The sequence below is a fragment of the Acinonyx jubatus genome, chromosome A2 (assembly GCF_027475565.1).
Source record: "Acinonyx jubatus isolate Ajub_Pintada_27869175 chromosome A2, VMU_Ajub_asm_v1.0, whole genome shotgun sequence".
Lineage (NCBI taxonomy): Eukaryota > Metazoa > Chordata > Mammalia > Carnivora > Felidae > Acinonyx > Acinonyx jubatus.
This window is the reverse complement of record NC_069383.1, coordinates 156,641,454-156,907,873: the sequence shown is the minus strand read 5'-3', so window position 1 is coordinate 156,907,873 and position 266,420 is coordinate 156,641,454. Positions and strand designations below refer to the sequence as shown.

The 266,420-nt window shown below is 54.5% G+C and overlaps 25 protein-coding genes, 3 long non-coding RNA genes and 2 other non-coding genes across 95 annotated transcripts in view; 12 read left to right on the top strand and 18 right to left on the bottom strand.

Annotated features, from left to right (window-relative positions):
* The window catches only part of LOC106985524 (zinc finger protein 791-like), a 46,362-nt gene extending 10,309 nt beyond the window's left edge, over positions 1-36,053 (top strand). Inside the window, exons 1-4 of one of the 6 annotated variants that reach the window (XM_027050059.2) lie at positions 10,110-10,249; positions 29,599-29,725; positions 29,911-29,971; positions 30,809-36,053. In XM_027050059.2, the coding sequence (XP_026905860.1) occupies positions 10,247-10,249; positions 29,599-29,725; positions 29,911-29,971; positions 30,809-32,462 (1,845 nt within the window). In that variant the 5' untranslated portion in view covers positions 10,110-10,246 and the 3' untranslated portion in view covers positions 32,463-36,053. Of the gene's footprint in view, positions 1-9,045; positions 10,250-29,545; positions 29,726-29,910; positions 29,972-30,808 lie in introns of those variants that run through there. The other 5 variants (XM_027050061.2, XM_027050060.2, XM_053219850.1 and 2 more) reach the window with 5 other exon arrangements.
* Positions 36,054-50,112: 14,059 nt separating this feature from the next.
* Positions 50,113-65,736, bottom strand: MAN2B1 (mannosidase alpha class 2B member 1). Of its 2 annotated transcripts, none has more exons than XM_027050035.2 (24): positions 65,503-65,736; positions 64,690-64,792; positions 64,340-64,513; positions 63,785-63,978; positions 62,969-63,101; positions 62,564-62,709; positions 61,528-61,644; positions 58,577-58,662; positions 58,355-58,475; positions 58,196-58,274; positions 57,898-58,007; positions 57,513-57,620; positions 57,077-57,193; positions 55,868-56,041; positions 54,678-54,775; positions 54,463-54,580; positions 52,925-53,043; positions 52,733-52,834; positions 52,466-52,553; positions 52,202-52,282; positions 51,571-51,798; positions 50,974-51,126; positions 50,763-50,865; positions 50,113-50,321 (listed from the first exon to the last, which is right to left on the bottom strand). In XM_027050035.2, exons 1-24 carry the CDS (start codon positions 65,662-65,664, stop codon positions 50,212-50,214), a joined length of 3,024 nt encoding a protein of 1,007 aa, XP_026905836.1. In that variant the 5' UTR covers positions 65,665-65,736; the 3' UTR covers positions 50,113-50,211. The 2 variants fall into 2 exon arrangements, with proteins under 2 accessions (XP_026905836.1, XP_026905837.1); XM_027050036.2 differs by having other exon boundaries at positions 58,577-58,659; positions 65,503-65,735.
* An 855-nt stretch (positions 65,737-66,591) lies between these two features.
* Positions 66,592-68,088, bottom strand: WDR83OS (WD repeat domain 83 opposite strand). The gene is made up of 4 exons (XM_027050042.2): positions 67,931-68,088; positions 67,710-67,815; positions 67,086-67,183; positions 66,592-66,989 (listed from the first exon to the last, which is right to left on the bottom strand). The coding sequence occupies exons 1-4, from the start codon at positions 67,978-67,980 to the stop codon at positions 66,923-66,925; spliced, it is 321 nt and encodes a 106-aa protein (XP_026905843.1). The 5' UTR covers positions 67,981-68,088; the 3' UTR covers positions 66,592-66,922.
* Positions 68,089-68,192: 104 nt separating this feature from the next.
* On the top strand, positions 68,193-72,038 carry WDR83 (WD repeat domain 83). The gene is made up of 9 exons (XM_053219846.1): positions 68,193-68,468; positions 68,546-68,666; positions 68,749-68,854; positions 69,128-69,176; positions 69,250-69,376; positions 70,290-70,357; positions 70,459-70,567; positions 70,655-70,769; positions 71,750-72,038. Exons 1-9 carry the CDS (start codon positions 68,366-68,368, stop codon positions 71,897-71,899), a joined length of 948 nt encoding a protein of 315 aa, XP_053075821.1. The 5' UTR covers positions 68,193-68,365; the 3' UTR covers positions 71,900-72,038.
* On the bottom strand, positions 71,941-76,089 carry DHPS (deoxyhypusine synthase). 6 transcript variants are annotated; one of them, XM_053219844.1, is made up of 10 exons: positions 75,544-75,658; positions 75,100-75,214; positions 74,802-74,962; positions 74,245-74,366; positions 74,067-74,163; positions 73,900-73,986; positions 73,265-73,370; positions 73,082-73,185; positions 72,224-72,349; positions 71,941-72,152 (listed from the first exon to the last, which is right to left on the bottom strand). In XM_053219844.1, exons 2-10 carry the CDS (start codon positions 75,122-75,124, stop codon positions 72,051-72,053), a joined length of 930 nt encoding a protein of 309 aa, XP_053075819.1. In that variant the 5' UTR covers positions 75,125-75,214; positions 75,544-75,658; the 3' UTR covers positions 71,941-72,050. The 6 variants fall into 6 exon arrangements, with proteins under 6 accessions (XP_053075819.1, XP_053075816.1, XP_053075817.1 ...); XM_053219841.1 differs by lacking the exon at positions 75,100-75,214 and having other exon boundaries at positions 75,544-76,089; XM_053219842.1 differs by lacking the exon at positions 75,100-75,214 and having other exon boundaries at positions 71,941-72,139; positions 75,544-76,089.
* A 161-nt stretch (positions 76,090-76,250) lies between these two features.
* On the top strand, positions 76,251-79,348 carry GNG14 (G protein subunit gamma 14). 6 transcript variants are annotated; one of them, XM_053219848.1, is made up of 4 exons: positions 76,349-76,995; positions 77,320-77,484; positions 78,998-79,090; positions 79,172-79,348. In XM_053219848.1, the coding sequence occupies exons 2-4, from the start codon at positions 77,410-77,412 to the stop codon at positions 79,295-79,297; spliced, it is 294 nt and encodes a 97-aa protein (XP_053075823.1). In that variant the 5' UTR covers positions 76,349-76,995; positions 77,320-77,409; the 3' UTR covers positions 79,298-79,348. The 6 variants fall into 6 exon arrangements, with proteins under 6 accessions (XP_026905847.1, XP_053075823.1, XP_053075824.1 ...); XM_027050046.2 differs by lacking the exon at positions 77,320-77,484 and having other exon boundaries at positions 76,251-76,391; XM_053219849.1 differs by lacking the exon at positions 77,320-77,484 and having other exon boundaries at positions 76,349-76,578.
* FBXW9 (F-box and WD repeat domain containing 9) lies at positions 77,638-85,560 on the bottom strand. Of its 9 annotated transcripts, none has more exons than XM_027050037.2 (10): positions 85,152-85,560; positions 83,859-83,998; positions 83,654-83,782; positions 82,106-82,245; positions 81,928-82,019; positions 80,939-81,087; positions 80,742-80,855; positions 80,522-80,611; positions 80,341-80,406; positions 80,127-80,267 (listed from the first exon to the last, which is right to left on the bottom strand). In XM_027050037.2, the coding sequence occupies exons 1-10, from the start codon at positions 85,558-85,560 to the stop codon at positions 80,193-80,195; spliced, it is 1,404 nt and encodes a 467-aa protein (XP_026905838.1). In that variant the 3' UTR covers positions 80,127-80,192. The 9 variants fall into 9 exon arrangements, with proteins under 9 accessions (XP_053075815.1, XP_053075813.1, XP_053075811.1 ...); XM_027050038.2 differs by having other exon boundaries at positions 82,106-82,218; XM_053219840.1 differs by lacking the exon at positions 80,127-80,267 and adding an exon at positions 77,638-78,728 and having other exon boundaries at positions 80,742-81,087.
* A 1,520-nt stretch (positions 85,561-87,080) lies between these two features.
* On the bottom strand, positions 87,081-105,349 carry TNPO2 (transportin 2). Of its 5 annotated transcripts, none has more exons than XM_053219833.1 (25): positions 105,331-105,349; positions 100,959-101,070; positions 100,266-100,341; positions 100,034-100,183; positions 97,459-97,565; positions 97,239-97,372; positions 97,064-97,145; positions 96,867-96,989; positions 96,650-96,768; positions 95,511-95,571; positions 95,243-95,408; positions 94,894-95,046; positions 93,332-93,557; positions 92,956-93,127; positions 92,412-92,498; positions 92,225-92,332; positions 91,970-92,128; positions 91,325-91,412; positions 91,041-91,139; positions 90,371-90,466; positions 90,001-90,106; positions 89,636-89,735; positions 89,483-89,557; positions 89,241-89,368; positions 87,081-89,157 (listed from the first exon to the last, which is right to left on the bottom strand). In XM_053219833.1, the coding sequence occupies exons 2-24, from the start codon at positions 101,055-101,057 to the stop codon at positions 89,261-89,263; spliced, it is 2,694 nt and encodes an 897-aa protein (XP_053075808.1). In that variant the 5' UTR covers positions 101,058-101,070; positions 105,331-105,349; the 3' UTR covers positions 87,081-89,157; positions 89,241-89,260. The 5 variants fall into 5 exon arrangements, with proteins under 5 accessions (XP_053075808.1, XP_026905850.1, XP_026905851.1 ...); XM_027050049.2 differs by lacking the exon at positions 105,331-105,349 and adding an exon at positions 102,565-102,710; XM_027050050.2 differs by lacking the exon at positions 105,331-105,349 and adding an exon at positions 102,565-102,710 and having other exon boundaries at positions 90,001-90,076.
* LOC128315016 (small nucleolar RNA ZL2) lies at positions 91,210-91,285 on the bottom strand. The gene has a single exon (XR_008297402.1). It is a non-coding gene; the product is annotated as a small nucleolar RNA ZL2 (small nucleolar RNA).
* Positions 93,207-93,276, bottom strand: LOC113596617 (small nucleolar RNA SNORD41). The gene has a single exon (XR_003417410.1). It is a non-coding gene; the product is annotated as a small nucleolar RNA SNORD41 (small nucleolar RNA).
* A 2,401-nt stretch (positions 105,350-107,750) lies between the features above and the next one.
* TRIR (telomerase RNA component interacting RNase) lies at positions 107,751-111,249 on the bottom strand. 2 transcript variants are annotated; one of them, XM_027050056.2, is made up of 3 exons: positions 110,802-111,229; positions 108,529-108,606; positions 107,751-108,194 (listed from the first exon to the last, which is right to left on the bottom strand). In XM_027050056.2, the coding sequence occupies exons 1-3, from the start codon at positions 111,153-111,155 to the stop codon at positions 108,087-108,089; spliced, it is 540 nt and encodes a 179-aa protein (XP_026905857.2). In that variant the 5' UTR covers positions 111,156-111,229; the 3' UTR covers positions 107,751-108,086. The 2 variants fall into 2 exon arrangements, with proteins under 2 accessions (XP_026905857.2, XP_026905858.2); XM_027050057.2 differs by lacking the exon at positions 107,751-108,194 and having other exon boundaries at positions 108,530-108,606; positions 110,825-111,249.
* Positions 111,250-112,630: 1,381 nt separating this feature from the next.
* On the top strand, positions 112,631-119,222 carry GET3 (guided entry of tail-anchored proteins factor 3, ATPase). Its single transcript, XM_015083761.3, has 7 exons — positions 112,631-112,816; positions 113,657-113,804; positions 117,176-117,324; positions 117,412-117,562; positions 118,069-118,176; positions 118,266-118,463; positions 118,872-119,222. The coding sequence occupies exons 1-7, from the start codon at positions 112,656-112,658 to the stop codon at positions 119,001-119,003; spliced, it is 1,047 nt and encodes a 348-aa protein (XP_014939247.2). The 5' UTR covers positions 112,631-112,655; the 3' UTR covers positions 119,004-119,222.
* A 2,116-nt stretch (positions 119,223-121,338) lies between these two features.
* Positions 121,339-128,035, top strand: BEST2 (bestrophin 2). Its single transcript, XM_053219831.1, has 9 exons — positions 121,339-123,304; positions 123,424-123,518; positions 124,243-124,476; positions 124,571-124,725; positions 125,309-125,386; positions 125,562-125,714; positions 125,810-125,890; positions 126,082-126,236; positions 126,716-128,035. Exons 1-9 carry the CDS (start codon positions 123,153-123,155, stop codon positions 127,134-127,136), a joined length of 1,524 nt encoding a protein of 507 aa, XP_053075806.1. The 5' UTR covers positions 121,339-123,152; the 3' UTR covers positions 127,137-128,035.
* Positions 128,036-128,913: 878 nt separating this feature from the next.
* On the bottom strand, positions 128,914-140,035 carry HOOK2 (hook microtubule tethering protein 2). Of its 18 annotated transcripts, none has more exons than XM_027050529.1 (22): positions 139,869-140,032; positions 139,266-139,351; positions 139,124-139,196; positions 138,134-138,184; positions 137,895-138,027; positions 137,724-137,791; positions 137,311-137,373; positions 136,915-136,995; positions 136,667-136,827; positions 136,438-136,578; positions 134,995-135,196; positions 134,598-134,708; positions 134,402-134,489; positions 133,991-134,060; positions 133,142-133,303; positions 132,960-133,047; positions 132,727-132,761; positions 130,147-130,229; positions 129,949-130,052; positions 129,624-129,734; positions 129,453-129,524; positions 128,914-129,369 (listed from the first exon to the last, which is right to left on the bottom strand). In XM_027050529.1, exons 1-22 carry the CDS (start codon positions 139,911-139,913, stop codon positions 129,220-129,222), a joined length of 2,178 nt encoding a protein of 725 aa, XP_026906330.1. In that variant the 5' UTR covers positions 139,914-140,032; the 3' UTR covers positions 128,914-129,219. The 18 variants fall into 18 exon arrangements, 9 of the variants coding, with proteins under 9 accessions (XP_026906330.1, XP_053075799.1, XP_026906332.1 ...); XM_053219824.1 differs by having other exon boundaries at positions 129,949-130,049; XM_027050531.2 differs by having other exon boundaries at positions 133,142-133,279; positions 139,869-140,031.
* On the bottom strand, positions 131,889-132,720 carry LOC128314948 (uncharacterized). The gene is made up of 2 exons (XR_008297260.1): positions 132,279-132,720; positions 131,889-132,052 (listed from the first exon to the last, which is right to left on the bottom strand). It is a non-coding gene; the product is annotated as an uncharacterized LOC128314948 (long non-coding RNA).
* Positions 140,036-150,855: 10,820 nt separating the features above from the next.
* Positions 150,856-152,716, top strand: JUNB (JunB proto-oncogene, AP-1 transcription factor subunit). Its single transcript, XM_027050553.2, has one exon. It carries the CDS (start codon positions 151,160-151,162, stop codon positions 152,201-152,203), a length of 1,044 nt encoding a protein of 347 aa, XP_026906354.1. The 5' UTR covers positions 150,856-151,159; the 3' UTR covers positions 152,204-152,716.
* A 2,155-nt stretch (positions 152,717-154,871) lies between these two features.
* Positions 154,872-157,715, bottom strand: PRDX2 (peroxiredoxin 2). The gene is made up of 6 exons (XM_027050563.2): positions 157,581-157,715; positions 156,994-157,105; positions 156,752-156,905; positions 156,032-156,154; positions 155,758-155,888; positions 154,872-155,198 (listed from the first exon to the last, which is right to left on the bottom strand). The coding sequence occupies exons 2-6, from the start codon at positions 157,094-157,096 to the stop codon at positions 155,113-155,115; spliced, it is 597 nt and encodes a 198-aa protein (XP_026906364.1). The 5' UTR covers positions 157,097-157,105; positions 157,581-157,715; the 3' UTR covers positions 154,872-155,112.
* Positions 157,716-157,733: 18 nt separating this feature from the next.
* On the top strand, positions 157,734-165,369 carry LOC106986012 (ribonuclease H2 subunit A). Of its 6 annotated transcripts, none has more exons than XM_053219828.1 (10): positions 157,734-158,069; positions 159,190-159,395; positions 160,061-160,553; positions 160,742-160,813; positions 160,939-161,065; positions 161,158-161,245; positions 163,764-163,901; positions 164,008-164,095; positions 164,938-165,061; positions 165,153-165,369. In XM_053219828.1, the coding sequence occupies exons 3-10, from the start codon at positions 160,427-160,429 to the stop codon at positions 165,286-165,288; spliced, it is 900 nt and encodes a 299-aa protein (XP_053075803.1). In that variant the 5' UTR covers positions 157,734-158,069; positions 159,190-159,395; positions 160,061-160,426; the 3' UTR covers positions 165,289-165,369. The 6 variants fall into 6 exon arrangements, with proteins under 6 accessions (XP_053075803.1, XP_053075805.1, XP_026906000.1 ...); XM_027050555.2 differs by having other exon boundaries at positions 157,766-158,069; positions 159,141-159,395; XM_053219829.1 differs by having other exon boundaries at positions 157,766-158,069; positions 159,141-159,395; positions 165,136-165,369.
* Positions 165,370-166,136: 767 nt separating this feature from the next.
* On the top strand, positions 166,137-174,436 carry LOC128314946 (uncharacterized). Of its 4 annotated transcripts, none has more exons than XR_008297247.1 (4): positions 166,137-166,354; positions 170,523-172,728; positions 173,377-173,459; positions 173,952-174,436. It is a non-coding gene; the product is annotated as an uncharacterized LOC128314946 (long non-coding RNA). The 4 variants fall into 4 exon arrangements; XR_008297248.1 differs by having other exon boundaries at positions 173,899-174,436; XR_008297245.1 differs by having other exon boundaries at positions 170,523-173,459.
* RTBDN (retbindin) lies at positions 172,306-178,339 on the bottom strand. 2 transcript variants are annotated; one of them, XM_053219820.1, is made up of 6 exons: positions 177,138-178,339; positions 174,752-174,942; positions 174,103-174,169; positions 173,896-174,006; positions 173,289-173,385; positions 172,306-172,749 (listed from the first exon to the last, which is right to left on the bottom strand). In XM_053219820.1, exons 2-6 carry the CDS (start codon positions 174,918-174,920, stop codon positions 172,522-172,524), a joined length of 672 nt encoding a protein of 223 aa, XP_053075795.1. In that variant the 5' UTR covers positions 174,921-174,942; positions 177,138-178,339; the 3' UTR covers positions 172,306-172,521. The 2 variants fall into 2 exon arrangements, with proteins under 2 accessions (XP_053075795.1, XP_026906347.1); XM_027050546.2 differs by having other exon boundaries at positions 174,752-174,926.
* Positions 178,340-178,650: 311 nt separating this feature from the next.
* Positions 178,651-205,660, top strand: MAST1 (microtubule associated serine/threonine kinase 1). Of its 3 annotated transcripts, XM_027050519.2 has the most exons (27): positions 178,651-178,784; positions 182,428-182,459; positions 184,400-184,488; positions 184,957-185,032; positions 186,915-186,993; positions 188,846-189,006; positions 189,193-189,268; positions 189,438-189,647; positions 192,098-192,199; positions 192,290-192,422; positions 192,501-192,568; positions 195,503-195,588; positions 195,678-195,886; positions 198,645-198,783; positions 198,903-199,035; positions 199,172-199,337; positions 199,439-199,540; positions 199,692-199,814; positions 200,289-200,398; positions 201,015-201,193; positions 201,279-201,529; positions 201,859-202,065; positions 202,281-202,510; positions 202,719-202,841; positions 202,960-203,096; positions 204,028-204,215; positions 204,319-205,660. In XM_027050519.2, exons 1-27 carry the CDS (start codon positions 178,746-178,748, stop codon positions 205,575-205,577), a joined length of 4,707 nt encoding a protein of 1,568 aa, XP_026906320.1. In that variant the 5' UTR covers positions 178,651-178,745; the 3' UTR covers positions 205,578-205,660. The 3 variants fall into 3 exon arrangements, with proteins under 3 accessions (XP_026906320.1, XP_026906319.1, XP_026906323.1); XM_027050518.2 differs by lacking the exons at positions 178,651-178,784; positions 182,428-182,459 and adding an exon at positions 182,628-182,797 and having other exon boundaries at positions 201,282-201,529; XM_027050522.2 differs by lacking the exons at positions 178,651-178,784; positions 182,428-182,459 and adding an exon at positions 182,628-182,797.
* Positions 179,432-185,232, bottom strand: LOC128314947 (uncharacterized). Of its 2 annotated transcripts, XR_008297250.1 has the most exons (4): positions 185,122-185,232; positions 184,717-184,793; positions 180,780-180,914; positions 179,432-179,976 (listed from the first exon to the last, which is right to left on the bottom strand). It is a non-coding gene; the product is annotated as an uncharacterized LOC128314947 (long non-coding RNA). The 2 variants fall into 2 exon arrangements; XR_008297249.1 differs by lacking the exon at positions 185,122-185,232 and having other exon boundaries at positions 184,717-184,979.
* A 262-nt stretch (positions 205,661-205,922) lies between the features above and the next one.
* On the bottom strand, positions 205,923-208,472 carry DNASE2 (deoxyribonuclease 2, lysosomal). The gene is given in 7 exon segments (XM_027050552.2): positions 205,923-206,132; positions 206,135-206,472; positions 206,868-207,065; positions 207,155-207,319; positions 207,647-207,725; positions 207,815-207,992; positions 208,119-208,472. Coding segments are annotated over 7 exon segments (1,098 nt in total). The 5' UTR covers positions 208,214-208,472; the 3' UTR covers positions 205,923-206,087.
* Positions 208,473-208,653: 181 nt separating this feature from the next.
* On the bottom strand, positions 208,654-215,101 carry KLF1 (KLF transcription factor 1). Its single transcript, XM_027050551.2, has 3 exons — positions 212,660-215,101; positions 210,999-211,872; positions 208,654-209,789 (listed from the first exon to the last, which is right to left on the bottom strand). The coding sequence occupies exons 1-3, from the start codon at positions 212,744-212,746 to the stop codon at positions 209,614-209,616; spliced, it is 1,137 nt and encodes a 378-aa protein (XP_026906352.1). The 5' UTR covers positions 212,747-215,101; the 3' UTR covers positions 208,654-209,613.
* Positions 215,102-217,484: 2,383 nt separating this feature from the next.
* GCDH (glutaryl-CoA dehydrogenase) lies at positions 217,485-223,721 on the top strand. Of its 3 annotated transcripts, none has more exons than XM_053219817.1 (12): positions 217,485-217,624; positions 217,711-217,840; positions 217,930-217,965; positions 218,259-218,402; positions 218,553-218,615; positions 218,885-219,055; positions 219,764-219,893; positions 219,975-220,191; positions 220,730-220,833; positions 221,094-221,219; positions 221,532-221,692; positions 222,922-223,128. In XM_053219817.1, the coding sequence occupies exons 2-12, from the start codon at positions 217,750-217,752 to the stop codon at positions 222,978-222,980; spliced, it is 1,302 nt and encodes a 433-aa protein (XP_053075792.1). In that variant the 5' UTR covers positions 217,485-217,624; positions 217,711-217,749; the 3' UTR covers positions 222,981-223,128. The 3 variants fall into 3 exon arrangements, with proteins under 3 accessions (XP_053075792.1, XP_053075791.1, XP_026906343.1); XM_053219816.1 differs by lacking the exon at positions 222,922-223,128 and adding an exon at positions 222,688-222,906; XM_027050542.2 differs by lacking the exon at positions 222,922-223,128 and adding an exon at positions 223,146-223,721 and having other exon boundaries at positions 217,486-217,624.
* On the bottom strand, positions 222,881-237,353 carry SYCE2 (synaptonemal complex central element protein 2). Of its 6 annotated transcripts, none has more exons than XM_027050562.2 (5): positions 237,208-237,353; positions 236,497-236,612; positions 225,819-225,993; positions 224,189-224,377; positions 222,881-223,056 (listed from the first exon to the last, which is right to left on the bottom strand). In XM_027050562.2, the coding sequence occupies exons 1-5, from the start codon at positions 237,220-237,222 to the stop codon at positions 223,009-223,011; spliced, it is 543 nt and encodes a 180-aa protein (XP_026906363.1). In that variant the 5' UTR covers positions 237,223-237,353; the 3' UTR covers positions 222,881-223,008. The 6 variants fall into 6 exon arrangements, with proteins under 6 accessions (XP_026906363.1, XP_026906362.1, XP_026906359.1 ...); XM_027050561.2 differs by having other exon boundaries at positions 225,819-226,029; positions 237,208-237,352; XM_027050558.2 differs by lacking the exon at positions 237,208-237,353 and adding an exon at positions 236,864-237,172.
* A 3,160-nt stretch (positions 237,354-240,513) lies between these two features.
* Positions 240,514-249,086, bottom strand: FARSA (phenylalanyl-tRNA synthetase subunit alpha). The gene is made up of 13 exons (XM_027050540.2): positions 248,506-249,086; positions 245,833-245,970; positions 245,652-245,750; positions 245,450-245,568; positions 244,423-244,515; positions 244,210-244,338; positions 244,018-244,133; positions 242,487-242,571; positions 242,292-242,391; positions 242,032-242,200; positions 241,852-241,929; positions 241,584-241,698; positions 240,514-240,909 (listed from the first exon to the last, which is right to left on the bottom strand). The coding sequence occupies exons 1-13, from the start codon at positions 248,650-248,652 to the stop codon at positions 240,771-240,773; spliced, it is 1,527 nt and encodes a 508-aa protein (XP_026906341.1). The 5' UTR covers positions 248,653-249,086; the 3' UTR covers positions 240,514-240,770.
* Positions 249,087-251,867: 2,781 nt separating this feature from the next.
* CALR (calreticulin) lies at positions 251,868-255,786 on the top strand. The gene is made up of 9 exons (XM_027050543.2): positions 251,868-252,045; positions 252,414-252,515; positions 252,720-252,923; positions 253,356-253,450; positions 253,540-253,749; positions 253,829-253,942; positions 254,028-254,171; positions 254,826-254,918; positions 255,009-255,786. The coding sequence occupies exons 1-9, from the start codon at positions 251,955-251,957 to the stop codon at positions 255,207-255,209; spliced, it is 1,254 nt and encodes a 417-aa protein (XP_026906344.2). The 5' UTR covers positions 251,868-251,954; the 3' UTR covers positions 255,210-255,786.
* Positions 255,787-257,692: 1,906 nt separating this feature from the next.
* On the top strand, positions 257,693-263,924 carry RAD23A (RAD23 homolog A, nucleotide excision repair protein). The gene is made up of 9 exons (XM_027050062.2): positions 257,693-257,880; positions 259,271-259,432; positions 259,605-259,786; positions 259,925-259,980; positions 260,114-260,241; positions 260,516-260,594; positions 260,712-260,842; positions 262,904-263,068; positions 263,149-263,924. Exons 1-9 carry the CDS (start codon positions 257,809-257,811, stop codon positions 263,260-263,262), a joined length of 1,089 nt encoding a protein of 362 aa, XP_026905863.2. The 5' UTR covers positions 257,693-257,808; the 3' UTR covers positions 263,263-263,924.
* Positions 263,925-264,430: 506 nt separating this feature from the next.
* GADD45GIP1 (GADD45G interacting protein 1) overlaps positions 264,431-266,420 on the bottom strand; it is a 2,244-nt gene continuing 254 nt past the window's right edge. Inside the window, exons 1-2 of the mRNA XM_027050063.2 lie at positions 266,291-266,420; positions 264,431-264,795 (exon numbers count right to left, since the gene is read on the bottom strand). The exon at positions 266,291-266,420 is cut by the window's right edge and continues 254 nt beyond it. Coding sequence (XP_026905864.1) covers positions 264,477-264,795; positions 266,291-266,420 — 449 coding nt within the window. The 3' untranslated portion in view covers positions 264,431-264,476. The remainder of the gene's footprint in view (positions 264,796-266,290) is intronic.

Here is a 266,420-nt window from a genome sequence, read left to right as displayed (position 1 = left end):
TCCCTTGCAGTGTATTCGATAAACTTCTTCATTCTGCCTCGGGTGAATCCTTTCAACTGTCCGCACCACTGGCTTCCACCCGATTGTCACCCCACGCTTGGGGGTCCCCAGCTGATCGAGAGAGACACCACATTGTCTATCTGGGCTCTTGTGAAGCTTTCTGAGCTTTCTTGGAACAATTCTATCAGGCAACTTGCAGACCTCTATTTCTATTGGATAGGTTACTAGAAAATTGTGTTCCTTTGTTGGCATCATTTTTCCTTTGTGTGTGTGTGTGTGTGTGTGTGTGTGTGTGTGTGTGTGTGTTCCTTGAATTCCTTGAAGTCTCACGTTGGTGTCTTTGCATGTGAGGAAGTAGCCACTTTCTCCAGTCTTTACTAACTCACTTTGGGAGAGAAACACCGTCACCAGTCAGCCCAGCTAGGGATTCTGAGGCTCTCTCAGATCTTTTCTACTGACGTACCTGCTTCATACCTCCAGCCCCCTCATTAGGGGTAATTCTGAAGATTATACACCTTCTTTTGATCCCTCAAAGCCAGGCCAGGTGCTGAGAGCTTCCTTTTTGTTTCCCCTAGGGTGGTACCCTGAAGTGCTCAAGTTTGTGCATTCTTTTCTCTTTTTTTCAAAGTTGGTTTTTTTTTTTTTTAATTTAAACGATCTCTGTACCCAATGTGGGGCTCAAACTCACAATCCTGAGATCAAGAACTGCATGCTCTATCAACTGAGCCAGCCAGGTGCTCCTGTGCACCTTTTTCTAATCCCACTGAGTTGAGCCCTCTGAATGCATGTGCTTACAAGACATTAAGAGGCTTGTACTCACTGTCTGGGCTACAAGGGAGCGGATCATATGGGTGGGAGTGAGATGTATGGAGTATTGAGCGTGCCCAGGGGCCATTTGGGAGTGTCCATGGGCATTGCCTCCAAAGTGGCTGAAGTGCAAGCATCCAGATCGACTATGCAAGCACTTAGTAGGATCCACAGCCATTTGTTGAGTTCCAAGCTCTGGTTGCCTTAGGTCTTTCCAAGTCCTTCCCTGCTCCCAGCCTTCCAGCCACTCAGCTGTGTTGATATCCTCAGTATTTTCGGTGAGACAGGAAAGTGGTGAGCCTTCTGAACAGCATCCCACACCACCGGGGGAATCCAAGTGCTCTCTTATAACGTTTCACTTTCCCCATGGGGGGAATTATGGGCCAACGCCATCTCTCTTGGGAAGGAGCTGTGCTGCCTTTGGGGAGAAGGTGACACAGGTAAAATAAGACCACTCTTCTTACCTCCTCATGGGGTCTATTCTCAGAGTTTTTGCTCCTTTGGGGTGTGTGAATGGACCACTGGAAATTTCCACAGAGGTACGCTCATCATTGGGTGGCTTTCAAAATCGGTGCCTGGTGGGGATATAACAGTAGCAAACTTCTATTCCACCACTTGCTGACCTCTCTTATTGAGCCATATGATATTTGGGTGTGTGGAGATTTCCCAACCATTGTTCTGTTATTGATTTCCAAGTTAATATAATTTTGGTTTATAAGCATAATTTTCTTTTTCTTTCTTTCTCTCTCTCTTTCTTTCTTTCCCTTTCTTTCCTTCTTTCTTTTCTTTTTTTCCCTTCCTTCCTTCCTTCCTTCCTTCCTTCCTTCCTTCCTTCCTTCCTTCCTTCCTTCCTCTCCGAGTTTGTTAGGGTGTGTTTTATGGCCCAGAATGTGGTCTGGTTTCGTGGACGGTCTACATGAACCTCAGAAGAATGTTTGGATGAGGTGTTGCATAGGTTTCAATGAAAGCCACTTGCCTGATGGTGTTAACAGTGTCCTTCATTATCTCTGCCTGTTGGACCTGCTAATTACTGATGGGGGCTGGTGTTGGAATCTCTGTAGTAACAGGTTCAATTATTTCTTCTTAGAGTTCTTTCAGTTTTTGCCTCGTGTGTTTTGCCCCACTGTTACACACATACCCTTGAAGGAGTGCTGTGTCTTCTTGGAGACTTGACCCCTTTATCATTATGTAATGCTCCAAAGGTAATATATCTATACCAGCTTTCTTGTGTTCAGTGTTGGCATGCCATAGTATATCTTTTCCCATCTCTTACTTTTAATCTACGTGAATCTTTGTATGTAAAGTGTGACCCTTGTAGACAACATGTAATTGTTATTTTATTATCCACTGAGACAGTTTTTGTCTTTCCCTTGTATTTAGACCACTAATGTTTAAGAAGATTGTTTGAATAAAATCTAGGGTCACTGGGATGACTCAGTTGATGGAGCATCCGACTTTGGCTCAGGTTATGATCTCACGATTCACGAGTTCAAGCCCCACGTCAGGCTCTGAGCTGACAGCTCAGAGCCTGGAACCTGCTTCGGATTCTGTGTCTCCTTCTGTCTCTGCCCCTCCCTCACCTGTGCTCTCTTTGTCTCTCAAAAATAAATAAGCATTAAAAAAAAACCTATATATTTTATTGTTTCCCATTTGCTGCCTTTGTTCTTTCTTTGTTTTCTACTTTCTTCTTCCTTTTCTGCCTTTTATTGAACATTTTACCACATTTCATTTCTTCCACTCTCCCAGCATATCATTATACCTTTTTTAGTTGTTAGGCTCGAGTTTTGATATATATTTACAGCTAACCCAAGCCCTGTCTGAAGCAACACTATACCACTCTCTGGATGAGGAAGTACCTCATAACAGAGTATTTCCAATTCTTCCCTCCCTGTCCCTTGTGACATTGCTGTCATTCATTTTTGTTTATAAGGTCTATGCACTGAAAATATTGCTATTATGACTTTGAACAAAATGTTATTTGTCAGATTAAATACAAATAGCAAAAGCACGTCCTTGAATTTTACCTTCACTGATTTCTTCTCTAACATTCTCCCTTTCTTTATTATTACCTTCTTCCCGATCAGTTTCTTTTTTCTTAATTTTTTAAATGTTTATTTATTTTTGAGAAAGAGTGCAAGCAGGGGAGGGGCAGAGAGGAAGGGAGACACAAAATCCAAAGCAGACTTCAGGCTCTGAGCTGTCAGCGCAGAGCTGGACAGGGGGCTCAAACCCATGGACCATGAGACCAGGACCTGAGCTGAAGTTGGACGCTTAACCGACTGAGCCACCCAGGTGCCCCCTGACGAGTTTGTTTTAACATTCCTTGGGAAGCAGGTTTTACTGATGACAAACTCCCTCAAGTTTCGTTTGTCTCAGAAAATCTTTTTTTCTCAGTCATGTTTTTTAAGTTTATTTATTTATTTTGAAGGAGAGAGAGCAAGCATGTGTGCATCATGAGCGGGGGAGGGGTAGAGAGTGAGGGAGAGAGAGAATCCCAAGCAGGCTCCATGCTGTCAGTACACAGCCTGATGTGGGGCTTGAACCCACGCATCGCGAGATCATGACCTGGGCTGACACCAAGAGTTGGACGCTGAACCGACTGAGCCACCCAGGCACCCTTTTCCCTCACTTTTGAAGGATAATTTTGTTTGACACAGAATTGTAGCTGGGTGTTTGTTTGTTTGTTTGTTTTCTTTCAACGCTTTCTATTTAACAAAACTCTTTTCCTACTTGCATGGTTTCCGAAAAGAAGTCAGATTTAATTCTTTTCTTTCTTTCTATATAATGAAGGTTTTCTCCCCCTAGTTTCTTTCAAGATTTTCTCTTTGCCTTTTCCCCTCAACTTTGAATATGACATTTCTAGGTGTGCATTTCTAGGTTTTTATCCTCTTTGGTGATCCCTGGGCTTCCTGGATCTGTAGTTTGGTGTCTAACATTAATTTGGGTACTATTGTTTGACTTCGGGTCCCTGTTCCTTTCTGGTTTTCTTCTCCTTCATGTATTCCAATTATGTTTATGTTACACCTTGTATAATTGTCCCAAATTTCTTAGATTTGTTTTGCCTTTTTCGTTTATTCTCTTTGCATTTCAGTTTTGGAAATTCTATTGACCTTTTTTTTTTTTTAATATATGAAATTTATTGTCAAATTGGTTTCCATACAATACCCAGTGCTCATCCTTTTTTTTTTTCTTTTTTTTTCAACGTTTATTTATTTTTGGGACAGAGAGAGACAGAGCATGAACGGGGGAGGGGCAGAGAGAGAGGGAGACACAATCGGAAACAGGCTCCAGGCTCTGAGCCATCAGCCCAGAGCCCGACGCGGGGCTCGAACTCATGGACCGCGAGATCGTGACCTGGCTGAAGTCGGACGCTTAACCGACTGCACCACCCAGGCGCCCCTCTTTTTTTTTTTTTAATATTTGAAATTTATTGTATTGACATTTCTTCAAGCCCACTGAATCCTTCCTCACATACTTCCACTGTATTCAAAAGGCCCCCAAAGGAATTCTTCATTTTTCTTCTATTGTTTTGGGGTTTTTTTTCATTTCATGCATATTTCTTTTGATTCTTAGTTTTCATCTCTGAGTAGAGTATCTACGGGGCGCCTGGGTGACCCATTTGGTTGAGTGTCCGACTTTGGCTCAGGTCATGATCTCGTGGTTTGTGAGTTAAGGTGCCCATCAAGCTCGGTGCTGACAGCTTGGAGCCTGCAGCCTCTTCGAATTCTGTGTCTACCTCTCTCTCTGCCCCTCCCCTGCTCATGCTCTGTCTCTCAATAATAAAGAAACGTTAAAAATTTTAAAAACAAATTTTTTTAAGAATAAAAACAAAAGGGGTGCCTGGGTGGCTCAGTCGGTTAAGCGTCCGACTTCAGCTAAGGTCACAATCTCGCGGTCCGTGAGTTCGAGCCCCGCGTCGGGCTCTGGGCTGATGGCTCGGAGCCGGGAGCCTGCTTCCAATTCTGTGTCTCCCTCTCTCTCTGCCCCTCCCCTGTTCATGCTCTGTCTCTGTCTCAAAAATAAATAAACGTTTACAAACAAAAAACAAAAAAGATTACTTATCTGTTCTTGCATGTTATCCACTATTTCTTATTAAAACACAGCATATTTTTTGTTAATTTTTTTTTAGAAAATTTTTTAACGTTTATTCATTTTTAAAGGACAGAGCGTGAGCTGGGGAGAGGCAGGGAGAGAAGGAGTCACAGGATCTGAAGCAGGCTCCAGGCTCTGAGCTGTCAGCACAGAGCCCGATGCAGGGCTCAAACTCATGAACCATGAGTTCATGATCTGGGCCGCAGTCAGACACTTAACCTACTGAGCCACCCAGGCACCCCTAATCTTTTAAATTAATTAATTAATTTTTTAATTTAAATTTTTAATGTTTATTTTTGAGAGAGAGAGACAGAGCATGAGTGAGGGAGAGACAGAGAGAGAGGGAGACACAGAATCTGAAGCAGGCTCCAGGCTCTGAACTGTCAGCACAGAATCTGACACAGGGCTCAAACTCATGAGCTGTGAGATCATGACTCGAGCCAAAGTCAGATGCTTAACCAACTGAGCCACCTAGGCGCCCCTTAATTTATTTTTTGAGAGACAGAGCTAGCAGGGGAGGGGCGGGGGGGGGGGGGGGGAGAGAGAATCCCAAGTAGGCTCTACCCTGTCAGCACAGGGCCCGATGCAGGCCTCGAACTCACGAACCATGAAATCATGACCTGAGCCAAAACCAAGAGTCGGACACTTAACCGACTGAACCACCCAGTCACCCCAAAAGTGCTTAGCATATTAATCATGGTTGCTTTATGTCTCTGGTCTAATAATTGTAACATATCTGCTACATCTGAGTCGAGTTCTTTTACTTGTACAATCTCCTCAAACTGTGTATTTTAATAATGTTGTTGTTCAATGCCAGGCACGATGTACTATGAAAAAGGAACTGAGGTAAATAGGCCTTTGGTGTAAGGGTTTGTGTTTATCTGAGTAGGGTTTAGGTTGTGTTTACTCTCTGTTGTAGCTGCCAAAGGCTAAAATGCTCTCAGGTGCCCTTTTGTCACCCATGTTATCTTTGGGGGTACTATAGAGACTTCTTTAAGTTCTGAAATGTAGAGTTCTTTGTTTATTCCACGGTTGTTAAATGGGAGTTTTCTGATGGAATGTCTTGGGTGGAGAGAAGTGTTCTATAGTTTTGATGTCACTATTTTAATGATCACATGTCTCTGGGCTGTGACCTTTGGTATAATAAGAAAAATGTCTGGGGCACCTGGGGTGGCTCAGTTAGTTAAGATCTCGATCTCAACTCGGATCTTAGAACGTTCAGCCCAGCCCCCGACCTGTAGGGAGTGGGGAGGAGCTACAGTTTGAGTGATTCACCGACCACCAATGATTTCATCCGTCGTGCCTAGCTACGCACGGAAACTTCACCCAAACCCTTAAACCTCAGGATTCAGAGAGATGCTAAGCTGGTGAAGACACCAATGTGCTGGGAGGGTGCTGTATCCGGAGAAGGCACGGGAGTTCCCTACCTTCCCCCACCTACTTCGTCCCGCACACCCCTTCCATTGGGCTGTTCCTGACTTGTAGCTTTTATAATAAATCAGGAATAAAAAACAAAGAGCTTCTGTGAGTTCCGGTAGTGTTTCTGCTGAATTAACAAACATGGGAGTGCACCTAGAGAACCTCCCGGGTCGGGGCCTCCCCTTTGCAGCTGGCGGCTGATGCGGTGGCCCTTTTGTGGGCTGTGCCCTTAAACCGTAGAGTCTGATACGAACCCTGATTAGCGTTAGAACTGCATTGAACTGCAGGCCACCCAGCTGGTGTTGGAGAGTTGGGGAAATAGTTTTGGAAAACACACCACACGTTGGCTGTGAGCGGTGAAAAATGACCTGTGAACCTCGCAAGTCTATCTCCGTTCCCTACACCCTCACCTTAGGTCAGGCAGAAAGGCTGGGGAGAACTGGAGTTAGTTATTTCCCTCCCTGCCCCCCCCCCTCCTCCCCGGGTGAGTCTTGAAAAACCAGTGTTTGGAGGACAGGTCTTGTTAAGAACAGACCATTGTAGGAATGTATCAAAATGGCTATTATTTTTGGAGAAGGCAGTTTGTACTGTGACCTCAATTCTTTGATCATTGATTTTTTTTTTTTTAAGCTTACTTGCTTTTACCTGGTAAATATAGAAATGTCACCTTCTAAACTTCTTACGTGCCAGAGAAGAAACCAGAAGTCTCTGACTCCACTTTTAAGTATTTGACTGCTGATATACATTGGGAAAATCCAGTAGTATTCTGGAGTAGAGAACACCCACTTCTTTTCTCCTATGTGTCTCCTTTGTATTTCCTGAGAACACTTTACTTCCAACAGTTCTGGTCACCAAACGTGTGACGCAGCTGGGGCTCCTGTAACTTAACTCAGTCTTGACACGATCCACCTGTAGGTAGTGTCGATCCCACAGGTTAAGTGCTCAGTCCCACAGGACCTCTCCCATCCCAGTTCAGATGCCCGTCACATGAAGCAAGTCCCAACAAGGTTACTCACAACTTCTGTCCTGCTACAAATCAGAGGTTCTCACAATCCCCTGCTTGGGTTCAATTAATTTGTTAGAGCACCTTCCAGAAGTCAGGGAAAACTTACTTACACTTAACTAGTTTATTAAAGGATATGATAAGAGATGCAAATGAACGGCCAGGTGAAGAGATAGGTAGGGAGAGTACTTGGAGGGCCCCTACAGAGTTTGGGTATGTCACCCTCCCAGTACATGGCTGGGTCCCCCACCCCCAAAGTCTCCAAACCCCATATTACTGTGATTTTATGGAGGCTTACTAATGTAGGCATGATCAATTATTAACTCCATTTCCAGCTTCTCCCCCCCTCTCTGGGGGACGGGGGCTGGGCTAAAAATTCCAAGCTCCTAATCATGGCTTGGACTTCCTGGCGACCAGCCCCCACCCAGGAGCCCACCCAGAGTCGCCTCATTGGAACAAAAGTTTCTCCCAGTGCTGGTATCACTTAGAAATTTACATAGTTTCGGGGCACCCGGGTGTGTCAGTCAGTTGGGCATCCGACTTCGGCTCAGGTCATGATCTCGTGTTCCATGAGTTCGAGCCCTGCATCAGGCTCTGTGCTGACAGCTCAGAGCCTGGAGTCTGCTTCAGATTCTGTGTCTCCTTCTCTGCCCCTCCCCCACTCACACCCTGTCTCTCTCTCTCTCTCTCTCTCTCAAAACATAAACATCCAAAACTAAAATTTTTTTAAGAAATGTACATAGTTTCAAGAGCCCTGTGTCAGGGACAGAATTAAAGGCCACATATTAGGTCAAGACTGGCTTTTAGTGCTCTTATCCCTAGGAATTTACAAGTGCCAGTCACCTGGGGCAGAGATATTTCCCATTATCTGACAGATGACTCTTAACATTTTATATCCCTCCCTCTACCCTTTGGGCTCCACATCTGTATAAGGTGATAAGAAAGCCTTATACAGGCTTTGGCCCTGGCAAGAGAGTCAATCACATAAGTCCCTGCCCATGAGCACAAACTGTCACCCTAGCCACCCTCCAACCAACCTGAATAAAACCCAGACCAGTCTCCTTCCCTTGCTTTCTCAAGGCATTTCTCGCCTGCTTGAGAAGGCCTGCCTGGCCCTCCCCGGAAACTTCCATTATGAAAGTTAATAAACCTTTTCACACGTTTCTGGTAGGTGCGTTTTAGTCTCTGCTACTCAACCAAACCTTGGTGAGGGGGATGGGAGGGTGGTGGGGATCCTCCTGTCTCTACAGGTTATAGAAGAGGTGACCTGGCATATATATATATATATATATATATATATATATATATATATATATATATATATAACAACATAGTATGTTTGTTCTAGTAATGCATACTCATTGATCTTTTCATATCATACCTTTGTTTTGTTTTAAGCAGGTGTTTTTTTATTAAAAAAATTTTTAATGTTTATTTATTTGAGAGAGAGGCAGAGACAGAGCATGAGCAGGGGAGGGGCATCGAGAGAGGGAGTCACAGAATTGGAAGCAGGCTCCAGGCTCTGAGCTGTCAGCACAGAGCCCGACAGAGAGCTCGAACTCACAAACGGTGAGATCATGACCTGAGTCGAAGTCAGTCACTCAATCAACGGAGCCACCCAGGCGCCCCTCAAAGCAGGTTTTTTTTTTAAAATCTTATCTACTTATTTATGAGAGAGAGAGAGAGCGAGCGAGCAGCTCACACGTGCGCAAGCAGGGGAGGGGTAGAGAGAGAGAGAGAATCCCAAGCAGGCTCCTCACTGGCAGTGTGGGGCTCGAACCCAGAAGTGGTGAGATCATGACCTGAGCCCAAATCAAGACCTGGCGCCAGCCAGGTGCCTCCCCCTTTGATTTTTAAAGTCCATATGATGAGTTTATGTGACTCATTCTTTCTAAATAGACAGTTGGCTTGTTACCAATTTTTTTCTGCCACAACTGAGAATGAAAACTCACACTGCCCCATTACAGAAGAAACAAAGTTACAAATTGTTCTTTTTCGACCTTAATAACTTCTTAAAGTCTTTGATCATCCGACAGACTGAGACAAGAGTGTACAAAATGTTCTGTGGTAGGATTTGCTAGTAATACACACATCCCTGGAAGCATCACGAAGATTCCTAACTGTGGGCCGCAGTGAGAGTCTCATGTTGGTTCCCTCCCGGGCTCACCACCGTCCTGCCCCCTGGGTGACCCCGTCCCGACTCTTTGTTCATCCTTTAGACCTTTACCGTCTATTCTTTGCCATCGAGCAGTGTTCTTTCGGTTTTCCTTCTTCCGTCTTTGAACAGAGAAGTATCAACGGAATTACACTGGAAGGTTTTCTCACATGCGAGCACCTGAGGCTTCGGGCCTGGTCTGGGACTGTGGGGCTCAAACCTCCCACCAAGCTCAGTGGCCCCAAGGCTTCGAGAGTCTTTGAAGACCAAAGGAGTGGGGGTTGGGGGCGCGGTGGGCAGACGACTCCCTGCTGGAAAATGATCAAAGACCAACATGGAACCGGACTCATGCTTACGAATGGTGAGGTCACTTGCGCGTGCGCTTGTGAGGAAGGGTCACGGTTCCGTGAGTGGCCTGGCGGCCTCGCGCTTCCCAGCGACGGCCTTGGAGACAACAGGCGGCAGCCCCCTGCCCAAGCAAGGTCGGCTCAAAGACGTGACCTCCGGCCCGCTGTCGCTCAGGCGGGAGGGGGCGGGGCCGTGCGAGCCGTCCAATCAGGGGAGCCGCCGGAGCCGTACGTGCGGGCGACGCGCCGTGGACGCCGTGGACGGCGAGGGCTGTGTGCGGTGGCTGCTGTGCGTCCGAGCCTCGCACCCGCTGGCGCCGTCCTTAAGGGCTTCGGGAGGTTCCGCCGCGTCCTGGGTCGCCGCGACCTGCGCTGGCCGCGGCAGCCGGATGGTGGGCGACCCGGCACCCCGGAAACCGAGCGATGGTGAGTGTGCGGGGCCGGGAGTCGGGAACCGGGGGCGGCGGGACCTGGGCTCGCGGCCGTGACCCCCGGAGTGTGGGGACCCGAGTCCGCTGTCGGCGCGGCACGCAGCGCGGGGCCGGGCGGCAGCCGGGACCCGGGCGTCCTGTCCCGTCGCTGTGCGCGGCCGCGCCTCCCGTAGACTGGGCGATGACCACCGGAGGGTCATCGGGGGACGGTCACGCCTCGGTCTCCGGGGTCCGTGCGCGGGAGGAGCTGTGGTCTGTGGGGTCCCCAGTCCCTCTCTCCCGGGAGGGAGGGGGGGTACCCGTTTTCCCCTCACTTTTCCAGATGTCCGGGGAGTGGGGTCTCAAAGCCACGACCCTATGCCCCAGGCTAGCTCTTCGTAAGACTGGAAATAAATGCCTCAATTTCCAGATCCTTCCCTGCATTCCGAAACGCCATCTTCCCTCTCCAGGTCACAGCATCATTATTAACTGTTTGTTCTCCGTGATGCATTTCAAATTACGCAGTATTTTATCGTTTAACCACAGAGCCGCGAATGGCTCTTTTTAAAGATTTTTTTTTTTTTGCCTGTGAATATTTTACATAAGAGGAAAGCTGAGAGTAACCACCTGGAATACATAGCATGAAATTCCTTTGCCTCTCCTCCCAGTATCTTTCCTGAGCACAGACATCCTGTGGGAAGTCCTTTGGGTGGCGGTTCCTCTTTGGAAACTTCCCTGGGTGCTGTGTCCTGTCTCGATTGCCTCACCTGAGTTTGTGACTGTATTCAACTTCTTTAAGCCTGCGTTTTCTAATAAGATGTATTTAATCCATAGATCTTGAAAGTATAAAATTCTACAAAGAGGCAAGAAAGGGGTGAATTTCGGGGGGGGGAACATTTCCTTGTTTCATCTATTAAAATTTTTGTTTCCTTTTTTTCTTCCCATGAGCAGGTGTAGTAACACTCAGAGAGTTGTCCTTTTGGGTGATTTCAAATGCAATATCAGGACTTAGACTTGTACCACCTCGAAAGGTGTTCAATAATTATTGTTTCCAAACAGTTTCTTGCCATGGAAATAATAATTAACTGACATATTTATGGTTTTTGAAAGGAGTAGATATTTGTGTGTGTGTGTGTGTTGAACTAAAAAAATGCCTTACAATTTGCTTCCCTCCCTTACACATACATAAACGCTGGATATGAGCGATTTTTTTTACAGTAGGCTTATCACTTTTAAAATGTTACTGGTGGTTCAGAGCAAGTTGGTAGGAAGCAGAAGCCTGAGGTCAATGTTTCTAAGGTAAGGCTCCCCCCTTGGGACACCTAGGTGGCTCAGTCGGCTAAGCATCCGACTTCAGCTCAGGTCACGATCTCGCGGTTTGTGGGTTCGAGCCCCGCGTCGGGCTCTGTGCTGACAGCTTAGAGCCTGGAGCCTGCTTTGGATTCTGTGTCTCCCTCTCTCTCTGCCCTTCCTCTGCTCACTCTGCCTGTCTGTCTGTCTCTCTCAAAAATAAACATAAAAAAAAAAATTATGGCAAGGCCCCCCACCTTGAGCCTAGAAAGGGGAATACTTGAAGGCCCAGTTGGTTCTTCCTGGAGAGCCTCCCCCAGCAGGTGCCCTACCTGTTCAGACACCCCAGAAGGAGCTGAGAGAATCTGCAGAACCAAGGAAAGCTGGGGGTGCTTGTGTACATGGGGGATGGGGTTAGGGAACAGGGCAGTGGTTGTAATCGTGGTTTCCTTGGACTTCTCTTCCTTCCTTCCTTCCTTCCTTCCTTCCTTCCTTCCTTCCTCCCTCCCTCCCTCCCTCCCTCCCTCCCTCCCTCCCACCCACAGACCGTACAAGTGGGGGAGGGCCAGAGAGAGGGAGAGAGAAGGAATCCCAAGCAGGCTCCACACTGTCAGCACAGAGCCTGACATGGGGCTCGAACCCACGAACCGTGAGATCGTGGCGTGAGCCAAAACTAAGAGTCGGACGCTTAACCTGCTGAGCCACCCAGGCGCCCCCCTCCTTGGGCCTGTTTCTAGACACAGGCTTGAGCTTTGCGTCTGCAGTGTAGGCACACTCAGAGTAATTTGTGTACATTGACAAAGTCCGGGAAGGTCAGGGGATCTGCCTTCTGGACAAAGAGTTTGTGAATTTGGAAGTTCTTTTGAGTCAGATCCTTAAGTCACATCTGGCCAGTGGTTTCCTGACTTGCAAGAATTGAACCCTGAGAGACGAATGTTTCCATTATGCCCTGAGAGAGGTGTATGTGTAGCTCCCACCCTTCATTCCTGTCGCTTCATTCCTGTGGCTGCTCAGGTGTTGCCCCCACCCCCACACCTCCATCACCAGGAACTGGGCCCGGGGGCTGTATCCCAACAGGTGCGGTCTGGACCACAGACTGGGAATGGGAGTTTTCCTTCTGAACCGTGCAGAAGCAGGCTGCTTATCTCACCTGATTCAAATATTTGCATTTTTTTTTAACGTTTATTTATTTTTGAGAGAGAGACAGAGCAAGAGCAGGGGAGGGGCAGAGAGACAGGCTCCAGGCTCTGAGCTGTCAGCACAGAGCCCGACGTGGGGCTTGAACCCACTAACCGTGAGATATATGAATATATGGAGTGTTTATATATATATATATATATATATATATATATATATATATATATATATATATTTAGATCTTTTTTTTAAATGTGTATTTTTGAGACAGACAGAACATGAGCAGGGGAGTGGGGGCATAGAGAGAGGGAGACACAGAATCCGAAGCAGGCTCCAGGCTCTGAGCTGTCAGCACAGAGCCCGACGTGGGGCTTGAACCCACTAACCGTGAGATATATGAATATATGGAGTGTTTATATATATATATATATATATATATATATATATATATATTTAGATCTTTTTTTTAAATGTGTATTTTTGAGACAGACAGAACATGAGCAGGGGAGTGGGGGCATAGAGAGAGGGAGACATAGAATCCAAAGCAGGTTCCAGGCTCTGCACCGTCAGCATAGAGCCTGACGCGGGGCTCGAACTCACGAACCGCAAGATCATGACCTGAGCCGAAGTCGGATGCTTAACCGACGGAGCCACCCAGGCGCCCCTGTGTTTCTTTTCTCATATAAGTTTATATATTGCATATTGCACCTTTTAACTCCATGTAGTTTCCTTTAGCCATTAGTGATCCTGTTTTCTTTGTGAGAGCAATGAATTTTTAGTTCTTGGACTTTGAAAATGTAGGTTGATTTAAAGATACAATGGGAGGGGGCGCCTGGGTGGCTCAGTCGGTTGAGCGTTCAACTTCGGCTCAGGGCATGATCTCACAGCTCGTGAGTTCGAGCCCCACGTTGGGCTCTGTGCTGACAGCTCAGAGCCTGGAGCCTGTTTCAGATTCCGTGTCTCCCTCTCTCTCTCTCTCTCTGCCCCTCCCCCATTCACACTGTCTCTCTCAAAAAAATAAATAAACATTTAAAAAATAAATAAAGATACAATGGGAGTAAGGCAAGGAATTATGAAACCAAACAGAGTATCTATTCCTTTTTAGGCAAAAGAGTCTCAGGATGTGAGATGGGTGTATTTGAGGTTCTCAGGTAGATTTTATGTTTTAGGTCAGCTTTTTATTTGTATGGCCCCAGAGAGCTTTGGAAATTTGAACTCTGTAATATTGTTAAAGTTTAAGGTAAATGAATTCCTATTTTAATTGATATGAGGAAAACTACTCAAAAGTTGCATCAATCTTTGATAATCCTAATACATTTAATGGGTGAGGACTAAATCCCTAGTATATTATAATATGCTACTTAATCTTAAAAATAGTTTTTAAGTTTATTTATTTTGAGAGAGCAAACACAAACGGGAGGGGCGGGGGTGGGGGGGGAGAGAGAGAATTAGAGAGTGAGAGAGAATCGTAAGCAGCCTCTGAGCCCAATTCAGGACTCGAACTCACAAACTGTGAGATCATGACCTGAGCTGAATTTAAGAGTCAGACACTTCACTGACTGAGCCACCCAGGCATCCCCCCCACCCCCCCCCAAAGTTTTTTTTTTTTAATTTTAAAGAGCAAAACAAGTTCATTCAAAATAAAGGCTGTTCGAAAAATATGGGGCACCTGACTGGCTCTGTCGATGCATCACGTGATTCTTGATCTCGGGGTTATGAGTTAGAGCCCCATGTTGGGTGTAGAAATTACTTAAAATCTTAAAAGATAAAATTAAAATAACAGTAAAAAAATGTGGTGTATATATATGACTATTTTATTTCATTTTAGTTTTTAGTTTTCATTTTTGAGAGAGACAGAGACTACATTAGTGGGGGAGGGGCGGGGAGCTAGGGAGAGAGAGAAAATCCCAACCGGGCTGTGCACTGACAGTGTGCAGAGCCCGAAGTGGGGCCTGAACCCACGAACCTTGAGATCATGACCTGAGCCAAAACCAAGAGTCAGACGCTTACCCAACTGAGCCACCCAGGCGTCCCAGTGACTATTTACTTCAGATAATGTATGCATGGGGGGCGCCTGGGTGGCTCAGTTGGTTGAGTGACTGACTTCAGCTCAGGTCATGATCTCACGGTTCGTGAGTTCAAGCCCCACATCAGGCTCTCTGCTGGCCGTGTAGAGCCTGCTTCAGATTCTCTGTCTCCCTGTCTCTCTCTCTTTCTGCCCCTCACTGCACTCTCTCTCTCTCAAAAACAAACAAACATTAAAAAAACAAACAAACAAAACCTTTAGCTAATGGATGCATGGGTTCGTAAAAATCTGGTCCACTCCAGAGCTCTGGCTTCAGCCACCCCCAGAAATAAGCGGTGATCATTTCTGGAGCATCCTGTCCGTGTTTCTTTATATGAAAACAAGCACTCGCACATTCACGTTTTTCTTCCCCACGTTTTCCTCCTTGTAATGAGCAGTAAGATTGCACATCTTTGGGTGTTTGGCTGCTCACGGTTTAAGCCTCCTCCTTCCCTCTTTCTCTTATGCCCCCAACTTGGTCAAGCTGATGAGAAAGTCTGGGGGGTGTCTCTGGAGATGGCAAGAGATTCCAATCACAGAGGCCCCCACCCCTGTGCGAGAATTCTTGCCGCGGCCCCACCTCCCAGCTCTGGGGAACATCAAACCAGATTCTTTTCATTGGTTTCTGAAGCCGTTTCAGAGCTGCTTGAGGGGCCAGCCCTGCCGTCCCCAGAGCCTTGGTTATGTGATTTGTAAGCCTTTTCCTCCCATCTTGATGCATGTATGCGTGTACACGGGAACCACATCTCTGCAGGCGACCGTAAGTTTTGTCACCGTGAGCCATGTCCAGACATGACCCCCATGCTGCGGGCCTGCTTCTCTTGCTCTGACTTGCTCACCAGCTCTGCTGCCCGAAGGCGGCGTGTGCTGTGGGCGCTGGGTGCCGGGGAGCTCGCGCTGTGACCCGTGCTGCCCTGTGGTATGTTGGTGACCCTCCCCAGCCTCAGCTCTGTGTTCAGCCCACCAGAGATGGCCGTTCACAGGATCCCTAGGTGTTTGGGAGCAGGGGTGTAGGATTGAGGCCCTCCTTGAAGTGGTCCTGTTCCACGTATTTGCTGGTTTGGATCTGTGTTGGGGGGAAGCTGTGACAGAGGCTGGGTTGGCCTCACATGCCTGGGTGGGGGGCAGAGGGACTATACCCTGTGCAAAAGGAGGGCCCATTGTGTGGTCAGTCCTGAAATAACAGTTAATTAGAGAAAGAGAAGAAAGGGTGAAAGGCAGCCAGTAGATGGGGGCCTGAGTCCACGCTCCTTGACCCCAGAGGACTCACCAGGACCTTTAAGCACCTCTGCTGCTTCTGCCCCTGCCTCTACTGCAGCCAAGATCCTGAGCCTCCAGGTAGAGGGCACGACACTCAGGTGCCCCTGTGGCACAGCAAAGGGATTGGTTCCACTTGATTTAAGTCCAGGGCCCTTAAACCCTGTAGGGCAGCCAGTGGTCACAGGAGAGGCTCCTAACCCTGATGGCACTGTTCTCAGGCTCTCTGGAGGAAACGGTGTGTAAGTACCAGGACAGAGAGACCGCCCTCTCCCTCGAAGTATAGCCAGTGATGGGAAAAAACAAGACAGGAGGGAAGCAAAAGAAAAAAGTGTTGAAGCTGATGCAGGCAGCCGGGGACTGAGAACCCAGAGGGGTTTCCGCTGGACCAGCCGAGAGGCTCCCTGGCTGTGCGCAGGATAGAAATCAAATGCCAGCCAGCAGGAAGTGAGAGAGAGTTTATTGAAGAGAGAGAGAGAGAGCAGATTCAGATGGAGCACCTAGGAGACTCAGAAAGGAGAAGGAGAAGGAGTCTCATCTTTGTTTAGGGCCTGGGGTTTCTGTTGAGGACGGTGGTCTGGTGTACGTGTCCTCTCGGGTGTCGGGGAACTCGTCCAACGAGGGCGAGTGCTCCTGTGTCCTCCGTAAGTCACTTACACCCTGGAGCCAGGGGTCTCAGCATCATCTGGAGTCAGTGTTCCTGGAAAACGTATATGATGACGCCCCCTGCTGACTCCTTAGATGTTACGTATTTTGCCGGAAAACGCCAAAGATATCATTAATTCCTTGACCTTTACAAAGAGAGCACACGTTTTGGGCACCTGGGTGGCTCAATCGGTTAGGCGTCCAGCTTCGGCTCAGGTCATGATCTCACGGTGCATGGGTTCGAGCCCCGCGTCGGGCTCTGTGCTGACAGCTTGGAGCCTGGAGCCTCCCTCAGATTCTGCGTCTCCCCTCTCTTTCTGTCCCTCTCTCTCTCTCTCTCCCCGCTTTCCTCTCTCAAATAAGTAAACATTACAAAAATTATTAAAAAGAACAACAAAGAGAGCATACGTTAAGGTACGTGTAAGGCAGGGATGCAGGCCCTAGCAAGAATAGAAGCAGGAAACGGAGCAGAGAGAAGAAAAAGAAAACAGCCTTTTTCCCATGGGGTCCCTTCAGTTGCCCTGTCTCAAAACCCAGCTCTGCAGTTTTACCAATTGGAAATTCAACATCTGCGAGAAGAATTTACACAACAAAAAAAGATAAAAGTACCCTCCTTGCTGTTTCCAGCCTCCACAGCACAGTTTCCGGATGCATCTTGCTGGCTGCCCTAACGCGCTAACTTAGGAACCTCAGGCACATGATCAGTACTAGGGCTCACCTTGCAGTTACACCCGGGGACCCCACTAAACTTAAGCAGGGTACCCCTGATCATCTTAAGGGAGTTGCTGACTATGATAGAGAGGACAGCTAAGCATGTCTCCCCTTAACCATGAGAACCATGGTCTTACCTGATTTCCCGTGGTCTTAGCGCCCGTTGTTCTTAAATATCTTGCGCTGAGCGGAGCAGGTCTGAACCCAGTGTCTCCTAAATTAAATTTAAATTTTGTGTTTGGCACTTATGGGACCCCACAGATCTTACTGCACCCCTCCCCACCGTGTTAAATTACTTAATCTGACCCACTGTAAACTAAAAAGGGCCTTGAGGGATTGGAAACCATTGGTTAGAAACCACTTAATTTAATGAAAAAGTAATTATTCCCTCTGGTTCTCCTTTTAACAGCCTTATTTGACCTATTCTTAAATCTGCAAGCAATGAATGCCCCCTCAGAATGAATTAGTGCAAACTCGTTCCCAGTCCCCACCGTTACGGAAATGACTGACTCCCTTCAGCGACAGATCAGTGTCGTGCAGTCACAGGTTTGGCCAAGTCTGTTTTGTTCGGGGGCTGTTTCAACAGTCTGCCAGGTGCAGTTGGCCGTCAAGTAGTGTAATACCAACGACATCCTCCTCTGAAGTCATTTGGGACTTCAAAACTTTTGACAAGAAGAGCTCATGAAAAGGGGACGTGCCATCACCGTATATACGATGTGAGGCTTTCGCACCTTGTCGAAGTTCTTAAAAAGAATTCTTGGTAAAGAGGTTACTGTTGTTCAGATTCTTTTGGTGTTGTGGAGGCAGCATATTCCTTGTTTAAAATTTTACCTGAGCCCGTTTTTGCTGTTACTTGTAAAATGGCCCATCCTGAATAGGCACCCCTTACAACAAAACAGGAAGATTCTGGACGCCGGTCAAATTGCTGTGCAGCAGACACACCTGTTAGTGCCCTCCAGCGGTTTCACAGCAGAGGCTTCGGTGACTTCCTCTCGTGCCTCCTGGAGTTCCCTGCGATGGCCTCAAGCTGTCCCTACGTTTTTGATGCGCGAGATGGCCCTAGGCCCCAAACTGTATGCCATCAGTCTTGGCACTGAGCAGCAGTGGCGTCCCCCTGTGTTTACAGACTCTTGGGTGATTGTCCAAGAGATGCCCCTTTGTGGTCAAAGAATTCTGGGACTCTCGCCTCACAGATACCCATAACATATAAGTCAAGGTAATATGTCTCCGCGTCTGCTAAGGCGTCTGTGTAGGTCCTCGCCTGTCCACGTGGGCTCCTTATCCACATCAGAGTTCCAGACGCTCCTGCTGGTAACGAAGGCACTCGTTTCACTGCTCAGAACATACAGTGGCGAGCTCTCACGAAGACACTGAGTGGAAATTTCTGGTCGCGCGCGTCTCGGGGTTTAGGCCTCATAGAGTGCTATTGTAGGTTATTGGAATAAATTCAAGGGAGTTGAATGAACAGTGGCTTCTTTCAGTCATCGGGGGTGAATAGCGCATCTGTCTTCCTCTTTCTTTTCCCCCCCGATAGACTTTTTTTTACAGCAATTTTAGGTTTACAGAAAACTTCACCAGGATGTACAGAGTTCCCACATAACCCCCCCGCCTTCATACAGATTGCCCTGTTTTTTTTATATTTCACATCAGTGTGGTACATTTGTTACATTCGATGAGCCAGTATTAATGCATCGAAGTCCTTGCTTTACAATAGCTGGACACTTTGGGGCGCCTGGGTGGCTCAGTTGGTTAAGCATCCGACTCTTGGTTTCGGCTCAGGTCATGATTTCATGATTCATGGGTTCAAGCCCCCCTCTGTCAGCACAGAGCCTGCTTGGGGTTCTGTCTCCCCTTCTCTCTGCCCTTCCCCTGCTCACGCTCTCTCTCTTTCAAAAATAAATAAACATTGCAATAACTAGACTCTTTGCGTTACACAGTCTTAGGGCTTTGGCAATGTGAGATGATGTGTGCCGATCGTTTCTGTATCATGTAGTGTATTTTCAGTGCCCTAAACGTCCTTTGTCGTCCATCTGTTTATTCATTCCTTCTTCCCACCCCCAAATCCCTGGCAACCGTAGCTCGTTCACCGCCTCACGCTTTTGTTCCTTCCAGAACTTTGCTGTCCAGAACTGTGCTTGGAATCATACAGTCTGTAGCCTTACCGTATTCTCTGCTTTCCCCTAGCAATGTGACTTTGAGGTTGTTCCATGTCCTTTGGCTGGATATCTCATTTCCGGTTATCCCTGAGTATTTCATCATATGGATGTTCCATTGATTAATTTTCCATTCATCTGTTGGAGGATATCTTGGTTACCTGTAAGTCTTGGCAACTGTGAATAAAGCTCTTACAAATATTCAGGTGCTGGGTTTTTCTTTTTAAGTTTTTTTTTCAGTGTTTATTTTCGGGAGATAGAGTGGGGGAGTGGCAGAGAGAGGAGGAGACAAAGAATCCAAAGCAGGCTCCAGGCTCTGAGCCTGTCAGCACAGAGCCCGATGTGGGGCTCGAACCCACGAAGCGTGGGATCGTGACCTGGGCTGAAGTCAGACGCTCAACCCACTAAGCCACCGAGGCACCCCTAAAGTTTTTTTTTTAATATTTGCTTATTTTTGAGAGAGAGAGAGAGAGAAAGGGGGCATGTAAGAGCAGGGGAAGGGCAGAGAGAGTGGGGGAGAGAATCCCAACCAGGCTCTGCCCTGTCAGCGCAGAGCCCAGTGCAGGACTCGATCCCATGAACCGTGAGATCGTGACCTGAGCCAAAATCAAGAGTTGGATGTTTAACCTACTGAGCCACCCAGGCGCCCCTCATGTGCAGGTTTTTTTATGAATGAGTTTTCAACTCATTTGGCATAATAGGAAGGATGGTGATTGCTGGATAGTATGGTAAAAAACAAAAAAATAGGTTTATTTTTTAAGAAACTGCCTGTCTTCCAGAATAGGGATACATTTTCCACTCCCATCAGCAATGAATGAGGGTGGAATGAATGAATGATTTTCTCTCACATCTTTACTATTGTTTTTTTTTTCAAGGTCTTAAATTTTAGTTATTGTAATAAGTATCTGGCAGTATCTCATTTTTTTGATGTTTATTATTTTTTCTTTTTTTAATGTTTACTTATTCTTGAGAGAGAGCACGCGAGTGGGGGAGAGGCAGAGAGAGAGGGAGACACAGAAGCTGAAGCAGGTTCCAGGCTCTGAGCTGTCAGCACAGAGCCTGATGCGGGGCTCGAACCCACGAACCACGAGATCATGACCTGAGCCGAAGTCAGATGCTTAACTGACTGAGCCACCCAGGCTCCCCTAATGTTTGTTTATTTTTGAGTGAGGAAGCATGAGCAGGGGAGGGACAGAGCGGGGGCAGGGGGGACAGAGGGTCGGAAGTGGGCTCTGTGCTGACAGCAGAGAGCCTGATGCAGGACTTGAACCCATGAACCATGAGATCATGACCTGAGCTGAAATCAAATGCTTAACCTATTGAGCCACCAAGGCTCCCCTATATCTCATTCTTTTATTTGGAATTTCTTTTTTTTTTTTTTTAATTTTTGTTTATTTTTGACAAAGAGAGACCACAATCAGGGGAGGGGCAGAGAGAGACACACAGAATCTGAAGCAGGTTCCAGGCTCTGAACTGTCAGCACAGAGCCCGATGCAGGGCTCAAACTCACAAACCATGAGATCACGACCTGAAGTCAGACACTCAGCAGAATGAGCCCCCCCGGCGCCCCTGCTCAATTTCTTCTGACATGGTGTTGAGCATCTTTTTATATACTTAATTAGCATTTATGTATTTTCTTTTTTTTTTTTTAATTTTGTTTTTCAACGTTTATTTATTTTTGGGACAGAGAGAGACAGAGCATGAACGGGGGAGGGGCAGAGAGAGAGGGAGACACAGAATCGGAAACAGGCTCCAGGCTCTGAGCCGTCAGCCCAGAGCCCGACGCGGGGCTCCAACTCACGGACCGCGAGATCGTGACCTGAGCTGAAGTTGGACGCTTAACCGACTGCGCCACCCAGGCGCCCCTATGTATTTTCTTTGGTGAAGTGTGTGTTCAGATCTTTTGCCCATTTTTAATTGAGTTGCTTGTCTTACTGACTTTTAAGAGTTCTTTGGACATTTCGGATACCAGCCCTTTAGCAGAGAAGTGTTTGTAAAGATTTTCTCTCAGTCTGTGGTTTCTGTTTTCCATCTCTTTCACTGTCTTTCACAGAGTGGGTTTTCATTTTAATAAAGCCAAACTTAGTATCTTTTACTTTCATGGATCCTGATTTGGTGTTGGATCTAAAAATAATAATTACCAAACCCTAGGTCTCCTAAATTTTCTCCTGTGCTATCTCCTGGGAATTTTTTAGTCTCGGTTTTCTATAAGATCTATGAATCCATTTTGAGTTAAATTTTGTGAAAGGTGCAAGCTCTGTGTCTAGATTTTTTTTCACGTGGATTCTACTTTTCCTGGCACTTTTTGTTGAAAAGACTGTGTGTTATGGGGCTCCTGGGTGGCTCAGTTGGCTAAGCGTCCAACTTCGCTCAGGTCATGATCTCACGGTTTGTGGGTTTGAGCCCCGCCTCAGGCTCCATGCTGACAGCCTGGAGCCTCCTTCAGATTCTGCGTCTCCCGCTCTCTCGGTCCCTCCCCTGCTCGCACTCAGTGTGTGTGTGTCTCTCTCTCAAAAATAAACATTAAAAAAAATTAAAAAAAAAAAACTCTTTAAGAAAAAAAAATTAAAGTGATTATTGATAGGGGTGCCTGGGTGCCTCAGTCGGTTAAGCGTCTGACTCTTCATTTTGGCTCAGTTCATGATCTCGTGGTTTGTGAGTTTGAGCCCCTCTTCGGGCTCCATGCTGATGGTTTGGAGCCTGCTCGGGATTCTCTCTTTCTCCCTCACTCTCTCTCTCTGTCCCTCCCCCATGCGCACGTGCCCCCCCCCCACACACACTTAAAAAAATAAAGTGACTATTGATATCATTGGATTAATATATACCATAGTTATCTATCAGATGAAGTTCTTTTTTTTTTTTTTCAGGTGAAGAATTTTTAAAATTTACTCCTTCTGAAATGCCCTCCCTTTCTTCATCATTTTCCTGCTTTTTGAAGAAATTTCTTTCACTTTTTTTTTTTTTTTTTTTTGCAAAGCAGGTATACTGGTGGAAAATTCCCTCCATTTTTGTTTGTCTCAGAAAGTCTTTATTTCTCCCTCACCCTTGAAGAATCATTTTGTTCGACACAGAATTCTGGGCACATCGTTTTTCTCTGTCAACCCTTTAAGATATTTCATTCCACTCTCTTCTTGCTTGCATGGTTTTTTTATGGAGGGGGGGATGAGTATAAATTAATTCTTTGTTTCTCTATATCTGAAGTGTGTTTTTCCCTCTGGTTTCTTTCAAGGTGAAATGTCTTATTAGTATGATATGGGACTTTTTGTTTTATTTGTTTGAAGGCAGACCTCATGTGCTGAGAAGGAACTGAGGCAAATAGGCCTTTCAAAAAAAAATAAAAGGAGGCCTTTAGTGTGATGTTTTAAGTTTATCTGGCTAAGGGTTTGTGAGAAATAAGGCCACCGACCCAATCAGAGGAGGGACGCGGAGACTCGGAGCACAGCGGATCGAGGTTTTCTTCCACCTTCTTGCAGGAGCGGGTGTCTTGATGGACAGGCATGCTCGGGGCAGTTACAGCAGACAGTTTGTCTCCAAGGTGCGTGTCCCTCCCCTGATTTCTTCACTGGCTGAAGCGAGAGCCTTACCCGGACGTCGCCTGTGCCCATGTGAGGCAGAAAGTAGTCTGATTGGGGGACAGCCGGGTGACTCAGTCGGTTGAGCGTCCGACTCTTGATTTCAGTTCGGGTCATGATCTCCTGGTTCGTGGGATCGGTCCCCACGTCGGGCTCTGCGCTGACAGCGTGGAGCCTGCTGGGGATTCTCTCTCTCTCTCTCTCTCTCTCTCTCTCTCTGGCCCTTCCCCACTTTCTCTTTTGCGCGCACGCTCTCTCTCTCTCTCTCAAAATAAATAAACGTTTAAAAAAAAAAAGTAGTCTGGGGTGCCTGGATGGCTCAGGCGGTTGGGCAGCTGACTCCAGCTCAGGTCATGATCTCATGGTCTGTGGGTTCAAGCCCTGTGTCAGGCTAAATGCTGACCACCTGGAGCCTGCTTCAGATCCTGTGTCTCCCTCTCTCTCTGCCCCTCCCCCGTTCATGCTCTGTCTCTCTCTGTCCCAAAAATAAACGTTGAAAAAAAAAATTTTTAAAAAAATCAATAAACATTAAAAAACAAAAAAAAATTTTTTTAAGTAGTCTAATTGGAACAAATGTACATTTCCTGAGGTGATGCGGAGACTTTCAGTCCCCCCTTTGTTCTTTGGCTCATGCTCATTTCAGAGCCCACCAAAATAAGCCTGCAAAATAGAGCGGGGAAGAAAAACCAGGAAGTGAAATGTCCAAGGATTCGGGACTCCATTATGGGGGGGGGGGGGTCATATATATTTCCAGTAGGTTGTAAACATGTTAACTAGACAGCACAGCTTTTATTTTGGTATTTCTGAAGGTGGATCCTCTCCCTTACTTCTCACAGGGTTAGTCTCTATTATGATTTGTTGTACCTGTGGCAGAAACTAAAACTTCTCGGGCGTCCTTTCTTTTGTCACCCCTGTCATCTGTGGGGTTCTCCAGAAGGTTCTCAAATAAGGGCTGGAATGTGCAGCTCTTTTCCGCATATTAGTAAACAGGAGCCCAGCTGCTGCCGAGGTAAGTGTGGGCGGAGGGGAAAGCATTCTGCAGTCGTAGGATTTAGTCTCAGTCTTTCGTGAGCCTGGGCCCCCCGGGCTGTCCTCTTCTTCCTCATAGATACAGGGAAGATATTTGGTCTTTGTCCGTGGTTCCTGGCCAAGATCTCCCGAGCCTTTGGAATTTCCTGAGTGATAAGGGTGATGGAGCAGTCTTCTGTTCTAGGAGCCCGCCCAGAAATGCCTCAGATGGCTTCAGGATGGGGATTGGACACCAGAAACACGAGGCCTTGATTGGAGGCTTAGAATGTTCAGCTCTACTTCCCAGGCTCTGGAGAGGGAAGAGGGGCTGGAGATTGAGTTCATCACCAAAGGCTTTGAGTTCATCACTTGTGCCTACATAATGAAACTTCTGTCAGAAGCCTTAAAGGGGGCGATGCCCCTGGGTGGCTCAGTGGGTTAAGCGTCCGACTTTAGCGCAGGTCATGATCTCATGGCTCATGAGTTTGAGCCCCATGTCGGGTTCCGGCCTGACAGCTTGGAGCCTGGAGCCTGCTTCGGATTCTGTGTCTCCCTCTCTCTCTCTGCCCCTTTCCCACTTGCTCATGCTCTCTCTCAATGAACATTAAAAAATTTAAAAATTAAAAAAAAAAAAGAAAAGGTACACTGGTGTATCTGTTGGAATACATTTTGCTTAATTATTCTATTGATAAATCCTTCACATCTTTCCATACCAGGACACGTCACCCTTTGCTTTTAAACGGTGACTATGTGGGGCACCTGGGTGGCTCAGTCTGTTAAATGTCCAACTTCGGCTCAGGTCATGATCTCACGGTTTGTGGGTTCAAGCCCCACATGGGGCTCTGTGCTGACAGCTCAGAACCTAGAACCTGCTTCACATTCTGTCTCCTCCTCTCTCTGCCCCTGCCCCACTCATGCTCTGTCTCTCTCTCAAAAAATAAATATTAAAATAAGTAAAAGGTAAGTATATAACCAATTCTTTCTCTTTTTTTAAATTGTTTTTAGTGTTTATTCATTTTTGAGAGAGAGGCACAGAGCGTGCACTGGGGAGGAGCACAGAGAAGGAGACACAGAATCCGAAGCAGGCTCCAAGCTGTAAGCAATAGAGCCCGACGTGGGGCTCGAACCCACGAACCGTGAGATCACGACCTGAGCTGATGTCAGACGCTTAACCCACTGAGCCAGGCGCCCCACCAATTCTTTCAAAATAGACCCTTGTTACCAGTTTTTGCTGCCAAAAATCTGTGAACTAGTACTCAGATTTCCACCTTACAGGGTAAAAAAAAAAGAAAAAAACCTACTTCTCCAAACTTAATTCTTTAAATTTTTATCATTAAATATATTCAGAAAACAATGTGCCTGATGCCTTATCAGAAGACTTTGTGGTAATAACAGTATAAACATGTTTGTGATCATTAAGATTTATAAGTGGGCATTGAACAGTTGTCAGCCTCCCAGTGTTCCTGACCTGACTCCTCTCCATCCGACACCACATGTGACCTCTGTCTGGATTCTTTATTCTTCAAAACCTTTACCATCTGTTCCCCCACCCCCCGCCCCCACTAAACAGTGTTCTTTTAGTTTTAACTTTAAAAAATATTTTTAATATTTATTTTTGAGAGAGACATTTTTTCGCATATGGTCTTTCATCTTCTGTTAAATATGTTTTGATGATTTTCTCATTTTTTAAACTATATGTTGAGTCTTACTCTGCACACTAAACTCTTTAATGTTGCATGTATTACAGATATTTTCTTATATCTTGTGTTTTTTGATTTCCTTAGTTTATATATGAGTTGTTCAGTCTCTCGTTTAGACCTTTAAAATTTTTTTTTTAATGTTTATTTATTTTTGAGAGAGAGGGAGAGAGCACAAGCAGGGGAGGGGCAGAGACAGAGGGAGCCACAGAATCTGAAGCAGGCTCCAGGCTCCGAGCTGTCAGCACAGAGCCCGAGGCGGGGCTCGAACTCACGGACCGTGAGATCATGACTCGAGCCGAAGTCAGACACTTAGCCGAATGAGCCACCCAGGCGCCCCCGTCTCGTTTGAGATGTTACTCTTTCCCTTACCTGAGAAAATTCTCCCTATTTTTGGATCAATAAAGTATTTATCTATGGCTTCTACAAGTGCCTTGGTTTTATCTTTCACATTTAAGTCTACAGTGAATTGGCTACTTTCCATGGGATAGGAGGGAATATAGTGCACTTTTCCAGTTAGGTGACAGTTTGTCTTTGCCCCATGTATTAAAGGGCTTCAGATGTCTGCCAGTGCTCCACAGTGCCTGATCCGCCCTTGACCAGCTTTCGACATTTAATGCTGGTCCATGGAAGACACTTTTCCTTTCCCTCGGTCTGTTTTTCTCTCTGCTAATGCTATGTTGTCTGGAATACTGTGATTTGAAAATCTTTGATGTATATTCGGCAAGCCACCACTTTGTTCTTTGGAAGACCTTGACCATTTTTGGACATTTGTTTTTCCTTTTAGGTTTGGAGGTCTAATAAAAAGTCTGTTTTGGGGATTGTTGGAATTTAATAAAGACACATTTTGGGAGAGGAAACATCTTAAGGAGTGGAGTTATTTCTAAGAACATGTATCATATTTTCACTTTTTTTCATTCTTTGTTCAAGAAAAATGTAAATCTTTTTCCATTAGGATTATTAAATATCATTCATTAGTCTTGTTTAGTGTTCAGTTAAATTTGTCCTGGAGGGGGATGCCCCACTGGCTCAGTCAGTAGAGCCTGTGATGCTTTTTTTTTAAATTTATTTTTAATGTTTATTTATTTTTGAGAGAGAGAAAGAGAAAGTGAGCAGGGGAGGGACAGACAGGGAGACACAGAATCCAAAGCAGGCTCCAGGCTCTGAGCTGTCAGCACAGAGCCCCATGCAAGGCTTGAACCCACAAGCTGTGAGTGAGATCATGACCTGAGCCAAAGTCGGACACCCAACCGACTGAGCCACTCAGGCGCCCCTGGTGCCTGTGACTCTTGATCTCTGGGTCATGAGTTGGAGCCCCCTGTTGGGTGTAGAGATGGCTTAAAAATACACACACACACACACACACACACACACACACACACACCTTAAAAAATATAAATAAATTTGTTTTGGAGGAAACCACATGCAAGCTTTGAGGAGATGTTATCTCCTACTGTAATCCATAGGATGGGCTCACTTCCCCAAGCAACAAGTTGTAACAACACATGTAAAATACTGTCTTCCAGGGAAGCTCATTCGGGACTCCGTGCCTAGATCACATAGGCACCCTCTACTGCGCATAACAAAAGTTTGGACTCTCAGAACGAACACAAGAGTTTGGGATACATCATAATCTTTGCCTAAACAGTTTGGGCACACTGAGTCACTCTCATCAGGTTGGGGAGGTCCCTCCTATATCTTGGCTCCCAGATACCAAGGAAGGAAGGACTGACACCGCGAGCAGGCATTTGTAAGGATCCGCCATCTCAGACCTGCTAATAACGTTAACTCTCTTCCACATGCGAGGTACTAGGACACTTTTATGAGCCAGCGCTGTAGAGTAATTGGAGCCACTCCAAGTAATTGAGCCAATCCAAGTAGTTCCTTTTACTCCGTGGATCTCGCAAGAAGTGTGGATTTCCTGTTCTTTTCTTAACCAGATGGGTGAAATCTACCATCCAAATTACCGTATGGGAGCCATTTCTCTATCACCTGCACGTAGACCTCAGTAAATTAATGATCTTGTTCAGAGACCAGCATTTAGGGGAATTGTGTAGCTGAGGGATATCTGTGCCCAGAGGTTAGGCTGGCATGCCCCTGGGCCCCACACGAGGGGTCAGAAGTGCAGGAAATGGAAGGGCAGCCTCTAGGGCAACTGGTTGAGTATCACTGTCTCCTGAAATCAGAGAAAGGAACCTCTGTGTTCTTTTGGGAGAAAACACTGACGGGGCTCCTGGGTGGCTCAGTTGGGTAAGCGTCTGACTCTTGGTTTCAGCTCAAGTCATGATCTCATGATTCGTGAGTTTGAGCCCCGCGTCAGACTCTGCACTGACCGTGTGGAGCCTACTTGAAATTCTGTCTCTCCCTGTCCCTCTCTGCCCCTTCCCTGCTCATGCTCTCTCTCAATGTAAATAAATTTATTTAAAAAAAAACAAACACTGCTGAACCTTTTGTGTGTTTCATAATGATGAGTGCATTGACCGTCAAACCACTGTGGCTTTCAAGTGAACTTTCTCGCAGATTGCAATGTTTATCCAGTTCCTCAAGCTCAGCAGGGCCTGAGGTATGCTGTTACGGTTCTGCCGAGCATCCTGTCATCTCGGCGTGTGTGCATACACGTGCTTAAAAGTTGGCGAGAAGCGGCTCCGAGGCCCTTGCGTAGAGAGGTTTTGTGGGGTTCGGAGTTGTGATGCCTTCTTTTTCATACATAAGCTGTAATATCTGAATGACATCCTTGCCCCGTGAAATGGGACAGATAGGAGGGAATGAGTGAATCTCTGACAGATATTTTTATAGACAGATGAAAACAAACACTTCTCTGCCAGAATATTTTCATTCAGCCAGCTGTGTCAGACTATTCCTGATGGCCTGGAGTACTTGGGGACAATATGGCTAGCTGGTCCTAGTTACCAATTGGATTCCCACAGGCCTTCTGGCCTTTCATGGTTGGCAATGGAAATAGAAGCAGAAGCTCTCAGGGCGCCTGAGTGGCTCAGTTGGTTAAGCATCCGATGTCGGCTCAGGTCATGATCTCACAGTTCGGGGGTTCGAGCCCCACGTCGTGCTCTGTGCTGACAGCTCGGAGCCTGGAGCCTGCTTCGGATTCTGTGTCTCCCTCTGTCTCTCTGCCTCTCCCCCGCACGTCCTCTCTCTCTCTCTCTCTCAAAAATAAACATTCAAAAAATTTTTTTTTGAAGAAGCAAAAGCTCTCAATGTTTCACTGTGTTTTTATTCATTAAACCTTGACGTGGCTGTGCCCCTCTGCTTCATGGAGTGCTGTGTGACATGACGGGTAATAAAGAAGGAGGCGAGCTTTTTCTCACAAGGAATTGGTGGCCTTACAATGGAAATGTTTCTTTCATTTGCATAGTATTTCCTTTCCCAACGTGCTTGGGACTCTACCATTAGAAAGCAATGAGACTGGAAGTGAACGTAGTAAACGTAGTAAAAGTAGGAATAATTTTTTTTTTAAAGTTTTATCTATTTATTTTGAGAGAGGAGCATGAGCCCACGAGCAAGGGAGCAAGCAGGCTGTGCGCTGACGCGGTGCTCGATCTCAGGAACCGCGAGATCCTGACCTGAGCCGAAATCAAGAGTCGACGCTTCACCGACTGAGCCACCCAGGCGCCCCCAAAGTAGAGAGAATTTCCATGTATTCATGACACTACCAAATTTTTGAAGAGATGATAGTGTAGAGAGAGTGGGAATTCTGATGACCGAGTCATAGAGTATTTTGAGATCACAGAATCATGTGAACTTCTTATGAATTGACTATAGATTCCTAGTGCTGTCTCATCCACCCTCCTCCACACGTATGTGGGATGTTTTAGGACGCAGTGGCCTTTGAGGATGTGGCTGTAAACTTCACCCTGGAGGAATGGGCTCTGTTGGATCCTTCCCAGAAGAAACTCTACAGAGATGTGATGCGGGAAACCTTGAGGAACCTGGCCTCAGTAGGTAAGGATGACAGCTCACTTTCCCCCCGTCAGTTAGAGGACGCGTGTTCCTTGCCCATCAGTGCTCTTTGGTTTGGAACGGGGCAAAGGAGTACTTTGGCAAATCAGGCATGGGCAGAGCTCATCGTGGACTTGTAATAATAATTCTATAATTTATTGGTTTTTTTTTCTGGGTTTGCATTGTAGGGAAAAAGTGGAAAGACCATAACATTGATGATCAGTACAAAAACCAGGGAAGAAATCTAAGGTAACTTGCACTCACGGTGGAAAGGAGCATCCAAAGGAATCTTTGTATGTTGCAAGAATTGAAAAGCAAGCAGACATGGGGTGCCTGGGTGGCTCAGTTGGTTAAGCATCCGACTTCAGCTCAGGTCATGATCTCGTGGTTCGTGGGTTTGAGCCCCACGTCAGGCTCTGTGCTATTAGCCTGGAGCCTGCTCTTGATTCTGGGTCTGCCTCTCTTTCTGTGCCTCCCCTGCTCGCCCTCTCTCTCTGTCTCTCTCAAAAATAAACATTAAAAAAAAAAACTTGGGGCGCCTGGGTGGCGCAGTCGGTTAAGCGTCCGACTTCAGCCAGGTCACGATCTCGCGGTCCGTGAGTTCGAGCCCCACATCAGGCTCTGGGCTGATGGCTCAGAGCCTGGAGCCTGTTTCCGATTCTGTGTCTCCCTCTCTCTCTGCCCCTCCCCCGTTCATGCTCTGTCTCTCTCTGTCCCAAAAATAAATAAATAAATAAATAAATAAATAAAAAACAAAAAAAAAAAAACTTAAAAGCAAGCAGACACAAGACAGCCCAGCTTCAGATGTAGGTTTTCCTAGAAAATTTTCACCGAAATGTTTTCTTAAATGTGACAGCTGTTCAGTGTTTGCAAAAGAGTTCGTTTGTAAATAGTATTCAGAAACTCCATATATGACTCTTACTACTTTCACGTAAGAGTTTTGGTCGAGCAGAATATTTCAAACAGTTCAGACAAGACAGAAAAACCTACCCTTTTCCTATGAATTGTAACAATGTAATCCTAGTATTTACTAATAGGTAGGAAGTCACAAATCAATAATACACTTCTGGATTTTTTTTTTTTCAGGAGTCCTATGGTAGAGAGGCTCCATCAGAGTAAAGAAGGTGGTCAGTGTGGAGGAAACTTCAGCCTTATTCCGCATCTTAATCTGAACAAGAAGACTTCTACCGAGGTAAAACCGTGGGAGTGCAGCGCGTGTGGAAAAGTCTTTATGCGCCATTCATCCCTTAATAGGCATAAGAGATCTCACACTTCGCCAAAGCCATACAAGTATCAGGAGTATGGAAAAAAGCCTTATAAATGTAAAGAGTGTGGAAAAGCTTTCAGTTATCTCCAGCCTTTTCAAAAACATGAAAGAAACCACAGCGTAGAGAAATCTTACAAATGCAAGGAATGTGGGAAATCCTTTCGATATCGCCAGTCCGTTCGAAAACACGAAAGGACTCACACCGGAGAGAAACCCTATCAGTGTAAACAGTGTGGAAAGGCCTTTAGATATCATCAGACCTTTCAGACACATGAAAGGACGCACACGGGGGAGCAGCCCTATCAGTGCAAGCAGTGCGGGAAAGCCCTCAGCTGTCCCAGCTCCTTTCGAAGTCATGAAAGGACTCACACGGGAGAGAAACCTTACGAATGTAAAAAGTGTAGTAAAGCCTTCAGTTGTCCCAGCTCTCTTCGAAAACATGAGAGAACTCACACCGGAGAGAAACCCTATGACTGTAAGGAATGCGGGAAAGCCTTCATTTCTCTCGGGAGCTTTCAAAGGCACATGATCACACACACTGGAGTCGGACCTTATAAATGTAAGGAGTGCGGGAAGGCATTCAGCTGTCCCAGTTCGTATCGAATACATGAAAGATCTCACACCGGAGAGAAACCCTACGAATGTAAGCAGTGTGGTAGAGCCTTTAGCTGTTCCAGTTCCTTCCGAACACACGAAAGAACTCACACTGGCGAGAAACCCTATCAGTGTAAAGAATGCGGAAAAGCCTTCCATTGGCTCACCACGTTTCAAGTGCATGTGAGAACTCACACTGGAGAGAAGCCCTATATATGTAAGCTGTGCGGGAAAGCCCTCAGTTGTCCCACGTCCTTCCGAAGACACGAAAGGACTCACACCGCGGAGAAGCCCTATGAATGTAAACAGTGTGGGAAGACCTTCAGCTCTCCTCTAGGTTTGCAAATACACGGGAGAACTCACACTGGCGAGAAACCCTATAAATGTGAGGAATGTGGGAAGGCCTTCGTCTCCCTCACCAGTTTTCGCAGACATATGATGACACACACTGGAGACGGACCTTATAAATGTAAGGAATGTGGGAAAGCCTTCAATTGTCCCAGCTCCTTCCGGATACACGAAAGAACTCACACGGGAGAGAAACCCTATGAATGTAAAATATGCAGTAAAGCCTTCAGTTGTTCAAGTTATGTTCAGGTACATGAAAGAACTCACACGGGAGAGAAACCCTATGAATGTCAGGAATGCGGGAAAGCCTTCATTTATCGTACAACCTTTCGAGGACACATGAGAGTGCACACGGGAGAGAAACCTTATAAATGTAAAGAATGTGGGAAAGCCTTCAGTCGACCCAGTTCGTTTAGAAGCCATGAAAGAATTCACACTGGAGAGAAACTTCTTGAATGTAAACACTGTGGGAAAGCCTTCAATTGGCCCACATCCTTACACAAACATGTGATGAGAATGCACACAAGATAGGTAAATTGTTAACTGAAAAGTACAGGAGAGCGTTCAGTCTTAACAAACGCAGAGTCATGTAAAAACACCACTGGAGAAAAATGACATAAATGTAAGAAATATGGGAAAGTCTGATGCACATTCAAAGACGGTACTCCGGAGAAGTCACAACATGAAAGAAATGCTTCAGAAGCTGAAGATAATGAATTTTGTTCTGAAACTCAGTCTCTGGACTGTAGCTTCTGGCTGTTGCTTTTCAGCTGAACGTTGAGTTGAGACAATTCTGTGAGCATTGTTTAAGCAATAGTACGGAAGCTTAGTAAGTAGTCTTTTTCCTTAAATCAGTTTGTAAAAGTTTTGTCTTTCCATTTTCAAGTCTGTTGGATCTATGGGTGAGTTACGGTGTATTTGTAATATGTAAGTATTAATTTTTATATAATTTTTTAACTGTTCTGAACGTGAAGGGGCCATGGTATAATGACATTTTGGTATTTGTTGGGATTTTCTTATTGACCTCCCGTCACAGGTACTGGATATTCCTTGTCTATTATAAATATTCCTCCTTTCATATGTGAAGTGGTTTCTGTTTTGTTTTTTTTTTTAAATCCAAAGAGTCTTTTCTTTCCTGGTTAATAAATTGTAGGCATCAATTTGTAAGTATGCAGAGTTTATCATAGGGTATAATCTCATTGGAATTGCTGTTTACATCTTTTCCCTTGACTCTGTCATTTCTTCCGACTGTGATTTGGAGATTATACTTTAAGAGACCAAAAAAAAAAAAAAATGTAGCATTGGAGATAGCACTCCTGGAATGCGTTAGGTCAACATGGGTAATGTTGGGACCTAATTTTCTAGAATCTGCTCTCTTTATAGTTTCGTGTTAGAATTCACCGGTAGCCTCACTTGCATGAGAGTCAGAAGGCAAAAAGGAAGAAGGCCTTAGTTTTTGGAATCACGGTACAGACAGTGATCGATACCATAGGAATTTTGCCTACACCTTCCAGCCCATTTTGCTGATTCTTTGCCCTGCCCGTCAAGAGTATCTTCAGTACCACCGCCAGCTACTTGACTTCCATTTTCTCAGAGCTGTAGCTTTCCACAGATGCCGCCACGAGGTCTACGACCTGGCAAAGGTTGATGCCACTTGGATTTTCCCGCAAGCCATCATGTGTCCACCAGACCATCATGGTTGAGAATGTTCTTTAAAGCGCTGACTTCCCTCTTCTCTGGATTGTATTTGTATAGGGTCTAATTTGTGTAGTAAACCCCTCGTTCTGTTAACACTCCTAATTACTGTGTGTTCCTGATTTCACCAGTACAGCTACAACATGCAGCCAAGAGGAACCCCATGGTAACCTATTCCTCTACCGCATTGTACAGTGACTTCTGTGAAAATAAGCCTTTTCGTGTGAAAATAAGCACCTTCTCCTTATCAGGCAGATTGTGGGTGTTTCTGATTACTCACATCTGAACATAAGTCTTCGGTATATTTTCAATTATGTTTTTATGTGATTTAAAACATTTCCTAAAGCTCAAACCACTGTTTCTGTCCATGGTCCTTAAAATTTTTTATTAACTGTTGGATATTAACAAATGTTATCTTCTCCATTTCCTGATAGGATATATTAAAACGTCCCATTGCGATTGTGGCTTTTCAGGTCAACCTGTAATTTTGTCAGCATTATGCATTCCGAGGGTCATCGTGTGCAGACGAGTTCAGATATTTTTTCCTCCAATTTTGTTTTTTATTCTGTAGTCATAATTTTTGTAATTAAAGTTCTCGTCCTCCGTTATTGATTCCAAAAATTTGCATCATGGTTTTGTCAGTGCCTTCTTGCCAAAGACTGCCAGGTGACATCTGTGGTCAAAGAGAGAGAGGTGGAATGAATTGTAGTGATAAAGGTGACCACAAAGCACAAATAACAACGGGATTATGTTGGGGCGCCTGGCTGGTTCAGTCAGCGGAGCGCGCGACTCTTGGTCTCGGGGTTGTGAGCTCGAGCCTCACGTTAGGTGTAGAGATTACTTTAAAAAAAATAAAATCTTCTAAAAAACATGGTGGAGTCAATCAATGCGAAGGTGCTCAAATGGTCTAGGATTTGGACTTGTGAAACTCTTACAGAAATTAATACAATTAAAAGCAGATATTTTTACAGGGGAATTGAGAACAAAGCACACCCACAGACCGAGGGAAGACCCTTGCCCAGAAAAGGCCTTCATGCTGGGCTGAAGAGGCAGTCTTTTCTTTGCGTGGAGCCAGTCTGCACAGAGGTGATGTGGGTGTTTTATCAAATGCCCAAGTTTCCACAAAAGATGATGAGGCATACAAAGAAACTTGGAAACCTGGCCCACTGAAATCAAACCCTCAATCTCCAGAAACCAAGCCTAACAAAACACAGGCCTCAGACTTTAGTAGGCAAACAATTTAAAATAACACGCCTAAAGAGCTTAGAAGGAAAATAAAGACCAAAGAACAATGGATGAAGAAATTGAGAATATCAAAGAGAAATCATTTTTAAAAATCTGGAGCCCAGGGCACCTGGGGGACTCCGTCGGTTGAGCATCCAACTTCACCTCAGTTAGAGTCCCGCATCGGGCTCACTGCTGTCAGCACGCAGCTTGCTTCGGATGCTTTGTCCCCCTCTCTTTGTCCCCTGCTCACGCTCTCTCAAAAATAAGCCTTGGGGCGCTTGGGTGGCTCAGTCATTTAAGCATCCGACTTCAGCTCAGGTCACGATCTCACAGTTTGTGAGTTCGAGCCCCACCTCGGGCTCGCTGCTGTCAGCACAGCTCCCAGAGCCTGCTTCGGATCCTCTGACCCCCCGCCCGCCCCCCCCCGGCCCCCCGCCTCTGCCACTCCCCTGCTTGTACTCTGTCTCTTAAAAGTAAACGTTAAAAAATAAATAAACCTTTAAGAAAAAATAAAATAAAATTCTGGAGCTGAAATCTACAAGAACTGAGTTGAAAGAATTCACCAGAGGGGTCAAAAGCAAACTTGAACAAGCAGCAGAAACAATGTGCAGAGTTGAAAACAGGTCGTTTGAAATTTGAGTCTGGGGAGCAAAGAAAAAAAGAATAAAGGAAACTAAACTAAGCCAAGGAACTTAAGGGATACCATTAAACCAACCAATATGCACGATATGGGAGTCCCAGAAAAGAGTGAAAGAAGAGAAAGGGTCAGAGAATTTGTTTGCAGCAATAATAGTGGAATATCCTCCTTTCTCTGTCTGGTGGTCCCATTATGCATATTCGTGCACTCAGTATTCCACATTTTCCAGCGGCTCTATTCAGTTTTCTTCATTCTCCTCTGCTCTTCAGATTGCATAATCTTTATTCATCTGTAACTTCTCACTGTTGACATTCTTTAATGTGATGTCATCATCATACCCTCCCTTACTCCTTTAAATATGGTTTCCCTTAGATCTTTGAGCATATTTATAATGGGTGCCCCGAAGTCTTTGTTAAACCTATCATCCGTCTAGACCCTCTCACAGGCGGTTTCTGCTGTCTGCCTTTTTGTCTGTCTGTAAGTCCATCCTTTCCGGTTTTTTGCACGTATTCTGCGTTTTCAGTTGAAAATTGGACATTCAAGATTATAGACTTTTCGGGGCTGCTTGTGGTTTGCTTGTTTATGTGGTCAGTGATTAGCTGACATTTTGGTGACATCTGTTTTTTTCCCCACATATGAGCCTCTGACGTTCCTCTTGTCACAAGAGCTTGCTTCCCGTCACAATGGGATGGCTGGTTTGGGCAGGGATCTCACTGAGTCTTTCCCTGATCACACGTTACGGCAGGCCGGTTGCTTTGCTGTTTTTGACACTGAGACATGAATTGCTCCAGAGTCTGATCCAATTTCACTCCTGCCCCCTTGTAGAGGTAGTTTTCGAGGCCAGGGTTTGAGGTTTGCTCTAATCCTAAGAGGGCTTTCCTATCTCGCTCTTCCCCTGGTTCTCTGGTAAATGAGCTGGCCTACTTGTTTCATATATATGTATAGATTTTTAACGTTTTTTAAAATTTTTTAATGTTTATTTTAGAGAGAGGGAGACACAGAATCCGAAGCAGGCTCCAGGCTCTGAGCTGTCAGCACAGAGCCCCACACGGGCCTCGAACTCACGAACCGTGAGATCGTGACCTGAGCCAAAGTCAGACATTTAACTAGCTGAGCCACCAAGACGCCCCTAATGTTTATTTTTGAAAGAGAGAGAGACAGAGTGGAGGGAGAGACAGGGCAGAGGGAGAGGGAGACACAGAATCTGAAGCAGGCTCCAGGAGCCAAGCCGTGCTCACTCTGAGGTTTTATTGAATAAATGTTTCTTTGTTACACACCCTCATGACACTTTCCCAGAGCCTTAAAAGGATTGGGTTTTTAAAGCGGCTCATCATTTATATTTGTTTTGCTGGGGAGAGGATCCCACAGAGCTAGTCATTGCAGAATATGCTGTCATTGCAGAATAGTATTTTTTTTCTTTGGATGCTGTGGTGAATAGAACATTCTTAATTTCAGTTCTGGATTTTTCATTAGTAGTAGTTAGCAACACATTTAAAAAAAATGTTTATTTTTGAGAGAGAAAGAAAAAGCACAAGCAAGGGAGGGGCAGAGAGAAAGAGGGAGACACAGAATCCAAAGCAGGCTCTGAGCTGTCAGCGCAGAGCCCGACACGGGGCTCCAATTAACGAACTACAAGATCATGACCTGAGCCGAAGTCAGACGCCCAACCGACTGAGCCACCCAGGTGCCCTGTTTCGATGGTTATTTTTACAGACAAGATTGTGTCATCTGCATATAAAGAGTTTTGCTGCTTTCTAACCTTTGTTCCTTTAAGTTCCCTCCTTGCTTTGCATTAGCTTGGTGTTCCAGGACAGTTTTGAATAGAAGTCGTGGGAGAGAGTATTTGTTTTGTTTCCAGTCGGAGGAGGAATGCATTCAGTCTTACAGCCCTAAGTACGATGCTACCTGTAGGTTTTTCATGTTTCATCAGATTGATGTTTCCTTCTAATGTTCTGTTTTGTTTTGTTTTTTGAGAGAGAAAGAGAGCGAGCAGGGGAGGGGCAGAGAGAGAGGGAGACACAAAATCCCAAGCAGGCTCCAGGCTCTGAGCTGTCAGCACAGAGCCCCACACGGGGCTCGAACTCACAAACCGCGAGATCCTGACCGGACCCAAAGTCAGACACCTAACCAACTGAGCCACCCAGGTGCCCCTGAAATTTCCCTCTAGATATCATTTGATGAGAAGTTGGAGAGTGAATGGATGTTGGATTTTTCTCATTTTCTTTTCCTCTGGGAATTATAATATACTTTCTCTTTAGTCTTTTAATATCTTACGTTGGTTTTCAGATGTTAAATCCACACTTGCCTTCTTGGAAAAGCTTCACTTAGCTATACTGTATAAACCTTTATATGTATTGCCATATTTCATTTCTCAGTACGTTAAGAGATTTTATGTTTGCGAAGGTCATTAATCTAATTGTTCCCCCCCCCCCCTTTTTTTCAGTCTACCCAAACCTGCTTGTGTATCAGTGTTTTTTTATTGTGGTATAATTGACAAATAAAATTATAAGATATTTAAAATATACATCGTGGTGATGGGTGGCTCAGCTAGTCGAGCATCCAACTTGATTTCAGATCATGATCTCAGGGGTCATAGAATCGAGCCCGTGTTGGGCTCCATGTTGAAATGTGCAGCCGGCTTAAGAATCTTTCTCTCTCTCCCTCTCTCTCTCTCTCTCTCTCTCTCTCTCTGCCTGTTCCTCTCCCCGACTTGTGCTCATGCGCTCTCTAAATTAATTAATTATTCATGGTGATTTGACACAAGTATACAGTGTGAAAGAGTTCCTGCCATTTTTTTTTTCTTGTGATATCTTTGTCTAGATTTGATAAAATTATTTCTAATGTAGTTCCTCCTGTTTCATTAGTTTGGTACTGGTATTATTTCTTCTTTAAAGTATGTTAGAATTGGACGCCTGGGTGGCTCAGTGGGTTAAACCTCCCGGCTCAGGTCGTGATCTCACAGTTTGTGAGTTCGAGCCCCGCATCGGGCTCTGTGCTGACAGCTCAGAGCCTAGAGCCTGTTTCCGCTTCTGTGTCTCCCTCTCTCTCTGCCCCTCCCCCGCTTGTGCGTGTGATCTCTCTCTCTCTCAAAAATAAATACACATTTAAAATATTAAGAAAAAAATGTATGTTAGAATTCCAGCTGTAAAGCTATCTGGACCACAGCTCTTCTTTGTGTGAAGATGTTTTAACTACTACTTGAACTTCTTAACTTAATAGAGTCCTGTTCAGATTTTCAGTGTTTCTTCTTGAGTTGATTTAGTAGGTGTGAATGTTGCTAGGAATTGTCCATTTCAAATAAATCATCCAATCTGTTGTCATAAAGAAGTTTATATGATTCCTTTATAGCTTTAAATTTTTTTTAACGTTTATTCATTTTTTGATAGAGCGTGAGTGGGGGAGGGGCAGAGAGAGAGGGAGACGCAGAATCTAAAACAGGCTCCGGGCTCTGAACTGACAGCACAGAGCCCGACACGGGGCTCGAACTCACGGACCGTGAGATCATGACCTAAGCCGAAGTCAGACGCTTAACCAACTGAGCCACCCAGGCGCCCGGATTCCTTTATAGCTTAAAAAAAAAAAAAAAAAAAAAAAAATCTCAGGTATGTTTGTAGATTTGGGTGGGTGGGGGCGGAGTTTGGGGCTTTTTGTTTTTATTTTTTTTGGAGCATGTATATTTGTTTCCTCGGTTTTCTATTTTTGTAATTTGTGTCTTCCTTATTTCTTGGTTAGTGCTGCTTTGATTTTTACAATTTTCTTTATTCTATCAGAGAATAAATTTTGGTTTTGTGGATTTTTTTTTATTGGTTTTCTCTACTTCATTGATTTCCGTTATTTTCAGTATTACTTTTGATACTCTTTTCCTTAAGGTTTAGTGAAGTTGAAATTTAGATTGTTGATTTTAGGTCTTCCTTCCTTTCTAATGTATTTAAAAGTATGAATTTGACCCTAAAGTTTTTGTGTGCGTTCCATAAATTTTGATATTCTATTTTCATAATCATTTACTTCAAGATGCTTTTTTCAGTATTTTTATGACATCATTGATTAATTCCTTTTTTGTGGTTTGAACTATTTGATTTCTTCTAGGATCCAAAGCAATGTTTTTTAAAGAATTTTTTTTATGTTTATTTATTTTTGAGAGAGAGAGAGCACAAGCAGGGGAGGGGCAGAGAGAGAGGGAGACAGAGAATCTGAAGCAGGCTCTAGTCTCTGAGCTGTCAGCACCGAGCCCGATGCGGGGCTTGAACCCATGAACCGTGGGATCATGACCTGAGCTGAAGTCGCACACAACCGACTGAGCCACCCAGGCCACCCCCAAAGCAATTTTTTAAGATTAAATTCTTTCATTTCCATATAGTTAACATCTTTTCCCATGAAAATGACATTATTTTAGTAGGAACTTATGTCCTGCTTTCATCAATGCCATGCAGCCAAAGATGACCAGGAACACAGTTACAGTAGAACATAGTTGAGTTACTGATACATTGTAATGGTGGAGACCATACACCATGAGGAACCGTGATGCGTCTCAGTAGAGGCTGGGAGGATGGATGGACTTACTATCTCTGATTTGGGCTTACATTAGTTGGTTGGCGGGGGGGGGGGGGGGGGGGGGAGGGAGGAGGGAATTCCAAGAATTGGAACTTTGATTAATGATATCAGAAACTCCGTGTAATTCTGTGATTGGGTATCTTAATCGTTAGATCTAGAAAGAACAAATGGAATGGGGTTAAAAGAAGCAATAGTCAGGGCGCCTGGGTGGCTCAGTCAGCTGGGGTCCGACTTTGGCTCAGGTCATGATCCCACGGCTTGTGGGTTCGAACCCCGCCTCGGGCTCTGTGCTGACAGCTCGGAGCCTGGAGCCTGCTTCGGATTCTGCGCCTCCCTCTCTCTCTGCCCCTCCCCTCCTCGCACTCTGTCTCTTCTCTCTCTCTCCCTCTCAAACATAAAATAAACGTTAAAATTAAAAAAACACAATAGTCAATCGTCTGTGTCAGAATAGTGATACATGTGGTCATTGTTGTGGCTTGGGCAGTTTTCTTGTGTAATTCAGTTACAGACATGACAGCGGCCTCGTGTTGGTCTTGTTCCATCAGAGAGTGAACCTGTGGGGTTTGGGTTGTAAGATAGTTTATGCTCAACAGCAGAACAGGTATAGCCTTGTCACAAAAGGCCAGCAACTAGCAACACCAAGGCCTCTCAGGCACCATTTCCATCGTTTTGTGGAAATGAGCACCCACAGATTAATACCGTAAAACTTGAGCAAATTCTGTAAAGTAATTGTTTCCTGTCTTTCAAAAAAGCAAGGGGTTGCGGTACATTTTAGCAAGCTTCCAGTGGTCACAAAAGCTAGTAAAAGATAAAAGACTGACTTCAGACCCTTGCCAGTTGGCTCAGAGATTGTGGTCTCAATGCAGTTCTAATTTTGAAGCATCTCTCCTGTGCCGAGTGTTGTAAATCAGGTAAACTTTCTGCCAAAGGGCCAGGTCCCAGACCCGTTCATCCGGGCAGTCTCTGATCCCTGTCGAAGCACCTCGGTTCTGCCATTGTTCCACTCAAGCAGCCCATGACTATTATGTAAACACACAGTTAAACTTGATTTACAAGACATGTAATTGCTCGGTGCATTGTCTGTCTCTGTGAGTCAGACCCGGGACAAAGAGAGAGCAGCCAACTATTCGAGCAGTGTCAGCAACATGGTGGCTGGGAAGCTCCAAGTTCTTGCTCCCCCACAGAAACATTGGCAGGGAGGAAGCAGGAAGTGAACCAGAGTTCCAGCAGAGCTCTGGAAAATCGAGGTTTACAGCAACCAAATGAACACCTAATCAAGAAAAAGCCACGTTCAAATGGGGGGAAAGTGTTGTGCCTTTTCACTTACCCCTTCCTGACTCTCTCCCCAGCACATCGGTGGCCTTGGTCTTGAAGCCGTGGCAGCTTGGTTCCCAGCTCCTCCGTTGAACCCAAGGGAGCAAAGAAGACCTTATTTGCAAATTATCCCGTGTCTGTTCTAACCTTTCTGGAGGATCTTGAAGGATTGACACAAGGTACTTGTCTCTTTGTTTGTTTGCTTCTCTCTCTCTTTCCTTCCTTTCTTTTCTTTTCTTTTCTTTTCTTTCTTTATGTTTATTCTTGAGAGAGAGAGAGTGCGAACAGGGGAGGGGCAGAGAGAGAGGGAGACACAGAATCTGAAGCAGGCTCTGGGCTCTGAGCTGTCAGCACAGAGCCCGACACGGGGCTTGCACTCACAAACCGCGAGATGGTGACCTGAGCTAAAGTCAGACGCTTAACCGACTGAGCCACCCAGGCACCCCAGTACTTGTCTTTTTCACCTAACTAGAAACTCAGGTGGAACAAGTGAACTGATGACTTATAAAAGCTACAAGGTGAATACAGACAGACCCGCAGATGCCTGGTGCAAGAGAATGTACCATCTGAGGTCCGAGGAGAAGATGGGGTCAAACTCTTTGGGAAGTTAGGACATTGAAAAGCAGCTCTGTACAGGAGAGTTTGAAAGCTACGTTCATGCCCAGGTGAGGTACATACTCAGAAAAAAAGGCTAAGAAGACATTAAGCTTTTACCTCAGGTTTAGGACAAGTCTAGCCAAGTGTTGAAAGAGTGACAGAGCAGAGCCGGTCTGCAGACTTGGAGGGACTCCTGATATTCAAGGATCTCTGTCCGGGGCACCTAGCTGGCTCAGTCAGTAAAGTGTGCAACTCTTGATCTTGGGGTTGTGGGTTCAAGCCCCACGTTGTGGGGAGAGATTGCTTAATAAATAAAAATTATATATATATATATATATATATATATATATATATATATATGCGCATGCTAGACACAAGCTAAAGGAACAGAGACTTCAGTGATGACACAAGGAATAGGGTTTGCCAAAACAGTTTAGAAGAGTCTCAAAACTACTACATCTTTTTACAATTAAAAGAAAAAAACCCTGCAAACTCTAGAGAAGGGAAAGACTCTGATTTCCATAGTTCCCATATGAAGGTGCTCAAATACCCAACATTTAACAAAAATTCATAGGGCATACAAAAAAACAGAAAAACACGGCCCACTCAGAGAAACTGACAGAAACTGTCCCTAGAGGAACAAATGTCAGGCTTAACTAGACAAGGAGTTTTTTTTTGAGAGAGAGGGAGCGTGAACAGGGGAGGGGCAAAGGGGGAGAGAGAGAATCTTAAGCAGGCTCCACACTCAGCACAGAGCCTGACGCAGAGCTCCGTCCCAAACTCAACCAACTGAGCCACCCAAGGGCCCCAAAGAGATTTAAAAAAAAATTTTTTTAATGTTTATTTTTGAGAGAGAGAGAAAGAGCAGGGGAGGGGCAGAGAGAGAGAGAGAGAGGAAGACACAGAATCTGAAGCAGGCTCCAGGCTCTAAGCTGCCAGCACAGAGCCCAATGTGGGGCTCGAACCCACAAACGGTGAGATCATGACCCGAGGTCTGACCCAACCGACTGAGCCACCCAGGCATCCTGGAGACTTTTTTTTTAATTTTTTTTAACGTTTATTTATTTTTGAGACAGAGACAGAAAATGAGTGGGGGGAGGGTCAGAGAGAGAGGGAGACACAGAATCGGAAGCAGGCTCCAGGCTCTGAGCTGTCAGCACAGAGCCTGATGCGGGGCTCGAGCCCATGAACCACGCAATCATGACCTGAGCCGAAGTCGGACACTTAACCAACTGAGCCACCCAGGCGCCCCCCGAAGATTTTTAAAAAATAAAGAACAGAAAAGCAATAGGCCATAGAGAAATAAAGAATAGAAATCAATGACACAAAAGGTGGTTCTTTGAAAAAATAAAAAAAATTAGCATTTAGCTCAGTTGGCTAAGAGAAAAAGAAGATGCAAATTACTGCAATAAATAAAAAGTGACATCACCACCAATTTTACAGGTAAAAAGGATTATTAGAGAAAATTGTGAACAGTTGTACACAAATAAACTGGATAACCTAGATGAAATGGACAAGTTCCTAGAAGCACACAATATACCGAAACTGAATCATGAAAAAATAGAAAATCTAAATAGTCTTAATAACAGTACTGAAACTGAATCGTTAGTCAAAAACCTTCCAGCAAAGAAAGGGCCAGGACCAGATGGCTTCACTGGTGAATTCAAAGCCAGACAAAGACAAGAAAAGAAAACTACAGGCCAATATCCCTGATGAATGTTGGTGCAAAAATACTAAAGAAAAATTAGCAAACCAAATTCAGCACATTAAAAGTATTATACACCATGACCAAGTGGGTCATGAGTGCACTTAAACGTGAATGCAAGGATGGTTCAACATCAGAGAATCAGTGTAATATACCACATTAGCAGAATGAAGGGGAAAAAACATGAGCATCTCAATGCAGAAAAGACAGTTAACATGATTTAAAAAAAAAGGGGGGGCACGATCTTACATGTGAGAAACCCTAAAGATTCCACATACAAAAAAATAATCCAGCAAATCTGCAGGATACAAAGCAAGCAAGACTCAGTTGTGTTTCTGTACACTAACAATGAACGATTCAAAAAGGAAAGTTTAAGAAAACAATTTCATTTACAAGCATGAAAAAGAATAAAATACAGTAAAACATTGGTTTGAGCATAATTCATTCTGGAAACACGCTTGTAATCCAAAGCACTTGTACATCAAAGCGAATTTCAAGAACTATTGGCTCACTTGTGATCCTGTGACTTTTGGCATCATGTGTTACTTGTATTGCAAGACATGGCTCGTGTATCAAGTTAAAATATATGAGAAATGTTTGCTCGTCTTGCAGAACACTCGTCGAACAAGTTACTCGCCATCCAAGATTTTATTGTACTTAGGAATAACCTTAACCAAGGAGACAAGATTCATACACTAAAAGCTACAAATGTTGCCGAAAGAAAGTGAAAAAGATCACAATAAATGGAAAGACATCCTGTGTTCATGGATTGGGAGAGTTAAGGTGTTGACACCACCCAAGTTAATCTACAGACTGAGTGCAATCCCAGCAGTGTTTTTTGCCGAAATAGGGGGGAAAAAAAAGATCCATTCTAAAATTCACATGGAGGGGCGCCTGGGTGGTTCAGTTGGTTAAGTGTCAGACTGTTGATCTCAGTTCAGGTCTTGATCTCAGGGTCATGAGTTCGAGTCCTGCATTGGGCTCCACACTGGGCATGAAGCCTATTTTTAAAAAATAAATAAGATAGAATTCACATGGAATCTCTAGGTACCCCAAATAGACAAAACAATCTTTAAAAAGAAAAAAGTTGGGCGTGTCACACTCCCTGATTTTAAAACTTAAAGCTCCAGTAGTCAATACATTAAGGCACTGGCAGAAGGACAGATATGTAGAGGGGGACTTCGAAAAATCTTCTGCAGGCAGGGGCACCTGGACGGTTCAGTCGGTTGAGTGTTGATTTTGGCTCTGGTCACCATCTCACATGGTAGGCATAGAGCCTGCTTGGGAGTCTCTCTCTTTCTCTCTCTCTCTCTCTCTCTGTCTCCCCCTCCCCTGCTCATGTGCATTGTTCTCTCACTCTCTAATAATAACAATAATAGAAAAACATTCTGCAGGCATATCCAGCAACCAGAGAATTTGGGGGAAGATGCTGAGCTCAGCCATGGTCTCATGTAGGGCCTGGATGCACCCCAAGAACACCAGAGGGAGAGTTAGAAACATTTGTGCAGGCAGCCTTCTACAGCCAACCACCAGTCAGTACCACGTGTGGTCCTGGGGTGTTCTCCCTGGGCCTCCTGCTCTGCCTGGACTGTCTTCCTTTTCATAGAGGAACTAAAAATATCCGGGGAAGGGGCACCTTAACCAGTTGGTTAAGCGTCTGACTTTAGCTCAGGTCATGATCTCATGGCTCATGAGTTCGAGCCCCATGTCGGGTTCTGGGCTGACAGCTTGGAGCCTGGAGCCTGCTTCAGATTCTTGTGTCTCCCTCTCTCTGCCCCTCCCCCACTTACACTCTGTCTCTTTAAAATATAAATAAACTATACACACACACACACACACACACACACACACACACATATATATATATATATATATATATATATATATATACATACACATACACATACAGGGAAGGCTTATCCTAACAGTGGGACCCCAAGATGGGGGAGGTGGCCAGAGGGATTTTCACCAGCCTATCTGCCCTAAGCCAGGCCCAACTTCTGGGAGGGGATTAAGAAAATTACAGGGAGTGCTTCCAATGTTTGGAACCCATTATGGGTTGAATTGTGTCACCTAAAGTTCAAATATTGAAGTCCTAACCCCAAGTACCTGAGAACGTGATCTTATTTGGGAATAGGGTCATTGCACGTGTGATTAAGATGAATGGGGTCTTCGGGGTAATTCATGATGACTAGTGACCTTATAAAATGGGGACACTTGAGCACAGGCTCCCACAAGGAGAAGGTCATGCGAAGATGAGTGCACCTACAAACCAGGAAACACCTAAGATGGCCAGCAAACCCCCAGAAGCCAGGGGAGAGGCAGGGGACACAATCTCCCTCACAGACCTCAGAACGAAACCACCCTGCCCACACCTTGAGCTCCACCTTCTACCCTCCTAAACTGTGAGATACGTTTGTTTAAGGGGCCCAGCCTGGAATGGTACTTTGTTATGGCAGTCCTAGCAAATTAATAGAGAAGCCACCCTGGGTTGCACCCTAGGTCTGGATGAGCTCCGTAGGGTACTTAGAATAACATTTCGAGAGGTGCTCCAAATGTATAGAAGCCGTGTGGGACCACAGTTATGCCCAGAGCACCTTCTCAGGCTTCCCTGGCTAGACGTGGCCCAAGCCCAGGACACAACGGAGATTCAGAGAAATTTCCAGAAAGCCCGTCTGACAGCCATGCCTCATGAAAGATGGGGGCTGTGCCCAGTGAACTCTCCTAGGGTGTCCTTAGCATGTTCACGCTGGAGATTTAGAAAATTTGGAACATACTAAAATGGGCCCCATGTGGGACTGTGGCTGGCTGGGGTCCTCCTCCTAGCCCTCCCCATCCAGCCCAAGCCATTCCCAGCCTCCAAAGAGGGACTAAGAAAACTTTGGGGAGGCATTCTCTGTGACCATAACCCAGGGTGGTCCCAGGCCTAGCTTTGGATGCCCTCTGCAAGCCTGCCAGGCTCACCAGGAATTGCAAATGTCTCCGTGAGCTGAATCAGATCACCAGGGCTAACATGGGACCTGGCGACATGGGCCGATGCTTCCACTGATGGGGACTTAAAACATTAAGGGGGTACCTCCGACAACCAGGCCATTCAAAGATCCACATTCTTCTCCAGGGAACCCTCATGGTGCATCCCTAACTGGCCGCAACACCGTGCCTCCCCTCCAGGAAGGGGAACTAGAAACGCTTGCAGGAAGTGCATGTGACAGCCAGGACCTATGGCATCACCGTGGCCAGACCCGGATGCCTCCCCCAGTCACCACTGACACGAGACAAGCTGATTCTCCACCATTGGTGTAGAAGGGATCTCCTATCCCCCGTGCAGGATGGACACCTAAGCGCCCTGAAAATGTTTCTGCCAACTACTGGGCCCAATCTGGGCTGGGGACCGGACCTGGACCCCCTCCCTGGGTGGGAGGGCCTCCCTGTCTGGCTGGCTTGGTACCATGGAGAGAAACAAAAAAAAACCAAAAAGTGTTCAGGAGGTGCATCCAAGGAACCCACACGTGACTGCTCTTCCCTGGGGTAGGGAGTTGACGGTGGCCTTCCTCCCCTCAGGAAACATTTTCAGAAGGGACAGGTAATGACTGGAATCCCACTGAGGACAGCTGCCTACCAGTAGCAACCTCCTCGAGCCGCCCTTGAAGCCTCCAAAGGATTCAGCCTTCTGAAGGAGACTTAGAATGCTTTTTGGAAGGCCCACACCCCCAGGGCATCCCTACTCACACCTTTTCCACTTGCCGAGCCAGTGCCCCACCCCAGCCCGAGGCAGAATTGGAAACGGTTCAGGCAAGTGCTTCAGATTACCAAGTGCCCGCTGGGGACCGCCACCAGATCCAGTGAGCCCACCCCTGCATCCCTCTGGCCCGGGATGGACCCTGCCACTGCAAGGAGACATCTAGAGATTTGAGGGAAGTGTCTCAGAACAGGCCCCACCGGGACTGCAGTTGGGCCCGAGCGTCTCCTCTTCTGAAGGCAAAGTTTCAGGATGCACAGCCAGCGACCCCGCTCCACGCGGGATCCACGCAGGTTGGCTGGCAGCCAGGGGAGGGGAACGCCCCCAAGGGCTTCCTGGCCATGATCCCGGTCTCAGGAGGGAGAATCTAGAAGAATTCTCAGGAGACACGCCCAACAATCAGGCACCAGGTGAGAATACGGCCCAGCCCAGGACAAACTACTGTCACCCGCAATGTCCCAAAAGGAGTCCCCACGTGCAGAGGGGACCACCGTGTGCCAGCCAGCCCACGCATGCAGTTCCTAGATGCCGCTCTCCTCTATGTTGCAGTGACAATCTCAGGGGGACCCATGCAGCCGGGATGACACTACTGTCCGCCTCCTGGAACTCCGCCTTGGGTTTGATGGCCGGATCCCATCCCAGGCCCACACCGCTGAGCTCCGGGGACGATATAAAAGCAGCCGCTAGGTGGCGCGGGTCAACCAGCGCGACGGGGATGAACTTGGAACCCGCCCCCCACCCCCACTCCCACCTCCCCAGGTGCCGCTTTGTGTGGGTTCCATCCAAATTGCGTATCTTGGCCCATAGCAGGCGGGAGTACCTGGTGGGCCCGGGACACCCTCCCCGCTGGTCCCTAGCCCAGCTGGCTGCTGCCTTTGGAGGGGGAGGTGGAAACATTTTCCAGTGGCATATGTGAATAGGGCCCACGTGTGACCATGGCTGGGCCTCCCTGGATGGCTAGGGCTGCTTGCCTCCCCGAGAGGGAGACTGAGAACAATGAGGGGAAGGAGCAGGGCATCCAGCAACCGGAGTACAGTCCTGACCTCCACAGAAGGGCATAGAGAGTTTTCAGGAGGTGTTCCCAATGACCGGGACGCAAGAGTGACACCACCTGAGCCCAAGGCATCCTCGAGGAGTCTACCTGTCCAGCCAGGCCAGTCGGGGTCTTCCCTTTGTTATTTTTGGGTTTTGTTTTCGTCCTGAAAGAGAGCGAGAGTAGGGAAGGGGCGAGGGGAGCCAGAATCTTCAGCAGACTCCACACTCTGTGCAGAGCCCACCGCAGGGCTTGATCCCACGACCCCGGGATTGTGACCTGAGCCGAAATCCAGAGTTGCACCCTCAACAGACTGAGCCACCCACGTGTCCCCACGGTCTTCCCTCTAAATGGGGATGTGGATACGTTTTCAGGAGATACCACCAGGCGGGTCCAATACCAGGCCCTGTGCAGAACCACAGCCTGGCCCTGGGCACCCACCCCGAGTCTCTCTGTGCTTGTCCCTGTCACCAGAGAAGAGCTGGAGAGGTTTACAGCGGTATAGCCAGCAATCGGGCACCATGTGGGACTGAGGGAGGACCCAGGGCAACCTCCACGGATCTCCTTGGCCAGCCAGAACAGCACCTGCCATTGGAGGAGGATTCGGATACATTTTCAGGAGATCCCATGGCCTACCAGGCCGAGGATGTCATCCCTAGGGTGCACTTCCTGGCCAGCCTTTTTCCTGCCACCAGAGGAATACTTACAAGCAAATTTGGTGGGTACCTGCTAAGATGGGACCCTACATAGGACAGCAGATGGCCCTGGGGCACAATCCCCAGACTACCCTGGCTGACTCTGCTGCCTTTCCCTTCTGGAGGGAAACTTTAAAAAGTTTAAACTTTAAAAAGAGGTGCATCAAGTGACCGGACCCCAGGCAGGATGGCCACTTCCTTGGGCCTCTCTCGTCCATCTCTTTATGGGGAGACTTAGAGAAAATTTCGAGGCCCATCCAGCACCCAGACCCACAGTGCCCTCCCTGGGGGTTCCTAGCTACCCAGGCTCATGCCTGCCACCCAAGAGGTGCATCCGACAATCAGGGGCGCGTGCATCTGACTGCAGGTTGGTCTGGGATGCCCTCCTGGCCTCCATGCACCTTTAAGGGACCTGCACAAGGCTGTCCTTACTGGAGGGAAAGTCCCTCACCTTCAAGTCTAAACCCCCAGTTTCCTCCCGAAGCCTCCTTCCTTGGTAACACACCCCAGAGCACACCAGGGTACGCCAGGCTCTCCGCCTGCTCCTGGGAGCCCTGCAGCTCTAGTCCACCTGCCCCAGGCCCCTCTTTGGGGCCTGGCTCCAGTTCCACCCCCCTCGCCAGGACCTCCTAGATTCCTTGCCCTCAGGGCCTGGCTCCCCCAAAGCCAGGTCTGGAAGCCCCCCTACCTCCACCCGCCAGGTATGTTCGGTTCTCTGGGCCCATATCCAATGCAGGCCCCCCGCCCCCCAGTGGCTCCTAGGGACAGCTGTGCCACAGCCTGAGTGGACAAAGGAGGGAAGGAGGAGTGGAAGACGGAGTGGTGGATGAGGTGGGGTGTGAATGGTGTAGTCTGGAGTCAGGATTCAGGCCGGTAAGTGACTTTCCTGCAAGGCCTCAGGTCAAGAGTCACATAATGTTTGCTGACTTTTCTAGGTCACAAATTAAATCCCCTCCAAAAAACAGCAACAAAAACCCCCACTCAATCACACCTTGACCCAAGGCCTGGTAGTGGCATTTTAGTGGCTTTTGTTGGTGGCAGAAGCAGCAGGAGGAGGAGGGGGAGAGTCCGCCTGCTCCCAGCGTGTCTAGCCATGCTCCTCCCACTGGACCGAAGCCAGGAAGGTACGGATTTCCATGGGCTGCAGCGTGATGGTGGCGGGGTCCAGCCGAGAGGGAGAGGGCAGGGGTGTGGGGCCTGGGGAGGAGCAAGGGAGGAGTAAGGGCCACAGATTTCCTCTGTCTCACCCCTCCCCCTGCTCCTTCCCTGGGCCTACACATGGCCATACACTCTCAAATCTGTCCCTGGGGCGTTATTCCCAGACCTGTTTTCTGAATACCACCCCCAAATCTGTCTCCAGTGCCTGGCCATCTCCATCACACCCTCCAGCCCTATTCTAAAGACCATCATGCCAACCCCACGGGTGACAGACGCACCCCTTTCCCCAGAACTAGATACCCATGGGATTCCATCTCAAACCCTCAAGACCCACTGCTAGTTTGCTTGGACCCACTTAAGACCCTTAAACTGCTAACCAGGATCGGAACACTAGAGCTCTCTACACCTGGGTCCTGGCTAACATTCCCACACCTCCCCACACGGCTCCCAGCTCCCAGCCCCCGCCGGGCAGGCCCGCACCCGTGTTTGGTGTCCACTTGAGCCTGGAGGCGCTGGCCCGGAGCTGGTTGGCCACCAGCGTGGTCTCCTGCAGGTAGGTGATGGTGAAGGCGGAGAAGAGGTCCTGCAGGCAGTGGATATGGGCAGGGCTGAGTAGGGACAGAGCGGGGTTTCGCCTCTCCCTCCTTTCTTTGCCTGGGTCTTGTCTCCTTCCCACCTCCGCCCTCCTCACCGTCAAATCCAAGGTCACGGGGGAGCTCAGGTTGCCAGAGTCCTCCCCTACAGCGAACTGGTGCTCCAAGCGCAACAGCAGCGTTTTCTGGTCCCAGCGGGCCAGCGTGAGCAGGTGTACGGAGGGAGGCAGCTCCCGGCGCAGCCCCGAGAACTGCGGAAAGCGGGGTGGGGCTGAGGCAGTGAGGCTAGGAGGCGGGGCTCTGACGCAAGGGGCGGGGCTTAGTCGGGGAGGGGCGATGACCCCTTATAAAGAGACCCAGGAACAGGGCGGTGCCGGGCTGGGGGCGGGACCGAGCCGCAGAAAGGGCCGAACTGATCTGGCCTGAGACCAACTGGGATGGGGGGCGGGGCTGAAGGCAGGGCTGGACCAAACGTAGGGGGAGGAGGGTGTGCCTGGACCCAGTCCCGGCAGAGGGGAATGAACGGGCTGGTACCGGGCGGGGCCTGCGGGGCAACCGGGCTGAGCCGAGGGGTGGGACTAGCTTATGGCCTCCCCAGGACGAGTTAGGAGCAGGCGGAGTGGGACCCACATTAGGCCGGGAAAACCCACCGCGGCTCACTGGGGTCCCCTACCAGGCGGCCCAGTGTCCCTCACCTGCTTGCGCGGGGCGACTTTCAGATGGTAGGGGGCGCCGCCACCCGGGGCCAGCACCACCTGTGGGGCCAGGACCTCCTTCTCTGCCTGCAACCGGTGCCCGGTGGCCGCGGTCCGGACCTTGTCCAGCAGCACGAGGTGGCGCCCTCGCACCCACCGCCCCAACCCGTCCTCCAGTAACGCCTCCCCTACGCCACGTCCGTCATCCTTCAGGAGCCTTCGGTGCACCTGCAGGGAGTCCACAGGACAGGGTGAGGGGTCCCCCTGGCCAATTGCTGGCCCAGGGCTGGTGGAAATTTCAAGAGAAACCGAAGAGTGGGAAGCATGGACGCAGAGCAAGGTCCGGTAGAGGGTCGCCACGGAAGTGGGGAGTCAACCTAGCAAGGGCCTGGGACAGAGGGAGGTAGGGATCTAACGGGACAGGGCAGGCAAGTCAGGGCCTGGAGGAGGTGGGGGGCTGGGTAGGGAGGGGACAAAAGGGAGGAGTAAACTTGTCACATAGGAACAGAGGTTTCAGCTTAGTGGGAACTACAGGCGGGGGGCTACACCTAGCAGAGAACGGGGATGGACACAGGCTTCAAGGTCCAGTAGGCTCCAGAGTGGGAACTGGCTCAGGGCTCTGGCCACTCACCATGAGCTCCATAGAGCCATCCCTCAGGCTGCTGCCCCCGTGGGAGCGGTCAGTCAGCACCGTCAGCTGCATGTTGCCATCCTGGTGGGGGGTGGGAGGGGGGGGAGAGTGAGGGGCCCCACAGCCAGGCAGCCACGGCCCCCAGGCAGGCCCCACAGGGGATGGGAGAGACCACCAAGGACAGCTGGGAGACGCTCAGCTTGAGGGGTGACCCCCACTCTGTGGAGGGGTGCTGAGAAGTGGGGAGCAGGATGGGGGGGATACCCTGATGTAAATGCGGCTGTTGACTGGATAGTAGTTTCCCGCCACTGTCTCAGTCTGGTTCAGCTTCCAGGTGGGTCGATAATCCCGCCTGGGGAGGTGGAGGGGTTCGGTCAGGCCTGGGGTCCAGCTCCCCTTCCCCGGTTCATCCATTCCTCACTCCCCCGTCATCCCCTCCCTCCCACACTCAGAGGATCAGCAGATGCTCCCACGATCCCAGGGCCCTCCACACACCGCAGGCCGCCCGTGGCTGCCCCCGGTCACCCCGACCTCCTCTCCAGGATCTCTCGGCCATTGCTGTCTGTGTAAAAGAGTCCTTTCGTCTCCAGCACGGTGTCAAAGCGACTGATGATCTCCTTCCCCCAGCCGTCACTATACCCGAGGGGATGGCAAGATTGTGAGCTCCACCGGCGCCACTCTGCCCTCGCGCCCAGCCCCCCAGTCCCAGCGGGTGCCACTCACCCCACAGGGATTGGTCCCACCGTCCACTCGAGCTCCAGGTGCCGCTGTCCTCGGTATAAGCGAACCACTTGGGAACACCAGGCTGAGAAGTTCTGGTGAACCTCCTGCACCAAGGGTGTCTGCAGGCACGTAGGGGTGGAGGGCAGGTCTAAGCATACACCTGAGCACGGGTGAGCCCTGCAAATATCCACCCCTGCTATAAACCTCACAGAGGCCTACACCCGGGTCAACCCCACCTCTCCCACCTGCCTAGGTGTGATGCCCACACTTCCTCCGTCAGATGTTACCGCGTCATTCTTGAGTGTGGCAATAGGATTGTTGCCCACCATTGCCCCATCTTCCCTCCTTAGAACAGGATTCTAGTTTGGCAAGTGGCTACCCAGACTAAAGACATTGTCTTTACATTGTCCAGTCTTCCCTGAGGCTATCAGTAGTTGTGTGACCATGGCTTGCTCCACGGAAAACCATCAACCTGGTGTAAACAACGTTCCTTGCCTCTTTCCCTCTCCCACTGGCTCAAATGCAAGTACGATGGCTGGAGCTTGAGTAGCCATCTTGGGCCAGGAGGTAGAAGCTGAATGTTGAGGAAAGTAGAGCAATGAGACAGAAGAGGTCTGGATGGGGGTGCCTGGGTGGCTCAGTCGGTTGAGCGTCCGACTTCGGCTCAGATCACGATCTTGCAGTCTGTGGGTTCAAGCCCCGTGTCGGGCTCTGTTATGACAGCTCAGAGCCTGGAGCCTGCTTCGGATTCTGTCTCTCTCTCTCTCTCTCTCTCTCTCTCTGCCCCTCCCCCGCTCACACCCTGTCTCTTTCTCAAAAATAAACATTAAAAAAATATTTAAAAAAAAAAAAGAAGAGGTCTGGATGACTGTGAAATCACCCCACCTGCCCTGGATGGCCCAGCCAGACTTTCTGTTAGGTGGAAAGAAAGGCGATCGTGTTTTAGGCACGATGAATTTTGGCAACTGTTACTACAGGCAAAACTATATCCTAACACAGCGACCCAGGTATGCAGAAGGTTCACCTCAAGGGGAAGCAGGGCAAATGTGAACCTTGCCATTACCTGCGCCATCCCTGCCCTACGAGGAAACATCAACGAGAGGTCCCACAAGGGTGGGCCCTGTCCCGGCCAGATGCACCCTCAGACATCCATCCCAAGGGAGACTCACCCAAGCCCTATCCAAGTGTGAACTCTCAAATCCCCACCTCAGATATAATCCTCAGTGAAGCCTTCAAGCAATTCCACCCGGCCCTCCCCATTCACGGGCCAACTGAATACACCCCACCTCCAGCTTCCAAGGCCAAGTATAATCCCGACACCCACAGCAGATGAAAGCCTTTGTTCTTGCTTCTAAGACAGGGCTGTTACTCAAGCAGCCATGAATATCCGCCCAGTGGGGAGATCCGTAAGTATTCCCCTCAGGTCTTAGCTGTCTTTGGATATGATGGAGGTGCAAATCCTACACCCACCCCCCACACCTGCCCAGACTCCACCCCCCTCCCCCACACACACCCACTCGTCATCCCTAGGCACGGACCTTCACCAGGCGCGTTTGAGCCCAGCGGCTCACCATCAATGGTTTCTCTTGGTTGGGTCTGAAGATGTAGGCACCTGAGACCTGGGTGCTTAGGTTGTTGCCTACACTGGCGTTGTACCTGGACCGGGACAGGTGAGAGTCAAGGTAGGTGACCCCAGCTCCACTTACACCCCCTCCCTGGACTAGTGGTACCCCCCCCCCCCACCCCGCCTCACCAGTAGAAGGCTTGGCGAACAGGTAGCAGGAGGTTCTGGTCCAGGTTCTCCATCTCCACCAAGAGCCCTGTGTCAGGGTCAAACCTAGCCCGGATGTGCTGCAGAGAAAAGGCGGACAGACGTTAATGACCATCATCTCAGCCAAGGGCAGCGTCATCCTTCCTGGGGCTCAGGAGGTACCCTCCCTCCCTCTATCTCCTCACCTGGCCCTATTAACAAATCCTAACAGATCTACCTTCTACCTTCTCCTTAAGCTGATCACTTCTTAACCATTTCCGTGGCCTTCTGGGACTAATGCCGCTGACCCCTTCCGGGCTCACCTCCCCGTCAGTTCGCCCTGCGGCCGCCAGAGGGCGCCAGTGACACCCTAAGTACCATCCTAGCCTGTCCGCTGGGGCCCAGGGCTGCCTTGGGCGTTTGGCTGAGTAACCACAGTACCACCACCCAAGAGACTTTTAGGGGCCAACGGAAATGTGTAAATTTTAATTTCTCCTGAAATCAGAAGAAAACTTAAATGTAATAATTAGGAGTATGTTATAACGAAGACTGGTTAATAATATTCATCTTTTATACCCACCTGGTCCTGAAATATAATTTTTGACTTTTTTTTTTTTAATGGAAAAAGGGACCCACAAAGGCAAAAGTGCTGGGGCCCCATGACAGTCTTAGTGCAGCCCTGTCCCTCACGTGGCTCCTTGGAAGTAAAAGCCGAAGTCTTCCCCTGGGCCCTCAAGTCCTGCACAGTCTGACCTGTCACTCAACACCCGCTCCTCCAGCCACAGAGGGTTCCTTGAACACTCGCCACCTTCCTGGCTGAGGGCTTTTGCTTCTGCTGCTCCCTGCCTGCCTGGGTCCTTCTCCGTGCCACCCCCCTCCCCTCCACTCCCAGTGGCCACGTGGCTCCCTCCCTCAAGTCTCTGACTTGCCTCATTTATTTTGCAAACCCCTACCACCGTCAGCTCTTTCGTATCTGTCAAGTGTCACACGTGATTACACTGGGTCCGCACAACAGTCCCAGGAAAGGACACTGAGGTTCAAAGGGAAGTGGCCACTCACTGGAGGACACATAATGGGAGACTGGTAACTACACCATGAACTGATGTAGTTCATCCACTGATCCACTCCATGAGGCTCGCCATGATACCTCAAATTTCTCACAGCGACAGGGAAGGGGATCCCGACCGTCTCACCTCATTTTGGATGGCCAAGACACGGGACCAGGGCCGCTGGGATCTGGGCTGGGGTTTGTGGGCGTGGGGGCGCTGGCCAGGCACCTGGCTTACTGAGTAGATGCTGAAGCCCAGGGCAGGCACCGAGGCTGGGAAAAGCAGTTCCTGACCGTCTGAGCTAGGAAGTATCACCACCTCAAGTAAGGGAAGAGGGAAACAGAGTCAAGAGACTGTGAGTAACCTATTGAGCTGTACATAGGCCGGGTCAAACTCCATCAGGAGAAGGAGCCCCAAATGGGAGGAAGAAATTAAAGTGTTGGCCAGGGAGGATGGGGTGTCAGAAATTCTGAGTTAGAGATTGCAGAGAAGATTCATAAAGTGGGGAGAAAGCATTGCTTGGGGGGTGTAGAGACTGTGGGAGAAGAAGTGAGGGAGGAAGTGGAGAAAGAGATCCTTGAAGCAAGGGAATGAGGGAAAGGCAGATTCTTGGGGGAGGAAGAGATTCGTAGGAAGAGGCGTTCCAGGATGGAGAGAATAAGTGTTCAAAAAAAAAACCAAAAAAAAAAAAAAATTGGGGGCCCCTGACTAGCTCAGTCCGTAGAGCATGCGACTCAGTCTCAGGGTTGTAAATTCGAGCCCCACGTTGGATGTAGATTACTTCAAAAAATAAAATCCCGGGGTGCCTTGGGCAGCTCAGTCAACTAAGCATCCAACTCGTGATCTCAGCTCAGGTCTTGATCTCAGGGTCATGAGTTCAAGTCACCCGTTGGGCTCCACACTGGGGCATGGAACCTGCTTAAAAAATCCTTTTATGTTAACTAAAATTTAAATACAATTTGAAAAAAAATTAAATAAAATCTTTAAAAAAGAAGTCATAAGGAGACATTAAAAATGGGGAAGACTGCTCAGGAGGCAGGGCAGGGGGATGGGTAGGGAGACAGATGTGGCCAAGAGGAATGATGTTAAGGGGCAGAGGGGGAAGATATTCACAGAAAGAGAAAGTACCAGGCACAAGGTATTGATGGAGGGGAAGATACTCACCAGAACGAGTTACCCGAGAGAGGGAGGTGTCCATGGGAGGAGGTATCCATGAAGGCAGATAATTATGGGGGGGGGGGGGGGGGAGAGGTAGGGGGCGGGTAGAAATGCTCAGGGGTAGGTGTCCAAGGCAGGAGGTAACCATGGGGGGGGGGGGTACTCATAGGACGAATATTCATTGAATGGGCTCACATCGCTGGGCACAACTGTGCCATTCGGGTCCCTCACGACGAAACCGTGTTTGCTGACTGGCAGCCGCACCATCCAATCTATTTTCCGCCCCAAGGGGTTATAAATAGTCACTTGGAACTGGTGTGGGAGGGTCAGAACGGGCAAGGGTTACAGCAGGCCTTCTTGAAACCCACCCACCACAGGCGGCAACTCCCTCGGGTGATCCAAGCCCCCACGGGGTTCTTTGGTCTCCGTCCCACCCCAGTTTCACTGCGCCCCACGTGATCACAGGTCGCTTCTCCAACAAAACAACTTCGCAGCCCGCGGGTGCCTCCAGAGACCCTCCGTCTGAGCCCCACCTCCTCCGGGCCCCGCCCCGCTGTCCTCAGGTTCCTGCTCTATCCACCCACCAGACCTGGCTCCCGGCCCCGCCCCTCCGGCCCGGAGCCCAGCTCACGTTCTTCGCTGTCTGGCTGAGCGGACAGACGCTGACGTTGAGGTTTCGGCAGTACGTGAAGTCCTCCTTGGAGCCGCTGAGCCGCGCCAGCGCATTGCTCAGAAGAACCTGTGGGAGGGGGCGTGAAGGTGTGGGTCGGCTCTAGATGCCCACCCAGGTCTCCTCCCCATCCCCTCCCGGGCCCCGCCCGCCCCGCCCTAGGCCCCGCCCAGGAGTGCTGCCAGGCCCCGCCCCATTCCTGCCCCCGCCTCTCTTGTCCCAAGCCCCGCCCCTACGAGCCCTTCTAGCCCCCACCCCACTTTGCCCACCTCTTACAGTCTCCGCCCTTCCGTTTCGTACCGGCCGTTCCCTGTCCCCGCCCCTTCCCAGGCCCCACCCCGCGCACCTCGCAGGGGTCCCAGCCCGCAGCCAGCTGTCGCGCGTAGTCGTCGGCCACGTGCTGCTTGGAGGTTCCGCTGACCGCGTCGTGGTGCTGGAGCACGGCCATCGCCTCATCTGCAAGCAGATTGTGAAGCGGGTGGGGTCTCTGCAGGGCTCTCAGTCCCGACCCCAAGGACACGGGACAGGTCACGTGTGTGCGGGCCGGGTTCTTAGGAGCTTTATGAAGGGAATCGAGGGGGTGGCGAGGGTCTGGCGTCCAGCTTCGGACATGCTCCCGTCCCCTCACCAGCCCCGACACCTACTGAGGGGTGCGCTGTCTCCCGAGCCGTAGGGTCCCACGTTGGCCGCCGGACCCGCCAGCGCCTCCAACTGGTTGCACACCTGGGGGGCAGAGAGGGCGTGTCGTGGCCCTGGACCTGTCGCGAGCGCTGGGCGCCCGCTTGGGCTCAGCACCCACCCACCTGCAGAAAGTTGTAGCTGAGGCGCTCGTAGCGTTTGAGGGCCGGCCGGCTGGAAAAGTAGCCAGTCCAAAACTGGTGAGGGCCGTCGGCGTAGGGAAAGAAGTCATCCTGTTTCACAGACCTGCAGCGGCAGAGGTGTTGAGGGCAGGGTCAGGACCCAAAGGCCATGCCAACACCCCCCCCCCCCCGCAAGCTCCCCTTACCCCCCCCCCCCCCAAATACCAGGTGAGGTTGGCCTTGTTCAGCTCCCAGAGGTAACAGGCGGGAGTGGAGTAGAGAACATTGACGCGGCTCCCGTTGGCCTGCTGCTGGGGGGAGGTGTCCGTGTGTGAGCCCTCGGGAGTCCGCACCTTCCCAGGGGGCCCACAGGTGTGCACCGACATCCTCACACACGTGTGCACGCATTCATGCATGCGGGGGGTTCAGATTCTCTTAACACACATTTTGAGCGCAAAACAGTGGCCAAGTGTGAAACTGAATTCTGCCAGAAGCGGAATATTACCAGCACGGAAAGAATTTCACGGATGCAAGAATAAACCTGAAATTTTTACTAAGCTTGTTTTAAAAATTCCAATTGTATTATTATTTTTTTTAATGTTTATTTATTTTTGAGAAAGAGAGAGAGTGCGTGCATGAGGTTGAGCAGGGGAGGGGCAGAAAGAGAGGGAGACACAGAATCCGAAGCAGGCTCCAGGCTCTGAGCTGTCAGCATAGAGCCCGACGCGGAACTCGAACCCACGGACCGTGAGGTCATGACCGGAGCCAAAACCGGACGCTCAACCGAGCCACCCACGCGCGCCTCCAATTTTATTATTTAAAATGTTTGTGGAAAAACTAAGTGTGACATTATAGGGCGGGAATAATCCCTCAGCACTGTCAGGTTATTGCTAAATGACACCGCTGTTATAATTAAAGGAGGCACACTTTCAGCTGAGGGAGGTGGAGGCACAAGAAGGTGACATCCGTGAAAACAAAGATGTCTGTTCTGCTTGTGCTGTGAACCCAGTGCCTGATATACAGCAGGTGCTCACTAAACACTTGAGTGAATGAAAGGAAGTGAGTGGCACCACATGCCTTTATGTGTGTGCACGTCTACACCTGCGCCCATGCGCCCGTGTGCGCGCGCGCGCACACACACACACACACACACACACACACACACAGTATTCACTCAGCAAACAATCGCTTGATTCTTCAATATGCTCAGGATTTCAGACACAGTCTAAGAAGCAGAGGCCAGCCCCATTCTCATGGAATTCACAGCCAAGTAGAGGAGAGGCATCGTGAACACAGTTGGTTATGATCAGCCTGGATGTGGCATCACAGGTATTTATGGGAACTGTGTGTACACAGCGGAAAGGACAAGAGCTCCACCTGGAGTTTGGTGAAGCCTTCCTGGAGGAGGAGATTTCGCAGATTGTGTATTAAAGGAGAAGCGGAAGGTTTTATTTCTACCCCTAATAATAATAATAATAATAATAATAATAAACAACCATAATAATAATAATAAACAACCATAATATTATTTACCCGACACTGTTCTACTAATCTTTGTAAATGAACTCCCTAAAGGGGCCCTCGGGTGGCTGAGTCGGTTGAGTGTCGACTTCAGCGCAGGTCATGATCTCACGGTTTGTGAGTTGGGCTCGTTGCTGTCAGCGCAGAGCCCGCTTCGGATCCTCTGTTCCCCAGTGTTTGCCTGCCCCTCCCCCGCTTGTGCTCTCTCAAAACAAAACAAAAGACATTAAATAAACTCATTAAACCCTAACAGCCTTCTCAGGTGGGAGCCACCATTGTGCCCACTTTCTAGAGAAGAAAACTAAGGCAGAGTGCTTAGAACCTTTCTCAAGGTCGCTGAACCAAGAAGCAGCAGGCTAAGGATATGAACTAAGGGACTCTTTCCAACCGAGTGTGGAGGGGGCAGAGAAGCAGTGAGTGGCCGGAGAAAACCCAGTGACAGCCCAGGAACATGATATTTATAGGAGAAAGTGATCAAGGTGTTCAGGCCTCCGCAGGGTCATGGGGAGGACCGAGAAACGTCCGTGGGAAGGCCCCTGGTGATGTTCCTGAGTGGTTTTGGTGAAACAGCAGTGCAGGCAGTGAGCGGAAGGTGAGGACGTGGAGACTGCCAGCAGACAACCCTGGGGATGGAACTTTCTTTCTTTCTTTTTTTGTAAACGTTAATTTTATTTATTTTGAGAGAGAGAAAGAGAGAGCGAGCAGGGGAGGGGCAGAGAGAGAGAATCCCAAGCAGGCTCCGCGCCATCAGCGCAGAGCCTGACTTGGGGCTCCAACTCCCGAACCGCGAGATCGTTCACGAACCATGAAATCAAGAGTCAGACGCTTAAGTGACTGAGCCACCCAGGTGCCTCAGGAGGGGACGTTTCAGATGGGAAAGGCCCAGAGGTGTCTGAGCCCTGATTCCCGGAACCTGTTAGGTTACACAGCCAAAGGAAATTAAGATTGCGAGTGGAGTTAAGGTTGCTGATCAGCTGACCTTAAAATAGCTTATCCTGGAAGATCTGCCAGGCCTCGATGTAATCATGGGTCTTTAAAAATGGAAGAGGGAGGGGCGCCTGGGTGGCGCAGTCGGTTAAGCGTCCGACTTCAGCCAGGTCACGATCTCGCGGTCCGTGAGTTCGAGCCCCGCATCGGGCGCTGGGCTGATGGCTCGAAGCCTGGAGCCTGTTTCCGATTCTGTGTCTCCCTCTCTCTCTGCCCCTCCCCCGTTCATGCTCTGTCTCTCTCTGTCCCAAAAATAAATAAACGTTGGAAAAAGTAATAATAAAATAAAAATGGAAGAGGGAGGCAGGAGTGAGAGTAAGAAAAAGAAATGATGATGCTGTGTGGCTGGCTTGCAGGATGGGGAGGCCGTGATCCAAGGAATGGGGCCGGCCTCTGGAAGCTGGACAAGGCAAGGAAAACGTTCCCCCAGAGCTTCCAGAAGGCACCCAGCCCTGCTGACATCTTGATCTTAGCCCAGTGAGAATTGTGTCAGACTTTCTGAGCTACAAAAGCAGAAGGTAATATATTTCTGTTGTTTTTCAGCCGCTGCGTTTGTTGGTAATTTGTTATAATAGCAATAGAAAACTAAGATAGGACCCATTGCTATGCATATGACCCAAAGGCCAGGGACACAAGCACCCTCGTGCACACGAGATGGGCACAATTACCTGGGCATTGACCAGCTGGATGAGCCTGTCGAGGTTCCTGAACCACATGTTAGCATTCTCATATTGGAAGTCTGAGCCCATGGTCATTATAGTGTGGTTGGTGCGGAAATGCTGGCCCTGTGGATGGAATGGAGAATTCTCAGGCCGGAGGGTCTAAACCACCCCTGTGTTCAGCTGTCTCTTGGTATACACGTGGTCAAGAGTGTGGGTGCACACAGAGGAGGGAAGGAAGTGGGTCGTGTGGGAGTACAGAGACACATGTGAAAACAGCCACAAGCTGTTGAGTAAGTCTCTTGGGCCCAGCACACAAATGAGGGCACTGAGGCACAGTGTCATGCCGTCTCATGGCCCCGGTGAGCATTTGGGGTGGCAAAGGTCATCAGCAGTCTTTTTTTTTTTTTTTTTTTTTTTAATGTTTATTTATTTTCGAGAGAGACAGAATGCGAGTGGGTTAGGGGCAGAGAGAGAGGGACACACAGAATCCGAAGTTGGCTCCAGGCTCTGAGCTGTCAGCACAGAGCCCGACGGGGGGCTGGAGCTCCTGAACCGTGAAATCATGACCTTCACGGAAGCCGAACGCTTCACCAACTGAGCCACCCAGGCACCCCTTGTCAGTCTTCTAATCGGAAATGCACACAGGGGAGCCTGGGTGGCTCAGTCGGTTGAGCATCTGACTCTTGATTTCGGTTCAGGTCATGATCCCATGGTCAGTGAGATCGAGCCCCATATCTGGCTCCATGCTGACGGCTCAGAGCCTGCTTGGGATTCTCTCTCTCTCTCTCTCTCTCTCTCTCTCTCTGCCTCCCACGCCTGCTCGTGCACACTCCCTCTCTCTCTCTCTCTCTCAAAATAAGTAAACAAACTTAAAAAAAAAAAAAGGAAATGCATACAAATCTGAAAGGGAAACGTGGTGATAGGGAAGGAAGTGTTCCCTCCGTCCGAGGGTTCCAAGGAGGTGTTAGGGAACGCCCAGGCTGTGGAAAGTGCCCGGTGCATTATGAACACCAGCCTCATGGGTCCTGCACAGTAGGGTTACCTGGGCAGTGGCCAACTGCAGGAAGTAATTGACCAGCTCCTCGGCATTGTACTCAGGGCTGCGCTGGTCCTCCACGAACGGCTTGTCGGCACACAGCGTGTCCCAGCACAGTTTCTCAGGTGGGTTGTAAATATTGGGGAGCACACCTGCATGCCACACCAGGCTCAGGAGGAGGCCCTGCGCCCCAGACCTGCCCTGGGGTCAAAGCCTGCCACGCCCCACCCAGGAGGGGCTTCAGAATTTGCAGGGCCCCGTGCCAAGTGCAAACGCTGGGTCCTTGTTCGTAAATTATTAAGAGTTTCAGGACAATGACAACAGAGTATAAAAACACACCCAGGGCCCTCTGAGCACGGTCCCAGGTCCCAGGCCCCTGGGGCCAGCCCTGCCCCCACCCCAACTCCTTACTGGTAAAGAGGTCGGCCACTGGGGGCTTCAGGCTGGTGCTAGCCCGCCAAACCTGCTCCAGCCCTAGGTTCTCTTCCCGCACTCTCTTATCTTGATAATCCAGACGCCCGAAGAAGAGGCCATCAAAGCCCATCTGGAGGTGGGGAGGGATGAGCGGGGATCGGAGGGTAGGAGGAGTAGATGCCCAGCCCTCTCATCACCCACCGCCGGACCCCTCCACATGGGAGGGGCGGGTCGGAGCACAGGGAGGAAAAGCAGGTCTGAAACCAGAAGGGCTCCAGCCCATTTCGAAGCTTGGGGAAGGGCCAGATCACACCTCGGGAGAGCTTGGAGGGGTAGGTCTAACGCTAAAACAGACCTCCACCTTCCCCAGCTTGGAAAGAGGCCTGGCTCAAGGCTTTCCCCCTTATGCAGCCTGAAGGAATCAGAGCATGGAAAGGGAGCCGGGTCAAGGCAAAGATTACGAAACTGGTGGAAAAGAGGGGCAGGCCTCCACCTGCCACCTGGACTGGGGAGGAGCTGGGATCATAGCAAATGGGGGTGGGGGCTCCAGTGAGGGGCAGGTGTGGGGCCCGGAGTGGAATCAGCCTGGGCCGAGGCAGAGCAGAGAAGCGGGGTTTTTTTTTTTGGGGGGGGGGGGGCGCGGGTAGCAGTAATGGGATTCACAACTCACCCAAGGGGCAGGGTCTCAAGGGGCCAAAGGGCCAGGGAACAGGGCCTGGTCCCTGTGGGCTTGCAGGGAAGGGTGGGGCTTGAGTGGCCAAAGGAGAAGTCAGAGCTGGTGAATGGGCAGTTCGTGAGAGGTCAGGAAATCACCTGTGCGAACAGCGAGGCCTGCTCCCGAGAGTGACCGAAGGGATCAATGTGCCAGGCCACACGGGGGCGCCCATCTTTGCCAAAGGTGTCTTCCAGGAAGCGCAGTCCCAGTGTCATCTGGTCTATAATGGCTCCATAGTGCGTGGCCGCCTCATCATTCATCACCCAGCCACCGTTGGCAAACTCCAGGCGCCCTGTGCCCGGAAAGACAAAGACAATTGGCAGGGCCATGAATGGGGCCAGGGTTGGCAACGCAGGGGATAGGAAGACCTGCCTGTGAACCCAGGCCTGGAGGGAGAAGAGGGGTCACTCCCAGGCCAATGAAGCCAGATATGGAAGAGAGGGCATTCTGCACGGCAGGCTCCCCTGAGGATCCCTTGGAGGTGGGGCCTTGCGGGATGCATAGGAGTTCTACAAGTAAGGGAAATTCCAGGTAGGCGGAGCCACATGCACACACAGGCTGCACACGGCATGATAAAATCTCAGAAGCTGTGGTGTGTCAGAAACAGCAGCTGAGCTGGGCTTCCTCTTTTCACTTCCTTGGGGCAGGCTCACCCTGGCGCACCAGGTCCCGCACAACTTCCTGTGTTGCATTTGTCTGCTGGTGCCACCAACGGGAGAAGAAGGCAATCTCCACATAGATGAATCGGCGGGTGGGCTCCACCAGCAGAGAAGAGATGACCGAGTCTAGGATGTACTGCACACCTGCGTGCTGGACGTCATTATGGACTGTGGACACAGGGGTCAGGCAGTCAGGGACAAACGAGCCAAGGGGGGGATATTCTTCAACACAGGAGCCCAAGCTGGGCATTGTCCCCACCCTAATGTCCAGGACCCAGAAAGGATTGGAAGGGCTCAAAGGGGCCATGGGAGTCCCAGGGGTAAGTCCCCCACGCTCTACTCACTGCCATAAAAGTACTGGTCCACCGTCTTGAGCCAGCCCACATCATCATGTGTGTGGGCCACCAGGTGCACATTGAGCATGTCCGGATGTACCATAGGGCATGTCTGCACAGGGACCCCAAACACACACACCCTGTCAATTACCCAAGGTTAAGAGGCAAGCTGGGGTAGGGGTTTGGGGTGGGGGCGCAAGATAAGTCTCGATCTAGAGGTGAGTGCTTCAGAGAAATGGGGCTCGGCCCTTCCAGGGAGGACACACTCAGAGAAGCTCCCACTGGACACAATCCCTCAGGGAAGCTCTCATTCACACGGTGGGGAAATGGTAATAGCAGTAGCTAATGTTTATCAAGCATTTGCAAATACCAAGCAGCCACCCTGGGGGGTGGGGGCGATATTATCTCATTTTCAGATGAGACCACTGAGGATCAGAGTGGTTAAGTGACTTGCCCCAAGTCACGAGCCAGGAAGTCAGGGAGCCAGACTGCAACTCGGGACAGGCGGACTCCAGAGTCCCAGCTCTCAAGCAACACCCTCCCCCCCCCCCCCCACATACACACATATGTTCAATCACACAGTTGCGTGCGTGCAAAGTCCAGGCGAGCCAACCCACAGAAGCAGGGAGGCAGGTACAGAGAGCCCTAGTCTCAGACTCACACAGCCAGACCTTTCAATGACGGAAAGCATGCCCTCAGACCACACTGTCGTATTAGCAAATCATTCACTAGGCACCCACAGAACAAACCCACCCACACCTCCCGATCCTACTCGGGCTTCACTCGAGCTTCTGTACATTTCCGCCCGCGGGCGGCGCTCACCTCATATCCCGCGGCCCGAGCGCCAGGCGCCGCCAGCAGTAACAAGAGGAAGGAGAGAGGCGGGAGCGGTGGCGGGAGCGCGCGGGAGCTCGTCCCGGGCCTCGCCGCGCCCCGGCCGCCACCGCCAGCGCGGACCCCCAAAGGCCGCGCGTCGGCCCCCATGGCTCCGCAGCCGCCGCTGCCTCCACCGCCACCGCGGCCGCCTCCGGGGGGGTTCCCGGGCCCGGCAAAGGCGGGGCAAACGCCCCGCCCCCAGGACCCGACCTGGCCAATGGTTGCTGGAGGGGGCGGAGCTAAAGTGCGGCCGGGGCCCGGCGCCTCCCTGGGCTGAGGCTGTACTTCTGGCTACCCCTGAGGACTCTAGGAGTGTAGGGAGGCGTTGGGCCTGTCCCCCCCACCCCCCCCCCCAGGGTGCTGGTTTGGCCAGAAGAGCCTTTAGTGTCTCCCTACCTCCGAGTGGCCTCGGAGTGCCCCTTTGTCCCCGTGGATGCATCGGTCTCAGATTTTCCCATGGGTGTAATTTTGGCTAGGAGGTGGGAGTGTGTGCACAGGATCCTAGGGTGTCCCATTGACCTTTAAGGTTGGGGTCTTGGAGGGACCTAGCTTGGCTAGGAGCAGGGGTTGATGGCGGTCCTGTTCTGTCCTACGAGGATTACGGATACGGAAACTGCCCTGAGAGTGCTGAGGTTGGGAGGTATCCAGCCTAGTTGTTTAAGAAGTACCCACGGTGGTACTCAGGTGAGGAGTGACCAGTGGGGGAGGTCTCAGCCTTTCATGCTTTTCCCAGTCCCTGTCATTCCATCCAGTTGGCTGATATTACCCAATTTGTCTGATAAGAAAATCAAAGCCCACGTTCCTCAGGTCAGCAGAGCCCATGTGCTAAATTGCCAGAGGACAGGGGTCACTTCCCTGTCTCTAGCAGCTGACTTAAGTCACAAGGCTTGTGAAATAAGCAAGTGAACCACCAGAAGGCTCCAGGCTAGAGCCCCACCAAAGGCCTGATTGAGTGGAAGAGCTGGAGCCCATCCACCCCCACCCCCCACGAGGAAGATCACCCATAATGCACAGAAAAGAGAGGTCACAAAGAACTGCCAGAATGCAAAACTTTATTTAACTGGTTTCAACAACAACAACAACAACAACAACAACAACAAAACGAGTGGATACACCTAGAAACATGGACAGCATCTCCCACCGCAGCAGGCAGGTTGGGGAAGGTAGGCAGGAGGGGTAGGCCCAGGGTATTCCCCTCTGCCCAGCAGAAGTGGAATCCCAGGGAAAGGGTCAGGTTCCCTCCAGCCAGCTGTGGGCCCTGAGGCTACCGCATTCATGGAAGCCCAGGACAGCAGCTGAGGGCAGGAGGCTGGGCAGCCAGGGGCCAGGCCTGGGGGAAGGTGGACAGAGTGGTCCTAGGCTGACATCACCAGGGGGGCGTCATGGGCTGAGGGTTCTGCAGATATGACATCACCACGGCAGAGATGGACAGCCTGGGACAGGAGACAGGTGTCAGTCCAGGAGGGGTAGGCTTGGGTCCCCCACTCCCCGTTAACTCAGGAGCCCTCCTTCTCTAGGCTCAGACTCACATGAAGCTACTCATCATCTGTTTAGTGTCCTCAGAGCTCCGGGAGTTGGCAAAGCTGATGAAGGAACAGTAGACGGCGACCCAAGCGCACCACTTCAGCTAGGGAAAGGTAGGTGGGTGGGTGGGATTTGGTCAATGAAAGGCACACCAATGACCACCCCACCCCACCCCACCCCCGCCCCCGGGGCATTACCAGGCACTGGTTCCAACCGACTGATTCCATCTGAAGCAGCTTGGACCTTGCCCCCAAGAGTCCCTCAGTCCCATTCCCCCTAGCCTACTCCAGGCACCCAGTGTTTGGTCCTACTCTCTCAGCGTGCGTCTCTGACCCCTCCACATACTCTCAGGCCCAAGAAGACTGGCCTCTAACACACCTCATGATGCTAAGAACCCCATCCTTTCGAGTCCCCTCCAAACCGCTTTAAAACCTGGCCCCCACCCTTAGACAGACTTCCCACGTACCCACCCAGACCCCTCGCTTCCCTCACGTCCTCGCCTTGCTCAGCCCCGCCCCCCGGCCAGGCCCCGCCCCCTCGGCAGCAGCCCCGCTCCGTTCCGAATCCGCTGCCCCCACAGGCTTCGCTGTCGGGCGGAGCTACGCCGAAGGAAACTCGGCGGCGCCCACCTTGAGCATGAGGCCGCACATGCTGAAGATCATGCCGAGCAGGTTCATGTAGTCTGGCGTCGGGTCGTCCAAGGCCGGGTTACACTCGCTCGGCGGGGGCTTGTACCTGCGGCAGGGTCAAGGGTCAGAGGCACTCAAGTCCCACCGCCGAGATGGACAAGCGCTTCCCTGGGCCTCGCCCCACAACCCGAGCCCCGTTCCCATGACGTGGGGGTCCTCACCTCAGCACTTTGTTCGGCCTCCGTGGGTCCGACATATTGTTAGTGGACATGGCAGGTCGGAGGTCGAGCCCCTTCCGCTGCGGGAGTTGCAGTTTCCGGCGCGGAAACGGAGGATGGCTTTTGGAGTAGCACCCACAGACTTCGAGCTTCCGTTCCCGGCAGCGGGGGCCAGGACTCCTCCCAGGCAGGGGACAGACAATTAGAAGAGACCAAAAATGTTCCTTGACAACAAAAAGTGGGGAAAGAAACCTGGACGCTGGAATCAGGCTCCAGTATTCCCAAAACTATCTTCAAGAAGCCAAACATCCGAACCGGAAGTGAGAGACAGGAAGTAGACCGCGGAAGAGCACAAGGTTACATCCAAGCGTGGGTTCCGAGGGCTCGAAATCTTCGTTGCCAACCGATTTAAGGCGGTGGGGAAGGGTCCTGACACAAATGGCTTTCCCTGCGCCCAAACCGCGGGGTCCGGAGCTGCCGCAAAAACGAGTGAAGACGCTGGACTGCGGGCAGGGGGCAGTGCGAGCTGTACGATTTAATGGTGAGCTCCCTCTTCATTCCGTGTCCTCCTGCCTCCTGAGGCCCGCGGCCCTATAATCCCCTCCTGGTGTTCCCCAGTGGATGGCAATTACTGTCTGACGTGCGGCAGCGACAAGACCCTGAAGCTGTGGAACCCGCTGCGGGGGACGCTGCTGCGGACCTACAGTGGCCACGGCTACGAGGTGCTGGACGCGGCCGGGTGAGCTGGGGGCCAGGCCGCGATACGGGTGCCGAGGTCGGGATACGACGTCAACACTGACCTTCCCTCCTATGCCGTCTAGCTCCTTTGACAACAGCAGTCTCTGCTCCGGCGGCGGGGACAAGGCGGTGGTGCTGTGGGATGTGGCATCAGGGCAGGTCGTTCGCAAATTCCGGGGCCACGCGGGGGTGAGTACGAGCAAGAAGAGGCCTCATTAGGGCGTGGATGACGGAGAGGACCCGCATTATTATGTAGCTGGTGACAGGGAACCTTTCCACCCCTACCCACTACAGAGCAAGCATCCTTTCCCCATGGCCCAGCATGCAGTTTCCCCAGAACCTTTCACCTCCCCTGTCTCTAGCCTTTGCCCTTGCCTTAACGTGCATTGGAACCCGGAACCCTGCCTTTATCCCAGTCCTCCAAAGTCCAGCCTCCTCTGAGTGGCAATTCCTGTTTCTCAGAAGGTGAACACAGTCCAGTTTAATGAAGAGGCCACGGTCATCCTGTCTGGTGAGTCTGGGGCCTAGGCAGGGTGCTGCCCCTGCAGCCCAAACCTGACCTCACCGTCATGCTGGCCTCACAGGCTCTATCGATTCTAGCATACGCTGCTGGGACTGCCGATCTCGAAGGCCTGAGCCAGTGCAGACGCTGGACGAAGCCAGGGATGGCATATCCAGTGTGAAGGTGTCGGACCATGAGATCCTGGCAGGGTGAGTGGAGCCAGGACCTCACCCCTCCCGGGTGCCACGGGGGATCACCGCTGCCTCTCTGCTTAGATTGTAAATCTCCTCTTCTCCGCTCAGCTTACAGGGCCCTGCACAGTCTGGTCTCTGCTGGTTTTTCAGCTTTTATCCATTCTTGGTTTCATTTCTCTTCATGTGCTAAGGACGCTCTCACCCCAGGACCTTTGCCTTTGCTCTTCCTTTACCTGGACTCCCTTTCTAATTACTCCTAGTGTTTTTTGAGCATCACCTGCATGTGATTTAGTCAGTGCACACACAGCAGTGAATGAAATCGGGAAAAATCCCCACCCACAGAGGGTTGGTATTCTAGTTGCTGGAGGCAAACAATTAAAATTCCCAACCCCGGGTGCCCAAGTGTTGCCACAACCCAGAGGAGTGCCGTTCCCCCCTGTGGGGGCAGTTGGGGCTTCCCACCCTATTGCTGGCCTGTTCCCACACGTCTCCTGGACCACAGATGTTTGTCTCCTTATCCTTCAAGTCCTAGTTTAGAGGTCACCTCCTCGGGGAGTTCTTCCTTGATTACTCTCAGTCAGTGGGGCTCTACGATGGCAGAAAGTGCTCCTGGCTGGGTGGCAGCTGTGTCCCAAGGACTAGCCCAGAGAGCATGCTCAGTCGGTATCAGAAACAGGTGGAGTGGGTCCCGATTGGCCCTGGGTGTGTAAGTCTCAAAGCCAGCGTCTCGGAATTACACTCGTGAGTTCACTTTAGTGCATAGTTTCCACGGCTAGCCTTGAGTGTGAGCATGACAGTGAAGGGTACACAGGAAGGGCAAGCCCAGCCTTGCCCCCAGCGTCCTGGCAGGGTCAAGGAGGGTACTGGGACTGGAGCCATGGACCTACTGGCCCCGGGTGATGCTTCAGCTGCATCCATCCTCCTGCAGTTCCGTGGACGGCCGGGTGAGGCGCTACGACCTGAGGATGGGGCAGCTCTTCTCAGACTACGTGGGCAGTGAGTGTGGCCAGGCTGTGGGGCAGGCAGGGAAGGCGGGGGCAGCAGATGGGGCCCTGGTCTCACTCACCCGCACCCCTCCCCACCTCCCCCCCACCCAGGCCCCATCACTTGTACCTGCTTCAGCCGGGACGGGCAGTGCACCCTGGTGTCCAGCCTGGACTCCACGTTGCGACTTCTAGACAAGGACACCGGGGAACTGCTGGGCGAGTGAGTCCTCAAGGATGTGGCCCCCACCCCACCCCCAGCCCCGCCCAGCCCCCAGCCCCAGCCCCTTCTGATCCCACTGACCCCTAGGTACACGGGCCATAAGAACCAGGAGTACAAGCTGGACTGCTGCCTGAGTGAGCATGACACACACGTGGTCAGCTGCTCCGAGGACGGGAAGGTGTACTTCTGGGACCTGGTTGAGGTGAGCCTTCTCACCCCAGCTCTGTACCAGGGTGCCTCCATCACTCCCACACCGGGAAAAGGCAATGCTGTTAGAGCTGGGAAGAGTGAGTGGGAGGATGAAGCAGGAAAGACATTCCCGGCAAAGGGAACTGTGTGCTTAGGCTTGGAGGTGTGGCCCACGTTGGTCAGGAGATACAAGTACTGTGGGGTCGCGGCGGCAGCTGCAGGGCCAGGTTAACCAAGGCCACAGAAGCCAAGCTGAGGTGGGGCTGTGGTTCAGGAAACCTGAGCTATCTCTGAGCATCCGCACGGTTCCCAGTCCCAAACCCTGTGAGCCCTGTCCTGATGTGTCCGGTGGGGATGTCAGGCTGGGAACAGACAGTTCTGGCCTAATGGGGTCAGGGCTGAGGCTTGGCCAGGGAAAGTAAGCCCCCTAAAAGGATGGAGGAAACGGAGGGCGGGGGCGGCGCCTGGGAACTAAGAACACACCAGTGTTCTGCCTACTTCTCAAGAGTCTGGTAGACAGGAAGTCACCCTGAAGGGAAGGGCACACGAAGGGACATGTTTGAAGTGGGAAGAGAAATCTGGAGCCTGCTCGAGGGGCCGTAGGTGTTGAGCGATGACTGTAAGGTGATGAAGGAAGTGAGCCCGGAGGCTGCCCAGTGGGCCAGTAGAGCCTGGACGGTGGCAGCGTGGGGAGAGAAGCTGGGAAGAGACTCCAGATTGGAGCAAGGTGGTGGCTGTGAATGTGGAGAGCATCCGCAGTCTGGACGTGGTCTAAAGGCAGGGCCAGGAGCACTTACTGATAAAGGGGTGGGAGGTGTGAGAGAGAGAGAGACCCCCCCGGTGTCTGGCCCAGCACCTGGAGGGATGGAACGCCAGACGGGTTCATTTTGGGGCAGGTGAGGTTTGGGTGCCGGGGAAGCGATCCGAGGCAGGTGGCTGGAGGTCAGGGGAGAGACCTGCCCCGGTAACTGCCCCCCATCCTTCCCTCCACAGGGTGCCCTGGCACTGGCCCTGCCCGTGGGTCCTGGTGTGGTGCAGTCGCTGTCCTACCACCCCCTGGAGCCCTGCCTGCTGACCGCCGTGGGGGGCAGCGTCCAGTGCTGGCGGGAAGAGGCTTATGAGGCGGAGGGTGGCACGGGCTGAAGCCAGGGCACCCGCCGCCACCAAGGGCACAGACTCCAGGCTCACAGAGACCATTTATTGGAGACCCGCTGCTGACCAAGGAGTGAGGGGACAAGTGCACGCTAATAAATAGAGGAGGGGAGGCTTCGCTGGTGCGGTAGCCATTCAGTCCTCATTCTTCTCGGGCGTGAAGGCGTCCGACTTCTGGGCGAAGGTTTCGGCCACAAGCAGGGGGAAGACCAGGGAGGCATCGGCATAGACCTGCAGAGGGGACCTGGGTGAACCGCGGGGCCTGTGACCGCATTCTGGGAGACTGTGCCCTGCACCCCAGCTGACCACCCTCACCTTGACAGGCTGTGCGTCCACCCGGATCTTGCCCCAGGAGACTGCTTCATCTGGCCTGGCACCAGAATCCGAGCCGTCGAATTCCTGGGCCGTGTTGATGTAGACAGCATAGTCGGCCCCGTTCCGCTGTGGGGAGGGGCGAGGTGAGCTGGTCAGGCAGTTACTGGAGACAGGCAGGCAGAAAGACACGGACGCAGGGGACTAGCTAGAGGCGGAGGGAGGTGTTCTGCATGAAGGAAGCCCTTAGTGGCCCCTTGCTTCAAAGGAAAGGCCCATGTCAATGCGTGGCCAGAGCTGCCCCCAACCCACCTGCTATCTAGCAACTACTCCCCTGCATCTGTTCAGCAGGGACTGCCACCAAATATACAGAAGACTCCCATCCTGGTCCGGGTCCCATCACTGCTTACCCAGAACCCGCCATTTGTTCCCCCCACAGAAGCCAGAGGGTGCCTGTGAGGACCCGAGTGGTGGCCCTGGAGGCCTGACTGGTTATTTACTTCCCGTTCCCCTTCACTGGCCTCCTAGGTGTTCCTTGACTTAAATCAGGCACCTCAAAGCCTTTGCGCTGACTGTTTTCTCTGCTCACAAGTTGGATTTCCCAGAGCTTACCTTTTCTGAAGCGCACGCCTTTCTCTTGCCAATTGTCATCCCTCGTTTTTTCCCATAGCAGTTTCTGCCACCTGACGTGCATGGCCCTGGTGTGCTGCCCTTCGCCCTGTCTAGAACCTCACTCCGGGAGGGCAGAGATTATGGCCTGTCTAGTCCACGGTTGTCTCCCTGGCACATGGCACAGACGTGTCTGCATGGCAAGCCCAAGTGCCACCCTCGCTAGGGACCAGGTACTCTAACCCCACTCACCATGAGGTTGGCGTTGGCGATGTGGTGCTTGACCACACCCCCGCCCAGGATGATCATGCCGGTGCGCTTGGCAAAGATGGCCTGTGTGTTGATGAGCCTCAGGTCTGGGAGGAGAGCACCGTGGTCAGGCTATGGGCCCAGCCAGCCCTCCTCCCCTGCTCCTCCGTGGCCCCAGCACCTCACCCTCAACGATGTCCAGGACCAGGCCTGGCTTCTTGTAGGAATGGAAGAAGATCATGTCGCCCAGGGAGCCATCTGTGAGCGCTGGGCTCAACACGGGGATGTGGTTCTGGGAAACGAAGACAGGAGAGCAGCTGGGGCTCAGAGCCCAGGGTGGGCAGGCTGGTCCCCATCCCAGTGGGATCCCCTCCTCTCTGCCTGATTCTGGGCAGAGTGCTTAAGTTCCCTGGGCCTCCGTTTCCTCAACTAAAGTGCTGAGGCGGCACCTCCCTCACAGATGAAGAGGCATACGGGATGAAACCCAAGGCAAACGCTAAGGATCGTGTCTGACAAAGACTGGGAGCTCTCCTTATTCCGGCTGCTGGAGCTCAGCCTCTGAGGAGCGTGGGACCATGTGCCCTGCCCCACGAGGGTTTCGAGGCACGACCCCAGCTGATCCCAGGTGGTCTAGGAATAGAGCCAGGATACCAAGACCACACTCTGGCTGTGCAACCTCAGACAAACCACCTAACCTCTGCATCAGGTTCTTCACCTAAAAGTGGAGATGACGAAAACCATTCTGGCTCCCCAGGTGGCTATGAAGATGAAACCAGCTAACACATGCCCAGGCCTGGTATCTGCCCCACCCAGGCCCTCACCTTCTGGGCCCAGTAATACACGGATTCTGGGTTGTTGATCTCCTTGCCCAGCCGGGCGATCATCTTGGAAGGTGTCCACTTCACACCCTAGGAGGAGACATTGGCTTCAAGCAGCAGTGCCTCCCCTGACTCCTACCATGCCTGCCCCCAGGTCACTCCTGCCCCACCTCTGTGTTCTGCTCCAGCACCATCTGGTCCAGAATGGGCATCAACCAGTCCTCAAATTTGCAGTAATTGTCATTGGGCACCAGTAGGTTTCCAATCCTGCGAACATGAGGCATGTGGGCATCGGGTCCCAGGACCCTCAGCCCATCTCCCTTGCCCAGCACCACTCAGGGTCTCCACCTGTTGATCCCGTTCTCACGTAGCTCCTTCCCCCTGAGACTGAAATCGCCCAGGTACGTGGGTGCCAAGCACTTGATGAAATCTTCCTCCACACCGCCAGCTGTGGTCACTAAGACGTCCACCTGCAGCAAGTCAGTGAGGTTGGCCCGGGAAGGGGCCTGTCCTCATCCCAGGCATGGCTTGTAATTCCCAACTCTCACCCAGTGACCCTTGGGGGAAGCTCTACTACAAAACAAAATTAGATCGTGTCCCTCTGCTTAAAACTGACTCTGTGGGGGGCACCTGGGCGGTTCAGTCAGTTAAGCGTCTGGCTCTTGATTTCAGAGCAGGTCATGATCTCACAGTTCATGGGTTCAAGCCTCACATTGGTCTCCATGCTGACAGTGGTGAACCTGCTTGGGATTCTCTCTCCTCTCTGCCCTTCCCCAGCTCACTCTCTCTCTCAAAATACATAAACTCAAAAAAAAAAAAAAAAAATGACCCTGTCTCCCTATGTCATTTAAATGATTGATAATCTTGCCCCTAAGACCAAGGCCACAATCCCACCAGGTCCCTACCATGTTGTGCTGCACGAGGTAACGGATGGTCTCACGGAGGCCTGAACTGATGAGATTGGATGTGTAGCCCAGAAAAATGGTGCAGCCAGTAAGTGGGCGGCGACTCTGGGTCAAGTCTGCATGATGGTCTTCATCCTGCGACAGCGGCTCTAGTTTCTTCTCTATCTAGATGGAAAGGAGGGGTCAAGTTACCCTCACCCTCTGACCCCAAACTAGCCGGAGGACTCGCCCCCAGGTTCTGCCCACTCAGGGATGGGGGACCACTTCTACCTGGAATACCTGGAACCAGGGAACGAACGTCCCCTGTGCAGGCTCCTCCCCATTCACAGCCCAAATCTCAGGGCACACGCTCAGGTTTTACCCCTCTTTCAAGGAATTGGAGAGCATGACCTTTGCAGGCCCGGCCTCCTTCCCTATCGGAAAAAGCAAATCCGAGCTCAGACTGCGTCCTGACTCAGGCTCCTCCTCAACTGCACCGTCCAGAACTCTCACTGGTCACCTATAACCTGCCCCCTATCTAGAATCATTGGGAAAGTAGGACGCGATGAGGGTGCAGGAACAATGTCCTCTTCCCAGCGCAGAAACTCCCGCCCGGAACGGGCCCTGCCTCTCTCCACCTATTGGGCCGCCCAACAGAGGACACTCCTCCTTCTCAAGGGAGCCCCCGCCCCCTTCAAGTGCTGCATTGCTGCTACTGGTGGCCACGCCCCCTCCATCCAGGAAGTCCCGCCCCAGGCATCACCATGGCGTTGACTTGCTGCACTGCGCGCCCGAAGTTGGTGGCCTGGAAGCCAGTGGTGCCGAAGGCCTCCAGTAGCGCACGGTAGTCCACGCCGCGGTTGAAGTCGTAGCCTCGGACTTGGGAGCTCTCGGACGGCAGCGCCGAGCTGTGCTTCAGCACAGCGGCCAGCGCCGCTGCAGGTGCCTCCCCCTCCGGAGGACCCTCCATGCTCCTGCGGCCGCACTCTCAGATCACAGCCACCCCAGGCCAGGCCTCCAGCGGCCTCGAAACGCGCTAAGCCCCGGCACGCTCTTCTGTAAGACAGCGCAGGAAGTAGGGCTTGGGAGAACCTGCCGAAGGGGACGGGAAGTTGCTTGGTCACATGACTCTCTGTGACTTCCGTAATCCAGGACGCGTCCATCTTTGCGCGTGCGTTCCGTAATACGGAAGCCGCGAGGAGCCGTTGTTCCCTTTCACCCCTTGTCAGCCCGAGATGAAGAGTCCTACTTTTACTGCCGCCTGCTGGACACCCACCGCGTTGCGCGGCGCTCTCCCGTTCCTTTCTGTCCCGTTGGGGGAAAAGGATGGCTTCTTAGACGTCGCCCTTGGACAGGATTCGAGTCATCAGGAGATGTCAGATAGTTTCTGCCTCTGGGCGTCTCTCATCAAACGGTTTAGTGATCCCTGTTCGTGCCTCACAGGTCTCCAGAGACTCCACAAGCTACCTAACCCTCTGATCTTCCCCTGGCAGCAGCGGCTGTCGCTTCTTCCGGGAAGCCTTCCCTGACCTTCCTCAAAGTAAGGGACCTCCTCTGGGATCCAAGGCTGACGTCTCCCTCCAGCAAGGCTGTGAGACCTTCGAAGGCGGGGTCTGTATCGAATGGGTCCTCAGAGCCCTGGACGGGGTCTGGTCCAGGGGGATTCTTTTAACAAGTCACTCTACAATTTATGGAGTCTGTACTATACGTTGAGCCCTGTGTGTGGCGCGGCAGCTTTATCAGTGAATGAGATGCACGCCCTGCCCTACTGGAGTCCACAGTTTGGGGAGCTAGAAAGGTAACAACAATAGCGGTAAGTGTTATTGAGGATTCAGAAATGATGATGTGTCTTTGAATTAGGGATGGATGGAGGGGTAACCGGTGGCCTTATTTGCAGGGACAGGTAGTTAGGGAAGGACACCGAGGAGGTGACATTTGAGCCAAGGCCAGAAGGCCAAGAAAGTCCCCATATGTGAAGATTTGGGGAGGCCGTTCCCCCATCGTCCCCCGTTGGTAAAGAAACCTTTGCCAGTGCAAAGGTCCTGAGGCCAGAGATTAGCCTACTTAATTGGAAGAAGAGACCATCTTTGACAGTCTCCACTTGGATCTCAAACTCACCACCTCAGTCCCTCTCCTCCTAACTCTGATCTCCCTGAAGTCTTCCACACCTCAACAAAGAGCCCTCAACTCAGCAAAGGAGCGCTCCACACACCTGGTAGGTTCAAAACTGGGGAATTGAACTTGATGTCTCCCCTTCTCTCACACCCACATCCATCCCTCAGCACAGCCACCAAGTGCTACCCACAAAGTAGGTCCCAAATCCAGGTGCTTTTTTTTTTTTTTTTTTAAATAGACTTGACATAGCACATTATATTAGTTTCAGGTGTGCAACTCAATGGGCATTTGTATCCAGGTGCTTCTCGTTCTCAGCCTCCACGTGGGGCTACCTTCCCTCTGATTCATCTTCCAGCTGTGGCCAGAGAGCTCATTAAACAGAAGCCAGATACATCATTCCTTTTTAAATGTTGTTATTGTTTAGAGAGAGACAGCGCGAGAGCGGGGGAGAGGGGCAGCAGGAGAGAGTGAGAGATCGAATCCCAAACAGGCTCCACGCCCAGCGCGGAGCTCAATGCAGGGCTTCGTCCCGCGACCCTGGGACCATGACCTGAACCGAAATCAAGAGTCAAACACTCCACTGGCTGAGGTAGCCAGGCGCCCCCACCAATTCTTTTTTATTGTGGTAAAATGTATATAACAAAATCTATTATCATAATCATTTTTAAATGTTTATTTTTGAGAGACAGAGCAGGAGACGGGCAGAGAGAGAGGGGACAGAGGATCCCAAGCAGGCGCCGCACAGACAGCAGAGAGACCTAGCTGAAGTGGGACGCCCAGGCGCCCCTATTATCATAATCACTGTAAGGCGTACGGTTCCATGGCATTAAGCACATTCACACTGTTGTACAAACATCATCACCATACATTTCCAGAACCTTCTCATCTCTCCAAACTGAAACTCTGCCCCAGGAAACACTAACTCCTTACCCTTCCCCCCCCCCCCCCCCCCGGCCCCTGGTTTCCACCATCTGCTTCCTGTCTCTATGGATTTGACTCCTCTAGGGACCTCACATAGATGGGATCGTGCATTATCGGTCATTTTGTGACTGGCTCATTTCGCTTAACATAATGTTCTCAAGGTGCATCCGTGTTGTAATGTGATTTTTTACCAGATCCCGCTGGATGCCTTGAGAAGGGCGGTGGGGAGCAGGGGCAGTGGGGAAGGGACGAGCAGGGGAGACCAGAGCAGAGGTAACTGCACAGGTCCGAGCCGGCAGAGGTGGGCGCAGGACCTGGGAGATGCCAACAGGTGTGGAAAGAAGTGACCAGACTGAGAACCTAATTTCAAGTTGATCTGAGAGTTCCTGGGAAAGGATCAGAAAGGGGACACCAGAAAGGGAGGATTGAAGGGGTTCAAGATTTGGGCCAGGGCAGTTGGGTGGATGGTGGTGAACTTGGGGGCAGAAGATCTGGGGGGGGGGGGGGGAGAGGATAATCTGGAGCCCAGCTTTGGCCGAGTTAGATGAGAGACCCCCGAGACATCAGTGTGACCGACTGAAGAGCAGGAAGCTCTTTGGGCAGCTCTGAAATCAGGGACGGGGCTGGGATGGGGACAGGTGGAGCCATCAGCATAAACAAGTGGATGGAGTAACCTATGGGTAAGATCCCGGGGGTGAGTGTAGATGGAGGGGGAGAGGCAGGCCCGCACCTGAGCCAGGGTACACTCTATACACGGTGGGGAGCAGAGGCCGGGAACCCCGCCTTCCCCTTAGCCAAGGTGACATGTGACACCAGTGCAGCCACTGGGCCCCCTGGGGCAGGGACCCCCCTCAGCGGAGGCAGCTGCTGCCGCTGACATTTCACTCCACGAGTGTCCAGGCTTCAAAGTCTCTGCAGGGGTGGGGGAGGAGAGGAGGGGGCTGAGAGGCCGGGCTGGCAAGGGAGGGAGCCAGAACCAGGCTGCTGGAGGATTGAGCCTCCGGGAATCCGCCGGAGCCCTCAGCTGAAGTATGTGGTGCTGACGGGGCTTGGGGAACCGCCACCCCCTTCCCACAGTCCCCAGAGGACGCAAGAGGTGGTTGAGAGACTCTCAGGTAGCCCCTAGGGCTCAAGGTCTGGAATCGAGCCCACTGCCTATGACCCTGCTCGCTTTCGTGCAGATGTCCAGCAAGGTGGCCATTGGCAGCGACATCGGGCAGGCCCGCCGGGCTGTGGAGCAGCTGCGGGTGGAGGCGGGCATCGACCGCATGAAGGTGAGGATCAGGGCGGCACGGGCGTGTCCGGGAGAGGGGGCGGGCGGACAGCCCGGGGCCAGCTGACAGGCCGGCCTGCAGGTGTCCAAGGCGGCCGGCGACCTGCTGCAGTTCTGCACGGAGCGGGCCAAGAGCGACCCCTTCCTTGTGGGCATCCCGGCTGCCACCAACCCCTTCAAGGAGAAGAAGCCCTGTGCCATCTTATAACTCACGGCCCTGACCGCCCAGGAGGCCTCAATAAAAAGGAAGTGAATGATCCTCGGGACGTGGCTTGGCCAGGCTTCACGGGGACAGAGGGGGACCACAGACTCGCACCCCCCCCCACCCCCCGCACACCCGGCCCAGCCTCCCTCCCCCACCCACCCCAGGGTCAGGGCCACAACAGCACACACACCTGGACTCCCGGATGGAAGGGCGTGCACCGCCCCCACCCTGCACCTCTGGGGCAGCAGTAGCAGATTCCCCCTCCCACTGCACGAACACACCTAGGGTCAGGGTCCCACTCTACATGCCGACACACGTCACACGCGCCCACAGGTGCCATCGTACAGATGTGCGCACGCCCTCAAGGGCCTCCTCCCTCACACACACCCACATCCGCCAGCACACAGATGTGCACAGACAGGGTCACCTCCCTAGTGACACCCGGACACACGTGATCACAGAAATGCACTCGAGCGGGCACAGGTGCCCGCAGACGTAAGTAGTGGCTGCCAAGGCTTTCACGACCGTCTCGCAGACCCCCCCCCCCCCCCGCCGCCCCGCCCCGAACAAGCACAGGCAGAGCCCTCGGGTGACACCAGTACATCAGGTTTATTTCTCCTTTGCTCTCCAGGGAGAGCAGGTGTCCAAACCGTAACAAAAACTGGGCCCAAGGGAGGGGAGCAAGCAGTCCCCTGGGTGGGCCTGAACAGCAACCTCACCTTCCCTGGCGTGGGGCGCAGCCCAGGGACACTGCCTAACTGTGGCCCGGACTCCTTGGGCCCCAGGCCTTTGGGACAGGGCGGAGGCGGCACCGGCGTGGGGGAAGGTCCCCCGAGAACAGAAGCCCTGGCCCAGCCTGCGGGCCGGCAGACCCACATCCACATCCACGTCCGCCTGCTCAGGCCTGCAGCCGCCAGACCTCCAGCGATAGACCCCCAGAGGCAGCTACCACCAGGTTGCCCTCGGCACAAATCTGGGAGGGCAGGGACAGAAGTAGTCAGGGCCGTTCTGGGCAGCTGGGGAGGGTGCACAGGGCAGGGCCTTACCCCGTTTAGCACATTGTTGTGGCTTCGGGTGCAGATGGTCCTTGGTGGATCCGTGGGCACGTGCACCTGGTGAGGGGCGATGGGCAAAGGTCAGGAAGTGCACCTCTGACCGGCGGGGGGGGGGGGGGGCGGGGGCTGGAGGGGGGGCAGGGAAGGGAGGGAGCCTGTCTTGGGGCCTCACCCGGATGGTCTTGTCGGTGGACGTGGTGTACAAGGCCCCCAGTGAGTGTTTGATGCCTGTGATCTGAGACCTGTGGCCCACGTCAAAGGACTGCAGAAAAGAGGAACAGGTGACACTCAGGTAAGGGCTCTCCCAACGCCAGCCCGACAACCACCCAGGGGTCGAGAAGTAGGGAGGAGGCCCAGGGACGGTTGGGCAAGGGGCAAGAGCCCCGGCAGACCCGGACGAGTTGGAAGCAGCCACTGTGGTTGGCGAAGACGTGCAGCAGGCCCTGGTTGTCACCAGCCCAGAGCTGGGGCTCCCGGTAGGACATGCAGAGCAGGTAGGAATCCAGCTGTGGGAGGGACGCGGGACACGGCAGCTCAGGCCAGGCCAGGCCGCAGCCCCCGTCCCTCCAGGCCGCAGGGGAGGGCGCACCTGCAGTCGCTGCAGGACGCTGTTGGCCCGGCGGTCGAACACCACGAGTGTGTGGTCCTCGCTGCCCGAGATGATGTGACGGTCATCCGCCAGCAGCGCCAGCACCGCGCTGGAGTGCAGCCGCCTGCTCTTCAGCAGCGCCGGGCCCGCTTCGCGAGTGATGCAGGGAGGAGGGAGACGTCAGAGCCCCTCGGAGGGGGACCCAGGCCGCTCCCCACTCGGCTGAATCCTTGGTCTGCCCCGCCTACCCGCATCCTGCAAGTGGTCCCGTCTTTCTCTTCTGTCCCGTCTGGATCTGGGCCATCCAGGACCCCCAAGTCTCTGCCCTCCCATCTCCCATCGCAACCCCATCTGCTCGCAGTGCAGAGCAGACCTCGGCAAGTCCCAGCATAAAACGCTTCCTCCTGCCGACTGATTGGAGACGAGTCCCACCATCACCCATCACCCAGCTCTGGCTGTGCCTGGGCCAAGAGCCCCAGCCCTTCAAGTAAAAGAAGAATAAATAGACAGACAACAGAAAAGGCTCATATGCTGGGCAGTGTTTATCCTAGGCTTTTTATGTGAACATTTACTCCACCAAGGCTCTTACTGTCATCTCCTCCAATTAACCCTAGGGGGCTGGAGTCATTATCCACATCTTACAGATGGGGAGACTGCGGTTCGAGCTTGAGAGGGAGGAAGTGGTGGACCCAGGGTTCTCGGGGGCTGTTCCACCTCCCACAGCATTGAGGCTCAGAGGCCCCTCCTCCGGAGCCCTCCCATCCTTCGCCGCAGCTGGAGGGGGGCTTCTGCCCCAACACCCGGCCCCCCCCCACCAGTTGCCTTGGCTGCCCCCAGCACAGCCCAGGCCACTCTTGAGTGGTCAGCCTCTGGTTGTGACTATCGTCCCAGCCAGGCTGTGAGGTTCAAGTGTCTCCTTCCCCGGCATGACCCTGGAGACCCCAGGTGGCCCTGCTCTCCCCACCTAGGCCCCAGGGCCCCTAGCCCACCTCTGGGGTCGTAGACGGTCACCTTCTTGTCATAGGTGCCAGTCACCAGGATGTCAGGCCGGTAGGACAAACACAGCACGGCCGCCTTGCCTCTGGGAACACACGGACCGCAAGGTCGGGGCTGCGACTGCGCAGCACCCGGCCCTGCCCCGCCCCCGCTGCCCGGGACCCCACACACTTTATCTCGCCAAACTGCTGCCCGTCTGCCGCCATGTCCCAGAGCTTCACCGTGCTGTCCCAGGAACCGGAGCACACGCGGTGGTCCAGCGCTGCCAGCGACCACACCCAGCCCTGCGGACCAGACCTGCGATCATCCCCCTCTCAGAGGTAATAAAATTTAGGGTCAGAGGACGGAGACAACTGACCCAGGGACCCAGAACAAGTCAGCTCCAAGTAGAGGTTAGGACTTAGGTCCGTGGGTCTGACTCCAGAGCCCAGGGGTACACACCCACACAGAATATTCCTAAATCCCTGTGAGACTCAGCACCAGTGGTGGTTTGAGGCCACCTAACAATGCGATTAAGAACGGGGCCTCCACTAGGGGTGCCTGGGTGGCTCAGGTGGTTAAGTGGCCGACCTCAGCTCAGGTCATGATCTCGTGGTTTGTGGGTTGGAGCCCTACATCGGGCTGCGTGCCGACAGCTCAGAGCCTGGAGCCTGTTTCAGATTCTGTGTCTCCCTCCCTCGCTCTCTGACCCTCCCCCGCTCCTGCTGTCTCTGTCTCTGAAAAACAAGCAAATGTTAAAAAAAATTTTTTTTAATTAAAAAAAAAAAAAAATGGGGCCTTCACTCCGTGGCCTGAGCAAATGAAGTACCCTCCTTCAGTTTCTTCATTGAGAAGATGGGCACAAAAAACAGCCCCTGTCTCAGGAGCTAACATGCACAAAGCACTGGCTGGTGACTAACTCCCCCCCACCCCCCGCCAGACTCTCTGAGGACAGTACTGTAATTGTGTCCCATTCTACAAATGAAGAGACTGGAGCACAGAGAGGTTGCGTCCTGTGCCCAAGGTCACACAGCCAGAAAGTAGCAGAGTGGGGATTTGAACCCAGTAGCCTGGCTCTGAGACCACGCTCCTGGCCACCTGCCTAGACCACCTCAATGACTGGTGGAGGTACCCTCCACAGCCATTTCTCCCGAGATGCCAGCCATGCTCAGAGCTTTGTGATCCCCGCCGGCAGCCTCGTAACTGCCACCTGCCGTGCCCTGTGCCTCTCAAGGTCTGCCTGACGACCACCGAGCGCCTGTGGTGTGTCCCAGCCTAAGCGAAGCTCTTAGTGTGCGTTCATCCCATTCATTCTCATCCGGACCCCACACAAAGTAGAAACGGAGGCCCAGAGAAGCCCTACGTCTCATCCAATGTCACAATGTCAAGATTTAAATCTCTGAGGTCCAGTGCCAAAGAAAACTCACGCCCTTAGCCACGGCGCCCTACCCAGGCTTCTCCCCTCTTACCCCTGTCTGGCTTCCTTTTTTTTTTTTTAATATTTATCTATTTCTCTCTCTCTCTCTCTACCTGAGAGGGAGAGAGAGAAAGAGCTCAAGGAGGGGCAGAGAATCCCAAGCAGGCTCTGTGCTGCCAGTGCAGAGCCCAGTGAAGCTCAAACTCAGGAACCGTGAGATCATGACGAGCCAGAATCCAGAATCGGACGCTCAACCAACTGAGCCCCCCAGGCAACCTCCCCCCCTTTTAAAAATATTTATTTATGGCCTCCCAACCCCTCACCTTGTGGGTGCTGTTCTTCTGGGTGCCCAGGGCCTTGACTAGAACTCGGCTGGGCTCCACCCCGAGCTGCCGCAGGTCCCACAGGTTGACGTTGCGATCTCGGGAGCCTGACAGACAAAGCGTCCCACCCTGGGAAGAGAGTGAGGTGGTGTTGTCGGGGTCACCCAAGCCCACCCCTGCCTGCCCCCCACCGCCCCTGCTTCACCTGGAGCAGCAGCACGGAGTCGATGGAAGCAAAGTGTCCGTCGGCCAGGCAGAAGTACTCAGCCCAGCGCCCGTCCTCGGCCCAGCGCGACAGGTGTTGCTCCAGCTCAATGCAGGCCGTCGGCCAGTCAAAGTCCTCCTCTGTGGGGCACCGTGAGCAGAGTCCCCAGTGGGCAGGAATCCCGACATCCACACCAGCTCCAAGCCCACCTCTGGCTTCCGGGAAGCCCAACCTTCACCAGACTTGGAAACCGCCCCCCCTCCCGTCCCCGCCCCGGGAGTCCTCACCCCACCCAAGGAGGCCCAGGATCTAGCTTTGGGACCACCAGCCCACCAGCCTTCCAAGCAGGTCTAGAACAACTCACCCCAGTTTCCAAAAATTGGGTAACTGGAGACTCAGTGCCACTTTCCCAGGCCTCAGCAACCCCCCCCCCCCAACCCTGAGGATAGTAGCCTCAGGACGTTAAGGTCCTGCCTCAACCCTCAGGCTAAGCCTCCAAACTAGGACTTTCTGCGTCAATGATCTTAACCAGACCCAATGAAGCGTTGTCAAATTAGTGTTGTCAAATCTGTAAACTTGGGAGCTCTGTCAAGATGTAGAACTCAAGCCCCAGGTGCAGAGAGTCAGTGGTATAATGGGGCTCCAGCAACTATGTTTATCAAGCTGTTCAGAAAAGTCCCATCAATTCAAGGTCACCAAAGCTGTCTTATCCCCCAGGGACCAATGACCTCAGGGACAGGACGAATTACCACCAGCCCTTGCCTAAGATCAGGCTAGACCCTGGGCTTGGGGATCTGTGATTGTGGGTATCCTAACCTCTAAACTCTAGATTGGGTTCAAGGGTTGCGGGCTCTGGACCTTTAGACCATTCCTCACTCCTACCTAGGTCAAGAGTCTAAGAGTGAGGGGCTTTGGATCACCAGTTGCTAGCTCAGCGTCTATACTCAGAGGATTCTTTGGCTTACCCTGAGCCCCCAAGAGAGTCCAGAAGCTGAGACTTCAAGTCCCTGTGTCAACCACCGGACCCCAAGCCTGAGGATCCTTGGGTCCTGAGTTCAGGGACCCCAAACCCCCAGGATAAATCTCCACAGCCCCGGAACCCCAAGCATCTGGTTCACGGTCTACCCGGAAGGTCAGGGGCTTTGGCACCATCGGTAAACTACCTTAGCCTCCACCCAAGCCGGAACAACCAGGAAGCCTGCTCCAGGACTCTGCTCACAGCACCCCAGGTATCTAATCCCCTGCCCCAAACCTAATCTGGGCAGCTGACCCCGGCCCCCCAGGCGCGCGCACCTTCCACCACTGGGTAGGGCGCGCGTACGCGGCGCTGCGCGCGTAGTCTCCAGGTGACATGGTCACGCACGAGGTCGCGCAGCGTGTGGCACACGCGCGGCAGGACGTGGAGCACCAGACGCGCGTCTAGGTAGGCGCAGATCTCGAGCAGCAGCTCCGGAGGAAGGCTCAGCAGGCCCGGGACGCCCACGGGCGGACCCTTGGACGCCGCCCGCGGCTCCAGGGCGCCAGGGGACGCGACCGGAGCCGACAGCAAAGGCGCGCGCGGGAGCGCCTGCCCGACTTTCGGCGGACTGAGCACGCGGGCCACGTAAGCCTCGGCCTGCGCGTCGGGGTCGGGCTCCGGCTCCGGGTCCGAGTCATCGTCCCAGGCGCGGGGATCGTCGCGAGGCCCTGGGGGAAGCTCCATGGCGACCGAGTGGGCGCGGCCAGCCCGGCCCTGTCAGCCGACGGCCCCGCGTCCCGTCTCCTAGGCAGCGCGAAGGCACTTCCGGCGCCGCTTAATGATGTTGCAGCGCCGACCGGAAGCGAGTGGCGCGCGCGGAAACCGGCCGGACCGTAGGACCCCACTGTTTTTGAGGGCTCCCACGGTACAGCCCCGTGGGCCCTGGGCTGGAAAATGTAGATTCCTGCTCCCAGCGTTTATTAAACAGGCATCTGTGGCGGTCCTGATACAGACGGCCAGCCGACTCCGGTTTGACGCGGCCCGGCCAAAGGCATCGCTCACAGGAGACACTGGGCTTAGAAATGCAGTCTCTCTTCTGAGTTCAAAGTCTGGGGCTTTTATAGGGACTTCAACTCGTGTCTCTCCTTCCGGAGCCAGAAAGGTGCAGTTGTACTGCAGAGTCCTCTGTGAAACAAATCTCTGAATTCCCTATAATCGTTATTTCTCTCTTACTTACTGAAAGCCTCTTTTGAGCCAGGCGGTGTTAACCGAGCCACATAAATATCCCAGAGCACTTGCTGTTTTTCTCTGCCTCACTCTTTTTTAAATGTTCATTTATCTTTGAGACAGAGAGAGAAAGAGACAGTGCAAGCGGGGGAAGGGCAGAGAGGGAGACGCAGAATCGGATGCAGGCTCCAGGCTCTGGGCTGTCAGCACAGAGCTCCATGCGGGGCTTGAAATCAGGAGCCTCGAGATCATGCCCTGAGCAGAAGGCGGATGCTTAACCGGCTACCACCTTCACAGTGAGGCCTCCCCACAGTACCCTACGGTAACACTGACCATCTTCCCAATGTTCTTTCCCCTCCCCTCTTTTTCTCTATGGGACAGATCACTGTTGCACTGCTTACCTCCTGTGCCCTCGCTAAAAATGTGTGTTGAATGGATGCTGGATGTATGTCCGTGTCCGCTTTCCTCCCCCAAGATGATGCACGTGACTTTGGGCCCTATTGAGGTTGCAACAAGATTGTATTCTGAGGCTGTGTGTCCCCAAGAGCTTAGCAGTTTTTCATTTGCCTCAGTAACTGTCACTCATACTTACTTATTACACCTCCAAGAGGCCTGGTGCCGAGCTTTTTACAAAAACATCTAACCTGCCCCATGACCCGGAGTTGTGGGGTTAGGCGGAGAGGAGTGCTGCAAGGCTTTGCCCCTTAGTTGGGTCTAAGGCGGATGGGGATCTGCAACACTCAAGGCTCCCTTTTACTGAATTCAAGAGACCTGTAATTACATTCTGGAGAACACACTACATGTGTATGTTAGGACATCTAACCTTAGTCATTCGCTTTCACCTTTCCATTTCACTGGGAAGAAAGGTGAGAGGCTCCAGGTACTGAGAAATGTACCCTGTTAACGGTTACCTACTTCCCTACTCCGCCAATGATTTCCTGAGTCCTGTGCATCCCTACTTCTAAAGCGGCCCAGGCAAGCCCCTCCACGTCTTTACTGCCAAAGCCGAGGATACAGGAGGCTGGATGGAGACCAAGTGTTTCACAAGAAACTGATCTTTACTCAACAAAGTTCTACACAAGTGGAATCTCACGCCACCTCGGCGCCAATCCCCAGCACGGCACAGTAACAAATGGACAGACCCTGGAGCCCGTAGGAGGAGGGGGAGGGGGAAGGAGGGATGTGGAAAACAGAGGAACTGCAGATCGAGGCCAGTCAGGGTCTGCAGCCCTGGGCAGGGAGGAAGGTTGAGAAGCTGAAACTTCGTTGTGCAAAAATCAACCAAAAATAAATTAAAAAATTAAATAGTTTTCTTAAAAAAAAAAAAGAAGAAGAAGAAGAAAGAAAACTAGAATCAGGCTCCCTTTCCTGAATGGCTGGAGCCCCCCATCCTGGGTGGAGAAGGGGTTACCAATCCCAGCAGCCAGCCGCTCCACCCACAACCCCCAAGGCCCAGTAGAGGATGCCCCAAAGAACTGGATTACCAGAAAATTCAATGGTACCTAATTTTTTTTTTCCTTTTTTTTTTTTTTTTTTTTTTTAAACAAATGGCTTCCAGAGACCTGCTGGGAGTCTGACAGGGTAAGGAAGCCAGCTGAGTTTATGGAATGTGCACCATGTACTCCTTGGAATCGAGGCAGGGCCCGACCCTGTCTGGGAGAAGACACAAGGCTATAACGGGGCCGGGTCCAGGGCCCTGCGGGGATGAATGGGACAAGTCCCAGGATGTAGGAATCCAGTCAAAGCCCCACAAAACGACCTCCAGAAAAGCAAAAAGTAAGGGAGGAGAAAAAGGAAAACATTAAGGGGGCTGCAGGGCCCGGTTCAGTTCTGAGGCCAAGTGAGAAGTGACCACACCCCCCTCGCCCCTCTAGGAGTGCCGCCCACACTGTGACTGCATCTCCAACCATTCCCAGAAGGTTCCCTAGAATCACTGCCCCTATCTGGTGGGGTCCTGTAGCCCGCTGGGAGCCATGAAGACAGGAAGCCCCAGGGACAGAGAGAGTGGGGTCAGGGGGTGTACCACCTTCTCCTCCTCCAAAGCCCTTCATTTCCTTCTTGCTGGCAAAGCCTGAACTTTCATCCTCTGTCCCCACCAATTAAATGCCCTGGCCCCAGCCCTCGTGTTAAAACTCAGGCTGGAACCTGAGAGGAGGGCTCTTAAGAAGCACAGAGAAAACAGACTGCCCTTGAAACGGACTTGCTTATGGAGAGACGCAGGGAGTAGAGGTCAGCAGCTCTGGCTGCCCCCAGCCCTCTTCAGGGAAAAGGTCCTGGCCCAGCGTCCTCAAAAGTCACTGGAGCACAGTGGGAGGAGAATGGGCAACGTCTGGCCAGCCTCGGCCACTCCGGCAGTCCCCACTCTTCTGGCTGGGACACAACAAGGAGGGGGACGCACAGGCTGTGGATGCCACAGAGCCGGCAGGAAGTGTGCGGAGCAGGTCCGAAGCGTGCGCGAGCTGACTCGGGCGGCCTGAAGACAGCCGTCCTCTTCCCCCGCCCCAGGGTCCCGGCGGAGGCCCCCCAACCCACCCAGCCCTCCCCAGTCACCAATTCCAGCAAAACAGCAGAAGCTTCTTAAACTCTAGATGCAGGTTACACGGAAGGCCTTACGGGTTAACTCAGGGGTTCACTAATTCTACTGTCTCCATGCAGTCGGGGAAATGGTGGGGCGGCTGGCCCAGCCTGGCTGGCTGCAGCGCCGCACATGCGTGTGGCCACGTGTGTACATGTGAGTGTACGTGTCTCTACAAGGACCCCCCTCCCCGCCTGCTTTTCCCTCGCCTCATCCTAAGCCGGATTCGGTCGGCTGTGTTGAATCTTCCCTCCCACGAGGCTGGCCCAGGTGGGCTGCCCGAGGTGACCCCGATTGAGCAAAGGGCCCTTGCTGCCAAGAAGTCCCACCCCCCTCCCCTGTTTGTAGGATGAGTGTGGAGACCCCACCCACTCGCCCGCTGGCCGGCAGGCCACACACACCCGTGGCAGGTAGGTGGACGGGGAAGGCGTCTGGATTTGGGTCCCGCTCACTCCTCCCTAACCCCCCTCGACCAGGGCACGGCGACTTCCGGACGCAGCGTGCTCCCCAGCAACCCCTCCAACGACGCAGACAGAAACCTGTGGGGAAAGGCGGGGGTCAGGGCCTGCACCCCTCCGCCCCCCTCCAACAGCCACAGCGCCCTCGCGGGCAGCCTCCTCACCTGGCGGTCGCGAGGCTCATCTAGACCCCATAGAAGGCGGCCAGCCTCTCCTTGAGCAGAGGCGGGAACTGCTCAGAAAACTGCTGCCAGTTCTCCTCCCCGACTTGGTCTTTGAAGCCGTGGAGAATCTGCGGGGAGGCCGGGGGGCAGGGGGGTGAGGGGCGCCCCAGGCCAGAGCGGGAGGAGCTCGGCCTCCCTCCCCCGACTCCCAGGGATCGCGGCAGGGCCACGCAGGAGCTCACCTTATAAAACATGTCCCGAAGGTCATCCTTCGGGCTCACCCAGGAAGCCACGGCGTCGCAGAAGAAGATAAAGTCCTGAAACACGACAGGTCCCGTGTGAGGGGCCGCCGGGCCCGGCCCCCGTGCCTTCCCTCCAGGCCCAGCTGCCCCAACCTGCACGACGCCCCCGGGGTTGACGCCTATCATCATGCAGATGCCTCGGAAGGCCGAGTCCTTCTCCTCGTTGTCCCTGATGTTCCTGAGGGACGTGCACCTGTGGGGGAGGTGAGCAGCAGGCAGTGAGCCGGCAGGGCTAGGGCAGGATGGGCATCTGTGGTGGAGGGGGGCAGGGGGGGGCGGCAGGTCAGCGGGTGGTGGGGCCGGGGTGTGCTGTGTTTCTACACAGGGTGGCGGAAGCGAGGGTTCGGCGGGCGATGGGCCGGGACGCGTGCACTTAGGGGCGGGCCTGCCCCCCACCCGCCCCCCCCGCCCTGCCGCCCGGCCCACCGTACGCAGGCCCCACGCAGGGGGGCACACACCAAGGCCGGATGAACTGCTGCAGCATGGGTGCCACCTCCTGTGGGCACACGTAGCCCAGGCGGCCGATGGTGATGGCTGGAATGGCAGAGGGACTCGTCAGGCGACCTGCAACCCCGAGCGGCCCCGGGACGGTACGTGGCGGGGCCTCTGGCACGAGGCACCAGCCCCGCCCCATGGGCCCCAAGGGAACAGGCCCAACTGGGGTCTCCCCCGAGGCCCACATCTTTCTCGGGGCTCTCCTCAGAACCCCCTTCCACGTCTTCCCAGAAACCTTCCCTGCTTCTTTCCCAAGGTCTCTTCGGCACTACCCTCCCGGCTGGGAACCCCATCCAGGTAAGGGGACGGCAACAGCTCAGGCCTGGTGCCCACCTGTGTTTTCCAGCAGCGTCTTGGGGGTGTTGGGCCGGTTGATGATCTCCACCAGGTTGTTGAGGACCATCTGCACGTAGGGCTGCATCTCTGCCCCTGGGGGACCGGTCAGTCAGAGCCCCGCACAGCCCAGACCACCCATGCTGACCTCAGCTGCATCTACGCACTGACCCCCTGCAACCACTGAGGGAACGGAGAAACATTCTCCAGCTGGTCCCCCGCTCAGGACCCGTGGCCAGCCAGGGGCAGACCCAAGCCTTCCAAACGCCAGAAGCTTCCTTGGAGTCACAGCTCCAACACCGGGGCGAGACCGCATTGCCCAGATTCCCTGTGGGGGTAGGTGGGGAGGGAGAAAGCCGCCAAAGTCTCCCAACCAATCCCAGTGGGCTGACTGCGTGGGGGCGGGAGGTCGCCAAAAGTCCAGTCAGAACAGGCCGCCTGTCCTGCCTCTTTAGGAAGACCAATCACAGACGGCCTTTCAGCCATTTGGGAGTCTCCCGGCGGAAACCACTCAGAGAGGTCTTCTTGCCAGACCAACTGCGGCAATCCTCAAGGAGCACCGGGGCTCTCTCCCCAGGGGCCTGGCAGGCACGGCCAGGGGCCTGCCCTCAGCAGGGAACAGACCGATGTGGGTGACAGCGCGGGGCCCGTCAACTTGCAGCACACTCACCCATCTGCATGCAGATCTCGCCGATGGCCCAGGTGGCATTGTTGCAGACAGAGATGAACTCAGGGTTCAGGTTGGTGCCCAGGATGGGCATGAACTCGGCTGGTGGGGAGAAAGAAGAGTGCTGGGCAGGGGGGGCCAGCCAGGGTGAGCTCCCGGGCCTGGCCGGGCAGACCCCATCAGACAGTACGAATACATCCCGATTTGGTCATTGTCCTCCCAGGGTCGTTTCTCCATCACTCGAGGCCAGGGCTGGGGTCATGGGGGTGACAAGATGGGCGTCATACCGATACAGGGCTTGACGTGGATGAAGCAGGCTTTGGTGAGATCTCCCAGGAGGGCGAAGGAACTCTGCCGGACCTCAGGCATGGAGTCCTGGGGGGTCAGAGCAGGGCTGGCGTGGCAAGATGCCCCTCCCCCCAACCAGCAGGGGTCCCAAACTAATCCCTCCCGGCAGGCCAGCTAGGGGAGCAGCCCCTGGAGAACGGCCTGACCCTGCCACTTCCCATCATGGAAGCGAAAGGCCCCATCACGGGCACTCGTGGCCCGTGAACTGCAGGGCTTCGCTCACGGTACCGCTACAGGAAGGGGCAGGGGTTAACTGCTGCCCGTCCGGAGACACTGGGGGTGCGCACATACGTCAGGTTGGAGGGGCTTATGCTTTCCTATTTCCTCTTTCTACCTTTGTTTTTGTTAGTAATCTCTATGCCCAACATGGGGCTCGAACTCACGACCCCGGGATCAAGAGTCACATGCTCCCCGGACTGAGCCAGCCGGGAGCTCTTTGTTTTTCAGCGAGATTTTACTCAGGTCTTCTTTGAATCACTTTTTAAAATAAGTACAAGCTTTTTTTTTCCTATGGGTCCCTTTCTCCTGTTGTCCGCGGGGCACACCCCGGGGCCGCAAGTCAGGCATGCGAGGGGCCCGCCCACCTGCATGCACTGGAAGAGCAGCGTCATGATGTTGCTGCGGGCCACCAGCTGTTCCACGTGGCCGCCCAGGCCCTCGGCCAGGCCGCTGAGCAGGTCCAGTGCCACGATCATGAAGTCCTTGTCGGGGGCCTCATACTGCTCAGGGTGCTGGGTGTACATCTGGGCACAGATGGGGCAGGCGGGTAAGGGGAGCGGGCCCAGGCTGGGGCAGCCGCAGAGGAGCAGGCGGCGGGGCAGGGGTGGTGTGATGCTCACCATGGCCTGGGCCAGGGTCTTCTGCACCAGGGTGACGCAGCGCTGGTAGACTGGCTCACAGTAGGGCAGGAAGCCGCTCTGCAGGGCGGTGGCCACCGATGACAGGCACTGGTCGGGCGGAAGGCAGGAGAGGTGAACTCAGGAAGGATGGGGCAGGGCTTTGGGAGAGGGCCTGGAGCCCACCCACCTCTAGCAGAGGGAAGAGGTCCTTGTCTTCGTCCTTGAGCTCGTTCCACTTCTGGATCAGCGGAGGCATCAGCTTCTGGATGTATTCCTGAAAAGGAAGCGTGAAGTTGGGGCCCCCCGCACGGGGGTGGCAGCCTGGAACCCGCAGGGCTCTTCGTGACTCAGAGGCACCTATCGCCTGAGTGATGAGGTCTGGGCTCCTTGCTGTGGCTCATGGGGCCCTACAGGGCCTTGCCATCCAGCCAGACCCCCAGGCCCTTCTCGTCCCTAGCCCCGGCCTCCCCTCTCCGCCCCCCCTCGGAGCCCAGGTCGGCGCCTCCTGGTTCCCGCAGGCCCCTGAGTTTCCCCAGGACAGCACTTGCCACACTGTCGCATAACTGTTTCCCCCGCTAGACTGGGAGCAGGGCGAGGGCGGGGGCCGGGTCCGTCTGTCTGCCTCTCGAGGTCACGGCCACGTCCCCAGTGTGCGACACGAGGTTGCCGCCAGGTCACTGGACGCAAAGGCGGCGTGAGGATCAAGAGAGGGAGATGCTGTGGGGCCTCACCGGCTGGTTGAGGTGGTGGCCCACAGAGTCAGCCAGGGTGCCGATGGCGTCGTAGAGGATGAGCAGGTTCTTGTGCTGGTACTTGCCGAAGGCGAAGACGAGGGTGTCGAGGATATAGCTGAGGTAGGGCACCAGCTCTGTGCAGGCCTCCTCCTCCAGGGTGGCGAAGGCACTGGAGTGGGGAAGGGGTTTAGGGGGGCGGCCACAGGCGGGGCTGGGCCCTGGGTGGGGTTGTGGGGAGGGCATGCACCCGGGATCAGCCAGTACGAATACGTGAGAAATCAGCGTGACGTCAAGGGTCAGGAGTATCATCACTTCCCAGGAGGCAGCCAGTGGGGCAGGGGTGGGGGCCGTGGGGTCAGCGCTTGAGGGTCACCTGCAGGCCGCCTCCTGCACCCTCTTGTTGCCATCCAGGATGCGCTTGAGCAGCTCTGTCATCAGAGGCTTGAGGTGCATGTCAGGTGGCTGACTGACCACCCAGTGGGCATAGCGGCTCAGCGTCCAGCAGGCAATGGAGCGGACCAGGGCCTTCTTGTCCGACAGGCACTGGATGAGGTGCGGGATCAGCTCGGGCAGGTAGGGCACCATGCCCTGCATGCAGCCTGCAAGCACCGGCACAAGGGCAAGCCTGAGCCCAGCTGGGCCTGGCCACACCTCACCCTCTGCAGAGAGCTCAGTGGCACCTGCCATGGGGGGGGGGGGGGGGGGGACACTGAGGCTGGGAGGTTGAATCACAGACACAATGGCTCAGTCACAGAAACGGTGAAAGGCACAGCCGCGATGGGAAGCAGCGTCAGGACAAGCCTTTCCCCTCCACTGGCTCCACCCCGTGACAGTCACTCGTTACTTCACAGATGGCCGGGCAGCACGGTGACCAAAATGGTCGGGAAGTAATTTTCCTTTTTCAACCTGCACTCTACGCCCAACGTGGGGCTCGAACTCACGAGCCCAAAATCAAGAGCTACACGCTCCACTGAATAAGCCAGCCAGGCACCCCAAGTACTTTTCTTCTGAAACATTTCTGGGGTATTTGTGCTTTTTCTATTTTTCATCTTTTTTTAGAAAGAAAAAAAGCCACAAATGAATCTCTTGTTCGGAGAACACAGATAACAGCACGCCATCTAATGATCCAAGACCCAAGAACTATTTTTACCAGTTACGGGTCAATCCCTCGAGATCCTTTTCCGCTAAAAGCTAGGACGCCTGACGTAACCCGTTAATTCACGTTCCCGTGCTAACGTAACGTACGTTGGGCCGGTTATGTGAGGAAATCTTTCCTTAGATAAACTTTAAACACACGGCTCCTGTTGTCGTGTCTGAACCTTTTATGAGAGGCCTGGAGGCTGAGGCGGGCACTGGTGACACCTGTAACTCAAGCTGTACTTCCCACCGGGACGAAGGAGCGCAAAAGGCGCGAAAAGGACAGAGGTCCGTGTAAACACCACCAGTGGACACTTCCGATTCACAGGCCAGGGAGCCGGTGGCAGGCTAAAGCCCAGCCGCGCCCTGGGTGACCGGGGAAACGGCGTCAATCTCCCCGCACCCCAGTTTCTTCATCTACGCGCCCCACCTCATCGGGCTTGCGCTGAGCCCGGGGGACCGGGCTGCCAGCCGTGGGGCAAGCGTTGCAGGCTGCCTGTCACTCTTCCGACTGTAACCGTGCCGACAGCCTCACAGAACCGCTCTCTGTGAGAATTCAAGGGGGGGCGTGCACTGTGGGGTTCGGGGGTTCCATTCAGGCCCACGGGCCATGGGGAAGACTCACATCCCAGAGCTGTCTGGAGGGCGCAGGGCAGGCCTCAGAGAGAACCTGGGGGTGGCGTCGCCCGTGCTGTGCGGCCACACCCCGGACACAGCCCTGCCTGGGCCGCCCCGTACCGTCCCGCACCAGTGAGGGGCTCAGGGGCCAGGCCCCTACCAGGCCGGAGAGGCACTCACCCTCCGCGATGGCGCCCAGCACCAGGATGCCCGACTCTTTGACCACCCACTCAGGGTGGAAAAGGAGCCCCTTGAGCAGGGGGAGAAGGTGGGGTAGCAGCTCCTCCCGGAAGACGTTGGCCAGGACGTCCAGTGCAGCTGCCGAGCACTTCCCTGGGACGGGAGGGGTGGGGGAGGGGGGGAGAAGCAGGGAGGCTCTTTGGGTGGCTGCCAGCCTCCTGGACCGTATCCCCAGGATCAGAGATCGTGATTAGAGTCGTCACGATCTGCTCTGAGGAGGCCCCTCATCACCTCCCAAGAGGCAGCCCCTGGGCTTCCTGCCCCCGACCCCCCAGGCCAGGCCACGCACTCAGATTCCAGTCGGACAAAGCATCGTCGTCGTCATCGTCCTCTGCATCCTCCGAGCCATCAGGCCGCTCGGCCTCATGGGGCAGCGTCACTGTGCGCGACTTATGGAAACGTGGCTTGATGTCCTGCTCGCTGTCGGGGACCGCCTCGTCCTCTTCCACGTCCCCCTGTGGAAGGCCGGACAGATCACTAAGCACCACCAGGGCCCGCAGTCCCAACGCCCCAGCCCTCACCTGCCTGTTCACACCCAGCGGTCGGCCCAGACTGACCTTGAGCAGAATGATGTCGATTTCTGAGTACTTCATCCCATTTACCAGGATGGGGATCAACCTGTGGGGAGAGAGGCTGTTCACTGGGATGGGACGCAGGAGTCCCCAGGAGGGCTCACAGCCTGGGCAAAACGGAAGCAACAAGGAGCCAAGGGGCAGTGTGTGGAACTTAGGGCTATTATCCCAACCTAGTCAACCATGGTGCCTGGGACAGAGCTGACATGACTCCTGGCTCCCCACGAGGGCTCTTGACCCAGACCTGGCCACTCAATGAAGTCCAGACCCCTGAAAACGCCAGAGAGCTTCAAACGGTGGCCGAACCCTAGCATGCTGTAAGGCAAGGACATGAGGCCCTTCCCTGGGACGGGCCAGATTAGAGAAGAAACAGGCAGGGCAGCCAGGCGCCCTCAGCTGGTGCCCACGCACCTCAGGAGAAAATGATTCATGACTCGGGGATAGGCGAGTGATCCAAGTTGGCCAAGGAAGGTGAGCCCTAGGACTTTTGCTGGAGATACTGGTTGAGAGAGAATTCCTTTATTCTGAGGTTCCTAAGCTTGAAGGTAAGCAGAAGACCACAGCACTACCATGAGGGAAGGTCGTGCCTGAGGACAAAGCCAACACAGGAGTAGGTCTGAGACTACACAGACATCTTTGATATCCTTTGAGCACCTGGATCCAGCTATGCCTGCAGCCTCCGCTGATTTTTCATTTCTTACACCTATAATTGACCGCATTTAAAAAAAAAATTTTTTTTTTAACATTCATTTTTGAGAGACAGAGAGAGACAGAGCATGAGTAGGGGAGGGGCAGAGAGAGAGGGAGACACAGAATCCGAAGCGGGCTCCAGGCTCTGAACTGACAGCACAGAGCCCGACGCGGGGCTCAAACTCACAGAGTGTGAGATCATGACCTGAGCTGAAGCCGGACGCTTAACCCACTGAGCCACCCAGGAGCCCCCACATTTTTAAGTCATTGGAAATTATCTTCTTATCGCCTGCCAACCAGAAACGCACAGGGATCGAAAGTAAGCGGAGACAGAGAACACAGACCGAGACTAACACAGGAGACAACCAGAGGGAAGGCAGAGTACAGCGAGGGGTGGGGGCTGAGGTGGGACAGAGGGCAGCAGTGGCACTCACTGGACCAGGTGGGAGGCCAGGACTTCCTTGCAGATGGGCTGCTCGGCCAGCGTCAGCCAGAACTCACAGGCCTCCAGAGCCACGTTCTCATCGTGGTCCTGGGTCCTCTGCAGCATGTACTAGGGCAGGGTGGGAAAAAGGCTAAAGCCTGGCCCAGTCCGGGGTGACTCCCCGCCTGCCGCCCACCCCACAGCACGCCCGGGCTAGCCGTGCACACCTGGATGATGCTGTGCATGTGGGGGATGAGCCTGTCGATCCGCACTTCCAGCAGCATCACCAGGGCACGGCACACGTTCTTCCGCACCTCAGGGTCGTCGTCCACGGCCAGGGCGAACAGGTGCTGCAGGGAGGGTGGGATCAGCTGCAGCCGGGCCCTCGGCCCTTGCCCTGCTCACCCTCAGCCCGGCAGCCCACCTCGATGAAGGTGTCGATGTTGTCCATCAGCGCCTGGGCCCGGTCCATGATGAACTGGTTCACACAGGCTATGGCATGGGACCTGGCAGGGAGGGGGCACGCGGGTCGGCCCTGACTCCGCCCACGCCCAGCCCCTCCGCAGACCCCCACCCCCACCCTGGGAAGCCACACCCACCGGATCTTTGGGCTGCAGTGCTTGAAGAACTGTAAGAACTTGGGGATCATGATGTTGAGGGGCCTGTTGAGGGCATCGCTGTCCAGGAGCTCAGATGAGTCTTCGCAGATCTTCTGCAGGGCTCCGAAGGCCCCCTGGGTGGAGAGGAGCGGGCAGACGGATGTGAACCCCAGTCCGGCTCCCCGGCTCCCGCCCAGGCGGGCCACAGCCGGTCACCTACCTCGCAAGTGTTGTAATCTTCCGAGTTGAGCAGGTTGCACAGCTGGGGCAGCAGCTCGGGCCACATCTGCAGCTCGCCCTTGGAAGCGATGGTGGTGATGAGAATGCCTGGGGCAGCCGGGAAAGGACGCCGCCTCAGGCTGGGTGCGGGCCTGCCGCGCACTCGCTCCGCTGGCTCACAGGCCGTCCGTGCGCAGTCCCCCAGAAGCCCTACACGCTCCTTTCGAGATCCTCGGAGCCCTACCGTAAGCCAGCTGTTGCAGGCCCCGGGAAGCAGCACAGAGCTACATACAAAAGCCCTGCCCGTGGGAGCAGACTGCCCAGTGAGAGAGGCTCCGAGGTAAAAATAAATCAGCAAAAGAACTGGGAGGCTAGATGCCAAAAGCTAAGGGGGGAAAGAAAGCAGAGAAGATGGCCGGCAAGGGCTGAGAGTGAGGGCAGCAATTTTTTTAACGTTTTTTTAACAAAATTTTTATAGGGGCGCCTGGGTGGCTCAGTCGGTTAAGTGTCCGACTTCAGCTCAGGTCATGATCTCGCGGTCCGTGAGTTCGAGCCCCGCGTCGGGCACTATGCTGACCGCTCGGAGCCTGGAGCCTGTTTCGGATTCTGTGTCTCCCTCTCTCTCTGCCCCTCCCCCGTTCATGCTCTGTCTCTCTCTGTCTCAAAAATAAAGAAACGTTAAAAAATTTTTTGTAAAGTTTATTTAGTTTTTGAGTAACTCTACACCCAAGGTGGGGCTGGAACTTACGACTCCGAGGTCAAGAGTCACATGCTCTTCTGACGGACCCAGCCAGGAGCCCCAAGAACAGCAATTTAAAAACGGGTGGCCGGAGCAGGCCTTGCCCAGGTGACGCTTAGCTCTCTGAGAAAGACCTGAAGGAGATGAGGGGAGGCTGTCCAACTCCCTGGGGAAAGGGCATCCCGGGCAGGTGCACAGGCAGGCTGGGCGTGCTCAAAGACAGGTGAGGAGCCAGAGGGGCTGAGCAGGGGGTGGTGAGGGTGGGGAGCAGGTGGAGGCGAGGGCTGAGGTGACAGAGGCAGGTTATGCAGGACCACGTGGCCTTGGGGAGGCCTCGTACCGCTGATTAGAAGCCCAAGTGTGAAGTACAATACGCGAATGAAGGGCAGGGCCAGGGCCGTGAGGCAGTCTGGTGGCTGAGCCCAATACGGCCGAAGGGAACACAGGTGAGGGTGACATAGACATAGGGTTTAAAGCCAGGAGGTGGCAGTGTTTCCCCAGCAGGGTGAAGCTGTCACTGCCATCACTCTAGATGACCCTGGCTCCTGCTTCTGCTGGAAAAGGGGTGACCTGCGGCGGGTAGGCCCTGAGGACTCGGGAGTGCAGTTCCAGCCCTGTCCCCGTCTGTGCGAACTTGGCCACGTGTCCTAACCCCTCTGTGACTCAAAAGGGGGGAAAAAAAACCCACCATGGGTCCCTAGGGACGTCGGAAGCTTCAATGCCTTAATTCAAACACTTAGAGCAGAACCTGGCTATCTAGTGAACTCGGGAAGTCCAGATCCTTCTACTGGTCACGCAGTGGGTATCGTCAGGGCTAAGGGTCACTTAAGAGAGGAAGCAGGCCCCAAGATCAGCCCTTCTAGCAGGCCCAGTATCTATTCCAACTTAATACTATTTTTGTGTCTTTGTTGCATGTTTTTAAGGTTACCTGCTCTTTATGGCAAACAAACATCTTTTCATTTAAAAGCTATCTACAACTTTGGGGGGGCCCTGGGTGTCTTAGTCAGCTAAGCATCCGACTTTGGCTCAGGTCATGATCCCACGGTGCGCAAGTTCGAGCCCTGAATTCGGGCTTTGTGCTATCAGCACTGAGCCCCCTTGGGATCCTCTGTCCCTCTCTCTCTCTGCCCCTCCCCTGATCATTCTCTCTCTCTCTCTCTCTCTCTCAAACTAAACAAGTAAACTTAAAAAAAAAAAAGCTAGATACAACTTTCTTCTAAAAGCAACGTTAAAAAGCTGACAATTTAAAGAATAACAACATAAATCCATTGGGGGTCAAGTACATCTCAGTAAAGGTGGGGGGAGAAAAGCAAGCCGGTAACAAAGTGTTGAGTTGGTGTTTATCAGTAGTGAAAAGGCTTGGGGGAAAACAGCTGGAGAATTCTCCACCGTCCTTCCCTTAACTTGTTCAGGCAGCCCTCCGAGAGCCAGGAAGGCTCCAACACAAAACTAACTCCCATGTCATCTCATTACTGGGGAGAAATAGCCGAAGACACCCAACTCCTCAGGACAGGGAGGCCTCGGGTTCTAACGTGCTACACCCTCAGGGCCTAGACACTGAGTGGTGGCCTCAAAAGAAAGAATGGCTATTTCGGGGGGAGTGGTTCGGAGCACAGACCTGCACTGGCCACTTCCGAGCTCTGCCACTTACCGGGTAAGTCCCTTAACATCTCTGTGCCTCCGTTTTCTCATCTGTAAGATGGCAACCGTAACGGAACTACCAACCACAGTACTGGAGCCTTCAGTGAACTGATACTCTTAACAGGCTGAAAAGCTCCTTAGCTGACAGCGAGAACTCAGGAGTCCTCACTGGCCGATTCCCACTACCCGCTCTCACCTATGGTGGCTCGGATGAGTGAGGAGGCATCGCCAATGTTGTTGAGACACTCCTGTTTGATGAAGTCGGCCACGGGTGGCGGAAAGCTCTGGTAATGTGCCTTCACGTTGTTCTTGAGGATGAGACCGCTGAGGGACCGAGTCGGCTCGTCTGGGGAAAGAGGGCCGAGGGTCAGGGGACTGCAGGGGAAAAAGCGGGGTCCGGCTGGAGTGGAGGGGTGCTGAGGACATACCTTCCGACTTGAGTCTGGTCAGGACAAAGATCAGGTAGTTGTTGAAGTCGGGAAACTGGTTCAGTTGTTTGAGTTTCTGCCAGGCTGTTAAGGGACTTGGGAGACAAGGGCCTTCCCCTGGTGGGTCCCCTCACTGTCCTGTGGCTGAAAGTCCCTCTGCCCACTGGGATGAGGTGGCTAGCTCCTGGGACCCCACCTGTCAACCTCCCTGCCAGAATAACACAGCACTTCAGGCACCTGAAACTCATCCAGGTGGTGGGGGAGCACGGCTGAGCCTCTCTGTCTGAAGGAGGCGGCTGCTACTCAGTCCTGCTCGCCACCAGTCCCACGTTGCCTGCTTTTTTAAAAAAAGAAGGGAAGTCATATTTTCAAGTGAAACCTGCTGATGGTTGAAGTATCTTAACCTTTAAGTCAGAGTATTTCAAACCTCGATTGAAAAAAATTAATCCTGACGGTGAAACTAACCGAACGGCCCAGTGCCAGTGAAAGGTGTTCCTCCTCCCCCTCCCCCACAGGGCCACATTTTCTCTGCACGTGGGACCCAAGGGGTCGGATCCCTGCTTCTCTGCCAATTGTAGCTCCTGACAGAACAAGAGTCTGGGGATTAGGGAGTGGCCCCCTTCCTCTGGTCTTCAGGGGCTGCAGATGTCTGCCCAGTTCCCCCTGGGCCCGGAAGGAAGGAAGGAAGGATACATCCTGCACGATGCGCTGCGTGGCTGTGTTTGGCGACTGCGAGTCTTTGAGCAGCTGCAGGACCTGCTGCAGGCCCTGCTCATCTGGCTGCCAGTCCATGGCGCGAGGTGAGCTGCGGGGGTAGGGGCCAGGGTCAGCGCTGGGTCCCAGGGGTCCCGTGTGAGCCCCGGGCTGAGCCGCCGTGGAGGTGGCCGCAGCGGCAGCACGACGGGAGCGCCCTCGGCGGACAGGCGGGGGTCGCCCGATCCACACCAGCCCAAGTGCGGGGTCCCCGCCAGCTGCGCCATCCACGTCCGCGCAGTCTCAGGCTAGGGTGCGCAGGCGAGGGGATATGGAAGCGGGCCACGGGAGGCGGTGGCGGGGCCCCGGCGGGGCCTCATCAGGCCCAGCGCGGCGCCTTCGGCCCAGGGCAGCCCATGCTGCCTCCACCGGCTACGGGCCCTATGGCTTCCGTCAGCCTCACGGCCGTTAGGCAAGGCCCCAGCCACCTCTCCATCCAGCGGCCCTGCCCCAGACCGCGACAGCGCCCCGGCCCCTGCGGTCTCCCTGGTCCAGGCACGGTCCCCAAAGAACCCTCTTCTTCCGAAATCCAGCCCTCACGCTCCGCCAGATCCCAGCCGCCGCCTCCGCCTTGGTCTGGTCCCTGAGCCTCCCCAGATGCACGGCCTCAAGGTGCTCCAATCGTCCCGATCCCTGCCACCTCCTCTAATCTGTCCCTCCAAACTGAGCCGGATGCCAGACTCCTCTTTTTGGCCTAGCCAGACTCCATCCATAGATTCCCCTTAATCGGGCCCGAAGCAATCCCCAGACAGGTCCGAGTTCCCTCTCGGAAAGACAGCCAGCCAAGCCCGCCCACCCCACGAAAGATGACCCCTGGACGGGTCCCCGTCGCTTTCCCCAATCAGGTCTGGCCAAGTCTTTCCCCCCTCCCGCCCCCTGCCCCAGTCAGCATTAACTCCTGCTGACGGATCTCTGCTGTTTCCCCCAATCAAGTTCGGCCAAGCCCCCCACCACCTCGAGCCGGAAACCCACTTCGTCCGATCTCTGCAGCTTCCCCCAGTTAGGCCTGGCCGCCAACACCGCCCGGAGCATTCCCCCCAACGGATCCTAGCGACGCCTCGAAGTCAGACCCAGCAAAGCCCTCTAAGAGCGAAGTCTGACGCCCCTCCCTGTCACGGTCCAAAAAGACCCCCCAACTTTTCACTGAGGCCTCCCGCAACCAGACCCAGCCAAAGCTCCACCAAAATAGCCCCCCCCACACACACCCGATCCTCGCGATGTTCCCCAATCAGGCCCTAAGCAGTCCCCAGACGCTTCCCCCAGATCCCCTCCAGCCCGACCCCAGTCGCCCCACTGGCCCGATTCTCGAGGCACCAGAGTCTGGCCGGGCTCCGAGGCCCCACCCCCTAAGCCCAGCTCGGTTTCCCCCTCCCCCGCCCCGGCCAGTTCTTGCTGCCTCGAGAATGGGGCCCAAACCGGGTTCTCGGCCTTTCCCAGTCAGGCGCGGTCCCGACGGCCGGGCCGCGCGCGGCGCAGACCCGGACCCCGGCGGGGGTCAACGCAAGCCCGGGCCGAGCCCGTCAAGCTTCGGGTAAGGCCCACTTACCGGGCCCCGGGTGGCAGCAGCGGCGCCTTGCGCTGCGGCTTCTCCTGAGACTCGCGCGGAAGGAGGGAGCCAAAGAGAGGGAATAAAAAAAAAAAAAGAAAAGAAAAAAAAAAAAGAAAAAAAAAAAACGCGGCCGTGGATGGGCCGCGGCGGCTTCCGTACACCGTTCAAACTGGCCCAGCTGAACCAATGGGGAGAGGCAGTCATAACACGTGGCCTGGCTCGGGGGAGAACCGGGCCCCGCCGAGACCAGATCACGTGACAGGAGAGTAGGCGGCTCTCCTGGCCTCTCTGGCCGTTAGGTCTTCCCAGCGTCTCGTTTTCTCAGCGTGTCTCACGCCCGCCTGACAGCGGCTCTTTGCTGGGAGCGGAGTTTGGTGGCGCGTGGGGACTTCAGGTGTTTGGTGGACCCGGTAACCTTTCGGCCACAGCCAGTTGCGCCTGTCCCCCCACTCCTCCAGGAATTGAACTGTGTCTTTCTCCTCGCATCCAGAGGATGCTCCTGGGAGGAGCACAGTAAGCGCCCTCGTGGAAAGACCAGAGAAGACTTAGCCTAGGGTGGATTTTAGACCCCAGAGACAAAGGAAGGAAAGCCGGACAAAGGAGCGGAGCACCTTTGCGTTCCTGAAGAAGCCTCTGCCACATTTCGTGTTATTTGCTTTCCAGTACCGTTTCATACTTTTTATGCGGATCTGAGAAAAACCCACATGAATATGAAATTCTAAATGATATTAATAAACGCTGAAGCAAAAGGCCTAAGTTGAATAGGGTGAAAGAGCCCAGGAAATTTAGGCAAGGGCAGGGTCATGATGAAAGGCATCTTCGTAATCCTTTCGCCACCTGAGGACAAAGTAGGGCACCCCTTTTAAGAACAGAGCAGGATAGTAGGGAGGAGCTGGAGACCCTGGAGCGCCTGTTTCCCTCTTCCTAGCCAGGCCAATAACAAGGTGGGCAACCTCCTGCCGCTTTGAGCCTTGGTTTCCCCACTTGTCAAATGGGTGTAAGAATAGTTTGCTGGGTTGGAGATCATCAAGTTAAGCATTACCAGGCCTGCCGTAAACTGTCTTTAAAAACGTGGCTTTTACCCCCCCCCCCCCACCTCAAGGCCGTCCTTTCACTGTATTCAGCCACACCCTAAACCAATATTTACTGAATTGACTTAATCAACTAGGCCTCTAATCCCAAAGGGCAAGCCAGCACTGCCTCAAGAACTTTTTGGTTTCAGGGCAGGCAGGTCAGTTTTTGCCCCAACCTGGAGGAAGGAGACACATTTCTCAGCCCACATTCCATTAGCAAAGTCAGCCCCCCTCCGTTCATTCATGAAAAACAGGTGCCGAAGACCTCTCCACTGGGGCCTCCCAGGTTTCAGAAGGACCTGATGGCGCCGAACGCCACTCAGTCCGGGAAGACTCCCTACAGGAGCAATCCAGTTTCCCACCTTTGCTGTACCGAAACCCGGCTGGAGAGACACGTGCGGAAACCCGCCGCCTACGCATGCGCAATGGCCTTCCCTCGCTTGCCCCTAGGCCCCAGAACTACAAATCCCGTCTCACCGCGCGCCCGCGTTGCCGCGCTTAAGGACTCTGGCTGTGACTCAAAACCCGGGGGTCTGGAAACCCCCCCCCCCCCCCCCGGAGGTGGGCATTGAGCAGAAGGAAGAGTGACATTGAGGGGCTGGGACGGGAAGTTTCGGGAACGGGTGTGGGAGTTTTCTGTTCAGGGTTGGGGATTGCTCCAGATAAGGGTCAGGTGGGGAGAGAGTTGGAGATGGGCGAGAAAATTTAATGCTCACCTTCTTTTAATATGTCAAGTTTCAAAAAGAAAATAACAATGCTAATAAGTCAAGTTCCCATTGGTCCCGCGCCAAGCCTTGGGGGAGAGGAGAGTTGGACAGAATAAAGTGACCCACCCTGCTTTTGTGGTCCAAGGTATCGGCCCTTGTGTGATCATGGAAGTCTTTCTTCCTCTCCCCGTCTAGTGGATTTGAGTACTGAATCCAGACTTTTTCCCTCCTTTTTTAAGGGAGGCTCCATGCCCAACATGGGGCTTAAACTCACAACCCGAAGATCAAGAGTCACACACTACTGAATGAGCCAGTCAGGTGCCCTCATTTCACTATTTCTTAAGACCTACCCTACTGCCTGTCAGGCAATTTCCTAATGTAATTCTCACAACAGCCCTGTACACAGCAAACTTACTTCAACTAGAAATTTACTTCAGCTAGAAACAGTGCAAAAAAGAAACTCAAGGAGCTGGTGCTCAACTGTTAATCTGAAATGGGAGACAAAGGCCTCTCCGTTTACAACAGTGTCTCTGCTTGAGCATCTCTTCGCGCTGCTCCCACGTTTAAAGGTCACCATACATCCCCCAACCCAAGCCAACTGCTTCACCCAGAGAATAATGACAGCTGTTTCAAATAATGTCAGGGTTAATGTTGACTTCATCAATATTGCCCTTGCTTTAGAACTTGACTCTGGGGCGCCTGGGTGGTGCAGTCGGTTAAGCGACAGATTCTTGATCTCAGCTCAGGTCATGATCTCACAGTTGGTGAGTACCGGGTTCTGGGCTGATGGTGCAAAGCCTGCTTGGGATTCTGTCTCTCCTCTCTGCCCCTCCCCTGCTTGTGCTCGCGCCCACGCTCTCTCTCTCTCTCCAAATAAATAAACTTAAAAAAAGAAAAAAGACCTTGACACTGCCGATGCTTCTGTATTGTACCCCTATTTTATAGATGAAAAACTCGAACCACAGAAAGGCTAAGTGACTTACCCAAGATCACACAACCAAGAGGCATCAGAATAGTTTGCAGCCACGACCGTGTGACTCACCAAACCCTGAATTTGATTCTCCTTCCCCTTCAGACTTTCCCCAGGTCACGACTGGTGAATGCAGTGAAGGGGGATGCTGGGACTCCATCAGCTCCTCCTGCCTCCTGACACTCCAGAAAAGAGGCTGAGCTGCTGCAGGGCGACCTACTTCTCCCACTTGTGTTTCTTTTTAAAGATCCAGCGGCTGCTGGTGCCTTTGAGGGAGGAGGTAAGAGTGGCGCCATCGGCCTTCTATGTCCCCTCCCCCAACACTACATCCCCGAGGCTGAAGTTACACCTGGGCCAGCTCACCATCCCCAAAACAGGAGGGAGAGACCTTTGAGCCAATGTGGAAGATAAACCGGACAAGCCTTGCAGCAGGGAGTTAGCAGGAAGGGAGAGGGGCAGGTCTCCTTGTCCGAAGCCCGCTACCCCTCTTCTCTTTGAGGAGCCAGGGGTGCTCTCAGCTGGGTGTCTTTGCACCTGTTCCTTTGGCCTTGAACACTTCCAAGGATCTTCACTGCTCTCAGAATTTGGGGCAAATGTTAACCTTCTCGGGGCCATCCCTGACCAACTTAAACTTGCCATCTCTCCCACGCTCATCTCTGCCCCCCTTTCATACTCCCCCCACCCCCATAGAACGTATAACCTTCTGATGTGTGATGCGTTCTGTATTCTATTTTGTTTCTTGTTTCCTCATCTAGAATGTTAGCTCCACTAAAACAAGGAGTCTTGCCTGTCTGGGTGCTCCGTGTCTGGAAGGCCCACCCCATCCCCCACAGGCTGGATCTGTCAGTCTGAGGCCAGGTGGATACCACCTCAGCCTTCCTCCCTCTGCCTACACAGGTCCCAGGCACCAGGTGGCCATCATGATCTGCCATCATCTTCCAAGTCGTGGCCCTCCTGACGGAAGGGGGATGGGAGCCTGAATCTGGGATGGGGAGGAGTGCCAGCTGCTCGGCATTCCTGCACAGGAAGGCCTGGGAGGTGGGCCCAAGGCTGGGGGGACCCAGATGTCGCTCCAGGTCTAGGAGACTTGAGAAAGGATCATCAGGAGGCACAGGCATCTTCAAGTGTTTGTGGGTTCACTGGAGAACAGGCAGCCAGGCAGCTTCCAGGAGGGCACAGAAGTACAAGGAGCACTAAAAGGACACGAGGGGAGTCAGGCTTCCTTTAGGACACTCCATCCCCTGACATGTCAACAGTCATGTTCTGCAAGGTGGCATCTGTGCTGCTGATCACATATACATAAGGGTGGGGTTGACCCAGCCTCCCTGGGAGGGCTGCAGGGAGCTGTCAGGACAGAGCAGCCCCACCAGAGTCCAGATCCTAGCCCTGCTCACTTCCTCAACCCCCAACTGTCCACCTCTTCCCCTCCCCCGGTCCCGGCCCAGCCTCATCTCTGGGTTCTGCCCCAGGGCCCTCTTCAGTCTGTTCTCCACACAGAAGCCAAAAGGGGCCGGGGCGCCTGGGTAGCTCAGTCGGTTGAGCGGCCGACTTCAGCTCAGGTCATGATCTCGCGGTCCGTGAGTTCGAGCCCCGCGTTGGGCTCTCAGAGCCTGGAGCCTGTTTCAGATTCTGTGTCTCCCTCTCTCTGACCCTCCCCCATTCATGCTCTGTCTTAAAAACAAATAAATGTTAAAAAAAAAAAAGGGGGGCCTATTAAATATAACTTATGGCTCCCAGGCTCATACTGTCCCCCCCCAAGGCTTCTTCTAAGCATGAAGTCCCAAATCCTGACCCTAGCACACAAGGCTCTGTATATAATCCACACACCCTCCTCACTCTTTAGGCTCATACGGGCCACCTTGAAGCTCCCCACAAAGGCCCCATGTTCTCCCACCTGTTTTCACATTGGCTATTCCCTCCACCTGCTTCCTCACTTCCCTCAGGACTCAGATCAGATGTCAAGGGAAACAGACACCCTCCCCCTAGCCTCCACCCTGTACTTCTTCCCAGTCACCTCCCAAAATGGCTTCCCCCTTTTTGTCTGGTGTGTTTCTTTCCAAAAGGGCAGGAAGTGTATATGGTCTGTTCCATTCACTGCTGGGGCCCCAGGTCCCAGAAAACCCTGGGGCACACAGTAGGCACTCATTAAGTGTCTGCTGAATGAACAAACTGACAGCTGTGGCCCAGCCAGAGAGGGCTAGGATATGATCCTGAACATGAGGAGCAACAGTGGGGGCTCTGTCAGGGGTAGGGGGAAACGTGTCCCGAGGAGAATCCTGGCCAACAGGAGAGGATGCACTCCTGTCTTCCCCGTGCTCCCCAACAGTCCCCTCACCAAGCCAGACCCAGGACCAGGTGCAGGACTAGGCCGTGGCGGGGAGGGGAGGCTTAGAGTGGAAAGAACAAAGAAGGCAGACCAAGCACACAGCTCTAGCACTAAGTCAAGTTCTTTACTTCCCAGAAGTGATGGCTAAGGGGTGGGGTGGGGTGGGGTGGGTGGGTGGGATGGGGAGGAAGACAGAAAAAGCCAGAGAGAGCGAGGAGGTAGGAGGAGAGGGGACAGTAAACCACTGTTCTATGAAGTCTCAGGAGGCAAGTGCTCAAGGTAAAAAAGAGTCCTGGAGAATCGTCCGCGGCTGCGGGAAGCATCTCGATTTCCTTCTGTGTAGAAGTCCTTGGGGAGGGGAAAGGCTGCCGCCGCTGCCGCTGCATTAAATAGTTATGTACATCGCAGAGAGTCCCAGGCCGTAGGCAGGCGGGGGAAGGGGGTCATTTCACCAGGGGCCGAGTTTTATCATCATCGCCGCACTGATGGGCTTTGTACTTTTTCACCTCTGCCATGTACTTGGCCCACGCATCACCTTTACTTGTTAATACCTGTGGGTGGGGGGCACACAGGGGTTGCAAGGGGATACCGAGGAGGCCAGGGACAGGGGGTCAGGACTGTCCTGAGACAGCTGACACCCACCTTCCCCCAAGTCACCCTCAAGGTCCTGGGTTTGAGGTAAAGATATGCAGACTCAAGTTATCTGGGGATCCTGTTGAAAGCCCTCCTCCTCGCACCCGCACCCAGCACACCCACCCAAGGCCCCCAGGTGCTAGACAGAGAGGGAAAGGGCTCAGCAGCCAGGCACCGAGGCTGGAAGGGAAAGGCACGGTGAGTGGTCCCCCCCCCCGCCGCCCCCCCTCCCCCTGCCCCCAGCCTGCTCACCTCATCCTCCGTCTTCTGCTTCTTGGCTACTATTCCCGTCTTGAGGGCTAGTTTGTTCCCGCCTCTGCGCTTGCCCACCTGGGTGAAGGGACAGAAGACTGCAACGGTTACAGGAGTCGGGCCCGCCCTTGGCGGCGCTGAGGCCCACTACACCTTCCTAGCCCGGCCCGGTGGCCCGTCCCGACGCCGCGCCCAGCTCCGCCAGCCGGCCGACCTGCGCAGCAATCAGAGAGGAGCACACGCGACTCTTAGCGCCTGCCCTGGGCCCATGATGCCCTGGCAGTCCTGGGCCCCTGGGCTGCCCTCCCTGAAAGCGAGAAGAACCCCCACATCAGTGGGGACAGGCTGTCCTCACTCTCCCTCCGGAAGCTTCCCCCTCCCCTAGCAGGGATCACACAGTCAGCAACAGCTCCCTTTACTGAGCACTCACTGTATGCTAAGCTCTGTGCCAAGTACTTTGGATGTGTCATCCTTCACTTTCACAGCTGCCCTAAGGTGAAGGTTACAACCATCCCCATTTCACAGATAAGGAAACATCTTTAAGGAGAGGGCCCTACCCTAGGTCCTGCTGGCAGCAAACAACGGAACTGGATTCAGGGTTGGATGGATCCAAGTCACAGAGCAACATCCTTAACCGCCAAGCGACAGCGTCTCCCCTGCACCTCAACTGGCCCCTTTAAGAGCGCCTCCATGAATAAACGAAAAAGGCAGTGACAACCACTGTTACTGTCACTTAACAAAGGGGTACTCAGCCTCCACCTCTAGTTCTGCCACCAGCCCTAGGAACCTAGGTCTGAACACTTCCCCTCCAACAGAAGTCTCACTCTAGATCTCATCCTGGTCCTCCACCTGCTCCCACGGACAGCACTTTCTGTGCCCACATGTGGCAGACAGGTTTCACACACATCATCCCCTCTCTACCCCTCAACCAGGCATCAAGTGACCTGTGCTGCTGGGACTCGTCCCATACACTTTTCACAAATGAACAAACTGAGGCTTGGAGAGGTTAGATCACCTGCCCCAAACGACACTGTTAGATCCAAAACTTGACCTCCAGTCTGTTACTCTCAAGCCAACACTTTCCTCCACACCACACAGACCTCATCTCTGAACAAATGAATACCCAGGCTGTGAGTTAGCTGCTTGTTTTTCATTCTTCTTTTTGTTGTTGTTGTTATTAAAGAAACTTGTCAGATTTTTTTTTTTTTTTTTTTTTAAACAGGCTCCATGCCCAAGGTCGGGCTTGAACTCTAGACCCTGAGATCAAGAGTCGCATGGCCTACCAACTGAGCCAGAGAGGAGCCCCCAGGGACTTGATCTTAATATCAGAAACAAAGCAAGCTCAGAGATGAGCATCAATATAGTTGCCATTTATTTAGCCTAGAGTTTCTCAACCTCACACTGGTGACATTTTGAGCTGGATCATTTTTGCTTGGGGTCAGGGGGCTATCCTGTGCATTGTAGGATTTAAGCAGCAGCTCTAGCCCCTACTCACAGATGTCAACAGCACCCCTCCCCCAGTTCTGACAACCCCAAATTTCTCCAGACTGCCAAATTGTGGGGGTGGAGGGTAGGGTGGGGTGGGGTGTTCATTCCCAATTGAGAATCACTGGTGGTTTAACCCTTCCTATAAGACAAACCCGGCACTAACCTCCCGGATGGCCTCACGGAACCCCCACCACGTCAGAAAATGCAATGATATCCGTTTTTGTAAATAGGAAATTTAAGGATAGGCCAGCCCAGATACTCCAGGAAAGCAACGATCTTGTCCTGTTCAACACGGCATATCCAGCACCCAGCACAATGCTCAGCATAAGGTAAGGTAATAAATGGACACTGGGCGAATGAAACTCAGGGAAATTGAGCAAATTTCCTAAGGTCACACAGTAAGCGTTCTGAGAGTCTCTAATCCACACAGCTCAGATTCCAGATTTGAATTTGCCCCCCCTTCCCCATAGTGGAAGATGGTCCCATTATCCAAGTTCAAGTACCACTCAAATAGGAATCCCGGGATCCTGATTTCCCCCTCCACGGAGCGCTGTTTCGAATGCAATTCTCTGGTTCCCGGCCCCCGCGGGCGGGCTCCGGGGGTCCCCACCCCCGCCCCCAGACCTCTCGTCGAGAATCCAGTTTCCGGATCCTTAGCGGGCGACCCGAACAGCCCCCTCATCTGGGCTGGAGGGTGGACCCCGATCCCGATCCCCTTTCTCGGGCCCCGAATCCCTCTGCCAAGGCAGGCCCTGGCGCCCGCCCCCACCCCCGCGGCTCCTTACGAAGCTGAGCGTAGGGCCCGGGCCGCCCTTCCTCTTCAGATCCCCAGGGCCCGCGGCGGCGGCGGCGGCGGCAGGCTGGTCGGGTCGCGGCGGGCCCGGGGGAGGCTCCTCCTGCCGCTGCCGCTGCTCCTCCTCCATCTTCCGCTTGAACAGCTCCAGGAAGCTGCCGTCGTTGGCGAACAAGTTCACACCGCCCGACACCGGGCTAGAACCCGCGCCCGACGCTTCCTCGTCCCCGCTCTCGGGCGACGTCCCGGGCCCAGACTCAGCCCATCGGCTCCCGACGCCGCCGCCGCCCGCGGGGCCCGGCGCCTCCCGGCCCGGAGGCTCCGCCCGTCTCCCTCGGGCAGCCATTTTGTCGCCAGGTGCCGCGCAAAGGACTCCGGGAAGGCGGCTCCGGCCAGGCGCTTGGCGCCGGACTTGCCCCGTCCCAGGCAATGCATGCCGGGAAGAGCGGTCTGGCCCTCAAGCGTCCGCAGTGGGGGCGGAGTATGTGGGGCGGGGCGAATAAGGGGTAAAACCAGAAGCGACGAGCCCGCCCAGCCACGCGGGTTCTTATAATCCAGCTAGGTTTGGGCAGGCATTACGCATAGTCTCCCGGGGAATGGAGCCATTGTCTGAGACTGGGGCTGTAGCTGGCTCTCCGGAGTGAAGTTCCCGCTTGAAACTGGGGGCACATTAGCTTTCCGGGGCTAAGATCCCCTTCTGGCACCAGGGATAATCTCTCTGAGGGAAAGGACCCCATCAGAGACTGTGTACCCAACTGACACCTCGGAACCGAGGTCCCTATCTCGGTCTAGAGGACATATCTAGCCTGAACCCCGCCCCCGACTAGAAATGGGGTTTTTTTGGGTTGTGTATCTGCCTCTGAGATGGAGCTCTCCTTTGGGAATGGGAACACAGCTGGCTCCGTGGAGCTGGGGTCCCCATCTGACAACAAGGTTGTATTTGGGGGGCTGGAGTACTCAAGTGAAGCCGCGGATGTTTCTAGGCTGTAGTCTATCTAAGGTTAAGAGTGTTCACCAAGGGCCTGGGACCCTGCTGTATTCCTGCCCAGGACAGAGGTTCAAACAGGGAATTCGAAGGAGTCTCCCCTCCCAACAGGAAACAGTGCAAGAAGGTTTTCGGGAATAGGGTCCTTTCTGCGACAAAGAGTGCAGTTGCAGGTGTGGTCCCTGCCCTGGACTGCCCAGCACGGCGCACTGGACAAAGATCTGCGGACCCTGCCCACAACTGGAGTTGTCCCTCTAACCTATTTGCAGTCCAGGAACCTGTCTTCGGCCAACTAATCGGTTCGTCTGTGATTGGTTTGCGTCAAGAGCCAGGTGGCTCACAGCCAATTGGATAACAGAGGAGACGAACCTGAGGAGATATCGGGAACCAATTTGGAGAATAGGGAAAATGATCGACAGGGAGTTGAACCTATGGAGTCAGGCCAGGGCGGACCTCAGCTCTAACTTCTTGGAGAGGGCCTGGACTGGGTGTTTGGCTGGTTGCTAAGGAGAGGTTGGCGGCTACCGGGACGAGAAAATGATTGGTGAAAGTGAGAAAAAAACTGCAGCCAATGAAAGGAGAGCTAGGAGACCTGAGGTCCAATCAGTGAAGGGGAGTAGTCTGAAAAATACCAATAGGTCAACTCGGCAGGGGGAGTCTTTGAAGAAACATAGACAAAAGGGCGACAAAGTGAACCCTAGAAGCGGAAGACAATAGAAATATAGCTTCTGTTATCTTCTAAAAGTCAGGCCATGAGGAAATTAATCCAGGCTCCTCGACTTGATGGGTATGTGCTAGGAAATTTCCCCTGTAGGTTCTTTTCATGGTGCGCTCCGCTTGATCACGTGAGCCCGTTCCAAGATGGCGGCAGGGGTGGCCGGGTGGGGGGTTGAGGCAGAGGAGTTCGAGGATGCGCCTGATGTGGAGCCGCTGGAGCCCACGCTTAGCAACATCATCGAACAGCGCAGCCTTAAGTGGATCTTCGTCGGGGGCAAGGGTGGCGTTGGCAAGACCACCTGCAGGTAAGGAAACTCCGGCGGGGGGTAGAGAAGACGGGTGGGATGTACCACTGGGCGAAGGGGAGGCTCGGGACGGGCTCTTCCACCCCAAGCGGGCAAGGGGGCTGGGCCGTCGTGTTCCTGATTGTCAAACTCCAGAAGTTACCTGGGGCAAATTGAAGATACTGCCGAATGCAGGCCAGGAACCCCCTGAGTTGGACCCTCCCCGTTGGGGTTCAAGGGCAGAACTGCATTGAACGCAGCGCACGGGAGCCAGGAGACTACTTAGGTGTCTTAATCAGCTGGAATGTACCAGAGTGAACTCAAAGTAGGGGGAGGGGCATCGGGGCGGACTATCCTAGTAGGGTGAACCTTGCCGTTCCAAGGCCACGTGGGGGTAGAGGTGGTAGGCGGGAGGGGTCACGTGATTAGACTATCCCTGTCTGCCGGGAGGAGGGGGAGGGTCCCTGGGGCAAATTATCCTGAAGAAGTGGACTGAACCATCCTGAGTTTAGCCGGTAATGCAAGGGACCCCTTAGCTTAGTGTTTAGGGAGGGGGCACGGGGTCAATTTAGGCTAGCTGGACCGTGCCACTCCATACCAACAAAGAAGAAGCAGGCATCAGGCCAGACCGACTCAGACAGCTAAACCTCACTACTGTAGCCACCCAGAGGGGTCAGTGGGTGAAATTTGAGAGGGTCCCTCAACAGGAATTAAGGCTTGATTCTGCAGCTACCCATATTCCTCTCTCAAGGTCCCTGCTGATCAGGGTCCCCTGCCCCTGGGGCCTATATAACCCTTTGCAGACCTAGGGAGCAGAGGCTGACCCCTCACTCCCTGCCTTTTGACCTTTCCCTCGGCCAGCTGCAGCTTAGCGGTCCAGCTATCCAAGGGGAGGGAGAGTGTTCTGATCATCTCCACCGACCCAGCCCACAACATCTCCGATGCATTTGACCAGAAGTTCTCCAAGGTGCCCACCAAGGTCAAAGGCTATGACAACCTCTTCGCCATGGTGAGTGAAGCTGGGCTCAGCTCCCCACTCTGGCAAAGGCCCTTCATCCCCTCTCTGTGAACACCCACCATCGGCTACCTTGTCCTGCCCATTCTGCATCATGTCTCCAATTTCACCCAGTAACATACCCGCAGGAGAATGAGTGAGGAATGTTTGCAGAACAGAAAGGAGGCCGGAGTGACCAGAGTTTAGTGAACAAGGGGAGGGGAAGAAATGTCAGGTCAATCACAGACACGTGGCATAGGATCTTACCAGCCACTGGGAGCAGTTATGTTTGATTCCAAGTTTAAATGGGAACCTGTTTGTTTTAAGCAGGGCAATGTCATGGCCAAATTCATTTTTCTTTTTCTTTTTTTTATAAGTTTTTTTTTTTTTTAATGTTTATTCATTTTTGAGAGAGAGAAACAGAGCACGAATGGGGGAGGGGCTGACACACACACACACACACACACACACACACACACACACAGAATCCAAAGCAGACTCCAGGCTCTGAGCTGTAAGCACAGAGCCAGACGCCGGACCTGAACCCACCAACTGTGAGATCATGACCTGAACCGAAGTCGGTTGCTTAACTGACCGAGCCACCCAGGCGCCCCTCCAGATGCATTTTTCGAAAAGCTTCCTGTGGATGCCGTGCCAAGAATGGATTGTAAGTTAAGGATGGAAACAAAGAAACTAACAAGGAGAGTGGGCCAGTGATCAGGCTAGACATGATGGCAGCCTAGACTCAGGGGCAGAATATTGGGTGAAGTGGTCACATTTGAAATGTGTTTTGGAAGTAAAGCACTGCAAGTCCTTGGTTGTAATAGATGGGGAAAGAAGTGAATTAAGTACATCTCTTAGTGGCTGCCTGGGCAGCTGGGATGGTGGCGGCCAGGAGAGAAACAGGTTTTGAAGGGACAAGTCAGGAATTCCATTTTGGCTACAGTGAATCCAAGGCATCCAGGACATCCAAGTGGAGACGTCGGGGCAGTGGCTTTGTTATCTGTGTTTTGTGAGCTTGGAAGAGGTGGGTGTGGATTTGGGAGTCATTGTCCCAAGGATGGTATTCAAAGCGGTGTGAGTAGAGGAGAATGAGAAGACAAACTGCCCAGAAGCCCGGAAACAAACTGAGGTCATGTCAGCATTTAGGGTCCAGGGGCAGGGAGAGCGAGGGGGGAACAGTGAGGGAGGCCAGGAAGGAGCCATGGACGAAGTGGGAGGAAAGCCAGGGATTGTGAGCTCCTGAATCCAGGAGGACAAAGGGTCTCGAGGCAGGAAGGAGTTGTGGGCTCCAGCAGGCATATTAAGTTTTAGAGAGACCAGTCTGGGAGTGAGGGCAAGAGCCTGCCCAGAGTGGCTGAGCTGAGGAGGTGGGGACAACAATCAGCCATGATGGGGGCTGAGAAAGGGGGCCATTGCCGGAGGGACACAGGGTGAGGGGTGTTAAGGAGGCTTTTTTTTTTTTTTTTTTTTTTTTTTTTGAGGGAGTGCTAGAGCAAGTTTGTTGGCTGATGCAAATGCTCTAACAGGGAGGGAGCAAGGATGCTGGCCAAGGATGGTCCTCAGGCAGGTGGGCGGCTGTGAGCCCCATTCAGCTCACAGACCCAGGACATAGGGGCAAGGCGTGGGGAGCCTGGGGAGAGAGGAGGGTGTTGGCAGCCAGTGGCTTCTTTTTCTTTTGTTTTGTTTTTGTTTTGTTTTTTCCCCATTTTTTTCATTTTTTGAGAAAGAGACAGAGTGTGAGCAGGGGAGGAGCAGAGAGAGAGGGAGATACAGAATCCGAAGCAGGCTCCGGGCTCCGAGCTGTCAGCACAGAGCCCAATGTGGGGCTTGAACTCACAAACCACGAGATCGTGACCTGAGCCGAAGTCGGAAGCTTAACCGACTGAGCCACCCAGATGCTCCAGTGGCTTCTTTTTCCAATCAGGCACGGCACTGGTCTCGGCAGAGAGCCAGGGGTGAATGGGACGGACGAGGTTTGAGGAGAAAGAAACTCCTGAGGGTTTGTCTGGCTTGAGTGCCTTTTGGAGATCTGTGCTCAGGAACGGGGAGCACGGTGAGAGTCATTCGTCAAGTGTATTTCCGCAATGTTCACCTCCGTGCAGCCATATCAGAGAGCTGGGAATGACCAGAGTGGGGATGTTGCCAGCGACAGAGGGAGAGGGAATGTTTGCACAGACACTCTGTGGAGTCGGGCTGGGTAAGAATGCTAGCCATGAGGGGCGCCTGGGTGGCTCAGTCGGTTGGGCATTCGACTCCGGCTCAGGTCATGATCTCACAGTTCATGGGTTCGAGCCCCGCATCGGGCTCCGTACTGACAGCTCGGAGCCTGGAGCCTGCTTCGGATTCTGTGTCTCCCTCTCTCTCTGCCCCTCCCATGTTCGTGCTCTCTCTCTCTCTCTGTCTCTCGATAATGAATAAATGTTGAAAACAAAAAGCAAAACACTTTTTTTAAATAAATAAAAAAAAGAATGCTAGCCGTGAGGGACACTGACAGTGAACAAGCAGGCAGTGGTGTGGGGACAAGGTGGCCTAAAGAGGTTTAAGTAACTGAGGTAGGAGGCGAGGAGGCCCAGGTTCAGAGAGTCAGGCGTGGGAGCTCAGAGGTGGCCATTTACTAGCAATCGCTCGGTAATGGTGTGTCTGTGGCAGGTGATGGATGGACAAGCTCCCTGCATGGAAATGACCTCTGAGGCCAGCGAGTTGGGGGCTTCACCGTGGGCCCTGTGAAGTCACGAAGTGGTGACGTGGGAGGAGGGTGGAGAGGGGGGCTCTGAATCCAGGGCAGACCGGAGACCCCAGGGACAGTCGTCCCTTCGTGGATCCCACATACGTGTTGAGGCCCTACTGTGTGCCAGACACTTCCAGAAGGTGCTGGGACATAGCAGTAAACAAGACAGAAAACTCCCTCTCCTCGCGGTGCTGACGTTCTGGTTGGGGAGACAGGTGGTAAACGTGACGAGTAAGCCACGTCGGGAAGGGCTAGGTGTGGAGGAGAAATGAAGGCAGGACAGGGGGAGCTGAGGCCTCATTATTGGCTGGGATGGTCAGGGAAGGCTCGTGTTCGAGGAACGATCCGGAGGAGGTCGGGGCCCTAGTTGGGGAGCAGCCAGCGCAAGGGCCCAGCCGTGGGCTTTGACTTCCCTCTGGGGGGCCAGTCACAGTTTGCAGTTTTCCATATGTTGGTGAAACAGTTTGACCATTTGTGTGACCTCACAAGCCCTGCCGTGGCCTGGGGCAGGGCCGTGCCACCTCAGGGGTGTCCCCAGTCGTGACCTGACGAAGGGATGTATTCGGGGCCTCCGTGGGCTCTCTCCGGCCCGGCGCCTGGGTCAAAGGCCTGGCGGCGGCGGCGGCAGCCTGAGTCTTGACCCCTCGGCCTTCAGGAGATCGACCCCAGCCTTGGCGTGGCTGAACTGCCCGACGAGTTCTTCGAGGAGGACAACATGCTAAGCATGGGCAAGAAGATGATGCAGGAGGCCATGAGCGCCTTCCCCGGCATTGATGAGGCCATGAGCTACGCAGAGGTCATGAGGTCAGGCCCTGCCAGCAGGGGCGGGGCAGGGGGAGGGGGGGCTGGGGTAGAAGAGGGCAAACAGGCCTGACCCTCATCTCCCCGCAGGCTGGTGAAGGGCATGAACTTCTCGGTGGTGGTGTTCGACACGGCTCCCACAGGCCACACGCTTAGGCTGCTCAACTTCCCCACCATCGTGGAGCGGGGCCTGGGCCGCCTCATGCAGATCAAGAACCAGATCAGCCCCTTCATCTCACAGGCAGGCAGGGCCCCGGGGCGTCCGGGCACCCCCCTGTGTCAGAGCGTGCACAGGAGCAGTAACAGAGGCCTTTCCCACCCACGGCCTCTCGGTCCGCATTTCCCAGCGGAAGGGATGGACCTTCGCAGTGGGGTGGGCGGCCTGTCCCCCTGCCCCATAGGAGTCACGTCTTGCCCCACCCACTGAGTGCTCCAGACAGAGTTTGAAAACACGTATTCCAGAGCCCGGCGGCCCAGGCTCAAATGCTCTACACTCTGATGCGACACGGCTGTGTGACCTCAAGCAAGTCAGTTCGCTTCTCTGGGCCTCACCTTCCTTGTCTTGGCCACGGTCCCCCAGCAACAGCAGAGCTGGGTTGACGCCCCCCCCCTCCCCCCGTGGTCTGCTCAAGGCCCCTTAATGCTGAGAGGTGTCAGAAATTGTCCCCCTGGTGGTTTCTGAGTCCCCAGCTCAGGTGCTGGAATGTGCCCCAGGTAAGCCGTGAGCCTCCCACGTCTTCCCCACAGATGTGCAACATGCTGGGCCTAGGGGACATGAACGCGGACCAGCTGGCCTCCAAGCTGGAGGAGACGCTGCCCGTCATCCGCTCCGTCAGCGAGCAGTTCAAGGACCCTGTGAGTCCCGGTCCAGGCTGGCGGTGAGAGGCTTGGGATGGGGACAGGGCCCGAACCTGCCCCTCACTGTCCACTCTCACGCCCCGCAGGAGCAGACAACCTTCATCTGCGTGTGCATTGCCGAGTTCCTGTCCCTGTACGAGACGGAGCGACTGATTCAGGAGCTGGCCAAATGCAAGATTGACACCCACAACATCATCGTCAACCAGCTCGTCTTCCCTGACCCCGAGAAGCCCTGCAAGATGTGTGAGGCCCGCCATAAGATTCAGGCCAAGTACCTGGACCAGGTGTGCATGCCCGACTGCCTGCCCAGCCCTCACACCTTTGACCCTGGAAGTTGGGGCCTGGCCCAGCCCAAGCAAGGCACCACCCATCTTCTACTGCGTCCCCTGACCTTTTGCTCCATCCCGTCTTCTGACCCTCTGCCCCAGCCTCCTGCTCTGCACCCTAATTCTGGCTCTCAAGGACTGTAGCTGGCCTGACCTGGGGACCTCTGACCCCAGGGAGGGGGAGGTCCAGCCCAGTGATCTCTGACCTCACTGGTCTCACTCCCATCTATCACCCTGTGAAGCCCCTGCCCCACATTCTCCCCCAATCTTGGGCGGTCCCCAGTCCGACCCCTCCCACTGACCCACATTCTGTCCCTGCCCCATGGCCCTCTGACTGCTGCCATCTGCCCTATGCCTTGGCCACAGATGGAGGATCTGTATGAAGACTTCCACATTGTGAAGCTGCCGCTGCTGCCCCACGAGGTGCGGGGGGCGGACAAGGTCAACACCTTCTCTGCCCTCCTCTTGGAGCCCTACAAGCCCCCCAGTGCCCAGTAGCACTGCCGCCAGCCCCAGTCGCTGCCATTTCACACCCACCCTCCACCCACCTCCGCCCCCGGGGCAGAATTTGCACAAAGTCCCCCATAGCATAGGGGGAGTCATTTGGGGGGTGGGAGGCGGGGAGGAGGTGTGTTCCCCCTGGTGGGGCTGGGGGGGCTGTAGCTGCCCCCCACCTCTCCCTGCCTCTCGCCCCTCAATAAAATGATCTTAAATCACTGTGGATGTTGATGTAGAGGGGTTGGGGGTTGACAGCTTTATGTACAGTTGCACAGGTTGTACACTGCACAAAAATGGCACCTCTAGAGGAACCCAGTCACAACAGAGATCTGATAGAGATGTATGTTTATGATGGCCATTTTGGAAGGAGGGTATCTTCGGCAAGGGGGTGTCCTCTTCTAACTCTATGGATAGGGACACTTCTAACTCTATGGATAGCGGTGTCCCTGCTGGGGCTCTAAAACCTGTAATAGAAGAGGAGCATCTGCCTACTTCCTTTGAGGTTCAGAGCGTGGGAACGGGGAGGCCCCTTCGCCAGCCCCAGGCTGGTGGGGAGCGGATTAGGCCGGCACGGGCCCAGCACTGCCTGCTGTTTGGTTTGGGAATTAGTGGGAGCCCTGGGCAGAGGCTAGGCCTGCCAGACTGAGGATTAACAGTCTCCACCCCCCAACTGCTGCTCCCTCTGCCACCGAAGCTGCACAGAGCTGCAACAGGGGAGCTAATTAGGGGACGGGATGGCAGAGGACTCAGGCCAGGTGAGCCCCTGAAGTCCTGTGTGTCTCAAGAGCAGCCTCGCTGAGTTATAGGTAACATGCTTCCTGCAGTTTGAGCTCCTTATCCCTAAAACGGAGACATAAAGGGTGGCCGTTCAGGGTCACGGCAGAATTCACCAGACCCTGGGAGAGTTCTCACAACAGCTTGGAAGGCAGTTAGCGGGGTCCCTTACATCCTTTCATGCTCCCTCTGCCACTGCCTGGACAGCCGATGTCCTCCCCAGTTGACAGACCCAAGACTGGTTGTGATGCTGACCATTTATTTGCAAGTTCCAAGCCAGAGCTGGTTAGAGGGGACAGAAAGGGGGTGCTTGAGGACATGCATGAGTCAGGAAGTGGTGTTTAGACTGCACACCCAGACCATGGGTGAGCCAGGGTGTTTGTGTAAGGGAAACCCAGTCACAAGCCTAGACGTGTCCCCCCTACACTATTCCACTGGGTGTGTGCAGGCAGGCGTGGACAGGTTCTGGTGGCCTTTGTAAACAAACACGGTGGTGCAGCCTGTGACAGAGACCCCGGGCTCCAAGTCAAACTGCCTGAGTTCAAATATCAGCCATGCCACGAATGAGCATGTGTCCTCTGAGCCTCAGTTTCCCTATCTGGATGTAGAAATACCAAAAGCACCAATTTCATAGTCCTGCTTGTAAGGACTCCATGAGACGAAGTAGGTAACGTCTTTGCAACAGCACCAGGCACGTAGCCGCCAGGGAGTGTTTGTTATTCTTTGCTGTTACAAGTATTAAGCATGTGAGCTAGCCTGGGCAACCTGCCCCGGATCCAGCGGGGGTCCAGCAGTCAGAAGTGTGTGGAGACACGTGTGAGCTGGGAGTAGGGGGATGAGCACAGGTTGGGGGCTAGCTGTAGTGCGGGTGAGGATGCATCCTAGGAAGTGGGGGCCTCTGGTCAGGAACCAACCGTCAACTTGAAGCCCATACCTTCCCCAGGCCCTGAAGCTGGCAACACCACCCCCTCGCCCCCTTTTACAGGCTGTCCGGCAGCTGGATGGCAGAGATTTGGGTCTGAGGGTGACCAGCCCGGGCCAGTTCCTAATTACCTGGGGCAGGGCAGACATCTGCCAGTCTGGGAACACAGTGTCCCGGCTGGCAAGGCTTCAGGGCGGGGCTGCAACGGGCCATCCTCACTCCTAGGGCACATGGTGAATTTGAGGGCCTTCAAGGGTGCCCCTCGGGGTAGGAACCCTTCCACGCTGGGCTACGAGTTTGATGTTGGGGATAAGGGCTATTTGTGTCAGGCTGGGAGTACCCCCTTCGTAGACGTCTGTGAAGGCGGAACATCTGTCTGCGTCTGTGCAACATTCAGGGACAAGGTTTTGCATCCCTAAGCTTGTGTGTTCATGGCAATACTGAGTATCTGAGACCTGGGGTGTGTGTATGGGTGGGGATGCTTACACAATACAGCGAGGGAGCACTGGGGAGAGAGTGTCCTATGCATTGATGTGCAAATGCAGATGAATTTCACGGCGGGGGGGGGGGGTGGGGGATGGGGGGGGAGGGGGTTATGGGCCTGACCCCAGCGAGATAGAAGGGTCTGTGGGACTGTTGGGGAGGGGTCTCTGTTGTATGGGTGTGTTTAGGACCCTGTTCTGACCCAGGACTATGTCCCACTATGTTGAGGGCAGGTGTTCCTGTATCTGGCATGTGAACACGGGTCTGTCTTGGCGCAGGAGAGACCGGGAATAAATGTGTGCTACCTCCTGTGTGTGTGTGATTGTGTGTTTGTGAAGGCATTGTGGGGTGTCTGCTTAGCGGTTGTGTGACCTTGCATGTGTCTTTGTTACATGGCGGGGGGGGGGGGGGATCAGGAGGGAATGCAGGGTCCCAGGTCCCCGCCCATGTGCTCCTGAGTGGCTGTTTGGAGTACCATGTGGGTCCCCGAGAGCTGACAGCCAGCTGGGTTAGGGCCCATCTGCCTATATTTGAGTGTTGGGCACGGGTGTGGGCACGGGTGGAGCTAAGTGTCTTGCGTGACTTTGTAAGTCTTTGTGATAATGTGTACTGACAGCCCTCTGGCTTACCGTGGTCGTGGGAGGCTGTGTTAAACTAAACTCGGGTCTGAGTCTATGGTGTGTGTTTCTATATGCATCTTTGTGACGGTGTGTGATTACAAGTGACTGTGGGATGACACAGCCTCACTGAGCAGTGTGTGTGTGTCTCTTTCTGGAACTGGGAAGGAGACAGGCCCTGCCCCCTCCCCCAGCTTAGGTCCAAGATCCCTTGGACCTGCCAGTGACTGACTGGGAGAGAGACAGGGAGGAGCAAGGGAGGACAGGGCGGATTGCTCCCCCCTGCCCCAGGTCACAAACTGGCTCCGCTTCTCCAAACAAAGTTCTGAGGCTGCAGCCAAGGGGGGGCGGGCCAGGGAGGGGCTGCCCACGCCCACTCCCCAGCCCCCTCTCCCCAGGGTCTGGCCTCAGCCCACCTAACGCTGAAGCCTTCCGCCCAGTCTGTCCCTGGCCCTGTTTGTCCCTGCACCCACCACCAGGTGAGAAGGGCGGAGGCCTGGGGGAGCAGAGGACCCTGAGGACAGATGGGTCTCCATTGGCCTCCTCGGGGTGGGGAGTTGAGGGCTCGGAAGGCTGGAGGGGCATGGACAGATGAAAGGTCAAGATGGGTCCAGAAGAGGGGTGAAGGGGCAGAGCCAGGGCAATTAAGTGGGGAGTGGATAGGCTGGGGGAGCTGTGCAGGGGAGAGACCAGCCTGAGGCAGAGGGCCCAGGGGGACAGGACCTGGGGTCCTGCTGGAGGCTGGAGGATCGGGCTTCCAAGGGCTTCAAAAGGGAGTGCGAGTGTGGAAGATGGGCTGAGACCGGGGGCTGTAGAAGCGTGGAGAGGCGGCAGAGGTGGGACCTGAGGGAGGAGGTCCAGGCTGCTGAAGAGCTGGAGTCCTAAGACTCTAGAAACCGAGGTGCCGGAGGCTCGGAGTGGGGAAGGCTGTAGACGGAGCTCAGGTAAGGGATACGGGATCGCACAGAGGGTTGCTGAGGCTGCGCGGTGGACCCAAGGGTCTTGTGGGTGGAGGATGGAGGGAGAGGGCCCCTGAGGAGTAGACGCAAGGCTCTGGGACCAGTGGTCCCGGGAAGAGCGTCTGCGAGAAGGGGCTTGGGGATGACTGAGGGCTAGGGCAGGTCTGAGCAGGCCTGGGAAGAGCCCAGAAACCTGGACAAGGGACGCAACGCTTGAGGGAGGAAGAGGAGGCTGGGGTGCCTGTAAGAGGGGACGCCAAACTGAGCCAGCCGGCACCTCTCTGCCCCTGCCCGCAGCCCCCCGGCCCCCTCCTGGGGCCCCCGTTCCTCCGCCCACAGCCTGGGGTCGGGTCCGGCCCCCCCTCTCCTCCCGCGCGACCGGCCTGGCGCCGCAATGACCGTCACGTACACAGCCCGCGTGGCGAACGCGCGCTTCGGCGGCTTCTCGAAGTTGTTGCTGCTGTGGCGCGGGAGCATCTACAAACTTCTGTGGCGCGAGCTGCTCTGTTTCCTCGGGCTCTACATGGCGCTGAGTGCCGCCTATCGGTGAGGTGGTCCTGGGGTGGGGGTGGGGGGGGAGTGCCAGCCAGAGGGGACTAGGGAGGGGCCTTGGGTGGTCCCCGGAGGGAGGCTCGCCTGTGACCCCGTGCCCCCCTCCCTCGCAGCTTCGTGCTGACTGAAGAGCAGAAGCGCTACTTCGAGAAGCTCGTCATTTACTGTGACCAGTATGCCAGTCTCATCCCGGTCTCTTTCGTGCTGGGTGCGTTCGCTCCTGAGTTCCCCATTCCCCTAATACTGAGAAACCCATTCCCAAGCCTTTGGGAGACCCCCCCTTCCTATTCCTCTGGGGCCCCCCTCTAACCCTTCAAACCTCCCCATTTCTGCATCTTTCATGCCAGGTGTGGCCCCAATTCCAGAGACCTTGGATGTCACCTGGTCACAGTAAGCCATTAGAGTTCCGTGTCACCCATAGGCTTATCCCTGGTCATCTCAGGGTCTCCCCCCTGTGTCTGCATGAGACTACTAGTGGCTCCCTACATGTCCTGGGCCCTAGGGACCCCCCTCCCCACAGTGACCCCATATGACTCATCCTCTCAACTCCAGCCTGGAGGACATTCCTCTGACAAGTCAGTAACTTAACGTGGCCCCAGCCTCCCGTTTTCAGGTCCCCATGCTCCCAACCAAGTGGCTCCCTGTGGCCAGAGCGACGACCTATGTGCCCCTGACAGAGGCATGTGTCCCCACCTCCATACTGAGATCCCAATCCCATGTCCCAGGTGACAATCAAGTGGCCGGGAGGACCCAGCCTGCTCCAGACCCTCTAAACTCAGGGCTTGACCCCCGAGTTCCCAACCCGGGTGGCCCCTCAAGGTCTGGTGATGAGCCTTCCTGGTGTCTCTGATGCAGACCCCCCTATCATCCCTCTTCCCACGACCCGGCTCGAGTATCCCCACTGAGCCCCCCCATTCCCGGCTGTCCCGCAGGTTTCTATGTGACGCTGGTGGTGCACCGCTGGTGGAACCAGTACCTATGCATGCCGCTGCCCGACGCGCTCATGTGCGTGGTGGCAGGCACAGTGCACGGCCGCGACGAGCGAGGCCGCCTCTACCGGCGCACGCTCATGCGCTACGCCGGGCTCTCAGCCGTGCTTATCCTGCGCTCGGTCAGCACCGCGGTCTTCAAGCGCTTCCCCACCATAGACCACGTGGTGGAGGCGGGTGAGGCTCCTGCCCGAAGCGGGGGCGGGGCGGGCCGGGGGCGGGGCCAGGACGGGAGGCGGGGCGAGTAACCCCGGACGTCCCCCCGCTTCAGGGTTTATGACCCGCGAGGAGCGCAAGAAATTCGAGAACCTGAACTCGTCCTACAACAAGTACTGGGTGCCCTGCGTCTGGTTCTCCAACCTGGCTGCGCAGGCCCGGCGCGAGGGCCGCATCCGCGACAACAGCGCCCTTAAACTGCTGCTGGAGGTGGGCCCGCCGGGAGGTCACCCATAGAAACTTCCAGGGAAATTGTACCTCCCTGGAATTGTGTCAGATGCCGACCTGCCACGCACCACCCGTGAGGCAGATTCCCATCACCCTTACCAAGCAGCCCCCAGGTGCACACTTATCTCTAGGGGGCCGAATCCTAGGCACATAGTGCCCCCTACCCCAGATGTAACGTCACCATTAAATGTCTGTCCCTGGAGGGACGCCTGGGTGGCACAGTGGGTTAATCGTGGACTCGTGATTTCCGCTCAGGTCACGATCTCAGTTTGTGAGTCTGAGCCCCACGTCGGGCTCTGTGCTGAGAGCGTGGAGCCTGCTTGGCATTCTCTCTCTCCCCCCGCCCCTCCCCTGCTTGCACTCTCTGCCTCTCAAAATAAATAAACTTCAAGAAAGAAAAAAAGCCTCACAAAAAAGCTAAAAATTTAAATGTTCCCCCTGGAGACCTGAAGCCCCCACCCACATGCCACCAGGTAATCACTCACCTCCATCCCGAGTACCCACACCTGATCCCCAAGTGTGAGCTCGCAATTCAGGCCCTCTCACGACTTGTATCTGCACCCAGGAGCTGACTGTGTTTCGGGGCAAGTGTGGGATGCTCTTTCACTACGACTGGATCAGCGTACCCCTTGTCTATACCCAGGTAACCCCACCGTGCCACCGTTTAAATCTGGCATCAGAGGCCCTGACCCACTGGTCTCACGGCGAAACAGGACCAGCTAAGACCCCGTGTCAGTGATGTCCCACCCTAGTCCTGGTCTCTCCAAGCCCTCCTGAGACTGGGAGAACCCTGACCTGGTAACCCGCCCCGCCCCCAGGTGGTGACCATCGCTGTGTACAGCTACTTCCTGGCCTGCCTCATCGGTCGCCAGTTCCTGGACCCGGCTCAGGGCTACCAGGGTCACAACCTGGACCTGTGCGTCCCCATCTTCACCCTGCTACAGTTCTTCTTCTATGCCGGCTGGCTCAAGGTGGGGTGGGGTCGGGTGGCCCTGAGGGAGGGACTCCCAGGGTGGGACAGGCAGGGTTCTCAGGACTCTGCCTAGCTACCCCCCTCCCCCTTCAGGTAGCCGAGCAGCTCATCAATCCTTTCGGTGAGGACGACGATGACTTTGAGACCAACTTTCTGATCGACCGCAACTTCCAGGTAAGACTCGGTTGCGTCCATCCCGAGTTCCCACAGGAACCCTGGCCCCACCCTCGCCAAGATTTACCCCGGCCCGGACCCTGAACCGGCCTTCTTTCTTTGGTCACCACAGTCCTAACGCATCCTGGGGGCGGGGAGAGGGGTCCACCCGGAGGTGCCCGCGCTTTGCCCCCGCATGTCGGCGCCCACAGGTGTCAATGCTGGCCGTGGACGAGATGTACGACGACCTGGCCATGCTGGAGAAGGATTTGTACTGGGACGCAGCCGAGGCTCGAGCCCCCTATACTGCAGCCACCGCGTTCCTGCTGCAACAGCCCTCCTTCCAGGGCTCCACCTTTGATATCACGTGAGCCAGCTGGACGGGTGGGGGGCCTCTTGGAGGCGGGGCCTATGGCTCTGCGGGGAGGATCTGATCGAAGGGGCTCTGGGATGCCAGGACAGGGCTAAAGGCTAAGCTTGGAGATTCGGGGCTAAGACCTAAAGTCTGTGAGGACTAGGATGGGGGTAGGAGGCAGGGAATTGGGTCAAGGTCTGGGACCCCGCCACTAATTGGGGGCCGAGCTAAGGGCTAAGGTCTATGAGGACTGGACTGGCGGCCAGAGGCTGGGCCAGAGACGCGGCAGTCACAACTGAGGCTTTAAGACCTAAATTCGAGCTTAACCAAAGCCAGAGGCTAAAACCAGGCGCTCTGGTACAGGGCCGAGGTCTTTTGGGGATAAGTGCGACGAAGGGGTGGGTGGAGGCAGGAAGAGCAGCGTGCCCGCGTCTCAGCTTTGTCAGTGCAGGAGAGGAGCGAGGTGGCAACGCTGATCCACTGTTCGACAGGCTGGCCAAAGAGGACATGCAGTTCCAAAGGCTGGACGGCGTGGACGCGCCGCTGGGCGAGGCACATGGTGACTTTTTGCAGCGCCTCCTGCCGGTAGGTGCGGGCATGGCCGCAGGAGGCCTGCTGGGCCGGCGCCTGTCCTTGCTGCGCCGCAAGAACAGCTGCGTGTCGGAAACGTCCACGGCCGCCAGCTGCGCGTGCGCAGGCGCCCCCGACGGCGCGGCCCCGGAATGCGGTTGCGGGGACCCGCTGCTCGACACCGGCTTGCGGGAGCCGGAGTCGGAGTTCCCCCCTGGCCCGGAACTGCCCATCCCCGGGCCCGCCGAGCCCTTCACCACTGTGCCTATGCCGGCGCCCCGGGGACCGGCTCCACCCTGGCTGCCCAGCCCCATTGGCGAGGAGGAGGAGAGTCTAGCCTGAGATCCGCAGGCACTGGATCCCCAAGGACAGGGACACAAACCCCGACAGGGCACGCAGGCAGCAGTCTGGGTCTGCGTAAGCCACATGTGGACTCCACCTATCCGACTTTGACGGGTTCCCGCTTCCTGCGCGCCAGTCTTCACCTCTGACCCTAGGTTTTGGAATGCCTCGTGTGGGCCAGGCACTGGGCCAGCTTATTTGAACAGTTCATCCTTCCCCCCAGTTCTGCTTCCCTCCCTCCCCTGCCTGAGAGGCCTCGATCAGCGTGCCCTGCCTTTATTCTTTCCTTAAAATGGAGATGTGAGTGCCTACCTCATTGAGTTATGGGGATGAAATGAAATGATGGCTTCAAAGTGTTGGTGTATAATAGGTGCTCAATAAAATGTTAGTGGTTTTTGGCCAAACATTATTAGCCTGACTTTTCCTGCCAGGTATTAGGCTAAATAAGAGTTGAGAATTCTTCCAGATTCTTTGATCACCCCCTGCCCTCGAAATGCTCCCATCAGTGTCCATGCCTTTACTCATTCATTAATGTACCAGGCAGTCCTAAGACCACAGCCTTCTTGCCACTCCTGTTTTATGATTCCCCAGGCCACCTCTGCCCCAAGTCCCTGCATTCTCAGATATCCCTTCAGAGCCCAGGTCTTAATTCAGTCCTATGCTGATGACCCCTGAATTTAGAACTCCAGTCATGGGGCACCTGGGTGGCTCTATCGGTTGAGTGTCCAACTTCGGCTTAGACCAGGATCTCATGGTTCGAGAGTTTGAGCCCAGTATTGGGCTCTCTGCCGTCAGTGTGGAACCCACTTCTGATCCTGTGTTCCCCTCTCTCTCTCTGCCCCTTCCCCACTCATGCTCTCTCTTTCAAAAATAAACATTAAAAAAGAGCCCTCTTCAAGTCTTTCTCTTACTCCCCCCACCCGTCAACCCCGCAGCAAATCCTATCAGCTCCACCTTCCAACTGTATCCACAATCCAACCATTTCCCATTCTTCTAGGACCCCCTCCTTAGCCAGAGCCCCCAGTGTCACCCACCTACCCACCTGGACCACTGATCTCTCTGCCCTGGTCTCCCAGCTCTGGCCCTAACCCGCACCCCCCAGGCTGTTTCTTCCACAGCAGCCCGAGACCCTGTGAACACCTGAGTCACGTAATGTCCCTCCTTCCCTTAGACTCCTCCATGGCTCCCATCTCCCTTAGAATAAAAGCTAAAGTCCTCCCTGCCCTCACATCTTTTCCCTTTCCCTCATTCACTCCACACTGGCCTTCTCACCAAGCAAGGCCTCATCTCAGAGCCTCATGCATGTGCTGTTCCCTCTACCTGAGTCATTCTTTCCCAGATACCTACATGGCCCCTCTCTCACCTCCTTTAGGTCTCTACTTAAATTATCTCACTTCCTTGGTAAGGCCTCTTCTGTGGGACTTCTACTTAAAACCACCACCTCCCAAATCCACATCCTCCATCCCATCACTTCTGTCTGCTGTATTTTTCTCTGCGGCACTCTTCACATCAAACTTTCCCTTCATCTATTTTGTTTATTGTCTGTCTCCCTTCATTAGAAACGACAGCTTCATAAGGCAGGGACTTTTGTCCGAAGCTTCCTGAAAAACTACCACACCTGCAGTTACACAGACACAAACATGACTCTCACCTCCCCGTGTGTACTATCCGTCACGCGTGCTTTAGGAAGAACACAAGCCAGGCCTTTCTAAAAGCAATGATTTGAGTCCTTGGCCCATCTTCTCTCCCTCCCCTCAGTGCCCAGAGTCCGGCCAGGGCAGATTGAAAATGTTTATTATTTGTCTTCTCAAATATAAAATCACTCTCTCCCCTGGCATCTCATTAACCCCAGGTTGAAAATTAAGGATAAGAATCACATTGCTAAAAAGAACAGGCCTATCCCTGCCTCCTGCCCTATCCTGCACTCTTGCCCCGGCTGAGGGAACAAAGGGCAGAAGTCATGACCTCCAGACTCTCAAGCAGCTGACTGAGGCCTTCCCGATGCTGGGCCCCGTGTGAGGTGAGGGGACCCAGGGGGCGCTGAGCCCTGACTGGCTGGGCAGGAGCAGGATCCTGAGGTCCATCAGTGTTTGTCAGTGGAACGCATGTTCAGGGATGCTAGACGTCCCAGCGGGCCACGGCGAGTGTTGGTGGCCAGCCGCTGCTGTGCCAGAAATGACTGGGCATGGGCAGGTGCCCGCTCCTCCCCAGCTCGCTGCTGCAGAGCCATGCCCTGGAGGGAGGAAGGGGGCACGGTTGGGGTCGAGTGAGCCCACGGCACACCCTAGTACTCCGGCCGTGGGGACGAGCACTCACCATATTGTACCAGGCACTGATGAGCAGCTTTTCTTCCTGCTCCCGCTGGCTTCGACTCTTCTCAAAGTCCATCTGCCAAACAGGCAAGAGTCAAGGGCCCGGATATGCTGGGGTGGGGGTGGGGGGCGGGCAGGGTGGGCAGCGACAGCGAGAAGGGATGAGGACACCCACCTCCAGGTGTCGGATGCGGACGTCCCGCTCCCGGAGCTGCGTCCTCAGGGTGTGAAGTTCTGGGGGTGCCCCTCCGGGTGGCCGCTGTTTGGGTTCCAGGGTCTGTATGACCTAGGGGTCGGGGAAGACACAGCCAGGGTGACCTTGGCCTTTCAGGCCCCTGGATGTGTTGGGCCGTGTTCAGGGTGACGGCTCATGGCGGTGGTGCAGGAGTCTGTGATACGATGGGGTGTGACAAGGGCGGAAGTGGAGGGCACAGGGGTGCACACTGGCGGGAGGCACAACAGCCTCGGCAGGAGGCCCACGGAGCACCCAGTGTCCTCACCGTGCGCGCCTTGTCCACGTAGCGACGGTACCGCTCCTCCATGGCCCGCAGGTCTGCGTCCTTCTTCTGCAGGCTGTGCTGCAGCTCCTCGATACGCCGGGCTGCTGGGGGGGGGGGGGGGGGCAAGGTGACCCCTCAGCTCCCGGCCAAGCTTGGCACCCCACCCCCCCACCCACGCAGCCGCTGAGGCCCACTCACTGCTGCTGTCAGCGGGGGGCTCCAGCTCCTCAATATACTCTCGCTTCCGCTGCAGCTCCAGATCTGCCTCATGCAGCTTCTGCCTGCGGACGGAGGAAGGGGAGCCGCAGGCTGACCTCCGGGCCCCCTTCCCTCCTCCCACCGGTGGCCACAGCCTACCCAGCCGGCCAACACGTGCCTGCCCGGCTGCAGAGATCCCTCTGTGTGCCCCACGCCCCGAGCACACAAGCCGCGTGCCCTGGTCCCACCATCTGCTCAGCCGCTGGAGTCACAACCTTCCCCACCCCCTAGTCCGGTGGCCCCTGGGCCAGCCCCACCGTGTGTCCACTTCTCTCCGTGCCCCGGCCCGCCTACTGGCACGGGCACCATCACCCCTCGCCGGCCTCTTCTGCACTCAATCTCAATTCCTTTCTCCACCCAGCAGCCAGGGATCTTTCTAGCAGGCAAATGTCTTCCGACCAAAAGAAACGCCAGGTAAAAAAACTACAGTTCTGCTGCATGCTGCAAAAGCCGAAGGATCTGATAACGCCCCCTGCCAGTGAGATGATTATTATTATTATTATTATTATTATTATTATTATTATCGTGCACTGGATATGGAACATAGTAGAAAGACCTAATAGAGAAACCTGGGCTATGTCTCAGGTTACCAAGGCACGTGCCCTCTGAGCCACCATTTCCACTTTCGTGATAAATTCGCACACAAGCGAAATGAGGCGTGTGCAAGGTTTTACTCTGCTGCACTGTTGGCAGTCGCAGATACCTAGGATGACTTAAACACGTGAGGCCCTTCGCAAAAAAAGGCTACAGGCCAGCGCTTCTGGATTGGAATTTTACAGGTGAATCAAGCCCTAATGTTTCCATATATCCATCCTCTGTAAGGAAATAACTTTTTCCGTGCTCCCGGTGGGCGCAGGCTACACTCCATCCTTGGTGGAACTGAGATGGGTCACACAAGTCATTTTCTGGAAGGCCCAATTTCCCCATGGACCCCCAGTTGACAAAGGCAACAAAAACCGATTCATATGGCGACGTTCCCCAGCCGTCTTCTTAAGGAGGAGAAGCCAAGTGCAGACTAGCAGATAGCCTGTTACCTTTCACGTAACTAAGGAATCAGAATAAAAATGTATATTCATATTCATTTGCATGTGCTTAAAAAACTTTGTAAGGATTGTTGGAATAAACTAATATGAATGGGGGTGGGGTGGAAACTGAGTCAATGGGGGGACTAAGAGGTATACCCCTTCTCTCTATATTGCTCAGTATATAGATCTCTATATATCTATTTTTAATAAAATTTGTTTTGAGAGACAGAGAGCAAGCGAGCAAGCAGGATAGGGGCAGAGAGAGAGGGAGAGAGAATCCCAAGCAGGCTCTGCACTGTCAGTGCAAAGCCCGATGTAGGGCTCAAACTCATGAACTATGAGGTCGTGGCCTGAGCCGAAGTCAGATGCTTAACCAATTGAGCCACCCAGGCACCCTATATTTTGGTTTTTAAGGTATGAGTGTAATAGCTACTTAAGGTAGTTTTTTTTAATTTTTCAAAGTTTATTTATTTATTTTGAAAGAGAGAGATGCAGAGAGAGAGGGAGAGAGAAAACCCCAAGCAGGCTCTGTGTTGTCAGTGGAGAGCCCAATGTGGGGCTTAATCTCATCATTGTGAGATCATGACCTGAGCCAAAATCGAGTTGGGTGCTTAACCAACTGGGCCACCCAGGCACCCCAAAATATTTTTTTATTAAAATTTTTTTTAATGTTTATTTAATTTTGACACAGAGCATGAGCAGGGGAGGAGCAGAGAGAGAGGGAGACACAGAGACACAGAACCTGAAGCAGGCTCCTGTCTCTGAGCTGTCAGCATAGAGCCGGACATGGGGCTCAAACTCATGAACTGTGAGATGATGACCTGAGCCTAAGTTGCATGTCTAATCCAATGAGCCACCCAGGCGCCCTACCCCAAAACAGTTTTTAATTTTACTTTAATTTTTACTAATCTCTGCACTCAATGTGAGGCTCGAACCCATGACCCTGAGATCAGGAGTCACATACCCTACCAACTGAGCCAGTCAGGAGCCCCCAGTTTAGGTTCTTTCTTTCTTTTTTTTTTTTTTTTTTGTGCAAAAAGGGGGCACCTGGGTGACTCAGTCGGTTGAGCGCCCAACTTCGCTCAGGTCATGATCTCACAGTTTGTGAGTTCGAGCCCCACGTCGGGCTCTGTGCTGACAGCTCAGAGCCTGGAGCCTGCTTCGGATTCTGTGTCTCCCTCTCTCTCTGCCCTTCCCCTGCTCATTCTCTGTCTCTCTCTCTCTCTCTCTCAAAATAAATAAACATTAAAATAAAATGAAATGAAAAAGTAAAAGGCAACTGTCATTTGGTCATGCTACCTTACTGAAATTCCCTCCATGGCTCCCCATTGTTCCCCCGAAACAGTTCTTACTCCTTCCCTTGGCTCATGAGACCCTACTTGATCTGAACCTTCTATGTTTTGGCTTACTGCTTCTCCTCATAAGACACCCAGTGTCCCCCGCACCTGTGCCCCAGACTTTCCTCCCACCCGAGTGCCCTCCCTCTGGGACTCACAGATGCTCCTCCAGCTTCCTCTTCAGTAGGGTGGACTGGGGGAGAGAACAGGCACTGGGTGAATGGGGGGTCCAGGCGTCCCAACTCCATCTTGGGGTGAGGGTAGAGGGTGCCACCCTGGGCCCACGGTACTTACGATGGACTGCAGGGGGCATCGAGCAGCAGGGAGGAGAGAGAGGAGGGTTACTGGGGGGCACGAGGGAGGGCCAGGCAGGGAGGAGGTGGGCACTCACATCCTCCGTCTTGCCCCCCTGCTCTTGCAAGGCCTTCTGTAAGTCCTCCACCTGGGCCCGCAGCTCCAACAGCTGCTGCTGGTTCAGCCTGCAGGAGTGCGGGGCCGCTCAGTGCCTGCGCCCGCCCTCCGCCCCGCACCCCACGCCCCCTCCACGCGGACCCCCCCCCCGGGGGTCCTCACCGCAGCTGCGTCTCCAGCCCGTGGCGCGCGCGGTTGGCCTCCTCCAGGTGGCGCTGCAGCTCCTCCTGCCGCTCCCGGTAGGCCGCCTCCTGCTGGCACAGCTGCTTGTTCTCCAGCTGAAGCCGCAGGAGCGTCTCCCTGCCGACCGGGGAGTGAGCAGGGCTGGAGACAGGTCAGCCCGCAGGCCTGCCGGGGCTCTGGCGGGGAGACTGGGCGGACAGGGCTAGCAGAGGGACAGAGCCCCGGGGAAGAGCCCCGTTAGATCCTAGGGAAGGGTCAGAGTACTGGGGACCCGGCCTAGGCGTGGGTGGGCAGAGCGCTGGGGAACCAAAATGGGCGGGGTTTTGAGCTGGGCCTGGGGGTGGAGCCAGGCGAGGGCGGGGCTACAGGAGCAGGTTAGAACCTTCCTAAAAGCAAGACTGCGGGGAAAGCAAGACGCAGAAAGGGGAAGAACTGGGGTGGGGGAGTTCATCGGGGCAGGACAGAGGGCACTGCACCTAACAGGGTCTACACTGAGGACAGGGCTATGCCCTGGGGGCAGAGTCCGACGGTGAGCAGGGCTGAGGGTAGGCTTTTTTTTCGGTGGGTGGAGCCAGATGGGTTGGACCTAATTTGTGCAGTGAGGATGGATCCCGGAGAGGCAAGCTGGGGCTAGAGGGCTTGCCTCTAGGCAATAGGGCTAGAGCTCCCGCCAAATAAGGGCAGAATTAGGAGTGAGTGGGCCTAGGAGCCAGGGGAGGACTTGGGAACCCAACACAGCAGGCCAGGCTAGTAGTAGGTGCCTGCACTGGGGGCGGAGCTGAGGGTGAGCTCTGGGTGCAGCTAGACCTTGGAGCGACCCCAGGATACCTCAGCTCCGCAGGTAGGATCTCTGCTGCCAAGTTTTCCACAGCTGGTGAGGTGGGATCCAGCGAAGGGTCTGGAGAGTGTGAGAAATGTCTTCAGGTTGCTGCACAGCTCCTGCCCCCATCCCTAGGGTTCACTTTCCAAGAGTCATCTTTGAGGACTCAAGTTCGACCAAAAGACTGGGTTAACATAAGCCTCACCCCTCAACCTGACAGCGGGCGGTGATGCTTGCCCCGAGTTTGCCCTGATCCCCGGGGACGGCCCCTGCCATTTCTCTCCGTTCCAGCCTGTCTCCAAGGTGGCCTAGATCTGCCCCCGGCCTGGACAAGGCCTGGGACGCCTTTTCTGTCTGCCCTAACGGCACCTAAGGCTACCCGTGCCCCAGGCCCTTGGAATGACAGGCCTCCAACTCACCGGCCTGGGTCAGCCCCCGAGGCTGCAGCTGGGCGCAGCGCAGCTCCTCATTGGCCTCCCGCAGGGAGTCCCGCTCTGCCAGCAGCCGCTGGAGGGACGGGGTGCAAGACGCCACTTGAGGCAGGGTTGGCTTCCTGGGGATTGGGCTATGCTAAGATGGACAGGGTGGGGCTTGGACGCGGGACTTCAGCCTCACCTCCTTCTCCTTTGTCACCAACTCATACTTTTCCTCCAGGTTTCGACACTCGAATAGCCACTTCTCGGCCTTCATGGCCTCCTCCTGTCGCTGGCCCTGAAGTTCCTGAACCTGAACACCGAGGAGGGGTGAGAAAGCGGGGTTTGGAGGAGGGGCAGGGACTGAATACAAGGTGAAGGCATCGGGCCCCGCGGGACCAGACCCAGCGAACTTGGAGGGGCGGGGCTTACAAGCCTAGGGAGGAGCTGGCCTGCCTGAAGGGCGTTACCTACATATAAACGAGGGGGGAGGCTACGGGCTCAGCACCACGCTGAGGGCCCACCAAAGCGAAAGGGGCGAGGGGTCCAGCGGCCTAGAGCACCACGCCCTCCGGGCTCTGCCCTGATCCCTGCCGCACCTGTCGTCGCTGTGCCTCGAGCTGGGCACGCAGTGAGCCGGCCCGGCGTAGCTCGTCCTCCAGCTGCCGCGTGCGCTCGGCATGGCCCGCGTTACGCTCCTCCAGCTGCCGCACCTGCCGCCTCAGCTCCCGCAGCTCACCCAGGCGGCGCCGGCAGCTGCTCAGCGTGGCCTCCAGCTGCCCGGCACGCTCAGAGGACTGCCTGGGGGAGGAGGCAAGTCGGGAGAGGAGGCCTGGGTCTGCGGTCAAGGTTCAGCTTGGATCTGAGGACCACCCCTCCCCCCCCCCCCCCCCCCCCCCCGGGTAGGGGAAGGTGTCATGTCACCTGGGGATGTAGGGGTTCAAGGTGGTGGATCATGAGGGTCAGGAGCCAGCCAGGGCCTGGTGTTTTTTTTTGGGGGGGGGAGGGGTCTTTAGGGGGCGCAGAGGGAGCCCTAAGTATCAATTGTTAGCCCAGGGTCATAATCAGGGTTCCTCAGGGGCGGGAGTGAATAGAATGACTGAGGCGTTACAGGGGGAATGATGGGGCCCAGAGGCTCTGAGGAGCCCTCAAGGACACTTTGAGGTTATGAGGTGGCTATGGGATCAAATGAAGGCGCGGTGAGGTCCTTCAGGGCAGAGCACTATGTGGTCCTTTAAGATGCAGCAGGGATTCTCTAGACACTCTAACATTACAGGGGTGCTGGGGGTCACAGGAGAGCCTTTAGAGGTTACAGAAGACACAGTGAAGTCAAGGGAGTGGGTGTTGGGGGCACCCACCAAGTGCTGTGGGATTGCAGGCGTGCTGTGGAGTCACGAGAAGGAAATGTCCTATCATGAGGGGCACAGATGGGTGAAGAAGGGGGTGGCAAAGTTATCGCATTTGGGGTCCTGGAGGGCACAACGGGATCCTGGGGCGTGATGGCCCCTGGCCAGCACTGGAGCAGGGGCGGGGGGCTGGTAGCTGGGGTCATGGGGATGCTACAATGTCTGGGGAATATAACGTGGGCTCAAAAGGGCACACTATGAGGTCCTGGGGGGCACCATAGAAGCAGGGATCTTGGTGGCACCCAGAGGACCTGGTGGAATCCAGGATGGTGTGGTGGGGTTCAAGAGCTGGGCCTGGGGGTGGAGCCAGGCAAGGGCGGGGCTACAGGGCAGGTTAGAACATTCAAGACTGTGGGAAAGCAAGATGCAGAAAGGGCAAGAACTGGGGTGGGGGAGTTCATCCTTTATGAATGTTCTAACCTGCTCCTGCGGCCTTGCCCTTGCCTGGTTTCCCCCTCCCCACCCCCCCCACCCCCAGGCCCAGCTCAAAACTCCGCCCACTGCACCATCACTGTGGAGTCTAGGGGACACTGGGAGGGTTCACCGGGCATTTGGGGGGTTTTGAGGTACTATGGCATCAGAGGGACGCTGCGGCAACGACAGTAGGCAGGGGGGACCCAGGGCCCCACCACTCACCGCAGCTCGTCCATCTCATCCTTCAGGGCCTGCGCCTCCTGGGCCAGACTGGTCAGTGCCTGGTTCCGCTGCTGCAGCTCAGAGACCTCCCGCTCCAGCTCGGCACAGTGCAGACGCTCATCTTCCCTGCCGTTCTCCAGCCTGGAGGGGTAGGGAAGGAGGGGGCACTCGAGGGGACTGGGCCCACGCCAATCCCCTGGCCTGGGGCCCAAACCCCGGCTCGCCGCACCTGAAGTTCTCCTCCTGCAGCTGCTCCAGCTGGGACTGCAGCAGCAACAGCTTCTTAGCAGTGAGGCCAGTGGCACCCTCACCCTCTGGCCGGCCCACCCGTTCCCGAAGCACCGCGTTCTCCTGTGCCAGGCTCTGCTTCTCCTCGGACAGGAGCACCAGCTGCCAGCAGGAGGCGCAGATGAGCTGGAGTTTGGAAGGGAAGGAGGCAAGCAACCCGCGCTCCCTCTCCGCCAGCCTCAACCTCACCTGCCGCTCCAGGTCCAGACAGTGCTGCCGCAGCTCATCCCCCTCATCAGCCTCCTCACTCAGGAAGTAGTACCTTCGGGACTGGGGAGGGGTGGGGGGGGGGGAGCGGGGAGGGGCAAGGAAGTCAGGAGTCCACGGGAGGAGACTGGGGGAAGGGACGCTGGCGTCTCTAGTGGCAGAAAGGAGCCAAGAAACTCTCAAGATCCAAGGGAGGGCTCGGACCCCAGGGGACTCAAGGAAAGGTGATGTGGGGACACTGGTGACCTGGCAAGAGAACAGGCTAGGACCCTGAGAGATCGAGGTGGTTTACACACGTAAGGACAAGTTCCTCCTCCTTAGGCAGCCCTGAGAATCAGTGATGGATTTGGGCCTTTAACAAGGTCCCCCGCCTCTTACCTGGTTATCAAAATTCCCATATGTTTCTGGTGACAGGGAGTCGGGGGTGTCTTTGGTCATCAGCTGGAGCAAGGTGGGAGGACAGTGAGATGAGCTGGGCCCTCTGAGTGTGGCCTTTAAAGCTTCTACAATCCAGCCTCCGGACCTCTCAATCCTCCTGCGCCCAAAGCCAGTTCTCCCCAATAACCCCTATCTAGAGGCTGCCCTCCCGCAGTGTATCCAGCAGGGAGGCTGGGTCCTTTGAGGGTGCTAAATGGTGACTTCGAGCTGGCAGACACCTGAGACAGGGGCATCTGGCCAACTGAGTTCCAGGAAGAGCCCAGAACTTACCAGGGCAGAGCCCATGCCCAGTTGCCTCTGCCCTGATGTCTCCTCCCCTGAAGCTCCTTGCCACACTGGGCACCCCCACTTACCTCCTGGATGGCTTCCATCACCACATGCTGAACTGATTCCTCCAGCGTCATGATTCTCTGGATGTGCTCTGGGGATCAAGGTGGGGAAGACTGAAACGTGGGGGTACGGGATGAGGAGGATTTTCTCAGGTTTTCCCCTGGGGATCCTCTAACCACCCCCCCCCCCCGTACCCTGCTTTTTCTCGCAGCTGATGGCACAGCCAAGCACCAGCTGAAGCAGCTTGCCAAGCTCTTCTGGGTCAGAGAACTCGCCAATGAGGCTCACGTCTGGAAGGTGCTGCTCCAAAACAGGATGCCCCAGGACCTGAGGACAGGGGGGTAGGGGTGCGAATAGGGGGCATTGGGGCTCACCAACACCCATCTCCTCCCAACCCAACCCCAGCTCCTAAATTCTGTTTATGGTTACTCACATCCTGGGAGTACTCCAATAGGCTCTGTAAGATTGTCTTCAGATTGCTAACCTAGGGAGGTGCAAGGAGTTGTGTCCAGGGTCCCAGAGCCCCCCAGAAGGAGCCGAGCAGCCCCCACTCTGAATCTGTCGGCCCCAGCCTTTTTTTCTCTGCCTCACTTCCCAATTCCTGGTCATTTCATCCCTGTTTGGTACCATCCTCTGTCCTCCCTCCTAGGGGCGACCTGTCTAGTGGCCTGCCTTTCTTGTTCACATGTCCCCAGAATCCAATCACGTCTCACCACCTGCCCTGCCACCTTCTGGCCCTAGCCATTTTCATCTCTCACTTGGATTATTGCACCAACCGGGTCTCCATTTCCACTCTCGCTGCCTACTCTGCATTCCTCTCCAAGCAGCCAGGGGGAGCTTTGTTAAATCCCAAGCCAGGTTGTCTTTCCTCTCTGCTAAAATCCTTCCTTGACTTTGCGTAGCACTTAAAATAGAATCCATCTCCCTGCCCCAGCCTGCCCCGCTCCTGATGACCTCATCCACCATTTCTGCCCCCCTTGTTTTCTATTCTGACCTCCCTGCCTTTCCTCGATACACCAGGCTTCTTCCCAACCTTGCACTGGCTGTTCCCGGTGCCTGGAACCCTGTTCCTCCAAATTTCACATGGAGATCAGCCCATCAGGGCCAACCACCCACCCAGTTGCCCTCTCTCACGGCCCAGCTTTTATGGTCTTCATAGAACTTATTGCCACTGGAAGTTTATGTTCGTGTGTGCAGGTTTTTGTCTGTGTCATTCCTTGCGGCACACCCAGGCCTGCTCCATAGGAGCATGAAAGAAGAGAGTTGGCTGGTCACCAGACATCTGTCTCTCTTCCTGGCCAAGTTGTCTGTGCATCACCCAGGACGTGTGTCTGGCTGACCCATCACCCAGGACATGTCTAGCTTAGCCTTCCCTGATGATCTCTTCACCAGTCTGTCCCCCAGTCTTGAGTCCACCTGTCACCTTCAGCCTCCAGTTGGGACCCGGGTCCTCTGAGATGCCCTGGAGCCACGTCTCGTTGAACCAGGAAGGATCTCTGGGGGCGAGAAGGTGGGATGAGCTGCTGGGGGACCCTTTCGGGACCCTCCCCCTCAGCCCCACTCACATCTGGTTTAGCACATAGGCTATGGCGAGGCCACTGCTCAGGTCCTGGGGGCTGGTACAGGGGGACGGGACATGGAACGTCTGCAACTGGGGAGGAAGAGGAAAGGGCAATGGGCAGTTAGGGCCTGGGAAAAATCGAACCACTCCTCTTTCGCTGACTTTCCCGGTCAGCGGGAACCTCACACGGTTGGCGGGGACTGCTCTACGGCTTTCGCAAACCAGCTCCGCGGAGGAGTGGCCACAGCTCACCTGGGACTGGAGGGGGCGTGGCCTCACTTCACTTCTGGTCAACAAACCCCGCGCCACCGGGCCAGGGCAGAACCACGAGTCACCTGGTCCCCACAGGCCCCACGTGACCAGGCCAGCGCACCTGTGCCCTCACCCACGTGACCCAGCCGCGAAGGGGCGGGGCCTCACCTGTTCTTTCCACGCAGACCTGCCACGTGACAGGGGCGGGTGCTCAGGCCAGAGTCCAACCGCCCTGCAGGCCGAAGGCCCTTTCCTCCTCCCAGCCCCAGAACAGAAGGGTAGAACGAACCAAGGCCAGGGCTCCCAGGCGAGAAGAGCGGGCGCATACCTGGCCCTGGCCCCGCCCCCGACCTACCCAGGTGAGCAGAGACCCGCATAGCTCGGCCTTGTCCACGCTCATGGCTCCCGATCGGATTCGACCTCGGCCGCGGAGCCCCGCCACCGCAGCCGCCTTCTGATCCGCCACCAGCGAGCACCCGCAGCCCCGACCTCCCGCTCGGCCTAGAGCGCCGCCCCGCCCCGCCCCCTAGGCGCAGGCCCCGCCCTAGACACGTGGTCTCCACCCCGCGCCCGTTCATACCTCCAGTTCCGCCATCTTGGATCCGGGCAGCACTTGGGCGCCCGCCCTGCCGCTAGAGGTCAGTCTGGGCCAAGCTTGCATATGCCTAGCGCAGACCCGCTACCCCTCCTCCTTGGCTCTTTTTGGCGGGGGGAGGGTAGCGGAGACCTCAGGATAATTCCTCAGCTTGTGAGGCGGAGCTATCCCACCCTGTTATACGGGCTTTTTCACGTCCTCTCTCTTCAGCTGGAAGAAATTCTGGCCCCTAACCACCTTATGATCGGAGCCTTTATTTGCGCGGGGAAGGGGCAGGCCGTAACACATTCTATGAACTTCGAGGAGAGCTCCTAAAGGGGGTCTTCCCAAGTCACCACTTGGGAGTCTTGCCTCAGGGGTAAACGGGACACGAGCGTGATCCTAGGTCGAGGGCAGGATGAATCAGCTGGACTCAGGTCTTGGGTGAGGTACAGACACACTTGCCCAGTGTGGATCCACTTCCACAGAGCTTCTGCACCACCCTCCCCAGCCCCGAACCCCTTAGGTCCTCCGGCTTCCGATCGCAGGACCTGACCTCCCTGGTGCCCCAGGCCCACCAGGGGGCGCGCAGACTGCAGGAACGCAGCCTGCGGGGAAGCAACGTGCCTTTTCTGAGACCCCGCCTTGGCGGTGGAGGGGGCTCAAAGGAAAGCGATAACAATAGTATTTAATAAAATCGCAGTCACCATTTATTGAGTGTCTACAGTGTGCAGCCGCTGCGCTAAGCGATTTAAATACATAGGCGGCTGAAATCTCCCCATGACTCTAGGTGGCAAGAGCTGTTTCAATTCCTGGTCGCAGGAGAGTTAACAGAGGTTCTAAGTGGCTTTGGGAGGGTGGGGGGTGGGGGTAGTCCTGGCCCGTAGCCTTTGGCGCCAGAGTACCCCCGGCAGCTCCTCTCCCACGAGGCGGGCAAGGTAATGACCAGTAATTAGAGGTTATTAGCTGTACCTGGAGGGAGGGGCGGGCTCTGCTTTGGGGGTGGGTCTAGGTCTGAGGGGAGGGGCGCTGCTCTCTCCAGCCCAGAGTTTGGCACCCGCGACCCTGTCCTGGAGCGGGTTGATCAGGATGACAGGAGCCGCCACGCCGCGTCACAGCAGCCCAGTCACTGTACCATCAGATACCCAGTTACAGCCCACTCAGAAGCGCGGCCGCACGCACGCAAGGGCCTCCCGGGCCCGTCTACACCCCCATATCTCCTTCCCGCGTTGTTTTCGGCCTCCAACCCCTGGGAGCGGGGTGAGAGGGAGGAGGGAAGGGGACAAGGGCCGGCAGTGCCGGCTTCCGGACTGGGCTGCCTTCCGGCGGGCGTGGGAACAACTGCCGCTGGCTGCCCCTTCCCGCACCCACCGGAGGAAAGGGTGCTGCCAGTAGGGGGAAATGGGGCCACGCTGCTCCCAGGTAAAAGTGGACGATGGCCGGGAACTACGTCTATTACAAGGATGGGGTGCTAGGAATATTTGTGGGAGGGCCTGGTTGCCCAACGTTGGGAGACATGCTGTGACCACCAAATATTTGGTGTGGGGTACCCAGTATTTGCAAAAGCCGCAGGGATCTTGATGTATAAGAAAAATGTGGGAAACCAGATATTTGGGGCATGGACTGGAATTGTCCTAATGTGATTATGGGCTTTCTAGATGTTCAATGACCCGAGTCCCCAGATTTTAGGAAAGGTCTGGGTGCCTCAATTTGGGAGAGGATCCATTAACTCTCCATTTGGGGCGGAAGGGATTCTTATGTTTGTGGGGAAAGGAAGCTCCCATGTTGGCAGGGAAGAGCAGCAATCTCTATTACGGGATGTAAGGAATCCCACTGTTGGGGGGATCCGGGTATCTTCAATTCAATGAAAGGGGTCACAAGCCCTCGTTTCCGGACAGGAAACCTATTTTGGCGGAAAGATGCGAACCTCCATTTTTGGTGGAGGGAGCCCCCAAATTTGGGGGATGGTCCAGAGGCCTCCATTAGTAGGGACGGAGAGTGTGGGTGGGGGCCGGCAGCCCCCAGCTGGTTTGGAGACCCCACCCCCTCCTGCCTGTTTCCAGGAACAGCTGGGCCCAGCCTGGGTTGTACTGCTGGGAAGCCGGTGACTCAGCCCCTCCCTGCGGCCACAGCTGGACCCCGGCCCGTCCCCTCCAGCTTTCACATCTGGGCAGAGACCCACAGCCATGAGGGCTAGGACGGGGACCCTGGGTGCACACATTTGGGAGAATGATGCCCTTTCCCCAGGGCTGACCACAGCTGCTGGGTGGACACCATGCTCCATACGAGGAGGGACCCTGGCAGGCCTTTTGCACCAAAGACTGACATTTAGCCGGGAACTCCCATCCTGTCCTCCTCCGTGTGTGTGTGTGTGTGTGTGTGTGTGTGTGTGTGTGTGTGTGTGTCTGAGTCCATGTGAAGTGTGCTCATATTTATGTAGGTGTGAGATGGTGGGTCTGTGATTGTGGGTCTGCATCCACTTGTGTCTTGGGGCTGTAGGAATTTATGCAACAGACTATCTAGGATTTGATGGGAGTGGGGAAGCTGATGGGGACTGGGGCACAATGCTTCTTTATATGCGACCTTGCTTTGTGTCTATATTCCTGTGTCTTTTTTTTTTTTTTTTTGTATGAGAAGTGAATGTGTGACAATCAGTACTTCAGTGTGGCTTTAGATTGTGTTTCTGTGTGACCATGTCCTTTCTCTCCATCACGTGGCTTTCTGTGACAGCATGACCCTGGCATGTATATCCTTGATTTTTCCACACCCCCCTGACAATCTGAGTGTCCCTGTGTGTGGCCTTGTGGGTTTGTCTGACTCTGACTTGTGTGCCCTATTTGTGATGACCGTGAGACAGCATGGCTGTTGTTTCTGTCCCCACCATGTGTCTCTGTGCCTCTACGATCTCTGTGTGATAAGGCATAGCCGTGTTGCAACTGGAGTCCTGATGTCCAAGACTTTGTATCTGTGGCTTACTTTGTCTTGATGGTGATGGTATGACCTTATCAGAGTATACCTATATATGCCACCTCTGTATGGAGATGGCCTTGTCTGTCTCTGTAAACAAAGAATGACAGGTGACCCTGTCCGCGTCTGCTGCGGGGTTTGGCTATACTACTGAACGCTTGTGCCATTGTAGGGCAGGTGTATCCTGTGTCCGTGTGACACTGTGGGTCATCAGAGAGTTTGTGACCTTGTGTGTGTGGGGGGGGGGTGTCAAAGTCACACGGGACACCACGTCCAGCGGAGGCGGAGATGTGCGCAGTGGGCATCTGACGCCCCACCTCCCACTGCTCTATGCCTGGAAGGGCCCCTCCCGGCACTGCGGGGGCGCGTGCGTCGTGCGTGACGTGAGACACGACGGGGATCGCTGCATGCGTGGAGCCCGACGCGGTCGTGCGTGCGAGCGCGGGGCGGGGGATGGGCTAGCTGCGTGCGCGTGTGCGTGGGCGGCCACGGGGGCTGGCCACGCGGGGCATAGCCCCGCCCCCCCCCCCCCGGGGCTTTGGGCGCGGGTGAAACCCGGGAGGGGGCCGCCGTTAACCCCTTCCTGGCGGACCTGAAACTAGTGGCCCCTCGACAGAGCGCTCGGGGGCTTCCCCGGCGCACCGGGGCCGTCCCGGCCGAGAGAGGAACTCCCCCCATTGGAGCTGGGAGGACCACCCCCCAGTTACCATGGGAACCGGAGCTTCCCGCGCTGCCTGGCGCTTGTTTCCTCCCCCCGCCCCCCGCCCCCCAGCCTCCCCCCCACCTCCTGCTCTTTCTGCAGCTCCGTAGTCCTTCGGCAATGCGCTTCCCGCCCCTGGTCTCTGGGGAAGGGGGCTGGGGTCAGCGAGGCTGGAGCATGCGTGACTCAGGCCAGCGCGGGGTCCCTTGGCCGCAACCGACCTTGCTCCCCCATCCCCGCCCACGTGACTCACCCTTCGCGGCTTTCCCCGAGTGTGAGTCAGGCCCCTGGGGAGGGGGCTCCGGGCTCTGAGACCCTCTCCAGGCCGTGGGGGCTGAGAACCAAGTTCTAGGGGGCCCTGGGCTGGGCGGCGGGGGATGGGGGCAGATGGTGTCTTCTTAGCCAGACCTCGCCAAGGTCGCTAGAGGTGCCTCCCCCCACCCCCCAAGCCTCCGGGAACCCAGCTCCCACCCCTCCCCTCCCCCCCCCCCCCAGCCCACAGGAAGTTTTGGCAGAGCCCATCGTGGCGACGAAACGGTTAAAGCCGTTTTCTTATTCATTTCAAACAGGGGCCCCTTTTGACTCAGAGCTAGCCGGGCGCCCCCTTGAGCCAGGCCTCACGGGCCCTGGGTTTACGCTCCACCCTACATGTACCATTTTTAGAGAAGGGAAGGAAGGCGGTTGATGAGCTGGCTGGGGGGGGGGGGGGGGGGGTCTTGAGTAGCATTCAGAACTGGGTTCAAATGCTGCCTCTGTGGTCATTACTGCCTCGGTCTCAGTTTCCCCATCTGAAAATGGGGGATAATTATACCTGGCCTATTGTGTTGTTGTGGGAATTAGGTGAATAATAGAGGGGACGCTTTGCATCCTGAGCTGGTCAAAGGAGTAGGAGGAGGCCTGGCAGGCAGAGGAGGGCCCAGGTTCCTCCTGTCTCAGGCCTGGGTGTCAAGGTGCCCAGCAGAAGCCAGTCCTTGCGGGGCGGGCTGTGCCCCACCCAGGCGCGCTGAGGCCATGGGGTTCATCCCGTCCACCCCCTGCCCCAGGCGGGCACCCAGGAAGTGAGAGGCGGGGCAGGAATGAGGCGGAACCTGTTGGGCCCGTTGCCTCCCCACCTCCCACCCTCATTCCCGGGCCCTGACAGGCCACCCCCCACCCCACGCTGCAACCCCACCCCCGCTGCCCTGGACGCCTGGGTCCTGACCCAAGGGTGGCCAGAGGGAGGGGATGTCGGCGGAGACAGCGTCTGGGGAACATCCTGTGGACTGCTGGCTGGACAGACTGGAGGGTCAGCCCCTCCCCGGGCAGGGCAGAAATCATCGGCTGGGGGCAGAGTAAACATGGCCCAGGGAGGCCAGACTTGGGGGAGGGGGTGGCACAGGGACTACACACACACACAGTCACCCCGAAAGAGACCAGTCCAGACACACAAACCCTTGTCACCTTGGCCACAGAGAGACTGCCACGCAGGGACACGCTGACAGGGTCAGACACACATCTGGGCAAGCCGACCCAGTGACAGCTATCACGCCCTGGGCAGTGAGAGTGCGGACTCAGGAGCAAGACCGAAATGCTGCCCAACCCGCGAAGACACTGGCAGGTCAGAAGCCCGCAGGCAGGGCCCGCGTGACGGATAGATCAAGTGGGCACACAGGCAAGATGGGCACACTGACCGCGACACGCACAGAGAGACACTGACTTTCCCAGCGAGAAGCACACACCCCAGTAGACAGAGTGCCACGCTCACGTTCACGCCAAGACCGACACGATAGGCCAGCGAGACAGGAGAGAGACCTAGAAGAACTGGATGTCGGACACAGGCAGGCAACACGCATCTCGATAGACCCAGAAAGAAGACACAGTCGCTTTCAGCACAGGTACCTCTACTGCCGCACAGGAGATGTTTAGACACACACACATACACACACACACACACACACGCCACCGTCGGATCCTGACACAAGAAAAAGAGACACGCGCACACACGCACACGACCAAGACTGCCAGTTCAGAAAGGGACTCGGAGGCAAGAGACACAAACCTCAGCCTATGGAGAGGACACAGATACGCCATCACACAGAGCCCCAGCCACCCACCCGCACTGCCCACACCCTCCAAGGCTCCAAAGGACACTAAGACACAGCCTTGCAGATTCCCAGTACCTCAGCAGCGACACACACAAGTCCGACCCACCTACAGACTAGACAGAGGCAAGCAGACAAACGGACATATTTACAGACATGGTCTGGCCAGACAGTCACGCCCAACACAGAGAGGCACGAACAAGCCACAGCCGGACATTCGTAAACACACTGGCACAGGGACACCCTGACAGGACCTGTTGGCTAGTACACACACACACACACACACACACACACACACCAGATGTGAACAGGTCGGCCCTGTGAACTCCAAAACAACAACATGGGTCAGCCACATGCAACCTGTTTCATGCATGCACACTCACCCACCTCCCCGTCCCCTAAATCGGACAGTCCCTACACACCCCTGCAGGGCTGGGCCAACACACAGACGACGCATGCACTGAGGAGGCAGGCCTCACACGCACTCTCACACACCCTGACAGGCCAGCGACGTGCAGACCCACGGCCAAACAGAAACACACACGCTCCCGGACCGTGCTGAGGTGCTGTGGGGCTCTGTGCTTTCCAGCCGGTTTCTGCGCCGCGCCCCCCCCCCCCATCCTGGTGCTTCCTCTCTCCAAACATCGCCCCCCCCCCACTTCCCTCCCTCCCTGCTGTTTGTCACTTCCCCTAGGAGGCCCAGCTCATCAGGCCCAGTCCTTGGTGGGGTGTGGGCCTATATTTTCACCACATCCCCTGTAGAGGGGGGCACCCAGGATGTCTACCGTGTTCAGGCCCCCCAAGACCTTTCCAGCAGTCGGGGGGACAGAAGTAGCTTTGTGGGAAACTCCCCTCATGCCCAGCTGAGTCAGCCTGAGGAGCCAGACTCTCCTTCCTGCTTCCAAGAAAACCCAGAAGCTTCCTCTCCAGGAGAGGGGGTGAGGGACCCCCAAACCGCAGAGGTGGGGGAGGGAGGTGGCTGGCAGGCCAGGGGTTCCTGGAGGAGGGCCTCCGTGATCCTCAGCCTCTTCCTGCCCAGCTGTCTGTCCACACCCAGGGGCAGGGACGCGGGAGGCTGGGTGCTATGACTTGTGGGTTCTCGCCCTGGCCTGCCCACTGGCTGACTCACGGGCAGCCCCCGGCCCAGTTTCCTGGTGAGGGCTCCGGCTGGTCAGTGGGGCTGGGGCAAGGGGGTCACCAGGCTATTTATAAGAAGGAGAAGTCCCTCAAGGCCAAAAGCCCCAGAGAGACCTGTGGGTGGGGGTGGGTGAACTTCCTCCTTATACCGCTCCCCAGGCCCCAGGCCCCAGGGCGTTGGAGAAGTCTGGGCACAGACTCCTCAGCCAGATGCTGATCTGAAGCCCAGGGGCTGGGCAGGACCCAGCTGCCAGTTTGGGCACCCAGGCTGGGTGGGGGAGGGGGCTATCCTTACACCCTCCTCACAGCCGGCCTTGGCGCCAGTGGGGCGGCGTGAGGGGGTGGTGCCCAGGCCACAAGGGTGAGACTGGCAGGGGCCTGGAACCGGCTGTACCAGCTCGGCTGGGCCCCCGCCCTCCTTTGCTGGCCCAATCCCCACCCCCTGCTCAAACACCCATGCCGAGTACATGGAGGAACCCGACCCCACTCCATGCTAGCCTGTCCCCGCCCCCACCCCCACCCCTCAGCCCTGTGCCCAACTCCCATTTCTCCCCAGATTAAAGGAGACCCTTCATGAAATGGCCTGCAGAGCCGGACATACAGTTGGCACAGCATAAACACCTCTCTGGTTGTGAAAATCCGCAGGATAGTGGCTAATACTGTGGAGCCGGACAGCTCAGGTTCTATTCTGACTCCAGCCCTTGTAGCTATGGGGTTATCAGGCAAGTTCCTTACCTCCCTGTCTCAGTTTTCTTGTCTGTCAAATGGGAACACAAACAGCATGCGCTTCGCTGGGTTGCTGGAAGCGGGCAATGAGTTCCTGGCCCATGTTAAGTGTCAGCTATTAAAATAATAATTATTATTCCACAGTCTGTCTGCCTGTCTTAAGTGTCTCTGAGTCTCACTGTTAGTCTGCATGACGCTAACCCTGTCCCCGGTTTGTCTCTCTGGGCATCTCTCCCTGCCCTGACCCCCCCCCCCCGCCCCCATACATCCACTTGTCCTGGCTCTAATCTTTGTCCTCCGTCTCGACCCTCTCTGGGCCAGCCTCACCTCTCTCCAGGACTCCCCTGGCATGGGCAACCTCAGCACTGGCCAGCGCTGATTCACTCTGGCCTCCTGGCCTCTGGGACCTGCAGGCTGGCTTCCCAAGATGCTGCCCTCAGGCCAGACCTGCCCAGCCCCCCAACGCTGCCTGCTGCGCCCCCGCAGGGCCCGGCCAGATGTCAGCTGCAGTTATTAGCATGGGCGGGAGACACAGGCCTGGCAGCAAGCCCGCCAGACTCAGCGGCCAGCCGCTGGAATCTCCCTCGAGCCCGGGGTGGAGTTAGGGGAGCAGTTCAAGCAAGAGGAGGAGGGGAGGGGGCACCCAGGGGTCACAAGGACCCTCCAAAGATGGGGATACCCCTAGCTTCTCAGGGGACCTTACTTTCTAACTCCACTGCTGTGCTGGACTTCCCCCTGCCCCCACATAGCTCAGTTTCTTTTTTGCCTCTTTCATTTTCCTTCTCTCCCTCATAGTTGCTGTGCTCTCTGCCTGCCCTACAAAGGCAGGCTAGCCCCCGTCCCTCAGCCTGTCCCTACCCTAAAGAAACTTCTATCTTTCCAGAACATAGAGGCCTCTCTCTCTCAGAGAGGGAGAGAGAGACTGAGTTTCTCACCTGTTGTTCCTATTGGCACACATTCTAACTGCTTGGAAGTCCCACCTTAAGTCTAACTAGGAGCCTCACCATCTAAACCTCCCATACAGTACCGGGGAAGGGGCACTGGGTTCCCGCAGATTCCCTCCCTTCGGATTTTCTGGTCTCCTCGGACTGGATGGAGATGAAGGAGACACCCTGGGGAGGGAAAGGACACCCCCAACTTCAGGTATTCCGAATGGTTGACGGACCCCCAGACTAACATAGGAGTAGGGCGCCTAGCCCACTGGAGGGAAGAGGCATTCCGGCCCCTAGGGATGTGGGGGGAGGGGCTTGGGCCTCTCGGCGGAAAGGAAGGGTACCCCACCCGAGGAAGGAGGCAGTCGTGCCAGCCCGCCCCGGCGCCGGGGGCGCCTCGAGACATTGGCCCGCCCCTCCGCGCCCTGTCGGGCCGGGGGCGAAGTCCGACCCAGGCCCGCGGGCAGGCGGGGACCTGCCGGGCTGGGCCGGGCCCGGCAGGACGCAGCCCCAGAGCGGCTGGGTGGGGCCCAGCGAGGCGGCCGTGGGGGCCTCGGGGGCGGCGGCGGGGCTGGTCGGGACTAGCCGTCCGGGGGCCCGGGCGCGCCCTGGGACCTGGCAGATACCCGGGCTCCCGGGTCCTGGCTCGGGGCCCCGGGCCAGCGCTGGTCCCACCCCTTCCTGTGTCCTTATATGGGGCGTCGGGGGAGAGACTCCTGGGCCGTCCCGCCCCCAGTGCTGCCCGCGGACTCCGGCCTGTTGCCATGGCGACCAGGCCCCGCGCCCCGGTGTGTCCCCCTCCATCGGGCTAATGGAATCGTCCCCGGACTGCCTGCCTCCGTGATCGTCTGCGGGCACCGCGGGCTGAACCATTGCTGGGAGAGGGGTACAGTGACTGGAGGCCAAGGCGGCTGGGCGAGTTCTGCGCACCCTGGCCTCGGCCGGGGTCGCACGTCCAGGTTCCTCTTCGGAAGCGCAGAACCCGACCGGACCCTGGGCGGGGCTCACGGTCCTGTAGGAATCGAGTGACGGAGGCAGGGCCGGGCTCCTTCCCCCGGGGGCTGTTGCCACACTTCCTGCCGCGGCGCTCTTTCCCCAGCCTGTTTCTAAGGAAGGAGTGGGGTTGGGCGACCGCGCCCCGGCCGTCGGGGTAGGTTCAGGCACTAGGAGCCGACGCAGGGTCGGTCGAGCCCAGGGTCACTGGGGGAGGGCTTTGAGACGGGAACAAAGTATACAGGCGCCTAGAAGTCACCCACAAGAAGGGGTGCCAATCCTGGAAGATCCAGTAATCCAAATCCTCAGAATCCTCAAAAACCCCTCCTCTCGTGTCTCAACGGGAGACCCTGTGTCATTGTCATCGCAGCTCTGAAGGTGTGTCCCTAACCTTTTAGCTCTTCTTCATAAAGGCTTTGCAGATGACCCCAATGACCCCCAGCCCCTGATAGTGTCCCCATCTTCTCACCCCCGTATTTTCCCTGACTCAGTGTACCCCGGAAACCTCACCTTCTACATATCTAGATGACCCCTCCCATCCCCAATTTCTTCCCCTTATGGAGGCCCTCAGTATCTCCCATGGACTTCAGGACCCCTACTAGTTTCTTACATAATGGAACCTCTAGCCCCTCCCATTACCCTTTTGATCCCCCACCCCCACCTTTCCTGGGTTCAGTCCTTCCAGTAGAACTTCAAATCCTTCAAACCCTCTGTACTCAAGACCCCCACACAATTCCTGAATCAGGCATTTCCTTACCTTTCCCTCATTTACCCTGCTAACCCTCCCATCTCACCTTTGTGGGGTCTCCCAGGTGTATTATCAGCCTTCCAACCCCCCTCGGATACTGCGAGTCCCTCGGGCCTTTTTTCATGTGTGCCCTGGAGCCCTCCCCCCTTCTCTCCCCCCCTCCCCCGCCCATACACACGCTTGCTCTGTATCAGTTTCTGGTATCCAGGGGAATCATCGCCTTCCCTGGAGTCCCTCCCTGTGTGCCTCGGACCAGCACCCCTTTCTTCACGCACTCCGGGGTCCCTTGAGCCCCTCCCCCCTGCAGCCGCGGCGAGCCACCCAGCCCGTGGCCGCTGTTTACAAGGACACGCGCTTCCTGACAGTGACGCGAGCCGCCTCCTCCCCTTCCCCACGCTGGAGGAGGGGGGCGCGGGGGCCCGGCTCGCGCGACGGCCAATCGGAGCGCACTTCCGTGGCTGACAATCGAGGTATAAAGGCGTGTGGCTCAGGCTGAGCTGCCGGGACCTTGAGCGCCGCCAGGCCAGCGTCGGAGTCAGCAGGGAGCGGGGGAGCAGGGGGAAGCGACACCAGGAAAGCGAGCGCGCCAGACAGGGGCAGAGGGGCTCGAGAAGCCGCGCAGAGCTTCCGCGCACAGCCGCCGGCTGGCTTCTCCCGGCCGGTGCCAGCTCCTGGGAACGCGCATCCAGATACCCAGTCCAGCCACCGTCGCGGACAGAGCGCCGTTCGCTGCAGCGAGGCCCGGGGCGGCCCCGCAGGGACCCCCCCAGACCGCCTGGGCCGCCCGGATGTGCACTAAAATGGAACAGCCCTTCTACCACGACGACTCATACGCAGCAGCGGGATACGGCCGGGCTCCGGGCGGCCTTTCTCTACACGACTACAAACTCCTGAAACCCAGCCTGGCGCTCAACCTGGCCGACCCTTACCGAAGTCTCAAAGCGCCCGGGGCGCGGGGCCCAGGACCAGAAGGCAGCGGTGGCAGCAGCTACTTTTCCGGCCAAGGTTCGGACACAGGCGCATCGCTCAAGCTTGCCTCATCAGAGCTGGAGCGCCTGATCGTCCCCAACAGCAACGGTGTGATCACGACGACGCCCACGCCCCCGGGACAGTACTTTTACCCCCGCGGGGGAGGCAGCGGCGGAGGTGCGGGGGGCGCCGGGGGCGGTGTCACCGAGGAGCAGGAGGGCTTCGCTGACGGCTTTGTCAAAGCCCTGGACGACCTGCACAAGATGAACCACGTGACGCCCCCCAACGTGTCCCTGGGCGCCAGCTCGGGGCCCCCGGCTGGGCCCGGGGGCGTCTACGCCGGCCCGGAGCCTCCTCCCGTCTACACCAACCTCAGCAGCTATTCCCCAGCCTCTGCGCCCTCTGGAGGCGCTGGGGCCGCCGTCGGGACTGGGAGCTCGTACCCGACGGCCACCATCAGCTACCTCCCACACGCACCGCCCTTCGCTGGCGGCCACCCGGCGCAACTGGGTCTGGGCCGCGGCGCTTCCACCTTCAAGGAGGAACCGCAGACCGTGCCTGAGGCGCGCAGCCGTGACGCCACGCCACCGGTGTCCCCCATCAATATGGAAGACCAGGAACGCATCAAAGTGGAGCGCAAGCGGCTGCGGAACCGGCTGGCGGCCACCAAGTGCCGGAAGCGGAAGCTGGAGCGCATCGCGCGCCTGGAGGACAAGGTGAAGACACTCAAGGCCGAGAACGCGGGGCTGTCGAGCACTGCTGGGCTCCTTCGGGAACAAGTGGCCCAGCTTAAACAGAAGGTCATGACCCATGTCAGCAACGGCTGCCAGCTGCTGCTCGGGGTCAAGGGACACGCCTTCTGAGCGCCCCCCCCCCCCCCCGTACGGACATCCCCTCAGTCTGGACGACTGGGCGCACGCCTCCCACGGGGCGAGGGGGCAGGCGGTGGGCATCGGCCCCCGGGGCACCGCAAACCACACTGGACTCCTGCCCGCCCGCTCTGCGCCCAGTCCTTCCACCTCGACGTTTACAAGCCCCCTTCCACCTTTTTTTGTATGTTTTTTTTTTTTTTTTTCTGCTGGAAACAGACTCGATTCATATTGAATATAATATATTTGTGTATTTAACAGGGAGGGGAGGAGGGGGCGATCGCGGCGGAGCTGGCCCCGCCGCCCGGTACTCAAGCCCGCGGGGACACTGGGGAAGGGACCCCCGCCCCCTGTCCTCCCCCCTCTGCACTGTACTGTGGATAAGAAACACGCACTTGGTCTCTAAAGAGTTTATTTTAAGATGTGTTTGTGTGTGTGTGTGTTTGTTGTTCAGACTTTTTATTGAATCTATTTAAGTAAAAAAAAAAAAAAATGGTTCTTTATTAATTTCTGTTGTCTTTTTTTCCAAGCTGGGCGGGCGGAGGGAGGAGAATACTGGGCTGCCCCCACCCCACTCCTGTTTGTGCCTCCTGTATCTGTGTCCTCGCCAGCTCTACCCGAGCATCTTGTATCCCTATTCCGAGCGTCCAACCCTTCTCTTGTCGCCTGATCTCTGGGGTTGGAAGGTCCAGGGCGGGGACGCTGTCCAGCCGCCCATCACCGGGGGGCAGCAGGCCTGGAGCTAGAAGCGCAGTGCGCGGGCGCAGCCCCGCCCAGCTGCGCGCGCTGGGGCTTTCCCCGCTGACGCAGCGGAAGCGCTGCCCCTACATGGGCCGATTCTGTACAGTGACGCGACGGCGGTCTCCGGGCAGATTCCGGGAATCCCCTCCCCCGCTCTGCCGGGCAGGGCTGCGGCGCCGGGAAGGGGGCCGGGATTTTCCCAGGCAGGCGGCTGTTCGGGCCCGGAAAGCCCCAGGCCTGGGTCCAGAGCGTCCGCGGTGGGAGGGCCACGCTCCTGGTCCCGGAGCCAACCCAGAGCCCGCCCCCTGGGGTTGGCGTCCCGGCCTCGCCGCGCCCACGCCCGCTCTGTCTGACCTAACCCGGGCGGGGGGTTGCTGCAGTCTTCGCGTTGTTGCCGCCGCGGTACCCCCCCCCCCCCCCCCCCGCCAGGAAGGGCGGCACCCGCCTGCCAATTTCCCCTCCCGGGTGCCAGGCTGGGAGCGGGGCGACTGCCAGGTCTGGTCCTGCCGGGGCGGCTGCTTGGGCTGCCGGGCGCCGCCGCCGCCGCCCGCGGGACGCCCTCCCCCGCAGTTGGGACGGATGGGAAGGTGGCTGGTGGGCCGGGAGCAGGAGGGTCTAGCCGGCTTCGGAGCCGGAAGCCCCCAGAGCGGCAGAGAAAAACACTGGCTGAGAAACCGCAGGGGTGAGGTAGGCAGAACAGATAATTCATTAATTCACTTATAAAATCCTGAACAACGTAGCCCTGGAGACACCGCCTGGATCATGGCAGACAGACAATAAACAAGCAAATACGATTCGGAGATGGTAAGTGCTAGCAAGAGAAAAAAAAAAAACAGGTCAAAGAGGTAGTGTTGGGGCAGGGGAGGTGAGCTGAGCTGCTTTGAAGAATGGATTGGAAACATGGACCTTGAATGATGCAGCTTTTCAGATCTGCATCCAGGCTCGGCGAAAACAGCATCCTGGGCAAGAGGGAAAAGCACATGCAAAATTCCTGTGGCCAGAACAAGATCAGCCTGTTAAAAAAAAAAAAAAAAAAAAAACAACCCAGCAAGAAGCCAGTGTGTGCCTGGATTGGAGTGAACCAGGAATAGGGAGATGAGGTTGGGGAAGACCACGGAGGGCCTTGGGGAGGGAGTGTAGATAAAATTCCAAGACCCAGATGAACGACCTTGGAGGATTATTAGGCTGAATAGTACTATTAATCATAAGTTTGTGGATTAAATGAGCCTGCACAACCACTTGCCTGAACATGCACAGCATCAAACTGCACTCCCTGGGAACACTGCTCCTAACACCTGCCTCCTAGCCTCAGCCTCACCCTTCCACCTCAGGGGCAGGTCGGCGGCCCTTCCAACCCAGAGTGGGGCAGACCTTGCAGCAGAGACTGTGCATGTAGCTCAAGCTTCCACTCTTGGTTCTGCTCTTAGGACTGGGTCCCCACCTTCTTCCAGTCCCAAGGACCTGTCTGAAGAACCATTAACTGGGCCCTGAGCTTCACAAACTGTATCCCTTGTAATGTGAACAGTGATGTGCCTTCGTTGTCTTTATTCTCATCTCACTGTTGAAGGGGCCCAGGGGGAAAAAAAATATCACAGCTCTTCAATGGCATTTGAACCCCGGCTGGCAGATGGCAAAGTGTGGGTGCTACCCTGCTCGGCCAGGTTTCAGGACGTAGGGCATTCTGGGACTTGCTCCCTGCAAGAGACAAGCAGCCCACCCAACCCCCTACCCCACTCCCTACCCACTGCTCCCCCTTGAAAACCACCCTCAGGCCATGGAGAAAGAGGAAGCAGTGAGCATGATGTAAGGCTCCCACCTTGTGGTGGAGATCAGTAACTACAGCGTCAATTTCCCAGGTCAGGGAGAAGGGGAGGAGGTAGGGAGCGAGGACACCGAGACAGACCACACCGAGGCAGACTAATGTCTGTCCTAATACTTTATTGGTCACTTCTAGGCCTGTGCCCAGCTAGATGGGCTCCAGGAAGGGACTCACCATTCACCAGCTCCCAGCTGGGAGAATGAGAAGGCCTTGGCCAAGCCCTCCAGGCTCAGGGACTACGAAGTTTAAAGGGGCAGGTCTGGCCTTTCCTGGGTCAACATGGGTATCCAGGTAGGGGCGTAGGTGGGGGCCAACAGCTCAAGCTTTCCACCTCTCTGCCAGTCTAGTTGTGTTTGGAGAAGTATTCCTTGCTGTCGTCCACGTTGGGTTTAATCGTGTCGCTGCCTGGCTTCCAGCCAGCGGGACAGACTGTGGGAAGACACAGGGAGGCACATGTGAGACTAGAGCCATATCTTTAAGATAGGGGCAGTATGAGGGGATGAACAGAGGCAAAGCAAGAGCCTGAGTGGCAAAAGAAAAAGCCCAGAGCTAAGTGGTACAGGCCCAAGAGCATGTCGAGACAAGGCCTCCAAGTGCAGCTACAGGATGTTCGGGCTGATATTTTTATTTCTTTTTGACCCCTTTAATGCTGCTTTCTCCCTCAGCTGTAGACCACTGGACTTTGAGGGTCTGTGATCAGGCCATGTCCTCCACGTAAGAAGATACTCTGGCCCAACTATTCTTTAAACTCCGCCTTGGCACACACATCTTTTCAAATACCTTCTGTAGATCTGTTGCTTCCCAGCCCCTCGCCTTCATATTGGGGTATCTCCCCCTCCAGACTACAAACTTCCGGCAGACAAGACCCTGAGCTCGTTGGGGCCCTCACATCCGTCCCACACAAGTGACAGAGCAGGCAGTAAATGCCTGCATGAGGGCTGAGTACGGACCCACGTCTGAACCCAGGTGGATTTGTGTGTCTGCTCACCTTCGCCATGCTCGTCCGTGTACTGGAAGGCCTGGACCAGCCTCAGAGCTTCGTCCACCGAGCGCCCCACAGGCAAATCATTGACAGTGATCTGGCGAAGGACACCCTTGCCATCGATGATAAAGAGGCCCCTGAAGATACCAGGGTTCATGGTAAAGAGCTGGAAGCTCCCATTGCCGGGGCTGGGGAGGGACTATCAGCTCCTTACTGGCCACAGAGCTGGGGGCAGTCCCCTCACCCTGAGGACTGGGGCTCCTTGAGGGCCAAATACTACCTGTAGGCAATGCCCTCATCTTCCTTCAGGACTCCATAATCTTCAGACAAACTTCTGGTTACATCAGCCAGCAGGGGGATGTTCAGGGGACCCAAGCCCCCTTCCTTCCTGGGAGTGTTGATCCTAGGGGTAGAGGAGACAGGGCTGGGACCTCAAGATGGCCTGGCACAGCAGGGTCGTCCCCCTGTGGGTCTGAGTGTGATAAAGGCTGGAGAGGCGGTGCTGGAACCGAGCGATAAGGGGCTTTAGAGCAAGGCTCTAGGATCCCCACCCACCCCACCCTCAAGAGGAGGCAGGGGCTGTCTCCCACATCTGGGAAGACTAAGCCAAGGCTCCAGCAAAGTGTGTTCACATGTGCGGATGATCCCCCCCCCCCCCCCCATCTTGGGGCAGAAGGCCTGCCTTAGAGTCCCCATCCTCGCTCTAGCTCTCCGTGCTGGGCCGCAGCCCTTCCCTCTCTAGAACTGGAGTTTCCACCTGTTCGAAATTGTCCTAAATGAGATAAAGCATCTCCAACTCTCTGGGCCAAGCAACTAGGTTTCAAATGCTAATTACTGCCATCATCATTAAGGACTTGGGCGTCATCAATTCTATTATTTTCAAGGTGGGGAAAGGGAGGGACAGATGTTGAGTAACAGCCACTAGAACACACAGCTGGGATCCTACGGAGGATGGAGAGACTTAGATGCATCCTCCCTCCCTGCTGGTGCCCGCTCGTACCAAGCCAGGTGGGTGAACTGAGAGTCGACAGAGACCCCCAGCACCTCACAGCCCAGCTTGCGGAAGTCCTCAGCACGCTCGCTGAAAGCGATGATCTCCGTGGGGCAGACAAAGGTGAAGTCCAGCGGGTAGAAAAAGAGGACCAAGTATTTCCCTGGGGGAGGGAGAGGAGATAGCCAAGGCATTAGGCCTCTAAGGTCTGGGCCCCACCCCGACCTGGGCCCACTCTCGGCCGCCCTCACCTGTGTAATCGGAAAGCTTCACCTCCTTGAAGGCGCCATCCACCACGGCGGTGGCGTGGAAGTCCGGGGCGGGCTTTCCGACGTGCGCTTTGCCAGAGGTCATGACTGAAAGCTGAGACCCCCCCCCCCCCCCCAGTCCGGTCAGTGAGCCCGGGGAGACCCTTTGTCCTCCCTTCCCAAGGTCACGCTGCGCGCTGGGCCCAGTTACTGAGTCCGAGAGGCAGAGGCCGCAGCACTGCCCCCACACCCTCCCCGGTGCCGGGTCTGCGCGGCCTGGAGATTGCGGGAGACCCGCCCCCCTGACCAGCACTAGCGGCCGGGCAGCAGCCGCCGGGCCCTCTCCATTAGCGTGTCGGCCTGAGCGCCCTAGCGCAAGCCCACCGCTCCAGGAGGAGACCCGCGAGAAGGTGGCGGGGAGCTCGGCGACGCGGCCTGTACTGCAAGGCCAAGGCCTCGGTTTCCCCTGCAAGGACAAAGGCACGCACTACGGCGGGCGGAAAACAAAGGCGGCAGCGCTGAGGCCTGGGCCCGGCCGGAGCTGCTCCAAGGGGGCTCCCCAGAGCCCGGTGCCCTCCAGGGGTCCATACCTGCGTGGGTACGAGCGGGACGCACGGACCGCAGACGCGCGAACACGCGTTCTCAGTACCTAGTGCACTCGGCCTCTGTGCCTTTTATGCGCGGCCCGAACCATGACGCACAGGGCGGGGGAGTGGTGGGCGGACGAGTGGAGCGGTCGGGTCCACTGCAACCGCAGGGGAGGGGGAGAGAAGACGGCTGGGTCCACGCGCCTGCAGGCAGCGGGACGCGTCTCAGAGCCTCCGGCCCCGACCACTGCCACCGCCGGCGGGGGTAGTGCGGGCACTAAACAGCCCGCGAGGAGCTCCTCCTTGGAGCGCGCCCGGGTCGGTTGGAGTCCGGCATGGCCGGGAGCCCGGCGGAGTTACTGCTGCCGCCTCTGATGTTCCTGCTGCTGGCGACCCCTGCCCAGTTCTCCCCCGAGTACCATTACCATTATTTCGGCGAGCAGGACGAAGGCGACACCTGGGAGCAGCTGCGGCAGCAGCATCAGGAGAAAGGTAATCGCAGAAGCCCCTTTGTCCCACTTCGCCAGCTGGCTGCAAACAGATCCCCCTCCAGGGACTTCAAATCTCTCCCCAGCTGCGCACTGGCGCGGCCCTCTTGGGCAGGTTACTTTTCTCTGAGGCTCAGTTTTTCCTATCTGTAGACTGAAATAGAGAGTGACTTAAAAGCAGCTTACAGAGGGAGAGGAGACGTGGGTAGGCAATAAATACCGAAGCAGACACATCCATAAACTCGTGGATAAATGCTGGGAAGAGTGGAGGTAGTGAAAGAAGGGAACCGGTAAACTTCTGAAGTCAGAGAAGGCCTCACCGAAGAAGATAGATACCCAATGCATCAGGAATCCAGCAAAAGCCAAAACATGCAACGATTTAGGGGGAAGAGTGTGCCAGGGAGTGGGAACAGCAGGTGCCAAGACCAAGAGGCTGGATGGGGGGCGGGGGGGGGGGATAGGAAGAGGCTGGGGTTGTCTGGCAGAGGCTTGGTGGGTATGAAGTTTTAGGAGTGTCTGTGAGCTGCTGAGTTGGGATAAGACCTGTTACCTAGGGGCACAGGGAGGAGTCTGTAAAAGAGCCTCCGATAAGCACAAAGAAGGTTGGAGCTGCTTTAAAAGTGGTCATAATAATGGTTTGTGTAGTACAAGCTAGCACATCGCCGCAGGCTGTCAGTACCTTCATTATGCCAATTATATCATTTGATTTACCACCTGGCAGGCCTCCTGGTCAGGGCTTGCTGAACAGGCCCAGTATCACCTCCGTGAAGACCGGAGGGAGTCAGCTTCAGTCAGTCAGGTGCCCAACATCAGTGGTGGGCACCAGTGGTGTATCACACTCCCAACTGGGCAGGCTGGCATAAGCGGGAAGTGTCAGTTTGCAGTCCCTCGGGGCCACACACCAGATGTATGAGCTCAAAGAGTGACTTGCTTTCTAAAGGTCTCAGTTTACCCACCCGGGAACAATGGGGGAAGAGAAACTGAAATAGTCTATGGTGGGGTGCCTGGCACAGAGGCAGAGCCCAGCAAACAGAAGATGTCATTTGTTAGTGTCTTTATCCTCCTCCCTTCCTAGAGGAAGGCAAGGGGGGTAGGTTCCCCCCTACCTGGCCCTCCATCCCTAGAAGTGTTGGACTCGATCCTTGGCCCGTGGGGAAAGTGGCGCTGTTTCTGTGACCTGGGCAAGCAAGAGCGCAGCCGCGAGGTGGTGGGCACAGCGCCGGGCCCGGTGTTCATGGACCGCGAAAATCTGGTGCAAGTGCGGCCCTGCAGACAACGTGACTGTATGTCCTGCAAACCGACCGATTGCGACTGGAGGCCCTGAACCCGGGTGAGAGACTGGCGCAGAGGAGGCGGGGTCAGGGCGGGCTGTCTAGTCCGGGGTTGAGAGTTCCCAGGGTGGGCGGGGAGAGAGGAAGGGCGGGGTGGTGGGGTGGGAATGAGAGGGGGGGCCCTAGGGCTGAGGATTGAGGATGGCGGGAGAGGGAAGAGCTGAGTCAGGAACCCTGGGCCCCACTGATAGCCGGGGAGAAAGAAAGATAGATGGTGAGGGGCAGGGAGGGGGAACCGGAGATGGAGAACTGTGACCCTGAGGAAGGGGTATGAGCCTGTTGCAGGTCAGGGACCTCCAGGCCGAGAACATGAGCCCCGCTGAGATTAGAGAATTGGGGGACATGAACCTTGAGTTGGGGGGAATGGCCTTGCCTGGTAGGCACAGACTCTGAGCAGAAGTCTGTTGAGATTTGGGATCACAGTTGGGGGGGAGGGGGGGAGGAGAGGCTTAGCCCCAATTAGAGGGTAGGAAGCAGGGGGTGGGGGGAGAGGGTCGGGGTGAAGTACGGAGAGAGAGAGGGAGTTGGGGGACCTCAAATCTGGAGGCCTGAGCTCAGTGGAAGTGGGAATACCTAGTCCAAAAGGCTTAGACTGTGCAAGACAGGGACCCAGTGATGTAGACACTGTTTTATTCTGGCTGAATAGTGGTATTTGACCTTCTAGGTCCTGACTGGGTGGAATTCTCCGAGACCCGCATCAATTTCCCCTTTATTTCTCCATCCAACTACCAGCCTCGACGGGCGGGGCTTCAGCGATTCAGGGGCGGAGCTTGGAAAGCGACCCCGCCCACCCCGTTCCCCAAACGAAGAGTTCGGCGGTCGGCCTTGGGAACTACAATTCCCAAGAGGCCACACGGCAGGCGCTTCGGCGGCCACTGCGCAAACGTTAACGGCGGCAGGCGCACCGGGGGCGTGTCCTGCGCACCGATTGGTCGGGAGCGAGAGCCGCTTCCGGATCCGCGGAAATCGCGCGCCGAGACCTGGGCCCGCAGATTTCATTGTTGAGGCTTGTAGCGGCGGCACAGGCAGCATGGATCTCAGCGAGCTGGACAGAGACAGTACAGGCCGCTGTCGCCTGAACTCGCCTGTGCCTGCGGTGTGCCGCAAGGAGCCCTGCATCCTGGGTGTCGATGAAGCGGGACGGGGCCCCGTGCTGGGTGCGCCCCCCGGGCTGGGCAGGAGGAGGGGTGTGATAAGGGGAATGCTAGTTGCAATGAAACGGGAGCCGGGATTGGACCCTACCCAGGGAGGCGGGTAATAGTGGTGATGGCACCGGGAAAAGCGGTGATGATGGAATAGGGATAACGGTTTTCACGGCTCACTGGTTGGACACCCGTTTCCCCAGGCCCCATGGTCTACGCCATCTGTTATTGCCCCCTGTCTCGTCTGGCAGATCTGGAAGCCCTGAAAGTGGCAGGTGAGCCCGAGGTGTGAGTCTGGGGAGGGGGTTCATGGGCGTGTGGAGGGGCGGGGGCAAACTGGAGGAGAGAGCAGGAACTGGGGGAACCAGTCACTTCCCTTCTCTCCCAATCCTCCTCCCAGACTCAAAGACCCTATCGGAGAGCGAGCGAGACAGGCTCTTTGTGAAAATGCAGGAGGACGGGGACTTTGTGGGCTGGGCATTGGACGTGCTGTCTCCAAACCTCATCTCTACCAGCATGCTTGGGCGGTGAGGGGCATCCGGGAGGGGCCAGGGTGGGCTGGAAGGGATTGGTAGCTGGATTGAGGTTGAGGTTGACTGGGCTCTGTCTCCCACTGCAGGGTCAAGTACAACCTGAATTCCCTCTCGCATGATACAGCCACTGGGCTGGTACAGTTTGCATTGGACCAGGGTGTGAAAGTTGCCCAGGTGAGCTGTTGGGTTGCCCACATTTGAATACCTCAGGATAAAATGGGGGTATACAAGTGTAGTGGATGATTCAGGGTCAGACATCTGGATGACCTCAGGAATATTCGTTGCTGCCTTTGACTTCCTACTCCTTTTCCTACCCTACGTGTGTCCTCACCCAGGACCATGGAGGAGCCCCCAGCCCCACCCCCATTTAATGTATCTCTTTATTCTGAAGGCTCGGAGTCCAGAGCAAATCTGTATCTGTCCACCTGCCTACAGCCTCAGTCCTAGCCCAGGGCCCCTCCTCTCCTGGATTCCTGCCCCGTCCTCCTCCCACTTTGAGGCCTATCCTTTACAATCTGCTCCTAGTGCAGCAAATAGTCCTCTTTTGAAATGTAAATCTCAACGTTTAATTTTTTGATCCCGGTAGAAATTAAACCTGGGAAGCTCAGTGTCAAGAGGAAGAGAATGAGATTAAATTACCAGAGGGAAATCTAAGTTGGTGTGGTATCCAATACTCTGAGGCAAAAAAAACCAAAAACAAAACAAAACAAAACAAAAACAGGCTGTTTTGAGATAATAACAAGGGCAAATACACTTGAGATAGGGAATGTGACAAGGGAGACCTTGCTGCAGAGGTGGCTAAGGTCCAGGACTGGCATGTGGAGCTGACAGTGCAGTACTGGAACAGATAGACAAGGGCCCTGCATTCCGTGGTTCATGGCCAAGTCAGGGGACACAGATGGTCAGCTGGTAAGCAAATAATAAAGGTGATTTCTGAGAATAGCAGCTATGGAGATCACTGACCCCATCTCTCCACTCCAGCCTTGAGGCCTCCCTGCTGCTGTCTAGCATACTCAGCATGGTCCCACCTCAGGGCCTTTGCACCAGCTGTTCCTTCTGCCTAGAATCCTCTTTCTGGAATCTCCACATGGTCATTCCCTTATCTCCTTCAGGCCTTTATTTAAATGTCACTGCCTCAGAGTGACCTTCCCCAAATCTCTTCTACCACTGTTTAAAATGATAACCCGTTCCCAGGCTCCTGGCTAGCTCAGTCAGTAGAGCACGTGACTCTTGATCTCTGGGTTGTGAATTGAAGCCCCGCTTTGGACGTAGAGCTTACTTGAAAAAAAAAGACAATAATAGGGGCACCTGGGTGGCTCAGCCGGTTAAGCGTCCAACTCTGGCTCACGTCATGATCTCACGGTTCGTGAGTTCCAGCCCCTCATCGAGCTCTGTGCTGACAGCTGAGGGCCTGGAGCCTGCTTGGGATTCTGTGTCTCCCTCTCTCTCTGCCCCTCCCCTGCTCACGCTCTGTCTCAAAAATGAATAAATGTTTAAAAAAATAAAATAATAAAAAATAAAATGAAAATCCCTCCCAACTCTCTTCTATCCTTTATTATTTATCCTGTTTTAAAAAAAATTTTTTTTTTTTTTTTCCGGGGCGCCTGGGTGGCTCAGTCGGTTAAGCGTCCGACTTCAGCTCAGGTCACGATCTCACGGTCCGTGAGTTCGAGCCCCGCGTGGGGCTCTGGGCTGACGGCCCAGAGCCTGGAGCCTGCTTCCCATTCTGTGTCTCCCTCTCTCTCTGCCCCTCCCCCGTTCATGCTCTGTCTCAAAAATAAATAAACGTTAAAAAAAAAAATTAAAAAAAAAATTTTTTTTAATGTTTATCCAGTTTTGAAAGAGACAGTGTGAGTGGGGGAGGGGCAGAGAGACACGGAGACATAGAATCACAAGCAGACTCCAGGCTCCGTGATGTCATTACAGAGGCTGACATGGGGCTCAAACCCACGAACCTCAAGATCATGATCTGAGCTGAAGTCAAATGTTCATTTAGTGACTGAGCCAATCAGGCACCCCTCCTGTTTGGTTTTTTTTTTTCCACTTTACTTATGTATTTTGAGAGAGAGAGGGAGTAAACGAACGAATGTGAGCAGGGGGGAGGGGCAGAGAGAGAGGGAGAGAGAGAATCCCAAGTAGGCTCTGCATTGTCAACTGAGAGCCCATTGCGGGGCTTGAACTCACGAACTGCAAAATCATGACCCAAGCTGAAATCCTGAGCTACCCAGGCGCCCTTGTTTATCCTGTTTCTTGTCTGTGGACCTCGCCAGGGCATCCACTCCACGAAGAAAGAGATTTTTATCTGGTGTGTTTTCCTGCCATGTTCTTGGCATCTAGTGCAGCCGTGGCATATAGTAGGTGCTCAGTAAATGTAGAATGGATGCAGCCTGAACAGGGGCAGCCTCTTTCGGAGGGGACTTGTTAATTATTTGCTTATTTAATACTCTCTGCGCCCAACGTGAGGCTCGAACTCATGACCTCAAGATCAAGAGGCGCCTGCTGTACCAACTGAGCTAGCCAGGTGCCCCGGGAGGGGACTTAGAGCTGAGATGCCTCAGGGAAAGCTACAGCCTGGGGATGAGCTGAGACGAGTATTCTAGGCAGCGGGAGCATCCAGTGCACACGCTGCGAGGCCGGCTCGGTTGTTTCCCCGGATGTCTGTTGAACGAATACATCTCTGTCACCGTGGCAGGTGTTTGTGGACACCGTGGGGCTGCCAGACACCTACCAAGAGCGGCTGCAGAAGCGCTTTCCCGGCATCGAGGTGACAGTCAAGGCCAAAGCGGATGCCCTGTACCCTGTGGTCAGCGCCGCCAGTATCTGTGCCAAGGTCAGGCGCCTGCTGGCCGTAGCCAGCCTCTGGCATCTCCTGGGGCAAGGGGGCAGGTGTGCCTGCTCCAGGGGAGGGAGAGCCCGATGTTTTGTCTTCCCCACAGGTGGCCCGTGACCAGGCTGTGAAGAATTGGCACTTTGTGGAAAAACTACAGGGCCTGGACGCCGATTATGGGTCCGGTTACCCCAATGGTGAGCAGCCTGGAGCCGCCTTGAGATGGCGACATTGGCGACAGCCCCAACGAGGCAGGCTGGAGCGCACTTCGGCCTTCTCAGACAGGAGGGCCGCTTGCTTATGGCCAGCGTGAGGCAGAGCCGGAGTCTTGTGGGCAGGCGTTCTCCTCCCTTCTCCCTCCATCCCTACTTTCTCTCTGGAGCCCCAGTGAGGGCCTCACACCCTTGGCGGGCGTCTCTGTTTGTTAAGCGGAAAGGGGGCAGGGGGGAGGGATGTCAGCTGATGTCCAATAGCCCCCGTGTAAACCTACTCTTTCCTCCCAGTTATGAGGCGTTGTCTGTGTGGTAGATGAATGTGTGCCCACCCCTCACCGTGAGTGGATTTAAAGGGCGAGTGACTGGGTTCAGGGAACCCTCTTGTCCTTCTGAGGCCCGGGGAAGCATGGGCAGATGGGTGCTTACTGAGTCCTTCCTGTATGCGCCATGCAGGTCTGGGCCCTGGGGATATAGCCATGAACAAGACAAAGGAAGACCTCTCTGTCCCCACGGAGCTCATAGTTACTTGGGGATGATGAGCATTGACCCCCTGGTCTGCAGATGCTGGTTTAATGACTCTTGTCCTTGAGTGGGCGAAGACATGTCTCAGAGGCAGTCTCCCTAAACTTGTGCCTTGAGCACCTGTCGGCAGGTGATGAGTCTGGGTGCTGCCTGTGCAAAGGTTCCGAGGCAGGAACGGCCTCAAACAGCGGAGGTGCCTCGGGTACTCGGGAGGCCTGAGATGCCAGCGTGAGGAACTCGGGCATCGTGTCAGGGGTCGGGGCCCATCAGCACTGCCAGCCCCACCCCTTCCTGTCTTCCAGATCCCAAGACCAAAGCCTGGCTGAGGAAGCATGTGGAGCCCGTGTTCGGCTTCCCCCAGTTTGTCCGGTTCAGCTGGCGCACAGCCCAGAGCATCCTGGAGAAGGAGGCAGAAGGCGTTATGTGGTGGGTGCCCTGGAGGTGCTGTGAGGAAGGAGGGAGGGAGGCCAGGGCTCCCCCTGTCACCCCAGAGTGGTCAGTGTTGCCTCTCCCACAGGGAGGACTCACTGACAGGGGATCAGGAGGGACCTGGGAGGATCACGTCCTACTTCAGCGAAGGCGCCCGAGTCCGCCCCCGCCTGCCCCACCGGTACTTCCAGGAGCGGGGTCTGGAGTCAGCCACCATTCTCTAGGCTCCGGCCTGTTCTCGTTTCTGTGCCTTCGCCACCCCCCCCCCCCGCCCCCGCTTTGTGATTAAAGTTCTTTTTATGTTTTGTTTTGGTTTTGTTTTTTAGTTAATTAATTTTTTTTTAATTTATTTTTTGAGAGAGCACGAGAGAGAGTGGCCGAGAGAGAGAGAGGATCCCAAGCAGGCTCTGCTCTGCTAGCACAGAACCTGACGTGGGGCTCAAAACTGTGAGATCATGACCCAAGCCAAAGTCAAGAGTCAGACGCTTAACCAACTGAGCCACCTAGGTGCCCCTAATGTTTATTTATTTTTGAGAGAAAGAAACAAACAGAGCACAAGGGGGGAGGGGCAGAGGGAAGAGGCAGATACAGAATCCGAAGGAGGCTCCAGGCTCAGAGCTGTCAGCACAGAGCCCGACGGGGGCTCGAACTCACCGACTGCAAGATCATGACCTGAGCCCAAGTCGGGTGCTTAACGGACTGAGCCACCCAGGCGCCCCTTGGCCATTAGGTCTTTTAAAGTATGTTAAATTTTAAGCATCTTAGAATTTTCTAGAGTTTTTTTTTAAATTTATTTGTATTTCTTTTTTAATTATTTTTTTCAACATTTATTTATTTGAGAGAGACAGAGCGCGAGCAGGGGAGGGGCAGAGGAGGGGCAGACACAGAATCCGAAGCAGGCTCCAGGCTCCGAGCTGTCAGCACAGACCCCGACGCGGGGCTCAAACTCACGAATTGTGAGATCATGACCTGAGCCGACGTCCGACACTGAACGAACTGAGCCACCCAGGTGCCCCTGTGATTCAAGTTCTTTAAAGAAAGCCAAGCACGGAGTTGCTTGGCACAGGATGGACCCTGATTGATTTGATTTTTTTGTTGTTGTTTTAATTTCTTTTTTAAGTTGATTTATTTATTTATTTTGAGAGACAGCAAGAGCTCGCACGCGGGAAGGAGCAGAGAGAGAGATTCCCCAGCAGGCCCCATGCTCCACCACGGAGCTCAATCTCAAGACTGAGATCATGACCTGAGCCGAAATCAAGAGTGGGATGTTCAACCAACTGAGCCACCCAGGTGCCCCCGTTTGATTTGAGTTTTCAAATGCGTGATGTACGTGTAGGATGCAGAATTAGGAAAGAGCACGTTGAGGGGCACATGGGGCTCTGCCCTGACAGCACAGAGCCTGCTTGAGGTTTCTCCCTCCCTCTCTGTCTCTCTCTCTCTCTCTCTGCCCCTCCCCTGCTCGCACATGGTCTCTCAAATAAACTTTTTTTTTTTTTTAATTTTTTTTTTTAACGTTTTATTTATTTTTGAGACAGGGAGAGACAGAGCATGAACAGGGGAGGGTCAGAGAGAGGGAGACACAGAATCTGAAACAGGCTCCAGGCTCTGAGCGGTCAGCACAGAGCCCGACGCGGGGCTTGAACTCACGGAATGCGAGATCATGACCTGAGCCGAAGTCGGCCGCTCAGGCGCCGACTGAGCCACCCAGGCGCCCCTCAAATAAACTTTTTTTAAAAAAGCACATTGAGAAGCCTCGCTCATACCTGCAGCCAGCTCACTGGTGGGCTTACCACGTTGTCCTAGTCTTTTGGGGCCACTGTAACAAAACACCGCAGACTAGGCGGTTTACAAATAACAGACATTAATTGCGGTTCTAGAGGCTGGAAGTCCAAGATCACGGGGCCTGCATGGTCAGGTCCTCGGGGGGACTCTTTCCCCAGGGGGTAGACCGCCAACTTCTGTGTCCTCACGTGGTGCAAGGGTCAAGGAACCTGTGGAGTCCCTTTTATAAGCGCACTAATCCCATTCTTGACCTAATCACCTCCTGAAAGCCCCACCTCTTAATACCATTATCTGTGGGAATTAGGATACCAACATGAGTTTGGGGTGGAGGCGGGGGGTACACATAGACATTTACATCCTAGCGGCTACCTTTTAGGTCCTTCTGAAGTTAGCCTGGCATGTTACAAATATATGTGCAGATACTTTCTTGAGGTTTTGTTTTTACAAATGGAAACTATACCCTACATATTCACCATTCTTCGCTACATCTTGGAGGTAATTCCAAAGTGAGTGTCTAAAGACCTTCCTCATTCCCTTTATAGCTAAGAGTCCTCAGTGTGACTGTCCTGTAGTTTATTTAATGCTTTTTTTTTTCTTTTAGCCTTTATTTCTGAGAGAGAGAGATGGAGTGCGAGCAGGTGAGGGGCAGAGAGAGAGGGAGACACAGAATCCGAAGCAGGCTCCAGGCTCCGAGCTGTCGGCACAGAGCCCGACGTGGGGTTCGAACTCACAAAATGCGAGTTCACGACCAGAGCAGACTGAGCCACCCAGGCGCCCCTATTTAATGCTTTTAAGAGATGAGTTGTGGGGCGCCTGGGTGGCGCAGTCGGTTAAGCGTCCGACTTCGGCCAGGTCACGATCTCGCGGTCCGTGAGTTCGAGCCCCGCGTCAGGCTCTGGGCTGATGGCTCAGAGCCTGGAGCCTGTTTCCGATTCTGTGTCTCCCTCTCTCTCTGCCCCTCCCCCGTTCATGCTCTGTCTCTCTCTGTCCCAAAAATAAATAAAACGTTGAAAAAAAAAAAAAGAGATGAGTTGTCACCCAGCTTGCCGTTAAGCATGTATGGCAGAGGATGACCAGGATGTGCCATCATTTTAATGCAATTTGTCTGTAGGACAGATTCCCAGAGGTGGGCTTGCTGCGTGGGTTAGAGGATCTATGCCGTTTGTAACTTGGAGAGAGATTTCCAAACTTCTCTCTGTGAAGACTTGTACTCCGTAGCATTCCCCCCCCCCCCCCCAACTTGTTTCCTCCAGAGCCTCAGCAGCAGCAGGACAGGTTTGTCTCACCCCAGGAGAAGTTTGGAAGTTGGGTGGCTCAACGACACCCAGGACGCCATTTTTTAAATTCATCTTCTCTTTTGCATCTTTGGTGTTTTTTTGCCTCTCATCATCCCACTATGGCTGCCACAGTTCCAGACATCACATCCCAACCTCCAAAGGTCTCCCCAAGCAGCTGCCCTGTCACTTCCTGGCTGAAAGTGGGACACGTCTATGCCCAAGGCAGGGGGAGTACCAGGGGGAATGGAATATCTGGGGAAAGCATCAAAAGCTGATTCCTGGGGGTAGGGAGAGACCTGGTGTCCCCCCCTCCCCCATTCCCTTCCCTGTGACCCCTCCTTGACTTGAGCAGTAGCAATTTAATGGAAAGAAGAAAAGGGATGGCTCTTCACCTTGTAATACCTGTTCTGATAGCAGGAGCCCAGGGCATTGTGGGAATACTATGTATGGAGCATGTAGACAGCTAGGGCTACATAGCAAAGTACCAAGACTTGGTACCTGAAACAACAGAAACATTGTCTCACGGTTCTGGAGGTTAGAAGTCCAAGAGGAAGGTGTTGTTGGCAGGGTTGATTTCTCCTGAGGCTGCTCTCCTTGGTTTGTTGATGGCTGTCTTCTCCCTGTGTCTCACGACCTTCCCTCTGTGCGTATCTGTGTCCTCATCTTTTTTTAAGGACTCCAGTCATTGGATTATGGCCCATCCATAGGACCTTAGTTTACCTTAATTACCTCTTTAAAGACCCTATCTCCAAATATAGTCACATTCTAAGGTCCTGGAGTTGGGACTTCAACATATGCATTTGGGGGGATGGGATACAAGTCAGCCCATAACAGAGTATCCACTCTGTGTCGGTCCCGTGCTGGGCACCAGGAAGGCAGCGTTGACCCAGCTACAAAAGGTGTCTGAGTGCCCAGGGATGTCTAGGGGATCTCAGGAGTGTACAGTGGGGGACGCCAGCTCTGCTCTGGGGCTCAAAGAGCCTGAGGAGCTGACTGGCTGAGATCTGAAGGGTGAGGGGTGGAACAGAACAGGAGGGTGAAGAGGGCCCCGGGCAGTGGGAACTGTTGAGTACAGATCCTGGAACCGAGAGGCTCTGCTTTGAGAAGGCGGGAGGGCAGGGATAGTGAAGGCTGACCTTGGGGAGGAGCTGTGCCCTCCCCCCCGATTTCCCCACACTAGGGGTGCCCTCTATTCAAGCCTCAGCCTCTGGTTAGCATCATAGTTGCAAAACATTACCCATGCTGATTCCATTTATAATTCTGCCCTGTCCTTTTCTACATAAATATGTAAATGTATGCTGTAAATTTTGTATCTACTTTTTTTCCCCCCCTCAGAATTATTAGAATTACAGTTCATCTTGAAGTTGTAGGTCCATCTGACTGCTGATGGAATTTGCTGGACAGGGTAAGGAAACTATTGCCTTCTTCACAGCTGGCAATAAGCAGAAGCTAGTGGGCGCTCTGAAGATGTAATGTGCTAGGGGCACCTGGGTGGCTCAGTCGGTTGAGCCTCTGACTTTGGCTCAGGTCATGATCTCAGGGTTCATGAGTTCGAGCCCCAAATTGGGCTCTGTGTTGGTAGTGGGGAGACTGCTTGGGATTCTCCCTCTCTCTCTCTCTCTCTCTCTCTCTGCCCCTCCTCTGCTCACACTCTGTCTCCCCCCAAGTAAACTTTCAAAAATAATAAAATGAGGTTAACAACCCCTTTCTGGAAGATTGCAAACAATTCTGCTCTCCTTAGGACAGCCATGTGGGTGACTCCTCTGATTCTCCTTCACCCATCTCTTCCCACCTTCTGGTTCTTGTCCCAGGGTCCTCACTGGTGTCCCTTATCTCCAGTCTCGCCTCCTCCCTATCCTGCTTGCAAGGGCAGGCAAGAGTGTCAGTCTGATGGATCTTACTCTGTGTAAACCTCCATGGCTTTCACATCCCTTATGATTGGGTCCAAGGGCCTTTGTCTGGTGTTCAAGGCGTTCTGTAATCTGACCCCACCTCCCATGCTCTGCTCCAGGCTTGCTGAGCAGCTGGGAGTTCCCAGAACCTGAAATCCCCAGGCCCCCTACTTGAAATGCCCTTCCCTATGTCTTGGCCACCTGCCTGGAGATCCTCCAAAGGCTTATCTGCTTTCTTCCTTGAATTGAATGCCTGCTTATTCTTGTCACAATACAGTACCTAACAACTGATAATGGACGATGCCTACATTTGTGGAGCGTTAATTACATACCAGGCACTTTCTAAGTATTATACTTGATACCCCTCCCATTAGAAAGTGGAGTTTAGATGCTTCCTGTTGAATATGAGCTGGCCCTGGCAACACAACTTCAGTGGATAGAAAGCGGAGGTGACACTGGTAGAGATGAGACAGCTCTGACCTTGGAATATTTGTCCTTGGAACCCAGCTGCCATACCGTGAGGAAGCCCAAACTGCAGGGAGAGGACACGCCACAGGGAGAGGACACGTGTAGTGACGCCGGTCGGCAGCCCCAGCAGAGATTCGAGGCAGAAGCCAGTGCCAGCCACCAGATGTGAGTGAGGAAGCCTTTAAGGTGAGCCCAGCCCCAGCCAGTTTCTGCAATTGCATTAGATACCTTGAACAAGAACCAGCCCCAGAACCGTGAAAGAATAACAATTGTTGTTGCCTTTTACCACTAAGTTTGGAGTTGTTACACAGCACTGTATAACCAGAACAACTTGCATTAACTGATTTAGTTCTTCCGACAACCCTAGGAGAGGGAATGGCTGGGCAACGTTCCCAAAGTTACAGCATGAGTAAGTGGTAGAACTGGGATGTGAACCCTGGTAGAGGTACTACAGAGTCAGGGTCATAGCCCTTAGTCTCTGTGGCCAATATATCTTGATTCCCTGCCCGGCACTCCTTTCCCTTCTGGTTCCAGCACCTGATTTTCCTTTGGGACCACTCCTCCCACATCCTCAGTCCATACGGTTCAGATGGAACTGAGCCCACCTTGGGCCTTCAGGCACAAGCCCGTAACCCATTATCAGGCCACCTTTGGGCACCACGATTGGTTTGGTGATGGGCTCATAATGAAACTGGATCATTGAGTGCCAGCACTGGGAACTTTGCTGGTTTTACAGAGAAATAGAAATAGAGCCACTGGAAGGTGCCTGGATGGCTCCGTTGGTTAAGCATCTGACTTCAGCTCAGGTCATGATCTCACAGCTTGTGGGTTTGAGCCCCCTGTCGGGCTCTGTGCTGACAGCTCAGAGCCTGGAGCCTGTTTCAGATTCTGTGTCTCTGTCTCTCTCTGCCCCTTTCCTGCTTGTGCTCTCTCTCTCTCTCTCTCTCTCTCTCTCTCTCTCTCTCTCTCTCAAATGAATAAACATTTTTAAAAATTACAAAAAAGAAAGAAATAGACCCACTGGAATCATGTAGTTACTGGTCTATCTTAGCTACTGTGAGGAGATCCTGTCCAAAAGTATAGCCAAGAAAAAGATACAGATAGATTCCTAACATTTTAGGACCTAGATACAGCCAATCCTGAAGCTTATCACTGTTGGCTAAAGATACTTTGAACTGAGTTTCTCTTGCTTCTGAAAGAGGCCTGCTACTCTCCCAGTGAGGCATTTCTCTTCTATCCCATCTTCCTGGAGGGCAGAGAATGGGCCTGATCTACCTAACTCAGAACAGGAGGCATCCGTCAGTCGTGTCCTATTGGACAGAACTAAAAGTCACACTGCCCCTGCTTTACTGGTGAGGAAACTGAGGCTGTCATAGGGCCTGTGTATAGGAGGAGGAGGAGGATTAGGAGTAATGCTTACATCCCAGATTTTAAATGAGTCAAGTCATGTGAGGTCGAGGACTGGGATTTGGAAGAAAGGGAGGAAGAAGGAAGGGGGTGTTATGCCAGCCACTGTTGGGTCTGCTTAGCAGGGAGGGCCATGAAGCTTGTCTTGAGGTCTGTACAAGTCAAGGAGCTTCTTGGGCCTCGTGGCACACACTTGGGGAGCATACCTCTTGCCCTTGCCAGCCCCTCTTCTGGACCCCTTTCTGTTTCTGACACCTGGATATTCCAAGTTATGAAATTGCTCACAATATAGGCTGTCATTTACATGTTAGTGTGAATCACTTATTAATTCTCGGACCTGAGGCCTCTGCAGTGACATTTCTGGCAGCTATCCTTCCCGCCTGTTTTCCCAAGAAGCAGCCACATCACAGTGCTTTCGAGCTGGCAACTTTATTCAGTGGGGGAAGAGGGGAAAATGAGCTAGAGTTGGGCTATTTCTCTAATAACCTGGAGAAGGGCTAGTCTCTGGGACTCCAGAAGGAGGGACAGGACTTTGGAAGCTAGAAAGCGGAGAGGGAGAGGGGTGGCGCTCTGGGTGTCTTGGGCCGGGTGGGGGGAAGGGACGCATCTTCCATCCAAGGCCCAGCGCCCCCTAGGGGCCGCTGCCGCTTCCACTACCACTCCCGCTGCCCGCAGCATCCAGGATCCAGGTGCGGGAGCGGCGGGACCGCGGGAAACTGATTTCCCGGGCCCTCCGTTCGTGTCTGCGACCCGGCAGTACCGAGATGGAAATGTTGAGGCAGTGATCCGCGCCAGGAGCTGCTACCGGCAGCACGTAGCCCAGGACTGAGCGGCAAAGGTCTGCCCCATCGGCAAAGGTCTGGGGAAAGGGGTGGAGTTAGGGCCCGAGTGGGCGGAGTCCAGGCAATTCAGGGGCGTGGCCCTGGCAACCTAGAGTCCCCGAGTTTCTTTGCAAGTAGGGGCCAGGGCAGAGGCGCGGCCTAGGTGCGGGCAGTTACCCGCTTTGGGTCCTCCCGGGAGTGTGGGAGCAGGGCCATGGCAGGAGCGGAGTACAGGGGAGGGCGAGTTATCCTTCCTGGGCCCCAGGGCCGGGGTGGGGGAGGGTCAAATTAAGATTGGGGCTTTAGAGAAGGTAATTCGGGCTTCTGAGTCTTCCAGGGGGAACTGTGGATGGGCCTAGAGCAGAGACGGTCCCTTGGGGAGGCCAAATCCAGACTCAATGGTCCCTAGGGAGCATACGGGCGTATCCCACTATGGAGATTGTGCTGCGGAAGGGGGAAGCGTGGGAACAGGAGCCTTGGGAGTGCCAGTCCGGACTCCGGGCCCTAGGCGGGTTAAGACAGGACATAGTAAGGGGAGGTCCCAGTCTCTCACCCGCGCTCTCTGTCTCAAGCTCACCTGCTCATAGGTAGCGCAGCCAGGCTCACAGCCCCTCTTTTCTGGGAATGGAAGCCAAGTTGGGCCGCAGGTAATATCGCTTTCGCAGGTGGCAAACCTACGGATGGTGTGTGGAGAGAAGGTGGGCAATCGCGTTCTGTTGGGATCCTGCCCTCCAAGGCTTCACTCAGTGTATGTCCCGGCCCCAGACCCAGGCCCCGCCTCTTAGGACCACGCCCCAGCAGACGCTGTCCTCCAGATTTCACCCTACCCTATATTCTCCACACATACCCGGGGCTCTGTCACAATTGACCTCATCCCTGCAGACTTCATACCATGTATTTCGGGCCAGCCTCTTACGTTCCCCAATCTTTTCAGCTCTCTTTTCTAGCAAGAGGTCCCGCCCCTTAAAAAACCCCAGATACGTGGAAGGCCACGCCTCCGTCCTGCCAACCTTAAAAGCCGGGTCCTCTACAGGCCCCCGTCCCTTTTTACCTGGCCTCTAAACTCGTTTTTAGACCTTGGCCTTATTGGAGGCAGGCCACACCCCTTCAAACACAAGCTGCAGATCCCTCCTTTGGTCCCGCCCAAACCATAGGACACGCCCCTCATGCCCCACCTCCCCTACCAGACATCGCAGAGCTCAGAACAGAGCGGCTGCGCCTGGCGTATCCCCAGTAGCAGCAGGCGGAAGCGACTCTGGAGGGCAGCTTGGAGATGTCCCAGGAAGGATTCGCACCTGAACAGCGGGAAAGACAGGCTCGTTTGGGTCAGGATGTGGCAGGGCCAACTGAAGCAAAACACACAACGAAACGCTGGCGGGTACTGTACTCACCCAGGGCTCGGCTCCCCACAGCGTTCTGGGACCGCCCCAGGGTCCGATGCCTCTGGCGTGTCCATCTCTGAAGGACAACAGGACCATGGAGAAGGTTACTCCTGTGAGGTGGGGTCTTAGATCCTCAGGTAGGATTGGGGAACTAAGGCCTGGGGGCCCCTTGAACAGGGGAGACCCCAGTTATGCCAGGGCCCCTCAAACATAAAACTTAAATAAAGACACTTCTCTTGGGATCCAAATGCAATTTCTAGTAATAATAAAAATGATGGCTTATCATAATCAGCTTATCGTTCATTACGTCCCTGATAGTGGTACACGTTTTCATATGCTTACATACACACCTTCACAACACTATGACGTAGGTCTATTATTTCTCTCCCTTTTTCATGGTCTACATGAAGCCCAGAGAGATTAAGTGACTTGCTCAGAGTCACACAATTATGAGGTGGGACAGCTGGGATTTGAACCCAGGCAGTCTGAGTCCAGAATCTGTGCACTTTAACTACTATTCTTCAGCACTAGCCCCGACTGCCCACCTCCCCCAACCCGTGCTTCATCCTAAGCCCCTCTCAGAAGGAAAATCTGATATTGCTGTGGTGATGTGGGATTTCCTGGGCGTTGGAAGTTAGGCAGGGTCTGGAGTGCTCACCCGCAAGGTGCAGCTGGACTGTGCCGAAATCGGTCGCCAGCCTATGGTGTCTCCGGGACAGAGCTGGGAGTGGGCGGCTCCCTCCACAGGACCCCAGCAGGATCCACACCAGGGTCAGTCTTAGGGCCCAGGGCAGGCCCCTGGGTCGAGTGTGGCCCCTGCAGGCCATGTCCACCTGAGATAAGAGTAAGCTGGGGTATAGGGTAAGGTTTGGTTGTCCCTTTCTGGAAGCTCAGGGTGGCACTCTCCTGATGCCTACTCAGGAGACAGTGCAAGGCAGAACAGAGAATGAGCAGTTGATGAGGAGGCAATGACCAAGGACCTCCAAATCCCAGGGGGCCACCAAGTCGTGCCTCTGACCCAGGAGCCCCTTCTCCCCCACCAGACTCATGTCCCCTCCATCCCTTTAGGCCCAATGCGTCCCACCCTCTGGTTTGACCACAGTTCCCCTCCCCCTCACACCCAGCAGGATCTCCCACCCTGTCAACCCTCAGGTGACTCCCGCTGTCTTCAGAACTAAAGGGACACCCCAGCTCTTTCAATCTCCATCCTCTGTCCAGCAGTTCCTCCTGCTCTTTTGCCCAGTCTCCTCCCTCCCTCTTGATCCCTGCTGGCCTCTTTCATGGTCACCTTCTCTCGGCCCACAATCGGCTTAGGGGCTTCCACTATGGCTGGCCCTTTGGAGCCAAGCTTGGCTGTGGCAGGACTCGAGTTTTGCTGCTGGAATCCTAAAGCCCCAGGGTAGGGGAAGCTGAGGGTCTGTAGGGACAAGACAGTTCCCTCCCCTCCCCTGCCCTCTTGGGCTACCCCTCACCTGTTAAGTGAACTGAGGTCTAGAGCGCTGCTGAGACACCTCCCGGTCAAGTGCAAGAAAGAGTGACAGCCAGAGGGGGTGTGGTCTGACGCAGAGGAGGAGTTTCCCATGGCCCCACCCCCTGCCCCAGCTGACCAAAGGCCGGTGGCCCTGGGCTGCTGTGTATATATCCTTGCACTGAGCATTATGTTGAGATTGTGGCTTAAACTCAATCTGTGTGTATATGTGTTGGATGAGAGTGTGTTTGTATGGCTGTGTGTGTGTAAAGCATGTGTGTTTGTTGGGTGAGGGTATGGTATGTGTGAGTCTTGGTTGAGTGGTTTTGTGTGTGTGTTTGTGTGTGTGTGTGTGTATGTGTATGTGCAAAATCTGGCTAAGGAGGCCTGTATGTATCTCAAGCCAAGTGTGTCCAATTGAGTCAGATATAATAAATGTGAAGGACAGGGAAGCAGGATTAGGATGGCTGTCCTGTGACAATGTTGTGGATAAGTCAGTGGATAAAAGTTTTTGGCCATGAATGTTGACCATTAGTGAACACAAAGGGGTGTTTATATGTGTGGAGAGAGTATGTGTCTGCATCTGAAACGTATGTGTGTGTTTCTCTGCAGTTTCTGTGAATGCAAGTTTCTTACAAACATTCCCTCAATTCATCCATCCATTCAACAAATGTTTGTTGAGCAGCTGTTGTGTGCCAGGTCCTGGGGATGAAGTAGTGACCAAGAAATGAATATCTCAGCCTCACAGAGCTGACATTATAGTGGGAGAGTCGGTGAGAGGAACAGTCCTGCAGTGGATATGTGAGTGTGTTTATGTGTGTTCATGTGTTGTGTCGGGAGGATACTGTGTCTGTGTGCTGGAGGAGAGTTTGTGTGTAGCTGAGCTGAGATTGGTTTTGGTATGATGTGTGTGTGCTTGTGTTTGTTGAGTGTTTGTACATGTTGTCTGTATGTCTGTATTCGCTGCGTGTGTGTATATCTGTGTTTTCTAACACTACTGTGTTTGCATACGTGTGTCTTTGCAGAGTGTGAGTTGATGTGTATATGTGTTTGTGTGTGTATTTGCTGATTTTGTGTTTGCATTCTGTGTTAATGTGTTGGTAAAGGATTCAGTGTGTCTGTGTTTGCTAAGTGCATATTTGCAATGTGTATGTGTTTGTGTGTGAGTCTGTGTTTGCGGAGAATGTGTTTGTATGTGTGTGTATTTTTGACAAGTACATATTTGCAGAGTGTGTGACTATGTGTATGTGAGTCTGTTTCCTGAGCATGTGTTGGTATGTTCGTGTTCGTGTATATATGTGTAGCGTGTGTGTGTGCCTGTGCTTGTAGTGTGTGCATGTGTTTTTGTGAGCAATGACCACTACCACAAATCTCCCTGTCTTATCAGGCTAATGCAGAGTTTTTGTCTGTCTCTTTCACTATGGGACGCTCAGATCTCAAAACACCACTGTGCACATAGTGCGTGCTCAGTACGTGTTGAGTAAATGAGCCATTTAGGAGGTGCTGTCTCCTGGCCCCTAATGGGCACCCACTAATGTCCTATAGGCTTCAGAAATCAAGATATAGTGGATCTCACCTTCCCCTTGTCCATTTTTGGGTAGGCCAGGGTGCTCGTGTGTCAGATATGTCCAGGCTTTGGGCTATGCCTTTCGCCAATCCTTTCCCTCCCCTGACCTCAGCTCCCAACGCTGCCCTCGGAATTCAGCACCGTGGACAGGAGCGCATGAGATCAGCACCACGGAGAGCTCCCACGAAACCAGCCTTAGAAGGGGTGACAAAAGCGGAGTCTGGGTCTTCGACAGAGAAGTTTGAGAAACAGACTCAGCAACATGGCAAACAAACATGCCGACAAACAGAAAAACATTGAAATAACTCGGGCAAAGGCACAGAGATGAGGAAACAAGCGTCTGGGGAACACCTGGACCTAGACCTTGCCTTGCCGTCGCCCTCATTGGCCGGCAGGGGTCGCTTCCTTCAGTGACCGCGCCCTCCAGGGCCTTCCTGGCCAATTATGGGCCAGGACCCTTGGGAAGCCCCTTTCCCACCCTACCCCCCCAAAGCCTAGACTTGGAGTGGGGAGGTCACCGACGCTTTCCGCACCAACTCTGGGAAGCATAGTCGGCTTGGTCTCAGCTGTAGGAACACTACGGGTGTGGTGTGTGTGTGTGTGTGTGTGTGTGTGTGTGTGTGAAAATCGCTTCAGCTGCCCCCCTCCCCAACTACCAGCTAATCGCCCCTATAAATATAGCGCAGCCTGGCCTGGCTACTTAATCCTGACGGTGAGGGAGGGGGTCGTTAGAGGGGCTGCAGGACTCCCTGAAGAGGCTCTGGTTGGGAAGGGGGGCTTATAGGCATGCAAAATGTTTTTCTTTGGGAGCATCTCCCGCGAGGATGGGTGTCCTCAATGTAAATGTCACTCTGTAAGAATGTACCTTCTCGGGATGTGGAGGTCTCGTGGGTGGGGGCAATTTCCCACAAAGAATATGGCTTTTAGGAGGTCTTCCGTTGGGGGTGTCTTCACTAGGCTCCCCACGTTCACCCGTGGGGATTTTTCTCTGCGGAAATGTCTCTTCTTGGGGGCAGCAGGGGGCTTCTGAGAGGCAGCGTCACCTCTCAGAGACCATCTGTCTTAGGAATGATTTTCAGGGTGAGGGGAGAGTTCCTGATTGGAGAGGGCGTCCCCGTGGAGACTGTCCATCCATGGGAATGTGTCTCCCTGAGGGGGTCGCTGCGAGGAGGGGGGAGGGTTCTGCGTTAGGAATATATCTTAGTGAGAATGTCTGTCTCCCTTGGGTGTTTCTTGGGTTGAAAGTCTCTCCATGGGCATGTTTCTCTCCTGGAGTGTCTCTCCTCATAGGTGTCTCTTCGTAGCTTGGCTCCCTTGGGGGCATATGGAAGCTTCTCCCTAGCTTACCCCCTCCCGCCCCTACCCTCCCCCCCGCCCCCCCTAGCGCGGGCAGCCTTGGCCGAGGCCGGGCTCGGGCGCCCAGACGCAGTGACGGCGCCGGGTCCGCCCCACTTTGCTCCGCCCCCGCCATCCCCCCCCCCCCCCACCCGCCGCCGCCGCCGCCGCCGCCGCCGCCGCGGTCCCCGCGGCTTCTCACTCCCTCCCTCTTCCCTCCTCCCGCCGCCGCCGCTACCGCCACCTCCCTCCTCCCTCCCCGGGGCCGAAGCCGCCGCCGCCATGGACGATTCGGGCCTGATTCGCCGCCGGAGGCTGCAGGTACGCGGCAGCCCCGGTCCCGGGTGGCGGTGAAGGGGTCGGAGCCCTGAGGCGGGGCCCGGCAGGGGGCGGGAGAACTTGCGCCTGGGCCGGCCAGGGCGCCCCCTCCCACGGCCTCGGGACGCTACCAGAGGGGAACTCGGTAGCCGCGCGTCCCGCCGCGCTGGCGACCCCGCCCCTCAGGCGCCGCCCGGGGCTCCAGGGAGCTGACGGAGGGGGTGCAGCCTAGCGCTCCCCCTCGAGGATAGCCTGAGGGGCACCTGGCCCGCCAGAGGGGGAGGGGGCTGGGACCGAAGTCATCGCCCTGGCTCGGCGCCAATCTGGGGGTGAGGGGGCGCAAAGCAAAGTTAGTGCCCCAGGGCTCGCTCCCCTCGGGGCAACCGGCGCCGCAGAGGCAGTAAACATGTTTGTACTGCAGCCTCGCCCCTCAGCACCCCAGGAACCCCTTTCTGAGGCATGGGGAACCCCTGAGACCTCCATGCATCTGCCCAGCCACCAGGATTCTTCCTACTGCCCTAATTGGACAGACACCCTAGACAGCCTCTCTCCTCACTCTTCATTCCTCCTCCCTTCACTACCCCCCCCCCCCCCGCGAGATCCTCAAGTCCAGCCCAGCTTGTGGGTGGGCGGGAGCGATTTTTAGCTCCTTACAGCCTTAGGAGATACTGGTCTCCAGGCTGCGCAGGCGCGGGAGTGAGTCCACTGCACAGAGTGGGACACTGAGGATTGTGGAGTGTGGGGAAATCCAGGCGTCAGGAACTCCCACCTTCAAGATGGGTGGGGATTCTGAAGCTGAGAAGAGTTCTTTTCTACTAGCTTCTTACTGCGTTTCTAAGGGTTAATACGAGGGTTCGATGTTGTCCCTAAACTGACCCCAGCGAGGAAACTGATCAAAGCTTCATCTCAAGGCCTGCCTGGGGTCTGGTCCTTCTGATCCTCCTTGGAGCCCAGACCCACGCTACATAATCTGGAGGAGTGTAGATAAAGCCTAGGTGGCTCCAGACTCAGGCTACATCCTAGCCTGGAGCTTGGACAAAGAAGGGGAAGATTCAAACCCTCATCCAGGGTCTACTTCTGGACTCCTCTAACCTACCATCCCTGAGGTTGGAGACCAAGATAAGCTGATCCGTCACTGCAGCAGGAAAAATCGGAGTTAGGTGATAGGAGGGACTTCCCAGGTGTCTGGAGGATGCTGGAGACAGAACTGGGTTGGAAAGCTAATTTGCTTTCCAACAGAGCCCAAATGGCTTCATCTAAGAGCCTTGGGCTCTTGAGAACTTCCCTGGATTCCCACCCGTTTTAGTGCTGGGGTGGGAAAAGGGGTTGTGGGAAAAGGGAGGAAGGGGCGGCAAAGCCAGAGCAGGTGCTGAAGCAGCCAGACTGGGTCCGCGCCGTCGGGTCCCCAGGAAAAGGGCGGTAAGGGGCGGAGCCTACAAGACCATGTGTTCCCGCCCTCCGGGCCAGCGCCGACTCCCATTGGCTCATCGCCACGCGGGCCTTCCAACGCTCAAGACCCCGCCCCCAGCCTGGGATCCTCCCACTCACCCACCGTTCCTTCCTGAGGCAACCCCTAGTCTGTGCTATCCCGCCGGAGTCCTGTCCCTACCTCTTCCTTTCTGGCGGGATTAACCACTTCGCTGCCTTGGATACACCCCCACCCACTGATGCAACGCCCTAGGAGCTGTCCCACAACTGCGGAGCTCCCGAGGGCCTCCAATTGTGTGCAGCTGGGATCGTATATACGAACAGCATCCTGAGTTCGAAAGCCCATCCCCAGCGCCGTCCATCAACCACTGGGAGAAGCAGAATCTGCTTGGCAGAGCGTCTCTGCAGCTAGTGATGGAGGTGGTGTCTGTGTACTCTGACGCAAGGATCCAAATCCCCTACTTCTCCAGTTTGCCCTTTACTTCTATTCTAGAATATTTAGGAGCGCTAGCAAATGGGGCTAGGTTCGAGGACTACTTGGGAGGTGTTTAAAGGTCCCCAGGGGCTCACCCTCGAAGGCCGAGTGTACCCGGATCTGGAATCCTGGCCTCCGTGGCCGAAAAATCCAGGTCTAGATTTCGCTTGGGCCATTGCGGTCGTCCCACCCAGCCGGCTGGTCCCAGCTGCTCCTCATTCAAACGGATCCTGCAAAAACAGAGGGAAAACCTGGAATGGATTTCTGGTCACCCGTGGCTCAGGGGAGCATGGCTGGAGATCTGGACAGTGTTCTCTTTGACCCCAACCATATGTCTGTCCTCTGTCCATGGGAGTGGGAGGTACCTTTGGCCCATCCTCTGTCAAGCAGCATGTCCATTCATAATAACTCCTGCTCCTATGACCTAATATTTATTGAGTGCTTACTATGTGCTAGGCCTCATGCTAAGGTGCCAGGCACCTGAATCATCTCACAGAGTCATCTGTTGGAAGGTCTGCTGGACCTTCTTTGGAAGGTCATTTGCCAAGGTTATAAGGTCATTGGAGTATTGTAAGGTCATTTGCCAAGGTTATAAGAGGCAAATCTGAGCTTTGAACGCAGGGCTTTCTGCTTTCAGAGATCCTAGAAAGGATCTAGAACATAACTCATTTTCCCCTGGTTAGAGTCCATACCAAAAGGCTTTTGAAACTCTCACCAGAATCTTCCATCTGCAGCCCTACCCAGCCTCCTTTATTCACTTTGGCCTGTGGACACTGAACTGGCTGGAAGGTGGCATTCCTTCTGCCCGATGCTTTCCTGGGAAGAGGGCACAGACTTCCATAACTTTTAATCCCTATAGTGGCTTCCCGAGTGCTTGACAAACAGAACACAACCTTCTTCTGGTCTGGACACATAAAGTTAATAGTTAGCAATTGTCATTACCATTATCAAAAAAGACCACTTGGCCATTGTCTGGTTCCCATTGCAAATTTCAGTTTTGAGCGACCCTTACTATCCCACCCCCAACACTGAATCTGTCTGGGAGTGGGATAAAACCCTTGGGGTGTGGAGTCATTCATTCATTCAACTTTCATGCTTGAACATACCAAGTCCATTCCTGTCTCTGGGCCTTGGCAGTTCCTTCTACCTGGAATGCTCTCTCCATAGATTCTTCCATGGCTGGCTCTTATTTTTTCAATAACTATCTTAAAAGTCACTTCCCCAGAGCAGCCCTCTCTGACTATTGTGTCCTCCTCCTAGCCATTTTGCATCATATCACCTTAATTTTATTCATGACACTTATTACTGTTTAAAATTATCGTGTTTACTTCTGTGTTAATTTGTTTATTGTCTGCTTCCCTTCTTTACATGCTAGTCCCAAAAGGGCAGGAGGTTTTTCCTCATTTGCTGCTGTGTCCCCAGTGCCTAGCACAGGGCCTGGCATACAGCAGGTGCTCAAGAAATATTTTCCACATAGGCTCCTGTTTAATTTGCACACACACGGAGGTGCCAACTCAGGAGTCCTACATTGGGCTGTGCTGGTGTCTGGGGTCGGAAGAGAAATCACTCTGGTACCCTCCCCCCCAAAGAGCCCCGCCCTCCGTGCATAACGTAGGTGTGGGTGAGGATGCTGATGAGTAGCTTGTCCCACCCAACTTTTGCCGCTCCAGGGGGTGACAGGGCTTGCAGACAGCAGCTGCTGGTCCACTCTGACCTCTATCCTTTTGCCCCCTTGCCTTCTAGAAGGATTTGCCTCTGCCCCGGAAAAGCAGCAGGTGAGCCTTGGGGAGAGATGCGCAGGGCCGGCCGCCCCTTTTCGAGTCCGGGTGGGGGCGCCAGGCGCGCGCGCGCGGGCGGGGCCTGGAGCGCTGGTGAGCAGCAGCGCCCCCTCCTGGCGGGCGGCAGCGGCACGGCCCTCCCTTCCCCCGCCCTCCCCTGCCCGCTGCGGCTCCAGCCTCCGCCCCGCGCGCTCGCTCCCCGCGCCGCCGCCGCCACTGCCGCACCTGCCACCATGTCGCCGCCGCCGGGTCATGTCTGACTCCCTCTGGACAGCGCTTTCCAATTTCTCGATGCCCTCCTTCCCTGGCGGCAGTATGTTCCGTCGCACCAAGAGGTAGAACCCCATCCCTCAGACCCTGACCCGGCCCTCCCCACTAAAGCCGCCCCTCCGGCCGCTGCCGCAGGGCGGGGCCCGGGATGCTGCACCCCGTCCAGCTGCGCCAGAGGTGCCCGTGCGGCGCCTTCTGCAGGGGATGGGGCTGAATTGGGGGACAGTGTGGGCTGAGACTGGGGGCACTGTGCGCCGGCGAGGACCGCTGCAGGGGGGAGGAGGCTGCGCCGGTTGTTGGCGGGGGGGGGGGGGGGGGGGTGTTGCGGCGCCTTTGTCTGCTGGCGCTGCGGGCTCCGGCAACCCAGTGGGGGTAGGGGAAGAAGGGGAGGGTGGGGGACTTGGCACCCTCGGAACAATAGCCGCAGCCTGGCCTCCCCCCGCCCCCATGCCGCGTGTTCTTGGCCTCGCTAATGTGCTCAGTCACTGTGGCAGGGGGTGAGGGGAATGGAGGGGCTGGGGGCTCCCTCTTCACAATCTGGGATCCTGAGGGGCAGAAGGAAAAGGGGGGGCTTTATCATAGCACAAACTACCCCCCACCAAGAACACAGCCTCAGCCGGAAAATAGTGACACAGAGCATCACGTAGGACATGATGTCACACACATGCACACATTACAGCCCTAGTGGCCCAGAAACACCCTGGAGCCATCACGCATACAGTGGCCGTAGGTCAGAGTCATGCCCACCCAGACACACGGGGGCACCCCCAGCGTCACACACAGATGAACAGCCCAACAGGTACAGTGTTGTGTATGTACATCTAGGAAGATGTCACATGCATGACGATACACACACACGATTATGGCATCCAGGACGCACACAGACACATGTATGGCAATGACATCTATGCACGCAAGAATGTCACAGCACATGATATCACCTAAGCTTATCACATGCGGTGTTACACAGATGGCAGAATAAATGACACAGGGAATCTCGCAGAGACAGAGAGATACACAGTATCATACCGCATCATAGAGAAGACTCATCCAGGGAATGTCACACATGGTGGCAGGCTCACAGGGTATGAAACTCACACACAGTAGATGCCACCCGTGGACACACATGGGGAATGTCACACACATACACAAGGGCAGGGTATCACAAAGACACAGACACATGTAGCAAAAATCATGCAGGCACGCGCTCTAACACACAATGGCACATCTCGTCATGGGCAAGTGGCATGGCACACTGTTCCACACAGACGCAAAAGGCACAGGTCCTATCACATAAGGTCAACCCAACCCAGTGCTGAACTCACACACTGGGCGCCACACGTGGATACACACAGAGGATGTCACGCACAGCCCCCAAGACAATATACGCTCCTATCATTCCATGACTGACGCCGTGCCTCCCATGGTCACACATGATCCACACAGGTAATTTTGCACACACGTGCCACACGCACATCCCTTCCCATACGCAGCCCTGCCTAGGCTTCCATCACCTCCTCCTCTGAGCAATCCTCTGGGGGCACCTCCAAGCACACACAGATGGGAGACAGGCGGGGATCTGAGATGGGAAGGTGGCTGGCTGGTTGGGTTCACAAACTCACTGGGCTGCGGCCCGGCCCGGTCCCCTTGCCTCGCCTTCCCCGCAGCTGCCGCACCAGTAACCGGAAAAGCCTCATCCTGACCAGCACTTCGCCCACGCTGCCGCGACCCCACTCCCCACTGCCTGGACACCTGGGTGAGACAGGTGGTGGGTGCGGACGAGACTAGAGGAGGCGTGGCTACGGGGTAGGGGCGTGTCCGTGCCGCAGGATTGGGCGGAGACTGAACAGAGGAGGACCCAGATTGGGCAAAGGGCGGGACCATCTTGTGTGGCAGTGGTCAATCGGCTGAAGGGGCCTTTGTGGGCGGAGGCCCAGGCGGAGCAAGACTGTGAAGGGGCTGGGGTTGAGGGGAGGTACCGTACCTGAAGGGCGGGGCCATCTCAGATGTAGACAGAATCGGCCTGATGGGGAGCTGGGCTGACTCCATAACCAAAACAGTCTAGAGAGGCGGGGCTACAGCTAAGGGGGCGTGGTCCACTCTTACGTGGGTGGGACGAGACTAAACGGGAAGGGCTGCTGTTGGCAACCCGCTTTGGGGCTTGAGCGGCCTGGTGGGATTGCCTCCCATACCAAGCTTTAAGATCCCCCTCTTTCCGCTACAGGTAGCAGTCCCCTGGACAGCCCCCGCAACTTCTCCCCCAACACCCCCGCCCACTTCTCGTTTGCCTCCTCCCGAAGGTGAGTCCCTCTCCCCGGGGCCCTAGAACCCTGGCCGGACCCTCCCCAACCACCGTCTGGGCCGCCATCTGTTCCCCTCCTAATTGCACCTGAGACGGGGCCTGAGGGACCCGCAGAGTGCCCCAGCGTCCCAGCGGGAATAAGCGCCAGGCCTTAGGGGCGGGGCCTATGAGAAGGCGGGGCCAACCGCCTATTCGGAATCAAAGGGGGAGTGGGACTTCCTTTGCCGTGGAGCGAAAGCGCGTGCGCTCTGAGCCCAGGGTCTCAGTCTCCCCAGCCTCTAGCTCCAGGCCGGGCGTTTCCATAGCAACAGGACAGGGAACGGAGATGAAGTGCGCAAGCGCAGACTGCAAGATGCCCATTGAGGGACTTTGGTCTCCAACGTGAGAAAGGGCACCTAGAGCTATTTCTCCAGGGCCCGAGAGGAGCAATCATAGGTTTCCCTACGGGGATCTTTGAGGGTTTCTAGAATGTCACTAATGAATTTTCTTGGGGCCTTTGGCGAAATTGGGGGAGGCAGAGAGATTCCTCCGATGCGTTTTGGAGAAACTTCTGGGAGTCACCAGGATGTTTGGGAGGGATTCTTTTTCTTTGAACTTTATTCATTCTAAAAACGTTGTCTGAACACGTGGTGCGAGCTGGGAGCTGAGCATAAGGGGTGAATGACAGTCTTTGTCCTCGGGGTTGAGTTGGGGTGGCGGGCCAGAGAACGCAGATCACTGCAAAGACTGGTGAAGGCTGTCGTGTGGAAGTCACGCAGGACTGTGGGGACAGAGGATGCCTCCCTGGGGTGGCCGCGGAGAGATCCCCTTGGCTGCGGAATTCGGCTGAAGGCATTAGGGAGCCAGAAAAGGGCTCTAAGATTGGAACCTGATCTGGTCGCTTGCATGGTGGGTGGGCTAGGAGGGCCCCGCCCCCCGGAGGGAGGCTAATGCCTGGGAGTGTGTGTCCCTGTGATATGCAATCTTTGTGCTGATGTGGATGTGTGAATGTAGGCTTGTGAGATTGTGGTCGTGTGAGGCGGCCCTGCCCGCACATATGCCCACGGGGGCGTGCATCAGCGTGCAAGTGTGAGCGTGTGTGAAGGTATCCCTGTGCATTTGTAAATGTGTGTGAATGCATGAGAGAGCATGCCCTTCCAAGTACGTTTCCATGTGAGTGTGCAATCTGGTGGGAGTGTGAATGAATGTGTGGCTGCGTGGGAGTTTGAATGTGTGACTGAGTGCGTGAGCGTTCTCGAATTTGTCTGTGTGAACGTGGCAGAGTAGAACGTGTGTGAGGGAGTGTGCGTCTTTGTTTCAGAGTGTGAGTACTCCATCTCTACGTGTACGTGTTCGTGTGTGTGTGCGTGTACGTGTGTGTGTGCATGCGTGATGGTGTGTTCGTGTAGGGAAGCGTGCGATTGGGGCCTGTGTACGGGTCAGGGGTTGTGTGTGTGTCCGTGTTGAGGAGTCATGCGTGAAGGTGCATGATTGTCAGTGTGTGATCTCAATCACACGAGTCACACTAACACTAGCGGGTGTGGCCGTGGGAGTGACCGTATCTGTGTGTGAGTGAGCAGATGTGGGAGGATGTGGCAGCGTATGTATTTGAAAAAGAGGGGCCTTTCTTCTCCGAGAAGGCTCAAGTGGCCTCAGTCTGAGCACTTTATCATGGGGGCAGCTTTGGGGATTCCTGATCGTTGCTCCAGGTCCCTGGTGCCCGGCTGGAAGACTTCCTCCTTACCTCTGTGGCTCTGAGGGCCTTTCGGAATCGTAGAGTACAGATATACCCCCAGCCCCTACCCTAGTGGTAGCCAGTAGCTTCCCCCACACCCTGAGGACGGGGAGGGGGGGGAACCAGTGGGGCCTAGCAGCCTCTGAGCATCTTGGCTGGGTTCCAGGGCGGATGGACGCCGTTGGTCTCTGGCTTCACTTCCTTCGTCCGGCTATGGCACCAACACACCCAGTTCCACCGTCTCGGTGAGTCGGCAGGTGGGCGAGTGGGCGGGAGCCCTCACCCAGGCCAGCAGTTGCGCTGGCCTTAATGAGGGTTTTGGGTTTCTCTAGTTTTCCAAGGTATCACCCGTCCATCTATTGGCAAGTTACAGGTCCCCTTGAAAGCCCTGTTCTCCACCCTCAGCATATCTTCTTGGGGGTCCTGCCTATCGCCAACTTATTTTACAGATAATGGTATTAAGGCTCACGGGTCGAACCACTTGCCAAGGGTCTCAGCTGGCCGGGGCCAGCACACTCTTCCCCCAGAGTGCATTTGCTCAACCACCGCAATACCCAAAGTCTCTCTCCACCTGCCCCCTTTTCTGCCTGTGTCTCTGGTCCACTCATCCATCCATTGGTATGATGTTCAGCAGACATTTATCATGTGACTGGCTGTCATATGGTGGGTGGGCTCTATAAGGTGGGCCAGGATCCAAGGATTCATGCAGCCCTCATGAGGGGAGACAGACCAGTAAGAAGATATTTACAATACAGGGTGTTGGAGCTGTTTTGGGAGTGGCACCAGGTAAGGTGATAACAGGAGGGAGCACCTGACTCAGCTGGGGGGGAGGGTCAAGGAAGGCTTCCTGGAAGAGGTGGAATTGAAGCCAAGACAAAGGATCAGTAGGAGTTTGGCAGGTGGAGGAAGGAAAGGAGGGGTATTTCACGAAGAGGACCAGGGAACAGCATGTGCAAACTCCCAAAGGCAACAGAGAACATGTTGCATTTGAAAGTTGAAAAGAACCTCAACTGGCTGGAGCTTTGGGGTGGAAGTGGAGGAACGAGGGTGAGGTAGGCAGTGACCCTGGTCATGCTGGGGCTTCTCAGCCAGCGCAGGGCGGTGGATCTTAATCTAAATGTGATGGGAAGCCATATAAAGGCTTTTTTTTTTTTTTTTGCTTTATATTAAATTTTACTAAAATTTCAGCCTGAGCTATTTGACATTGTGGTTCTGTAGATCATATGTTATGTGCATTGAAAAAATTATTTTAATAGATACTGGTGGGATGGGGAATGAGTGATGTAATGTTTCAAAAGACCCTTCTGCCTGCAGAATCAAGTGGATATCTTTGTGTTTCTCCACTGATATCTGCGGGTCTGTGTTTGCCCGACTGCGTGCTAGACCCTGACTAGGGACCAAGGAGAACCAAGTCTCTGCCCTCAAGGAGCAGGCAGCAATACAAATTAATAATAAAGATATAGTAAGTCAGGAGATAAATACAGCAAAAAGAAACAAGATAAGGCAGGGATAGGGGGTGAGGGATGTGTGTTCAGAGGGGTGAATGTCACCCACAGGGGTGACATTTAAGCAAAGATGTAAAGGAGGAGTGATCTGTAGTGATATGCTCCTGACAGAGGGAGCATAGGCCCCTCAATGCAAAGGCCCTGAGGCAGGAGTGTGCCTGGCTTGTTCAAGGACCATCCAGGAGGCCTGTGCAGCTGGACCGAGTAACTGATGGGGAGAGTGGGCGGAGGTGATGGCAGGGAGACAGGACCAGATCTTGCAGGATGTTGTGGGTCTTGAGGAGGACTTCAGGGTCCATAAAGGTGGGAGCCATGGAGTGTTCTGAACAGAGGAGGGATATGACTTGATTCAGGCTTTAACAGGCTCCCACTGGCCACATCTGTGTGTGTCACAGTTCGCATCCGTGTCTGTCCCCGTCCCCCCTGTCTATCTCCAGGAGTCCCAACCTGGACCCTGGGATCCAAGGATCATAAACCGGGTCCTGATCCCGACCCTGCCCAGTGGCCCATCAGCCCCAGGAGTCCCAGCCCAGGGTCGCGAGCTGTGGGGGGACTGTGGTGGCTCTGACCCCGGCCCCGCTCCTCCCCCCAGTCTTCCTGCTCCTCCCAGGAGCGCCTGCACCAGCTGCCCTACCAGCCCACCGTGGATGAGCTCCACTTCCTTTCCAAACACTTCGGCAGCACCGAGAGCATCACAGACGAAGATGGTGGCCGCCGCTCTCCTGCAGTGCGGCCCCGCTCGCGGAGCCTCAGGTGGGTAGATAACCTCCCTCCACCCCAAGTTGATGGTCTGGGGGGGGGGTTGTGAGACCTCTGCCTACGCGATTAAACGGGTTACAGCACGATGGGTGAAGTTTTACGGGGGAGCGGGGGTGGGATCTCACACCTGGCTGCTTTCGGAGGTTGGGGGCTACACAGGATGGGCTTTTCTCCCCGCAGCCCCGGGCGCTCCCCCTCTTCCTACGACAACGAGATCGTGATGATGAACCATGTCTACAAGGAGAGGTTCCCGAAGGTGAGGCGGGGCGGGGGGCGGCCGCGGGGAGGCCCGGGCGGCGGGAGCCCTCGCTCGCCTTAGCTCCGCGCGCCCCCTGGTGGCCGGCGCGCGCAGCGCAGGCTCCCGGCGGCCACAGCCTCCGGGCGCAGCCCCGCGCCGGCACCCCGGCCCTCTGTCCCCCTCGCAGGCCACCGCGCAGATGGAGGAGAAGCTGCGCGACTTCGCCCGTGCCTACGAACCTGACAGCGTGCTGCCGCTGGCCGACGGCGTGCTCAGCTTCATCCACCACCAGATCATCGAGCTGGCCCGGGACTGCCTGACCAAGTCCCGCGACGGCCTCATCACCACCGTGTACTTCTACGAGTTGCAGGAGAACCTGGAGAAGCTGCTTCAGGATGTGAGTGTGTGTGTTTCGGGGGGCGCTGGCTCGGTCAGGCCCGACGCCTTCTTTCACCCCACTTCCGTTCAGAGGGCGCCTACCACGTGCCGGGCGCCGCCGTGGAACTTCAGGGGTGGGAGAGAAAGACGTGGTCCCCAGTGCAAGGACGTGGTGCTCGTCTGGAGTGGTGGGGGAGGCAGGGACTTAACCTCCCTCACCTCCTTCAGGTCTTTACTCAAATATCAGCATCTCAGGTGGCGTCTAGGCCCTCTTATTTAAAATGTCAAACCCACGACCCACCGTCTCTTGTCTCTTTAGTTTTCTCCTTAGCACTTAGCCCTTTCCGTCCTCCTGTGTATTTTTCTTTATCTTATTTTTTGTCTCACTTGCTCAAATGTCAGTCCCACGGGTGGATGATGAGGTTGTCTGTTCATTGCTGCGGCCCTGATGCCTGGCACGGTGTCCTGCACACAGTAGGTGATTAATAAATTTTGGTTCCATGGATGAATGAATGAAAGTAAACAAGATGATACCCCCACTTAACTCAATGACAGTGGGTTGCATTTATTAAGCAACTACTGTGTGCTGGGGCAGTGGGAACCCAACAGTGAACAAACTAGAGAAATATCCCTGCCCTCTTGGGGCTGATATTCTAATGTGGAAGGTGGATAGGAAACATGGAAACAGATCAAGGTATTTGGTGATTTCACCTGATGCTTAGGGCTCTGAAGCAAATAGATCAGGGCAGTCAGATGGAGTGTCAAGGACTCCCTTGTTAGGTCCAGAAGGCCTCCCCAGAGGAGGTGACATTGAAGTTGGGACAAGAATAATGAGGAAGTGACAGTTATGAGAAGTGCTGGGGGGAATGTGTGCCGAGCAGGGTGAACAGCACATGCAAAGGCCCTGAGGTGAGAAGGCAATGTGGGAAATTCTAGGAGCACAGAAGCCAAGTGACTGTACTGTCTTCAGGGAATGACATTGGATAAGGGCACAAAGACCAGAATACGGGGCTTCGGGCTCCAGGCGCCCACTCCGACCTGAAGGGCAGTACGTTGACTTATGGGATTCATCATCAGATCCGGTTTGAGTCTGGATTCTGGCACTAGATTCGTAGGAATTGAGAGCACAGACCAAACGGCCCAGATTCACATCCAGCTCATCACTTACTGTGGAGCCTTTGCCAAGTCACTTAACCTCTCTGTGCCTCAGTCCTTCTGCTATAAAAAGGGAATTTGCTCACTCATGAATTCCACAAATATTTATTAAGCACCTGTTCCAGGCCTCCCACTGGCCTAGAAGCTGGAGAATTCCCTGGAAATAAAACAAACAAAAGTCCCTGCCCTCAGGAAGCTGACATTCTAGTAAGGAGAGTCAGAAGATAAATAAAAAGCATCAGGGCTGGGACTCGGATGAGACAAGTATTTAATCTCCCCCCCCCCTCAGGATATTAAAGTAATTATTGGAAAAATTGAAAAGTGGGTATATTAAAACTTAACATTATTTCGAGTATTTTATTTATAATCAAACCAGAATTTGTTAGAATTTTACTTTTCTGGTTTTAATCATCAACAATATTTTTTTTATTTTTTTTAACATTTTATTTATTTTTGAGACAGAGAGAGACAGAGCATGAATGGGGGAGGGTCAGAGAGAGAGGGAGACACCGAATCCGAAACAGGCTCCAGGCTCTGAGCTGTCAGCACAGAGCCCGACGCGGGGCTCGAACTCACGGACCGTGAGATCATGACTTGAGCCGAAGTCGGACGCTTAACCGACTGAGCCACCCAGGTGCCCCAACAATATTTTTATTAAAGCTGTTAATCACTGAGAAAACATGTACAGATTCCCACACACTTCCTCCCTTTTGCTTCAAGCTCAGGACAACCCTAATAGATCCTATCCTCCCTTAAATTTTGTTATTTTGCTTATCATGGATTTTTTTTTTTTTTTGCATGCTTTTTTCACATCCTGCATCAAAATCTTAGTTACCTTGAAGACTGAGATTTTTGGCTTCAGGGTGAGTGCCTCATTGCCTCACCCTGGTCTTGGCCTTGATAGACACGATAGAGAAATTAACATATGGCCTGGTAGAAGGGGATTCATGGGATAGAAAACAGGAAAAGCAGAGTACAGTCATTAATGATGATTGAGGGCACAGCCAGGAGGTGGGGTGCGACTTTAGACACGGATCAGGTAGCCACACAGGGACCGGAGGGGAAAGCATGCCCGGGGTGGAGGGATTCTAACTTGGCCTGGAGCATAGGCTGTTTTGAAGATGAATGAGAGAAGGTTTTAGGACAACATTGGCTACCGTCATTGTCATTCTTTTTACCGTGTGGCCCGAGCCTCAGTTTTCTCACCTGTAAAATGGGACAACAGCAACAGTGTGTACCCAGTGGGGTGGGGAGAGGGGCCTGGCTGAAGCCGGGCACCTGTGAAACCTACCCCCACTGTGCCCGCCGCCCCAGGCCTATGAACGCTCAGAGAGCATGGAGGTTGCCTTCGTCACCCAGCTGGTCAAGAAGCTGCTCATCATCATCTCGCGCCCCGCGAGGCTTCTGGAGTGCCTGGTGAGGGGACTGGGCGTGGGGGGGGGGCGGGCGGGTAGGGGTTGGGGGAGGGTTGGAGCCCACCCTGAGCCTGCTGCTGCCCTGCCCCAGGAATTCAACCCCGAGGAGTTCTACCACTTGCTGGAGGCGGCGGAGGGCCACGCCAAGGAAGGCCACCTTGTCAAGACTGACATCCCCCGCTACATCATCCGCCAGCTGGGCCTCACCCGTGACCCCTTTCCAGGTGCTGGCTGGTGGGTGCAGGGGGCTGGGGTGAACCCACCCGGACCCCAGCCTCCGCTCACACTCAGCCCCCTCCTAGACGTGGTGCACCTGGAGGAACAGGACAGCGGTGGTTCCAATACACCGGAGCAGGACGACCTCTCTGAGGTAAGGCCAAGAGGGCCAGCGGTCAGCACTCTGGTTCCGGCAGGATAGGCCAGGGCTCACCTCCTGGCTCTGTGTCCTCAGGCTGGGTGGATCTCTTGGTCCGTGGTCCAAGCCTCAGTTTCCCCATCTGTGAATTGGGTTAATCATCGCCATTCCTCCGTGGGCCTTTTCTCTTTTCATGGTAAAATACACATAATCCAACCATGTACCCATGGTACCTAAAATGTACCATTTTAAGCATTCATTTTAAAATGAACAATTCTTGGGGCGCCTGGGTGGCTCAGTCAGTTAAGCGGCCGACTTCGGCTCAGGTCACGATCTTGCACTCTGTTGAGTTCGAGCCCCGCGTCGGGCTCTGTGCTGACAGCTCAGAGCCTGGAGCCTGTTTCAGATTCTGTGTCTCCCTCTCTCTGACCCTCCCCCGTTCATGCTCTGTCTCTTCCTGTCTCAAAAATAAATAAACGTTAAAAAAAATTAAAAAAAAAAATAAATAAAATGAACAATTCAGTGGGTTTTAGTATATTCACAATAAGGTATAACCCTAACCCTCACCTCTATCTAGCTCTGGAACATTTTCGTTACCCCCAGAGGAAACCATATACCCATTAAGCAGTTACTTCCCACTCTCCCTGCCCCCCCACCCCCCACCCTCCTGGCAACCTCTGAATTGGGACACTATAGATTTGCCCATTCTGGATATTTCATGTAAATTTCATAGTTGGCCTCAATGTGTATTTCATATATACTTCTGGATATTTCATATAAATTTACTTTCACTCTGTGGCCTTTTGTGCCCGGCACAATGTTTTCAAGGTTTATCCATGTCGTGACATGAATCAGCGCTTGGTTCCTTTTTATGGCTGAATCGTATTCCATTGGACAGGTCTTCTGCATTTGCTTATCCTTTGTCTCTTGGTGGACATTGGGGTTGTTCCCGTCTTTTGGCTGCTGTCTGAAAGTGAAAGTGCTGCCGTGGACATGTGTGTATAACCGTTTCAGTCCTATGGGTACACAGCCAGGAGCAGAATTGATCCATATGGATCGTGAGGAACCCCGCGTGGGGTTTTGAGTTGGTTGGATGTCTCTGCATTAGCCACTTAACATAGTGAAAACTGCCGTGACCCACCTCTAAGCCAGCCACGCTTTGACAGATGTTCCTTCTGTGAGACTGCCAGCTCTAGTGGCCGCACATGCGCTTTGTCTGGACTCGGCACTGCTCTGTTTGTTTGTTTGTTTGTTTTTGTTTTTTCAAATTGCAGCGAAATCTAGAGATGAGAAGATCTCGACTCACAGTCTGGGTTTGGGCCTTCTTTTGAAAAATTGGAAGTTCTGATAACACCGTGGTGGAGCCAGCTGGCCCTAAGTGGGGGCGCTTGCCCCTAGGATATGGGGCACTTGCCCCCCCAGTCATGCATGGTGCCCCCCCTGTCCCCCCCCCCCCCCGCCTGCCTGGCCCCTTAAGGCATCTGAATTCGTAACCTTTGTTTCAAGTTGTGTCTATGAATTCACACACATCACACACGCACATCTTTCCTTTATATATATATTGAACAGAATCTCACTATGCATGCCATTTGTTTAATTTTTTGAATAGGTAATGGGATGACATCACTCAAAACTCTAAAACTCTAAAAAGGTATTTATCTTTAATTGTTGTTTGTAGGATTCTACCTATTTCATTCAATCAAACTTGTCAATTGAGTGATTCAAATCTTCCACGTCCCTATTCTTTTTTCTTCTTCTTCTTCTTCTTCTTCTTCTTCTTCTTCTTCTTCTTTTTTTTGGCCTGGTTAATCTAATCGTTTCTGAGAAATATGTGTTAAATCCTTGTTTTGAGCAATTTCTTCCTGTAATTCTGTCAAGTTTTGGGTCAGATGTTTTTAGACTACGTTCTTAGGAGCATACAAATTTAACATTTTCATGTCACACATTTTTGTGAAATACTTACGGGATAAATCTCTTTGTCCCAAAGAAAAATAAACATAATTTTCAAAAAAGGTGTACAGAGAAATATCTTACACCCACTCTCGTCCCCCCATTGACCTATATCCCCCCCAAATATTAGTATATGTGCTACTGAGCACCCCCTAAATACGATTAGATAGCTCTATTTTGCCAAAAAACTTACAGTACATATTGTTCCTTGCTTTTTTCCCCCACTTAATAAAATACTGAATCAGTGTACTGAGCGATTCCTTTCTGTTTAACAGTGGCACAGTATTCCTTTACGCAGATGCCTCTCGTGTGTTTATTTAACCAGTTTCCTAAAGATGAACATATGGGTTGTTTCCAATCTTGCAATGAGCGAGGTGATACATATGTAATTTTTCACATGCATATCTGTAGCAATAATTCGAAAATGAAATTACTGGATCAAAGGGAACATGCACTTATACTTCTTTTTATAGGCCAGAGTACCTTGCATGGAGGTTGTACCATTTTACACACCCGATAGGAAGGCATAAAAGTACCTGTTCCAACACAGCTTCACCCAGAGGGTGTCAGCTTTTTGGATCCTTTTGGCCAGTCTGCTAGGTGAAAAATTGTATCTTGGGGGAATTTTGATTTGCTCTTCGGCCACTATATGTGAGGTTCAGCATCTTTTCATATGGTTAAGAGCTCTAATTGTAGTTCACATATCTTGTCTGTATTTTCTCTTCCATTGGTGGGCTTTTTGTTATTGATTTCTGGTAGCTTTTTGTATATGAAAGTGATTATTTCGTAGGCTTCTTTCCTAGTGGAAAAAAGTTAGGAATATAGCTTCAGAGTCAGTATCAGGTTCCAGTCCTGACCTTGTTACTCCTTCACTGTGGCACTTGACGAAGGATCCGTCCACCCCCTCCCTGTGCCGCAGATTCCTCACGTGTAAAATGGGACGATAAGAGTTCTAGTCTTATGATGATGGCGGTGGTGGTCTCCCTTTTTCCCCTGCAGGGCCGCAGCGCCACCACCAAGGCTAAGAAACCACCCGGAGAGAACGACTTCGAGACCATCAAGCTCATAAGCAATGGTGCCTACGGGTGAGCCACCCGGGGCTCTGGCGGGGGGAGGGTGGCGGAGGCCGGGTGTCTCGGAGGTGATGGCCGGTCCTCGCTCTCTCCCCCTGCAGCGCTGTCTACCTGGTGCGGCACCGAGAGACGAGGCAGCGCTTCGCGATGAAGAAGATAAACAAACAGAACCTGATCTTGCGCAACCAGATCCAGCAGGCCTTTGTGGAGCGGGATATACTCACCTTCGCCGAGAACCCCTTTGTGGTCGGCATGTTCTGCTCCTTTGAGACCCGGCGCCACCTCTGCATGGTCATGGAATACGTGGAAGGTGTGGCTGCCCGTGGGACTGCAGGGAAGATGGGGGGATGCACGCTGGTCACAGTTGCTCAGTGGCCTGTCTGAGCCTCAGTTACCTAACTGCCTATCCACTTGTATGTTTATCTACCTATTTATCTATCCAGTCATTGATTACCCATCTCATCTGTTTATTTATATCTAGCCGCATATTGGTTTCTCTATCTATCTGCTTTGGTTTCACTCAGTATAAGTACATCCATCCAATTATCCATCCACCACCCACCCATCCGTCATCCATCCGTCTATCCATCCATCCATCCATCCGTCCATCCATCCATCCATCCATCCCATTCATACACCCATTTGATTATCCCTGTGTTTGCCCATCCATACATCTGTTATCCATTACATCTATTCTAAAAAATTATTAGAGCTCATGTTTTAGAGAATATTAGGTTTACAGAAAAACAGACTGGAAAGTACATCGAGTTCCCACATAACCCCCTTTCCTCCCAGTTTCCTCTACGATTTACCCGCTGTCTTCCTGTGGCGCATTTGTTACAATTGAACCAACGAGGATAGGTGATTATTAACTGAAGTCTCTAGTTTATACTAGGGTTCGCTCTTGGCCTTGCACATCTGTTTTCATGTATCCGTCTTTTTATACATTGAGCCATTCACTCACCCATCCATTTATTCACCCACCATTATTCGACACTCATTTATCCACCGATATTTATGCACCTATTTCATTGTCCATCCCTCCATTTGCTATCCATATTTTTATCGATCCATCCACAACTGTATTCTAGCAGCCACCTCATCCTACCTGGCTCTCTCCTTCTGTTCTTCCACAATTTATCCATCCACGCATCCACCCATCTGTTTACTCTCTGTCCATCCAGCCACCAGTGTATTTTTTCACCTGCTTATCCACCCATCCATGCTTATATTCACCCAAATATTAATTCATCCATTGCCCGAAACACACATCCTGTGGTTATTAGGACACGCAGGGTCTCTATGCTGCCCCCCAAGCCTTAGTCAACCATCCATTCACCCAACAGATGTCCCCTCTTCGTTTTCCTCATGCCACATGCTGCACTGGGCGCTGGTGGCAGTTGGGACCCAGACAGGCACACCTCTCCCCCCATGGAGGTTACATTCTGGTCTGTGCGGACAGGCAATAAACAAGCAAAACAAGACAGAGGAGGCCAGGTGATTTCATACAGTGAGGATGGCATCAGGGACCATAAGGCTCAAAGAGGCAGGGGCCTGGAAGAGGAAACCCAAGCACAAAGTCTCTTAAGTGAGAAGGTGTCTGGATTTGGAGGAGCGGTGAGGAGGCCAGGGAAGCTGGAGCCAAGTGAGCAAAGCCACGGGGAGAGGGGCGGGGCGGGGCGGGGGAGATCGACAGGTGACGGGGCTGGGCATGCAGGGCCTTGCAGAGCCCCCAATGGCATTGGATTTCATTCCAGGTGCAACAGACATTGGCCATGAGGTCTTAAACAGAGTAGATGTGATCCGATTTATGTTTTAAAATATCCATTCAGCTGCTGCAGTGAGGGCAGAGGCAAGGAGACCAAGATGGAGGTGACCATACCAGTTTAAGGTCCTGCGCCCCCTGAGTGTGGCCCGGCCCCAAAGGCTCATTTGGAAGTCATTCCACTTGGTTCTCAGCATCAGTGTGTGTCAGGATTCCCTGAGGTTGTGGCCCAATGCAGATTCCTGGGCCCCACCCTCAGGGAGTCTGGTTTGTCAGTTTCTGACACCCAGCTAAACCTGGCTCAAGCTGGAAGGAAGGAAGGAAGGAAGGAAGGAAGGAACGAACGAACGAACAAAGGAAGGAAGGAAGGGAGGGAGGAAGTTGTTGACTTGTGATTAAAAAAAATCATGCCACCTTCAGGAATGGCTGTATCTGGGTGCTCAAACTATGTCATCAGGAATCTCTTCGTCTCTTGACCCTGTTCTTCCATGTGTAGTCTTCCCTCTAGACAGGCTCTGATGTAGCAGAGTTGCTATCCAGCCGATCCCAGTTTACATCCTATGAGATCAGCAATCTTTGTGAAAATAGAAGGGAAAGTCAGTCGGGGACTGACTCACTGAAGCAACTTGGGTTACATGCTGGTCTGGCTGCTGCGCCTGGAAGAAACCCCAGCCTTTGTAACAGGAAGGAGGAATGGATCTTAGGAGACCAAAATACGAATGCTGTTTACAGTAAATCTGGTGGGGGCCAGGAATCTACATTTTAAGGCCCCAGACCATCAAGATCCAGACTCCAGGAGATCAAGAGCCATATGCTTCCAGATTCAGTCAATAAGCAAGCAGGCTTGGGGTGCCTGGCTGGCTCAGTTGGAAGAGTATGTGACCTTTGATCTTTGAGTCATGAGTTCGAGCCCCATCCGTGTTGGGTGTAGAAATTACTTAAAAATAAAATCTTAGGAAAAAAAAAAAAAAAACAACAGTCAGGCTTTTGTACTGGCCAGATCTATCCTCCACCATCGACTCCTTGCGTGACCCAACCTCTCTCTGAGTCTCAGTCCCCTCCCCTGTGAAATCAGCTGATCATATTAACTTTGGAGGATGGCTAAGAGGAGGAGAGAAGCCTGGTAGAGGGCACTCCCCATGTGATCCGGGGAGAGGGAGGTCCCTCTCTGAGCCTCAGTCTTCCTTAGCTGTGAAATGGGAGCCATGTGAGGTGAGGACTTGATGTTACGGTGCGTGTTGAGGGCTCAGCTCTAGGCTGAGGGTGCCTCGCTCTTCACACGGGCCAACTCCTTCCCCCACAGGGGGGGACTGCGCCACCCTGCTGAAGAACATCGGGGCGCTGCCTGTGGAGATGGCGCGCATGTACTTTGCCGAGACGGTGCTGGCTCTGGAGTATTTGCACAACTATGGCATCGTTCACCGCGACCTCAAGCCTGACAAGTGAGCCTTGGCCCTTCCCATCACTTCCTCCCTGCTGGTCGGGAAGCCGCGGCATGGGAGGACCAGGAGTGGACTTGGGCCGCATTTCTGAGACCCTCCCCTCCCCCCACCCATCGCAGCCTACTCATCACCTCTATGGGGCACATCAAGCTCACGGATTTTGGCCTCTCCAAGATGGGGCTTATGAGCCTCACCACCAATCTGTATGAAGGCCACATTGAGAAGGACGCCCGGGAGTTCCTGGACAAACAGGTGTGTGTGCGGGCATGGGGGTCACCGTGGGTGGAGTGACCCGACAGAACCGCGGGGCCCAGGGCCTGGTGGGGGGCTCGGCTCTCCCTCGAGGCCCCTCCTGCGGCCAGGGCGCAGGCTGACGGCCTGCCCCCAGGTGTGTGGGACCCCAGAGTACATCGCACCCGAGGTCATCCTGCGCCAGGGCTACGGCAAGCCGGTGGACTGGTGGGCCATGGGCATCATTCTCTATGAGTTCCTGGTGGGCTGCGTACCCTTCTTTGGAGACACGCCCGAAGAACTCTTCGGACAGGTCATCAGCGGTGCGTGCCTCCGTGGTGGGCAGGTGGGGGCGCGGGGTCACGGGCCAGCCCAAGGCCTCGTAGACTCCAAAAAGTGACCCCCAGGCCCGCCTTTTCTGCAGATGACATCCTGTGGCCAGAGGGGGACGAGGCCCTGCCCTCGGATGCCCAGCTCCTGATATCCAGCCTCCTGCAGACCAACCCCCTGGTCCGGCTTGGGGCAGGTGAGGGGTCTGCTTTTCAGAGAAACTGAGGGCGGGGGGCCGCTGTCAGAGAGCAGGACTCCCAGGGCCGCGGTCTGGGGCTGTCTGCTGGGCTGGCCTTCAGCCCCTCCGGGACCCCCTCCCCTCCCCACTCCACCTGCTCCCTCCCCAGGTGGTGCCTTTGAGGTGAAGCAGCACAGTTTCTTTCGAGACCTGGACTGGACAGGACTGCTGAGGCAGAAAGCCGAGTTCATCCCGCACCTGGAGTCCGAGGATGACACCAGCTACTTCGACAGTGAGCAGGGACAGGGGGCGGGATCCGGTGAGGTGAGAGAGCCTGGGCGGGGACCCCAGCTGGCTGGAGGACCTCCCAGACCAGAGGGCTGAGGTTGCGGTGGGGGTGTGCATTGCTGGGAGGCTTGGCCTGGCTAGAGGTGGGGCTCAGCCTGAGAAGAGGGTAAGAAAAGAGGCCGGGGTAGGGATGGGTCCTGGAGTGGGAGGAGTTCTCAAGTTGGGCCTGCTCCGGGGCCGGTCCAGTGGGGGGTGCTAGGACCCAGAATGAGGTAGGGCCCGGGGTTGAAGGTGCGATCTGGAGGTGTGGCTTCTCTGGAGCCTCTGAGAGTGGGGCTGGGCCCCAGCTTGGGGGAGGGGCCTGAGTCCGGGGAGTGGGGCAGGGGCCTGCAGGCCTGTTCCGGCGGGGTGCGGGGGCTGTGTCTGATCTGAGGAGTGGACCCTTGCCTGCGGTTATGGCCCACCCCCCAATCCTCAGCCCGCTCAGACAGGTATCATCACGTGAATTCCTATGATGAGGACGACACCACAGAAGAGGAGCCCGTGGAAATACGCAAGTTCTCCTCTTGCTCGCCGCGCTTCAGCAAGGTGGGCCGAGGCTGGGCTAGGGGTGGGTGAGACCCGGGGGGCCGGGGCCAGCGGTGGTGGGGACCCAGGTCTCGAGCCGGGGAAGCCACTGAGGGGGTAAGAGATCCGGGAGCGATAAGGCTTTCGGGGGCGGCAGCATGGGGGTCTTGGGACTGCCCCGTGGCCTCCGGTGGAATCTAACGGGAACCCGGACAGTCGTAGAAAGGAAGCCCACGGTGGGGCTGGGCTAGTTCTGAATGGGGCGGGGTCAGGACCTGGGGCCTGGGAGGATGCGCAGTGGGGGCGGGGGCAAGGCTGGGTAAGATCTCGCCTGGGGAAAGAGCGGAAGGGGGTGCAGGCCTCGCCTGGACGAGAGTAGACATAATTGTGTGAAGCCTAGGAAGGTGGGGCAAGAACAGGTTCTTGAGGGCACGGGCGGGTCAGGGCCTAACCGTGGAGCGGGGCCTGAATTGAGTTGTAGGTGGCCGGGGTGCTTCCCAGAACTGGGCGGAGCCCGGCCGTGGGCGGGTGGAGCGTAGTTTGGGCGGGTCCGGCAGCGGGAAGCGCATTGGTCCGAGAGCGAAGGCGGGACCTGGGGCCGGACCTGCCTCCCACCACCCAGCGTCTGCCCTTGCAGGTGTATAGCAGTATGGAGCAACTGTCGCAGCACGAGCCCAAGACCCCCGTGGCGGCAGCGGGGCCCGGCAAGCGGGAGCCCAGCGCTAAGGGCCCAGAGGACAAGGCGGCCGGCAAGCGGGAGGGCCTGGGAGGCCTGACCCTGCGCGAGAAGACCTGGAGAGGGGGCTCCCCGGAGATGTGAGCAGGGACCGGAATGGGTTTGGGGGACGGGGCCCAAAGGGGCGTGTCTCCTCTGACACCCCCCCACCCCCACCCCTTCCAGCAGCAAGCGTTTCTCGGCTTCTGAGGCCAGCTTCCTAGAAGGGGAGGCCAGTCCCCCGCTGGGCGCGCGCCGCCGTTTCTCTGCACTGTTAGAGCCGAGCCGCTTCAGCGCCCCTCAAGAGGACGAGGATGAGGCCCGGATGCGCAGGCCTCCCCGGCCCAGCTCCGACCCCCCAGGCTCGCTGGATGCGCGAGCCGCCAAAGAGGCGGTTCAAGGGGACGGCACCCCCAGCGCTGGGGACCCCGAGGCCAGTGAGTGTCCCCTTCGCCGCCTTCCCCAATTCCCCAGTGACCATATATTGAGCATTCAGTGAGCGTGGTGCTGTTTATACAAGATCTCACCCACTCTTCACACTCCAGCCTGGGATTCTCATCAACATGGGGAACACCTCGTGTTCCATTCTCAGTCCACAAATGTATTTGAGCACTTCTGTGTATCAGGAGCTGTGCTAAATGGGTATGTCACCTGCTTTCATGAAACTCACAAGAGAGAGAAGTGGGAAGAGCATTCCAGGCAGAGGGAACAGCTTGCAGAAGTCCGTGGCCTCGGACTGACCCCTAACCCACTTGTTCTGTTGCAGCTGACCGCCCACGCCCAGGTGACCTCTGCCCACCCTCGAAGGATGGGGACTCATCAGGCCCTAGGGCCACCAATGACCTGGTTCTGCGCCGGGCGCGGCACCAGCAGCTGTCAGGAGACCCCGCAGTAGAGAAGAGGCCTTCTCGAACTGGGGGCAAAGTCATCAAGTCAGCTTCGGCCACTGCTTTGTCCGTCATGATTCCTGCAGGTGACCTTGGGTTCCACATAGCAGGGGAGGGGCTGTCTCCATTTGTGGCAGGATAGGCTGATGAAAACACTGTATTTTCCCTGTCCACAATGATTGGCTCTGGGATGGACCAATGAGAACCCCGGGACTTTGACTTGGGAGGAAGGAGGAGCAGATACAGGGAGAGATGTGTCTTGAGTCCGCCCCAATCTCTGACCATGGCTCTGTGTCTGCAGTGGACCCCCATGGAAGCTCACCCCTGGCCAGCCCCATGTCCCCACGATCTCTCTCCTCTAACCCATCCTCACGGGACTCCTCACCCAGCCGGGACTACTCACCGGCTGTCAGTGGGCTCCGCTCCCCCATCACCATCCAACGCTCTGGCAAGAAGTACGGCTTCACGCTGCGTGCCATTCGCGTCTACATGGGTGACTCAGATGTCTACAGTGTTCATCACATTGTCTGGGTGAGCGCTCGTGCTTGGAGTCTATGTCCCAAGATGAGGGGTGGGTGGGTGGAGAGAAGTCCCCCCCACCCCGGGGATGAGGGACTGCTCAAACTGTAGACGAGGATTGTTGCGCACGCAGAGCTAGGTTTCTGGGGCAAGAAGCTCAGGGAGCTTTCTTTGTTACCAATCCCGTGACCCTACCCCTACGGGGGTGTCCTGTCCCCAGCACGTGGAAGAGGGGGGCCCAGCCCAGGAAGCAGGGCTTTGTGCTGGTGACCTCATCACCCACGTGAATGGAGAGCCTGTGCACGGCATGGTGCATCCTGAGGTCGTCGAGCTGATCCTTAAGGTGAGTGCAAGGGAGGGAGCACCCTGCCCAGAGGGTGGGGGAAGGGTGAAGAGATATTGGGTAACTGGAGCTGCTTGAGCAGCCTCCAGCAGAGCCCTTCCCCCTTTCTGACCCCCAGAGTGGCAATAAGGTAGCAGTGACTACAACACCCTTCGAAAATACCTCCATTCGCATTGGCCCTGCCCGGCGCAGCAGCTACAAAGCCAAAATGGCTAGGAGGAACAAGCGGCCCTCTGCCAAGGAGGGCCAGGAGAGGTGAGTGGGGCCAAATGCAGTGGGCAGGTCTCTAAACAGCGGGCTGAGGAAACCCGCGCGCGCGCGCGCGCGTGTGTGTGTGTGTGTGTGTGTGTGTGTGCAGTGGGCGGGGCTAAGGTGGGAGGTGGTGGGGACCTGAGGAGGGAAGTGGCCAGGAAAAGTGACCGGTCGAGGCCATGCGGCAAAAACAAGAGGACAGAGAAAGAAGAGCTGGGCAAGGGGCAGAAGCCAGGGAAGGAAGCTGTGCCAGGTTTCTAGGTTGGGAAGAAAACCTTGTGGGGGCGTCTTGGAAGGTGGGCAGCGTCAGCACTTGTCAACTAAAGAGGAGACCATCTAGGGGATGGTCCTGACCTGTTGGATATATTTAGACGGCTGGGAGGGCTGTTAGAAGGGATTTCTAGGTGAAATGAGCACGCTAGGCAAGACTGGGCCAAGGGAGGTAATTTCTTCCTTTCTAGGTAGGAGGAGCTAGGAGAGGTGGGCGGGGCCGGGAGAATGTCGTGTTTTGATCAGTGAGTTTGTCCTGGACGCGTCGTTGAGGGGGGATTCGAGTGAGGAGCTAAACAAAATTGGGTCAGGAGAATTTCTCCCAGCCCTGTTAGGTGGACTGTAGCTGGAGACAGAGGAGCTAGAGAGGTGGGCGGGCCAGAAAAAAGTTGGGGTTTTTTTGTTTGTTGTTTTTTTTAAAGTTGGTCTTGAGGAGTGTTTCCCTAGCTTGGGGTGGGGGCGTCCAGGAAGGAATGGGTGGAGCCTGAGGCGGGAGGAGCCTAATGGGACCAGCGGCCAGGAAAGTTCTTTTGGTTCTGATAGGTGGGTTGCAGCTGGGAAGGGAGGGGCCAGGAAGGGTGGGCGGTCGTGCGGCCCTGAAGTGGGAGAAGCCGGGAGTCCTGGAATTTGGTGAAGGGTAGGTGGCCCCCTCTTTGTCCCCCAGCAAGAAGCGCAGCTCCCTCTTCCGCAAGATCACAAAGCAGTCAAACCTGCTGCACACTAGCCGCTCGCTGTCGTCGCTGAATCGGTCGCTCTCGTCCAGCGACAGCCTCCCGGGCTCGCCCACGCACGGGCTGCCTGCACGCTCGCCTACCCACAGCTACCGCTCCACGCCCGACTCCGCCTACCTAGGTACGCTCTGCGCCTGCGCGCGGCGGGCCAGGCGGCGAAGGGTGGCGGGGCTGTGCCCTGGCGGTGCCCTCCGCGCGCTCCAGCCCCTCTCGCCCGTCCGCAGGCGCCTCCTCCCAGAGCAGCTCGCCGGCCTCGAGCACGCCCAACTCGCCGGCGTCGTCGGCGTCGCACCACATCCGACCCAGCACGCTGCACGGCCTGTCGCCGAAATTGCACCGCCAGTACCGCTCTGCGCGCTGCAAGTCGGCTGGCAACATCCCGCTGTCGCCGCTGGCGCACACGCCGTCCCCGACACAGGCGTCGCCGCCGCCGCTGCCAGGCCACACGGTGGGCAGCTCGCACACGACGCAGAGCTTCCCTGCGAAGCTGCACTCGTCGCCGCCGGTGGTGCGCCCGCGCCCCAAGAGTGCAGAGCCCCCGCGCTCGCCTCTCCTCAAACGCGTGCAGTCGGCGGAGAAGCTGGGAGCCTCGCTCGGCGCGGACAAGAAGGGCGCACTGCGCAAACACAGCCTAGAGGTCGGCCACCCGGATTTCCGCAAGGACTTTCACGGCGAGCTGGCGCTACATAGCCTCGCTGAATCTGACGGCGAGACGCCCCCCGTCGAGGGTCCTGGCGCACCCCGGCAGGTCGCCGTTCGTCGCCTGGGCCGCCAAGAGTCGCCCCTGAGCTTGGGCGCGGACCCGCTGCTGCCCGAGGGCGCCCCGAGGCCGCCGGCGTCCAGTAAGGAGAAGGAGTCCCCCGGGGGTGCCGAGGCCTGCACCCCACCCCGTGCGACAACTCCCGGGGGCCGGACCCTGGAGCGGGATGCCAGCGGCACACGGCACCAGAGCGTGCAGACAGAGGATGGAGCGGGTGGGGTGGCCAGGGCTGTGGCAAAGGCCGCGCTGAGCCCAGTGCAGGAACATGAGACCGGCAGGCGCAGCAGTTCGGGTGAGGCGGGCACACCCCCGGTGCCAATTGTCGTAGAGCCTGTGCGTCCCGGGGCCAAGGCCGGGACGCCCCAGCTTCCTGGTGCAGACTCCAAGGGGTTGCAGGAATCCACCTCCCTGGCACCTCCGGCACCTGAGGTCCCCCGGGGTCGGGAGTGCTGGGTGCTGGAGGTGGTGGAGGAGCGGACCACGCTGAGCGGGCCTCGCTCCAAGCCCACCTCCCCCAAACTCTCCCCAGATCCCCAGGCCCCCTCCCTAGCCTCCACAAAGAATGGGTCCAGCAGTGCAGGGCCCCCAGCTCCAACCGCTTCCCTCTCGGCCCCAGCCACCAAGCCTGAGGTGGGGCTGACCTCCCGGTGCCCTGCTGACGCTGTACCCCCAGCAGGCCTGACCAAAAAAGGTGCGCCCTGCCCCACGCCCCCAGGCCCGTAGCCCAGGGGGCCGCTGGCTCTGCTCTGTACAGCCACCTGTATACATATGTACACATATAAATAAAGTGTGTCTGTGCTGTGTGAGCTTTCTGGGGCTCACCCCAGCTCCCCTGGCGGGGCAAGACATCGGGTTTTAGCCCCCTTGCCTGTGTGCGTCTTGAGGGACGGAATTCCAGGCCTGGTTACCAAAAAGAGGAGAGGTGAGTCTTGGGTGCACCCGTCCTTGTGGTCCTACTTCGGGTCTCACTTATGTGCCAGCTGCCCCCCGACCTTCAGGGAGAGAAGGGCTGCGGCGTGGCTTGGAGTCCCAGCGTCCACTGCAAGACAAAAAAAGTTAACAGCGCCATCCGCCAATTTCTTTTTATTTCTCAACAGTCCTGAGTCAGGTATTGTGACTCTCATTTTGCAGATGAGTAGACTGAGTCAAAGGTTAAGGCACATAATTAAGGTCACACAGTTAGGAAGGCATTGAACTGGGGTTCAGACTCAGGTCCCAACTGGCTCCTGAGCCTTAGCTCTTACATGCTCTACTGGGCTTCCTGGAAAGAAGGCTCTGTTCTCTCTGCAGGGCTTCCAGGCCTTCACCAGAGGCTGGAAGGCCTTCCAGAGGGCCGGCAGCCGGGCACACAGTGTGCCCCCACCCCGGTGCTCCTCTCTGATGTTCCGATTCATGTCACCCACACAGGCCCAGGGCCCCTCTGGGGTTACACACCACTTGGAGTGGTCTTCTGTGGCACTGAAGGTTGGCCCCGCTGGCCCAGGGAAAGCTATCTGAGTCACATCCAGCACATGCTGGGCCCTGGAGCAGTTGGAGGGTAGGATGCCATGAGAGTTTTGCCAGAATTGGACCTGCAGGTTACTGCCAAGGGCTTCTGCCAACCAGCCAGAGTACAGGTCTGTGGAGGACGGAAAAAGGGCATGGACAGGGTCAGGGTCATTGCTAGGGCCAATCTCCCCTCTCTGAGCTCAGTTGTCAATTCCTGGAAACCCAGGGAATTATAACATTAAAAGTTATAGCCCTTACCAAATGCTTTATGTGCATTGCTTCATTTGTAACAATCCTTTATCAGTATCCCCATTTCTCATATGGGTTAAACTGAGGCTCTGGTTAAATCACACACCGCATAGCCAGAAACCAATATGTGAACCAGGTCTGTTGGTTGTCTACCAACATTTGATTGTGGCTCCCAAAGAGTCCTAGTCCCTATTCCTGACTTGCCCTCAGCCATGGACATGCTAGACAGCCCCTCTGCAGAAAAAGAGTTTGGCAACCCTCCATCTCCGGACTCACCATCTCCAAATTTTCCAAATTTGGCAAAGCTCTGGAAGGTGTCCCCTGCCTTGGATGTGAGTGTTACACTGCTGTTCCAGGGGCTTTGGAGAACATGCTGGCCATTGACCACCTTCTCCAGGCTGGGGACTTGCTGAGCGAAGGCCTCATCTAGCTTGTGGTCATACACTAGGGGGTAGGTGTAGGTCAGCTGTCTGCCTGGAGGGCAAAGGTGGAGAAAATGAGGGACTATTCCACATTCTGGCCTGGGAATCAGGGATTCACTTTGCCTCCCTGTCCAGACTCACCAATCTTCGAGAATTCGGTGAGGGGAAAAGACACACAAAGCAGGGTCTGCCCATAGATTTGGGCGTTGGGAGGCCAGCTGTATGCAGCAGAGAAGGCAGGTGGAGGGAAGCGAGGAACGCTGTGGACCAGCCAGAAGCCCCCTTCTTGGTCCAGGAGCAGCACACCTGAACCAGAAGACAGGGTTCAGGAGGACTGTTTATGGCATCCCAACAAACACGTGTACCACCAGGAACAGCCTCAGTTTTCGGGGGGCCTGGAGAAGGTGTGGGCAGTGTGGAGATCACTGCTGAGCTAGCTCACTTTCCACAGCTGTCAATTCTCATAGTCAAAAAGAAAGACCATGTTAATATAAAATGAGGAAGCAAAGGTCCAGAGTCTGACAGAGCACCCCCCGCCCCTCTGGTTAGATCAGGGGTTAGGGGTTAGGTTAGGGGTTGGGGAAAATGCATGGGAAAACCAGAGCTCTTCCCCAGCCCCAATCCGGGCCTCACCCTTCGTGTGTCCCCGACTGGAAAAGTCCTGAGCCCTACTGGAGTTAGGTGGCTGGTCGTTGTATAGCAAGAAGGCGAGCTGGGGGAGATGGATGGGGCAACGTGAAGTTTCTCCCCCAGGCCGGGCCCTGGAGTCCCATCCCAGGTCCAGCCCAGGAGCCCCTTCACCTGGCTGGTGTTCCGGTACAGCGGCAGGAGGCTGCGGCCCACGGCCCCCGCCGAACTGTTGATGGGCCCCGCGCCATCGCGCCAGCCCCCGGAGTCCTTATCCATGTACTTGTATCGCAGACCGCTCTGCGCCGCATCCCCGGGCCCGCTCTCGGCTGGCAGCTTGTAGACGACGAACCTTGAAGTTGAGGAATGGACAGTAATGGAGGGAGGAAAAGAGAGGAAACTCCAGGCTTCATTCACCCAGGTGTGCAGCAACCCCCAGGCCAACCCCGGGAGAGGGTCGGCGCCTGCGCACTCGTACCAGTCCACCGGCTGCCCCGAGTCCCCGTAGCAGGTCAGGGTCCTTACAGGGACCCACAGCAGCGCGGCCAAAAGCAGCGAGGTCAGCGTGGTCATGGCGATTGCTCGGGTCGAGGAATCTACGTTGGGACCGCGGGGCACCAGGTCACGAGCTGGGCCGGGCCGGTCCCTAGGCAAATTTCACTTCCCCAAACAGCCTGGGAACTCCAGCCAGGACCTCATGAGGATGGAGACTCCGCCCACCAAGTGAGAAGCAGAGATTTGAAAGCCAATTAGGGGCGCTCCGGGGGCGGTGCTTCCTTTCTGAAGGTCACTCCCCTCAGGCGCCCCTGGCCGCTTCCCGCTTCCGGCGCACTCAACCGGAGATACGCTACCCCTGCTGCCTCGGCTCAGGCCACGCCCCCGGTGGCCAGGTGGTTTCCCGAGTCCCGCCTTCGACTCTTCTCCCGGCCAATCATGGCTCACATCCCTCCGCTAGGCCCCGCCTCCGTCTCTTTCTCCTCGGGCTAGTCTCAAACCACACTCTTCCGCCAGGACCCCATTCCTTCCCCGGCTCCTGGGTTAGCCGCAAATTTGGATTTTTTCCTCTCTTGCTTTACAATCTGAGGTCCAACTCTTGTGACCTTTGCTGTTTTAAGGGGCGCTTGTGCTCCTGATCCTCTCTCTTTTCATTCCACATGTTCTCCCGGGGTCCCCTGAGCTAGTCAAAGAATTACATTGGATCATGTCTGGGTGAAGGGTGCTGAGACTCTGGGACCGGGCCGAGGGGCTCTTAAACAGCGGGAGACGGTCCCAGTGAATATAACCGGGGCTCAAGGGAGGAGATAAAGGCGATGTAGCCTGATCTTGGGGTGTGGTGGTGAGGGGCGGCAAAGCCTACAATGCCAAGAAGGGTCGCTGAAGTTTAGGAGATGAGGGTGTGAAGGTGTGTACGGCCCCCAATGTCACCCCTGAGGATACAGCTTCCTCCCGTCTTCCAGCACCCAAAACCCACAAAGTCAGGCCAACGCTGAACCTTTATCTGGGAAGGGCATTGGTACAGGACCCATAACCATTCACAGCAGATCCAGGCACTATGCAGAGCTTCATTAGTCACGATGTGAAGTCCCCTGCTAGGCCCAGGGTCTCTGGGAAGCCTCACCCCACAACCCCCAACTCCCACTGCCCAGGGCGTCTTGTAAACTGGTCTGAGGGTCCAGCTCTCTGAGGGTCTGTCTCTCTGTCCGAAGTGTCTGAGAGTCCATTTATTTGGAGGGTTGTCTCGTTGTGTTTGTGTGACCACTGGATGTCTCTGTGTGGCTCCCCGTGGCTGAGGACGTGTGGGAGTTTTGGCTGGAGGCTCCCACAGGTCTGTCTATGGGCCAGTCCTTGATCTTTGGGTGGATCTGTGAGACTGCGAATCCGGGAGAGGGTCCATCCGAGGGAAAACCACCCTGCGTGGATCTGCTCTTGTTCCATCCCCAATCCCCAGGAAGGTCCAAGTGTTGGGGCAGGGCTCAAAGATGACGCTTCATGTGCAAGGCCAGGTGGTCGGAGCGCGAAAAAGCGCGCGGGCAGAGCTGGCACCGGAAGGGGCGCTGTCCCGTGTGCTTTCGGTAGTGGCGGGTCAGTTCGTCTGAGCGCGCGAACCTCCAGCCACAGCCGTCCCACGTGCAGGCGTAGGGCTTCTCTCCTGGGGGGTTGGGGCAAGGAAGCCGTGAGCACTACTGCCCCCCCCCCCCCCCCCCCGCCCCCGGGTCTGCCTCTGCATTTGGCCCCGCTCCTTTGCTCAGCCTTGGCCCGGTACTAGGGTGAGGCAAGTGAGGCGCCTAGGGCGCAAGATGTAAGGAGGCTCTCCCTCTCAGGGGAGGGCCCTTCTCACTCCCAGGGGACGGCCCTGATTCTGCACCCAGGCCCAGCCTCTGTGACCCCGACGCTTCCTCTGTACCTGCAGTTGGCGCCAAACCCATTTTCGCTTCCTGGACCCAAGTCGTGTCCCCTACCTCTCTGGCCTCGTTTCCTGCGTCATGTTACCATGCCCCTGAGTCCTAAAGCCAACCTCGCCTTCGTCCTTTGGCCCTGCTCCCTTATGTTCCAGCCCCACCTTGTGCCAGGGGACCTTCCAGCTGTTGGCCCAGTTCTACCCCTGGCCTTGGCCCTTGATTCTTGAAATCCAGGCCCTGTGCAGGAGGGTTATTCTCTCCCTAGGCTCCTCCTGGTTCCTCTCCCTGAGTCCCCGCCCAGGAATGTACAGTTGGCCCTACCCTCTGCGCGGACTCTTAAACCGAGGCCACTCCCTTTCTCCTCCCCGCTGCCTCTATTCCACAGGCCCGCCCCCGTTTTAGGATCCTTGGACCTGGCTTATCCTCCTGTGCCTACCCTTCTCTTTCCCAGCTATTGTCTCTATCCTCCTGGGTCGGCCTCTGCATCTAGGCACCGGAAGCTGACTCGGCCCCTGAGTGCCAGCCACGCCCCCCACGGTCTGGCTCCGCCTTCGTGCCGAGCAACCCGCTTTTCAGAGTCCCGGCTCCTAACTCCGTTCTTCGCTTGCCCCAGACCTGAACCCGATGTCTTTGACCTCGCCGCTGGCATTCCAAGCTTGTCACCTCCCCGCAGTCCCTCCTCTAGGCAGGTTTTCTGCGTCTTAGCCGGTCCTCTGCCCAGGTCTTACCTGTCATCAGTTCCTTGAAACGGTCCTCAGGTTTCCCTGGTTGTCTCTGTGCCCCCGCCCGCCTCCCGCACCGCTGCCTGTCCGGCTCCTGAGGTCCCAGGCCGGCTCCCAGCTTGCTCTGCCCTGCCCCTTGCTCCGCTTTTAGCCTCGCCACTTGCTCGGGTTTTCTAGCTCCCCAAGCCATTCTCTGCTCCCAAGGCTCATCCTCCAGCCCCGCGCCCGCTCCCTCACCTGTGTGCGTGCGCAGATGAGCCTTCAGGTGTGAGCTCTTGGTGTAACTCTTGCCACAGCCCGGGTGAGTGCATGTGTGCGCCGCCTGCCTCTTGCGCGCCCACGATCGCCGGCTGCGTTTGGATGGCGCGGCCTCCGCGATCCCCCCTGGGTCTCCTGCGATCCCCCGGAGTCCCGCACCCGCCGTCCCGGGTCCCAGACAACTCAGGAAAGAGGGGGGTGCGGTGGGGCCGGGAGCAGGCGCTGGGAGCCCGCGGAAGAGCTGGAAGTGCCCTTGGTACTGCGGGACCGGGTACAGCGCTGGGTACCCGGACAGCAGCCCGTAGGGGGCGCCTGGCGCCGTGGGCACCGAAAGCCCGGTCCTCGAGAAGTAGCTGCCGGAGGAGCTCGCGCCTGGCCCCGGGTACACCGGCTGCAGCGACAGTGCCTTGGGCTCGGGGACCGGGCCCAGGGAGGAGCCCACGAAGGCGTCGGGGCCCGGGGCTCTGGGGGCCGGGCGTGCCCAGCCCGGGTGCTCCTCGGGACCCAAGAACCCAGCCACCAGCCCCGAGCCGCCCACATACGAGCCAAGAGTCTCGGGTGGCGGCGGCTGCGGCTGCGGCTGCGGCTGCGGCGGCAGCTGCGGGGGCGGCAGCGGGAATTGCGCCGCGGAGCACTCGCCCGGCGCCAAAGCGCAGGTTTGGGGCGCGCCGCCCGGCTCCGGGCACGGGAAATTGGTGAGAAGGAGATCCAGATCCCAGGAGGTAGCCGAGTCCCTCTCGTCGTCTTCGTCCTCCCTGGGCGCGTCCTGCGACTCCGGCCTCACGTGGAGGGGCAGCCCGGTGGGATCAGGGGGACCCGGACCCAAGTCCTGCACCTCCTCAGAGCGCCACCACTGGGGAGGGGAGCCGGTAGCGTGAGGCTCGGTGGACACCAGGGTACCCTGCCCAGAGATGGACGGGGCCTGACGCCCTGGTGGGGGTAGACTGGCCAGAGGCTCCGGAAAGGGGTCTCGTTTGCTTGTCTGTCATGTCAGTCTGTCCCCCTCCCTTACAGGGGAGACTCGCTCTAGCGCCCCCCCCCCCCCAAGTCCAGGGACAGAGGTCGATGGGGCTGGAGACCCAAGATAAGACCCACATTATCTGGAGCCACACTCAGGCTTGGGGGAAGGGGTGGAAGAGACAAGAATGGAAGGCTGGGGGTGGAGGGGGGGGCCTTGCCTTGGTTCCACCCTCCCCACTCTCCCTCTCCTTCCCTGTCCTCCCCCCCAAGAATTAATTCCCAAGATTAATACTTGGATGTTCCCTATATGCATTTGCTGTCCCCCCCCCCCCATATCTGGAGTGGGCTCACTGTGGACCCCTGCAGTTTTCAGCTCCAAGCCTCAGGTTTTTTGTATCTTAAGTAAGCTCTACACCCAATGTGGGGCTTGAACCCACCTGAGATCAAGAGTTGCATGCTCTACCGACTGAACCATTCAGGTGCCCCTACAAGCCTCAGTTTTATATGACGGACATAGGTTCTTAGACAAGGTTCAGACCCCTGGCCTGGACTGAGGACCCCCAGCCTTGGGTAAGATTCAGAACAAGAGGCAGACTAGACCCCCCCCCCCCACACACACACACAAGCTCTAGCCACAGCCCAGGACCCAGCCAGCCCACCTACACCCCGCCTGGCCCCACCTTGAGAAAGTCTTCCTGTGTGTCCGGGAAGGGGCCCAGGGTGGTCAGCGTGCTGATGGAGGGCAAGGCGGTCTCAGCTGCGGCCATGGCCGGCTGGTGCCCACCCTGGGCCTCAGGCCTCCTCTCCCTCCGTGGCCTCGTGGGCTCTGAGACACCAATGGCCCCTTGGAGGGCTCTTCTCTGCCCTCAGCTGATTGGCTACAGTCCCTGATAAGAGGCAGGCAAGGCGGGGGGTCACCGTTTCTGGGGAACAGACCTCATCTCAGCCTTCTTAGGGGCTGGGCCTTAAGGACTGACCCCGTATCCAAAGCCAAGTCAGGTGTTCAGGGGCTGGGGGTTCTGAGGTTGAGGGTTCAGGTGTTGGGTAAAGTGAGGCACCGAGTCCCCACAAAAAGAGAGACTTGGGCGTCTGTTCTTAGTTACCTTCCTGTAGGAGGGGATAACAGACAGAATGGGGATCCTGGGAAGGGGCTTCAAGACCCCCTTTCCCCTGACCACGGCCTTGTAGCTCTCCCCCTCCCCACTAAACAGCAGTAACCTTGCTGATGGCGGGATTTGGCACGAAGTCCTTGCCAAGAGGAGCATTATCAGACGGCCCAGATGTTGGACGCTGTTATCAGGTGGGGGCCCAGAAGAGCCAAACTCTGTTCCCGATGGGCAGGAGGGTTGGGGGCTGGGGCTTCAGGTTAGGTTGGTTTGAAATTGCCTGGATTGGGAGTTTCCAGGGTCGAGCCCGGTGCCAGGAGGAGGACCCCCTGACAAACAGCTGCCACTGTCTACCGTGCCCTCCCCCGCCCCCACCGTGGTGCCGCACGGAGTAGGGTGTGTGAAGATCGGGGCCACCGCAGCCACCATCGCTCTGATGCGATGGGGCAGGGGAGATGACCTCCCCTCCTGCGTGAAACGGGACACTCAAGTACCTGAACTACAGGAGGCCCTCACAGCCACCCCCCTGCTCTGGGCCTGGCTGACGTTTGGTTCCTGCCCCACATGGGGGAGGAATCCAAGGTTGTGCACCAGGGACCTCCGGTGTTGCGTCCTGGGAGGCTGGGTGGATGATACAGACACGCGTCACAGACACGCAGCTGACAATCATATGCACACACAATGTGCAATTCCACAGTGACACAAATTCCTGGTTCTTCCGTCACACGGACCGTCTAATCCCGTGGCATGTGTAAGTGTGTGTGTGTGCGTCGCACGGACACACAATTCCCAGGCACAAACCACACCTATACACCACACTGGCTACACAACGTTGTAGTCACACAATCTCTTAGACACAGAATTCGTAATCACGCGGATGGGTGCTGACGCACTCACACACCGCTACAACACACAATCGCATTGACGTGATTTTGCCACAACCGAACGGACACACAGATATCCTTGGATATGTTCTCACAGAGCTATAGAAGATTCAGTTACACGACCCCCACGAAACACAGATGTAGCCTCCAGACACAAAAGCATAAAACACCCCCCCCCGCACATAATCATTCACAAACACACAATGATGTAGCAACGCACACAGCTAAACATCAGACACAGACACGATCATGCCCAGCATCATATAAAATCTGCAACCTTATGTATTCACACCACCTGTCACTGCCCCAGTTTGTAGTTAGTCACACAATTGCCCAGCTACCAAATGCCCCCCCCCAGGCACACCCAGTCAAAGACACACAACCGCACCGACATGAAGTCGAACATGCTGATAGTGAAAAGCACAAAACCCGGGCCAGCCATAGACACATCGCCACAGACACACGATCAGAGTTTCTGCATCATGAACGCATTGCACAAAAGGCAAAAAATGATCATGTATCACAAGGGGAGGGGGAAGCAAGTAATATGAAAGCCAGCTCAATGCACCCAGTAGGATGGCCATATTTCTAGAAATTGGGACCCCGTAAGCTGCTGGTGGGAATGCAAAATGGCGCAGCTACTGTGGAAAAGTTTGATGATTCTTCAAAAAGTTAAACAATCAAAAAGTTGAGGGGCGCCTGGGTGGCTCAGTCGGTTAAGTGTCTGACTTGGGCTCAGGTCATGATCTCTCTGTCTGTGAGTTCGAGCCCCACATCGGGCTCTGTGCTGACGGCTCAGAGACGGGAGCCTGCTTCGGATTCTGTGTCTCCCTCTCTCTTTGCCCCTCCCCCACTTGTTCTGTGTCTCAGTCTCTCTCTCTCAAAAATAAATACACATTTTTTAAAAAGTTGAACAAGCGTTACCATGTGACCCAGCAATTCCACGCCTAGGTATAGACCCAAAAGAATTGAAAACAGGTATTCGAACAAATACTGGTACACTAAGTTCACAGCGGCATCAGTTAACAATAGTTAAGAGGTAGAAACAACCCAAATGTCCATTAACACATGAATGGATAAACAAAATGTGGTCCACCCATACAATGAACTATTATTCGGCCATAAAAAGGGATGAAGTTCTTTTTTTTTTTTTCAACGTTTATTTATTTTTGGGACAGAGAGAGACAGAGCATGAACGGGGGAGGGGCAGAGAGAGAGGGAGACACAGAATCGGAAGCACGTTCCAGGCTCTGAGCCATCAGCCCAGAGCCTGACGCGGGGCTCGAACTCATGGACCGCGAGATCGTGACCTGGCTGAAGTCAGACGCTTAACCGACTGCGCCACCCAGGCGCCCCCCCAAAAAAAGGGATGAAGTTCTAATGCATATTCATGTGCATGAACCTAAGTGAAAGAAGCCAGTCATGAAAGAGTCCCTGTAATATCCAGGCAAATCCATATAGACAGAAACATTAGTGGTTACCAGGAGCAGAGGGGGGAGGAATGGGGAGGACTGCTGATGGGTCCAAGGTCCCCTTGGGGCGATGGAAATGTTCTGGAACTAGATAGAGGTGGTGGTTGCACAACATGGTGAATGTGCTAGGTGTCGCTGAATTGTACACTTTGAAATGGTTCGTTTATGTCATGCGAATTTCACTTCTGTAAACAACATGGCTGGAATTACAGTGGTTTCCTGGAAAGCAGAGTGTCTCTTGGAGAGAAATCTCCTTGGATGAGGCACTAAACAGGCATGTCTGGCCCTAAAACGCAAGGCAAGAAGGTGAAGGTCCAGAGAGAGGGGAGCATTTGGCTGAAAGCATTTGTCCCCCAGGAGCATGTGGCCAAGAGGAATGATGGACTTCCCAAGGTGGCAAGGCCTGAACCTCAGTTTGGGTTTCCTGCTGTGTATACTGACGTCACCCTCTGACACCACGGAGCATCAGAGAACTCCAACACTCACACCAGCTCCAGGGCAGGGAGCTTTGGGGAAGGAGAGAGGCCACTGGCTGCAGGAGGAGGGAGGTGACTAGAAGAATGAGAGAACCTTCCACCGTGAACGGGAGGGTTCAAACTGTTTTAGTTGGATATTAAAGGCAAGGGGCGCCTGGGTGGCTCAGTCGGTTAAGCGTCCAACTTCAGCTCAGGTCATGATCTCGCGGCCCATGAGTTCAAGCCCCGCATCGGGCTCTGTGCTGACAGCTCAGAGCCTGGAGCCTGTTTCGGATTCTGTGTCTCCCTCTCTCTCTGACCCTCCCCCGTTCATGCTCTGTCTCTCTCTGTCTCAAAAATAAATAAATGTTAAAAAAAAATAAAAGTAAAGGCAAGAAGGGCCCAGAAAGTGGGAGGGTCCAGGGACACTCAGGCCCCAGGCACTTGGGGACATGCAGGCCGGTGATTGGACGCAATCCCATAAGTCATTTAGAGCCGATACATGAGGTAGAGCACAATACACACATACAATTACCCAGAATGTCTGTGTGGGAAGATGTGTTCCTGGGTGGGCAGGGAGGGGCCTGTCCTGGGAACCAGGAGGCCTGGATCCCAGGGCTGGTCCCTGCTCTGCACTTGGCCCACTGTAACCTTGAGTAAGATCATTCTGCTTTCTGGGCTTTACTTTCCCCACCTGGGAAAAGGCCATGTCATGGTAGATACGTGCCTCTTAGATACAGAGATGGTTAAGCACAGTGCACCCAGATTCAAATGTAAATCGCACAAATGCTCGTAAAAGTGACCTGGGTGAGCCTAGCCATTCACTCAGGCGGACACTCGTATCACACTCACAATCACACACAAGTGCACATAGGCCAAATCACACTGACACATGTAGGTCCACAACCACACAGACACACACACAAATATCCAGCCGTGTTGTCACATAAATAATAGACACACCTAGAGAGAAAACCATCACAACGTAGAATCACACATACAGACACACGATCACACAGAACACCGTCACACCAGCTTACAACTGCACAGACATTCAGGCACGCAGCCACAGCCCCAGTTACAGTGGCACACAACCGCCCCACAGTCAACCGCCCCACAACGTCGTACACGCACCCACATACAGATGCAGAGCCACAATCACACACGTAGACGTTTGAAGCACAGCGCATGGAATCACTCTAAGTCACGCACGCAGTCACACGTGGCTACCCATACTTCCTGGAACAGACTGGCAGGTTGTTCTGAGATCGCCCACTGGAGCCCACCCCACACCCCCACAGCACCCATTAGAGGAGACATCGAGGTCTGGGTTCCAGGCCTCTTTTTTTCTCGTGCCTCAGTTGCCTCACTTAAACGCCAGAATCCCTCCGCACACGCCCCCTGCAACTGACCAATCAGGTGTAGGCCAAGCCCCCTCCTAGGGCCAATCAGAACAGGAATCTAGCTGGCCAATTGGCTCCCAGCACTCACCTTCCGCCCCCTCCCTGTTCTGCTTCTTAAAGCAGCTAATAAAGCTTGGCCTGGGCGCTCCTGGCTCCACCGGCAAGGCTACCGTGGCCCTTTTAAAAGGCAGAGCTGTGGAGGAGCCGAGTCCGAGCACACACCAATGAGAGGCCCCATTCGGCATCCGCCCCTCCCACCCCCTCCAGAGGTCAGAAGCTTTTGCCTGTTGTACTGTGGACTGTACGGTGAGCGCGGAGGCCTCAGGTAAGCACCGGCGAGAGGGGCGATTGGTGCCAGGGGCCAGGCCTGCCGGTGGGAGCCACGCCGCTCAGACGCCCCTGCTCCTCCAGGTTGGCTGTGGTTGCTCCGCTTGCCCGTCCGCTGCTCAAATGGCCCTGAGAGGCGTTTCCGGGCGGCTGCTGAGCCGTGGACCAGGCCTGAGCCTCCTGCGCGGGTGGGGCTCGGCGGCGACGCAAACTGGTCAGTGCCGGGTCGGGGGCAGGGCGGGGAGGGTGGAACGGGAGGCTCGGGAACATTCCCGGGGTGACTTTCCCGTCCTGTGTTTGCAGAAAAGGGCGGGAAGACACAGAACCGAGCGGCCAAGTGTAAGGACCCCTCCTTGCGCCGGGCGTCTGCGGCCCTTGTCCAGCTGTCTGTCTGCCCCGGGTGGGTTCTGTCCCAGAATCGACGACTGCCGGGGCGGGGAGGCAGGGCGTGGCCAGGGCCAGAGGCAGTGAGTTTCCCGGAGAAATGCCGTCTTGTCAGTCTTCTCTGCAACCCACATCCACCAGGAGCCAGATGGGAGTGGAGGAGTGGGGCTGAGGATTCCAGGAGAGGAGGGTGCGGTGGTGGGCTGGGCTGAGTCAAGCCCGGCCCCACTCTCTGCTCCCTGTCCCAGCCTCACGTCCTGAATTTGACTGGAGGGACCCGCTGCTGCTGGAGGAGCAGCTGACCGCGGATGAGATCCTCATCAGGGACACCTTCCGCACCTACTGCCAGGAGCGCCTCATGCCCCGAATCCTGCTGGCCAATCGCAACGAAGGTGCCCAGGCAGGCGGGGGTGGGTGGGTACTCCCTACCGTGCGCACCTGCTCTGCCTGCTTTAGCTGGGCCCCTGGACTCCTGTGCCGCTGGGATGGGGGCTCCAGTGGGCTGGGGCTGGGCCTGAATGTGGGCATCCGTGTCTTTGCAGTTTTTCACCGGGAGATCATCTCAGAGATGGGGGAGCTTGGTGTGCTGGGCCCCACCATCAAAGGTAGGGACAGATTTATCTCCACACGCCGCCGCCCCCACTGTGTCCTGGAAAGCCCCTTCCTATCCCTGATCCTGAGTTTCCCAGTCTGCAAAGCGAGGCTGTTATGCCTCCTTCTGAAAGTGGCTGCGAGGGAAAATGAATAAACCCTCAAGCTAGGGCCAGCTTGGTGCCCCCTCCTTGGGCTCCCTTATGTAGCTCTGTCTCTTGGACCCCAGGAATCACACTGGGCTTTGTCTCCCATTGCCCTATCTTCCCTCCCCTCCCCTCAGGGTATGGCTGTGCTGGAGTCTCTTCTGTGGCCTATGGGCTCCTGGCCCGAGAGCTGGAGCGGGTGGATAGCGGCTATAGGTCAGCAATGAGCGTCCAGTCTTCCCTCGTCATGCACCCCATCTACGCCTATGGCAGCAAGGCCCAGCAGCAGAAGTACCTGCCCCGGCTGGGTGAGCAGCTGCCTGTGGAGCCTGCCGGAAACCAGACCATCCCAGTGGTCTGGAACTTAGGAATGGGACTGTCCCCAGAGCCTGCCTCTGCCCCTACTTCCAAGATAGCCCCAGTGGCCACCGAGGTTCCCTGCAGACCCCGGGGCCCCGCTGCTCCGTCTGATCCGGACTGTCCCCTCCTAGGTCTCTCTCAACTCTGCCGCTCTCTCACCACCATCATCTCCCTCCTAATTTGCTCCCCCATCCCCAGCCCAGAGTTTAAAGTCTTAACTTTCTGACTGAGTCCACAAGGCCGCACATGAGTAGGCCTCTGCTGACCATTCCAACTCACCTTTGGCCACTCTCTTGACTGCTTCTCCTCAGCCAGACTCGGCTTCTTGGGATTCTCCGAATGTACTACTGGGCCTTGGCACATCCGTACCCCCTGCTGGGACCACTCTTCTCCGTCCTTCCTCCTCCTGCTTAACTCCTTTTCACTGACTTTCAGACAGATTATCTGACTCCTTCCTGACTCCTGTGGCGGCCTCTCCCCATCGTGGCATTGTTACTGTGGCCTGGGGGGCTGAGGCTGTCCCCATACCCCCTGGGAGTGCCACGAGAGCAGGGTTGGGTCTGCCTTTGGCCTGGCTTGATCGAGAGACTGACAATTTTCAGTTGAGGGGATGAGTGGGGGACAGGCAGATTTGTGACCCTGTCTTGTGCCTGCAGCCAAGGGGGAGCTCCTGGGCTGCTTCGGGCTCACAGAGCCCAACCATGGGAGTGACCCTGGCAGCATGGAGACCAGAGCCCGTCACAACCCATCTAACAAGAGCTACACCCTCAACGGGACCAAGACCTGGTGAGGGGTCTGGGTGTCTCAGGCAGGTGGGCAGGGGCAGGGGGGAGGTGGCCAGATCCTCACTGCCTGTCCCTCCCCCAGGATCACCAATTCACCTGTGGCCGACCTGTTTGTAGTGTGGGCTCGATGTGAAGATGGCCGCATTCGGGGCTTCCTGCTGGAGAAGGGGATGCGGGGCCTCTCAGCCCCCAAGATTGAGGGCAAGTTCTCCCTGCGGGCGTCATCCACAGGCATGATCGTCATGGACGGTGTGGAGGTGCCGGAGGAGAATGTGCTGCCTGACGTATCTGGTCTGTCGGTGAGCAATGGCCACCTTGGGAACTGGTATCAGGTCACCTGCTGGCTCAGCTTTCTTGGGCAGGCCCCAGGCCGGGGACCCAGCTGGGGAACAGACACAGTCCCTGTGCTTGTGGAGCCCACACACTAGTGATTCTGAGAGGTTCTGCTTGGCTCTCCGATGTGTGGAAATTGCCCCTTTGGTGACCATCTTGCTCTTACCGGCTCTGCCCTGGACACATAGGGTCTGGAACCAGTTTAACCCTTTGATGCGTGTGCATCTTTTTGTCTCCTTATGTCACCTCCTAGACCTGAGCATCCAACCCAGATCCTGGGCTGGATAAAACTGCGTGCAAACCAAGGGTGAGCCGGCGCCGAGCAAGACTTGCTGTGCATGAGCTCTGGTGCCAGGACCGTGTGGGATCCAAATGGCTGCCCTGAGTCCCTCTGTTTATACCGACTGCGTGTCTGGAGAGGGGGCTTCCCCCTACTTGAGAGTTAGTTCTGCACAGGGCCTTTCAGCTCCCGGTGGGGCTGAGGCCCCTCTCTCAACCCTACAGGGGCCCTTTGGCTGCCTAAACAATGCCCGGTTTGGCATCACCTGGGGCGTGCTCGGAGCTGCCGAATTCTGTTTGCACACAGCCCGGCAGTACACCCTGGATAGGTTTGTGGGGGTTGCCAGGAGGGCTCTTGGGGATGGGGGGGCAGGGGCTCCATCCCTTACCCAACTGGTGACTCCCCATTCCCCGCCCACCGGACGTAAATTTCTCACTCGGTGTAACAGCCTGGGAAGTCCTTTTGAGCAGTAAGGGGCTGACTCAATGACAGGGCCAGGGTGAACTTAGCGAGGGCCGAGGCAGCCTGGGAAGGCTTCCTAGACTGGGACGTGAACTTGCTCATACTTACCCTAAACTTGCCCGCTAGGATCCAGTTTGGAGCCCCATTGGCCAGGAACCAGCTGATTCAGAAGAAGCTGGCAGACATGCTCACTGAGATCACGCTGGGCCTTCACGCCTGCCTGCAGCTTGGCCGCTTAAAGGACCAAGACAAGTAGGGGCCGCATATCGGGGAAGCAGGGTGGAGGCAGCAAGGAAGGGACGCCGTGCCCCTCCTGGACATGGTGGTGGCTGGCCCTGGGGAGAAATGTCCTTCCTGCCTGGTGGTTCCTGGGGACCTATCTCTTCTTGCCCTCTTGGCCTTGATGGGACAAGACTGCCCGCTTATCCCTAACTGGGAGCTCAGTGTCTGCTGCTGTGTCTGTGACTTGGGGAATCTTTTCCCCTGGCTTTGCCCAGGGCTTAGGGATGCCTGGGGTCAGGTTTTTGTGACCCCTTACTTGTTCCATGTCTGTGCCACTCCCAGGGCCACTCCGGAAATGGTCTCCCTGCTGAAGAGGAATAACTGTGGGAAGGCCCTGGATATCGCCCGCCAGGCCCGAGACATGCTAGGGGGGAATGGGATTTCTGATGAGTATCACGTGATCCGGCATGTCATGAATCTGGAGTCTGTGAACACCTATGAAGGTAGGGCTGGGGCTCTGTGGGGAGGAGTGTTACAGCGGCCTCACTGTCTAGAGAAGGGGGGTGGGGACAGCAGGCCTGAGCCCTGCTCCCAGTTGTCATCACTAGCAGTGTGACCTGGGACAAGTCCCACTCTGTATTCTTATTAGGGGTAGCTCACACTGGGACTGTGGAAGTGAAATGCTCTCAGCCCTTTCCCCTATGGTGCTCGGGAGGAGGGGTGCTCCCCAGACTGCTTCCAACCTCCTTGGGCATCCCCAGAGTGGGGCACGATGCCTAGAGTGAGCTGGTGGATGCCAGGGAGCAAGAGTGCAGCTACACACAGGAATCACCACTCCCTTTTATGTTAAGAGAGAAAAAAAAAAGATAAATCATGATCAGGCTGTGGTGTCTGCACCTGGGAACCGGTTGTGACTAACACTGGGCCCAGAACCCCTGGGGAAGACAGACATGGAAAAAAAAATCATTAAAAAAAGTACAGTCTAGTATGAGCCAGGCAGAAAAAGGGGGAGTTGTAAGAGGCGGGTGCTTATCTTGGGAAGAAAGTGGGAGCATGTTAGGCCTTAAGAGAGGTATAGCTCCCTGGGCAGAGGCAGTGAAATAAATTTTTCTTATTCTTTCTTTTTTTTGAAATAGCTTCTGTATGCTATTCTGGATGGGACATTCCAGAAAAAGCAAGAGGGAGGGTTGAGGTGTGGGAATGATGCTGAGGACAAGCAGAGGAGGGCCTTCAGGGTGTTTTATGCAGGGAAGGGACCGGGTCAGATATACACTTTAGGAAATAAACACACTTATTTTGCTCCATAAGGAGGAGGCAGTAATCCCTGCCTTCTACCCCTTTAAGCTGAGGAAAAGCATATAAGAGCACTGAGGGCTGTAAAATGTTACCCAGAGTTAAGAGCAGAGGATGTGGGACATGGGGATAGTGGCTTTAGGACAGGGGAGATCAGCTGGGACAAGCAATCTGTCTGATACTTGCTTTCCCATCCCATCTGTAGGTAAGAAGGGCCTGACCTATCCCCACAGAGCTCTGCAGCAATCTCAGCCTCTGGGAAAGGAGCATGAATGGGTTGAAAATCAAACATTTAACCACCTGTGCAGGGGAGGGGGTGAATTTGCCAAGCGTAGGGAGTGCCAAAGCTGGGCCCATGGCCAGAGCTGGGCTTGCTGAAGTTTTGGGTCTGGCACAAGGACTTTTGGATTATTTTATTTTATTTCATTTTTTTGCCAAGATGCCTTACAGAACTGTGAAAAACAATTTTCTCAGCATGGCCTGAATGGTGGCCTCTGAGCCTAAGAGGGGACTCTCCCAGAAGCTGTCAGCTCTCACCATCTCTGTGGGTTTGTTCTTCTTCCGCAGTAAGAGCCTAGGGGGAGGAGAGACATGAAGATTGACTTTAAAGGGAAGTCATGAGCTGTTCAGACTCCAAACCAACTCTGTATTTGTCTTGTCCAGGCACTCACGACATTCATGCTCTGATCCTTGGAAGGGCAATCACGGGGATCCAAGCGTTCACGGCCAGCAAGTGAGCACACTTCACCCGGGAGCCCAGATGGCCTCCGGCTCCTTCCCAGGGAAATGCTACGCTCTGAGCTTACTCAGGGAGATGGCAGATGGAGCCAATTTTTATAGTGGGAAGTGAGAGACACTGATTCTTAATTATCAAAATTTTCCCTTTGAAGTCATTCAAATGTGTTCCTTAAAAAGAAGATGGGACTCTCTGTACCAAGTTTCTCAACCCACTTTTAACCGTGGATGGGAATGGATTCCACTTATCTTGGAACAGAAGCTTCTCTTGACAAGGGAGCAGGGAGAGGGAAGGAGAGTAACATGGAAGCATTCTCTGTGACACTGATCTGGTGTCTGAGCAAATCCCGCCTCCCCGCGCCCCTCCCTCCCCCCCGCCGCCTGCCACAGCAAGAGTTCACTGTGTGCCCTCTGATCCTCCCATCTTGGGGGTAAGTGCCTTATGCTGGAGATTGGAGCAGAATGAAAGCGAAAGAGAGAATAATAAAGAGTTTGCATGTCTGACCCCACAGTGTTGGGCCATGTTTAATCGTAAGCACCCAAGAAGTCATTTCGGTCACAGGAAAAATGTGGGGCCGTGTGGTGGGGATCTCCCCCTTCCAGTGGTCTGGCCTGTGTCTTGAGTCTTGGGCTCTGCTGTAATAACCCTGGTTAGGTGCTGACCAGGGCTGAGGGCTGTAGACAGAGAGGCCTTTGTCCTTTCTGTCACCACACAGCTGACCACACAGTGGTGGGAAATAACAGCGGTCCAGCTTCTCAGCTCAGACACACCACCGCAGAGGGGAACCTGGGGCCACCAGTGAGATGGCAAGAGCATCTGAAGGATTTTTGCAGTGACAGTGGCCCCTGTGGGGTTTAGGGCTGGGCACGGTGCTGACAGACTTGGTTTGTGTTGACATTTGCTTTCGTCTTAGCCTCCACAACTCTCCTTCCTCAGGAGGTGGCCCCATGCAGGAGTTTATATCTCGTACCTCAGGCTGGATGCACAGATCTTTGTACACTGTCTCCACGGTGTGGCACACTTGTTTGAGCTCTGTCTCCAAATGGCTGATCTTTGCCATTTTCTGGGTGAACTCTTGGAGCTTTTCCTGAATGATCTTGTTGTGGTGATTGTAAATCTGATACATCCGCTCTTCTAGCTTCTCTGTCAGGTCTGAAACCTTTTAAAGAATAAGGCATATTTTTAGAAAATCAAGGAAGGGACATCACAAGACATTTGTTTTAAATGGCTAAGATTTCTGCAATATATCTTATAAAAATGGTAAAAAAAATTTCAGTGACTGGAGGTGAAATTGCCTATATTTTGAATTTTTTTAATGTTTATTTATTTTGAGAGAGAGAAAAAGCACAGCAGGGGAGAGGCAGAGAGAGAGAGAGAGAGGGAGGAAGGGAGAGAGAGAATCCCAAGCAGGCTCCGTGCTGTTGAGCCTGACGCAGGGTTCGATTCCACAGTGAGATCATGACCTGAGCCAAAATCAAGAGTCAGATGCTCAACTGAGTCACCCAGATATATGTATGTATGTATATATTGAACAGACTCAAGTTAGAAAATATGTAACAGGGGTGCCTGAGTGGCTCAATCAGTTAAGCGTCCGACTTCCACTCAGGTCATGATCTCACAGTTCGTGGGTTTGAGCCCCACATCGGGCTCTGTGCTGACAGCTCAGAGCCTGGAGCCTGCTTCAGATTCTGTGTCTCCCTCTCACTCTCTGCCCCCCCCCCCCCCCCGCCACCTATGCTCTGTCTCTTGTCTCTCAAAAAGAAAATGTGACAAAGTAGCCTCTGGGTAGTGGGATCATAGACATTTTTTTTAATGTTTATTTTTATTTTTGAGCGAGAGGGAGAGAGAATGCATGCAGGAGGGGTGGAGAGAGAGGGAGACAGAATTCACTCTGCGCTGACAGCAGAGTGCAATGCAGGACTCAAACCCACGAACAGTGAGATCATGACCTGAGCCAAAGTCAGACACTTATAACCAACTGAGCCACCCAGGTGCCCCAGAATTTTAGCTAATCTCTACACCCCATGTGGGGCTTGAACTTAAAATCTCAAGATCAAGACTTGCGGGCTATAGGGGCGCCTGGGTGGCTCAGTCAGTTGAGCGTCTGACTTCAGCTCAGGTCATGATCTCACAGCTTTTGGGTTCGAGCTCCACGTCGGGCTCTGTGCTGATGGCTCAGAGCCTGGAGCCTGCTTTGGATTCTGTGTCTCCCTCCCTCTCTCTGCCCCTCCCCTGCTCACACTCTGTCTCTCTCTCTCTCAAAAAAAAGAAACAAACATTAAAAAAAAAAAGTTGCAGGCTATACTGACTGAGCCATCAGACACCCCACAAACCATTCAACTTTTGGGGGACAAATGGGTGTGACAATGAAGGCTCTGTCTCAGTCCCTACTCCCCTGGCCATTAGCACTGGCATGAAATAAGAGGGCTGGCTGGGCTGTGGGTGCAAGAGGGACCTTCATTCCTCATCCTGGCCCTGTCATGTGGTACTATATGCAGTTTGCTTAGCAGCAGCAGCTCATTCCCTCCCCTTGCACCCTTTACACAGGACTCCCTCTCCCTGCAGACCGGGGCTTTGCAGTGTGTGGGAGAATCTGTCACCTTGATCTTGAGGCTGTCCCTGAAGTTGGTCATGAGTGCATGGTCCTTCTGCCTGCTCTCATTGATGTTTTCAATCAGGTCCTGGGCCCTCTTCTTCAGGATGTCGATTCTCGAGTCCAGAGAGGAAAAGCAGGGTCCTGACTTCCCTTCTAGCATCATCAGCTGGCGGTTGGCACTGGAGGTGGCGATAGAGGGGCTAGAAACCTGACTTCTGAAAGTACAGGAAACTGAGGTCAACACCAAGCTCTCCTGAGAGTGCTGCTGATCTGAATTAGCTCTGTGGTGGGAGGGGAACCAGTGTTGTGAGTCTCCTGTGGGCGACGCTTGTTTATTTCATTCACACACTGCCCTGAGAGGCAGGGGCAGTATCCTCATTTTATAATTGAGGAAACAGACCCAGAGGTGCAAACAAAATCCACCTAAGGTTCCAGAACAGGGGGATTTGCCTGAGTCCAAAACCCACAGTCATTTCATTACACCACTTGCTGCTTTGAAATAAGCATCAGTTAAACTATTTATAGTATATAAACAACTATAGATCGGGGCAGAGACTGTACAAATCTAGAAGGATTCTGCATATATTGGGTGCCTGGGTGGCTTATTCAGTTGAGTGTCTGACTCTTGATTTCGGCTCAGGTCATGATCTCATGGTTCGAGAGATCAAGCCCCATGTTGGGCTCTGCACGGATACCGTGAAGCTTGCTTTGAGATTCTCTCTCTCCCTGCCCCTCCCCTGCTCTTGTGTGTGTTCTCTCTCTCAAAATAAACATTTAAAAAATTTTTTTAAAAGGAGAGTACATATAGATTGCTTTCTCAAGACCTGCAAGAGTTTTTTTTTTTTTTTAATTTTGTAACGTTTATTTATTTTTGAGAGACAGAGTAGGAGTGGGGAAGGGGTAGAAAGAGAAGGAGACACAGAATCCGAAGCAGACTCCAGGCTCTGAGCTGTCAGCACAGAGCCCAACATGGGGCTCAAACTCATGAGCGGTGAGATCATGACCCAAGCTAAAGTTGGATGCTTAACCGACTGAGCCACCCAGGTGCCCCAAATCTCTCTCTTCTTTAAACAGGATTAGGGGGACTTGCATCATTGTTTCTGGGCCCCATTTCTTTTTGTCCTTCATCTCTGGTTTATCTGATCTGTAAGCACCTTCCATCTGTCAGGCACTGTGCTAAGCTCAATGCCTGTGCTGCATCCTCTTGACCATGCTTTGGGGTTGGTCCACTCATCATCTTTACCTACCTCATAGCTGAGGACACAGGCTCAGCGTGGTTATGTCACTTTCTCTGCCAGTGTGTGGCAGAGCTGGGTGTGGCACCCAGTGGCCTGACTCGCAGCCCATGTCCTGCTGCCCCTGGGGTCCTCAGTTTCTTCACCCTCTGAGGTCCTCCCAGGTCTTAATGGCCGAGACTCAGAGGTGCCAAGAGAGCAGTTCCTAAACACACCAGGTGACGAGCAACCATAAGGTCAGCCAAGACCACAAGCCAGGCACCGATTCCTTAGAAAATTACATCTTGAGTTTTGGAAGCTTCCCCCATAAAACTATTTTTTCTTGGTGGTTTCCTGACTGGCTAAGCTCTTCATTTGGCTCAGGATACAAGCACAGTAAAATCCCTGAGCACAAGAGCCTGGGTGTCCAGAGCTCTCATCTGCATGAAAGTTCCCAGGCCCAAGACTTCAGTTGTGTCCTGGCCCTTGAGTATTCCTTTTGCCAGATCATTTCTTGCCTCATTGGCTTGTGCTGACTCTCTGACTTGACCTGTGAGGCCTAGCCCAGGCCAATGCTCCTTTGAGAAGGTGTCCAGGACCCTGTGCCTGTCTCTATCACTGCATGTGCTTGTCACAGCTCACATCCCTTCCCCCCCCCCCCAACCCCCCGCCAGAGGGCTGTGTCCTATTTATCTCTGAATTCCCAGCACTCACCACATAGTAAATCTTCCATTGTTTGTCGAATGAATTAAGGACACCTTCCATCTGATCTATTCTTTCCTCCTCTGGCTTTGTACAAAACATGCAAGTTCACCAGCCTCCAAGGCAGGACACGTGTGCATTTATCAAGATGGGAAAGTGTGTCCCTGAGGCAGATGATCTATAGCGAAGACTTATGTCAACTAGAAAACAACAGAGCAACTAAAGGCTTCCTGAGCATTCTCATAAAAAGTCATTTTACTGTAGGACAAAGGTTTACCAAAGGAGTTTATGACCCCCTTAGCTTGCGATTACTCCTTTCCTTCAGGGAAGTGAGGCAAAAGAAGATTAATTCAGACCTTGGACACTGTCACTTTTTTCTTATTTTTTAAGATTTTTAGAAAATTTATTATTTTTTGGGGGGGGAGAGGAAAGGACTCAAGTGAGTGAGGGGCAGAGAGAGAGAGAGAGAATCCCACGAGGGGCAGAGAGAGAGAGAAGCAGGACTCGAGCGCACAAACCATGAGATCATGACCTGTGTCGAAGTCAGATGCTTAACTGACTGACTTAAGGTGCCCCTTAAGATTTTATTCTTAGGTAATCTCTACACCCAACACGGGGCTCAAACTCACAACCCTGAGACTGTGAGGCACCCCCACACTGGTATTTTAACATTCAGACTTTTGTAACATTTGGATGCATGTGAAAAACACAAAATGGATGGCTCCTAAAAAGACAGGCATGCTTTGCATGATGGTAATGAAGTTGGGGACACAGGTTCAAGAAAACCTGGCGTTTGATTTCCCTGAGACCTCAAGCACTGACTGCCCTCCTGTTCAGCCTAAACCAGGGGCTCTATTACTTCAGTCTCCAGCTGGGGGCCTCAGTTGCTCTTCCCTTTAACCCTGTGTCACACCCACACCAAAACTCCACCCTGACTCTCGTAACCAAGTGCTGTATTTTTTCTCAAACTCAGGAACTTGAATGACACTGGACGAAATCATGATCCCGTGAACAGGGTTCCTGCAGAGTCTTGCTCTCGAGCCTCTGGGAGTCCTTAGGACTGGGAATCCTGTCTGTGCTCTGGTCTCCTCCTTCTCATTCCTCTCAAGTCATTCCAAACTTTCATAATTCTCCTGTCCCTGATCCCACACTTGCTTCCCCTCAGGCTGAGCAGACACAGAAACAGTGCAGGCCAATAACTCCCTCCACTGCACCCCCCATAAATGCATCCACAACTACCCTTCCTCTTTCCAAACTCCCAGCTTGGCAGTCCGTGAAGGGTTCCATGCCTCTGCCAGGCTCCTGATCCCAATCCCCTCTGCACCTTGCCCTCTTCTTGTACCTTTGATCTCTCTTCTGGGCTGGCCCTTTCCAAGGCACGGCATCTCCAGTTTTACGTATTAAAACAACACACATACCCATACCCCTCCCCTCAAACACCAGCTATCCCTCGGCCAGCCACCTTCCTCTTTCCTCCCCTTCACAGCCACGTAGCTCTTCTAGAAAGAGCTGCTGACACTTTCTGAGCACATTTCTCACCTCTCACTCTCTTCTCAGCCCACTTGTTCCTGCCCCAGTTCTCAAATGAAGAGTCTCCTGCCAAGGTCCCCAGTGGCACCTGGAAGATACCTCAGACCATAAGTCCCTTGACCTTCTGTCTCCACCCTTCCCTGCCATTCCCATCACGTGGCATCCCCAGGCTCTGTTGCTGGCCCTGCTCTCTTCCCTTTACACCATCGTTCACATCCTTGCTCTGAAGCCAGAACCCTCAAACCTCCTCCCTGTTGGCCTTTCCTGCTAACCCACCACCTCACAATGCACAACCTGTCATTCCCCAAAGGCACCCTTGTAGCTGGAATGCCCTGGCAGTCCTTTTCCCTACCTACATCCTGCCTCTTCTAGAAACTCTCTTCTGGCTGAGTTACGGGCACACAGCACCTACCGTGTCACCGACTGCACCTTAGCCTCTCCCCCATAGTCTCTGGGAGGACTGGGCTATGGGTCACTCACCTACGCTTCATGATAGCAGTAGTAAAGGGGCATGGAATAAATGATTGGCCAGCAAGGGCTTTCATTACCATCCATCTTCAAGCTACCACAACCTTCAAGCTTATCCTTGGTCCATGTCTGTCTCCTGAGCTCCCAGCAACATATCTGACTACCTCCAGGCCTTCTCTACTTAGCTGTCCCAGAGGCATCTGAAACTCCTTCAAATTTGCACGCTGATATCAACATCCTCCCATGACACCAAAAGCCACCTAGTTCCCATGCCAGAAACTCAGCAGTGAGTCTAGAGTCCAGCTTCTCTCTGATCCTCCACATCCTGTGAGAAAGCCCTCCTTTCCAACTCCTTAATCTCTCCCAAATCTATCATTTCGTCTCCATCATGTGCAATTCACCTAGCATGCCTCACCCGGTCCCTAGGGACCTTCTGACCTGCAATTTGATGTCCTACTCCTGCCTGACAGCTTATGAGAGTTCCCACCTGCCACGGGATCAAGTACATCCCCTAGCACGGCACACAGGGCCTTCCAGGGAGGGCCCGAGCTGCCACCTTCCCTTTCTACCCTCCACTCTGAGCAATTTGGAACCTTCAACAACTTCACCAAACCCATCAGCTTTTGCCTGAAATGACTTTCCCTTCACACGACTTCACCATTCGGAGTTCCTGCTACTGCACCCACAGCACCTCCACTTACTGATCACAACACTCCCATGGTTTATACACATTCAATCCTTCCAGCACACTGTGCACGGTCAGGATGGGGACTGCATTCTGCACATCCCCAAGGCGACACAGACATTCAATGAATGCTTAAAGGAAGGAACTTCTTCCAGAGCCAGGTGTAACATTCCTGCTCACAAACTTCCTTGTACCCATAGTTGCCTTGTCCCGACAGTGTAGGGATCCTGAAATTAAAATCAACGACAAAAACAGGTGCTTCTTTTTATGTAATTGCTCACAAGCTGCTGGAGCTGCTGACAGTTCAAAGTCGCTCCTTTCTCGGGCTCGAGGGATGGGGCTGGAGCGGGCTTCATGGCAGCTATGCAAATGGTGAAAAATCACTTGAATTCATCTCATTCAAATTTCGTGGTGGGACAAAGGCCTGCATCAGATGTCTGCAGAGAGCTTCCTGATTTTTTCCAAGCTCTCCTTTGGGGATTTCCTTCTTTCCATTTCATTTCTCTTAATACTCAGCAGCTGCATATTAATCGGGATGCTAATGAATCATAGGCTTCCCTGGGCCTGCGTTCACCAATTAACTTTAATAAACAAAATGCACAGTGTCCTCTTCATTGGCTTCCCCCATTCCCAGGCCTGCTTCTGCTGCCCAACTCTGGATGGATGCCAGAGAATGGAAGTAGGTCCAACAAAGCAGGCTGGGTGTGCATGGCCCGCAGAGGGGTCGAGTGGGGGAGACTCGGGGTGGGGGCTGTGAACACTTTACCACGCTCATCTTTTACGATCTGTCCTCCTAAGGAGTCCCAAATTCAGTTGCGACGATTAGGACACAGTTCCCGAGTAGGGCCCGCGCTGGCGGGGGGCCCGGGAACGGTGAGGAAATGGGTCTAAGTAAAGAGACCATCTGTTCGCTCCAGGTAAAGCTGTGATTGGCAGGCGTCTGAGCCAGAGCCGCCCGCTGGCGGGGCCCTCCCTCCGTGGCCTCTAACAGAAATACAAGTAAACAATCCGCCAGCCACTTCTGACCACCGCAGGCGGCAGGCCCAGGAGGGGAGGCAAGCTAATCAAACATTCAAGGAGGAACACAACAGAATCTCCGCTGCTTGGGCAAAATGAGGTTTTGCTGAAGTACAGCCAGGAAGGGGGAAGATTTGACTCAAAGCTACTGAACCCATTCTTCACATTCTGCTTTTCTCTCCCAAAATGTGTTCACATTTTAATCATGTCACTGAGTGTCTGCTGCTGATCTATTAATTGGCCCTTGCACCGGTTCTAATCCATCTGTTTTTTTCGGCCCAAAGCTCCTGTGGAACTTATGAAGTCTTTGATATGTTATTGTCTGTGTCTGTCACTTAAATCCAGGTCTAAACATGCTATTTGCAGGAAGATGTTATCAAGCAAATGACTTCAGTCATTTCCTTCTTTTTTTCTGGTCCTGAATTGATAATACACATCTAGAAACCACCCCACCTTGTAGCCTGCTTTACAACTGAGGAATCTGGGAGGTGGGGAGAAGCTGGCTTTATACCCAGAGTCCTCAGAGTCCTGTCCTGAGCCTGGCCTTGTCTCACTCCTTCCCCAGGTGAGCTCACTCACCCTGCCCCTGCCTCTGAAACAGTGACACCCACAGTCCACCTGTAGTCCCTTGTCCCACCCTGAGTTCCAGGTCAGCAAGTCCAGCTGTATTCTGGATGCGTTCGCATGCATGTCCCCAGTCACCTCAAGCTCAGTAAGGGTAAAATGGAACCCGTGTTCTTGCCTCTGCCACTGAAACCACTACCTGCTGGAAACCAGTCTAAAGCGGTGTGCTAGTAAACACTTAGCAAGTGGCTCTCTGTGGGGGAGAAAAAAAGGTCTGATCTGTAATGCTTGCCAATTTCCATGGTGCAGACTCCCACTATAGCCAATTTCAAGCTACCAACAAAAAGTCACTAAGTGCTATGTTGGGAAGAGATGTGTAGAACCAGCTCTTTGGAGGTGGGAGGCGCTGGCTCCAGCACACCACAGCAGGAGGGTCCCTGGTGCCAATCACAATGCCTGACACACGGGCATTTTCACTGTTTTGTAGCACACTAGCCGGGAGGCATCCTTGGTTCTTCCCCTTCCTCGTGCCTCACTAAATGATCCTGCCACCCTCTCAAGAGTTCCTCTCCATCTGCCCTGCTAGGTGCTACCTCCAAGGGAGGTCTCCCCGAGTCCACTCATGTCCCCTCCCACCCATTCTCCACAATGCAGCCAGTGTCTTCGGAATACAGGAACCAGAACATGGCGCGTCTCTGCCACAGCAATTCCCCTCCTAGGTATTTACCCCAGAGAAATGAAAAAATATATGTCCACACTAAAATTCGTACATGGATCTTCACAGCAGCATTACTCACAAGGACCAAAAAGCAGAAACAACTCAAATGTCCATCAACCAACGAATGGATAAATAAAATGTGGTGGATCCCATAATATAGAATATTATTCAGCCACATACAGAAATGAAGTTCTGATACATGGATAAACCCTGAAGACACTGTGCTCAGTGATAGAAACCAGTCACAAAGGACCACATGAGTGTAGGATGCCATTTATATGAAATGTCCAGCAGAAGCAAATTCATAGAAACAGAAAGCAGTGGTTACCAGGGGGCTGGGGAAGATGCAGAGACTAGGGGATGATGGTTAAGGGGTGCAAGATTTCTTTCTGGGGCAAAGAAAAGGTTATAGCTGACTGTGGTGATGGTTGCACAGCTCTGTGAATACACTAGAAACAACTGAATTGTACATTGTAAGTTCGTGAATTGTATCTCAATGAAGTTATTACCAAAAAAGTCCTCGGAGCAAGTCCATAGCTGACGCGATGCCTTGTGCCCTGGCGCCTGCCAGGCTCTCCGGCGTTCCCGCTGCACTCCCACCCACACCAAGCCACACTGACCTGCCTTCCGCTCCCCGAACCGCACAGGGGCTTTGCATGAACTCTTCTAAACCCCCCTCCCGACCCCCATGACCACCCAACATCCACTCTCCCTTGCCTTTGATTCAGCGCTGCTTCTTCAAGGGCGCGGTCTCTGGCTCCCTATTCAGGGCTGGCTGCCCCCGGGGGAAATGTTTTCCCAGCACCCCAATCTCTTCTTTGTCAGCGCTTGTTCGGCATCTGCCTCTCGGTCAGATGGAAGCGCCGGGAAGTATGAACACATCTGCCCGGTGGACTCAGGGGATCCCTGCTGCCAATCACAACGACTGATATGCTGGGCTTATCATTGTTTTGTGAACACACCAAGCTTATTCCTACCTCAGAGACTTCATCCTCGGCCTGGTATTTATGGGCCCCTGAGGCCTCGCGGCCGTTTCTTCTCCTGAGACCTCCTTAGAGAACTTCCCCGACTACTCCAAACTCCCTATCACTCTAGTTGGTCCTTACCCTATTTTGCTTCTTCACAGCACTTGCCACCAATTGAAATCACATTAGTATTTCTATTATTATTATTGTCTTTTAGAAAATCAGCTCAGCCATAGACCTAGAATAGCCAATACAATACTGGAGTAGAAGAACAAAGGCGGAGGACTCATGCTACTTGACCTCAACTTACTATAAAGCTGCAGTGATCCAGACAGTGTGCTATTGGTGAACAAACAGACGATGGATCAACAGAACAGAGTAGAGAGCCCAGAAATAGACCCACACGTATACAGTCGACTGATCTTTGACAAAGGAGCAAAGAAAATGCAATGGAGAAAGGAGTCTTTACAACAAATGGTGTTGAAATAACTGGAGAGCCGTAGGGGGGGGAAAAAAACTAGACACAGATCTCACACTTTCACAAAAACTAGATCACAGACCTGAATGTCAAACACAAGACTATAAAACTTCCGGAAGAGATCAAAGGAAAGAATCTAGAGGACCTTCTTAGATATAATATCCACAGAAAAAAATGGGTAAGTTGGACTTCATTAAAATGAAAAACTTCTGCTCTGCAAAAGACACAGTGAACAAACCGAATGAAAGGACAAGCCACAAACTGGGAGAAAATCGTTGTGAAATACATGCCTGAGAAAGGACTGGTCTAAAATATACAACGAACTCTTCGAAACAGTAAGGTAACAGGGGCGCCTGGGTGGCTCAGTCGGTTGAGTGTCTGACTCTTGATTTTGGTTCAGGTCATGATCTCACGATCATGAGATCGAGCCCCACGCTGGGCTCATGTGGAGCGTGTAGCCTGCTTGTGATTCCCTCTCTCCCTCTGCCTCTCCCCTGCTTGCACTTTCTCTCTCTCTCTCTCTCAAAACAAAACAAAAACAAAACAAAACAAAAAACCAACCAATAAGGAAATAAACAACCAGATTAAAGAATGAGCAAAAGATCTGGACACCTCACCAGAAAAGACATATGGACGACAAACATGCAAATGAGAAGCTGTTTGACTTCGTATCTCCTCAGGAAACTGTAAGTCAACACAAGGAGATACTACTTCACACTTATTAAAATGGTGGAAAATCCAAAATACCGACCACACCAAATGCTAGAGAGGATGCCAAGCCACAGGAACACTCTCTCATTGATGACGGGGATATAAGCTGGCACAGCCACTTTGGAAGGAGTTTGGAAGTTTCTGACAAAACTAAATATACTCTTATCGTCTCATCTAGCACTTGTGCTCCTTGGTATTTACCCAAAAGGAAGTGAAACCTCAGGCCCACTCAAAAACCTGCACATGAATGTTTACAGCAGCTTTGTTCAGAATTGCCCAAACGTGGAAGCAACCAAGACGTCCTTCAGCAGGTGAGCGGATGCGCAAACTGTGGTCCATCCAGACCATGGAGTGTTATTCAGCACCGGGAAGAAATGGGCTATCGAGCCATGAGAAGACACAGAGGAACTTTAAGTGCATATTGCTGAGTGAAAGAAAGCTCCAGGACGGCAGAAATTCCGATTTGTTCACTGCTGCATGCTCGGCATCAGCGTCTGGCCAAAGAAGACCCTCAATAAAGAAACTTATGTAGTGAATAAATAAATGTGGGAGAGAAAAACTGTCTGGGTCATCCCTGATATGCTGCTCTTTCTTTGGCTCCAGCAGCTAGTCCCTTGGCTGTTTCTGTCCGTCCCACCTTCTTTTTTTTTTTTTTTTTTAATTTTTTGTTAACGTTTATTTATTTTTGAGACAGAGAGAGATAGAGCATAAACGGGCGAGGGTCAGAGAGAGAGGGAGACACAGAATCCGAAACAGGCTCCAGGTTCTGAGCTGTCAGCACAGAGCCGGACGCGGGGCTCGAACCCACCAACCGTGAGATCGTGACCTGAGCCGAAGTCGGACGCCCAGCCGACTGAGCCACCCAGGAGCCCCCCCACCTTCTTAAATATATCCAGAATCCACCCCAGGCCACGTTGGAATCACCTGGCACCTGGATGATCCCGACTCCCTCCCCACTGGTCTCCCAGATTCCACTCCTGCCCTCGCCGATCTGTTCTCTACATACGGCAGCCGGAGGGAGACTTTTAATGCCTTCGCCCAGAGGACTCCAAACCTCTATAAAGGTCTGGGTAGTAAACCTTTTCAGCTTTGGGGGCCCTGTGGTCTCAGCTGCAAAAACTCGACTGGGCGGAAGCAGCCACGGACGAGCGTGCCTATGTGCCAAGAAAGCTTTATTAACAATAGTCCTTGCCCGGCTCGTCGTCTCCTCGTGTCCCCCTATTTCAAACCTTTTCACGGGCAACGAACACCCGAAGCCCCATTACCTGTCTGTCTCTCTCACCAGCTTCCTCTTGGGCTCCTCCCGCACAGTTCTGCCTACCCTCAGGGTTCACGCGTCACCTCCTCCGGGAAGACTTCCCCGATTCTCTGATCTGAACCGGCACTCTCTCCCTATCCCCTCCCGCTCCCCCCCCCCCCCCCCCCCCCCCGTCTCCTCCACGCGAGTGTCAGCTCCCGGCCGTGTCCCAGCGCTTTGCACCATGCCGGGCACGTAGCAGGTGCGCGACCTCTCCGCGGGGCAAAGGCACCCAAAGCAGACACCCAAAGGCAGGGGCTCGCGGAAGAACTGGGGTGGGGGGAGGGGAACGAGAAGGGTGTGGACCCCGTCGGGCCGGGGGGGCTTCCTCACCTGGCTGGCCCCCGACCGGCTTCCTCTTCGCCGCTCTCCTCGTCCTGCTGCCGCTCCTTGCTGTCCCCCAGCGGCTGTGGCTCCGGGTCCTTGCACTCTACGTGGGGCAGGTCCACCTGTGAGCACAGCCAGCGCTTGAGAGGCCAGAGGAGGGAAGGCGAGAAGGGGTCAGACCCCCCCCCCCTCCCCTTTCCCGTCCCTTCGACCCCGGGCACCTCCGTGTGCTGCTGCGCAAGGCCGGGGACCCCCCCAGGAGAGATGCGCGGGGCTGGGACGGGCACCACGAGGTCGGGGACGTGCGCTGGGACGGCCCCGGGGGTGAGGGCAGGGGCTCCGGGAGGGGCGCTGGGGGCCCCGGGCTCCTAACTGGGGTGTGTGCTGGCTCGAGTCCTTCGAGGAAGGAGAAGAGGCAGGGGAAAAAGTAGAAAAGAAAAGGGTGCGGCGCCTGGGTGTCTGAGACTTTCTCTACCCTGCTCCTGCCACGCGCCATGCGTGGAAGTCTGTCCTTCCGGCCCGTGTCAGTCACACAGCCCCCGTCCGTCAGTCAGGGCCCGGTCAGTCAGTCAAGAAATCGGGGCCCGGCCGGGCGAGGCGTGGCCTCGACGGTAGGAGGCAAGCGGCCGGGTTCTGGTCCCCCAGGGAAGCCCGACATCTCGGCCGTTCCCAGTCTATCCGCCCGCCGCCCACGCGAAGGCAACAAACGCCGCGTACTCCCTGCAGCTCCATCCTGTCTTTTCCCGCCTTCTCCTTCACTCTCTCTGCGCACGCGCTGGCCCCGCCTTCCGGCTCGCGCGCCCCCCGGGCACGTGCTGCATCACGCGCGCCTGGTTCCGCCTCTTTCTGGGAACTTGCGCGCGCAGCGGGGCGGAGTCGGCCGTTAATCCGCGGTTGGGCTGTCCCAGGGGCTGCGCGCGCAGCGGGCGCCGCCTGGAGGAGGGGGCGGTCTCTGTGCGTGCGTGTGCCCAGAAGGGAGGATCCTGGGCGCTCTGTGGGTGGGGGGCATCGAGCTGTCTCGGCGTTAGTGCTTAGGTTTCACTTCACCCGCGCTGTCCCGTGAAATTTTTGCAAGAAAAAGGCCTCACGGTTGCTGTTCTTTGATTGTGACCTATTGCCTTGAGTGAAAAAGTTTATGCAGTGCCACCTTGACTCAGAGTTACTTGTGCATTCTAAAACTGTCAGCTTCTTAAAAGCTTGGTAGGGTCTGGCCTTTACAGACTCGGACCCATATCCCTTACGAACAATGGTAGTAATAACAATAATAACGGACACTTGAGGCGTCAAAGATGGGGAGAAAATATTTGCAAAACATGTATCCATAACTCACAGCCAGCATCTACAAAGAATTCTTACAACTGGATAATAAGACAACCCCCCCCCCCCACCTTAAAAATGGGCAAAGGATTTGAATAGGCGTTTGCAGTGCAAAGGTCCTGAGGGGAGCACACTCAAGTGTGCTTGAGCAGCTAGGCCTAGTGGGGAGGGAGAACAGGGGTTGTGGGTGAGGGATCAATGTTGGGCAGGTTTGGGCTGGGAGCCGAAGCAAGGGGTTAGGATTTTGCTCCAGTTCACTGGTAAGGTGGACCTGCTCTCTGAAACACCTGGCATAGTGTCCAGGTAGGAGAGGCAGCAGGGATTCTGCGCAGGGCTCTGTCTCCTGCCACACAAGGACGGGCACACATCTTGACACCTACATTCTGGAGAACGTGGCTTGAATCTGGGCTCTCTTACCAGCAAGAGGGGCTGGAGGGGGCGGGGGGTGGGGCATAAAACTGCCACTCAATCTCAAAATCCATCTTTGCCTGTAACTGAGGCAATAAAATCTAAAACGTCAGACTACTGTAAGGGATTAAGAGAAAAACATATGGAACACAATAGTTTAATACAAAGCAGCTAACGTTGGTATCTTGTGGCAACGCCACAATGTAAGCAAAATGTAGCTTCCTGCAGCACCAGATTTGAAGATTTGAGGATTATCTGAGAAAAATCTCAAAGATTTACTGTTAAGCATGCACACACAAACACGTACACACTGACCAGGAACAAAAGCAACACGCAATTTGCTGGAATTTTTTTTTTAATGGTGCAGCGTCTGTGTAACTTCTGAAGACAAGCAAAGTCCAACCATGTTTTGTGAAAATAATATATACAATAGCAAAAGCTTAAAAACACAGGAGAATGAGAAACACCAAATTTAGGAGGGAGTAATCTCAGCAAGGTGCTGGCTAAAGGAGATAGGACAAGCCCACAGGCTCTTCAAACCATTAGGCACATGGATCTAGAATGTGAAAGACCCAAAACAAATACAATGTGCCGATTTGATCCAACCTGGGCAGATGGTGTTAGGCTTTTTTTTTTAATGTTTATTCATTTTTGAAAAAGTGAGAGCACAAGCAGGGGTGGGGCGGAGAGAGAGGGGGACACAGATTCCGAAGCAGGCTCCAGGCTCTGAGCTGTCAGCACAGAGCCTGATGCGGGGCTCGAACTCACCGACCGGCAAGATCATGACCTGAGCCGAAGTCGGACGCTCAACCATCTGAGCCACCCAGGCGCCTGTTAGGCTTAATTTTAACATTATATATGCTTCACCTTCCCCACCCACCTTCACTTTTCTGTGGCCTCACCTCTCCCTCCATTTCTGCATTTATCTGTTTAAGCCTCCTGTGTTCCCTTCCCCCACGCCAGCTCCCAACGGCAGGGACCTGAATCAGCTTTGCGGTCTTCAGCTCAGAACGTTGCTGGGACTCAGGAGGTGCATATTTGTTGCATGAATGAGTATTTTTCCGTATGAGTGAATTAATTTGAAATAAAGGAAAAAAAATCGACCAAGTAGCCCTTGGGAGATTGGTGCCCACAGGCCCTGGGACTAGAGAAGCCCACGGCCTCAGCTGCCAACTGTTTGGGTTTAACGACGGCTTCATGGTTATACAACTGTTCACATTTCCAAAGTGCACTGACCCTGAAGATGTGGGGCGAGCAATGTGGAGGCTGAGATTTGCTTTAAAACATCTGCACAGAAACAGAGATCCCACTCACCGTTCAATGTGGGCTCACGAAGCTCTGTCCTACTCATCTCCCTATTCTGAGCCCCCGTGAAATCCTTACGAGAATTTTTTTAATGTTCACTTATTTTTGAGAGAGAGACAGCTCAAAAAGGGGAGGGGCAGAGAGAGAGAGAGAGAGACAACGGAATCCGAAGCAGGCTCCAGGCTCTGAGCTGTCAGCAGAGCCCGACATGGGGCTCGAACTCACGAACCGTGAGATCATGACCTGAGCTGAAGCCAGACGCTTAACCCACCCAGGTGCCCCTTATGAGCCACCCAGGTGCCCCTTATGAGAATTGTTTTCCTAACATAAAAAGAGCAGCTTTTTAGGGGGAGGATGGAGGGATGAACAGGCGGAGCACAAGACTTTTAGGGCAGTTAAAATACTCTGCATGATACCGTAGCGATGGAAACACATCATCTTACGTTGTCCAAACCCAGAGAATGTACAACACCGAGCATGAACCACAATGTAAACCATGAACCAACCGTGGGGGACTGTGTAGTTCATTCATTGTAACAAATGCACCCCTCTGGCGGCGAAGATGTTGACAGAAGGGAGGCTGTGCATGCGTGGGGGCAGAAGGTATACGGGGAAATTTCCGTACTTTCTGCGCGATTTTGCTGTGCGCCAGAAACTGCTCTTTAAAAAAAAGAGAAGGGGAGGGGGCGGTGTTTTAAAGTTGTTCCTGTCACCCCACCATGCTGGGCTACCAGGGGGAATCTTGGCACCTGCCTTGACCTTCCCCTCCCAAATGCCCCTCGCCCGGGGCGGGGGGGGCTTCTGTTCCATTCACCTAGAGGACAGCCTGGCACCACCAGGTGACAGGTAAATGCTTGATGGAGCCAGTCCTCCCCAGGGGGATGGAGCAGGCTTAGGCAAGCCAGGGGCTCCTGAGGTTCCAGGATCCCCAACCCACCACCCCTCACACCAAGGACTCCTCACACTCCTCCATCCCTAAGGAAAGGCACCATATGAGGACAAATGCCCACTTTATTAGCCAGCAGCTGGCCTGCAGGGCTCCCTAGGGCCCGCCTTCATAGATCATACCTGCTACCTGCCCCCCACCCCCCACCCCTGGGACCGTGGGGCAGATGGGCAAAGAGGAGCTACCAGGGACGGGGGGATGGCCTCACAGAGGCCTCATAAATACGAGAGGGTCACTGGCAGGGATGCAAAGGGGCCGGACGGCAGGGGCTCAGGGAAGGCGGGCTATCCCGGGGTGGTCCACGTCATGCGGTGCCCTGTGTCCGTGGGGGCCCCGGCTCAGCGTCTAGGCGGCACAGGGGGCTGTCGTACACCATCTGCAGGTTCACCTTGTGGCCCACCAGCTCCCGGATGTTGTTGATGCCGTATTTGATCATTGTTGGGCTTTGGGTGGGGAGGGGAGGAAACAGTTTTAACACCACGTCAGGTCACGCTCTCCTCTGATCAGACCCTCTCCGACGGTTCCCATCTCCTTCGAATAAAAGCTCGAGTTGCTCCCAGGGTTCACAAGGCCCTGACGTGTCCTGTGTCCTGCCCCTTTCCCACCCTCATCTCATCTCACTCTACTGACTCTCTCCCTCCAGCCACCTCGACCTTCTCAGTGTTCTCCAAACACAGCACGCACATTCCTGCCTCAGGGCCTTTGCACTGCCTGTTCCTGCTGACTGAACACCCTTCCCAGTACTCCCCTGGCTTACTCCATTCACCTCCAGTCTTTGCTCAGATACCGCCTCTTCCTCGAAGCCTTCCCTGACAACCATGTCTCCTTAGTCCTCCCTGCTGCATTTTCTCTACAGCACTTACTGGCCTCAGACACACTCCAGACTTTACCTGTTCGATTTACTTATGTATCTTACTAATTATCATCCTTTTCACTGCACTACGACCCTAACTTCACAGAGGCAGGGACGTGTGCTGTCATCCTCATAGCACAGGACCAAGCATACAGCGGATGCTCACTAAAGGCTTATCGAGTGAGTGAATAGATGGACGGTGCTGGAGGTCTGCAGGCCCCCGGGCCCGTCAAGTCAGACACCCTAAGTGGTTTGGGCACTCACCGCTCCAGGGAGAGGCCCCAAGCAATGACGGACACGTTTTCGGGGAGTCCCATGGGCAGCAGCATCTCGGGGCGGAAGATCCCAGAATTCCCGACTTCCACCCACTTCCTCAGGCCTGTAGAAGCAGGAGAAGGACAGGGCAGATCGTGTGGATGATGCTGGGTCTGGCAGTGAGCTTGGGAGTGGGCTTGGCAGTGAAAGGGACCCGGGCTGAGCGTAGGCAGCCTGAGACATCCCTCCCCCTCCCAGGGTCAGGTTCCACCCTGACCTTGGTGGTAGCTGAACACCTCCATGCTGGGCTCCGTGTAGGGGTTGTAGGCCGGCTTGAAGCGCAGCTGGGTAATACCTGCGCAGGGGAAGCAAGGGAACAGAGGAGTGGAAGATGAGCCTGGCGGCCATGGCATCCTCGGCCCCACTAATACCGCCCACTGTGGCCCCGCCTGCCTACCCAGCTTCGTGAAGAACTCCCGCAGGACGCCCATGAGGTGGCCTAGGGTGAGGCCGTGGTCAGCCACCACACCCTCGATCTGGTGGAACTCGGCCAGGTGTGTGGCATCTAGGGTCTCGTTTCGGAACACACGATCGATGGAGAAGTACTTGGCCGGCGTGAAGGGCTTCTGGGGGTGACAGGCAGGCCAGGCCCGGGAGTAGGTCAGAAGGCCAGTAGGACAGCCCCCAGCCTCCCCCACTGCCCAGGCTGAGCTGCACCTTCTGGGCCAGGCGGTAGAGGGCGCGGGCACTGGCCGACGTGGTGTGCGTGCGCAGCAGGTTTTTCCGGGCCTCTTCCAGCTTCCAGTTGTACTTGTACCTTCGGGAGGACAAATGGCAAGTCCACGTTGTGGCCTTCAGGTCCCCGACCTTCTTCCCCCGTCCCGACACCCCGGAGCCCTGGGCCCGCCTCACCCCTGTGAGCCGTAGCCACCCTGAGAGTGGGTCCGCTTGACCCGATGGACGTAGTCCATTGGAAGCTGCAGGGCCTCAGCTGGATCTGGGCAGGACAGAGCATCACCTGGTCAGTCAAGGAGCATTTCTCAAACAGCCACTGCACAGAGGACAGACAGCAACACGTGCAGCTCCCACCCTCGCCACCCACGGCAGCCAGAGGGTGCTGGCGAACATCCAAGTCAGCCACATCCCTCCTCTGCCCAGAGCCCTCCGTCTCCCTGGGGGGGGTGGGGGGAGATGACGAAGCTCGCTCTCTGGTGATGCGGTCCTGTCACCTCCCATTCCTTCCTAACTGATCACTCCCTCCAGTCACAGGGCCTCCCAGCTGATACGTCAGCATACCAGGCACATTCCGGCCTCAGGGCCTTTGCATTGGCCATTCTCTCCTGGAACTTTCCTTCCCAGATATGGTTCTCTCTCTTATGTCCTTTGGCCTTTACTTAAACAAAGGCTTGATTTTATTTAACGTTTATTTATTTTTGAGACAGAGAGAGACAGAACATGAACGGGGGAGGGTCAGAGAGAGAGAGAGAGAGACACACACAGAATCTGAAACAGGCTCCAGGCTCTGAGCTGTCAGCACAGAGCCCGATGCGGGGCCCGAACCCACGGAGCTCGAGATCATGACCTGAGCCGAAGTCGGACGCTCAACTGACTGAGCCACCCAGGCGCCCTGCGGTAACCCAGGTGTTTAATAAAGATCCTGGCACACGGGAGAGGCTGAACAATCACTTGTTGTGTGAATATGCAAATTCTTAAGATCCCTTTCCAGAAACATCATTTTGGTGCACCTGAAAAGCCTGACATCAAATCCCAGCTTCACCACTTATAAGCCGTGTGACCCTGGCAAGCGATGTTCCTTCTCTGAACCCCACTTTCCTCATTTATAGAAGAGAGCTAACAGCGGTACTTCCTACAATTGGCAGGAGAATTAGAACAGCGGCTGGCATATGGTGAGTACTTAATAAGTTTTGGGGGCCATGGTAACTATGACAGCAATGCCACTGTTGCTCCTGGCCGGGTAACAGGCATCCAACTCAGTGGCCTCCCCTGCCTTCCTGTGCGGGACGATGACAATCACTGTGGAAAGTCATTCAATTTCAGACAGTACTAAGCACTGCGAAAAAAAGAAAAAAATGGGAACCAAGCTTAGAGACTAGGGACGAGGGATGTTTTGACCTTAGGGGGGACAAAGGCATGTCAAGGTGGCCTCTGTGAGGTGACACGTTAGCAGAGGTCTGATGCTGCAGCCCACCTCGAAGATCTGGGAGAAGATGGTCCTTGGCCGAGAGCTGCCTGGCAGCACGGGCCAGGGCCACGAAGTGGGCAGGACAGGACGTGGGAGGAAGTCACAGAGGTCAACGGGCCCAGCTCACAGTGGCCCGGTGGGCCACAGCGAGGATGGAGTTTATTCCGTAAAGTAAGTATGCCATGCCAAAAAGTTCTGCCCGGGCCTGGTGCCTCTGATGGTGGCGCCCACCCCACCTACCTCGAAGGAAGAAGGTGTCGTGTTGGTCACGTGCTGGGTGCTGCTGGGGCTGGAAAAGTGCATCAAAGTTCCAGAAGGAGCTCTCGATGAAGTTGTCGGTCGGCATCTCCGTGAACCTGGAGGGAGATGAAGCCTGACCGTCTGGCCTGCGCCCTGTGGCTGGGCCGGCCCCACCCCCGGCCCTGTGCTCACCCCATCTCCAGGAAGATCTGCCGGAACTGCGTGCGGACCTTGAGCAGAGGGTGCAGGTGGCCGCTATCTGGGAGGACGCCATGGGCCAAGAAATTGTACGGCTTGAAGGGCCGGTCCCGCCAGGAGCCGCTGTCAGAGGATGCAGGGCACAGGGGCCCGGTGAGGGCTGCCCTCCCTCCCTGACCTACCCCAGTCCCTGGGGCCACTCCCTACCTGGAGATCATCTCTGGGCTCAGCTCTGTCTCCTGTTTGGAGATGCTGGTACTGAAGGCACTGCCTTTGCTCACCCAGTAGGTCTTCAGGGTCCTGAGGCCAGAGGAGAGGAGGGGTTGCCCACTGTCACCTCTTTCCAGAGGCTTCCCTTGAACTCCTATCTGAGGCTGACCCCAACACTCCCCACTCAGTCGCTCTACTTTATTTTCTTCCCAACATTTATCGTCACCGGAAATTCTCTTATTTGGTCCACACCTACATTGTTGTGCCCATTCACTTATTCGTTCAACAAACACTTAACGAGAATCTACTGTGTGCCAGGACCTGTTCAAGGTACTTAAGCACTTAAGCTGAGTAAGAATAATAGGTCAAGTCTCAAAGGTTTATCCCGTGCCAGGCTCTCTTCTCTTCCACTGCAATCATCCCACAACTTTGTGAAAAGAGGTCATTTTACAGATGAGGAACCTGAGGCCCAGAAAGATCGAATGCCTTGGCAAAGGTCACCCAACTAGTAAGTGCCAGGAGCCCGGACCTGGATTGGGCAGCCCTCCTCCAGTCTGTGTTCTCATAACCACTATGCCACTTGGTACCTGCTCAGAGGGTACATCAGCCCTGTGAGAGCAGAGCCCCTAGCCTGTGCAGGTCCCAGCATTCAATCAATTTCAGACACTGAAATCAGAGCCGTAAAGGAAATAAACATGGCACCCAGAATGGAAAGTATAAGCGAGCAGCTTTTACGGAACTCAAAGGGAGAGATCGGTGTCAGGATGGCCTCTTTAAGGTGACACACAGGCACAGGTGTGATGCCCAAGCTTGGCTTAAGAGGAGACAGTTTTCGGCAGAACTCGTGGCATGAGCAAAGGCCCTGAGGCGGCATGAACCTGGCATGAATGCTTGACAACCATAGGGTAAAACACAGCTTGGAGGACACTGACAGCACTGCCCCAGTGTGGGCAGGACGGCTCCCTCCCCCCATTCCTCCGGGACCACACAGATGATGGCTGATGGAAAGGGGGCACCCACTCACACTTCGGTCAGCAGTTTCCTCTTCCTGAGCTCACTCCTTTCCTTCTCACCCAGCTTCTCAGCCTGCCCACCCTGGACCAGTTGGAGCCGCCGCTGCACCTCGTCCTCCACGCTGTCCACCTGCCGTGATGATGACAGGTGTGAGGCACTGTGAGGGCCAGGTGCCCATGTGCACACCTGCCCCCCTGTACGCAGGGACTCACCACTCGGAACACACGGGGCCCATCAGCTGCACTCTTATCCACGCGGATCCACTTGTTGGACATGGCCTTGCTGAAGCCCACCTTGCCGCTGGGCAGTCGCTGGGGGAGTAAGGCCACAGTAAGTGGAGCATGGGGCCACCTGACCCCGTCACCTCCCTGGGCCTTGTCCCTAGGCCCTTACCATAAGCTCGCTCTGGGCCAGGCCCTCCGGGGGGATGCTGCGAAACACCCGGGCCTCATGGCTGCCCTCCCGGGCTATCTCCTCGCCCTCAGCGGTAAGCTCCCAGCGCTTGGTGGAACGTAGCTCAGCCTCAATGATCTGCAGGAAAATGGGGGAGGGGGCGCGCACAGAGACAGGGTTCAGAGCCAAGCACGCCCTCACCACAGCACTGGGCTTGCAGAGTGCCCGAAGCCTGCCTCACATCCGAGCTGCACCACTTCCCAGCTGAGTGACTGCCCCTTGCTGAGCCTCAGTTTCCCTTCTGTAACATGCAGATAATGAGAGATGGCTCACACCTCCCAGAGTGAGGTAAAGTACGAAGAATGGTACCTAGCAAAAAAATAAATTCGATTGCTTTCGAATCCAAGAAAGATTTTTAAGGTCCCGGGTGAATTGACTTGTCTCCACATTTGACGTGTTCACATCTCAGTGCCCGGAGTGTCAGAGAAGGGCCCCCGTGTCCACATTACACACAGGGACCCAAAGCTCCACGGTAAGGATGGGTCCAGGTCGTATAAAGAGGGGCAAGGTCGGGGCGCCTGGGTGGCTCAGTCAGTTAAGCATCTGACTTCGGCTCAGGTCATGATCTCGCAGTCCGTGAGTTCAAGCCCCACGTCAGGCTCTGTGCTGACAGCTCAGAGCCTGGAGCCTGTTTCAGATTCTGTGTCTCCCTCTCTTTCTGACCCTGCCCCGTTCATGCTGTCTCTCCCTGTCTCAAAAATAAATAAATGCTAAAAAAAATTTTTTTAATTAAAAAAAAAAAAAAAAAAAAAAGAGGGGCAAGGCCGGCTGGGGCCCATAGGGCTTAGCTCCCTTTTCGTTCTAATTCCCAGCTCTGCTCCTCACTCCCTGTGTGAACTTGGGAAAGTTGTTAAACTTCCCTGAGCAAGTTTTCTTATCCACAAGAGAAGGGTGTGATGGGCTCTACCACAGGAAGTTTTCTTGACAAGTAACGGATTCAATAAGCAGCAAATACTGCATAAATTCTAACCACTGTTCCTATCATTGTTATTACCATCTCTGCTGTTAGACTGAACCACATCAAATAGCCACTATTTGACCTTCTGTGACCAGCACAAGTCAATTCCACATCAAACAAGGTACTGTCACCCCACAAGATACCTTTCCTGCACTGATAACCTCAGGATCTGCAGCCTGAATACTCAGTTTCTTTGTCTTTTAAAAATTTTGTTGGGGCGCCTGGGTGGCGCAGTCGGTTAAAGCCTCCGACTTCAGCCAGGTCACAATCTCGCGGTCCGTGAGTTCGAGCCCCGCGTCAGGCTCTGGGCTGATGGCTCAGAGCCTGGAGCCTGTTTCCGATTCTGTGTCTCCCTCTCTCTCTGCCCCTCCCCCGTTCATGCTCTGTCTCTCTGTCCCAAAAATAAATAAACGTTCAAAAGAAAATTAAAAAAAAAAAATTTTTGTTAATGTTTATTCATTTTTGAGAGAGAGACATAGCATGAGCTGGGGAGGGGCGGAGAGAGAGAGGGAGACACGGAATCCGAAGCAGGGTCCAAGCCCTGAGCTGTAAGCACAGAGCCAGATGTGGAGCTCAAATCTCGAACCAGGAGATTATGACCTGTGCCGAAGTCAGATGTTCGACTGAGCCACCCAGGCTCCCCTGAATGCTTAATTTCAAATCCAGGTTTGCCTGTCCCTTCTCATGACGCTGATCAAGCTACTGACCAGTGCTCAGAAACTGTCACATCTGCAAAGCGGGCGTAACAGTGCTAACATCCTCCGGTTATGGCAAGGACTAGATGATAAATGAAGTTGAGACCAAAGTGGGGCACAGAATATGAGTTCAATGAATACATACCCCAGTTATATTTTCTGATTCCTAGCCTTGAGGATCCAGCCTCCTGGGGGGCCTACAGGCCTCTCGGATTCTCCTCTTATGGCTCTATCACCTTTCACTTGTCCAAGTCAAAAAGGCTGGGCTTCATCCCATGCTCCCCCTGCCTTGCCAGGAATCCCCTCTCCCTTCCACCCGCCTCCCTACAGCCAGACACCATGCCCTCTACCCTGGGGATGTGCCAGCCTCTGCCTTCCTCCCCTCCCCACCAGTCCTGCCCCTGCCAATCCTTCCCCAAAGTGATGCAGACAGCACATACATCTGACTGGCTCCAGCTCCCCCAGTACCCCCATGAGATAAAGACCTACAAGGCCTTGTAAGTTTTGGCTGTACTAATGCCTTTCTACGCCTGTTTCCCGTTCCCACCATTGATCCTGAAGCTTTCCTCCTCAGTGCAGAGGCCCGACTCGGCTGCCACCTCCTCCAGGAGTTCTCTTTGACTCCCCAGGCTGGGCCAGCTGTCACCTCTGGGTTGCCTGTGCTTCCTCCATCACTCTGCAGGTCACCTGAGGGTCTCCCTCATTAGATCGCAATCTCCGTGAGGGCAGGGACCGCCTCTTCCTGGTCCACCATCGTGCCCCTCGCCCCCGCCAACTCTCTCTCAATGGACATTTACTGCGAACGGAACGTCAGCGCTCCCGGGCTCTCACTTGTTTCCGACTCCCTGCCCGCGCACCCCAGGATGGACTCCTGAAGGACTCCCCAAGAAGCAGTGCCTTCCAGGCAAGAGGACTGCAGGTACAAAAGCGAGAAGGCCAGGCATCACGGGCCCGACTTACCTCTCCCAGCGCCTGCAGGCTCTTCACGGCGCCCACCAGTGCCTGGTGCTCCACGCCCAGCTTAGCCGCCAGCTCCGCGCTGTCCAGGCCGCCATCGGCCGCCGCCAGCTGCCTCAGCAGCACCTCCGCCACCGGGCCGTCCGCCATGGCTGTGCCCAGCGTGCTCGGCGTATCCCGCCGGAGCCTGAACAACCGGAACCGGAACCGGCGCCGGGAGTGTGTGTCTCCATCTTGAGCGTGGCGGACCTTGTGCCGGGCTCAGAATGCCGCCATCTTCAGTGTGGCGATGGAACCTTAGCGGGTGGAGGGACACCGTGCCCACCTCCACCCTAGCTGGAATAGTGGTGTCTGGTGAACTAGAGAGGCCAAATTGCAAACCTCAAGGACAGAATCACAGAGTTGTTTTAAGTGTCACCCAGCCCCACCTCCAGCAGGCGGTGTGACCTTGGACTTCTGTCTCTCTGTGCCCAGGAGCCCTCTGCCTTTCTGTATTGGCCTGTGGGAGGGCTGTAGGTGGTGGGCTTCAGGGACAGTCATTCCCTGGTCAACTACTTTTAAGGTTCCCCCCCTCCTTAATTTTCAGTGTTTATTTTTAAGAGAGAAAAAACAAACAGTGGGGGGGGGGGGGGGGGGTAGAGGGAGAGAGAATCCCAAGCAGGCTCCACACTGTCAGCGCAGAGCCTGGCTGGGCTTGTTCCCACAAACTGTGAGATCATGACCTGAGCCAATATCAAGAGTCAGACACTTACCTAAGACACTCAGGCACCCTTACTTTCAAGTTTTTAAAGGGAGACTAGGTAGGGACTATCCTTATATACAAAGGGGAGAGGGAGTCAACTACTAACAGTTACAGTCAAGGTAGCAGCTAACCTACATGGACATCCCTGTGTGCTCTGCCCAGTGCTAAGTGCTTCGGGTGTGTTATTTCATTTTCCCAAAAACTTTGATACAGATATTGATATCGCCATTTCACAAATGTGAAAATGGAGGCTCAAGAGGGTGGCAGGTCTCTAGCAACAAACAGTTGCTATATATGGTGCCAGAAACTATAAACACCTCTGATCCCACCCCCCCCCCCCCCATCCCTGAATGCTCAGAGATCAATGTCAGGGCAATAATGCATACTCGAAACCAGTTCTGGCCTGTAGAGATAGAATGCGGGACACAAATCTAATTTTAAGCTTTCTAGTAGCAATGTCAAAAACAAAATGGGTGAAATTAATTGGAAGAATTTACCAAACTTGCCAGGTCCAAATGATTATTTCCATACTTACTATAAAATTACTAATGAAATACTTCACATTCTTTTTCCATACTAAGTCTCCAAAATCTGATGAGTGCTTCTACGGTTATGGCACATCTCAGTTGGGACAAGCTACATTTCAAATGGTCAACAGTCACATGTGGCTAGTGGAGATTATAGTAGGCAGTGTAAGTAGATTCTAATCCCATTTATGCCACTCACCCAAATCGCTTAATCCTTCTGTGCCTGTTTCCTTGCCTGGATAGAGATGCTATGAACGCAAGTTATTTAAGTGAAAATACTACCCACACATGTACACGTACTTGCTAAGAGTCAACTGTGTGGAGCATGTGACAAGTACGATTCTAAGCAGAACACCTTTACTCATTTAACCATCACAATTACTATTTGAGCCGGGAAGATGGGTTTACGCAACATCACCCAATCCTGACCCTACGGTAAGCTCCTGATAAAAATTCGGGATGTGTCCCTCAAAGTCCCTTCTTAGCTTCAAAGCACTTTCTTCCTGTTTTGTTTATTGAATTCCTCCAAGAGTCTTTCCTTCTGTCACATAGCGAGTAGATTTTAAGCCTGCCGGGTGCCAGGTGCTGCAACAGACACTGGGGGATGGTAAAGTGAATAAGACCGTCAGAGTGTCCACATTCGAGCAGGAAGCACCAAGCTCATGTGTGCATGACATATGGCGGAAGGGAGGGAAGGCTGGAGGGTCAGTGGCAGGCCTGCAGTGGCCACCCCAGATTGGGGCTCCTCAAGACCAGGGATTGGGGGGGGGGGTTCAGGTTGGCTGATACTGGATACTGCCTGGGGCAGAACCCCAACTTCTCCAAGACTCCTTATTCCTCCCTTTTCTGAGTCCCCACCACTATCCCCGAAGCACCCCCCCCTCCCCGCTTTTGCCAGGATTCCCCCTTCCAAGCCCACATTCCCAGGTCCAGAGCCTGTTTGCTCAGGGTTTGGGAAACCCCCAGCCCTCCTTCCTGCTTCCTGCAGCTTGGGGGCAGGGAGATGGTGTCTGTCACTGTCAGTCACGTGCCTTTGGCTTCAGAAGACTCTAGACTCAGGGGTCCTGCCCATCTCCCTTGGACTTTATCTTCCCCACCATCTGTCTCTTTTTTTCCTCCCCAACGGAACCCCCATCCTCTCTTCTTTAGCCGTTTAATTGCAAAAGGCAGGCCGTTTGTGGGAGACCACAGGCAGCGACCCCTTTACTGGCTGAGGGAGGGGTAAAGGAGAGGCCGCAATTAGAGGAACAACCCTACCCCACTCTGGGAACCACAGCCTATAGTCACATCTTGGAGTCTTCTGGGCTTCCTTCCCTCTGTCCCAGGACAACCCTAACAGCACTGAAAGCGGTTTTGTAGGGCGGCACCTAGCCAAAGTTTCTCCTCCTAGCCTCTTAGGGGCTCCTGTGTCTTCAGATGCTAAGTGACCTGCCCCGGTCACACAGCAGCAGTCTGACAGGCGGCCAGGGCACTAGGGGCCAGAGAGGAGAGAGCTAACATTTTACTCTCTGGCCTGCAAGGCTGTGGCACCGGGATGAAGTGAAGACCCAAGAACTCGGCCTCTGAGCTCAGGCGCCCTCTGCCCCACCGTGGCCCGGGGCGGGGGCGAGCGAGAGAGAGAACGCGTCAGTAGGGGTTCCCCAACTGCAGGGTAGAAAGTGGCTGAGAAAACCTTGCCCACCCTTACCCGCAGAGGGGACGAGAGAAGGCGAGCTGGGGCAGGACCCCGGTCCTGAGCAGTGACAGCGGCACTCGCGCGCGTTCTTTAAACTCCCAGATTGGGAGCTAAGCGTGCGGGCTAGGGCGGGGTTGGGTTGAGGTCTGGTCACATGACCTGGCCAGAGGGGCTCGAGGCCCCCACCACATCGGTGGGCGGCCCCCACAACGCGTGGTCGTCCTTCATTGGCCAGTTGTATGGCCAATAGAAATCGGCCATCTGGGAACCCTGCGTTCCGAGGCACATACTAACCTGCTCAGACGACAAGGACCCAATGGAAAGTCAGGGCCGTGACCACTGGCCAATCATAAGGTGCGGAGGGCGGGACAAGAGGCCGGGCCAGGTTGGTTTGAGAGACAGTAGGGTATAAAAACGCGCGGCCGGCGGCAGCGTCCGTTCCTACTGCAGAGTCGCCGCCGGAGGAGAGGTTTAAAGGGCCCGCGCGCCGCCGCCCCCTCGGCCCGCCATGCTGCTACCCGTGCCGTTGCTGCTCGGCCTCCTCGGCCTGGCCGCCGCCGAGCCCACCGTCTACTTCAAGGAGCAGTTTCTGGACGAAGGTAAGGCCTGGTCCCGCCTCGAGGCCGCCGCGACGACGAAAGCGGTCCCCCAGCCTAGATCTGCGTTGTCGCTTATAATTACTGCTTAGAGGGCCAATACGGTGGCCTCCGGGGACTAAAGCCGCAGGCGAGCCTCCGTGGTGTGTCCCTTGGGGAGCGTCGAGGGTGCAGCGGACTCTCGCGGCGTGAGTTAGGGTTTGGCGGAGGATCCTTTAAGCCATCCAAGGTGTCAAACTAGAGGTTGGGGCGGGGGCAGTCGGGGGTTATCCCTTTTCCAATCCGCAGCAGTTTGAGGCTACTGGAAGATATTCGGTGGGGGTGGAGTGGGTCAGTACGGCCGCACTGAGCCTGCCCCTTTGATCCTCTAGACGGGTGGACCGACCGCTGGATTGAATCCAAACACAAGTCAGATTTTGGAAAATTTGTTCTGAGTTCCGGCAAGTTCTATGGTGACCAGGAAAAGGATAAAGGTAAGAGCCTGGCGGAGTTGGGGGGGGGGGGCGGTGATCGGATTCAGGGGGACTTCCTGGAGGAAGCTCTTGCACACGACAGACATAGCTTGGGATCCCCATGAGCGGGGCAGGGGGGAGGAAGGGGCAGTGGTTTGTACGGCCAATACTTAGGGTCTATGGAGGTTGGGGCTGAGCCATGACCTCACTCTGGTCTCTTGCTAGGGCTGCAGACAAGCCAGGATGCCCGCTTTTATGCCTTGTCGGCCAGATTTGAGCCCTTTAGCAACAAGGGCCAGACGCTGGTGGTGCAGTTCACAGTAAAACACGAGCAGAACATCGACTGTGGGGGCGGCTACGTGAAGCTATTTCCAGAGGGCTTGGACCAGACGGACATGCACGGAGACTCTGAATACAACATCATGTTTGGTGAGGGGCCCCGCCCTGGTGCTGACCTCTGATTAGTTACAGGGAGACTTAAATGTCAGGGACCCTTAAAGCTGGTGACAGGTAGTTTTGAGGATATGGACTGTATTTATGTAGTTGAGGCTTTCCTTGGGAGGGGAAACGAGAGGATTGCATTGTTATTTGTTGGTGTGAAACTGTTAATTTGTGGTGTTTTATGCAGTTATTTCCTGATATTAGCTGTATCAAATTCTAGAGCTCTGGTTGGTTGGTTGGTTATTTCCTTTGTGAAAGTTTCCACCTACGGCCCTTTAGAGCCAGTCAGAGGCTGATTCCTGTGTTGTGACCCTTTGCAGATCTGTATTTAAGAACCAAGTCTTGCTTTGTAAAGTGGGGGCGGGGAGCTTTGCTACGGTGGGCATCCTCTTGCTCTAACTGGACCAACTCTTCACGTAGGCCCGGATATCTGTGGCCCTGGCACCAAGAAGGTTCATGTCATCTTCAACTACAAGGGCAAGAACGTGCTGATCAACAAGGACATTCGTTGCAAGGTGTGACTGGGGGTGGTGACAAAAGGCGGATAGGGGAGTGTCAGAGGCCAGCCTGGTGGGCGGGGCCACTCATCTCCCACTCTCTTCAGGATGATGAATTCACACACCTGTATACGTTGATTGTGCGGCCGGATAACACCTATGAGGTGAAGATCGACAACAGCCAGGTGGAGTCAGGCTCCTTGGAGGATGATTGGGACTTCTTGCCTCCCAAGAAGATAAAGGATCCTGATGCTGCGAAGCCTGAAGACTGGGATGAGCGGGCCAAGATTGATGACCCCACAGACTCCAAGCCTGAGGTTGGTGTTTGGGCAGGTTCTCCCTACATGGAGGGTGTAGAGGACAGCTGGGTTGAGTGACCTCTCTGTGTACCTTCAGGACTGGGACAAACCCGAGCACATTCCTGACCCTGATGCTAAAAAGCCAGAGGACTGGGATGAAGAGATGGACGGAGAGTGGGAACCACCAGTGATTCAGAACCCTGAGTACAAGGTGGGGCTCTGAGCGGGGTTGGGGGACGCACAGTTGGGAGTATGCTGACCCCCACTCACCCACTGGTTACCTTCCCCTTCTGCAGGGCGAGTGGAAGCCCCGGCAGATCGACAACCCAGATTACAAGGGCACTTGGATCCACCCAGAGATCGACAACCCTGAGTACTCCCCTGATAGCAACATCTATGCCTATGAAAACTTTGCTGTCCTGGGCTTAGATCTCTGGCAGGTGAGACCGAGGGGATACCTGGAGCACTTCACAGGTTCAGGGTCACCCAGGAGGAAAGGGACGGTAGCATTCAACCCTGAGCTGGTCTGATCCAAAAGCAGTGCTTTTTCTGAAGAATTTCGTGGTCTGTCTTATGGAGCGCTCATAGCACTCTCTTTGAGGTTTTGCTTATTTATGTGCCAGCTACCATTTTCAGTCCCTTTATGCAAAGGAGCTTGTTCAACTGTCCTCAACAACTAGAATTTAATTGGATTACCCCATTAGAAAATTAGTTTCACCGATGCTTGGTTGGCTCGGTTGGTAGAGCATGCGACTCTTGATACTTGGGGGCATGAGTTCAAGCTCCATGTCAGGAGTAGAGCTTGCTGAAAGAATATAAATAAACAGGTAAATAAATGTGACTTTTAGAAAAAAATCAAAGGAAGAAAATTAACTTTAGAGAGACCAGGTTGACGTTTTATTCACTGACAAATATTCTGTGCCTAGAATGGAGCCTGGGTGGTAGAAGGTACTGGAAAAATATTTGAACAAGGGACTGAGACCCCGTTTTACAGATGAAGAAAGTGAAGGGCCTTGTGTAGTGGTCCTGGGAACAGAGGGGGTGGGAGTGTTGTCCCCTCTGACCATCCGTCCACCCATCCTCCTGCCTCCCAGGTCAAGTCTGGCACCATTTTTGACAACTTCCTCATCACCAACGACGAGGCGTACGCAGAGGAGTTTGGAAACGAGACCTGGGGTGTCACGAAGGTGGGACCAGGGTCTGATCCTGGGCTTGGAGGTGGGCAGGTCTGGTGGGTGGGGGCCCGGCCCTGAAGTATGGGTGTGGTATGTGTACAGGCGGCGGAAAAGCAGATGAAGGACAAGCAAGATGAGGAACAGAGACTAAAGGAGGAAGAGGAGGACAAGAAGCGTAAGGAAGAGGAGGAGGCAGACAAGGAAGACGAGGAAGACAAGGATGAGGATGAGGAGGACGAGGATGAGAAGGAGGAAGAGGAGGAGGAAGATGCTGCCACTGGCCAGGCCAAGGACGAGCTGTAGGGGCCACACCACCGCCTCCAGGGCTGGACTGAGGCCTGAGCGCTCCCGCCGCAGAGCCGGCTGCGCCAAATAATGTCTCTATGAGACTGGAGAACTTTCATTTTTTCCAGGCGGGTTGTGATTTGGGGTGGATTTTGGTTTTGTTCCCCCCCCCCTTTTTTTTTAAACTGGTGTTTTGTCTTTGATTCTCCTTAGTCCTTATTCCTGATCCTCCTCTTTCTTAATTGACATCTTTGCCGCCTTCTGTCCCCTTCTCTCCCCAGATCCCTTAGTCCCCCTCCAACCTGAGGGGGCAGGGGAATGTGGAGGAGAAGCCCCAGGCCCGAGACTCCATCTGCTCTCCTTCCTGGATCCCAGAGGGGGGCAGGAGAAGAGGGTGGCATCCCCAGCCCCCCCCAGCACTGAGGAAGAACAGGGCTCCTAGGGCCTGAGCTCTGACCCCTACCCACCACCTCCCTTCCTCCCCTGTTCCCAGGACTGGGCCACTTCTGGGTGGGGCAGTGGGTTCCAGCTCGGGTCACACTGAGAATGTAAGAACTACAAACAAAATTTCTATTAAATTAAGTTTTGTGTCTTCCTCCTGTGTCTCCTTCTGGGGGATGGGACTCGAGTAAGGCTCATTTTTCAGCAGCTGAAGTGTTGATTAAATGTCCCATAAGGTGATAGGAGTTGTTGTTTACCCCCACAACCCCAAACCAGTCGGAGGAGAGCAACTGTTAAGTGCCATTACAGATACTCCACATGAGAACTCGAGCCTCTGCACCGAATTGGTGTTTGTTTCTTATACCAGTTCAGTTTGAGGCTGTGTGCCAGAATTTAGTAAGAGGTAGAGCAGGGCTATGAACCCACACCTTAGCACCATTTCATGCCATCCATTGGACCCTCATCCATATATACTTATTTAAAAAAAAAAAACTTTTTTTTAATGTTTATTTTTGAGAGAGCGAGCATGAGTGAGGGGGGTGGCGCAGCACAGAGAGAGAGGGAGACAAAGAATCCAAAACAGGTTCCAGGCTCAGCCGTCAGCACAGAACCCTACGCAGGGCTCGAACTCCTAAACTGCAAGATCGTGACCTGAGCCATTGGGTGCATAATCAACTGAGCCACCCAGGAGCCCCTTAACCACATTGTAGAAGTCTCAGCTGGTGTTAAAAGCTATTCCTTTTATAATCATGAATATAGGTTCAAAGGTGGTAAATACTTTGCTGGTGGTCTTTAAATTCTTGGAGGGAAAGAGATGGTCCCACGGGGGGGATGGTACAGAGATGACAGGTCAACGAAGTCTAGGCCTCTGAGGCTCTCCTAGGCCCATCTCTTGTTGGGGACTACAAGGCTGTCACTGAAGTCCTGTAAGTAGGCTGGAGCTCATGTCCCCTGTTGCAGGGGAGAGGCAAGAAGTCCTCGACAGCTTGGCCTGTGGTGGAAACATCTAGGCTTGCTGTGCCGTAGAGGAGAAACACAGCAGGACCTTGTCACAGTTGAGCAATGCGTGAGGTATCTGGTAACTGCCTGGTGCTGCGCTTGGGTTGAGTGCTTGGAAACTAAAGAGCAGGTTTGGAGGCAGGAAATGATGCAGGATGGGAAGGCCACCTAGTAACTGGGAGATAAGCCCAACCTTGCTTCCAACCAGTCCCACAAAACACCATATTCAGCTTAGGCTAAGCAATCCTTCAAGTCCATATTCATTGGATGGTTCACCATGCTTTACCCTACTGTGTTCTGTGGTCCAGCCCCACCCCTCTGGGAGGCCTCTAGAATTGATGTATCCAGGAAAAGTTGGTGGAGAGATTCTGTATTCAGTGTAGGGAAGCCTTGAAAGGTGAAAGTTTACTTAAATAATTGGGTCAGACTGGGGATACTGGGGTGAACAAAGTGGTCAGGGAAGGAGCAAGAGAGAGATGGGGCACCCAGGAACTAGTACCGTAGGTTCATTCCCAAAATCCAACTCTCCCTCAGTAACGAATGAGGTCACAAAATGCCAGTCGTTCCTGTTTCCGCAGCCAAATGTGGTTTCTCGAATTTTTATTTAATTTTTGGTGACCTTTGGAGTATTTTTTCCAGCCCTGAGTAAGGGTTCCTGTGAGGGTGGCCAGACCAGAATTAAAACTCATTTGGAAGACAAAAATGAAGTTTTTATGGAAGAGATATAAATATCCATAAGTACATGAAAAACTGTTCAATGTAATCAACAAACTCATAGGAGCACGAAAGTGGGGTCGTCGGAGCCATTTTGTGGCTGTATGACGTCACCGCTAACGGGCATGGCGTCACTCGCAGGAAACCACGTGACGTTATGCGTGCTGACTGAGAAGCGGCTCGCCCCGACCCCAGGCGCAGACTGTAGTCTGCGCATGCCTGGCCAAAGGGCTCTCTCTCTCTCTCTCTCTCTCTCTCTCTCTCTCTCTCTCTCTCTCTCTCTCTCGCGCATGCCTACCAAGGCTAAGGGGGCGCGCGCAGGTCACGTGCTCTGGTGGTCGGCGCGCGCACCGCCTGCCCCGGAAGCGGTCGGCTCGCGGCGCGGCTGGGCGCTAAGATGGCGGCGGCGTGAGTTGCATGTTGTGTGAGGATCCCGGGGCCGCCGCGTCGCTCGGGCCCTGCCATGGCCGTCACCATCACACTCAAAACGCTGCAGCAGCAGACCTTCAAAATCCGCATGGAGCCTGACGAGACGGTGGGAGCTGGACCGGAGCCCGGGGGCGGGAACGACGGGTGCCGGGGGTGGGTGGGGGCGGGGAGGACGGGCTCCCGACTGAAGGGGCGGGGTGGACGGCGCGGGCAGGGCCCTGCCCACCCCTCCCTACTCGCCTGGCTCCCGAGCCTCCCTCTGGTTCTCGGCCCAGCCCCCAGCGACTCGTGCTGATGGCGTTTGTGGGCCGGTCTCTGGACGAGGCCCCACCCCCCGGGGCACCCATCAGGCCCCGTCTCCAATGTCAGTGCCCTCGCGGGTCGCTGGAGCCGCTGGCTCCGATTCCGGGACAGGCCACGCTCTTCCGGACGGGAGCTCCGAGTTCGTAGCTTTGCAGGCGTCTCCTGGGGACGTTGGTGGCCGAATTTGGGAGTAGTGACCAGGAGATTCCAAGTAGTGACGGCAGTGACGATGAAAATGATAAACCATTTGACTTTCAGTGATTTATGTTTGTTGGTTGGTGGTTTGTTCTTTACCAGCCGCTGAGCGTTTTAGTGTTAATCTTAAATCTGCAAAACAGGCCTGTCATTTGAGCACTCTTGACTTATCCACCACGTTTTACAGATGTGGAAATTTAGGAATTAGAGAACTTTGTCACCATTAGAAAAGCAGGTAATAGCAGAATGGAGATTGAAATTTGGTTTTGCCTCAGGTGAGAGCCCGTGGTGTAAACATTATGCTGCATTTTTAGTTGAAAAGAGACTTAGGACCTGAGAAATATATTGAGTGTCTAAACTCTGTTTGGTACTTTTTGCACAACTAGCTCATGAAGGAGACATCGAAGTACACTTTTTGTAGAAGGGGAAGAAGCACTCATTTTTTGACTAGCCCAACGGTTTGACTTTGGGCAAGCTACTTAATTTTTTCTCTGTGTCTGTGTTTCCTCCAGTATAGAATAAGGCTAACGATACCTGTTTTATGCAGCAATGAGGTTTTATAAGTGATGTGTATACATAGTATGTATGTAAGGCGTTTTTGGAAAAACTGAGCGTTGTCATCAGCATGCAATGAAGAATCTTATTTCTTTATTTCTTTTTCCTTCTATGTTTAGCATACTTTACATCTTTTGAAGTTACGTTTGTTTTGTTTCCCTCTTCGCACATTAGTGTTATCTCCACGAAAGCAGGGACTTCGGATGAGTTTTGTTCCTTGCTGTGTGCTCAGTACCTATAACAGCGCCCGGCATGTCATAAGTGTTGAGGAAATGCTCCATTGCATGGTGGGATGAGCAAACAAATTCGAATCTGGTGTTCTTGACTATGAAGCTTAGCCTCTGTGCCATCGAAGCTTGTGGTGTCTTTCCCTCCGCTTCCCCCTGCCCCCAGAAGAAAAGAAAGAATCTTGAGGTTTGCAATGAGTGTGCCCTTCCTTCCAGGTGAAGGTTCTAAAGGAGAAGATAGAAGCTGAGAAGGGTCGTGATGCTTTCCCCGTGGCCGGACAGAAGCTCATCTATGCTGGCAAAATCCTGAGTGATGACGTCCCCATCAGGGACTATCGCATCGACGAGAAGAACTTCGTAGTCGTCATGGTGACCAAGGTGGGTGAAGTGTGCTGGTTGGGGGTGGGGGGTGGGTGAATTAGCTGGGGAGTTGGTAAAGAGCCTGTGTGCCCCAGAGAGATTAGCTATGAATAGGGCGGGGCAGAGACAGGATGGGATGTTGGGGCTAGATAGGGATATTGATGCCTGCTCCTTTTTCTGGGTGTCACAGGCCAAAACTAGCCCAGGCACTTCAGTACCCCCAGAGGCCTCACCCACTGCTGCCCCGGAGTCCTCCACATCCTTCCCTCCGGCCCCTGCCTCAGGCATGTCCCAGCCCTCACCTACTGCCAGAGAGGACAGGAGCCCGTCAGAGGAATCAGTCCCCACGACATCCCCGGAGTCTGTGTCAGGGTAAGGCAAGGGAGCAGCAGCCCCAACTTGGGCCCTGTCCTCCCAGTACATTCCAACGCCCTCATACATGTTCCCACATATCTGGGGGAGGGCAAGCACCGGAAGTCAGGGTCCGATTTCTCTCTCTTGAATTTGCAGCTCTGTTCCCTCTTCAGGTAGCAGCGGGCGAGAGGAAGACGCGGCATCCACGCTAGGTGGGTGGGTGGTCCCCAGGGCAGAAGCAGTTGGGTGCCCCAGCCAGCAGCTGGGCCTTGTGTGGGTGTGGGAGGGCCTGGGAGCTGCCCTTTCCTTTCCTTGGTGACCCAGGCCTTGCTGCTCCTTCCACAGTGACTGGCTCTGAGTATGAGACGATGCTGACAGAGATCATGTCCATGGGCTATGAGCGGGAGCGGGTCGTGGCCGCCCTAAGAGCCAGCTACAACAACCCCCACCGAGCCGTGGAGTATCTACTCACGGTGAGGTGGGGCTGCTGCCTCCTGGGGAGGCCTCAAGGGAGTACTCGGGCTTAAATACCTTAACGGGTGGTGAGAGAGGCGAAACCTGCCCTCAGAAGCTTTTGGGTTGTGGTTCCAGCGAGGAAAGGCTTCGTGCAGGAGCTTGGGCATGAGCGGGTGGGGTGGGCCTGGGGAGGGCAGGGCCGAGGCCTCACCTGACCTCTGCCAGGGCCATGCGTGCAGGAGGGAGGCAACAGGCAATCTGCGCATTAGAACTAAATAGGACCCCTGACAGGGAATTCCTGGGAGCCCCGAGCCAGAACATGGTTCTGTCCAGGAGAGCCAGGTGTCGGAGCAGCCAGCCACGGAAGGAGGTGAGCGGGTTGGGAGATGTGCATGTGGGGTGTCTGTCAAGGCATCTGACTCCCCCGCTCCCGAGCTTCTGGGAGTCCAGCATGGCATCTGACTACACACCTTCCTCCTGCCGGCAGGAGAGAACCCCCTGGAGTTCCTGCGGGACCAGCCCCAGTTCCAGAACATGCGGCAGGTGATTCAGCAGAACCCAGCACTACTGCCCGCCCTGCTCCAGCAGCTGGGCCAGGAGAATCCTCAGCTTTTGCAGGTGCGGCCCTGGGGGTGGAGGGAGCCAGGGCAGGCACCACCTCCTCTCCCCGTGCGGGTGTCACGGCCCCAGAAAGCTAGCCTGGCCTGGCCTGGTATGTGGGAGTCTCTGTTTGGAAAGCAGGTCTGATGTCCCCTGATGCTCCAGGCAGTATGATGCTCTGCTTGGTTTCATGTAATTTTCCCAAACATCCTGTGAGGTGTAAGTGCTGTTGTCCTCCTCTCTAATGGAGGCAGATGTCAGAAGTTTGGAGTAGTCTGGCAGCTGGTGTGGTGTGTGTCTGCCTCCAGCCTCTGGGTCCTTTGTGTCTGGCTTCCATACAGTTGGTGCATCATAAGCGCCCACTGGGTTGCGTGGCACTGCCCAGAACCACTGTGTCCCAGTTGGCTCTGGGACCACTGTGCTCAACGAGGCTCCATCCAGCCCTCGAAGGTTCCTGTGCACACAGGCAGTGGCCCCTGGGTGTGACAGGGTTTTCTGGATCCTCTGTGAAGGTCTCCCTCTCTCGGTTTAAGACCTGTCGTCTGCTGCTTCTCCACTTCTCACTCGGTCTCTTGTCCTGGCTCCTCCTTTTTACTTTCCCCAGATGTTGTAGGGCACAGGCTGCACACCTCTGTTGTTTTTATTTAGTCCTTCCTGCATATCGTCTTGGGCAACGATGCCCCCAAATCGATGTGACCAATCTGGACCTCCAAATGTTACGTTCCTTCTAAAATTTTCTTTAGTGTTTATTTTGGGGCAGGGGTAGGGGTGGGGGGGGGGAGAGAGAGAGGAAGACACAGAATCGGAAGCAAGCTCCAGGCTCCGAGCTGTCAGCACAGAGTCCAGCACGGTGCTCGAACTCACAAACCACGAGAGCATGACCTGAGCGGAAGTCAGATGCTTAACTGACTGAGAGCAATCCAGGCACCCCTGAAAGTGCTTTCTAGAGGTCTAAGACTTCAGAGCAGACCCTCTTCTTATGCCTCCCCTTCCCTGCAAGGACCAGCCTGGGGTTGCTTGAGCCTCAGGCCCTGGGGGCTTGCTGGGGTCATCCATCACCTGTCTTGCCAGAACATCTCACTCAACCCAGCCCTTCTCCCAACCTCTGTGGCTGCCACCTCATCTCCCATCTGGTTTCCTGGCAGCCACCACCCAGGCCTTGGCTTCTGCACTGCCCCATGGTCCATGCTGCACCAGGAGCCAGATTCCTAAAAAAGCACTCTTTACCTTGAAATTAAAAACTGTCACACATAGGGGCGCCTGGGTGTCTCAGTTGGTTAAGCGTCCGCCTTCAGCTCAGGTCATGATCTCATGGTTTGTGGGTTCGAGCCCCACCTCACGCTCTGTGCTGACAGCTCACAGCCTGGAGCCTGCTTCAGATTGTCTGCCTCTCTTTCTGCCCCTCCCCCGCTCACGTTCTGTGTCTGTCTCCCAGAAATAAATAAATAATAAATAAATAAATAAATAAAGTTGTCACACGTAAATAGAGTTGTAGAACACCTGGGTGAGTTAATGTTTTTAAACAGTATATGGATCACATGTTTCGCTATCTAACCATCACTGTGGTGTTCCCTCATACTAGAAAGCAGAACACAGGTCTGGTCCCTGCACCTTCCTCTCCGATCTCATCTTTTGTTTTGTCCCCTTTTTGTTCCTTTTACTCTGTTCACGCCACATGGGTCTTCTGTTTCTGGGATTTGCCAAGTACATTTCTACCTCCAGGCCTTTGCGCTTCATTGTTCTATCTGGAGGAAATTTCCCTTCCCCTCCTACAGATCACAGACCTCCCTTTCTTGGCAGGCAGTGTTTTTCTTCTAGCCCAACGTTTACCCTACTGAATGCTGGGGCCACTGTTTACATTGTAAGTCGTTATCCACTCGTCTGCTTGTTCGTGGTCTATCTTCCTACCCTGGAACATCAGCTCCACCAGGATGGAGCCTGTATCCACCATTATGTTGCTATTTGGCCAGGACAGGCACCCTTTAAATATATGCTGAATGAATGAAAAAGGGCTAAGGACCTGGGGAGGAAGGCATCAAGGGCTAGGAGTCACAGTCTCGTTTTCTCCGTCTCACACAGCAAATCAGTCGGCACCAGGAGCAGTTCATCCAGATGCTGAACGAGCCCCCCGGGGAGCTGGCAGACATCTCAGACGTGGAGGGTGAGGTGGGCGCCATAGGTGAGGAGGCTCCACAGATGAACTACATCCAGGTGACGCCACAGGAGAAGGAAGCTATAGAGCGGGTAAGAGGCCTGGCCGAGGGGTGACTTCCCTGGTGGGCCAGGCCCTCACCCCCTGCTCATACCTGCCCATCTCCCCACAGTTGAAGGCCCTGGGCTTCCCAGAGAGCCTGGTGATCCAGGCCTACTTCGCTTGTGAAAAGAACGAGAACTTGGCAGCCAACTTCCTCCTGAGTCAGAACTTTGAGGACGAGTGATGCAGGGAGGCCAGGCCACCCCCCCCACCTCCCCACCCCCCCAGCTCCAAAAAGTTTTATAAAAGAAAAAAATATATATATATTCATGTTTATTTAAGAAGTGGAAAAAAAATCAAAAACCTTAAAAAAAAAAACAAACAAACCAACTTCCCACCCTCCCAAAGTGGCTCCTATTCCCATCTTGGCCTGAGAAGACCCAGGCCAGACAGCTGTCCCTGATCCCCCGCCCCAGCCCTGCCTGCTCCAAGAAACTGGCAGGACTGGAGGCGACAGATGGGCCCCTCTTGGCCTCTGTCCCAGCTCCCTGCGGCCAGATGGAGAGGCGGCTGCCTGCTTCCCCCTCCCCCAAAGAGCCCCTGAGACCTCCCCCCCGCCCGCCTTCTTCCAGGGTGAGGGGAAGCTGGAGCCCCAAACTTTGATCCTCCATAGGAGTGGCCCAACCTTTCCATCTCGGGTGAGCACCTCGGGAGGCCTAAGGATCCCTTCCCTAGTCTGGCCTTGGCCTCTGGCCTGCATCCCTTTGCTGGGGAGGAGGAGGCCTGGCTTGTCCTGCCTGGGGAGGGGGTAACATCAGAGCTGCTTCGGAGGTCGAGGCCACCCCCACCCCAGGACAGAACGTGTCTCTGGTAAAGGTTTTGAAGCGAATAAAGTTTTAAACGCTAGTCCTGTGGTGTGTGCCTACTGGGGCTTCCTACTCTGGCTCATCTGGGTCTGGGGGCCGGTTGGGCACAGTTGATACAGCGGTGCTAAGAAGGGGCAGTGGTCTGTCAGCCTCTGCAGACTGGGGCTCCCCGTCTCCACAGCCTCCTTTGAGGCCAGCTTGTTCCCAGGCAGTGGGCCCCAGCCCCAATTTAGCCTTGGAAGGGCTGCTTCTCCTTGCCCCCCCCCACCATCAGCACCACAGTCTGTTTTGGCTACACTTCCCCCCTTCGTAATTGGCTAATTACTGGAGATTAATGTTGGTAAACAGAAGCCTTCTTCTCCTTTGCCATCTGCTCCTCCATTATTTCCCCACTGCATCTCTCTTTCTCCCCCTGAAGCCTGAGCTAGCAGGGCCCAGAGTCCCCGAGTGAGCAGAGCCAGGAAAGGTGGGGGATTCCCTGGCCCCAGGTGTTGGGAAGGAACCAGGGGGCCCAGGAGGGGGCCTGATGAGAGAGGAGGACAAAACCAGGGGTGGGGCCATCAGGCGGCAGGTTTTATTGGGAGAAGACCAGTCAGGAACCGGGTGCCACGGAGGTTGCTGGGTCTTCGGCCGTGGCAGCGGCCAGCGCAGCAGCTCGTGCCTCCTTCTTCTGTCTTTGTTTCTCCTCCTTGAGGCGTCTGCGCTGCTGCTTCTCCAGGTCCTGCAGCAGCTCCTGGAAGCGGGCGCTCCTCGGGTCCACGTGGTAGCCCAGGCGCTCCTGGGCCTCAGCCTGCAGTTGGGCCCGCCGCTCCTTGTCCGCCTGCTCCTTCTCCCTGTGCTCCTGCTGCCGCCGCCGCCAGCTCTCAATCATCTGTGGCATCTTGGCCATGCACTCGGCAATGAGCTGCTCCCTGCAGCGGAGGGCGGGGCGGTGAGAACAGCGACGCCCAGCCAGAAAAGGAGCCCCCGTCTGCCCACAGCCCACCCCCTAGTCTGCCCACATTGACTTCCCCGTGGAGATGAAAAACTGGGAAGACTCGGTGGTCGTTAAAACTGTCAGGAAAGATCCTTGACAACTGAAGTAACGGGCAGGAGAGAGGAACTAACTTGTGCGTGATTTTGAGCCCAAGAGAGCCAGATCCCCAGAACCCCCAGGAGGAGACCCAGAGTCAACTCAGCACTTCCCTGAGCTGTCTACTGAGCCGTCCCAGAGCCACACACCGTATGGCCATTCCCACAGCGCTTTCCTCCTACAGACATCACTTGAGCACCTGCTGTATGCCAGGCCCAGTTGTAAAGGCAAGAAATGGCTTGGACCTTTCCCTCCGATCCTATGAGTAGTTGTGAGGCACGGCCCCATTTTATTTTATTTGTTTTTTAAGAAACCCAAGGTAGCTATATTAATACCAGATTAAGTAGATTTCAATATCAAGAATATTATCAGAGATGAAAAATAATGACATGGGCGCCTGGTGGCTCAGCTGGTTAAGCGGCACAGCCCCATTTTAAAGATTAGAGACGTGAAGGTGAAAGATCTGAAGCCTGATGGCAGGGTTATCCCGCTGGGATGGGGTAGAGCCTGGGATTCACATTCTAGATCCACTGTTCAATGCGTGGGTGACTGGACAAGTGATTCCACATTTCCAAGCTTGGGTTTCTCATCTCTAAAATGAAGGAGATCCCCTCTTCCTCTTAGAGCTATTGTGAGGACAAGAACAGTGAAAACCAGGAACATGCCTGGCCTGCTCCTCCAACTTGCCTGCCCACTCCCTCTGGGAAGTGGTGCCGTCCTGATGCCCCTGGTCTTGCATTCTTCAAGTCTTCTTCAGAGTTGTCTCCCAAGTCTGACCTCTGCCCTTGACTGCAGGCCCCATCACCTCCCACTCTTCCTCAGTCACACTGACCTCCTGGCAGTTCTTAAAGCATATTCCTACCTCAGGGCCTTTGCACCAGCTGTTCCCAGTACCAGTAACACTCTCCCGACGATCTCCCCACGGCTATGTCTGGCCACTCAAGTCTCAAGTATCAAGTCCTCAGAGCCCGAGGTTCGAGGTCTTGCAAGCCAAAGTCGCTCTCCAAGGCACACTTTTAACTCAATTTTATCTCTCTTCCTCATGGTTCTCTGCCCCCACCTGAAATTATCTTGTTTTGTTCTGGGCTCTGTGCCCGGCACCTGGGACAAGGCCTTACACAGGAGGCCCTCAGTAAAGATTTGATGAGTGGCTAAACGAATTGTTACTCAAAAATCTGTTTTGTAGCTAGGTGAGCATACAGGTAAATCTACATACAGCACGCAACGCCCCCTGCGATGGACGCTGGATAGAGTTAAGCACCGTGCACAACAGTTCATCCGCCCGGCCGCAGAGGACGCAGCCCGCAGCCCCGCGCCCACCCCACCGCACACACCTGGCCTGACGCTTCTGCTCCTCCGCCAGCCGCTGCACCCGCAGCGACTCCTGCATGGCCGCCAGGCTCGGGCACCATTCGCGCTCCTCGGCCTCCAGCTCGCGGAGCTGCTCCCGCGAGGGCCACAGCG

Excerpts from the sequence above, each read along its gene's own strand:
- MAN2B1 (XM_027050035.2), bottom strand. The coding sequence starts at position 65,664 with ATGGGGGCCGACGCGCGGCCTTTGGGGGTCCGCGCTGGCGGTGGCGGC. Across the intron at positions 62,710-62,968 it reads AGTGGCCGACCTCTTTACCA|GTGTGCTCCCCAATATTTAC; the intron begins GTAAGGAGTTGG and ends TGTGGCATGCAG. Across the intron at positions 56,042-57,076 it reads GCACAGTTGTGCCCAGCGAT|GTGGTGATACTTCCTAGCTC; the intron begins GTGAGCCCATTC and ends CCCTTACTTGAG.
- WDR83OS (XM_027050042.2), bottom strand. The coding sequence starts at position 67,980 with ATGTCCACTAACAATATGTCGGACCCACGGAGGCCGAACAAAGTGCTG. Across the intron at positions 67,816-67,930 it reads AGGCCGAACAAAGTGCTGAG|GTACAAGCCCCCGCCGAGCG; the intron begins GTGAGGACCCCC and ends ACCCTGCCGCAG. Across the intron at positions 66,990-67,085 it reads CAGATGATGAGTAGCTTCAT|GCTGTCCATCTCTGCCGTGG; the intron begins GTGAGTCTGAGC and ends CTCCTGTCCCAG.
- WDR83 (XM_053219846.1), top strand. The coding sequence starts at position 68,366 with ATGGCTTTCCCTGCGCCCAAACCGCGGGGTCCGGAGCTGCCGCAAAAA. Across the intron at positions 68,855-69,127 it reads AATTCCGGGGCCACGCGGGG|AAGGTGAACACAGTCCAGTT; the intron begins GTGAGTACGAGC and ends CCTGTTTCTCAG. Across the intron at positions 70,568-70,654 it reads ACCGGGGAACTGCTGGGCGA|GTACACGGGCCATAAGAACC; the intron begins GTGAGTCCTCAA and ends ACTGACCCCTAG.
- DHPS (XM_053219841.1), bottom strand. The coding sequence starts at position 75,943 with ATGGACGCGTCCTGGATTACGGAAGTCACAGAGAGTCATGTGACCAAG. Across the intron at positions 74,164-74,244 it reads CGTGAGAACGGGATCAACAG|GATTGGAAACCTACTGGTGC; the intron begins GTGGAGACCCTG and ends TCATGTTCGCAG. Across the intron at positions 72,153-72,223 it reads TGGACGCACAGCCTGTCAAG|GTCCCCTCTGCAGGTCTATG; the intron begins GTGAGGGTGGTC and ends CGGTTCACCCAG.
- GNG14 (XM_053219847.1), top strand. The coding sequence starts at position 77,564 with ATGTTTATTTTTGAGAGACAGAGCAGGAGACGGGCAGAGAGAGAGGGG. Across the intron at positions 77,663-78,997 it reads AGCAGAGAGACCTAGCTGAA|ATGTCCAGCAAGGTGGCCAT; the intron begins GTGGGACGCCCA and ends GCTTTCGTGCAG. Across the intron at positions 79,091-79,171 it reads CGGGCATCGACCGCATGAAG|GTGTCCAAGGCGGCCGGCGA; the intron begins GTGAGGATCAGG and ends GCCGGCCTGCAG.
- FBXW9 (XM_053219834.1), bottom strand. The coding sequence starts at position 85,560 with ATGGAGCTTCCCCCAGGGCCTCGCGACGATCCCCGCGCCTGGGACGAT. Across the intron at positions 81,088-81,927 it reads GACCGTCTACGACCCCAGAG|CGGGCCCGGCGCTGCTGAAG; the intron begins GTGGGCTAGGGG and ends TCACTCGCGAAG. Across the intron at positions 80,407-80,521 it reads CCACCGACAAGACCATCCGG|GTGCACGTGCCCACGGATCC; the intron begins GTGAGGCCCCAA and ends GCCCCTCACCAG.
- TNPO2 (XM_027050051.2), bottom strand. The coding sequence starts at position 101,057 with ATGGACTGGCAGCCAGATGAGCAGGGCCTGCAGCAGGTCCTGCAGCTG. Across the intron at positions 100,184-100,265 it reads GACCAGACTCAAGTCGGAAG|ACGAGCCGACTCGGTCCCTC; the intron begins GTATGTCCTCAG and ends CTCTTTCCCCAG. Across the intron at positions 89,369-89,482 it reads TTCGGGACATGTTTTATAAG|ATTCTCCACGGCTTCAAAGA; the intron begins GTGAGCTCCTGC and ends GCCTCCCCGCAG.
- TRIR (XM_027050056.2), bottom strand. The coding sequence starts at position 111,155 with ATGGCTGCCCGAGGGAGACGGGCGGAGCCTCCGGGCCGGGAGGCGCCG. Across the intron at positions 108,607-110,801 it reads CGGGCCCTACGCTCAGCTTC|GTGGGCAAGCGCAGAGGCGG; the intron begins GTAAGGAGCCGC and ends CCCTTCACCCAG. Across the intron at positions 108,195-108,528 it reads AGCAGAAGACGGAGGATGAG|GTATTAACAAGTAAAGGTGA; the intron begins GTGAGCAGGCTG and ends CCCCACCCACAG.
- GET3 (XM_015083761.3), top strand. The coding sequence starts at position 112,656 with ATGGCGGCAGGGGTGGCCGGGTGGGGGGTTGAGGCAGAGGAGTTCGAG. Across the intron at positions 117,325-117,411 it reads AGCTACGCAGAGGTCATGAG|GCTGGTGAAGGGCATGAACT; the intron begins GTCAGGCCCTGC and ends ATCTCCCCGCAG. Across the intron at positions 118,177-118,265 it reads GCGAGCAGTTCAAGGACCCT|GAGCAGACAACCTTCATCTG; the intron begins GTGAGTCCCGGT and ends CACGCCCCGCAG.
- BEST2 (XM_053219831.1), top strand. The coding sequence starts at position 123,153 with ATGACCGTCACGTACACAGCCCGCGTGGCGAACGCGCGCTTCGGCGGC. Across the intron at positions 123,519-124,242 it reads CCCGGTCTCTTTCGTGCTGG|GTTTCTATGTGACGCTGGTG; the intron begins GTGCGTTCGCTC and ends GCTGTCCCGCAG. Across the intron at positions 124,726-125,308 it reads CCCTTAAACTGCTGCTGGAG|GAGCTGACTGTGTTTCGGGG; the intron begins GTGGGCCCGCCG and ends ATCTGCACCCAG.
- HOOK2 (XM_027050523.1), bottom strand. The coding sequence starts at position 139,913 with ATGAGCGTGGACAAGGCCGAGCTATGCGGGTCTCTGCTCACCTGG. Across the intron at positions 139,352-139,868 it reads GCGGGTCTCTGCTCACCTGG|TTGCAGACGTTCCATGTCCC; the intron begins GTAGGTCGGGGG and ends CTTCCTCCCCAG. Across the intron at positions 136,828-136,914 it reads GTCTGGACCTGGAGCGGCAG|CTGGTGCTCCTGTCCGAGGA; the intron begins GTGAGGTTGAGG and ends TCCTGCTGGCAG.
- JUNB (XM_027050553.2), top strand. The coding sequence starts at position 151,160 with ATGTGCACTAAAATGGAACAGCCCTTCTACCACGACGACTCATACGCA.
- PRDX2 (XM_027050563.2), bottom strand. The coding sequence starts at position 157,096 with ATGACCTCTGGCAAAGCGCACGTCGGAAAGCCCGCCCCGGACTTCCAC. Across the intron at positions 155,889-156,031 it reads GATGAGGGCATTGCCTACAG|GGGCCTCTTTATCATCGATG; the intron begins GTAGTATTTGGC and ends TGGTATCTTCAG. Across the intron at positions 155,199-155,757 it reads CACGGACGAGCATGGCGAAG|TCTGTCCCGCTGGCTGGAAG; the intron begins GTGAGCAGACAC and ends GTCTTCCCACAG.
- LOC106986012 (XM_053219828.1), top strand. The coding sequence starts at position 160,427 with ATGGATCTCAGCGAGCTGGACAGAGACAGTACAGGCCGCTGTCGCCTG. Across the intron at positions 161,066-161,157 it reads TCTACCAGCATGCTTGGGCG|GGTCAAGTACAACCTGAATT; the intron begins GTGAGGGGCATC and ends CTCCCACTGCAG. Across the intron at positions 163,902-164,007 it reads CCGCCAGTATCTGTGCCAAG|GTGGCCCGTGACCAGGCTGT; the intron begins GTCAGGCGCCTG and ends TCTTCCCCACAG.
- RTBDN (XM_027050546.2), bottom strand. Across the intron at positions 174,007-174,102 it reads TGTGGGGAGCCGAGCCCTGG|GTGCGAATCCTTCCTGGGAC; the intron begins GTGAGTACAGTA and ends CCCGCTGTTCAG. Across the intron at positions 172,750-173,288 it reads GCTGCGCTACCTATGAGCAG|ACCTTTGCCGATGGGGCAGA; the intron begins GTGAGCTTGAGA and ends CCCTTTCCCCAG.
- MAST1 (XM_027050522.2), top strand. The coding sequence starts at position 182,715 with ATGTCTGACTCCCTCTGGACAGCGCTTTCCAATTTCTCGATGCCCTCC. Across the intron at positions 192,200-192,289 it reads CGAGGCTTCTGGAGTGCCTG|GAATTCAACCCCGAGGAGTT; the intron begins GTGAGGGGACTG and ends GCCCTGCCCCAG. Across the intron at positions 201,194-201,278 it reads AGAGGGGGCTCCCCGGAGAT|CAGCAAGCGTTTCTCGGCTT; the intron begins GTGAGCAGGGAC and ends CACCCCTTCCAG.
- KLF1 (XM_027050551.2), bottom strand. The coding sequence starts at position 212,746 with ATGGCCGCAGCTGAGACCGCCTTGCCCTCCATCAGCACGCTGACCACC. Across the intron at positions 211,873-212,659 it reads CACAGGAAGACTTTCTCAAG|TGGTGGCGCTCTGAGGAGGT; the intron begins GTGGGGCCAGGC and ends TCCCCTCCCCAG. Across the intron at positions 209,790-210,998 it reads TCATCTGCGCACGCACACAG|GAGAGAAGCCCTACGCCTGC; the intron begins GTGAGGGAGCGG and ends CCAACCCCCCAG.
- GCDH (XM_053219816.1), top strand. The coding sequence starts at position 217,750 with ATGGCCCTGAGAGGCGTTTCCGGGCGGCTGCTGAGCCGTGGACCAGGC. Across the intron at positions 217,841-217,929 it reads CTCGGCGGCGACGCAAACTG|AAAAGGGCGGGAAGACACAG; the intron begins GTCAGTGCCGGG and ends CTGTGTTTGCAG. Across the intron at positions 217,966-218,258 it reads ACAGAACCGAGCGGCCAAGT|CCTCACGTCCTGAATTTGAC; the intron begins GTAAGGACCCCT and ends TCCCTGTCCCAG.
- SYCE2 (XM_027050557.2), bottom strand. The coding sequence starts at position 236,986 with ATGGCGCGTGGCAGGAGCAGGGTAGAGAAAGTCTCAGACACCCAGGCG. Across the intron at positions 236,613-236,863 it reads TCGAGCCAGCACACACCCCA|GTGGACCTGCCCCACGTAGA; the intron begins GTTAGGAGCCCG and ends CTGTGCTCACAG. Across the intron at positions 226,030-236,496 it reads GCCGGTCGGGGGCCAGCCAG|AAGTCAGGTTTCTAGCCCCT; the intron begins GTGAGGAAGCCC and ends CTGTACTTTCAG.
- FARSA (XM_027050540.2), bottom strand. The coding sequence starts at position 248,652 with ATGGCGGACGGCCCGGTGGCGGAGGTGCTGCTGAGGCAGCTGGCGGCG. Across the intron at positions 244,339-244,422 it reads AGCCCAGAGATGATCTCCAG|CGGCTCCTGGCGGGACCGGC; the intron begins GTAGGGAGTGGC and ends ATCCTCTGACAG. Across the intron at positions 240,910-241,583 it reads TGGGGCCTCTCCCTGGAGCG|CCCAACAATGATCAAATACG; the intron begins GTGAGTGCCCAA and ends CCCCACCCAAAG.
- CALR (XM_027050543.2), top strand. The coding sequence starts at position 251,955 with ATGCTGCTACCCGTGCCGTTGCTGCTCGGCCTCCTCGGCCTGGCCGCC. Across the intron at positions 252,046-252,413 it reads GGAGCAGTTTCTGGACGAAG|ACGGGTGGACCGACCGCTGG; the intron begins GTAAGGCCTGGT and ends TTGATCCTCTAG. Across the intron at positions 252,516-252,719 it reads TGACCAGGAAAAGGATAAAG|GGCTGCAGACAAGCCAGGAT; the intron begins GTAAGAGCCTGG and ends GTCTCTTGCTAG.
- RAD23A (XM_027050062.2), top strand. The coding sequence starts at position 257,809 with ATGGCCGTCACCATCACACTCAAAACGCTGCAGCAGCAGACCTTCAAA. Across the intron at positions 260,595-260,711 it reads GCAGCCAGCCACGGAAGGAG|GAGAGAACCCCCTGGAGTTC; the intron begins GTGAGCGGGTTG and ends TCCTGCCGGCAG. Across the intron at positions 260,843-262,903 it reads AGAATCCTCAGCTTTTGCAG|CAAATCAGTCGGCACCAGGA; the intron begins GTGCGGCCCTGG and ends CGTCTCACACAG.